The 283333-nt window shown below is 40.2% G+C and overlaps 15 protein-coding genes and 5 long non-coding RNA genes across 61 annotated transcripts; 13 read left to right on the top strand and 7 right to left on the bottom strand.

Annotated features, from left to right (window-relative positions):
* The first annotated feature begins 5647 nt into the window (after positions 1-5647).
* Positions 5648-37634, top strand: LOC100692537 (tumor necrosis factor alpha-induced protein 2). 6 transcript variants are annotated; one of them, XM_019348683.2, is made up of 26 exons: positions 5648-5731; positions 6446-6726; positions 7593-7703; positions 10837-10950; positions 12526-12636; positions 14514-14627; positions 15092-15202; positions 17081-17194; positions 18939-19049; positions 20927-21040; positions 21503-21613; positions 22644-22757; positions 23367-23477; positions 24914-25027; positions 25636-25746; positions 26251-26364; positions 27375-28005; positions 29759-29870; positions 30007-30129; positions 31384-31478; positions 31594-31686; positions 31789-31912; positions 32015-32134; positions 32250-32405; positions 33207-33328; positions 35983-37634. In XM_019348683.2, the coding sequence occupies exons 2-26, from the start codon at positions 6459-6461 to the stop codon at positions 36137-36139; spliced, it is 3576 nt and encodes a 1191-aa protein (XP_019204228.1). In that variant the 5' UTR covers positions 5648-5731; positions 6446-6458; the 3' UTR covers positions 36140-37634. The 6 variants fall into 6 exon arrangements, with proteins under 6 accessions (XP_019204228.1, XP_019204229.1, XP_019204230.1 ...); XM_019348684.2 differs by lacking the exon at positions 10837-10950; XM_019348685.2 differs by lacking the exons at positions 25636-25746; positions 26251-26364.
* LOC109195947 (uncharacterized) lies at positions 12051-13812 on the bottom strand. The gene is made up of 3 exons (XR_002057373.2): positions 13741-13812; positions 12722-12882; positions 12051-12550 (listed from the first exon to the last, which is right to left on the bottom strand). It is a non-coding gene; the product is annotated as an uncharacterized LOC109195947 (long non-coding RNA).
* On the bottom strand, positions 18673-20723 carry LOC109195946 (uncharacterized). Its single transcript, XR_002057372.2, has 3 exons — positions 20154-20723; positions 19135-19295; positions 18673-18963 (listed from the first exon to the last, which is right to left on the bottom strand). It is a non-coding gene; the product is annotated as an uncharacterized LOC109195946 (long non-coding RNA).
* A 1357-nt stretch (positions 37635-38991) lies between the features above and the next one.
* On the top strand, positions 38992-58743 carry LOC109195939 (tumor necrosis factor alpha-induced protein 2). The gene is made up of 15 exons (XM_019348690.2): positions 38992-39322; positions 40002-40189; positions 42867-42944; positions 44873-44983; positions 49227-49340; positions 49836-50466; positions 50724-50835; positions 51050-51172; positions 52092-52186; positions 52296-52388; positions 52481-52604; positions 53036-53155; positions 53271-53426; positions 54061-54182; positions 56351-58743. The coding sequence occupies exons 2-15, from the start codon at positions 40015-40017 to the stop codon at positions 56532-56534; spliced, it is 2238 nt and encodes a 745-aa protein (XP_019204235.1). The 5' UTR covers positions 38992-39322; positions 40002-40014; the 3' UTR covers positions 56535-58743.
* A 2402-nt stretch (positions 58744-61145) lies between these two features.
* exoc3l4 (exocyst complex component 3-like 4) lies at positions 61146-92764 on the top strand. 3 transcript variants are annotated; one of them, XM_019348689.2, is made up of 14 exons: positions 61146-61542; positions 62324-62609; positions 65552-65662; positions 66816-67040; positions 72539-73145; positions 75554-75671; positions 77385-77510; positions 77745-77845; positions 79130-79222; positions 81517-81640; positions 83629-83751; positions 84429-84581; positions 85178-85296; positions 91777-92764. In XM_019348689.2, the coding sequence occupies exons 2-14, from the start codon at positions 62345-62347 to the stop codon at positions 91994-91996; spliced, it is 2385 nt and encodes a 794-aa protein (XP_019204234.1). In that variant the 5' UTR covers positions 61146-61542; positions 62324-62344; the 3' UTR covers positions 91997-92764. The 3 variants fall into 3 exon arrangements, with proteins under 3 accessions (XP_019204234.1, XP_005453466.1, XP_003447904.1); XM_003447856.5 differs by having other exon boundaries at positions 61148-61542; positions 85175-85296; XM_005453409.4 differs by lacking the exon at positions 79130-79222 and having other exon boundaries at positions 61147-61542; positions 85175-85296.
* A 13147-nt stretch (positions 92765-105911) lies between these two features.
* LOC106098437 (tumor necrosis factor alpha-induced protein 2) lies at positions 105912-116623 on the top strand. Its single transcript, XM_019348692.2, has 12 exons — positions 105912-106063; positions 110794-111027; positions 111289-111934; positions 112188-112299; positions 112507-112629; positions 113286-113380; positions 113496-113588; positions 113688-113814; positions 113911-114030; positions 114125-114280; positions 115135-115256; positions 115988-116623. Exons 1-12 carry the CDS (start codon positions 106003-106005, stop codon positions 116136-116138), a joined length of 2040 nt encoding a protein of 679 aa, XP_019204237.1. The 5' UTR covers positions 105912-106002; the 3' UTR covers positions 116139-116623.
* On the top strand, positions 106099-107451 carry LOC109195948 (uncharacterized). The gene is made up of 2 exons (XR_002057374.1): positions 106099-107239; positions 107319-107451. It is a non-coding gene; the product is annotated as an uncharacterized LOC109195948 (long non-coding RNA).
* Positions 116624-118450: 1827 nt separating the features above from the next.
* LOC100693617 (tumor necrosis factor alpha-induced protein 2) lies at positions 118451-143810 on the top strand. 3 transcript variants are annotated; one of them, XM_019348694.2, is made up of 14 exons: positions 118451-118502; positions 118980-119054; positions 122218-122451; positions 122709-123354; positions 123554-123665; positions 123874-123996; positions 125302-125396; positions 125512-125604; positions 125709-125835; positions 125932-126051; positions 126146-126301; positions 128421-128542; positions 129276-129433; positions 143337-143810. In XM_019348694.2, exons 3-13 carry the CDS (start codon positions 122271-122273, stop codon positions 129424-129426), a joined length of 1926 nt encoding a protein of 641 aa, XP_019204239.1. In that variant the 5' UTR covers positions 118451-118502; positions 118980-119054; positions 122218-122270; the 3' UTR covers positions 129427-129433; positions 143337-143810. The 3 variants fall into 3 exon arrangements, with proteins under 3 accessions (XP_019204239.1, XP_019204240.1, XP_019204241.1); XM_019348695.2 differs by having other exon boundaries at positions 118453-118497; XM_019348696.2 differs by having other exon boundaries at positions 118477-118621.
* On the top strand, positions 131893-143810 carry LOC109195942 (tumor necrosis factor alpha-induced protein 2). 3 transcript variants are annotated; one of them, XM_019348698.1, is made up of 13 exons: positions 131893-131941; positions 132417-132491; positions 136764-136994; positions 137250-137895; positions 138095-138206; positions 138414-138536; positions 139845-139939; positions 140055-140147; positions 140252-140378; positions 140475-140594; positions 140689-140844; positions 142327-142448; positions 143179-143810. In XM_019348698.1, the coding sequence occupies exons 3-13, from the start codon at positions 136817-136819 to the stop codon at positions 143327-143329; spliced, it is 1923 nt and encodes a 640-aa protein (XP_019204243.1). In that variant the 5' UTR covers positions 131893-131941; positions 132417-132491; positions 136764-136816; the 3' UTR covers positions 143330-143810. The 3 variants fall into 3 exon arrangements, with proteins under 3 accessions (XP_019204243.1, XP_019204244.1, XP_019204245.1); XM_019348699.2 differs by having other exon boundaries at positions 131913-131936; XM_019348700.2 differs by having other exon boundaries at positions 131916-132060.
* A 2665-nt stretch (positions 143811-146475) lies between these two features.
* Positions 146476-153268, top strand: LOC109195943 (tumor necrosis factor alpha-induced protein 2). The gene is made up of 12 exons (XM_019348702.2): positions 146476-146610; positions 147200-147283; positions 147382-148027; positions 148926-149037; positions 149245-149367; positions 149710-149804; positions 149921-150013; positions 150118-150241; positions 150642-150761; positions 150856-151011; positions 151580-151701; positions 152783-153268. Exons 2-12 carry the CDS (start codon positions 147253-147255, stop codon positions 152931-152933), a joined length of 1773 nt encoding a protein of 590 aa, XP_019204247.1. The 5' UTR covers positions 146476-146610; positions 147200-147252; the 3' UTR covers positions 152934-153268.
* LOC112843130 (uncharacterized) lies at positions 148225-148919 on the bottom strand. Its single transcript, XR_003215272.1, has 2 exons — positions 148485-148919; positions 148225-148396 (listed from the first exon to the last, which is right to left on the bottom strand). It is a non-coding gene; the product is annotated as an uncharacterized LOC112843130 (long non-coding RNA).
* A 1287-nt stretch (positions 153269-154555) lies between the features above and the next one.
* Positions 154556-174411, top strand: LOC100693880 (tumor necrosis factor alpha-induced protein 2). 2 transcript variants are annotated; one of them, XM_019348701.2, is made up of 11 exons: positions 154556-154654; positions 155231-156161; positions 156417-156528; positions 163131-163253; positions 163859-163953; positions 164069-164161; positions 164269-164392; positions 164493-164612; positions 164728-164883; positions 168792-168913; positions 173803-174411. In XM_019348701.2, exons 2-11 carry the CDS (start codon positions 155473-155475, stop codon positions 173951-173953), a joined length of 1785 nt encoding a protein of 594 aa, XP_019204246.1. In that variant the 5' UTR covers positions 154556-154654; positions 155231-155472; the 3' UTR covers positions 173954-174411. The 2 variants fall into 2 exon arrangements, with proteins under 2 accessions (XP_019204246.1, XP_025756772.1); XM_025900987.1 differs by lacking the exons at positions 168792-168913; positions 173803-174411 and adding an exon at positions 167934-167992.
* Positions 156535-160854, bottom strand: LOC109195945 (uncharacterized). The gene is made up of 3 exons (XR_002057371.2): positions 159752-160854; positions 159588-159675; positions 156535-159513 (listed from the first exon to the last, which is right to left on the bottom strand). It is a non-coding gene; the product is annotated as an uncharacterized LOC109195945 (long non-coding RNA).
* Positions 174412-176274: 1863 nt separating the features above from the next.
* si:dkey-196h17.9 (uncharacterized) lies at positions 176275-184615 on the bottom strand. 2 transcript variants are annotated; one of them, XM_013272890.3, is made up of 12 exons: positions 184375-184615; positions 184000-184287; positions 182726-183020; positions 182027-182111; positions 180440-180544; positions 179988-180088; positions 179772-179873; positions 179472-179598; positions 179278-179382; positions 179019-179174; positions 178771-178892; positions 176275-177996 (listed from the first exon to the last, which is right to left on the bottom strand). In XM_013272890.3, the coding sequence occupies exons 2-12, from the start codon at positions 184091-184093 to the stop codon at positions 177855-177857; spliced, it is 1434 nt and encodes a 477-aa protein (XP_013128344.1). In that variant the 5' UTR covers positions 184094-184287; positions 184375-184615; the 3' UTR covers positions 176275-177854. The 2 variants fall into 2 exon arrangements, with proteins under 2 accessions (XP_013128344.1, XP_013128345.1); XM_013272891.2 differs by lacking the exon at positions 184375-184615 and having other exon boundaries at positions 182027-182108.
* A 3194-nt stretch (positions 184616-187809) lies between these two features.
* Positions 187810-195064, top strand: fam216a (family with sequence similarity 216 member A). 2 transcript variants are annotated; one of them, XM_025900741.1, is made up of 7 exons: positions 187810-187976; positions 188080-188107; positions 189266-189381; positions 189602-189728; positions 189947-190118; positions 190851-190933; positions 194001-195064. In XM_025900741.1, the coding sequence occupies exons 2-7, from the start codon at positions 188104-188106 to the stop codon at positions 194120-194122; spliced, it is 624 nt and encodes a 207-aa protein (XP_025756526.1). In that variant the 5' UTR covers positions 187810-187976; positions 188080-188103; the 3' UTR covers positions 194123-195064. The 2 variants fall into 2 exon arrangements, with proteins under 2 accessions (XP_025756526.1, XP_003447828.1); XM_003447780.5 differs by lacking the exon at positions 190851-190933 and having other exon boundaries at positions 187817-187976.
* Positions 195065-196632: 1568 nt separating this feature from the next.
* On the bottom strand, positions 196633-201755 carry vps29 (VPS29 retromer complex component). Of its 2 annotated transcripts, XM_003447782.4 has the most exons (5): positions 201641-201755; positions 200611-200622; positions 199159-199350; positions 198476-198711; positions 196633-197137 (listed from the first exon to the last, which is right to left on the bottom strand). In XM_003447782.4, exons 1-5 carry the CDS (start codon positions 201641-201643, stop codon positions 197020-197022), a joined length of 561 nt encoding a protein of 186 aa, XP_003447830.1. In that variant the 5' UTR covers positions 201644-201755; the 3' UTR covers positions 196633-197019. The 2 variants fall into 2 exon arrangements, with proteins under 2 accessions (XP_003447830.1, XP_003447829.1); XM_003447781.5 differs by lacking the exon at positions 200611-200622 and having other exon boundaries at positions 201641-201754.
* An 11-nt stretch (positions 201756-201766) lies between these two features.
* eif5 (eukaryotic translation initiation factor 5) lies at positions 201767-210871 on the top strand. Of its 3 annotated transcripts, none has more exons than XM_013272894.3 (12): positions 201767-201850; positions 202687-202912; positions 204156-204435; positions 204617-204698; positions 205212-205384; positions 205743-205854; positions 206046-206176; positions 207080-207241; positions 207423-207584; positions 207736-207900; positions 209404-209544; positions 210250-210700. In XM_013272894.3, exons 3-12 carry the CDS (start codon positions 204364-204366, stop codon positions 210346-210348), a joined length of 1299 nt encoding a protein of 432 aa, XP_013128348.1. In that variant the 5' UTR covers positions 201767-201850; positions 202687-202912; positions 204156-204363; the 3' UTR covers positions 210349-210700. The 3 variants fall into 3 exon arrangements, with proteins under 3 accessions (XP_013128348.1, XP_013128347.1, XP_013128349.1); XM_013272893.3 differs by lacking the exon at positions 201767-201850 and adding an exon at positions 201869-202089 and having other exon boundaries at positions 210250-210871; XM_013272895.3 differs by lacking the exon at positions 201767-201850 and adding an exon at positions 202113-202369 and having other exon boundaries at positions 210250-210871.
* A 2012-nt stretch (positions 210872-212883) lies between these two features.
* Positions 212884-259071, top strand: mark3a (MAP/microtubule affinity-regulating kinase 3a). 21 transcript variants are annotated; one of them, XM_025900914.1, is made up of 21 exons: positions 212884-213531; positions 218426-218611; positions 219571-219624; positions 227941-227989; positions 229938-230003; positions 233428-233498; positions 234481-234537; positions 236021-236257; positions 236761-236901; positions 239420-239519; positions 243139-243251; positions 243858-244005; positions 244722-244939; positions 245845-245948; positions 246405-246581; positions 249355-249627; positions 250593-250619; positions 254165-254244; positions 254452-254499; positions 256608-256652; positions 258226-258320. In XM_025900914.1, exons 1-19 carry the CDS (start codon positions 213481-213483, stop codon positions 254496-254498), a joined length of 2199 nt encoding a protein of 732 aa, XP_025756699.1. In that variant the 5' UTR covers positions 212884-213480; the 3' UTR covers position 254499; positions 256608-256652; positions 258226-258320. The 21 variants fall into 21 exon arrangements, 20 of the variants coding, with proteins under 20 accessions (XP_025756699.1, XP_025756697.1, XP_025756700.1 ...); XM_025900912.1 differs by lacking the exon at positions 254452-254499 and having other exon boundaries at positions 258226-258465; XM_025900915.1 differs by lacking the exon at positions 250593-250619.
* A 667-nt stretch (positions 259072-259738) lies between these two features.
* ckba (creatine kinase, brain a) lies at positions 259739-264712 on the bottom strand. Of its 2 annotated transcripts, none has more exons than XM_003447788.5 (8): positions 264557-264712; positions 261936-262123; positions 261664-261818; positions 261448-261580; positions 260809-260980; positions 260593-260716; positions 260308-260497; positions 259739-260079 (listed from the first exon to the last, which is right to left on the bottom strand). In XM_003447788.5, exons 1-8 carry the CDS (start codon positions 264565-264567, stop codon positions 259901-259903), a joined length of 1152 nt encoding a protein of 383 aa, XP_003447836.1. In that variant the 5' UTR covers positions 264568-264712; the 3' UTR covers positions 259739-259900. The 2 variants fall into 2 exon arrangements, with proteins under 2 accessions (XP_003447836.1, XP_005453492.1); XM_005453435.4 differs by lacking the exons at positions 261936-262123; positions 264557-264712 and adding exons at positions 262605-262806; positions 263190-263350 and having other exon boundaries at positions 259744-260079.
* On the top strand, positions 263868-279935 carry trmt61a (tRNA methyltransferase 61A). Of its 4 annotated transcripts, none has more exons than XM_005453431.4 (5): positions 263868-263949; positions 264050-264074; positions 265154-265497; positions 273287-273553; positions 279260-279935. In XM_005453431.4, the coding sequence occupies exons 3-5, from the start codon at positions 265170-265172 to the stop codon at positions 279553-279555; spliced, it is 891 nt and encodes a 296-aa protein (XP_005453488.1). In that variant the 5' UTR covers positions 263868-263949; positions 264050-264074; positions 265154-265169; the 3' UTR covers positions 279556-279935. The 4 variants fall into 4 exon arrangements, with proteins under 4 accessions (XP_005453488.1, XP_025756703.1, XP_025756702.1 ...); XM_003447789.5 differs by having other exon boundaries at positions 263895-263953; XM_025900918.1 differs by having other exon boundaries at positions 263886-264074; positions 265151-265497.
* The last annotated feature ends 3398 nt before the right edge of the window (positions 279936-283333 follow it).

The raw sequence follows: 283333 nt of genomic DNA, 5'->3' as shown, positions 1-283333 counted from the left end.
GACAGTTGGTGTCGTAAACCAAAACTGGATTATATTTGGCAGACAGTTGGTGTCGTAAACCAAAACTGGATTATATTGGGCGGTGGTTTACGACACCAACTGTCTGCCAAATATAATCCAGTTTTGAGTTCCCTCCCCAGACGCCTTAACGCCCACTCACATCCTGGGCCATCTGACCTCAGGAAATCACATAACAAGGTGGGGCCAGGTTTCACAATGGGCTCACCCGAAACCCTGGCTGATTAGGTCCCACACCCGCTTTCACACCTTGGCTCATGTGATTAGAGGATCACCAGGGGGTCCTTTGTCCCTCCTTGGGGGGATACTCCCACTGGGTTTAAATCTGGGACTCTCGGCCATTTGACCTTAGAACTGAAGAAGCTTCTCGGATGAGAGGTGAAACGTCTTCAAGCAACTCAAAGAAGTCCAGACGCTTTTCTTCGCAAACTCCGTAGCCTAGTGTTGTTACCACTGTCCTGTTTGAAATGGAATGAGAGAAGCAGGTTATTTTGTGCATGTGCCAATATTAAACACAGGAGCCACACAAAAGTGTAAGATCAAATGATCCATCAATAAAGGATAATGTTGGATCAGTGTTTCAGTATTTATATCTTTTATTAGATGTAGATGTGGTTTGGTTATTTGCCTTTTGGTTGAAAGTACACTGAGCTCTCTCAGTCTCAGACTTTTTATTAGCGATCTTAATAGAGGTTTTTTTCATATTAATGTATTTTTTTTCATCTAATTGAATACAATCTATTTGTGTATGATTGTCAGTCCAAACAGGGAGAGAGGAGGAAAGAGGGGAACATGAGGAGAAAGTACAAGGTCAGAAAGAACCAGAAAACAGACAGGGAATAGTGACAGCAAAACAGAAACTGTTAAACTGCTTGAGAGAGTTGACCACCAAAAGTGACAGACAGATTTGCCAACCTCAAGGTGAGGCAACATAGGTTAAAATAAAATAAAAAAATCTGCAGAGCCGTAGTAGTATCTGCAGTAAAGACAGTATACATTGTACCATAGGCAAAGTTGCCTCCATTTTTATAATTTTTTAAGTAATATTTTGTACATTTGTACATTTCAAGGACTCTTCTATTTTTGGAGTATATTTTTATGTATCTGTATTATATTATACAAACACATTAAAAGTGAATCTCTGTCCAAAAAATGCACTCAGTTTACTTTTTACTCACTATGAGCATCATTCATCATTCTCCCCCAGTAATTAAGGTTAGGATATGTATTTTTTTTTATTCCAATCCATTCTTCTTTTGCAGTAGTAGTTTTTAGCAGCATTTAAATAACCTTTATCAGATTTGATGGTTTTGTTACAGACTTTTCAAAAAAGTGTTTTGCTTTTCTTTCACAAATGTGGGGATTAAATTGTGTTAAAATGTACAAAACAGTGATGTCATGTTTTGTGACGAGGACCCAGGCACAGAGAGACTCGATGAACTTAAGAATCTTATGATGTAATAAAGAAATTTGCAGACTTGCACAGAGACGGTAAAACTCTGATGACTGATAATGGAGACGAAGACAACAGACGGCGAGGACAGGGAGGAACAGGGGTTTAAATGCACCAAGGAGACAATCAGAGAGAACTTGGGACAACTGGAGACATATAAGGATGCAGGGACTGACAGAGACAGGGAAGAAGTCTCATCGTGACGAGTAAAGTTTATCTTGCCTGGCTGGGCAGCTCTCTGGGTGCTCAGCACCCCCAGAGCTCTGATCCTAGAATCGCCCCTGTTTGAAACATAATTTTTCGAGAACTGTGTGAGGTCTGTTAGATGTTTTCTGGCAATCCAGGGGTGTTGAACTCCAGGCCTTGAGGGCCGGTGTCCTGCAGGTTTTAGATAACACCCTGGGTCAGCACACCTGAATCAAATGATTAGTTCATTACCAGGCCTCTGGAGAACTGCAAGACACTTTGAGAAGGTAATTTAGCCATTTGAATGAGCTGTGTTGGATCAAGGACACATCTAAAACCTGCAGGACACCGGCCCTTGAGGCCTGGAGTTCGACACCTGTGGTCTGACCTTCTTGTTCTTCAGTGTAACCTCATGTTTGCACCTAGTTGTAAACTCTGTATATTTAAGATGAGAGTTTTATGCCATCGTGGACTCAGACACACATGCTTTGCACCACAGCAACACTGATGACCCTGGATAATAATAACTCTGATGGAAGTGCAGGGCCAGCTCAGTGTTTCCTATTATCCTATTACTGTATTAGAAACTGCTGAAATACTGCTGATGCGCTGGAACATTGTTTTACATGTAACGTTTGGGTAAATAGTGAAGTTTTCATTTTGATATTATCCATTCATTTTTCTCAGTTTATAAGTAAAACTATACTATACTATAATATGATACTATAATATGAGGTACTGCTTTTAAAAAATGTACACAACCACTGAAAAAAGTCAGAATTTCTGCAGTAATTCATGCTTGTTTCTTGGTTTGTGCAAGTTAGTGTAGAATAATTCTTTATTCTTATATTTATACCAGAAGATAAATGGCAATATGATGTTTACAGTGAAGTAATAAAGTACACTGTTTAAAATACTACCCTTTGTCCTGTCATATTTGTTGTGTTTGACATCAGACACAGAAACATGATATATTTCACATCAAATGACAAACATTACATGTAGTGTTTGTCATTTCGTAAAAGAAAAAAGACATGAAACGGTCCAAGTCAATTCATTTCTCAGGTAAATGTATTTTTATGTGTTTTATTGTCATCATGATTATTATTATTGTTATTATTAATATCATCATCATTATTATTTTGTATTTTGTATAAGCCGATTCAGCTGTATGTGTTTCTTTTTCACTTTTTGTGATTGTAGCTAAGAAAATTTAAACACTGTGTTACTGAAATGCATATTTGATAATACCAATAAAAGGCCACTATATCCAATAAGCAATATCAGCCTAATCCAGTCACATTTGGTCATTTATTTCGACTGGAAATGTCTTCTTTTCCTGAAGCAAATATCTATAATGACGTGCATAAAAACAGCACTTGGAAACAAATCTCACATATTTCTATCATCTTATTTAAAAACCCATTTAAATGTTTTTGTTTTTTCAAAAATGTATGGACAAAGACTCAACCAATTAAATACACGCACAACTGCAGCACACAACCCCCTCTAGTGGACATAAATGTCCTGATGTCACGTTGGATTTAGTTTTATTACAGCTGGTGTACATTTACCTGCCTAACATAGAAACCAAGTGATAAATAATACTGAAACATTCGAACATTGTTTCACATCTAATCCTTGATTAAATAGTGACATTTCATCTGATACTGGTGCTTTGTCTTTGAAGATATTCATGAGTTTTTATCGGTACTGTCATGGTCCCTGTGTCTGCCCGGTCAGCCCAGCGCGGCCACAAATGTTTTTGTTTTTGTTTTGTCTCTCTCTCCCTCTCTTGCTCTCTCTCGCTCCCGTCGCTCTGCCTGTTGAGCTCCGCCCTTGGCCCGCGCACCTGCAGCTAATCACCTGTGATTCCTCAGTTTGAAACAAATATAGCACGCATTTCACTCTAGTGGCCTGAGATCACGCTGCATTTGGTTTCATTATTAATTGAGCACATTTATCTGCATGTATATCCAGTGGCGGTCCTAGCCTGTTTGGTGCCCTGGGCGAACACTCCCTCTGCCCCCCCACCTCCCACCCACTCCATGACATGCTGGCTAGTCACAAGAGTGTTCAGTGAGAAACTGAGATTACCAAAAAGCACCACTGACCGACACAGGAAATCATTCCTACCTGTGACCATCTCCCTGTACAACTCCTCCATCTAACACAGTGTGAACACTGCAATAGTTACATCCTTTTTACACACGCTCTTTTCTATTCTGTAATATACTTGTCAATTTTCTTGATATTTATTTATAATCACCTCTGTTAATCCTTGATATTTAGAACTGAGTGATCTGTATATATTAGTGCTATTTCTTAAATGTGTAAAATCTGTAACATATTGTATTGTTTGGAGTTTAGTCTGTTACTGTTACTATTTTTAGAATTTCTTCTTGGAGCAACTGTAACCCACATAATTTCCTTAGGGATTAATAAAGTATTCTGATTCTGATTGTTTCAGGATGCATGACCTGCCATCCAATGACACATCTGCTTACCTGTATCTTTTGCTTGTTTCTCCTCCTCTTCTTTTCTGTTTTTTCTAAACTGAGCACCTGATGGCTTTGAACTTTTCTTGTCCATCTTCCATTGGTTTTAATTTTGCACTCCAGTATGAACACCCATCCCCCAACTCGAGGATCACCACAACATAACCTAATACAGCTATACCTTAGTTCACAGATTCACTTTGTCTGGGGTTTATTTCTGGGATTTTGCACAACCCAGGATTCAAATCATGAATACATAATGGGCTTGGATTTACAACATTATGAATGAAATGTGCTCTATTTGGAAGCAGCCGGCCCCCTTCCCTTTCGACGGGTTGTGTGTGAGACTTTAAATCATCAAACTGTAAAATATACATTTTAAATTGTTATTGATCACTTTACCCCGAGTCCTAAAGTGTATATTTATTTTCTTACTCTTCTGATATTTATTGTTTGTTTACATGCACTGCTGTAACTGGAGCCTCGTCGTCTCTCTATATACTGGACTGTATATAGCAATAAAGTTTACTTTGACTTCAGCAGCAAGCAGGCGCACCGAGGGCTCTCGCGCTCACTTTTCGTGTATAGAATTTCAAAAAAACATCGGTGCAAATTATAAGTCTGTATCATGATGTCTGGTGGTTTCATGTTTGTTGTTTTGTTTTTATTTTCTTTTATTTTGCGAGTTGGTTATTAGATGCTGCTCCAGAAAGCCAGAGAATCCCCCGCCGCCCCGCCCTCTCCTCCCTGTGCCGCAAGCCCCAGGCGCACTTCGCAAACGGAGGGCGCCCTTACTCCCAGCAAATGGGCGATAGAAAACCGATCGGTGCCTATGACATTCCCAGTATGCGCTGGCATGACGTCGGGGAAGCATGAGTACGAGCAAAAAAAATTATTTTTTTTTTTTTTGCCAATGTCCGCGATGCCGCCCCGGGCAACCGCCCGTGTCGCCCGTATCAAAAACCGCTACTGGGTATATCAGTGGTGACCAGCATGAGAGGTATTTTCTCTCATTTCTCCTGTTGTGATATATTGCACAGTTTCCTTTCTTTATATCTCCAAAACAACAGCGGAGAGGAAAAAGTCTCAGAAGTACAACACACTGGTTTCAAGAGATTTTACCATTTTTGACACCTATTGTTGGATTTCTTTCTTCAGCACGCACTGCAACACAGTCAAAGGTTATGCAACAGAAATGCGACTTCATTGATGTACTTTTATGTACAATATGAGAGCTTCTTTCATCACCTGTAAAGTATAGATTTGACCATGAAAACAAAACACGCCTATAAGGTGCTCTGACTCTAATCACAGCTCAGACTGGAAACTGTCCCGTTTCTGGGAACGTGACAGGCTTGCTTTTGCCCCTCGTTTGTCCGCCTGCTCTTTGGTTAGTGACGTATGGCTTTCACAAAGAAAGTGACGTTACCGATCGTAAATGTAAATGCACCCCCCGCCCAGCGTGCGCGCGCGCGCCCTGTCACACCCTCTGACCTTGCCAAACCTGAACTTGTAATCGAAAGCAGGTGAAGGGGGAAGAAACTGCTGAAGTTCTATTACCTGTGCGAAATCGGAGGTAAGTACACCTTTTTCTCGTTACTGTAACAAGGTACGGTTTGCATGCACTGACTAATTATCAATCTCGAAAATAAACTGTGAGAGAAATCAATCGTTTTCTCTCTCTCGCTCTCTGCACACATACACAAACACACACACACACACACACACACACACACACACATACACACACACACACACATATTGCCTTTCAGCGACATCTAATTTCTTATCTCAGCATGGTATGCAGCATGTCCTTGAAATATTTAGTAATCTGGACAAATTGAAGTTTTGCGATCAACGATCAACAGCAGATAAACAGTATTTGAAAGTCCAAGACCAAAGAGATGAGAGATGTTCTCTGTTTTTCTACTCTAATCTGTCCAATATAAAATGTTATCTGTAATATATGTTTATGATGATCCTGGTGAAAGCCACAATGAATTGGTTAGTCAGTAAATTAGTTCTTTATACAGTACTTATACAGGTTTTATTATGTAAGATCTTATTCACTTAATTATTATTAAAATCCAGAGTTGGGAAGTAACAAAATACAAATACTTCATTACTTTATTTAAATATTTATTATTTTTTACATTTAGTGCCTACATTTTAACATGAACATCTGTGCTCCTGTTCTCCTCCTTACATTTTAAAAACAGACTGGTTACTTTAAATTTAACATACTTTGTCTTTAAACATTTCTTTTGTATTCTTTCTCACATTTGGGTAGATAATGATATAAAATGTCACAAATGATGGACAAGTCCACTGAGAACCCCGGCAATGACCCGGTGTCCACCAAGAGCAACGGATCCATCAAGAGCGATGAGAAGACGTCGACTGATGGTGGCATAAATGTGGGCATGATGGAGAAGTTTAGAAGGAGCTTCCGGCTTCCAACACGGAAGAATCCACCGTCACCTGGTGACAAGGAATCCAAGTTATCACCAGAATCAGATGAACCTGCAAAGATGTTAGATTCTGCGGCTTCACCACAACCTCCGTCACCCAGTGAGTACCGTTGGGGTTTTCATAAAATCTCCTGTCAAATGTAAGCACAAATTTTAATGAGTAGTTAAGATGACCTCACTCTACAGTTTCAAAATTCATTCCAAACTTTTCAAGCTACTATGTTTGCAGACAGAATGATGTGCACACATGCACTATGAAAGACTCCTTAGAAAAATAAAACGAAACACAAAAAGACCGTTAAACTTGTTGGAACATGTCTGTTTGCTAAATGAAGGAATGCCTGGGTCATACATAAGCAGACAAGTTTTCCTCAGGTTTTTCCTTGAGTTAACATTAACTAGTGCTGGTAAAGATATAAAAACTCACCTCAAACTTACAAAGAAATGGAAGATGTAAAAACATTGCTCTTTTCCCCAGAAGTTTAATGTCTATTATATTTCATAAAGATATATTTATTTTCCCCCACATTACCAGCAAAATACTAGACTTTTCAGCCTGTGCAAGAGGGTGGAAGAAGCCACTTTACTGGTCTGTCCTCTGCTTCAGGTTATCCTTTGAGGTGACGGCTTTGGTTTGCCTACTACAGGATACATGAACTACTCTGTATACCAAAGTGTTTTACAGTCAAATGTGAAACCAGCGCTTGGCCCAAAGTACGCCATGCAACAGGACAATGATCTCGTGCACTGCAGCAAATCTACAACAGAATGGTGAAAAAAACAAAACAAAGAATCAATGTTTTGGCTCGTCCCAGAAAACGTCCAGAGCTCAACCTGAATTGAATCCTGTGGCATTAATTGCTGTGACACCACAAAGACGAATGTGTTTTTGAAACTAGGGATTAAAGAGTCAGTTTAAAAGCGAAATCAGCTTTTACAAATGTGCTCTTCTTCCCTCTCTGTCAGGTCTGAGTCCTGGCTCTGCATCTACCTCTCCGAAGAACAACCAGAAAAAAGAGGATGATGAGTCAGATGTTTCTTCTAACAAATCCAGACCACTAACACCATCAAACACAGGTGAAACTTCTTAACTTTAATACTAGATCAATGATCCTGCATACTGATTAAGTAGAGATTTACTTTCACATGCCAAATCAATCCATCCATCCATCCATCCATCCATCCATCCATCCATCCTCTTTTGCTTATTCGGGACCAGATCATGGGGGCAGCATCCTTAGCAGAGAAGCTCAGACCTCCCTCTCTCCAGCCACCTCCTCTTGCTTGTCCGGGGGAACACCAAGGTGTTCTCAGGCCAGCCGAGAGATAGAGGGGCCTCCTCCCGGTCATGTCTTGAACACCTCACCCAGGAGGTGCCCAGGAGGCATCCTTCTCAGATGCCCAAACCATCTGAACTGGCTCCTTTTGACGTGGAGGAGCAGCGGCTCTACTCTGAGCCCCTCCTGCATGGCTGAATGCCTTACCTTATCTCTAAGGGAGAGGCCAGCCATCCTTTGGAGAAAGCTCATTTGTATTTGCAACCTCGTTCTTTCGGTGACTACCCAAGACTGTTGATCATAAGTGAGGGTGGGGATGAACATCGACCAGTAAATCGAAAGTTTCGCTTTTACACTCAGTTTTCTCTTCACTTTGACAGACTGCTACAGCATTTGCATCACTGCAGCCTCAGCACCAATCTGTCTGTCGATCTCCCACTCCCCTCAGTCAGCACCCTGGCATATACTTTCCCGGGAAGGCTGAGGAGTATGATCCCCATACAGTTGGAGCACACCCATCAGTCCCCCTCTTTGAAGAACCCAGCCGCTTCCTCCGAATCACATCCCTCCACGTGTCACTGTCATTGCTCACATGAGTGTTGAAGTCTCCCAGTAAGAGAACACAGCTGGAGCACCTTCATGCGCCCTATCCAGGAACTCCAGGAAGGCCTGGTACTCTGAACTGTCATTCAGCACAGAGGCTGACGACAGTCAGGACACGTTTCCTGACCCGAAGGCACAGGGAACAACCTGGCTCCAGGGGGTAACCCTATCCTGGGAAGGGTAAACTGTTCCCTGGGTCTTCTCATATGGGTTTTTGAATTGCTCTTTATCTGGTGCCTCACCCCTACCAGGGGACAAAAGCCCCCCAACATCATAGCCCCTGGGATCTCTGGAATAGACAAACCCATCAGGGTAACGATTCATGGAGGGGCACTCAATGGGCACTAATCTGCTATTGGAAAAGCTGGTTCAAGAGCTGCTCCAGACTCAGGAATGAGCTTTTTATTGTTAAATGCCTGTATTCATTTATATGTGACACTTTGGACTTACAGTTTTCTGATGGCTGGGTGACCAGCATATATTAAGAACTACAGGGAGTGCAAAATTATTAGGCAAGTTGTATTTTTGAGGAATAATTTTACTATTGAACAACAACCATGTTCTCAATGAACCCAAAAAACTCATTAATATCAAAGCTGAATGTTTTTGGAAGTAGTTTTTAGTTTGTTTTTAGTTTTAGCTATTTTAGGGGGATATCTGTGTGTGCAGGTGACTATTACTGTGCATAATTATTAGGCAACTTAACAAAAGACAAATATATACCCATTTCAATTATTTATTTTTACCAGTGAAACCAATATAACATCTCCACATTCACAAATATACATTTCTGACATTCAAAAACAAAACAAAAACAAATCAGCGACCAATATAGCCACCTTTCTTTGCAAGGACACTCAAAAGCCTGCCATCCATGGATTCTGTCACTGTTTTGATCTGTTCACCATCAACATTGCGTGCAGCAGCAACCACAGCCTCCCAGACACTGTTCAGAGAGGTGTACTGTTTTCCCTCCTTGTAAATCTCACATTTGATGATGGACCACAGGTTCTCAATGGGGTTCAGATCAGGTGAACAAGGAGGCCATGTCATTAGTTTTTCTTCTTTTATACCCTTTCTTGCCAGCCACGCTGTGGAGTACTTGGACGCGTGTGATGGAGCATTGTCCTGCATGAAAATCATGTTTTTCTTGAAGGATGCAGACTTCTTCCTGTACCACTGCTTGAAGAAGGTGTCTTCCAGAAACTGGCAGTAGGACTGGGAGTTGAGCTTGACTCCATCCTCAACCCGAAAAGGCCCCACAAGCTCATCTTTGATGATACCAGCCCAAACCAGTACTCCACCTCCACCTTGCTGGCGTCTGAGTCGGACTGGAGCTCTCTGCCCTTTACCAATCCAGCCACGGGCCCATCCATCTGGCCCATCAAGACTCACTCTCATTTCATCAGTCCATAAAACCTTAGAAAAATCAGTCTTGAGATATTTCTTGGCCCAGTCTTGACGTTTCAGCTTGTGTGTCTTGTTCAGTGGTGGTCGTCTTTCAGCCTTTCTTACCTTGGCCATGTCTCTGAGTATTGCACACCTTGTGCTTTTGGGCACTCCAGTGATGTTGCAGCTCTGAAATATGGCCAAACTGGTGGCAAGTGGCATCTTGGCAGCTGCACGCTTGACTTTTCTCAGTTCATGGGCAGTTATTTTGCGCCTTGGTTTTTCCACACGCTTCTTGCGACCCTGTTGACTATTTTGAATGAAACGCTTGATTGTTCGATGATCACGCTTCAGAAGCTTTGCAATTTTAAGACTGCTGCATCCCTCTGCAAGATATCTCACTATTTTTGACTTTTCTGAGCCTGTCAAGTCCTTCTTTTGACCCATTTTGCCAAAGGAAAGGAAGTTGCCTAATAATTATGCACACCTGATATAGGGTGTTGATGTCATTAGACCACACCCCTTCTCATTACAGAGATGCACATCACCTAATATGCTTAATTGGTAGTAGGCTTTCGAGGCTATACAGCTTGGAGTAAGACAACATGCATGAAGAGGATGATGTGGACAAAATACTCATTTGCCTAATAATTCTGCACTCCCTGTACATCATTTATGCATGGATTGTTACCCTTACTATAAAAACTCCAAATGTCATCTGTTTAAAAATCATTATTATCAGCTTTCATGTTTAAGATCATGCAGCCATGAAAGAACAAACCAAAGTGGCTAAAATCTGCACACTTGCAAATGATTTTTTCTCTTTAAAATGTTTAATAAAAATGTTCAATTGTCTGTGGAAAGTGGAGAAAAAAAGACCAGAAATCAGGTCTGTAGTCTGTCATTAAAACTACATTAAACTGTGTGCTTTTCTTTTTTAGATCCCAGTATGCCGAAGTTTGATAACACATTAAATAGACTGAGAGAATCTTTTCGTTGGACACGGAAAAAGGAAGTGGATACACTCCCCTCTGAAGACTTGAAGGAAGAAAAAGGTGGGAAGTACAAATACTTTTTACTGCACCTATTTTTAATTTTCAGTGCTTTATTTAAGTATTCCTTTTAACTTTGACTTTTTAATGCAAATATATCTCCTTTCTACTCCTTATGTTTTCAAATCAGACTTGCTAGGTATAATGCATTTGAGGGGTTTTTTGCATGTGTGTTTTATTTCCTGTCACTGTGCACCTTTAAACATCAAGCTGATGCCAAATTGCAACCTCATCCCACATAGCAAAATTGGTATGGCTCGGATCTGGCCCACACAATGTGCTTAAACATGGCCCACATACCGCAAAGAATGACGGCCCTTTGGTGGCCCAAATTTGGTTTGCCAGATGTGGCCCACACATGGGCCAGCACAAGACCAGTTGCAGACACACTGGTGGCCCAGAACAGTTTCATTTCTGGCCCCAGATGTCAGCCTAATGTGTACCTTAATCAAGCCATGTAATAACAACATGTGCCAGAACATGCAAAACAGTGCAAAAGTAACATGACAAAACTCTGTTCAGAAAGTGAATGGACTGACTATTATACAGCACTTTTCTAGCCTCCCAGATTACTTAAAGTGCTCTATACAACATGCCACATTTACCCAATCAGACACTTTCTCTAAACTGAGTGCTTCATGATTACATTCATACACATTCACACTCTTGACATGCAGACTGGAGGAGCCAGGGAACGAACCACTAACCTTGCGATCAGTAGGTGACCTGCTCTACCTCCTGAACTACACCCACCCGCTGGCAAAGATGAGTAAACCGTCACTAGGTTTTGGATAAAGTGTAAACTCACAAACCTGTCAAAGCTGCATTTGAAACATTGGCTACCATAGCAGTATAGTATTGCAACATGGCATTTGGGTCTTCTAACTAAAATAGGAAAACAGGAACATAAATAGTGCATCATTGCAGACCTGGCCCACATCTGGTTGACATACGCTCTGCAATGACACCAGTCAGTCAGAAGTGCCAGCTTGATGCCAGATCCAGGCCAGACCTGTTTTCTGTGGGCCTGGGCCACATAAACCAACCACAATCGAGCCAGATGTGGCATGCCATCACATAAACAGTGCCATCTACGCCAGGCCTGGCCCATATCTGGATGACATACGTCTTATCATGCCAGAAGTCAGCAGTGCCGGCTTGATACCAGATCCGGGCCAGAGCTTCTTGGTATGTGGGATTGGGCAAAACAATAACACATAAAAGACAATCTTATTAGAGTATCCATCGTCAATCTTTATTGCATACAAATCACACTTAGTGGGTAAAGTGACCCCAAACAATCCAAAACAGCATTTTTGGTGCAGATGTTCATGACTAATAGTTGTGGTACTTCTAGATCTAGTTAGAGCTACAGACACAAATGAGCATCAAGCAATCAGTTTCTGTGAAGTTCACCACACAATGTGTGAACACAAGCCAGTGTACTGCAGGTTCCGGCCCTAGATAACTGGAGAGAGTTGCATCAGGAAGGTCATCTGGCATCAAATCTTTGCCAAATCAACCTGTTATGAGAAAATTCTGCTGTTACCAGCAGTGCTCTGCTTGCCTCTCTGTCAGGTCTTGGCGACGGCTCTTCAGCCACCTGTTTGGAGAATGAAGAGAAAAAAGAGGAAGATGAGTCAGATGTTTCTTCTCTCAAATCCAAACCACCGACACCATCAAAGACAGGTATTAACTTTAATACTAGATCAATGATCCTATATACTGGCAATATTTAAATATTAAAGTTCTAATAACATTATTTAGTATTTACCTTAACATAGTCCATGTTGCCTAAAGTTTGAAAACGTATGAACAAAGTATGTGAACATTAACTTCTCCATGCCAAATCAAACCATGGGCACTAATCTGCTGCTGGAAAAGCCTCCACTCTGGTTCAAGGCTTTCCATCAGATTGTTGCATCTGGCTATTATCTGTTGGATAAGTATGAAGAAAACCATTTAAGAGCAGTACCAGTAATGCCAACTCAGCTGTCTAGTCTGTAGCATTAATACTATTAAAGGCTGCAGAAAACTCAACCAGAAGTAAAATCGAATGCTGACCAAGTAAAGCTGCTATTTGTATTTAGTAGTGTAACATTAACATTTATGAGTGATTGTTTTGTCCCTTCATTTTCCCTGGGAAGCTGAAAAATAAAATAAGGAAAAATATTCATCACAGTTTCCTGAATCCTGATCTGATGCCTTCAAACAACATTTTTAACCTGGGCAAGAATCAGTTAAGTTAAAAACATGTTTAATGTATGATAATAGAATAACTTTGCCTCAGTAAAGTGGCAAATTTTTGCACATATAGAATATTTCCAGGATGTAATGCTATCTTAACCATGCAGTGCAGAAAGTAATCCACATATAAATATCGAGTCATAGTACCAAGGCAATGACATAAAAAAATGGGTTTCCTTAGAATAAAAGCACATGTGAAATTAGCTATATTAATAAATGCCTGTATTTGTTTATATAGGACACTTTCAACTTACACTTTTTTGATGGCTGGCTGACCAGCATATATTAACAACTAAATGGTACATCATTAATACACAGATTGTTACCCCTGTCCTTACTATAAAACTCTAAATGTCTTCTGTTAAAAATCCCCATTATCAGCTTTCATAGTAAAAATTATACATTCATGAAAGAATAAACCAAAGTGGCTAAAATCTGCACACTTGCAAATGATTTTATCTCTATAAAATGTTCCCTAAAATGTTATCTGCAGCGCCCTGGTCATTAAAGTGTACAAAAAAACAACAAAATTTTTTTGGCACTGACTTCACAACAAAAAGCATTGCTGATGCTTTCCTGTGGAAAGGGGAGTGTCACAGCTACAGAGGCAGACATATGGAGTGACGATAGAAGGACCCAAGTGCAGATGCAGAGGACAGAGTAGTTGGGAGTGAGTTTTTATTTACAGTGAGACTAAATGCAGACAAAAGCAGAGCATGGCAGGGAATAAAACTTACAAAACCTGAACAGGGAGAAACTAACAAAAGAACACGAGGAACAAAGGAAACATAACAAAACCCTGAAACTGGGAAGGAGGAGCCTGAGATATGAAACACTGAGGAAGAAATAGAGAGGCAACATGGAGGATGACACACAGGGGAAGACTGACAACCAAACCAGCAATGAACAAGGAAGATGCAGGGCTTAAATGCACAAGTAGGACAACAAGAGGATGGGGAACAGGTGGGAACACAGCTGGGACGAATCTGACATAACGAGACACAGGGAAACAAAACTCAATACACTGAACACATGACAAGGGACTATCACAACAAAACAGGAAGCATGAGACATTCATGATGACACAGACAAGACAATGAGACATGGAAACATAAGGTGAGGCGTGGAACCAGAACAGAAACCAGGAACAGTAAATATAATACAACAGAAAACCACAATTCAAAGAGTAAAACTTAAACCAAAAACACAAACACTGGGTCACCGACCCAGGACCGTGACAGGGAGAAAACAAAAGACCAGAAATCATGTCTGCAGTCTGTCATTAAAACTACATTAAACTGTGTGCTTTTCTTTTTTAGATCCCAGTATGCCGAGGTTTGATAATACATTTAATAGACTGAGAGAGTCCTTTCCTTGGAGACGGAAAAAGGAAGTGGATACACTCCCTTCTGAAGACTTGAAGGAAGAAAAAGGTGGGAAGTACAAATACTTTTTACTGTACCCGTTTTTAATTTTCAGTGCTTTATTTAAGTATTCCTTTTAACTTTGACTTTTTAATGCAAATATATCTCGTTTCTACTCCTTATGTTTTCAAATCAGACTTTCTAGGTGTAATGCATTTGAGGGTTTTTTTTTTTTTAGCATGTTTTATTTCCTGTCACTGTGCACATTTAAACATCAAACTGATGCCAAATTGCAACCTCAGTGAGCAGAACAATAACACATAAAAGGCAATCTTATTAGAGTATCCATTGCCAATCTTTATTGCATGCAAATCACACTTAGTGAGTAAAGTGACCCCAAACAATCCAAAACAGCATTTTTGGTGCAGATGTTCATGACTAATAGTTGTATCTGGCATCAAACCTTTGCCAAATCAACCTGTTATGAGACAATTCTGCTGTTACCAGCAGTGCTCTGCTTGCCTCTCTGTCAGGTCTTGACGACGGCTCTTCAGCCACCTGTTTGGAGAATGAAGAGAAAAAAGAGGATGAAGAGTCAGATGTTTCTTCTCTCAAATCCAAACCACCGACACCATCAAAGACAGGTATTAACTTTAATACTAGATCAATGATCCTATATACTGGCAATATTTAAATATTAAAGTTCTAATAACATTTTTTAGTATTTACCTTAACATAGTCCATGTTGACTAAAGTTTGAAAACGTATGAACAAAGTATGTGAACATTAACTTCTCCATGCCAAATCAAACCATGGGCACTAATCTGCTGCTGGAAAAGCCTCCACTCTGGTTCAAGACTTTCCATCAGATTGTTGCATCTGGCTATTATCTGTTGGATAAGTATGAAGAAAACCATTTAAGAGCAGTACCAGTAATGCCAACTCAGCTGTCTAGTCTGTAGCATTAATACTATTAAAGGCTGCAGAAAACTCAACCAGAAGTAAAATCGAATGCTGACCAAGTAAAGCTGCTATTTGTATTTAGTAGTGTAACATTAACATTTATGAGTGATTGTTTTGTCCCTTCATTTTCCCTGGGAAGCTGAAAAATAAAATAAGGAAAAATATTCATCACAGTTTCCTGAATCCTGATCTGATGCCTTCAAACAACATTTTTAACCTGGGCAAGAATCAGTTAAGTTAAAAACATGTTTAATGTATGATAATAGAATAACTTTGCCTCAGTAAAGTGGCAAATTTTTGCACATATAGAATATTTCCAGGATGTAATGCTATCTTAACCATGCAGTGCAGAAAGTAATCCACATATAAATATCGAGTCATAGTACCAAGGCAATGACATGAAAAAAATGGGTTTCCTTAGAATAAAAGCACATGTGAAATTAGCTATATTAATAAATGCCTGTATTTGTTTATATAGGACACTTTCAACTTACACTTTTTCGATGGCTGGCTGACCAGCATATATTAACAACTAAATGGTACATCATTAATACACAGATTGTTACCCCTGTCCTTACTATAAAACTCTAAATGTCTTCTGTTAAAAATCCCCATTATCAGCTTTCATAGTAAAAATTATACATTCATGAAAGAATAAACCAAAGTGGCTAAAATCTGCACACTTGCAAATGATTTTATCTCTATAAAATGTTCCCTAAAATGTTATCTGCAGCGCCCTGGTCATTAAAGTGTACAAAAACACAACAAAATTTTTTTGGCACTGACTTCACAACAAAAAGCATTGCTGATGCTTTCCTGTGGAAAGGGGAGTGTCACAGCTACAGAGGCAGACGTATGGAGTGACGACAGAAGGACCCAAGTGCAGATGCAGAGGACAGAGTAGTTGGGAGTGAGTTTTTATTTACAGTGAGACTAAATGCAGACAAAAGCAGAGCATGGCAGGGAATAAAACTTACAAAACCTGAACAGGGAGAAACTAACAAAAGAACACGAGGAACAAAGGAAACATAACAAAACCCTGAAACTGGGAAGGAGGAGCCTGAGATATGAAACACTGAGGAAGAAATAGAGAGGCAACATGGAGGATGACACACAGGGGAAGACTGACAACCAAACCAGCAATGAACAAGGAAGATGCAGGGCTTAAATGCACAAGTAGGACAACAAGAGGATGGGGAACAGGTGGGAACACAGCTGGGACGAATCTGACATAACGAGCCACAAGGAAACAAAACTCAATACACTGAACACATGACAAGGGACTATCACAACAAAACAGGAAGCATGAGACATTCATGATGACACAGACAAGACAATGAGACATGGAAACATAAGGTGAGGCGCGGAACCAGAACAGAAACCAGGAACAGTAAATATAATACAACAGAAAACCACAATTCAAAGAGTAAAACTTAAACCAAAAACACAAACACTGGGTCACCGACCCAGGACCGTGACAGGGAGAAAACAAAAGACCAGAAATCAGGTCTGCAGTCTGTCATTAAAACTACATTAAACTGTGTGCTTTTCTTTTTTAGATCCCAGTATGCCGAGGTTTGATAATACATTCAATAGACTGAGAGAGTCCATTCCTTGGAGACGGAAAAAGGAAGTGGATACACTCCCTTCTGAAGACTTGAAGGAAGAAAAAGGTGGGAAGTACAAATACTTTTTACTGTACCTGTTTTTAATTTTCAGTGCTTTATTTAAGTATTCCTTTTAACTTTGACTTTTTAATGCAAATATATCTCCTTTCTACTCCTTATGTTTTCAAATCAGACTTGCTAGGTGTAATGCATTTGAGGGTTTTTTTGCATGTGTGTTTTATTTCCTGTCACTGTGCACATTTAAACATCAAGCTGATGCCAAATTGCAACCTCATCCCACATAGCAAAATTGGTATGGCTCGGATCTGGCCCATACAATGTGCTTAAACATGGCCCACATACCGCAAAGAATGACGGCCCTTTGGTGGCCCAAATTTGGTTTGCCAGATGTGGCCCACACATGGGCCAGCACAAGACCAGTTGCAGACACACTGGTGGCCCAGAACAGTTTCATTTCTGGCCCCAGATGTCAGCCTAATGTGTACCTTAATCAAGCCATGTAATAACAACATGTGCCAGAACATGTAAAACAGTGCAAAAGTAACATGACAAAACTCTGTTCAGAAAGTGAATGGACTGACTATTATACAGCGCTTTTCTAGCCTCCCAGATTACTTAAAGTGCTCTATACAACATGCCACATTTACCCAATCAGACACTTTCTCTAAACTGAGTGCTTCATAATTACATTCATGCACATTCACACTCTTGACATGCAGACTGGAGGAGCCAGGGAACGAACCACTAACCTTGCGATCAGTAGGTGACCTGCTCTACCTCCTGAGCTACAGCCACCCGCTGGCAAAGAGGAGTAAACAGTCACTAGGTTTTGGATAGAGTGTAAACTCACAAACCTGTCAAACCTGCATTTGAAACATTGGCTACCATAGCAGTATAGTATTGCAACATCGCATTTGGGTCTTCTAACTAAAATAGGAAAACAGGAACATAAATAGTGCCATCATTTCAGACCTGGCCCACATCTGGATGACATACGCTCTGCAATGACACCAGTCAGTCAGAAGCACCAGCCGGATCCAGGGAAGACCTGTTTTCTATGGGCCTGGGCCACATAAACCAAACCACAATCAAGCTGGATATGAAATGCCATAGGATAAACAGTGACGTCATTGCCAGACCTGGCACACATCTGGTTGACATACACTCTGCCATGACACCAGTCAGTCAGAAGTGCCAGCTTGATGCCAGATCCAGGCCAGACCTGTTTTCTGTGGGCCTGGGCCACATGAAGCAAACCACAATCGAGCCAGATGTGGCATGCCATCACATAAACAGTGCCATCTACGCCAGGCCTGGCCCATATCTGGATGACATACGTCTTATCATGCCAGAAGTCAGCAGTTGCGGCTTGATACCAGATCCGGGCCAGAGCTTCTTGGTATGTGGGATTGGGCAGAACAATAACACATAAAAGACAATCTTATTAGAGTATCCATTGCCAATCTTTATTGCATACAAATCACACTTAGTGGGTAAAGTGACCCCAAACAATCCAAAACAGCATTTTTGGTGCAGATGTTCATGACTAATAGTTGTGGTATTTCAGGATCTAGTTAGAGCTACAGACACAAATGAGCATCAAGCAAACAGTTTCTATGAAGTTCATCGCACAATGTGTGAACACAAGCCAGTGTACTGCAGGTTCCGGCCCTAGATAACTGGAGAGAGTTGCATCAGGAAGGTCATCTGGCATCAAATCTTTGCCAGATCAACCTGTTATGAGAAAATTCTGCTGTTACCAGCAGTGCTCTGCTTGCCTCTCTGTCAGGTCTTGGCGACGGCTCTTCAGCCACCTGTCTGGAGAATGAAGAGAAAAAAGAGGATGAAGAGTCAGATGTTTCTTCTCTCAAATCCAAACCACCGACACCATCAAAGACAGGTATTAACTTTAATACTAGATCAATGATCCTATATACTGGCAATATTTAAATATTAAAGTTCTAATAACATTATTTAGTATTTACCTTAACATAGTCCATGTTGCCTAAAGTTTGAAAACGTATGAACAAAGTATGTGAACATTAACTTCTCCATGCCAAATCAAACCATGGGCACTAATCTGCTGCTGGAAAAGCCTCCACTCTGGTTCAAGGCTTTCCATCAGATTGTTGCATCTGGCTATTATCTGTTGGATAAGTATGAAGAAAACCATTTAAGAGCAGTACCAGTAATGCCAACTCAGCTGTCTAGTCTGTAGCATTAATACTATTAAAGGCTGCAGAAAACTCAACCAGAAGTAAAATCGAATGCTGACCAAGTAAAGCTGCTATTTGTATTTAGTAGTGTAACATTAACATTTATGAGTGATTGTTTTGTCCCTTCATTTTCCCTGGGAAGCTGAAAAATAAAATAAGGAAAAATATTCATCACAGTTTCCTGAATCCTGATCTGATGCCTTCAAACAACATTTTTAACCTGGGCAAGAATCAGTTAAGTTAAAAACATGTTTAATGTATGATAATAGAATAACTTTGCCTCAGTAAAATGGCAAATTTTTGCACATATAGAATATTTCCAGGATGTAATGCTATCTTAACCATGCAGTGCAGAAAGTAATCCACATATAAATATCGAGTCATAGTACCAAGGCAATGACATGAAAAAAATGGGTTTCCTTAGAGTAAAAGCACATGTGAAATAAGCTATATTAATAAATGCCTGTATTTGTTAATATAGGACACTTTCAACTTACACTTTTTTGATGGCTGGCTGACCAGCATATATTAACAACTAAATGTACATCATTAATACACAGATTGTTACCCCTGTCCTTACTATAAAACTCTAAATGTCTTCTGTTAAAAATCCCCATTATCAGCTTTCATAGTAAAAATTATACATTCATGAAAGAATAAACCAAAGTGGCTAAAATCTGCACACTTGCAAATGATTTTATCTCTATAAAATGTTCCCTAAAATGTTATCTGCAGCGCCCTGGTCATTAAAGTGTACAAAAAAACAACAACAATTTTTTGGCACTGACTTCACAACAAAAAGCATTGCTGATGGTTTCCTGTGGAAAGGGGAGTGTCACAGCTACAGAGGCAGACGTATGGAGTGACGACAGAAGGACCCAAGTGCAGATGCAGAGGACAGAGTAGTTGGGAGTGAGTTTTTATTTACAGTGAGACTAAATGCAGACAAAAGCAGAGCATGGCAGGGAATAAAACTTACAAAACCTGAACAGGGAGAAACTAACAAAAGAACACGAGGAACAAAGGAAACATAACAAAACCCTGAAACTGGGAAGGAGGAGCCTGAGATATGAAACACTGAGGAAGAAATAGAGAGGCAACATGGAGGATGACACACAGGGGAAGACTGACAACCAAACCAGCAATGAACAAGGAAGATGCAGGGCTTAAATGCACAAGTAGGACAACAAGAGGATGGGGAACAGGTGGGAACACAGCTGGGACGAATCTGACATAACGAGCCACAAGGAAACAAAACTCAATACACTGAACACATGACAAGGGACTATCACAACAAAACAGGAAGCATGAGACATTCATGATGACACAGACAAGACAATGAGACATGGAAACATAAGGTGAGGCGCGAAACCAGAACAGAAACCAGGAACAGTAAATATAATACAACAGAAAACCACAATTCAAAGAGTAAAACTTAAACCAAAAACACAAACACTGGGTCACCGACCCAGGACCGTGACAGGGAGAAAACAAAAGACCAGAAATCAGGTCTGCAGTCTGTCATTAAAACTACATTAAACTGTGTGCTTTTCTTTTTTAGATCCCAGTATGCCGAGGTTTGATAATACATTTAATAGACTGAGAGAGTCCTTTCCTTGGAGACGGAAAAAGGAAGTGGATACACTCCCTTCTGAAGACTTGAAGGAAGAAAAAGGTGGGAAGTACAAATACTTTTTATTGTACCTGTTTTTAACTTTCAGTGCTTCATTTAAGTATTCCTTTTAACTTTGACTTTTTAATGCAAATATATCTCGTTTCTACTCCTTATGTTTTCAAATCAGACTTTCTAGGTGTAATGCATTTGAGGGTTTTTTTTTTTAGCATGTTTTATTTCCTGTCACTGTGCACATTTAAACATCAAACTGATGCCAAATTGCAACCTCAGTGAGCAGAACAATAACACATAAAAGGCAATCTTATTAGAGTATACATTGCCAATCTTTATTGCATGCAAATCACACTTAGTGGGTAAAGTGACCCCAAACAATCCAAAACAGCATTTTTGGTGCAGATGTTCATGACTAATAGTTGTATCTGGCATCAAACCTTTGCCAAATCAACCTGTTATGAGAAAATTCTGCTGTTACCAGCAGTGCTCTGCTTGCCTCTCTGTCAGGTGTTGGCGACGGCTCTTCAGCCACCTGTTTGGAGAATGAAGAGAAAAAAGAGGATGAAGAGTCAGATGTTTCTTCTCTCAAATCCAAACCACCGACACCATCAAAGACAGGTATTAACTTTAATACTAGATCAATGATCCTATATACTGGCAATATTTAAATATTAAACTTCTAATAACATTTTTTAGTATTTACTTTAACATAGTCCATGTTGACTAAAGTTTGAAAACGTATGAACAAAGTATGTGGACATTAACTTCTCCATGCCAAATCAAACCATGGGCACTAATCTGCTGCTGGAAAAGCCTCCACTCTGGTTCAAGGCTTTCCATCAGATTGTTGCATCTGGCTACAAACTGCATTTGTTGCCATCCAGGTACAAGTTCATTATTGAGGTCCGGAGCTGGTGTTGAGTGACAAGGCCTGATTGCTTTTATTCATTCCAAAGATGTTGTGGTCAGGCCTCTGTACATGCTAGCCAGGTTGTTTTGTCAAGAGCTGCTCCGGGCTCAGGAATGAGCCTTTTAAATCAAATAACAGAGTCAGTAGAGCTGATTGAGTGTGGAAGGCTGTTCCACAGTTTGGGTGCAACAACCACAAAAGTACAATCACCTCTGGTTTTAAAACTAGATTTTAGTTTTAGAAGTTATTAGTGAACGGGCCAATGTAATGGCTTATCTTGTTTGAGCAACTGCCTGGGCCAAGTACTACAACCTCAGTTTTACCGAAATTGTGATAAAGTAAATTTTAATCCATCCAAGTAGTAATGACAGAGAAGCATTGATTGTTAACGTTGTTGGGTCTGACATAAAAGTAAAACTGTTTGTCATCAGCATAGCAGTGGCAGGAAAGTCCATTAAAACAATGAAGTAGATGGCCCATTAAGATTACACAATCATAAAAGAACAAACCAAAATAGCTAAAATCTGCAAATGATTTTTTGTAAAATGTTTATTAAAATGTTCTCTGCAGTGGTCATTATAGTGGACAACAAAACAACAACAATTTTTTGGGCACTGAGTTCAAAACAAAAAGCACTGCTGATTTTTGTTTGTTGAAAGTGGAGAAAACAAAAGACCAGAAATCATGTCTGCAGTCTGTCATTAAAACTACATTAAACTGTGTGCTTTTCTTTTTTAGATCCCAGTATGCCGAGGTTTGATAATACATTTAATAGACTGAGAGAATCCATTCGTTGGAGACGGAAAAAGGAAGTGGATACACTCCCCTCTGAAGACTTGAAGGAAGAAAAAGGTGGGAAGTACAAATACTGTTTAGTGTATTTATTTTTAATTTGCAGTGCTTCAAGTAATCCTTTTAACTTTTTGTTTTTACTTTTTAATGCTTTTAGTGTAAATATATCTCCTTTCTATTCCTTACATTTTCAAAACAGAGTTGCTAGGTGCAGTGCATTTGATGTGCATTTTTATTTCCTGTCACTGTGCACATTTAAACATCAAACTGATGCCAAATTGCAACCTCATTGGGCAGAACAATGACACATAAAAGACAATCTTATTAGAGTATCCATCGTCAATCTTTATTGCATACAAATCACACTTAGTGGGTAAAGTGACCCCAAACAATCCAAAACAGCATTTTTGGTGCAGATGTTCATGACTAATAGTTGTGGTACTTCAGGATCTAGTTAGAGCTACAGACACAAATGAGCATCAAGCAAACAATTTCTGTGAAGTTCACCACACAATGTGTGAACACAAGCCAGTGTACTGCAGGTTCCGGCCCTAGATAACTGGAGAGAGTTGCATCAGGAAGGTCATCTGGCATCAAATCTTTGCCAAATCAACCTGTTATGAGAAAATTCTGCTGTTACCAGCAGTGCTCTGCTTGCCTCTCTGTCAGGTGTTGGCGACGGCTCTTCAGCCACCTGTTTGGAGAATGAAGAGAAAAAAGAGGATGAAGAGTCAGATGTTTCTTCTCTCAAATCCAAACCACCGACACCATCAAAGACAGGTATTAACTTTAATACTAGAACAATGATCCTATATACTGGCAATATTTAAATATTAAACTTCTACAAACATTTTTTAGTATTTACCTTAACATAGTCCATATTGACTAAAGTTTGAAAACGTATGAACAAAGTATGTGGACATTAACTTTCTCATGCTAAACCATGGGCACTAATCTGCTGCTGGAAAAGCCTCCACCTCTGGTTCAAGGCTTTCCATCAGATTGTTACGTCTGGGTGCAAACTGCAGGTACAAGTGCATTTTTGAAGACCACAGTTGATTTTGAGTGACAGGGCCTGATTGCTTTTATTCATTCCAAAGATGTTGTGGTCAGGCCTCTGTACATGCTAGCCAGGTTGTTTTGTCAAGAGCTGCTCCGGGCTCAGGAATGAGCCTTTTAAATCAAATAACAGAGTCAGTAGAGCTGATTGAGTGAGGAAGGCTGTTCCACAGTTTGGGTGCAACAACCTCAAAAGCACAATCACCTCTGGTTTTATTATAGAGCGAGGGACAGTAAGAAGGCACTGGTTAGGCGATCGGAAATGTCGGCTGCAGTGATCAGATTTCAGAAGCTCTGCTGTATAAGCAGTGGCCTGTCCATGCAGAGGATTATATGTTAGTCACAGAATATTCCTGAGGTGAAGGAAACAAGTTTGGGTGAGCTTTGAAACATGAGTTTCAAAATTAAGGTGTTGGTCAAAAATTTATACCAAGGTTTTGAGTTTTAGAAGTCATTAGTGAAGGGGCCAATGTACTGACTCATCTCCTTAGAGAAACTGGCCTGGGCCAAGTACTAGAACTTCAGTTTTACTGAAATTGCGATGAAGTAAGGTAACAGATGCATGGCAGACCCGACCACATATTGGACACCTTTAACACTTTTCTTTATTACGGTTGTTGTAACTACACACACGGCTGCAGCTTGTCAGCTGCCAGCCAGACACACCAACAACCACCCCATCAGGACCCAGTTCATTCCTCTCAAGCAGGTGAGGCGTAATTGCTGATGCAGCTCCAGTGTGTAAATTTTTTTCCAAGTAAATTTTAATCCATCCAAGTAGTAATGACAGAGAAGCATTGATTGTTAACGTTGTTGGGTCTGACATAAAAGTAAAACTGTTTGTCATCAGCATAGCAGTGGTAGGAAAGTCCATTAAAACAATGAAGTAGATGGCCCATTAAGATTACACAATCATAAAAGAACAAACCAAAATAGCTAAAATCCGCAAATGATTTTTTGTAAAATGTTTATTAAAATGTTCTCTGCAGTGGTCATTATAGTGGACAACAAAACAACAACAATTTTTTGGGCACTGAGTTCAAAACAAAAAGCACTGCTGATGCTTGTCTGTGCAAAGTGGAGAAAACAAAAGACCAGAAATCATGTCTGCAGTCTGTCATTAAAACTACATTAAACTGTGTGCTTTTCTTTTTTAGATCCCAGTATGCCGAGGTTTGATAATACATTTAATAGACTGAGAGAGTCCATTCGTTGGAGACGGAAAAAGGAAGTGGATACACTCCCTTCTGAAGACTTGAAGGAAGAAAAAGGTGGGAAGTACAAATACTGTTTAGTGTATTTATTTTCATTAATTTAATTTTCATTGCTTCAAGTAATCCTTTTAACTTCTTGCTTTTACTTTTTAATGCAAAATAATCTCCTTTCTACTCCTTACATTTTCAAAACAGAGTTGCTAGGTGCAGTGCATTTGATGTGCATTTTTATTTCCTGTCACTGTGCACCTGTAAACATCAATATGATGCCAAATTGCAACCTCATTGGGCAGAACAATGACACATAAAAGACAATCTTATTAGAGTATCCATCGTCAATCTTTATTGCATACAAATCACACTTAGTGGGTAAAGTGACCCCAAACAATCCAAAACAGCATTTTTGGTGCAGATGTTCATGACTAATAGTTGTGGTACTTCAGGATCTAGTTAGAGCTACAGACACAAATGAGCATCAAGCAAACAGTTTCTGTGAAGTTCACCACACAATGTGTGAACACAAGCCAGTGTACTGCAGGTTCCGGCCCTAGATAACTGGAGAGAGTTGCATCAGGAAGGTCATCTGGCATCAAATCTTTGCCAAATCAACCTGTTATGAGAAAATTCTGCTGTTACCAGCAGTGCTCTGCTTGCCTCTCTGTCAGGTCTTGGCGACGGCTCTTCAGCCACCTGTTTGGAGAATGAAGAGAAAAAAGAGGATGAAGAGTCAGATGTTTCTTCTCTCAAATCCAAACCACCGACACCATCAAAGACAGGTATTAACTTTAATACTAGATCAATGATCCTATTTACTGGCAATATTTAAATATTAAACTTCTAATAACATTTTTTAGTATTTACCTTAACATAGTCCATGTTGACTAAAGTTTGAAAACATATGAACAAAGTATGTGGACATTAACTTCTCCATGCCAAATCAAACCATGGGCACTAATCTGCTGCTGGAAAAGCCTCCACTCTGGTTCAAGGCTTTCCATCAGATTGTTATGTCTGGGTGCAAACTGCAGGTACAAGTGCATTTTTGAAGACCACAGTTGATTTTGAGTGACAGGGCCTGATTGCTTTTATTCATTCCAAAATGTTCTCTGCAGTGGTCATTATAGTGGACAACAAAACAACAGTTTTTTTTTTGGCACTGAGTTTAAAACAAAAAGCACTGCTGATGCTTGTCTGTGGAAAGTGGAGAAAACAAAAGACCAGAAATCATGTCTGCAGTCTGTCATTAAAACTACATTAAACTGTGTGCTTTTCTTTTTTAGATCCCAGTATGCCGAGGTTTGATAATACATTTAATAGACTGAGAGAATCCATTCGTTGGACACGGAAAAAGGAAGTGGATACACTCCCCTCTGAAGACTTGAAGGAAGAAAAAGGTGGGAAGTACAAATACTGTTTAGTGTATTTATTTTTAATTTGCAGTGCTTCAAGTAATCCTTTTAACTTTTTGTTTTTACTTTTTAATGCTTTTAGTGTAAATATATCTCCTTTCTATTCCTTACATTTTCAAAACAGAGTTGCTAGGTGCAGTGCATTTGATGTGCATTTTTATTTCCTGTCACTGTGCACCTTTAAACATCAAACTGATGCCAAATTGCAACCTCATTGGGCAGAACAATAACACATAAAAGACAATCTTATTAGAGTATACATCGTCAATCTTTATTGCATACAAATCACAAAAGATTGAAATCATCTCTGCAGTCTTTTATTCAACCTGTTTTTTGTTTCAGATCCCAACAATACTTCTAAGAGAAAGTTTTCTCTTAAACAGAAAAGGGACGAAGATAAACCCCCCTCGATGGATTTTTTCATCCATCGAGGGGGGTTTATCTTCGTCTCTTTTCTGTATATTTTTTATTTGTTCAACCCCATTTAAATATACTTCATATGAGTTTGATTATAATTATTTTTGTTATATTTAATTATGTGTATCAAGTACATGTGCAGCATTCATTTCACTGTTTAGAAAGATTTGTTTCAATGTTTAGTAATAAATATCAAGAGAAAAATAGTTTTGATCAGTTTATTTTTTTTCCCAAAAAATGAAAATAAAATTAATTTGGGAACATTGAACATGTATCAAAATGGATATGTATTTAAATAGTTATAAAGGTCAGAGGTTCAAAGCTGCAGTAGGAAACATGTTATAAATAAAAGTGTTTTCCATAGTAAAATTGTGGAATGAAAAAATAATAATTGCTATAAACTCTTCTTCTAACCTGTCTTAGAAAAAATATTTCCTTGTTTCCTTGTTTCCGACCTGTTTCATATTTAGGACTGAAAACTTGAGAAAGTATCAACGCAGTTTCACAGAGCCTGGATGATTCATCTATAAAATAGTGCTGATAATTTAAAAAGATTTGTCTTTGTTTCTGTCCACCAGTGACTCCTACCTTTGAGGAATACCTTGAAATTCAAGCCTTTTGTGAGGCCACTCAGCAACTGATAGACAGGGAGAAACATCTGTTTTGGGAGACAGCTGAGGCTAACAAGGAAGCAGTAGAAAAGCTTGCTGCAGACCATAAAGCCCTTGAAGAGCGTGTATGGCAGACTCTGCAGCAGAGTCTTTCTCTCGGCAGTGAGGAAGCATCAGTGTCTGCTCTGAAGTCTGCAGTGAAAGCCATCAACCTTGAGGAAGAGCAGGACCAGCTGTGGAAACAAAGATCCCAGACTCCACCGGCCTGGAGGCCCAGTGAGTGGAAGAAGCGCCATGACGAAGTGCTTCAAAAATTAGTAAATGGGCGTATGGATAATCCATCGAGCCCCACTGGTGACCAGGTGAACCAGTCCTTGATCCAGGCAGACATCCAGTCCATGGACAGGCAGCTGAAGGATGACCTGCAGTGGGTGGTGGAGAAGGTGAAGAACTGCTACCCACCAGAGATGGACATCTGTAACTTTTATGCAAGACAGTACCATCAAACTTTCAAGGCCAGGCTCAGAAAGATTGTTGGTTCTGTGGATGACGAGGACTGCAGTTTCCTCCTGCGATGGGTGAAGGAATCTTATCCAGAGTAAGCCATAAGTTTTTGTTTGAAGTAGCATATTATTTTTATGCTGGGATGTCCTTTATTTATTCCTGAGTAATAAATACCTGAGCAATTACAAATCGACAGTGAATACAAATACATGGACCCATAGCTATACACCTGTGTTTTAACTGCAAATTTTTGGTGGCTTTCATCCATCCCATCCATTCTCTTCCACTTATCTTTGTCAGCATCGCCGGGGAGTGGGGGGTGGAGCCTATCCCAGCTACCATAGTGAGGGACGCAGGGTACATCCTGGACAGGTCACCAGTCTGTCACAGGGCTAACACATAGAGACAGACAACCATTCGCACTCACATTCACACCTATGGGCAATTTTGAATCACCAATTAACCTAACCCCACTAACTGCATGTCTTTGGACTGTGGGAGGAAGCTGAAGTATCCAGAGAGAACCCAGGTAAACATGGGGAGACCATGCAAACTCCACACAGAAAGGACCTGGCCAGGTGGAATTGAACTCAGGACCTTCTTGCTGTGAGGCAGCAGTGCTAATCACTGTGCCACCATGCTAATTTAAGTACATTAAGCAACCATTGTACATAATTTCCTAAGTATTCTGATTCTGATTCATTTCTGGTGGCTTAATGTGCTATGTTAAATTTTGATACTATTGACCATAATATTTTATCACAGCAATTAGAGCATGCTGTTTGTATTAGAGGTACTATGCTGCAGTAGTTTAAATAATATTTATCTAATAGACTCCAAATTGTTCATGTTAATGTAGAGTTTTTTTCACACATTAAGGTTAATTATGGAGTTCAACAGGGTTCTTAGCTGGGACTAATTTCATTTTAAGGCATAGCATTGTCATTGCTATACAGACACACACCAATTAGTTAAACAGAAATGCCTTGTGGTCATGTTGTCCTAAAAACTCCCTGAAAACTTTCTAGTTGATCCAAAAAGCTTCCTGAGGAGTACCTACAGGGACTAGAAAGAGAGATCATATTTCTTCCATATTGGCTTCTCTTCATCGGCTAACTGTTGAATCCAGAATCAAATTTAAAATCTTTCTTCTCACATTAAAGGTCTTCAATAATCAGATCTCATCTACTCTTAAAGACGTCTTAGTACCATATCACAGCAATAGAGCACTTGGTAGAATGGAAGGGAGAGCCTTCAGCTTTCACGCCCCTCTTCAGAATCAGAAGACAGCCACCCTACTTTTAAGATTAGGCTTAAATCTTTTTTTTTTTTTTTTGTCAAAGCATATACAGCTAGATCAGATGACCTTGAATCATCCCTTAGTTATGCTGCAGTAGGTCTAGGCTGCTGGGGCCTTCCCCATGAGTGGTTCTTTTGCACTCACCTCTTTTCACTTTCTGTGTGTTTTTAAACCACTCTGCATTTAATCATGAGTTATTATTAATCTCTACCCCTCTTTCACAACATGTCTGATCCTGTCTTCCTCTCCTCACCCTTAACTGGTCATAGCAGATGGCTGCCCCTCCCAGAGCCTTGTCTTCCTGTAAATAGGGAGTTTTTCCTTCCTACTGTTTGATCGTAGGGGGTCGTTTGTTTGTTGCAGTTTTCTCTGTGTTATTGTAGTGTCTTATTTTACAGTATAAAGTGCTTTGAGGCAACTGTTGTAGTGATTTGCCGCTATATAAGTAGAACTAAAGTGAATTAAACTGAAATGACAAATGACATGTAGACTAAACACAAGTTGGGCTGTTTATGAAAACTTATGTGTTATCTGCTCTGTGTACCAGAATCCTTGAAAAACCTGAGCTGACCAGTAATATCAATACTGAAGCGCTGGGAAACCTGCTTCCTGACGAGTTACTGAAACCTCTGGAGGAGAAGTACCTCAGCAATCAACAGGTAACAAAAGATTTGTTGTTATACGTTTAGCTTGCTTTTTTAGGATGCTGTTCAAAAAAAGATATAGTTTGTTTTATTATAGCTCATAGAATATTGTAGATATAATAGTGACAGCTGTGTGTTGTTGTGTGTTTAGAGCGACCTGATGATTTTTATTGACCGAGTATTGGATGAAGCAAAGAAAGAGTGGGATCAAGGAAAGGAGCCGACAAGAGATGATGGTTGCTACGCCAGTGCCGTGGCCTATGATGTCATCCAGGTAGAGTTGCCATAGAGTTGCTACAACTTGATATAAAAGAGGCTGAAATGCTTAGCTGGAATGCAGTGTCACCAATGCTTTTATAAAGCTTGAATAAAGATGTATCAACACAAAGTGAAAGGAATCACTTGTGGTGGCTAACTTTAAGGGTCCTTATAGTGAGTTTTGCATTTTGTTTACTACTTGTGATGGTTTGCTGTGTGGCAGGTAGGATGAAGGACCCAAATACAGGACTCACAAAACAAAAGATTAAACTAAAAGAGGCAGCCTTATTGTGCTGTTAAAAACTAAGCAGGAAGCTAGAAACATGAAACTCAGACTGGAAAACTAAAAAAAAGTAGAAACTATGCCAGAAATGGAGAACTATGATTTAATCAGGAACACAGGATAACACAGAGAGGGTAGTCAAGGACACGACCACGGACAGAGGAAAACGCAGGGATTTTCCTCTCCCTTTCCCTTGGGAGACAGGAGGAAAACAGCTGGGACTAATCTGACATAATGAGATGCACAGGAAGGAAAATTGAAAACATTAACAAAGGAAGCAAGACTGTCAAAGTAAAACAGGAAACAGGACACAGACACAGAGACGTGGACTTGACAAGGAGACACGGCTGACAGGGGAGATGCTAGACAGGAAACTAAACAAGGGATGTGTAACACAGGTGAGGCATGGAGGCAAAACCAAAGAACTAGAGAACTCCAAAAGATATTCAAGAGAGATATAAAGATATATAACTGAAACAAAGCATATTCATAACCATAAACATAAACGCTGAGTCACCAGACTCAGGACCATGATATTTCTAATTGTTGACCATGATGAGAGGCTTTGAAAACATTGCTATATCTGAACTGTGCAATAAAAAATTGTTGTAGTGAAATAATGACATAACATTGTTTTGATCATAGGAGGACAAAATGTTTTCTGTTATCCACTGTGCTCAAATATTTTCAGCCAAACTGAAAAAGACTGAGAAACTTTGAGAAAAAAATTAACAAACAAAGAAAGGACCGTCATTTTTGTTTGGGTCATTTATAGAAACTCATTTACTGTCAGATCAGAGTCACAGTTTCAAACCCTCCCACTGTTCTGTAGCTTAATCACTTGGGTTAGTCACTAACATTGTAAAGCACTGGGTTTGGTTCCTGCTGTTAGTTTAACTGGATCTGAAAATGATGGAAGTGCATTGCTGTGTAAAATGCTTTGGGAACTTAAAACTGCCACTGGTTTGTCAATCCATTTGTCTTCAGTTGATCAACGACATCGTGACATCAGCACAAAAAATTGTAAGAGACCCGCACAAGGCCCAGAAAATAACATCCAACCTGACAGACTTCATGCAGAGGTAACAAGGCTTCACAAGGCTGTCTTTTAAATATTGTCATTTGAAAATACATTTTAGTTTTATGTTTGGGAAAAACAAGATAATAAAAGTAAAAGCTGTTTTTAATCTTCTGCAGGTATAAAGAGTTTCACAAAGACGTCATTAAGCAAAACAAACCGCACAGCAAAGCTTTCATAAAGGCAAACCTCAGCTGTGTCGAACAGTTCAAGTATGTTTCTGATCCAGTTAGATGGAAATTCTGATTTTAACTTCTTCATAACAGGCGAATACGTCACTGTGAGCTAATGTGTCTTGTGTGGTCTGTCTAAAGGGACTTCCTTGTGAAGCACAATCTGTTCCCAGAGGATGTGCAGAAAAACTGTTTGCCGGTCCTGACTGAGATGAAACAGTCTGCTCACACTTATTTATTAACTCCTGTGCACAAGGTCCTCAAGGTAAGTTCTTTACAAATGCAGATATCAATAATCCTCAGGATTAAATCCTAATATGTTTTAATCTTCAGTGATTAAAAAATGTGTTATTTGTTCCCCACACAGCCACACTACCAGAAGGTGGGAACCAGTGACTGGCTGAAGAAGAACACGTTTGAGAAGCTGCTGAATAGCACTGAAGAAGAGCTTCAAGAACTTCAGGGTTCGAGTCAGTCCTCTTACCAGGTAAAAGGATGAAACTTTATAATGGATTGAATGGCCATTATTGCCTTCATTGTCAAATTTTTAGTAAAAGGATTATGATGTGCTCTGACTACTTATATACTTGGGCTAAATTCAGGAGCTGATTGGTCAGCTTTACCAGGAAGTGACAGAAGAATATGTCCGGAGGCTCCTGAAAGGAGAGGTCAAACTGAAGGACAGCAATCAGCAGCAGAAGGCTTACGAGACTGTGAAAGAAAATGCAGAGAAACTGCACGAGCTGTTTGCCGAAATGGTGAGACTTACCTTCACTGCACACTTTAGCTGAGACATGAATAAAACCTACAAGTGGTCAGACTTCTGCTGAACTGTGGATAACAAAAATATAAGAATCAACTGCATTTCACATTTATTTGGTTTGGAAGTTTTAATTAAAAGTTTTCTAAAATTGAAAAAAACAAACAAAAAAAAAGAGCAGCTGACTAAAATGTGATCCTCCAAACCTGGATATAGAAGAAATACACTCAATGGAAAACCTTACTCATTCCTTAAGAACAAAAGTGTGACACATATAAAATGATGGACCAAATAGTCTCTATATAAGTTACATTAGGAGTCAAACGCATGATTTCTATAAGTCTGATAATCACTTTAGACTACAGGAACAATGTTCAACAATGTGCTTTCTTTATTTTTTTATTCTCCAATTTCTTTCCCACTTTTTTCCACTTTCTGTATATTGCCCTTGTTAAAAAAGATTTTTAAATTATACATTTGTATCTGTAGCATATAAATCAATATCTTATACATAGATTTTACATGGAGCAAAACATGGTAGAAATGAAGAAAATCCCCCCATTTAAGGACAACTGGACTGTAGTTACAAATGTATCAAAGCTCTGTCCATTGGTTGATGACTACGTGGTGCATAAAGAAAGACATTATTCATGAAACTGAAAGAACGTATCAAATACATCATCGATCTTGTCAAACTCCAGTGCAGTAGCTCCAGAATGAAAAACATCATTATTGCTTTGTTGATTAGAGTTTTGGGAAACTTACAGACTAAACTGACGTCACTGATTTGTCTTCACAGGGATCCGAACAAGACTGGTTAAAGGAAATCCTGACCAAGATTGCAGAAGTGCTAAAACTCCAAGATATTCCTGCCATACAGATGCAAATCGTTTCACTGGGATCTGCATATCCTGACCTCAGGTAACTTTTGAATTGACTCAGACATACTTTAATACAAAAACAACTGTACTTTTTGGCGATAGCTGAGGAGGAACAGCAAGTAGACTGAGCCAAACATCTCAGTTGGTTTCAGATGTTTCTTGTCAGCAGGATGAGCTACATTCATGGAAACTAATATGAGAAACGGTAAGCTAAATAAAACATGCAGGCATGAGAGAAGCAGCTGTAGCTGTGTGTAGATTAAGTCAATAATGCTGTTAATTAGAGTGAAAAGAGAGATTTCTTCAAAATGTGGCACCGGAAACCAAACTGTCTCGTTCTTGTCTTATTTCTAACCTTAAAGGAAAAGGAGAAAGGGAATCAGGGCACATAAACACTGCTGTTGATACACACACTCACATATAGACTGTCTGTGTGTCTGAAAGTATCAGCACCACGGAAGTGTGTGATTTTATGGGGAGTTATTTGGTAAAACTAGTGGAAACTTGGACATTAATGTAAATTTAGGCACATATCAGTGTCACCAACAGTGTTGGGCAAGTTATTTTGAAAAAGTAATTAATTATAGTTACTAGTTACTTCTTCAAAAAAGTAACTGAGTGAGTAACTGAGTTACAAGATTCCAAAAGTACTTGAAAAGTAACTATTGCGTTACTTTAAAAAAAATGTTTAACCCTCTGGGGTCCAGGGTGTAATTGGCCATTTTTAACTACTTTTGATTTGACCTCCACATTTCACCTTTAAAAACTATTTACTTTGCCTTGTTTGGTATCATCAGCACAACCTCACGTGTCTGAATTTACAGTTATGTTTTCATTTTGACAGACTGTATTAAGACAATTGATCTAAAATCAGACAAGAAACATAAAATCCGAGTAGAAAAAGTTATATTTTTACTGTAACAACCACAAACATGTTTAATGAATCATATTTCATAACTTTAAATGCAAATATAAATTGTCAATTTTAAAATCCTATGCACAAGTTTTGCAAACAACAAAGTTATTTGCAGCCATTTACCTTTTACCCTTTTTTAATAACCACTTCAAACTATTTACATAACAATCAGCTGTTCTGCATTCAATAAGATGCCACACAAATTCTGTGTGCCACTCCAAATATTTCTGTCCACTATAAAGAAGAACATCGCAGCCTGATACCTGCAGGCCTGACAGCAGCAGGTGTATCACTCCTGTTCTCTACCTGGAGACAGCAGTCACCTCATTGTTCTGACACACAACACAAAACTATCCACATCACTATACACTAGCTACACAAGACAACACATTAACTACACACTCCAAACACAATAAACATCACAAATCTCTCACAGCTCAGAACTCGCTCTCTCTCTTCTCTGCTGTCTGTCTGTCTCTCTCTCACTCTCGCCGTCAATCCTAAAACTTCCCCCTCTTCCTAAACAACCAAATGTCATGTTGCCATATCATTTTTGATTGGTCGACATGGTGCATTTTTCCACCAACACGAAAGGGCTGTTTTTTTGGTTTTTGTTTTTTTAATTTTTTGGTCATAAGCAGAGAGTGCGTGCTAGCGCTGTCCTTAGACAGTAAACGTGATGAAACTATTCAGGAAAAAACACGCGTGTATATATTGTTTATCATGACTGGTTTTACGTGGCCTATCAACACAATTTAAAAACTGGTATATGGCACCTTGTTGCTTTGTCATCTTAAAGTGGTCATGTGATTGGCTTACCACGACTCCTTTATTCTTCCTCAGTCAAACAGCAGCACTCATGTGACTGTTTTGCCCCCTGAGCTCCAGGTTTCGTGCCAAAAAGTGATCGTCGGGCAGAAAGTGATTGCTGCCCGCGGGAGCGCACGCAGCTGCTTAAAGCTGTAGCACCCAGATTACTTACAGCTACTTCCGTGCAACTGATATAAGGTGCAGTAAGCTAAACACAGCTTCAACCATCTGTTTGTTGAAAAATAGTAACGCGACAGCACCGCATTTTCTTGTTAGTAACGGTAACGACGTTGTAACGATAGAAATAGTCATTACTTAGATTACTCGTTACTGAAAAAAGTAACGCCATTAGTAACGCTGTTACTTGTAACGCCGTTATTCCCATCACTGGTCGCCAATAGGAGTTCCACCTGTTGTTGCATTTAAAACAGAAATTGACACATTTTCCACCTCCATTTTTTCCAGTAGTTGGTGTGGTGATGTGTTACTGACAGCTGTTAGTGTTTGCAGGAAGGATGTGTGTCAGGGGCAGGAAACTGGTTACACACAGAAAAAGACATAACAGGTTCAATAATACAGATCAGCAAGTCAGCTGTTTGATTTGAGACCTGCAGTCTTGGAGTACAAGTTTAAAGAAATGATTGAACTTCTAACCCTTGTGTTGAGGGTTAAAGAAAATGTTACAGAATCTTTTTTTTTTTTTTTTTTTTTACTTATTAACATTGTTAATATCATGTGGCATTAATGGCACATTAAGGGGGTGATTTTGTACATTCATGTAATCTAAGGTAGGCTGAAACATCATCATCATCATTTGTTTGGATCTTACTGTCATATATGACTTTCTTCACCTGACAGTCTTTTTTCACAGTCTCTCATTCTGTAATGATAAACAGCATACAAACATAATCATAAAATACTTGGCATGACATCTTTTTTTAACCTTTTCTTCTTTCTGTCACCAACAGTGAAAAACATATTTCAGCTCTGCTTAAACTCAAAGCAAACCTCTCCAAAGTCGACAAGAAAACTATCAAAACCACAGTGCTGGACATACTGAAAGAGAGCCATACTAATGCTGAAACCAGGGCATTTTTCTCCAAAGTTGAAGTGGTGGGCAGTTGATTTGCTTTTCAGAGTATCACTGACTGAGAGTTGGGTTGCGGAGCATTGTGTATTATATTGTTTGGTAGATAAGATGAGTTGAATGCTAATGTTTTCAGTCTGTCTGTAGAGATGTTCAAAGTGAATGCCATGGATAATTCCCCATGTTTTTTCTTGTTGTCTGTTAGTGTTTGACTTGAGCCACAGTCAGCATCAGCCTAAGTTTTTCTTTTTATTTAGTCATTTTTCATTTTTGAATGACCATCACTTATGTTGAAACACTTCCTCCTTGGACCTCAGACACTGTTATTCCATTTTCTACAGTCAAACTTTCTCCTAAATTCTTGTCTTAGATGTGCAGACTTCTCTCTTAAAACATCATCACCTCGTGCTCTGCTTCACTTGGAGGTAAACATAGTTTCTTACACAGAGAAATGGGGCAGAGGAAATGTGCATGTTGGTTCCGAATGCTTTTGATTTACTAACTGTGGTGATAACAAAATAGGCTGGCACGCACGTTTTACAAATTTAACAGTAATTTTTCTGTGTGGACTACTTGTGTATTAGTGTATTAGTCTGTGTATTAGTAAATGAGGCTCATTGTCTCCACCATGTTTCACAGATGATGCAGCAGTGAAAAGTTGTTTCTCTCCTTCTTCTGACTTTCTCTTTCCATGTTTCTGATACAAGTTTATCTTGGTTTCATCTTTTCAAAGATAGTTTTTCGAATCCTGTGAAAGGTCTTTTAGATGTTTTCCGGCAAATCTAATCTGACCTTCTTGTTCTTCTTCTTCTTGTTGTAAACCTTGTTGTATACTGCTGAAATAATAGAAATCAAGCCTTGTAACAACATGGATAAATAATACTCTGAAGCGCTGGAATATTGTTTCACATGTAACCTAGTGACATTTCCATTTTGATATTATCCAATAGTTTTTCTCAGTTTTGTAAATAATAATAGAATAGAATAGAATAATATAAGGTACTGCTTTTAAAAAATGTACACATCCACTGAAAGAAGTCAGAATTTCTGCAGTGATTTATGTTTGGTCCTTGGTTTGTGCAAGTTAGTATAGAATAATTCTTTATTCTTGTATATGTACCAGAAGATAAATGGCAATATCGTGTTTACAGTGAAGTAGTAAAACACACTGTTTAAAAATATTACCTTTGTCCTCTCATGTTTGTCGCGTTTGACATCAGACAAAGAAAAATGACATTTCACATCAAATAAATAACATTACATGTAAACTTGCGCATGTTTGCCATTTTGTAAAGGAAACCAGACATAACAGTGAAAGTCAATTCATTTCTCAGGTAAATTCCTTTTTACGTGAATATTTCTTCTTCTTATTGTTATTATTATATGTTTTGTATAAGTTGATTCAACTGTTTGGATTTTTTTTTTTCACCTTTTGTGATTGTAGCTAAGAAAATGTAAACATTGTGTTACTGAAATGCATATTTGATAATATCAATAAAAGGCCACTATATCCACTAGGCACTATCAGCCTAATCCACTCACATTTGGTCATTTATTTGAACTGGAAATGTCTTCTTTTATTGAAGCAAATATCTGTAATGACGTGCATAAAAACAGCACTTGGAAACAAGTCTTAAATATTTCTATCGTCTTATTTAAAAACCCAATTCATTTTTTTTTCAAAAAGATGTGGACAAAGACTCAACCACTGGACACACAACTACAGCACACAACCCCCTCTAGTGGACATACATGTCCTGATGTCACGTTGGATTTGGTTTTATTACAACTTGTTTATTTACCTCCCTAACATAGAAACCGAAACAACAACATGAGAGCTTGTTTCTTCACCTGTAAAGTATACATTTGACCAAGGCTGGACTGGGACAAAAAGTCAACCCGAGCATTTTGACTAGAGACCGGCCCACCAGCTATTATAGGAAAAGCCATGAAGCCTTTGAATGAAAACAAACGCTGTTGTGACAGTGATGTACACTGTCTTGTTGGTATATGTATGATTTCTATACATTTTACATGAGGTGACCACTTTGGTTGTAAGATTCAGATAATTATTTATTAAAAGCTAGACATTTTAAATGAGAATAAGAAATAAAAGTATTTCTTTGTGCTCCCTTTTCCCTGTTAATGCCCTCCCTGGCCCCCTTGCGAAATTTTTGTAGACCCGCCCCTGCACAGTTACCTGCTGTCAGCTACTTAGAAAAAGATCCTGGTGTTATTTGTCTCTCAGAAACAGTTCATAACTTCCCTTCAACTCATTCATGTCACCTAAAAGGTAAACCTGTTTTTCCTAAATCTGTTCAGCTCTGAAGGACATCTCCATGTTTCCCTCTCACCAGATATCCAAACCGATATGATGACCAGCAGCTTTTACGTCTGTGGCTCCAACAAACATCAGCTGATAGTAGAAAGTAATATTAAATAAATTCTAACAACAGCTTATCAAGCTTAAACGTCGACGTCCGCTGGTTTCCTCTTTCTGGCGCAAAGTGGGCTATAAACAAACAAGACGGGACTTGCGACAGAAAAGCCGATCAGCTGATCACAGTTTCATGATTGAAGTAGCAACAGAAGGAGGGGGAGATAATGAGAGAAGAAGAGGCAGCTGTGCAGCGTAAAGACGCAGAATAACTCCAGCTTTGTGTCTTTTTTTCAGTCTAGCTGAAGTACGGAACAAATCGCGTTCCTTTTCACCTCAATGCCATTTTCTTCTCTTTGTCTGTGATAAGATTGCTTTCAGAGTGTTGCCCAAGCAAGGGGGAGGGTCTAGCCCATGTCGATCATGTACAATTGGCCAATCCACCACCTTTCATTGTTTATACCGTTCCAAAAAACAAAAACACCTGCCCGTAAAAACGAAAAATCCAGCTGTGCATTTGACCATGAAACAAGATGCGACGTTCACAAAAAAAGCATGTAAGATGCTCTGGCTCTAGAATAGACTCTAGACAGCTTAGACTGGATGACTGGAAGCTGTCTCATTTCTGGGAAAGTGACACGCTTGCTTTCACCCCTGTTTTGTGCGCCTGATCTGTAAACGCTTAGTCTTGTATGGCTTTCTCAAAGAAAGTGACGTTGCCCATTGTAAATGCGCCCCCTTCGCGCGCCCCGGTCACACCCTCTTGCCAACCCTCAACTTGTAATTGAAAGCAGGTGAAGCGGGAAGAAACTGTGGAACTTCTATTACCTGTGCGAAACCGGAGGTAAGTACACCTTTTTCTCTTTACTGTAACTAGGTACGGTCAATCTTGAAAATAAAACTGTGAGAGAAATCACTCTGCTGTCTCTCTCTCTACACACACACATACACAAACAGACACACGCAATGCTGTTCAGCGACATCTAATTTCTTATCTCAGCATGGTGTGCAGCATGTCGTTGAAATATTTAGTAATCTGGACAAATTGAAGTTTTGCAAACGATCAACAGCAGATAAACAGTATTTGAAAGTCCAGGACCAAAGAGATGAGAGAAAATGTTCCTAAATTACAAAAAAACATGTTGTTCTCTGTTTTTCTACTCTATCTTTTCTAATCTATCCGATATAAAATGTTATCTGTAATATATGTTTATGATGATCCTGGTGAAAGCCACAATGAACTGGTTAGTCCGTAAATTGGTTCTTTATACAGTACTTATACAGGTTTTATTATGTAAGATCTTATTCACTTAATTATTATTAAAATCCAGAGATGGGAAGTAACAAAATACAAATACCTAATTACTTTGAGTATTTATTACTTTTTACATTTAGTGCCTACATTTTAATATGAACTGTGCTCCTGTTCTCCTCCTTACATTTTAAAAACAGACTGGTTACTTTAAATTTAACATACTTTATCTTTAAGCATTTCTTTTGTATTCTTTCTCACATTTGGGTAGATAATGAAATAAAATGTCACAAATGATGGACAAGTCCACTGAGAACCCCGGCAATGACCCGGTGTCCACCAAGAGCAACGGATCCATCAAGAGCGATGAGAAGACGTCGACTGATGGTGGCATAAATGTGGGCATGATGGAGAAGTTTAGAAGGAGCCTCCGGCTTTCAACACAACCTCTGTCACCTGGTGAGTACCATTGGGGTCTTCATAAAATCTGCTTTCAAACGTAAGCACTGAGGCGGTCTTTCTCTTGTTTAGTCCAGAGGACTGAACGTTCATGTTTCATCTGACCAGTTTTACACCGTGCCTCGTCATTTCATTTTAAATGATGATCACATTTGGCTTATTCTTTGCGCCACACAGCTTTAAATTGCATTTTGGGATGTCACAGTGAACTGTGTTCACAAACAGTGATTTCAGAGAGTAACCTGATCTTGTGCACCAAAAGATTTCTTTCCCAGCTTTTTCAGAGTGAGGGTTGCATTTATTTCCCTAGAGGACCCACATGAAAGCCTGTGTGAAGTCATTCCTCTGAGATGTGGGTGCTACTGTACACACAGTATGTGCAGGTAGAAGGAGAAGTTGTGTGGGGAAAGTGCAGAAAGAGCAAAAAAGAAATCTATCAAGTTGACAGAAGGCAGGCACCATTACATTTTGCGGAAATGTGTCCAACAGTGATGTTTGATTATAGGAGACATGTATTCACAAAGCTCCACACGGCAGATACTTTTAAGGGAACAGTATTGTAATTTGTATATATTTATTTAGTTTTCTTTTGTTCTTTTTAAATATTCTACAAGAAATTTGTGGTGCAGTAAAAATCAGATAAAGATAGCAATGACAGATTTACTTTGACACAAACATAATGTTGGAGCAGGTAATGGATAATAGGTATTGATTTGTAAATAACTGAACATGATTAACTTGAGCTAATTATATCATATTATACTACAGTATATTTCTAAATAACACTGGGTATTGTCACTGATTTCTACAAATGCAAGTTTATGATCACTTGACTTGGATATGTACCGTCAAAACCTTCTAAACCTTGTAAATTAAAAATATTTATTTCCAAATTGTGAACAGATCCTAAAGTAGTTACAATATTTCACTTTGTATTTATTCTGTTGCCATGACATACACAAAGTGAACTAACTTTTTCTCTACAATTAAAAATTCAGTGTAAACTCTCTAGGTATAAAAATAAAGCTGACAATTGTGAGACTAGAAGAAATTCTCTTTCTTGAACTTTCTTAACGGAGGTTTTTTTTGGGGGGGGAGCGTCAGACTACACTGTACACCGATTTAGACAGATGCATAATAAGCAAGCCAATGAGGCAGAAAATAGAGATTTCTGGTGGGAAATTGGTCTCTAAGTACAGTTAGAAAGATCCACGCTTTGTGTTACATCTCGTTGCTAAATCTGTTTACTTGCTCTTTAATTGTTTGGAGTTTTATCTGTTTTGTTGTTGTTTAAATCCATATTTAAAAAACAATTTCAGGATTTAATGAATTAATATCAGATTATTTAAATTAAAATCAATTTGAATTTGGAAATCGTTTTTCTAAACCCACCCGTATTTCTAACTAACTAGCAGCTCATTTTATTTCTATTGATGAAACTTTCTTTAATATAATGCATTTTAGGGTTAAATTGAAAAACATGATATTTGTATGCAAACTAAGATGTCATATTTAACTTGCCCATATATATCATCGCCTATACACCTTTATGTTGTCAGTACAAACACTGGCAGTGAGAAACAATGCACACAAGACTAAAAATCATAGTTTCTAAGCTTTTTTGTCAATTTCTGAGAAATAAACACATTTTTAGATGATATTGAAGATCTCAGTGGATGTGAGGTAAATTTGAATGAATAGTTAACATGACCTCACTCTACGGTTTTAGAATTAATTCCAAACTTTTCAAGTTACTATGTTTGCAGACAGAATTGCGTGCATACGTGCACACAAACACTATCAAAGACATAATCTCCTTGGCCGAGGTAGAAAAATCAAACAAAACACAAAAAGACTGATAAACTTGTTGGAACATGTCTGTTTGCTAAATGAAGGAATGCCTGGGTCATACATAAGCAGAAAAGCGTTCCTCAGGGTTTTCCTTGAGTTAACATTAACTAGTGCTGGTAAACGTACAAAAAAACTCACCTCAAACTTTAAATACAAAAATGGATGATGTAAACACATTGCTCTTTATCCCAGAAATTAATGTCTATTATATTCCATAAAAATGTGATTTTTCCTCCTCATTAATAGTAAATTACCATCTTCCTATTTTTGTGTAGCCTTTAGAATAAATAAGCAGCAAAAACCATTGTCCAATTCTGTTTGCAGTGGAGCATGTCAAAATTTGTGTTACTGTGAGACTTTTCAGTATTCTATGGGTCAAATGTGAAACCATCTTTTGGCCCAGAGTGGATTATGTAATAGGACAATGATCTCATGCACTGCAGCAAATCTGTAACAGAATGGCGATAAGAATCAATGACTTGAATTATCCCAGAAAAATTCCAGAGCTTGAATCCTGTGGCAGGGCCTGTAGAGAGCATCATTGTAAAGAAGGCTGGGCCAAAATTCCTCCACAGTGATGGGGGACTGATAATGTCAAACAGGAAAAGCACCAAATCAAAACAGCTCCATTTAAGACACATCATACTGGAAAAGCCATGGACACACAATCACCCACATAAAGGAAAATAAATTCAGAGTTGGTTTAGCTGGTTTTGTATCGCTCTGACACAGCAAAGACAGTTGTGTTTTTGAAACTAGGGATTAAAGAGTCAGTTTAACAGAAAATCCAGCTTTTACTAATGCGCTGCTCTTACCTCTCTGTCAGGTCTGAGTGCTGGTTCTGCATCCACCTCTACGAAGAGCAACCAGAAAAAATCCAGACCACTAACACGATCAAACACAGGTGAAACTTCTAAACTAACTTCTAACTAATTATGCAGAGATCCATCCATCCATCCACCCACCCACTTCCTCCCTCCCTCCCTCCCTCTGCTTATTCGGGGCCAGGTCGTGGGGGCAGCAGCCTCAGCAGAGAAGCCCAGACCTCCCTCTCTCCAGCCACCTCCTCTTGCTTGTCCGGGAGAACACCAAGGTTTTCTCAGGCCAGCCGAGAGATAGAGGGGCCTCCTCCCGGTCCGACATGCCCGGAACACCTCACCCAGGAGGTACCCAGGAGGCATCCTTGTCAGATACCCAAACTACCTCAACTGGCTCTTTTCGATGTGGAGGAGCAGCGACTCTACTCTGAGCCCCTCCTGGATGGCTGAATGCCTTGCCCTATCTCTAAGGGAGAGGCCAGCCATCCTTTGGAGAAAGCTCATTTGTATATGTGATCTTGTTCTTTCGGTGACTACCAAAACTGTTGACCATAAGCGAGGGTGGGGACATAGATAGTAAATTGAAAACTTCGCTTTTTACGCTCAGCTTTCTCTTCACCACGATGGACTGGTACAGCATTTGCATCACTGCAGCCGCAGCACCAATCCGTCTGTCGATCTCCCACTCCCCTCACTCAGCACCCTGGTATATACTTTACCGGGAAGGCTGAGGAGTGTGATCCCCCTACAGTTGGAGCACACCCTCCAGTCCCCCTCTTTGAAGGACCGAGCCCCTGCTGTCTCCTTGGAATGCTGTCGAAGCTCTGTCTGAGGTGGGAGTTGAAGATCTTGCAGATGGGATCCTCTTCCACTCCATCACTATCCTTGCCCGCCTCATAATCCATCTCACAGCCAGGATGGTATCAGTTGACAGCTCACAACCCATCTTCTCCTGACTGTCCAGAACGTATGGCTGCACATCTGATGATACAATTACAAAATCAGCCTGTGCCTTGGGTGTCCTGGTGCCACGTGCACCTATGGACATCCTTATGTTCAAACATGGTGTTTGTTGTGGTTTGTGTTTTGTGGTTTGGCACAGAAGTCCAGTAACAGAACACTGCTCGGGTTCAGATCTGGCAGGCTGTTCCTCCCAATTACGCCTTTCCAGGTGTCACTGTCATTGCCCACATGAGCGTTGAAGTCTCCCAGTAAGAGAACACAGCTGGAGCACCCTCATGCGCCCTATTCATGAACTCCAGGAAGGCCTGGTATTCTTTACTGTCATTCAGAACACCCTGGCTTGAGCCCCGGTAACCCTATGCTGGGAAGGGTGAACTATTCCCTGGATCTTCTTGTCATATGGGTTTTTGAATCTCTCTTTATCTGGTGCCTCACCCAAGACCAATTTGCCATGCCAGACTCTACCAGGGGACAAAAGCCCCCCAACATCATAGCCCCGGCGATCTCTGGAACACACAAACCCCTCCACCAGGGTAGCGATTCATGGAGGGGCACTCAATGGGCACTAATCTGCTGCTGGAAAAGCCACCACTCCTGCTTCAAGAGCTGCTTGAGGCTCAGGAATGAGCTCTTTGTTATTAAATGCATGTATTCATTTATATGTGACACTTTGGACTTGATGTACAACTAAATGTACATCATTAATTCATGGATTGTTACCCCTGTCCTTACTATAAAAACTCCAAATGTCTTCTGTTAAAAATCCCCATTATCAGCTTTCATATTTAAGATCATGCAGTCATGAAAGAACAAACCAAAGTAGCTAAGATCGGCACACTTGCATATGATATTTTCTCTGTAAAATGTTTATTAAAATGTTCTCTGTAATGCTCTGGTCATTATAGTAGACAACACAACAGTAGACACTGAGTTCATAACAAAAAGTGCTGCTGATTTTTGTTTGTTGAAAGAGGAGAAAATAAAAGACCAGAAATTAATGCCTCCAGTCTGTTATTCAAACTACATTAAACTGTCTGCTTTTCTTTTTTAGAACCCAGTATGCCAAAGTTTGATAATACAGTTAATAGACTGAAAGAATCCATTCGTTGGAGACAGAAAAAGCAAATGCATACACTCCCCTCTGAAGACTTGGAGGAAAAAGGTGGGAAGTACAAATATTTTTTACTGTACTTATTTTTAATTGTCGGATATCTGTGCTTTATTTAAGTATTCCTTTTAACTTTTTACTTTAAAAGATTAACTTTAATACTAGATCAGTGATCCTACATACCAGCAATATTTAAATATTAAACTTCTACAAACATTTTTTAGTATTTACATTAACAAAAGTTTGAAAACTTATAAACAAAGTATGTGGACATTCACTTTCTCATGCCAAATCAAAACATAGGCACTAATCTGCTGCTGGAAAAGCCTCCACTCTTGATTCTAGGCTTTCCATCAGATTGTTAGGTCCGGCTACAAACTGCATTTGCCATCCGTTGCCATGCCGTCTGGGTGCAAACTGCAGGTACAAGTGTATTATTGAGGTCCACAGGTGATGTTGAGTGACAAGACCTAGTTGTTTCTATTCATTCCAAAGATGTTGTGGTCAGGCCTCTGTACATGTTAGCCAGGTGGTTTTGTCAAGAGCTGCTCCGGGCTCAGGAATGAGCCTTTTAAATCAAATAAAAGAGTCAGTAGAGCTGATCGAGTGAGGAAGGCTGTTCCACAGTTTGGGTGCAACAACCTCAAAAGCACAAACACCTCTGTTTTTATAATCAAAGCGAGGGACAGTAAGAAGACCCTGGTTAGGGGATCAGAAAGGTCGGTTGCAGTGATAAGGTTTCAGAAGCTCTGCTGTATAAGCAGTGGCCTGTCCATAGAGAGTTTTATGTGTTAGTAACAGAATTTTGCAATATCCCTGAGGTGAAGGAAACAAGTTTGGGTGAGCTTTGAGATGTGAGTTTCAAATTTCAGGTGTTGGTCAAAAATTATAACAAGGTTTTTAGTTTTAGAAGTCATTAGTGAAGGGGCCAATGTACTGACTCGTCTCCTTAGAGAAACTGGCTGGGCCAAGAAGTAGAACCTCAGTTTTACTGAAATTGAGATGAAGTAACTTTGACTACATCCAATTAGTAATGGCAGAGAAGCAGTCACTGAGGGAGGAAAGGCTGTTAAGGTTGTTGAGTTTGTGCCCTCTTCCTTGGAGGGCTCAACCCGGGGTTGTGGTCATGGCCTGTTAAGGGCTCTTTTGGCTCTTAGGTGATGGTTTCCTCATGGCTGCGTGCAGCGGGGCTAGGGGAGGGTCTGTGCTGACGGACGTGGGTTACTGACCTGGTAGCCTGGCTGCCCCTGGGTGGGTCCGGGGCGGGAGTGGGGTTCTGGGGGTGCTCCGTCTCCGGGCTGGGGCCCTGGCTGGGCCTTGGGGGCTTGGGTCCTGGTTGGTCTGTGGCCAGGGTTGTGGGCAGGTGGGTGCATGGGGGCTCAGCCCAGGCCCGGGGTGCCGCCAGTGCATCGAGCCACCTGGGGGGCTCTTCAACTGGTGGGGGAGGCTGTTACATCTTGCAGGAGGTCTCCTCTCTCCAGGAACTCACTCTGCAGGTGGGGGAGATATAGGAGTGTTGGAGGAAGAACTCAGCCTGGGTGTCTATTGTCTTGTGTAGTCTGGAAGATGAGTAGATGACGGGGTGGGTGCAGTTTTCTCTGTGGTGGGGTCGGGTGGGCTGCCCCGGGCTCTGGGGGCTGGGCGGCGCTGCTGAACCCTTGCCCTGGTGAGTTGCAGAGTATGGGGGTGCCTACTGGGGTCAGCGGGGGAGCTGGCCCCAGGGAGGGGCCACTTGCCCCTCCTTTCCTTCCCTCCCCATCTCCAGCTGCCTCCCTCTTCCCGCTCCACCACAGTCACCCACACATGCAGGTCCTTGGGGTAAAGATGTGTCACCAGGGTGCAGGGGAGGCATCCCCCCCTCTGTCCCTCTGTTCTTGCTGCCTGTGCCTCAGTTTTATCTCACAATTTAGACATTCACATTACTCACACTCTCATAACACATACATATAGGATCTTGGGGGTGGGCATGCTACACAGCATCCAGAAGACCATCAGGGTGTACAACCTCACCCCGTTGCCCACCTCTCAGTTTTAAATACACGTAGACATTGAGGGCTATCAGGAGGGGCTATGCGCTTACTTGCTGCTCTCTGGCAGGTAGCTCCATGCCCTCCTGGGTTTTAAATGCACCTTAGTACACACATGCATCAACACTACACATGAGCGGGTGGAGAGAGGTTTGGAGTCTTCACACACCCCCGTTCTGTGTTGCCTGTTGGGGCGGGGGGCTGAGAGGAGGAGTTGGCCGTCCGATTGGGGTCTGGAATGTGGGGCCTCCCTGCTGCTGCAGAGTCGGGGCGGTCTGCTTCTCTCATTTCACCCATTTGGTAAAGTAAATCCGTTGGGCATCTTCCTTTGCCTTTAGACAATAATTCTGATGGCAAAAGAACCAAATGGGACAGGCGAAAAAAAGAAAGAAAGAAAAAAAAGGTTGTTGAGTTTGACATAAAAGTAAAACTGTGTCATCTGCATAGCAATGGTATGAAAATCCATTAAAATGATTAAGTCGATCGCTCAGGGATGACATATATAAAGAAAACTGGTGCAAGGACTGAGACTTGGGGTGCAGATGAGGACATACGCTGATTCATACAAATTCTGAAGTATCTGTTGTAAAGTATGAAGAAAACCATTTAAGAGCAGTACCAGTAATGCCAACTAAGTTGTGTAGTCTGTTAATAAGAGAAGTATTAATTCTATTAAAGGCTGCAGATAAGTCAACCAGGAGTAAAATCAAATGTTGAGCAAGTAAAGCTGCTGTCTGTGAAGGTTCTCAGTCATCCATGTCATTATAGTCTAAGGAGCTGGATTTCTTTAAGTTGCTTAAAGACATTTTACTTCTCATCTGAGAAGCTTCTTCAGTTCTAGGGTCAAATGATGGAGAGTCCCAGATTTAAGCCCTGTGGGAGTGTCCCCCCAAGAGGGACAGTGGATCCCCTAATGATCCTGTACCTAATCACATAAGCCAAGGTGTGTAGATGGGTGTAGGTCACAGTCAGCCAAGGAAATCACACTATCATGTAATTTCCGGAGGTCAGATGGCCCAGGATGTGAGTGGGCGTTAAGGCGTCTGCAAAAGGATCTCAGGGGGAAAGTGCACATGTAAAGAAAGCTCTTAAAACATGCTGTTGTCCTAATTGGGCTTTCATCAAATCAGCAAAGATGAACAGAAAAGAAGATCAGACACCAACTAGGGAGGATAAGAAAGAAAAACGAAACAACATTGTCAACCCCTATGTAGCCGGTGTATCGGAAAAACTCAGGAGAGTCTTCTCCAAGCACGACATCCCAGGCCCAGCAACACACTCAGACAAAAGCTGGTTCATCCAAAAGACAAAACTCCTAAACACAAACTTAAGAATGTGGTGTATGCTGTAGAGTGTAGCGAGGAATGCCCAGACCTCTACATTGGAGAGACCAAACAGCCACTTCATAAACGCATGGCACAACACAGAAGAGCCACCTCCACGGGACAAGACTCAGCGGTCCATCTGCATCTAAAGGACAAAGGGGCTTAAATCTGGGACTCTCCATCATTTGACCCTAGAACTGAGGAAGCTTCTCAGATGAGAGGTGAAACGTCTTCAAGCAACTTAAAGAAGTCCAGACGCTTTTCTTTCCAAGCTCCTTAGATTAAGTAAAGCAGCTTTTTGTATTTAGAAGTGTAACATTAACATTTATTAGTGATTATGTTGCCCCCTCATTTTCTTGTGAAGCTGAAAAATAAATCTGATGCCTGATCTGATGCCTTCAAATAACATTTTTAACCTGGTGCTTTAAAAAAATATTCAATGTATGCAAAATGGCAAATTTTTGCAAATCTAGAATATTTCCAGGATGTAATTGCTAACTTAACCATGCACTGTAGAAATGAAACCACGTAAATGCCAATATTCATTTATATGTGACACTTTGGACTTACAGTTTTTTGATGGCTGAACAACCAGCATATTAACAACTAAATGTACCTCATTAATGCTTGGATTGTTACCCCTGACCTTACTATAAAAACTCCAAATGACTGTTAAAAAGCTCTATTATGACTTTTCATATTTACGATCATGCAGTCATGAAAGATCAAACCAAAGTGGCTAAAATCTGCACAGGATTTTTTCTCTGTAAAATGTTTAATAAAATGTTCTCTGCAGTGGTCATTATAGTGGACAAAAAAACAACAATAATTTTATGGGCACTGAGTTCATAACAAAAAGCACTGCTGATGTTTGTCCGTGGAAAGAGGAGAAAACCTGCAGTCTGTTATTCAAACTACATTAAAATGTTTGCTTTTCTTTTTTAGAACCTCGTATGCCAAAGTTTGATAATGCATTGAGGAGAATGAGCGGATCTTTTCAATGGAGATGGAAAAGGGAAGTGGATACACTCCCCTCTGAAGACTTGAAGGAGGAAAAAGGTGGGAAGTACAAATGTTTTTTATTTTTTATTTGTTGAACTTCATTTTAATATAGTTGAAAGTTTCATTATAATTGTTTTTCTTATTTTCTTATTATTAATTATTATTATATGCATATAGTACATGTGCAGCATTCATTTCACTCATTAGGAAGATTTGTTTAAGTGTTTAGTGATAAATATCAAACATTTTTTGATCAGTTTATTTTGTTTTCCAACAAAACTTATTCAGAAACTTCGGTCATGTATTCAAATAGTTCTAAAGGTCAGAGGTCCAAAGTTTCAGTAGGAAACAAGTTATAAATAAAAGTGTTTTCCACAGTAAAATTGTGGAACAAAAAAATAATAATGGCTATAAACTCTTCTTCCAACCTGTTTCATCTTTAGGGCTTGAAAACTTGAGAAAGTATCAAAGCAGTTTAACAGAGCCTGGGTGATTCATGTATTAAATAGTACTGATAATTAAAACTGATTTTTCTTTGTTTCTGTCCACCAGTGACTCCTACCTTTGAGGAATACCTTGAAATTCAAGCCTTTTGTGAGGCCACTCAGCAACTGATAGACAGGGAGAAACATCTGTTTTGGGAGACAGCTGAGGCTAACAAGGAAGCAGTAGAAAAGCTTGCTGCAGACCATAAAGCCCTTGAAGAGCGTGTATGGCAGATTCTGCAGCAGAGTCTTTCTCTCAGCAGTGAGGAAGAGGTGTCTGCTTTGAAATCAGCAGTGAAAGCCATCAACCTTGAGGAAGAGCAGGACCAGCTGTGGAAACAAAGATGCCAGACGCCACCAGCCTGGAGGCCCAGTGAGTGGAAGAAGCGCCATGACGAAGTGCTTCAAAAATTAGTAAATGGGCGTATGGATAACCCTTCAAGCCCCACTGGTGACCAGGTGAACCAGTCCTCGATCCAGGCAGACATCCAGTCCATGGGCAGGCAGCTGAAGAAGGACCTGCAGTGGGTGGTGGAGAAGGTGAAGAACTGCTACCCACCAGAGATGGACATCTGTAACTTTTATGCAAGACAGTACCATCAAACTTTTAGCGCAAGACTCAAAAAGATTGCAGACTTTGTTCTGGATGACAAGGACTGCAGTTTCCTCCTGCGATGGGTGAAGGAGTTTTATCCAGGGTAAGCCACCAGTTCAATTATTGTTTGAAGTAGCATCTTTCTGTGCCGAAACATGATGATGTCTGTCAGTGTGAGGACCTTCACTGATCCTTGAAGAATAAATACCTGAACAATTACAGACTGATAGTGAATAATAATACAAATGTAACGGCTAATTTCTTGTTTTCTTAATGTGCAAAATAAAATGACATTTTTGTAGACTAAACACAACTTGGGGTGTTTATAGAAACTTATGTGTTATCTGCTCTGTGTACCAGAATCCTTGAAAAACCTGAGCTGGCCAGTAATATCAATACTGAAGCGCTGGGAAACCTGCTTCCTGACGAGTTACTGAAACCTCTGGAGGAGCAGTACCTCAGCAAACAACAGGTAACACAGTGTGTCTAAGACGTGTATCCAGTTAAACAGTATGGTCATTGCAGGGCTTAATGTGAGATTTGCAAATCCAGCATCAAAGAGTTGCTGATTTTGGTGGATGTTTTTTTAGACATAATATTGTAGATGTAATTGTTACTGTCAGTAATTAAATCTTTACACATGAAAGCAGTTTAAAAGTGGCAGCTGTGTGTTGTTGTGTGTTTAGAGCGACCTGATGATTTATATTGACCGAGTATTGGATGAAGCGAAGAAAGAGTGGGATCAAGGAAAGGAGCCGACAAGAGATGATGGTTGCTACGTCAGTCCTGTGGCCTATGATGTCATCCAGGTAGAGTTGCCATAGAGCTGCTACAACTTGATATAAAAGAGGCTGAAATCAGTGCTTTTATAAAAATGTATTAATATAAATTGAAAGGCGTCACTTGTGGTGGCCAACTTCAAGGATCCTTATAGTGAGTCATGCATTTGTTGACTTGTAATTGTTGACTGTAGTGACCGACCTGACACACTGCATCATGTTGAGGAGTGTTTATTGCAAATCATTTGCTTGTTGACAGGTACGGCACCCACTTCACCTGCTTTCCTGCTGGTCTCCAGCTCACACACCCCTCATCTTAGGACTCTGGCTTCATTATTTACAAAGAGAGAAACCTCATTAGTTAAATCCCTGACACCTCAAGGGGGATGGAGAGACCTCCATCCCCCTTGAGCTCACTGGCACACTCCTCCCCTGCAGTTGAGCCAGGGACCTCACCTCTGCCACATTGACCATTGTGAGAGGCTTTGAATAAATTGCTATATCAGAACTGTGCAATAAAATTGTTGTGGTGAAGTAATGACATAGCATTGTTTTGATTATAGGAGAACAACATGTGCAAAATGACATTTACTCTGTTATCCACTTTCCAAAGAAGTGCAGACAAATATTTTCCAGCCTGCTGCACATATTAACCAAACTCAAAAAGACTTTGAGAAACTTTGAGAAAAAGATTAACAAACAAGGAAGACAATAGTTTTTGTTTGGGTCATTTATAGAAACTCATTTACTGTCAGATCAGAGTCACAGTTTCAAACCCTCCCACTGTTCTGTAGCTTAATCACTTGGGTTAGTCACTAACATTGTAATGCACTGGGTTTGGTTCCTGGTGTTAGTTTAACTGGATCTGAAAATGATGGAAGTGCATTGCTGTGTAAAGTGCTTTGAGTACTTAAAACTGCCACTGATTTGCCAATCCATTTGTCTTCAGTTTATCAACGGCATCGTGACATCAGCACATATAACTGTAAGAGACCCGCACAAGGCCCAGAAAATAACATCCAACCTGACAGACTTCATGCAGAGGTAACAAGGCTTCACAAGGCTGTCTTTTAAATGTTTAAAAATACATTTTAGTTTTATTTTTGTTAATATCAAGACAATAAAAGTGAAAACTGTTTTTAATCTTCTGCAGGTATCAAAATTTTCATGAAGACATCATTAAGCAAAACAAGCCGCACAGCAAAGCTTTCATAAAGGCAAACCTCAGCTGTGTCGAACAGTTCAGGTATGTTTCTGATCCTGATCCTGATTTTACCTTCATCATAACAATCAAATACGTCACTGTGAGCTAATGTGTCTTGTGTGGTCTGTCTAAAGGGACTTCCTTGTGGACCGCAATCTGTTCCCAGAGGATGTGCGGGAAAACTGTTTGCCGGTCCTGACTGAGATGAAACAGTCTGCATACACTTATTTATTAACTCCTGTGCACAAGATCCTCAAAGTAAGTTCTTTACAACTGCAGATATCAATAATCCTCAGGATTAAATCTTAATATCCTAATAGGGGGCGATCGTGGCTTAAGAGTTGGGAGTTCGCCTTGTAATCGGAAGGTTGCAGGTTCGAGCCCCGGCTCGGACAGTCTCGGTCGTTGTGTCCTTGGGTAAGACACTTCACCCGTTGCCTACCTACTGGTGGTGGTCAGAGGGCCCGGTGGCGCCAGTGTCTGGCAGCCTCGCCTCTGTCAGTGTGCCCCAGGGTGGCTGTGGCTACAACGTAGCTTGCCATCACCAGTGTGTGTGAATGGGTGAATGACTGGATATGTAAAGCGCTTTGGGGTCCTTAGGGACTAGAAAAGCGCTATATAAATACAGGCCATTTACCATATGTTTTAATCAAAGATTTTTAAAAATGTGTTATTTGTTCCTCACACAGCCACACTACAAGAAGTTGGGAACCAGTGACTGGCTGAAGAAGAACACGTTTGAGAAGCTGCTGAATAGCACTGAAGAAGAGCTTCAAGAACTTCAGGGTTCGAGTCAGTCCTCTTACCAGGTAAAAGGAGGAAACTTTATAATGGATTGAATGGCCATTATTGCCTTCATTGTCAACTTTTTAGTAAAAGGATTATGATGCGCTCTGACTACTTATATACTTGGGCTAAATTCAGGAGCTGATTGGTCAGCTTCACCAGGAAGTGACAGAAGAATATGTCCGGAGGCTCCTGAAAGGAGAGGTCAAACTGAAGGACAGCAATCAGCAGCAGAAGGCTTACGAGACTGTGAAAGAAAATGCAGAGAAACTGCACGAGCTGTTTGCCAAAATGGTGAGACTTACCTTCACTGCACACTTTAGCTGAGACATGAATAAAACCCAAAAGTGATCAGATTTCTGCTGAGCTGTGGAAAAAATAAGAATAAGAATCAACGGCATTTCACATTTGTTTTGGAAGTTTTGATTAAAAGTTCTATAAAATTAAAAAAGGAAACCAGAGGAGTTGGCTAAACTGTCAACCTCCAAGGATATAGAAGAAATGGAATGGAAAACCTGACTCATTCCTTAAAAACAAAGGTATTGACTCATAGAAAATGATGGACCAACAGTCAATATATAAGTTAGATGATGTGTGCCCTTGTCATAAAGATTTTTAAATTACAGATTTTTATCTGTAGCTAATAAATTAGTATTTTATATGAACATTTTACATGGAGTAAAACATGGTAGAAATGAAGAAAAAAAACCATTTAAGGACAACTGGACTGTAGTTACAAATGTATCAAAGATCTGACCACTGGTTGATGACTACATGGTGCATAAATAAAGACATTATTCATGAAACTGAAAGAACGTATCAAATACATCATCGACCTTGGAAACTCCAGTGCAATAACTCCAGCTGTGTTGATTAGAGCTTTGGGAAACTTGCAGACTAAACTAACATCACTGATTTGTCTTCACAGGGATCCAAACAAGACTGGTTAAAGGAAATCCTGACCAAGATCGCAGAAGTGCTAAAACTCCAAGATATTCCTGCCATACAGATGCAAATCGTTTCACTAGGATCTGCTTATCCTGACCTCAGGTAACTTTTGAATTGACTCAGAAATTATTTACTTTATACAAAAACAACTGTACTTTTTATTGATAGGTGAGGAGGAATAGGAAGTAGACTGAGCCAAACATCTCAGTTGGTTTCAGATGTTTCTTCTCAGCATTCATGGAAATTAAAACATGCTGGCATGAGAGAGCATTGTGTGCAGATGAAGTCAATAATGCTGTTAATTAGAGTGAAAAGAAAGATTTTCTTCAAAATGTGGCACTGGAAACCCAACTGTATAGACCTCTTATTTCTAACCTTAAAGGAAAAGGAGAAAGGGAATCAGGGGACATAAACACTGCTGTTGATAGCATTCACATATAGACTGTCTGTGTGACTGAATGTACCAACACCACAGAAGTGTGTGATTTTATGGGGCGTTATTTGGTAAAACTAGTGGAAACCTGGAATTCACGTACATCTAGGCACATATCAGTGTCACCAATACGAGTTCCAATTACTGTTGTATTTAAAACAGAATTGACACATTTTCCTCCTTTACTTTTTTCAGTAGTTTAAATAGGTGTGGTTATGTGTTACTGACAGCTATTAGGAAGAATGTGTGTCAGGGGAAGGAAACTGGTTACACACAGAAAAAGACGTAACATGGCAATTAGAAACTAGTCAGGATGGGATCAGTGTCATCCATCCATCCATCCATCCATCCATCCATCTTCTTCCGCCTATCCTGGGCCGGGTTGCAGGGACAGCAGCCTAAGCAGAGAAGCCCAGACCTCCCTCTTCCCAGCCATTTCCTCCAGCTTGTCCGGGGGAACACCAAGGCGTTCCCAGGCCAACCGAGAGATATAATCTCTCCAGCGTGTCCTGGGTCTGCCCCGGGGCCTCCCCGGCGACATGTCTGGAACACCTCACCCAGGAGGCGCCCAGGAGACATCCTTATCACATGCCTGAACCACCTCAGCTGGCTCCTTTCGATATGGAGGAGCAGCGGCCGAACCTCTCACCCTATCTCTAAGGGAGAGGCCAGCCACCCTTGGGAGGAAGTTCATTTCCTCCACTTGTATCCGCGATCTCGTTCTTTAAGTCACTACCCACAACTCGGGACCATAGGTGAAGGTGGGGATGTAGATCAACCGTTAAATGGAGAGCTTCCCTTTTTCACTCAGCTCTCTCTGCACCACAACAGACCAGTGCAGCGTCTGCGTCAATGCAGCCGCAGAACTAATCCATCTGTTGATCTCCCACTCCCTTCTCCCATCCCAGTATCTCAAGACCTCAAGATACTTAAACTCTTCCACCTGGGGCAGGAACCCTTCCCTGACGTGGAGTGGACACTCCCCCCTTTTCCGGCTGAGGACCATGGCCTCACATTTGGAGGTGCTGATTCTCATTCCCACCGCTTTACACTCGGCTGCGAACTGTTCCAGTGTGAGGGCATCGCCTGATAGAGCCAACAGAACCACATCATCTGCGAAAAGCAGAGATGAGATTTTGAGACTACCCAGGTGAAATACTTCTGCCACTTGGCTATGCCTAGAAATTCTGTCCATAAAAATTATGAACAGAATCATTGACAAAGGGCAGCCCTGGCAGAGCCCATCACCCACCGACAACTAGTCCGATTTATTGCCAGCTATGCAGAGTAAGCTCTTGCCACGGTTGTATAAGGATCAAATGGCCCGTAGCAATGGGCCAAACACCCAATACTCACAGAGCACCTCCCACAGGACACTCCGAGGGACACGGTCGAATGCCTTCTCCAAGTCCGCAAAATACATGTAGACTGGTTGGGCAAACTCCCATTCACCCTTAAGTATCATTAAGAGGATAAAGAGCTGGTCCTGTATTCCACGACCGAGACAAAAACCGCATTGTTCCTCCTGTATCCAATGTTTGACGAATGGACAGACTCTCCTTTCCAGCACCCTAGCATTGACTTTCCCACCAAGGCCTATAGTTGGAACACACCCTCCGGTCCCCTTTCTTAAAGATGGGAACCACCATCCCAGTGTGCCAATCATGAGGTACCGCCATTCCTCCCAATCACACCCCTCCAGGTCTCATTTTCATTGCCCACATGAGCATTGAAGTCTCCCAGTAGGACAACAAAGTCCCCAGGCAATCATCATAAACATAATCATGAAACACAATATACATTTTTTTTAACCCTTTCTTCTTTGTGTCCCCATCAGTGAAAAACATGTCTCAGCTCTGCTCAAACTCAAAGCAAACCTCTCCAAAGCCGACAAGAAAACTATCAAAACCACAGTGCTGGACATACTGACAGAGAGCCATACTAATGCTGAAACCCGGACGTTTTTCTCCAAAGTTGAAGTGATGAGCCGTTCATTTGCTTTTCAGAATATCACTGACTGAAAGTTGGGTTGCAGAGTGTATTATATTGTGTGATAGATAAGATGGAGTGAATGCTAGTGCTTTTAGTTTGTCTGTAAAGATGTACAAACTGACTGCCATGGACAATTCTCCATGTATTTTTTCTTGTTGTCTGTTAGTGTTTTTCAACCTTTTTGTTGACTTGAGCAACAGTGAGTGTTAGCCTAAGTGTTTCTTTCTATTTAGTTAATTATTATTTTGAAAGATCATGACTTATGTGGAAACACTTCCTCCTTGGACCTCAGACACTGTTATTCAATTTTCTACAGTCAAACTTTCTTCTAAATTCTTGTCTTAGAGGTGCAGGCTTCTCTCTTAAAACATTGTCACCACGTGCTCTGCTTCACTTGGAGGTAAACATAGTCTTGTACACAGAAATGGGGGCGAGGAAATGTGCATATTGGTTCCAAATGCTTTTGATTTACTAGCATACGCACATTGGTGACATCAAAATCGGCTGGCATGCACGTTTCACAAATCTAACAGTAATTTTTCGTGTGGACTTGTTTATGTATTAGTAAATGAGGCCCATTGTCTCCACCATGTTTCACAGATAATGTGGTAGTGAAATGGATCTCAAGCTGTTTCTCTCCTTCTCCTGACTTTCTCTTCCCATGTTTCTTAAGTTACAAGTTAATCTTGGTTTCATCTTTTCAAAGATAGTTTTTCGAAACTTGTGCTAGGTGTTCTAGATGTTTTCTGGCAAAGTCTAATCTGACCTTCTTGTTCTTCAGCGTAACCTCATGTTTGCACCTTGTTGTAAACCCTGTATATTTACAAGGTTGCCTTCATACTGTCAAGTGAAAGCATCACTTGACAGGAACACACTTACCTCTCCAAGAGGGAACTTGTTCCTGACTTGTCCAGATGTTGAGAAGTTTTTCATAAGTAAAGAAAGAATTCTGTTATCATCCACTTTAGTTTTCTTCTTTGGTCTTTCAGACCTTTCAGTGTTGCTGAGCTGGTTGGAGCATTCATTCTTCTTATGAATAAATCAGATTGTTGATTTGGCCATTTCTAGTCAAGTTTTTGCTGTCTCAGATGGGTTTATTTTGATTTTTGAGTCTAATCACACCCTCTTTCACTGGCATCAACATCTCTTTAGACCTCATGACCACATTCCAGTGAAAAAATATAAACTCCAGATCTTTTATCTGCTTAAACTGTCATGGAAAAATCATGGAACAGACCTCACCTAATCATGAAAATACTTATCAATCAACTGTATAGTACAGGTAGCTTGCATTTAAACAAACTGTGTAAATTTGATTGAACTTAACCATCTTCATATCTAATTTATTTTTAATCAAATCATTTTGTAATTTTACAAAGAGTCAAACAGAGCATAAGCATGGTGTTATATTTTAATTTGCATTTAAGCACGAAAGAAGACATTTAAAGTCTTATGCAACATTTAGCGATATTTGCAAGTTCTTTCTTTGGTTAAAAAATACAAATTAATTGACTAAACACAAACTGAGTTAGCTTACGTTTAAAACCAAGAAAATTTTCAACATTCGTTCATCATAATACAACAACAAGTACTGTTGTTTTTATGTCATGGTGGACTCAGACACACATGCTTTATACCACAGCAACATTTATGACCCTGGATAATAATAAATCTACTGGAAGTGCAGGGCCACCTTAGTGTTTCCTATTTTCCTATTACTGTATTAGATACTGCTGAAATCACAGAAACCATGTGTTGTAACAAAATGGATAAATAATACTCTGAAACGCTGGAACATTGTTTCACATTTAACCTTTGGGTAAATAGTGAAGTTTTCATTTTGATATTATCCAGTAGTTTTGTAAGAATAGAAAGGAATAGAATAGAATACTACAATATAAGGTACTGCTTTTAAAAAAAATACACAACCACTGAAAGAAGTCAGAATTTCTGCAATTTATGTTTGTTTCTTGGTTTGTGCAAGTTAGTACTGAATAATTCTTTATTCTTGTATATGTACCAGAAGATAAATGGTAATATTGTGTTGACAGTAAAGTAACAAAACACACTGTTTAAAAATATTATCTTTGTCCTGTGATGTTTTACACGCTATTGTTTGACATCAGAAAAAGAAAAACGACATATTTCACATATTTCAATGACATGTCAATCTCAAGGAAACCAGACATATAGCTGTCAAAGTCATTTCTCAGGTAAAAATATTTTAATGTGTATTATTATTATTATCATTATTATTATTATTATTATTATTATTATTATTATTTATTTTGTATTTTGCATAAGTGGCTTAAGCTGTTTGTTTGTTTTTTCAGTTTTTGTGATTGTAGCTAAGAAGATTTAAACATTGCTGTACTGAAATGCATATATGGTAATACCAATAAAAGGCCACTATATCCACTAAGCAATTGATTCACTTTTTTTTTAACCCTACTCCACTCACACTTAGTCACTTATTTCGACTGGAAATGTCTTCTTTTCCTGAAGCGAATATCTGTAATGATGTGCATAAAAACAGCCCTTGGAAAAAAAAAAAAGCTCCAATGTTGAACTTTTTTTTTTTACTCAAATAGGTATGGACAAACACTCAACCACTGCGCCAGCAGTGTTTGGGCTGAAACAAATACAGCACACAACGCCCTCTAGTGGACATAAATGTCCTGATATCATGTCGGATTTGGTTTTATTACAACTTCTTTACATTTACCTGCCTCCCCAGTATATAAGTGGTAACCAGCCTGAGTCAGATATTTTCTCTAACGTCTCCTATTGTTAAATATTGCACAGGCAGTTTTCCTTCTTTACATCTTTAAGAAGGTAGTAGAGAGGAAAAAAGTACAACTCATCTGTTGCAGGAGTTTTTTCTATCTGTTATGATACCTATTGTTGTATATTATTCTTAAGCACCCAATGCAACACAGCCACAGGTGAGCTCAGACCCTTTTTAGGGGTCCCATTAAAAAAAAAAAATCCTTAAATTTAATCACAGCACCCCTAAAAGTAACTATAGTAATAGTCAGCTGGCATATCGCCAGTTGCCAGAAAATGAGCTACTTTATTGTTTCAGTTTGTTAAAGATTTCTATTCCTATTCTGTTTAAATTGTTTTATTGTTTATTAACAGCACAGCTCCTGTTCCAGGTGACAGTAAGTTAAAAGGATGTTACCTTATGATATCCATCAGCAGCCTGTATTCAGTTTGAATACTGCTAGAAATTGGTATGGATCAATTTGTGCCTTATTAGTTTCTAAATTCTATTTCACTGTTACTTTTAACTTTTGGGTGACCGCACAAGGTCTGAGAGAGGAGGACACAGAGGGAGAGAGCAAAAGAAACAGGTGAGACATGTACAGCTGTAGCTTCTGTTTTGGCCACAGTTGTTAATGAGAATTTTACATAACTAAGCAGTGTTTTATACTGATATCAAAAATGGATCCCCAACTGCTATTACAATAATGATCATCACATTATAGTATTATGCTTTTTGTAGTTGAATGCAGTGTTTGTGCTATTATCAGTGGAACGAAGGCGTGAGGAGGATGGAGAGAGAGGGCAGAGCGATTGTAGAAGAGCAGGAAGAATCAGGTGAGTAAATTTTTTTACCAAATAAGTTGACATGCATTTCATGGATACTGTGTGCTTTCCAGCAGCACACTTAAAAATATCTGTGGTTTTTCTTAAACACGGACTAGCTAATATGAATAGTAGTGTTTGATGGGATTCAAATCGCTATATACATGGCCTAAACAAGATAGCTGAAACTGCATTGGTGTCACAGACTACAAATCTGCTCTGTGATGATGCTCTGTGCTGAATCTGCAGAATGAAGGGAGGGTTTGTATGAATTTTTTTTTAAAAACTCTCTTACCAGTTTGCTTCTTGGCAGTGGGATTTTCCACTTTGTTTATTGGATAATGCTACTTTAAGTGCTTAATGATTTGGTTGACCTCCATGTGGTTAAGAGACTGAAAAAATGCTGTGCTCTCCTCACAAGTTGTTCTTTACTTTGGAAAACTCTGGTCAACATACCTGAGCCTGTGACTCAGGATTGATAACTAAACTTTCCACCTTAAAGCCCTATATTATATTTAAATCTGTGATTATTTATTATGAATTATTTTTAGACACTGCAATATGTCATCAGCTATTTAAGCTGTTTTTGAAGTTGACATTCTACTGAAATTGCAAATGTGAAAAGAGCTGACTACATTTGAAAGAACTATATTCCATTAATATTAATTTTAGAGCACTAACCCTGGCATTATGACTGGGGGCTGAGGCCCTCGAAAGCTTCGTATCTAGATTCGCCCCTGAACACAGCCAAAGGTTATGCAAGAAAAATATTTAATGATGCATCAGTTTGGGTCCTAAGTAAAGCTCAGTGGATAAGTTGTCCCAGTAAACTGATGGGCAGGATTAAAGAATTGCCGGACGTGTTTAATGTTAAATGAAGTACAATTTAAATTCTGTAAGAGTCTTTTTCATTGCTGCACTCTTACGTACAGAATGAGAGCTTGTTGCACCACTACAAGGTTTAAACTAACCTTGAAATATGAGCTGATGTGGGCAACGCGGTTGCAGGCTTTTTGTGTGTGTTCGGGGAAAATCTTCCTGTAAACTGATCAGGGTGTTGGGAAAGGGAAAAAAATGTCGGTCAGTGGTTTTAGCTTGTGCTGCCACCGACACTCCCACTGACTAAATGTCCGTTTAATCATTAACAAGAGGTCTCTCTGTGTGTGGGTTTTTTTTTTTTTTTTCATTCCGTAAACCTGCTCACTGGAAGGTGATCTCTGGCTTGTCCTTGTGCCCAGAGAAGCTAGTTCGCCTGCTTCACCTTCTGCTTTTACCGCCGGCTTTTTGAAAACTTTCTCCTACAGAGACACAGCTGACTGTAAAAAAAATTTCCTGTCTGCCTTCATGCCAGCAATGCAAATTTAAGAAAGCGAAAGCACCGAATAAGCTATAAAGAGAGAAGCACAAAAACAGCGGAAGTTTTATTAACCGAGGAATCGCCCAGAGGTAAGTTGACTTTTCTTTCCCCCTCATTCGGTCACTGTTAGTAGCAAACCTTTATAATATAAAATAATGTAATGTAATAAAATAAAATCACTATATATATACTGTGAATGCATTCAGGAAGTCACATATTTTTGGTATCTATATACACATATAGTAAAAGAGTTGTTGGACGTTTGACCTCTTCTTCCTAATCCACATTGGAAGTTATAGAATTTTAGTCACCACAGTCATTTCTAGTAAATTATGAAGACATTTCAAGTCATGATAAAATAACACATAGTTAGAATTATTATTATAATGTCTTGAATAAAACTTGATTGTTTTTATTTCTTTTTCTTCATCTCATGACTCTGCAAATATCCAAATGACATTTTTAGATGTCATGTTTTGTACATTGGTCCAGAGCTACATCAAATATGTAGCATCTGTTAAAACAGTCTCTGACCAATTTTCTGTTCGTTGACTGACTTCTTTAATACTGAACTCCTCTCCTTGGTTTTAGTTTTAAAAAACAATGACAGGGAAAGAGCCAAAGAGAGACAGGGGAATTTCTTTAGTTCAGCCTGTACCTGCAGATACAGCAGTTTCAATTTCGTCTGCAGTGTCTTTTGGGTGCTGATGAAAACTGCTGGCTCATGTGTTATTAGTCAACAAAACTCCTCCACCCATTTATTTTCTCAGCAGTCACAATGATTAAAAACTCTCACGCATGCTCACTTGTAGAGCAAAGGCACGGCACATTTTGTTCTTAACAACTTTTCTTTTACATTTTTACTCACAGTTGGGTAGTTAATCAAATGAGATGTCGCAAATGATGGAAAAGTCTACTGAGAACCCCAGTGAGGACAGAGCGTCCTTCAAGAGCAACGGGTCCATCAAGAGCGATGAGAAGTTGTCGACCGATGGCGGCACAAAGTTGGGCAGGCTGCGATCGTTTAGAAAGAGCATCCAGCATGCAACACAGAAGAGTCCTCTGTCATCTGTCAAGGGATCAAAGGTCACGTCCAAATCAGATACACCTACAAATGAGTCAGATTCTGCGGCTTCACCACCACCTCCGTCACCCAGTGAGTACCCTCATGGCTGTAATAAAATCTGCTGTGAGGCAGGTTTTGCAGACAGGTGGAATCTCAAGGTCAAAAGAAGAGCTGAGAGGATCTTACAGATAATTTACACCTCGCTATCTCTCTTAAAAAGGTCCTATCACAAAACATGAATAATGTTATGTCCTAGCTCTTATTAATTATTGCATGTTTACATTTTTTCGCATGAGCGCCCAGGAGAAAGATCGTGTGAAGTCATTCCCCTCAGATGTGGGTGCTATTTTAAAGAGAGTATGCAAAGGTGGAAGGAGCAGTTGTCTGGGAAAAGGGCAGAAAGGGCCAAAACGCAAATATATCTGTTTGATCAAAGTATCTTAGCAAATGTCAAAAAAATGTTTCCTTGCTCAAAGAAGGACTGCAGGACCATACATTACTGTGCAAAAGTCAGTATTTTCCAAGGAAAGTGGAAAATTACTCCCGAGATTTATTGAAATATGTGCAAAAAATATGAAAATATGGTATGTGAGGCTGGTATTTGTATTTATATTTTATATCAATTCTAATGAGCATGAAAAGCAGTATTTGTTATGGCATGGCCACCTTTATTCTTCAGCTTGGCCTGAACTCTCTTAGCCAAAGTTTGTTTTGTAATTTCTTTAAGTAGTCTTCAGGAAGAGTTCTCCAGGCTTCTTGATATTCAGAGCTCTTCTTTGGATGTTGGGGGCCTTTTTTTCTGTTCTTTGCCAACATGCAGTACATGACTGATAGTGCTTTTCTGTCCAGGTATTCATTTACTGCATTGGCGGCATTGTGTGTAGAATTTTGAGTTGAAAAATGAATGAGTCCATTTTGTAATCAGGCTGTAACATGGCAAGATGTGGAACAAGTGAAGCACTGTGAATACTTCCTGGATGCACTTTAAGAAAGTCTGGCTCAGTATCAGGTAGATAAATTACTTTTATCTGATTAGATGTGTGTGAAATGTCATTTAGCATATAAACCAAAAACATCACGATTCAATGATGACATCAACATGATGAGTAGCAAGCTTATGTGAATGTGTTGTTTTTCTCATGTGATAGTAAAGTAGTGAATTTGACCACATTTCATTTAATTTTGGGAAATAAGGACTTTGGATCACTAAAACCATTGAACTGCAAGCTGCCATATCCAATCCCAGCAAAACAACCTTAGAAAAGCTCCACTTATGTGGCACACAAGCGGAAATTTAGTCACCATCAGATATCACATAATATACTTCAATAGTTTAAGTGCAAACATTTAAATATACTACACTATAGTGTGCCTCCAGAAGAGTACAATCAAAGAATAATTGATTAAAGCGCAGCTATGCTCAGTAGAATACAAACTACACAAGCTTTCAGAAATGGAAAACAGCATGCTGATGTCATGTGTTGTGAGTGAGGCAATAATTACCTTTGGAATTCATGCCTTGCTTAAAGTTCCCCTGACTTTAGCCTGAGGACACTTTAAACAGGTCACACTGCTTGCTTTCCTGACAATAATAATAATACAAATATAAATTCTTAATAAAATGAGCAAAATCCCACGTTTTCAGTTATTTTGTGGATTTGTGGATAAAACATATTTAGCTATTGCCCAATTCCGTTTGTTATGGAATATCAAAATTTGTGTTACTGCTGAACTTTTCAGTCTGTGCAAGAGGGTGGAAGAAACCACTCTACAGGTCTGTACAGGTCTGTCCACAGCTCCAAGTTACCTCAATTTGAGCCATGGTTACAGTTATCCTTCCCCTCAGGTCTGACATTTTAATAATAATTTCATCCTGCAACATGTGGAATTTGCTTGTGATTTTCTCTGTGAATAAATGTCTAATTTTACTGCACTATGGTGATTTCTGACTGTTTGTACATGTGAGACTTTAGAAATAAAGTCCTGTCCTGGCCATCAAATCAACTAATTAGTAGGAAAGCTCTTTGAATGTAGATAATTTTGGAAATTTGACAAAAGCAATTCATTGTTTCACAGGAAAGGAGTTGCCTTTCTTTGCATGGCGATTAACACCCTCTTGGAAAATTTCTGTTGACGAGGCAGAATCGGGCTTCATTTAGATCCATGTTGTCATGTTTCACTGTTAGCAAAGGTCAGGAGCTCAGAGGAGCATCAAGCCACCTTTTCATCTTTTTTTAAAGTGAACTAAAAGCTTGTTTTAAGCTGCTGCTGATGTGCAGTTTGTCCAGGCTTCATTTTAGAAGGAGAAGAATTAACATTAACTAACTGATTAAACATTCAAAGAGATTATTTGTGTAGATAAGAGAGTTTTCACAGGGGGGCATGTAGTCCTGGAGCGTCCAGGTGTGTGTGCAAATTCACCCCAAGGTCTGACCGTGCAATTCTCAGAGAAACTGCGAAAAAGATGTTTTGTCACAATGCACAGGACCACATTTGGAGAAAATCATACATAGCAAGTCAGTGCAATCACCTCATACCAACTCTCTCTTGTGATTGAGGGGTGATGATTTGGGCTTGTTTTGCAGCCACATGATCCGGGCACCTTGCAGTCATTGAACTTCTGTGTAATGTGAGCCCATCTGCCTGACAGTTAAAACTTGGCTGAAGTCGGGTTATGCAACAGAACAACCATCCCAAAACATTTGGCACAAGTTATGTGATTATTTGTAAATCATTATCTTATCAGAAATCAGGTCAGGCTGTCTCCTAATGAGTTTCATTTTTAGGTGCTGGTACTCTGCTGAACTTTTCTTTCTAACACAGCTTACAGTTTTTTGCATTCTTCAGATTGCATAATAGCATTGCCAAAGCCATGCACATACAAACACCCACATAAATGGATATAACCTTTAGTTTATATCCCTGTGACACCACAAAGAGAAATGTCTTTGTTTTATTAAACTAAGGACTCCAGAGTCAGTTTATGAGAAACTTCTGCTGTTACTGATGTGCTCTTCTTGCCTCTCTGTCAGGCCTGAGCACCGACTCTCCGGCCACCCCTCTGAAGAACAACCAGAAAAAAGAAGATGATGAGGCAGATGCTTCTTTTCGCATATCCAAACCACTGACGCGATCAAAGACAGGTAAAATGTTAACTTTAATACTAGATCAATGTTGCTACACACTGGCAATATTAAAATATTAAACTTCTACCTATATTTTTTTAGTATCTACAAATTTACTACTAATAATCTACTCTAGAAAGATCAGCGTTCTATAGTTGGAAGTAATGTATTCAGGTAAAGCTGCTATTTCTTTTTACAAGTGTAACATTAACACATATGAACATATATTTTCTGGCCGCTCATTTTCCTGGCAAACGATTTTTTTTAAAGCAAAATAAGTAAATAAAATAAAATAAAAACAAGTGCAAATACTACTTGAGCTTAGTGACAAGCCCAGAAAATGATGTGAATAAAGCATTTGGTATTAACTGCATTATTAAATTCATGTGTAACACTTTGGATTCAGAATTTTAGTTGCTGGTCGACCAGCATGTTTTCACATCTAAACATACATCATAAATGCACAGACGACTAGTATAAAAAGTCCAACTGTCAAGTGTTTAAAAACCTCCCTCATCAACTTTCGTATTCAAGATTACTTCCTTGCAAACAAGCAAAAAACCAGTAAAATCGGTCCAGTTTCCTCCAGTTTTTTTTAAGGACACACTCACAACATATGTCACGGTTTTGGCTGGTACATCTTTGGTAATCACCTTGTTGGTGCAAAAATACTAATACAAAGAACAAAGAATACAAACAAAAGAGTACAAACAAAGAATACTTTATTGAAGGACAGCTATGTGAGGTAGAATACCAGATATACAAGTTTTCCTTAATGGAAAACAGCAACTTGATGACATGTGAGGTGAGTGAAGCAATAGGGATCTTTAGAATTTATGTGTTGCTCAAAGTTCCCCTGGTTTTTCACCCAGACCCTTCTAAGTTAAACTGGTAAGCACCTTATACTTTAGACATGTAAATATGAGTCTTTACTGTAAGGTGTAAACACACTGCTCTGTGTATTATAGTCCATACAAATGTAATAATATATGTCTATGTGAAAGAGCACATCAAAGTGCCTAAAATCTGCACATTTGCAAACTGTCATTTTAGTGGAGCACATAAACTTACAGCTTTTTGCTGCTGAGTTTAAAACTATGACTGTAGAAATGGGAGGATAACAAAACACCCTGAAATCATCAAATCAAATCATCAAACTTTTCTTTTTTAGATCCTGGTATTTCCAAATTCAGTAATTCTTTTATGAAAAGAGGAGCATCCATTCGTCGGAGTCTGAAAATGGTTACTAAGAAGGATACTGATAAAATCTCCACTAAGGCCATCTCTGAAGCCTCAGTGGAGGAAGACATGGAAATGGAAGAGGAGGAGGAGGATCTTAGAGAAGAGATCGAAGATTGCTACGTACTGCCAAGTATCCCCCTCACACCACTCTCAGGTACAGTCTCTACTACATGTTCATGTTGGTTTAAATTGACTGTGACTTCATATAACACATTTTTGACTGTAACAATTTTTCCACCTACAAGTGGAAAGGCAGAATAGCACCGTGTCTCAAATGTCCCCTAACATGTTTTCTGTGTATACATGCCACGCTGTAGTCTGTATCTGTCTCTTTACTGTTTGTTTTTGCAACAGACAGAGCCAATGATAAGAGCTTCCTTTGTCATGTAAATACACAGAGGTTCAGTTTATCTGTAGACACAGTTTCCTTTTTTTTTTCTTTTTTTTTTGCCTGTCCCGTTTGGTTCTTTTGCCATCAGAATTATTGTCTAAAGGCGAAGAAAGATGCCCAACGGATTTACTTTACCAAATTGACCATCCCAGCCTTGCCGTAATGGTCCATTTGATTCACCTTTTATTGTTTATTTTATTTTCACTTGTTGAATACGGGACAGACTTGACTGGGGGAAAGAAAGGGGAGAAAGAAAGAGGGAAAGAAAAACAGCTGAGAAGAGGGACGGGGAAAAAGGGCAAAAGACAAAAACCAACAGAATAAGCAGACAAAAAATACATATATCGATCACCTGGATCACCTGTTGAGAAAGAAAAAAGAAAACAAGCAGAAGAAAACGAGAGTAATAGAATAAACAACATCACAATGATCTATGGGAATATGACAGTAAATACTGAATATTAAACATTATTGTGCAGCACGTAAGATCGACAGCGCACAGTGTGCTTCGAGGTAGGAGCCAAAAAGGGTGTAGTTTGTGTGTGTGAGCACCCGTGTGTACACCTGTGAGCATGGACGCGCTTGTATTTAAAAGGTTCCTTCATGTAATGATCTGGTAGAGGGTGTGGGGGGCCACTGCCCCGTCCTCCAGGGCATGAAGCAGGTATGGAGGAGATCAAAACTCCAGACATCCAGAGGCCCTCAGAGCACAAGAGACCAAGGAAGACCAACAGAGGGGCAGCCGCGTCACTATCACAGAAAGAGCTGAGGAGAGTCCCAGATGAGGGGTCACTCAGCAGCCGCGGAGCAGAAGCCGGGGGGGTTGCAGTGACGTGCCCGTGAGCTCCACCGGCAGCCAGCTGTGCCTGAGTGACCGAGCCCCAGGCCGAGAGGCCGAGGGCACCCCACCCCCGAAGTGGCCCGAGCGAACCCCAGGCTCCAGGCCCCGACAAGCAGCCACCAAGGAGTGAGCAGGTGGGTACCTGGACGCCCATCCCCGGACACAAAGAACCACCAACGCACCGATGTCTGAGGGCGTCTGCCACCGGCAGGGGAAGTGGTGGGGGGAGATAGACCTCCATACCTTGGAGGGCCTGAGAGGTCCCCAGAGAGGTGGCGTCTGATACCCAACCTGACATATAGACACAGACATACAGGCACACACAGATACAAACATCCATTCCCACCCTCATGCTCTCATATGCAATTACTCAACACTCAACCAACGTGGAGACAGACATAAAGAGACACTGTACACACAATCACACTCCCCAAGCGTACTCTAAGAACCGGGTCTAGGTACCCTTGCCCCTGGAGGGGGAAACTGCACCCAGACCCAGGTGGTGTTACCCTTTTCCCTGCGGTGGGGAGAAGCAGACCGCCCCGACTCCGCAGCAGCAGGGAGGCCCCATACACCCACCCGCCCACAACCCCGGCAACACACCAACCAGGACCCAAGCCCCCGAGGCCCGGCCAGGGCCCCAGCCCAGAGATGGAGCGCCCCCAGAACCTCACGCCCGTCCCGGACCCACCCAGGGCAGCCAGGCTACCAGGTCAGTAACCCACGTCCGTCAGCACAGACCCTCCCTAGCCCCGCTGCACGCATCCACGATGAAACCGTCAGCTAAGAGCCAACAGAGCCCCTAATTGGCCATGACGGCTACCCCGGGTTGAGCCCCCCAAGGAAGATGCTCCTGGGGAACCCCGCGACGCCCTAAGCCCGTCCCTACCCCCACACCAGTCACAACAGTGAAGGTGGGACCAAACTATGACCCCCCACCCCCACTAGGTGATGGAGCTGATCAAAGGAGCCCAGAGCAATTGATCTGATGTGGTGGCAGAGGCTGTATCAAGACTAATGTAATCTAATAGATAATATCTATATTGGTTAGAATTAAGATTATTTTTATTTTTCCAGTTCATGAGGACTGTTTTCTTGGCTATGCATAGGGCAGTGAAAACCATGTGGGCTGTATTCTTTTCTGTAGTGACATTATCTAAGCTGCCCAGCAAACACACTAAAGGGGAAGTTGGAATGTTACATTTCAGACACTTTGATAAGTCTTCACATATCTCGCGCCAAAACCTCTGAACTGGTGGACAGAACCAAAGAGCGTGGATATAATTGTCCGGTGAATTGGTTTGGCAGTGTGAGCAGTTGTTGGTAGACGTAAAGCCCATCTTGAACATCCGATGACCTGTATAGTGCACTCTATGTAGTATTTTGTATTGAATTAATTGAAGACTGGGATTTCTAATTAGATGAAAGGTTTTTAAGCAAATCTGAGACCAGAAGTTTTGGTCTAAGTTAACTGATAAATCCGCTTCCCATTTTGCAATAGGAAGTGATATTGATTCATCTGTTTTAGAAAGCATTCTGTATATTTTGGACAGTAATTTGGGGGTTTTAAGGGTAAGAAATTGAACCACACTTGGTGGTGTACTGTGTAGACACAGTTTCCCATCCGGTCTCATAAATGGGACAGTGGTTTAGCTGTTAAAAAAACAGTGATGGTGGCATCTTCTACTTTTAAGAATAAGTTGATGGATTTAAGAGAATTATAGTCTCTTTCTTATTTAGGGACTCTATGAAAATGATTGACAAGCTTTTTAACCATCTATAATGCTGTAAGACCAACAACATCAACTTCCTTGCTTCCCTGAAAACCAGGATGGTCTCTTTTACCTGCCCTGCCCCATGGTTCACTATGAAATGCTGTTCCCTACCACTGGCCATAGGCTTGAAAGGCTCGACAAAACATCTGGTCCTACTGTCCACCTAGAGGCTACACTGCAAAATCCCCAGTGTTAAATTGAAACTAGAAAGTATCTATATGTGTCCACTCTTTTGAGTGTTAAATGAACACTTTTGACAGTGTTATATTTCTAACAGTAACCTAGTCAGTCTTAAAGAAACAATGACTAACATTAGCAGTATTGTTTTTCTAACACTGAAATATTACTAGCATTTTTAGTTATTTTCCAGTGATAGAAAATCAGCACTGCTCAGTGTTAGTCATTGTTAATCTTTAACGCTGACTAGGTTACTGTTAGAAATATAACACTGTCAAAAGTGTTCATTTAACACTCAAAAGTGTTCATTTAACACTCAAAAGAGTGGATACATTTAGACACATTCTAGTGTCAATTTAACACTGGAGATTTTGCAGTGTAATAAAGATCATGTAAGGTCTTATAAAGCAGTCTGTCAAGCCAGGACTCACTATTACTGTTACTGTACTAATACCCTAATTTGCCAACACCAAAGTCATCCTAGACTGCTGTTCCCCACCATCAACCAACTACTTGATCCACCTCAGGTGCCCCTCTGACACAAGTTCCTGGACTCCAAGAAAAAGTTAACTTTATCTATCAGCACCTTCAAGATTTATCCAGGCCTTTATGACTTTAATAGCCTCCTGCAGTTTAACTATCTGGTATGTGTTATCTGATTTCATGGATAGATACAGTTAGGTATCTTCTGCGTAGGAGTGAAAATGATATTCTAACAATACTGCCTGGGAATGATGTATAATGTAAACAGATTGAGTCCCAGCACAGAACCCTGTGGAACTCCATAATTAGCCAAACTGGACAAACTGGAGTCTATTAGATATGATTCAGTCGACTGCAGTGCAGTATCTTTAATACTTATGGCATGCTGTAGTAAAATGTTATGGTCGAGAGTATTGAACCTTTCACTGAGGTCTAGCAGGACAAATACAGAGATGTGTCTGCTGTCAGAAGCCAAAATGATGAACTTTGTCCTGCGTGTCACGTGAAGATTCAGCTTTTTAGATCCAATTAAAAAATAAAATCACTCACAAAAGATTGTCTGGAGAAAGCAGAATGTGTTGAAACAAAGTCTATCAGGCTTCTACAACAAGAACAGAGTCATATAAAAATCAAAACAAAGAAGCAATATAACACAAAGCAAAGCAACATAAGGGCGAAGAGCCTTAAGCACATCCACAAAAGGCAAGGTGATAGGGTAACAGAGAGATAGAGATGTAATTTAAAGAAACAAAGAGAAAAGAAGTAACGGAAAGAGAGAAAAATGAAGCAAGGGGCACAAGAGACAAAGACAAAAAGAGAAATATAAAAGAGAGTGGCAAAATGAAGAGAAAGGGACATGGACCCCCTACTGATCCTCTACTTAATCACACAAGCCAAGGTGTCAAAGTAGAGGATCAATAGGGGTCCATGTCCCTCTTTGGGGACACTCCCATAGGGCTTAAGTCTGGGACTCTCCACCATTTGACCCTAGAACTGAAGAAGCTTCTCAGATGAGAGGTTGAACGTCTTCAAGCAACTTAAAAAAGTCCAGACACTTTTCTTTCCAAGCTCCTTAGACGACGATGACTTGGATGACTGAGAACCTTCGCAGACATTTCTTTGAATTATATAATTTTTATGATTTCTCAGTAACCTTAAAACCCATTAATCTCATGAAGAACCTTCAAAGTCATGATTTTTCACATCAAACTTGTAGAATAAATTATTACCTCCACAGCACAGCATAGCTATGGTAATGGCATATTTACTTAGTAAACATAGCTCACTATAGATAGCATAACTGACTACTACCTAAAAATTACTTCAGTATATAAACGAAACACTTAATATATTAATTATCTAAATATATAATAAAATGATTACTTATTCTAAAACACATTGCCTCCGATTTAAGAAAAAAGACTTTAGACATTTAAAATTAATTCAGATATTTCAACATTATTTAATTTCATTGGTATGTGAGTGTACCAGGATACTGTACCAGCAGCTGAAATTGCAATTTGCAACAGCCTTCTTTGCTAGCCTATAGCAGGAGACCAATTCCAACTCACCGTCTCCACAAAAGCTGCAGGTAGGTTTCATTACAGGGTAAAATTAAAGATCTTTGATGTTACTGAGCTTTTACTTTATTAACTTTTGCTGTTTAACTATGATATCCAGTAAAAATGAGCAGTAATTCTATTTTACAAGGATTATACCGTAAATCTAAAATTAAATTCTTTGACATCAAGCAGCATCAAGCCAGTGTAATGATGTGACACCTGATGTGATGAATTGTTCTGGATTCACGGTTTCTGAATGAGCTCTAACAGGTCTACTGAAGTTTGGCTTTTTTTGCTGCGTTTATGTTGACTGGAGCAGCACTACACTCTGATTTTTACCATTGTGGTTTCATAATGAGACATAACTGATTACAGGAGCTCTGTTAAGCCCTTGGTGTTACGATTACTTCTGCTTGCTCACAGTGATGGAGATCAACAAACTGATAGAGACGGGGGAGCTGGAGGAGGCTCACCTGAACCTGCTCTCCCTGCGGCAGGAGTTTAAGCAGCAGTCAGAGTCGTGTCCCGATGGCTCAGCTATGGAGCTGGCCACGAGGGAAAAAGACCTCAACCTCCTCTATGGAATGCTGAGGAAAAAGGTCAGCGACATAGTGTGCAACCCTCTCTCCGACAAAAAGCTGCTGCTCCAAATGGCCCGGGTCATCCAGGAGGAAGAGAAGAGATTAAGAGAACCAGGAGGCCTGAAAGACAGCTGGATGGACGCTTGGAGGGAATCGGTTAGTGCAGGTGTGCAGGTGAAGGTGCAGAGTGTTCACTTGGACAGAATAGAGCAGAACTCCGCCTGGTTAGCTGTTCACTTGGGTCTGTTGGGTGAAGTCATTGTTAAGGACTTGGAGAATGTGAAGCAGGAACTGCAGTGGTCCTACCCACCCAGTTTTACAGTCTTCAGCACTTATGTGAGAGGTTATAACAGAGTCGTTGCACAGCACCTGAAGAAGCTGGAGCAGCAGGTGACAGAGCTGAAGGATTTCTATGGTCTGCTGGACTGGATCGTCAACAAGTACAAGAGGTGAGTGGGTAGATTGTTCAAATAGGGCTGTTGTTTTTCCTCAAGGACACCTCTCAAAGGAATTTCCTATTCAGCCAAAACAGTACATAAATAGATGGAGACAAAAAAGAAATGAACTCTTGTGCATTATATTTCACTTTTTAGAATGATGTTAAACAGTATTTACTATTTATTGTGGTGTGAGAACAAAAATTGGCATGCAGTTACTTATTGTAATGTAATTTTGTAATGTAATTTCTTCTCTGACGCAGGTTTCAGATTTCTAACTCTGATGCTGTACAGCTTCAAAAGCGTTCAGTCATCTTTGTCCAACATGACATTTGTCATTAGCCTTGCAAACATGGTTTGTTGAAAGCAGCTACAAAACTGAGTACCCTATAAACAATCGTTATGCATCATTTTAGCCAGTCACACATTGCACTGTTGACAGACCGTACTCTGCCAAGAAGATTTTATTTTGGTAGCCTTTGTGTGTCATTCTTACTGTACGCACTTATTGTAAAACTTTGTAGGGGTGTGGAGTGCGATCATGTTAACGATCCATTCAAATTTGGCATACATCCACCTTCAAAGTCAACTTAATGATTTATTGGTGGAAAATTGACAAAGAGCCTTAAAAGTTAAAAACTATGATCTTACATGTATATGTATTGTCAATATATAGAAAATAATGTATAAAGATTTTAAATATCATGTCACATTTGACCTCTGACCTCTCCTTTAAGGCCAATTGATAGGCCAAAGTGATAATAACGCTATATAGAGTTATTTAAAACTATGTTTTCTTTTTATTATTAAATTAAAAAAAACCCTTAAAGTCATTGTTTCAATAAAGCTCTAGATCTGTTGCTGAAATAGGACATGCAGCAAAAGTGGTCAGATGATGGGCACATTTCCTGTCATGGTTCTCTGTGTGGCAGGCAGTGATTGGACCCAAACGCAGGACTCTCAGATGGTATATTTAACTTAAAGGCAGCAGCTTTTATTTGCAAAACAAAATGAAAAAAATGAAAACTCAAACTAGGATGACTGACCTAAACTGGGAGTTCATGGCATGACATAACCTGACTTGAATAAGAATTCTAAATAGCACCGAAACCAATAGACTAGAAATGATAACTAATGAATTCAAAAGACTATATAATAATTCAAAATACACAACACAATGGGGCATGGACCCAGGACCGTGACATATCCAGTAAGTGCACAACCCATCCTACCACAAATGAAGGGAGCTTTTTTAAAAATATGTTACATATTAAAATGCTTTTTTATTTCATGATTGCAGCCAGTAAAACAAATCACCAGCATTGTGTTTCCTCAGGTTTGAAACATAGAAAACTGTGAAAAACTTGTGGTGTTGCATCTCAAAGCTGTGGGTGTTTGTTGGGCAGTGAAGGTCAGAAAAGCTCAGCTCTACAAGTCTCCATATTTCAGCAACTCTGCCTCTGCTGCTGTGATTTAGGCTATTCTTTATAGTTTTTTATGAATCTCCCAACATTGCGTTAGTGTGGTGAAGTGAATAAGTGAATTCAGGTGTTTTTTAGAATACACAGAATACAGAACATGTATTTTGTGATTTAAATTGAATTTAGATAGCCTTTGTAATGATTGCATACAGCAAACCATTCATACTCTGTGTATCCGCAGTTAATGTACTTTCTCATATTATTAAGCATTTTGGAAAACATATACTATATCAGGGAGGAACGAGAGACAGATGATATGCAATAAACTCCTCAGTCGGATTCTTTGAAGGCTTGATGTATTATGCAAACATTATAAAGGGGAAAGGTATGTCTGCATGTCTTCCTGCAGCTTTTTTATCATCTCAGATTTACAGGGGGAACGCACCTAAAATCACATCTTCACTGTCCACATAAAAATGTGTTCACACGTGGTGCAGACAGCCGTTTTAATAATACCCAACACAAAAGCAGGACTGCAGCTCCACAGTGAGCGTGAGTGAGGTAGGCAGTGCTGACATTATTTGTTGAATCAGGGCATGGGAAACATAAAAAACTGTGCTCAGAACAACATTTGGGAGACCGAAAATAAACAGCTGATCTGATAAAAAGAAGCACAACACTCTCGAGGCCAAAATGGGAAAAAGAAAATCAGGTCACGACCACATTTTTCACAGATTATGTAAAATAGGATCCTCTTCATAAAGCATATCGCGCACAGACCATAATGTAACATGGTTTTCATAAAGCAAATACACTCATTCAATATTGCATTACAGTGTGCAAAGGACAACTGTGTGTATTTAATTGGATTTGATTTTTGATTTTTTTAAACATTTTAATTTCAGTTTCCTTCATACAACATCACAGGTAGGAAAATGTATTTTGGCCGATCATAGTACCACAAAATGTTGTGAACTGCATCTCGTTTCACTCCAACAGTGAGAGGATCATGGGAAGTCTGTCTCTGCAGCCAGACATCCAAGATGAAAGCACTGATCTGCAGCTTGAGGAGAACTTCCTGGAACAACTGAGAGAGAAGTACTGCAGGAGAATGCAGGTGAGGCGCTCACACTGAGCTCATAAAATACAGAGTTTTAAATGTGTTTCTTGTTGGAATTTCTTCCATAGATGACATTTTAGTTTTTCATATTGTTATTCTTTGTGTAATTATGAGAATGAGTTGAATCAAAAGACCATTGAGATATTATGAAGCACACACTTCATTACTGTACATCTTTATTATGCCTCACTTTAAGAATAATGTCATGTTTAAAGATCTGCTAACTGGTTTCATGACTTTCATGACCTAAACTGAGCTGACTTGACATGAATCAATTATGTATAATTGATTCATTGGTGTGTGTAATACCATTTGTGTTTGCTTTAGCTGTCTTGGCTTTTATGACCTGGGTAGAACTTCTGAAGGGTTAGGGTGGATGTGTGGATAGATGGATGGATTGGTGGATGAATGGATAACCATGGAATGAGAGGTTAGGCTGAAAACGAATGCTAGCTAGCTGGGTTAGCATAGTGAGCCCGTACACACAGACTCAGATACCAACTTATCAATTACGTAGATATAGATACCTAATTAGTGCTACTAGGATATACATTCAGCAAGATAGTACACTGGAAAAAAACCCACATAAAATCCATCACACTCACAAACCAGTGTGTGATGTCACAGTAGCTAAGTGGCCATCAAGTGGTTATTTATAGAAATGCAGTTTTTTAAAGAGATTGTTTTGAAGAAATGTAACAGAGTACTACCAATCTGTCTACATGCCAGACAGCCTCTCAGTAAACCTTTGCAGTTGCAGTAAACCTCCAGGATTCAATCAGATTAGAAGTTTAGTGATTAACTTGGTTACATGATGTCAGTGACTACAGGCCAGAGGTTTGTTTGGTTTTACTGCTTTCACATTCATACCATAAAACACATTTACAGTTTGAGCACACTGATGTTGAACCAGCTACAATCTTGCCTACAGAATAACATCAGGTCAGATGACTTTTTAATGTGACAGAGGTCACTAACACTCATGGTAACAATCTCCCAGAGAATAAAGACCTCAGTCTGCAGCTCTGTTTCAGGAGTATTGGAGAAAGCATATCCTCTGATAATTAACCCATCTACACAGTGAAGATGGCAATCATCTATGATGTAGTTGCAAATCTTCAGTTCACAGTTTGATGCACAGTACTGTTAAACTTCCAGTTAAAGACACATAAAACAATAAAACCTTGGTAGGAATCAAGTAGTTTCTTCAACAGATTGTTTAAAATCATTATCCAAGTTGCTGTGATCACAACTTAGTCACATAACCAAAACATGAGTATACAAAATAGTACAACGAAAGCCTTTGATTTATTTTCCCGAAGTGCGTCAAACCCATTGACATGGTAATAAAACAAGATCACAGATAACTGAGCACATTATCAGTGTAAGGGCCTCTACCAGCAGTTTTTTACCAGTGCTTGTTATTTTCTTGATTGATTTTTATATTACTGAAAAAACAAATTCCTTGCTTATTGTATTTAGAAGTTGGTTTTTTTTACTAGTGAAAAACACAAAGATATTCATTGTACTTTCATATAAGGAAAGAAAATACTCAAAGCATCAGTTTTGAGTGGTTACACCCAGCAAATGTTTGACTAATGGTTTCAATTCTGATATAGTTCTCAGAAGAGATGTTGCCACGAGTTGCTGAAACAGCTGTTTTGCTGGCACTTTAATGCTGACTTCCACTCTGCTTGGCTCTTTCTGCAGGAGGAACTGAGGAAGATACAGGACAGAGTCATTGAACTTGAAAATGAAGAGGTGTGGAAGGATGGCAAGGCTCCCGAAAAGGAGGACAACTTCCCCATTTCTTCATTTCCCATTGACATCTTAACGGTACTTATTGAAATATCACATAATGCACATAATGTATACATGCTAAACACATCAAACCCATCAGATACAGATAGAATCTCACATTTATTTAGTTAGTTATTTATTTATTGGTGAAGATTTCTCTGCCAACAGATTTTAATCCTCCAAGTTGCAATGTAGTGTTTTCACCATAGGGTGGCAGCACATAACTTCTGTTTCCTTACGCTGTGTACCATCTCTGTTTTTTCTCAACAGAGCGTGAAATCGTTTATTTTAAACTCTATCAAACTTGACGCTCAGCTGGAAAAGAAAGTGGTTTCTTCCTGCCTCGAGGAGTTGAAACAATTCCCAAATGGGTATGGCGACACATAAACAATACATCTATCTATCTATGCATCATAGACATTTAACAGGCAACGTTACCACAAGAATCTCAGTGGAAAACTTTCGCTCCACCCTCCTGGAAGCAAGCTGATTTTACTCTTATCTTAGTGGCTTCGAAATAAACTCCAGATTACAATTTCTTTTGATGGCGTGTTGTAATCTGAGGGTTATTTTTTGTGACTGAGCACAGGCATTAAAGTGAGTCACAAATATATAGACGGTTTTCTGTCTGATTACCGTGACATGTAGCGCAGATGTTGTGTAATCCATGTCTTTGATCAGTGGTGGCATTTTCAATCATTCTGTTACAGCGGAGGTTTTTCTGGAACTTTGGTTGCTATTCTGACTCTTCTCATTAAAATGAAAAGTACCATGAAAATTCAAGACTCTTCATTTCTTTGGAAGTGAACAAAGTTCCAAATTCAGCAAGGGATCAACCACTTCTTTCCCCTACTGTATACGTGGCAGGAGTGGGATCAAAGAAAAAGTATTATGGCTACACCAAGATAACAGCAAAAACAACTGGATTAAAATAACTTGTTGTGATAAAGAACTGAGATGAGGAAGAGGAAAGCATCCACCTAGAAAAAACAAACAAAAAATCAGGACGCTGACCTTTTTGCAGTAACCGGACAGTAATGAGATTGTTATGTTGAGCAATACAAGCATATTCCCCTCGATTGGTCAGACAATCCTCTGAGGATCATGTGTTTGTCCCCATCCCACACAGTTCATATAAGCAATCTCCCTCCTCCATCTTCCCCCGCAGACATTCTACCCAAAATATAGCAGAAAGGAAACAAAACATAATCAAAATAAAGGATTATATTAATCAGTGAAAAGGAAATAACAAAACTCCCACACAAAACTTGGGAAACCTTTTTGTTAGGGAGATGACTTCTGCACACAAGCACTGTCATGCTGAAACAGAAAAAACCTTTTATTTACTTGAAGCTGTGAAGCTGATGGAAACATTTCTGTATCCTGCAGCTATGACTTTTCAGCCTGTCTGCAAATTCTCCTAATGTATTTATGATTAATAAATAACCTTTCTCTGCATTTTTTTAACAACACTTCTTATGCATTCAGTATTTTAAACATCACTTTTTCCTGTTATTTTTCCATCCCCCTTGGAGGGTTTCTGTTTCCTATAAAGTCTGTAACTTTGCTTTGCAACAAAATGCCCTGTTATTTATCTGGCTTGTTTAACTCTGTCCGCCTCCTCCGCTGACTGAAGCTTCTTCTTTCCTCTGCAGGTTTGAAAAAGCATTCAGCCAGCATTGCACCTCTCACCAGCCTTTGTGGACAGAGTATCGTATTACATACATTAACAGCTTTACTTCTTTAAAGTAAGTCACGTGACTTCCTGGAAACATCCACGAATACCCTGCCAGAGTTAGCGTGTCCTGACACGGTTATCTCCAGGGTTTATTCCCCATTGTTCCCCCCAATAAATCCGTCAGCACATTTGATTTAGAGACAGGATGGATTTATGAACAATTTTAATAAAAAAAAAAAACACCTGGATGCTATTTAGTCCCGTTTATTTGATTAAAAAAAAGCATGCAAAACCAAAGAGAATGAAAGGTATATTGTCTAAAGTCAGAAAAATTAATACAGTTTATCTCAAGAAAACCAAAAGTGTGACGAACATGACTGCCAGTGGGTTCTGAAAATGTATTACCCATACTTTGAAGACAATATGTGTATTGTTCATTGTAACAAAGCTGTTTTGTGTTTATAGCTATAACAGAGAAGCTATTCTGTCATTCTCTTTATGAAAGTTTTTGAAATGAATCAGAAAATCCAATGTAGAAAGCAGACTTGAGCAGAAGTTCATGGTTGTCTTTTGCTTGGATGAGTCATCTCTCAGATAGTCAGCTCTGACATATGTCTGCTGGGACAGTAATTCTGTTGTGTGCCACGACTGCTGAGTCTCACAAGCGTGGGGGTTCTTTGGATGGGACAGCAGAGGCTTTTATATACCAGAGCAAAAAGAGATCCAGTCAGACATAAATACAAGCCTTAGAGAGCACGTGATTTCAGAGAAGCAGGGCTCTGAATTTGAAACACTGCTGTGGTATAATCGGGGAAAAGAGAAAGTACTGAGGGCACACCAGCTGCTTCTGTCACTCGCTGCGCTGGTTAGCTCAGTTTCTTCAGGGATATTTAATCAAGGTTCTAACGCTTTATATTTATAGCTGCAGGTTAAACCTAGAGCCTATCCTAGCTTCCATAGGGCATGATGTGAGGTATACCCTGGACAGATTGGCTATCTGTTCAGGGCGTATTTTCATGCTTAGTTTAAGTTTTTGTTATCATTTTGATTAGCTGGGCTTTGCTTGATTTAATTACTGTTATATCTTTTGTTACTGATCCTGCTGTGCTCATGTTTCTTTCCATATATGTACATGGAAAGACTGGGAAGGGAAATAGATGTAGTGCTAAAGTCTGTCTGGGAAATCTCATCAGACCATTTGTTATGTTTAAACTAGGAAAGCCCTTCAGTATTCCTGTTTGAAAGCTCGATTCAGTACACACACTTTTCCTGCCTGTAGTGCCAGGGAAAACACAAGGAAGTCTAGAAATATGCAGGAAACTGGAGACACATTAAGGGAAAAGACAGACCGTGTCTGCCTTTGATAAAGTTCATTAAAAAACAAAAAAACAAAATTAGGCTCCATTGTATTGAGTTTTCTGCAGGAAGTTTATGAGATGGCTTAATCAAAATGCCTAAACAGGCTAAAACAACAGTGAATAGCAGTGATAAAAAGAGCTGATAGGACCACATTCGACATGTTACTGAAATAAAAGCATACGTCATATTGGCAGAGGTGTCCTCATTCTGCAGAGAATTCAGTCTGAGAATTCAGATCCTGGTGATATATAGAGTCTGTAAAAAGAGGAGGTTAGGATGAATGGGAAAAAAAAAAAAATGCAGACGGTAGAACCAAAGCCTGATCACACAATGGCTCACTGGGCTTTCACATTATTATTATCATTGTAACCATGATTGTCGTCACCGTGCTGACGCCATAGATGGATCAAGTAAAAATTTCAGATGAGTTTAAATCTCACTGACGTCGAAATCGAGGTCATAGTTTTCTGGAAATCTTGTAAATCCAAAGAATGACGTCACCTGGGATGTTCACACTTACAGATACATCTGTTAGGAAGCTGAGGGGGTACCAGCATTTTATAACAGGGAGTCAACGCTGTAGATAACCCTCTCAGGACACGCCAACTCTTGCAGAGTATTAAACAGGGAATGGGAAAAATAAAAAACAAAATATAAATAAAAATACACCAACCCTGCCCTGCAAAAACGTGCGAGTATTTTAAATGAATTGAGATGTGAAGTGTGAAGAGAAATATCTCACGGTTTGTCCCAAAGTGCTTCATTAAAGACCAAAAATAGTGGGAAAATCGATTAAAAAACTTAAGATACTTGTAACTTGTAAGTAGTATAAGACAGAAATAAACATGCAACATACTCAAGTAATTACTTAAAATTAATGTAAGCAAATGAGATGTGCTTCACCAGACTCACCAGTGCAGTTCTGATTGAAAATGTGGCAATATTATCACCATCAAACCTCATGATGATCAAGTTTTTTTTATTTGTTGTTGTTTTCTCCTGCAGGAAACACATGGAGGAGTACAAAGAAACCTGTGAAGATGGGGTGAACGGCTTTCAAAAAGCGGTAGATAGTTTGATTGACAAGCTTATGCGAGACCTGGAGGATCAGTTTAAAGAAGATGTCAAGGTACGGTAAAGGTAACTAAATGGTGCCGACAGCGCCACCTGGGGAGGGAGTTACACCCCAGGAGAGATTACAATAACCAGTGCAAACATTGTGGGCACACAGGCTCATTGCTAACGAGCAGAGGCGTGGCAAATCAATTTCATAGAACAAACTTTAGACAAAACTACAAATATACACCTGCAGAAAAGAAAACAGCAACTTAAGCAGCAGGGCTGGCAATACCAAACCATTAATTAAGACACTTTATTAAAGTTAAAAGAACAAGGTTCAATACCAGCCAACACGACAGCAACAAAGCAACAATTAGGCTACAGGAAGACGGCAGCAGTGTGTAGGCCTGGAAAAACAGAAGGAACCACCCTTTAACAGTTACACAGCTTAAACAATTGCCAGGGGAAGTGAATCCAATCTATAATACTTAAAGACAGCCTGTGAATAACAGGAATGAGGCACATTGCCAGGGACCTGGAGGAGGCTATAGCTGCTTCTTATAACCGACCTCTGATTAACCCCTAAGAGAGGAGTGCTGCGTTTGCTGACACCATGCATGAATCAAACATCTCCTACCAAATCTAACCAACTGCATACTTATTATTCATAACTATACTAGATGCTATGAGTGTTTAGACCAAAAACGTTTGGTATTGTGGAAAGTTTTAGTATATTCAAAGACACAAACACATGCAGAATGCCCCCCTAAGTAAGCGTAAGAGTACTTTCCTAAAGTCTTTCTCCAGATGTCTTTAAAGTGGGAAGTAAATGCAGTGACTTTCTTGAAACATTCAAAGATACAAGGAAGTAGAATATAAGCTAAATCCAGATGTTTGGCTTACATGCTGTTCAATTCTACAATTGTACCATTCTAATCAGCTTGGAAGTCAATATCTGGTATGATTGCTGTTATTTTCAACACAGCCTGAACTCTCACTCTCACTGTTAGCCTTTAAAAAGTCTTCAGGAATAGTTTTACAGACTTCTTGAACAATACTTAAATGCTCTTTAAGATGTTGATTTATCTTTGGTATTTTTTTAAAATAAAACTAAAGTGCCCACAGTTTCCTTTTTGTGTTCCTTTCTAAGTTGTTTGTTACGTGTAGCCACAACCACAATTCATTCCTTGAGTTAGGTTTCTTTTTTATGCTTGAATGATTCATAGGTCAGTGTTAAGAGGCTCGAGGACTGGAGTGAAAATGAGGGAAAACACAGATAATGGCCAAAGAAAAGGACTTTCTGAAAGTGTGGAGAAATATTACTTAATACTAGTCTGGCTCCTTCAAAACAAAATTTTGGACTTTTGCACATTACTTTGTCTGTGAAGGTTCTCAGTCATCCAAGTCAAATGATGGAGAGTCTCAGGAGCAGTGACTTTGAAAGCGTCTGGACTTCCTTAAGCTGCTTGAAGACGTTTCACCTCTCATCCGAGAAGCTTCTTCAGTTCTAGTGTCAAATGAGGGAGAGTCCCAGATGGTTGCTCACAGTGGACATAAATGGCATAAATGGAAACCTTGGCTGATTGTGACCTACACATGAGCCACACCTTGGCTCGTGTGATTAGTTAGAGGATCATTAGGGGGTCCATCATCCTCTTGGGGGGAAACTCCCACAGGGCTTAAATCTGGGACTCTCCATCATTTGACCCTAGAACTGAAGAAGCTTCTTGAATGAGAGGTGAAACGTCTTCAAGCAACTTAAAGAAGTCCAGACGCTTTTCTTTCCAAGCTCCTTAGATTGCACATTACTTTAGATTTTGTGATGAAGATAAATACGCATATATGTAGGCTTTGAGAGGAGGTAGTTCCATTAACTGCTTCTCATTCAATATATTCACTTTAATATGAGGTTTGAGGTTTGTTTGTTTTTTTTACTTTTAGCCTATTTTGTAGAATAATCAGGTGTTAACCTGAAATGTGACTTTTTATAATCTGTCGTGAATAAACCCCCCAAAGGCATTGTGTGATTAATGGCTGTGTTATTTGTTGTTTTTCCAGCCTTACTTAAGGAGAATGATGACAAGGAAATGGCTCACCAACGATGAAGACTTTGATCAACTCTACAGCCGGACAAAGCTGCTTTCCCAGCACTGCAGTCTCATGATGCCACCACATGCCAAAGTGAGAAGGAGGAGATGGCCTGGAAGAAAGCCAACAGGGGCAGTCCAGAGTTGACCAACCACTTTATAAAATTTAACAGCCAAATGTTTTTACTTACAGTACAGGAAAGCCCCGCCGCTTGGAATAAAGACAGGTTGCCTGCCAAAGTAAAGTCCCTTGCTAAGGCTAAAGATTTTCTGGCATTTGTCCCAGTCTGATTAGACAGTTACCATGAAAGGAATTACCTGTAACAGAAGTTTTTATGATAATTATGGTTTTATTTGTAGGGTGTTAGGTGATTTAAATAGGAACAAAAGATGCAGAATATCATCTAATATCTATTGTACTTAGAAGGTTATTTAATGCTTTTTATGAAATCGGGAAGTCCTGTTTATTTTAGATCGATTGTCTCGGAAGTTCCAGTTAATACGTTTGGCTCTTCCATTGTTTTTCTCCGGATGCTGCAACAGCAAAAAAAAACCCAAAAAACTGTGAGTGTCATGAATCCTAACAGGAAAGAGTGAATAGGTAGATTAAAAGGTGTCAGTTCAGATGAATTGAACCCGGGTGGTCACGATGCATTATCACCTCCAAACTAACATTTCCGTTTTTTTGTATCCATCCTGTTATGCCGCCACCTAACTCCCTCTTTCTGTGTGTGTGTATGTGTGTTTGCGACTCTGTTACCCTGGAGACAGGCGTTTGCAAGCAAATTGCACTACCATGTGGTGATAGAATACATCGGTCAGCTGATGAAGAGTAACTACTCGTGCAAAAACCGGAAACACGAGAAGGCCGCGACCAAGATCCGTCATCAGTGGAATAAACTCAGTGATCTATTTGAGGACATGGTAATTAAGTCATCACTTCCCTATCAACACTAAAAGCAAATAAAAAGTAAAATACAAATTAATTGCTGTAGGTATTTTTACGTACATGTCATGATTCAGTAAACCTTCAAACTACTTTGAAACTTAAACAGGTTTAATGAACAGTAGGAATGTTTCTAATTATTTTTAGCCAAGTAATCTAAACACGTTTAACCTCCTAAGACCTGAACTCTTTCATGGCATGCATTTGTAATTTCTCTTTGCTATTTGGGACCTGATGAATGTAAAAACAAAGAATGATGTCTAAATGGTCCTTTATTTTCATTTCACGTAATATGCATCCTCTTTTGCTTTAAAATGCAGAATACTGACCTGATCTTTGGTCCACAGATCCTTCGTTCATGTTAAAAGCAGTATAAGTGTGTGTATAAGTGGCGTATTTGCCTTTGATGGTTGGGTCACATTGCTGTCAATGAGCAGCATAACAGGAAATCCTCTGCTGTGTAGCCCCTTTATTTGTGTAGTCATGTGTTTTATTCAAAATTCAAAGGATGTTCAAGGTCAGCAGCAACTCCATCAGTTTTTAATGTTTTTATATTTTTTTTCTTTTACAGAAGTCAAATGATGAGTGGCTCTACCATGTAGGAGACGACTTGAGCAACATCATTGGACAGAAAAACACAACAGACATCAAGAACCATCTGCAGCCTGTAGTACAGCATTACCCAGACTTCAGGTAAGCATTTCTGCCAAATGCAACATGACGATTCACTAAAAATAAACCAGGAAAAATCCTGTTCTACGCTCTCTTACTCTTTAGGATGCAGGCAGATTAGGGTTTTCCCATAATCCACTAGGTGAAAGGTAAGGAAAGCTTAGGCTGGACTGGTTTCTGGCCTTTTACGGATTTGGTGTGTACAATTTAGGCCAGGTTTCTACAAAATAACCCTGTTTTATGCCAATGGTTATATCTGAATAGAGAGAGCAGTGTTTTCTGCTCTGACATTTACCAAAATTTGGCTCCAGTGCTTGTTGCAGTTGAGCATTATTAAAATTTTCCTTTACTGAGCTTTGTTAATATTGTACAAATCACCAGAAACAAAAGGACATCACTATTTGTCTTGGATTAATATTTAGCTGATAGAGAGGAGTTAAAATCGGATTTGGTGGAAGAGGAAATCCTAAAATTGGGTGCTTTGCAAGGGCAAAAAAATTGCTCAGTAATAAGTTACATAATAGCTTATTTTGTGAGTGCCGGTAGATTTTTCTTTGTGTACAGGCTGTGATCAGCTGACCTGTGCGGCTTCTTTGATGGTGGTGGCAACCCCCAATCCTACTCAAGTAAATAAAAGTGAAGTGTTTGGAAAAATGTACTTCTAAAAGTCCTTTTATTGCACCATGTTCATTCATTTATGAGCTGCTGTAACATGAGTCAAATGGCTGAACTGCCACCTCAGCATGCAGTCAAGTTCTATAGTCTTACTATGACCTACTAATTTTATTCAGGTGTGTTGCAGCAGGGACACAGAAAAGTTTCAGGACACTGGCCCTCGAAGACTGGAGTTTGATACCTGGGATATAACCTAGCATTGCTCACGAACACCACAGAACCTGTTTAGCCTTCACTAAACTGTATAAAACTGCTTAGAGCTAGCTAGATGTTAGCCACACTACAACTTTATTTACATCTGCACCATGAACACATCACAGGACAGTGTAAGCCACTCTGGGATGTCATATTTTCTTATTGCTGATAAAAGAAGCACTGACAGTTTTTTTTAATTTATTTATGTATTTATTTATTTTGTTTTTGTTTTGTTTTTTGCGGGGGGGGGGCAGTTTTTGCACTGCAGTTCAGGACAAGCTAAGGTCATGCAATATGTAGGCTTTAGGGGGTTCTAATGAATTCCAATGAATTTGTTTTATAAAAGTGAAACATGCATGGAGTAAACTATAAAACAACAGCATGTCTGTGTCGCAAATTTGTGGTTGTGACACGCGAAGAAAAGCAGAAAGAAAAAAAAAATCCAAAATGAAGACACAACAAAAGTGTCAGACCTTCCCCTTTGTGGTTGTTGACGCACATAAAGGAATTCTTTGTTTTTGGTGTAAAACACAGAAGTGGGCAGATTGTACCTGAATAGGAATCCCCCCTTATCAGCTGTCAAGTAAACCTAATTGGACTTTGACCATCATCAGGAGAATGAGGAAGTGAAGCGAATTTCAATGACTGACCCAAAGCAGAAGAGCAATGTTTAATTAGCTGTCTGTGGCATTCATATTAACCCCTCTGACATTTAGCATCAGGGATATATCTTGTCCAAGCACGACATCTGAGATGGGATTTTCTTGAAAGGAAGCAGATAAAACCTCAACTTCAAGTCTGAGGCTTTATCATTCCACACACACGTTCCACAGAATATGAATGGTATTATTAACAGCCATCACATGATAATGAGCTTTGTTCTCACCTTATGACTCATGAATAGCTGAGCGGGACAAACTGCAGACATGTGAGGGGGATAAGGTGATCAAAATAAACTAAAGGATATGTTGGTAACAAATATGAAATCCACAAGTTATGGTGATTACTCAGTTTCTTTTTCTTTGCAGAAATTTGGATATTGTTTGCACTAAATTTAGATCTGACAGCTTTTTTATCATGAGACAACACACTTCACTCAGCGAACATGAATAGTAGAAGTCTTTTGACAGATATCAGCAAGTGATGAAATGATGCCTAAAAGTGTGTTCCTGAATCAGTGTTATATGCCTGAAAACAAAGGCATGTGCTCATTGCAGACAGAAAAACAGACTTTCTCTAATCTCAGCTAATTTAGTGCTTACTGCTGTCCAGTGGATGGGGGATAAGTCCAGTGGACATTTCAGTGAACAGTTCCTGAATGACATTCAAAGCTCTTCTTTGGATGTTGCAAAAACAGGCAGGTTGGTCATGGTTTGTTGTAACAAAGTGTCTGAAGATTATATTTAAAATAGGTTCTTTGCAAAGTTATCTGTTATGTGTAGACACAATACACCTCCATTCCTTGAGTAAGGATTTTTTATAGTCAGTTGATGCATAGGTCAGTGTAAGCAGCATAACAAATAAAACGTTTTTTCAGAAAATGGTCATGAACAAGGACTCGACCGAAAACTAGTGAAAAAAGCAGCCAGTCCAAAGAAAACCCGAAGAAAGAAAGAAACACCCTGGAGAACTATTGCTCAAGACACGTTTAAAAAGTTACAAGAAAGTCTAGCTCCGTTGAAGCGACATAAAGAGATTAAGGGTGGCTAATTAGTGTTGTACATTATATAAATGTCCAAAATTAATTATGATCTTGTTCAGTTGACAGTTCAAGCTGATACTCAATAGTCGAACAATTTTTGGCTCCAGTTGCGTCCTCTTATTTTAAGCCTTTTCTACATATTGAGATTTAAATACAGATCAAACATCATCCATCTGAAAAACAAACAGAGATATGCTCTTGGAGATTATCTCAGATTTTCTCCACCTGTGAGAAAACATGATCTGAGAGGACATTTAAAAAGGACATTTTGAGATGTTGTGAAAGTTTTACTTTGGTGTATTTTGGCCATGGCCACAAAACTCAGCTTTTACTTTTCAGGGTTCTGGGAAATGGTTTTATTCTTCACAGTGAAAGCTTAAAATGTTTAGTGACTAATGAGAAGAGCTTGTGGGGTTTTTTTTCTGCTGCCCAGCTGGCAACTGTTCAGGAATCATGATCTGTGTGACCCACTTGTGGATGCCTGTGTGTGTTCCAGAAGACTGAAGTTGAGTCTTCTGGAACGCACAAGGGGTTACGGTCATTCATGATTTAAAATGCTCTGCTGTAAATGATCTGATGGTTCTTAGGTCTGCTTCACTCTCTGTTTAAAGGCATTTTAGAGTTTTGTTTCCTCAGTTCCCACCAGATTGCTGCTGTAAAGAAACTTCTTAACTGCTCACTGCAGGCAAAATCCAGATGTTCCAGCATTCCTATCATTTGATGCCTGTGCCCTGTTATTGTGCAATACACAGCTTATCTCAGGCAAAACTTCACAAAATATGGCAAGAAGAACTATCTAACAAGATAGATCAACATCTGTCTGTCTCCCTCTCACACAGGCTGCAAACTGCAACCATTTTAGTTTCTAAAAGAAAATTGCGTATTCCTCTCACAAAATAACAGGAAACTGAAACCACAAAAACTTGTGCGTAGGAGACGGATGTTTTTCCTTATGAGAGCATACAAGGCGGATGTCGGAGTGGAGGATGCCATCCTGTACCTCCTACATAGAGCCCACTCACACCTGGACGGAGGAAAAGGCATGGTCAGGATCCTGTTTCTTGACTTTTCCAGTGCCTTTAATACCATCCGGCCCTATGTGCTCCAGGAAAAACTGAACAGGATGCTGGTGGACCCCTACCTGGTCGCTTAGATCTCCGACTACCTCACTGACAGACCACAGTATGTCAGGCTGAAGGACATCATGTCTGACACTGTGGTCAGCAGCACAGGAGCACCACAGGGAATTGTGCTGTCCCCCCTTCTCTTCACCCTGTACACCTCTGACTTCTGCTACAACTCTGAATTATGCCATATTCAGAAGTTTGCAGACGACACCGCCATCATGGGGTGTATCTGGGATGATCAGGAAGAGGAGTACAGAAGTCTGGTGAGGAACTTCGTCACATGGAGTCACACAAACCACCTGCAACTCAACACCACAAAGACCAAGGAACTGGTTGTGGACTTCGGGAGGTCCAGAGAAGGTCCACTGCCGGTTCAGATAGAGGGAGAGGAGGTGGAGGTGGTCAACAAGTACAAGTACCTCGGGCTGTGGGTGGACAACAAACTGGACTGGTCATGCAACACAGAGCACCTGTATAAAAAAGCCCAAAGCCGACTGTACTTCCTCAGGAGGCTGAGGTCTTTTAACATCTGCAGGAAGCTCCTGAGGATGTTTTACCAGTCAGTGGTTGCTGGAGTACTTTTCTATGCTGTGGTGTGCTGGGGGAGCAATACAGCAAAGAAGGACTCATCCAGGCTGGAAAAACTGATCAGGAAGGCTGGCTCTGTGGTCGGCATGAAGCTGGACACTCTGGTGTCAGTGGCAGAGAAAAGGACACTAAAGAAATTGCTGGACATTATGGACAATGCTGGGAATTCTCTGCACACGGCCATAAACAACCAGAGGAGTCTGTTCAGTGACAGGTTGCTTCTCCCAAAGACAAGAACCAACAGACTTAAAAACTCCTTTGTCCCACACGCCATCAGACTGTTTAACTCCTCTCTGGAGGGGAGAGGGAGGGGAAACAGGAGGACAAAGGAGGGGGGAACAACTAAGCTGTAGTGCCTCTTCACTTCACTGTGCAATACTCTTTGTTAATAGTCAACGGTGCAATAGACTTCAATACTTGAAATGTGCAATTCCCTTGTATTCTTATTCCTATTTATTCTATTTATCCCTTTCGTATATTTTATTTATATATGTCTCTGTATTTATATATGTGTGTATATATAATATTCTGCTCACGTTCTGTAACTTCTGTCGGTGCTGTGCTTTTGGAAACCGAATTTCCCAGAGGAACCCACCAGAGGGATTAATAAAGTTTTATCTTATCTTATCTTATCTTATCTGATCTTATCTAATTGCAGCCTCTGTAACAAAAAAGCAAGCTGGAAGCACAGTGTGCCTCAGCTATTCAGGGTCAACAGGCCTGTTGACCCTGAATAGCTGAGGCACACTGAGTTGGGATTTACATCATCTCTCACAAAGTTTCCCCCAACTGTAGAAATGTGAGAGGAGGGCCTTAAATGATCCCGTAATGCTGTGGTTAACTTTAGACTTTATGCAATATGTGCATGGGGCATTGCCACATTATTTCCCCTTTTTCTCTTTCTTTCGGTTCTGCTAAATGAAAACATGTGCATCTTTTTTTATTTCCCACATGAGAAAATACATACAGATGCAGATGTTTCTCTTGCCAGAGAATGAGTTAAAACTGAAATGATATAAAGTGTGGGGAAAAAAACTGAAGTTTCAAAACAAGGTCAAAACTTAAAGAAATGATCCCTGAAACTAGAATCTTGGTTTGTGCTGTGAAGTTTGTAAGTGATAGGACCACAGCAGATACGGTTTGAGTAAATTCAGGAATGTAAACTGTATGTTCAAAACTGTACGTGAGTGAAGAGATCATTATAACAGGTTTAACTGTACTACCAAAAAATCTAGTAGTAAAGATACCGCGGTTATTTTTCCATTAATATCTATATTGGAGTGCCTTTTTTGCTATGACATGGAGTATGATTTTTTTTTTTGCCCCTTTTTTGTCAGAACCTCACTGTTACAGTGCAAAGGGCTACGTGATGTGATCCTGAAAATATCCAATAAAAATAACAAACTATTGCACAATTATAAACAACTCACACATCTGCAGTTTGGAAAGGAAAACACTGTTGAAGTGATTATTCCCAAGTTTAAATATTTTTTGATGGATTGATGCACCATATGGTGTTGGCATCTGTGGATTGGCAAGGCTTTACTTCTCCCCCAAAGGAAGGGAGTATGTCACTATGTAACAGTTTGACTCTCTGTTTGTTTGCAGTCTAGGGTCCACATTTTTCAAGATATCATGTTGAAATTCTGTGTGATGACAGATACCAATGGCAGCTCGAGCTGATTCAATTTTGGTGAAAATTGGGTCAAGGGTACAACAAATGTTAAAAATCAGTAAAAACTTTGCATTACCCAGAATTTCACAACAGTAAACTAGACCTTGGGAGACCTGAGTACCTGGGTTGGCTAAGCAAGTAGCTATCTTTGTAAAAACCTGGAAACTATTCTCATCGTTGCCAAACCATATTTTTAGTGACATATAGAACAGAACTCGTCGTTAAGAGTATGAGGAAGGTTGTCTGATGTCATCTTTATGGGGGAAAAAGTTAAGACTCTCACTGTCTGCAATATTAGCCAGATAGTTTTAAAGCATGTAGAAAAAGCAAAAGCCAGCGTGGCCTGCGGAAAATATCTGTTGGAGCTTTGGTGTGGGTGGGTGTGTGTGTGTGTGTGTGTGTGTGTGGCGGGGGGTTCAGCTAAACTGGACTTTCAATGGAATTAATATAAATTGGTTAACTAATTAATTAAAATAAATTTAAATAGTATTAATAGATATGGAATTAATAAGCATTTTGATCTTGTTCTCCACTTGCAGTAAGAAGCACCTGGTTGCTGTTCTGTACTTCAGGGGGCTCATGAGGGGCCACGAACACCAGCTGATCCTCCGGCGACTCACAGCACTGAAGAAGGAAGTGGACATTGCCAGCAGTGACAGAAACCAAGTCTTATTTAGTAATATGCAGGTTACGGTCAACACAAACTGCCTATCCAACTTCCCTTACTCCTGCGTCAGCTTTCTGATGCCAGACGACTAGGAAAACACTGCAGGTGTAACACCACAGAGCCGTGTAATGAAGTGTGCCCAAAGCTTTTTATACTTTGCACTACTGATATTTGTTATGTCACTTGTTTTTTGTTTGTTTGTTCTTTTGTTTTTTTGTTTATTTATGTGATAAGATGCAAATAACTCAAACCAAACTGAATGTATCACTCAGACTGGACAAAGTTCTCATCAGTAAAGCAAACATGATTTGAGGAATATTTGTTAGTTCATTGTTCACTGAGTTGAAAATCTATTTCTACTGATGGGGTTAAATTAAAGTTCACTCAGTGTTCCAAATGATCCTTTCTAGAGTGTAGCATCAGGTGATTATAATGTGGACTCATGTTAGTGCTTTGCTTCTTGCTGGTCATGTGAGCTGTGGACTGTGTTTATACTGTTCATACTTGATGTGTTATATATAATTAACTATGTAAACTAGGGGATCTAAACTAAATTGTGTTTAATTTATGTGCATATGTGTAAAACTTTCTTCAGGATAATATGGAGCTAACAAATGACATGTTTGCCGCAGTGCATATGTATATAAGTATATAAAAAGTATATGTATTTAAAAGTAAATATTTGCTGGCCATGTGAGATTTGTATTTTCCAGTAACTGGCACGTGCAGTTTTTTTTGTAAGGACTGATCTTTGCTTAATGTTCACCAAAGAACCTGAATTTGTTTTCAACAAATTTTACAAAAAAATGAAATGAACACTACACGTGTATAAGAAATAAATTAACTTACCAATCAATCAATACTCAATATTATGTCAAGTATTCAATTCAATTTTATTTATACAGCGCCAAATCACAACAACAGTCGCCTCAAGGTGCTTTATATTGTAAGGTAGACCCTACAATAATACATACAGAGAAAAACCCAACAATCATATGACCCCCTATGAGCAAGCACTTTGGTGACAGTGGGAAGGAAAAACTCCCTTTCAACAGGAAGAAACCTCCAGCAGAACCAGGCTCAGGGATGGGCGGGGCCATCTGCTGGAGGAGGATAGGACAAAAGACCTGCTGTGGAAGTGAGCCAGAGATTAATAAGAAGTATGATTCAGTGCAGAGAGGTCTGTTAACACATAGTGAGCAAGAAAGGTGACTAAAGAAGAAATATAAGAAGTATAATAAAATCGGTTTTAACAAAGCAAATAACTAAATCCTGCACGTTTTTTACCGCACTACTTTTTTCAAAGAAAACAAAATGAATATGTAAAAAATGCATTCTTATTCCCTTATAGTTTCATTACACCAGTGGTTCTTAACCTGGGTTCGATCGAACCCTAGGGGTTCGGTGAGTCGGTCTCAGGGGTTCGGCAGAGCCTCCACCACAGAGGTTGCAGAGGTCCAGACACACCCGAATTATCGTGTAATTTGTGATGACACGCCCCCTTCTGGCCATCACTGGCTGCAGATGATCATGCTACACTGGTTGGCCAATCAGTGCTGCGGGGAATGTAGTGCGCGCAGTAGTCAACATGTGAATGTTGTGGTAGTGCTTTGTGTGATTTTTTCTAACATTTTAATCCATACTAACTATGTCGGCTAAAAGAAGAAAGTGGTCGGACAATATGTACAATATGGATTCACATGTATCACGGAACGTGATGGGAGTGAGCGTCCTATCTGCATGATTTGCAATGCCAAGTTGAGCAACTCTAGTCTCGCACCGGCAAAACTAAAGGAACACTTCTTGAAGCTGCATGGAGACGGGGAATACAAGAACACAACACTTGCTGAATTCAAGGTGAAGAGAGCCAGATTCGATGAAAGGCCCACTCTGCCTCCTCTTGGATTTGTACCCGTTAACAAACCGATCCTCACAGCATCGTACGAAGTTGCTTACCTGATCGCAAAGCAGGGCAAGCCACACACCATTGGTGAAACACTCGTGAAACCAGCTGCGTTAAAGATGGCAAATCTGATACTCGGAACAGCGGCCGAAGGTAAATTATCCCAAATTCCTCTTTCAAATGACACCGTCAGCGACAGAATAGAAGACATGAGTAAAGACATCTTGGCTCAAGTAGTCGCCGATCTGATTTCAAGCCCGGCAAAATTTAGCCTTCAACTCGATGAGAGCGCAGACGTTGCTAATCTAAGCCATCTTACTGTTTTTGTGCGCTATGTGAAAGATGACATGATAAAAGAAGATTTTTTATTTTGTAAGCCTCTTACAACAACAACTAAGGCAGCCGATGTGAAGAAGCTTGTGGATGACTTCTTCAGAGACAACAATCTTTCATGGGACATGGTTTCTGCAGTTTGTACGGACGGAGCTCCAGTCATGCTGGGAAAAAACTCTGGCTTTGGTGTGCTAGTAAAAGCCGATGCACCACACATCATTGTGACTCATTGTATTTTGCACAGGCATGCATTGGCAACAAAAACCTTGCCTCCAAAAATGGCAGAAGTATTAAAAACTGTGGTGGAATGTGTGAACTATGTGCGAAATAGTGCTCTGAGGCACCGCATCTTCAGTGAGCTGTGTAAAGAAATGGGCTCTGAATTCGAGGTACTTCTGTACCATTCTAATGTTCGGTGGTTATCCCGGGGACAGGTGCTGAATCGTGTTTTTGCCATGCGTGTGGAATTAGCCCTGTTTTTGCAAGAGCACCAACACTGTCATGCAGATTGCTTCAAAAATCCTGAGTTCATTCTCATTTTAGCGTACATGGCTGATATATTCGCAGCTCTCAATCATCTCAATCAGCAGATGCAGGGTGGTGGAGTCAATATCATAGAAACGGAAGAACACCTGAAGGCTTTTCAAAAAAAGCTAATGTTATGGAAACGACGAACAGAGAACAACAACTTCGCAAACTTCCCCCTTCTGGACAACTGTGTAAGTAAGATCGAAGATGTGTCTGGAATCGGAGATATTCCTGTATCCACGGAACTGAAGCAAACAATTGCAACGCACTTAGATGAGCTTGCAAAGTCTCTTGACAGATATTTCCCTACAAGAGAGTCATATCCAGCATGGGTGAGACAGCCGTTCACGTTTGCTGTTGAGACAGCAGATGTCAATGATGAATACCTTGACGAAATCATTGAAATTCAGCAGAGCCAGGTTCAACAGCAACTCTTCAGAACAACAACGCTCTCAACGTTTTGGTGTCGACAAATGGACAAGTATCCAATTATTGCTAAGAAAGCCCTGGATTTTTTTATACCATTTGTTACAACATATCTTTGCGAGCAATCCTTTTCGACGATGCTGGACATAAAAACGAAGAAAAGGAACAGACTTTTCTGTGAAAATGACATGAGAGTGGCACTTGCCAAGGTGAAGCCATTCATATCTAAACTGGTCTCTCAAAGGCAACAGCAGAAGTCACACTGATTTACAGGTATGTAATTTGTTGTAAGTTCATGCATTGTGTTGGTTTTGTTCTTTCAACAAGGTGATGTTCATGCACGGCTCATTTTGTGCACCAGTAAAAAACATATCTATCTGTTGAATTTTAATTTTTTTTTTTTTTAATTTTTCACTAAAGAGGGGTTCGGAGAATGCGCATATGAAACTGGTGGGGTTCGGTAACTCCAACAAGGTTAAGAACCACTGATATAAATATAAAGAGTCACATGAAAAGAAAAAGAAGAAAAGAAAAGATAAAAACTGTCAAGCACAGTTCGTGGTGGGCTGAGAACTTGGGCTGTTTGCTTGATAGCTAAAGCTTGGCTGAAATGAAGTCATGCAGCAGAATAATGATCCAAAGCAACAGAAGTGCTGAAAAAGAAAATAATCAGGTTAGTGCACTGGCCCAGCAAAGTCCAGAGCTCATACTTATTGAAATGCTCAAGTGGGACCTTAAGAATGCTGTGCACAGAGAAATAAAGAAATGTAATGACTAATGTAGTTTGCATTTGCAGACATTTTTTCTTCTTCTTTAAGTGTTGCTAAAACTAAGCTACCATGCAAATATGCCAATGCCAAGTTCTTTTCCTTCCCAGTTACATGACTAGGACTGTGAAACCAGGGTCAGATCATGAGTCATTCATTCAAATATTGTCCCACTCCTTCATAAAAGGTTTAACCTCCTAAGACCCAGAAATTATCTTTTGCTTTCTGTCTGGGATTTGAGTCTGTGAGATTTCTTAATTTATCTATATGAATCCTGCTGCATGATCAAGGAGGCATCGTGGGCTTTCTATTGATGCCACATTTGTGGGGGATGTGCTAACAGAGCACATGAACTTTCTTTTTAAAAATGATGGAAATTGCAGCATCCATATTGTTATGGCCACAAAGGAGGTTAAGTGATATCTTTTTTGTAGATATTGTGGTTCTATTGCTTAAACTCAAATTAATTTTTTCAGTAGATAAGAATCTTTCAAATGAACCCATAAAAAGTTGATTCTGTTCATCTGGACGTAGGGTTTTCAGTGGAAGAGAGGTTTCGTCACTCATCCAAGTGACTTCTTTAATGTGGGCTGACTGCAGGTTTCCCCAACCTTATTAACTGTAACCTGCGCAATGACTTGAACAATGGGCTGTGAGGTCAGTTTCTTGATCAAGGAACTGACCTCACAGCCCATTGTTCGTCAGTGGTGCTAGTTTCACTCATTGTGCAAATGTACTTCCAACAATGTCTGTTGGAAGTACATTTGCACTGCACACTGCTCTAATGTCTGGCCTTCCTCCACATCAAAGTTTGTTCCGCTCTAAGTAAACTATCTCACAGCCACCATATCTATCTGTGATCAACAAGACCCGATGCCCATTTCAAGGGATAGAAGATAAAACATTGGCTCTGTGGTTGCACTTTCTCCCTCTCCCTTATCTTTCCTGCTTGGCTTCTCATGTCTTTTGTATAGTCTCGCTTATTCTCTAACAGAGTCTCCCAGACTTGTTCTCTAAAAACCTAAAAAAGAATTATGGATTTGATCGACTGGTCCCTTAATGAAACTGACAAACTCCTGGGCTGGGGAGAGCCCGATTGTCCTGCAGAGATGTGTGCTGCCGGATACTCGATGGTCGGTTGTGTTGTGTGTCTGGCGACACTCTCGATGGAGGACATTGAACGACATCTATCAATTTGGAACCATGATAACAGAGTTCTGGCTGATTGGAGCTGGCTCGGACCTGGCTTATCGAAAAACAAGAAGCGGCTACAGCTGTTCAAAATCCCACAAGGCTGGCCGACATGATAGACGATGGGCAGGGCTGTGAGTACTCAAGACTGTGTTTATTGAACGCAATATGGATAAGATCTCGGAGAAGAACAATGGGAATTAAGAGACCTGGTGACCAGTGACGGACATTAGACCATCTGTAAAACTGGAAGCAGTTTGTTCGCACTAACCAAAACAACTACCATCTTCATCTCATGCGGCCCCCCTGGCACCAGCTGGATGCTCAAGGCAAAAGCTGATGGGAATAACAAAATTCTCCCTTAGAAAACAAAACTGTGTTGTGACTCTTCCCCCTCGTTCAAGGCCACCCGCGTCGGCCAAAGATTGTTGACTTTTGCCTAACCGAGTGAAGGGACACTTTCTCTCGGCTGAACACGGAACACACACACACACACACACACATACGCATGTACACTGACATAGACCTACACTCACACCCCAACCCCAACCCCCTCCAAATGCCTTCGAAGCTTGTGTCTTCTCTGTTGTGAAATGTGATGATTCATGTGCTATGTGCGGAGGTTTTTTTTCTGTTCTCAAACTGATCTCCCTGTTGGAGCTCAGTCTGGGGGGAGTTCTTTTTTCTCCTCGTCTTTCCTCATGTTGTGCATTTTCCATTGTTTCAGTTCGGGTCGCTGCTCGTGCGGTCGACCGGCCAGTGCCTGACCTGCCTCCCCAATGTGATGTTTGTGTATTGTATGTACGGTTGGCAAGGTATCATCTATCTTAACTGCCCCTTGGGGATAAATAAAATCTCTCTGGCTGATAAATCTCAGGACGTTAATCCAAACACAGATTTCTGTTACCCAAATTAAACTTAGTGAAAAATGTTTTAACCTCTAACAATCTGGCAAATCAGGAGTTAATACACGGGCTGCTTTCTTACTAAGCTTATTAAATGTTCTGCATATGCAGTCAATTACGCTTTTTTGCTCCGAGCATCGTGGGGGAATTGTGAAATCATTTTCTGGGAAAGAACGAATTTCAATAGTTGGATCAAACAGAGTAGCTGAGAGAAACATTGTGAAACTTCACGTGTGAAGGCATGTTAAATTGAGTTAATAACGCTAAGCAAGGTTTTAAAGCAAATCTTTTGCTGTCACTGTTTTCTCTTAAGTCCTCGTTTGTTTTACTTTGACACATCTAAAAACTGAAAGTGAGACAGAGAATACATATATGCGAATTTACAGTGTGTGAAGTCTCCAGACTTTCATATAATGAGGATCTAGTTTCTTCTTTCATAACACACAAAACAAGTTTGTTGCTTCAACTTTTTATGACCTGCAACACTAATCATCTTTATACCTGGTAATATTTTGAGCTGCTGAATTCATTTAAGTATGAGATACTGAAAAGGGCCCCAATGGAAATACATAGTAACATTCCAGTGTTCACCTTAAGCTGAATGTATTGAACTTTAATTCACATTTATTTTAACAAAAATCCCAGCAGCACTGGGAGAAAATGATAAACTACAGACTAAACAACAAAACACAGGAAGTTCTAATCAGTGACCATGAAAAGGGGGAAAAAATAGTTCAGTTATCTAGTTTTGCAAAGACTTACAGGAATAAACAAAAACATGCAAAAAAGGCCAACACAACAAACAAAACTCAACCTAGGCTTCGGTTCCCCTCTGACCTGTTCATGGAAAAGAAAACAAAGAAATAACACAGACTGACCTCCCTGGTCTACAAACACAGGAGAAAAGAAGGTATCCCAAAATAATCGGCAGCTCACCCCTACTTACTCCACACCTCACACACATGCCCGACTTTTTAACTAAGAGACTATAGCTGCGGCCGCTCCGTCTGGAACAAAGGCAGGTGCATGGGAAGTCTGCCACACATCCCCCGCGCAGCTCTTCAGACGCCCTTTTGTAGTTCACGTCAGTGTAGCAAGATCAAAAGATTCCCTCCTCCTGCTGTGGAGCAAACGCAGAGAGAATCTAAAGACAACGACTGCAAGATAAGATCCATAAATACGTGGCCTTGGCTTGATTTTGTTGTGTCTCTGTGTGTATATGCACAGACATTGTCAAGATGTGCGTAGGCAGATGGTGTGGATTCTTTTAAGTGAGGACCCGAATGCAGACCACAAAAGACGAAAACGGGAAGTAACTAAAATGGCGCCATTTATTAAGGCAGATACAACAAACTAGGAGAATCATAAATAGTAAACTAAACAGAAGATTGCCTGAACTGGGAAAACTAAGCAAAGTAAAACTAAACCTGGACCATTAGAGAGACCTGGGAAATACTAGGAGGACACAGGAGAGCAATGCGAAAATGCAGACTCGACGACAAAGGTCAAAGAAAAACTCACACAATATATACAAACCAGGTGAGCGGGGAAGAGGAAAGACACAGGGAACACAGCTGATACAAATTTAACCTGACGCCGCAAGGAAAGCAAAACTAAACATACTGAACACGGAAAACCCCTGACTGTCAAAATAAAATTGGAAACCTAGACCGACGTGGACTGGAAATGACGGACAGATGAGGAACTGTAAAACCACACAGAGGGGAAAAGGGGACTGGCCATGAGACATGGACACAACAAAGCACAAACAGAACATGATGGCTGGGGGGAAACACACATGACAGAAGGAGGAGGAGACAAAGACATTACTGGAACACATGAAGGGTGAGGGAGACACAAGGGGAATCTTATAAACAATGAACTACAACAGGGCAACCTAGGCCAAACAGAATTAGCTTAAGACAGCTAAATGAACTTAAACATAAATCATAAACCATCAAAATATATTCAACTCAAAGCGTTGGGTCAGCCAACCCAGGAACGTGATAGATGTGGGCTTTTTTATTCTGATGAGCTTCTGTGATTAAGAAAGACACACTCCCTCCACTACAGAGGTTTAAATGCAAATGTAGCACAAACGTTAACCAAATTTCCACATCATATGAGTCAACTACAATCTGCACCACCGCCCTAAACCTGTTTGATAAGCTGCACATTAATCAAACAACTATGGACTGCATCCTACAAATTTAGGTCACATAAATGTTAGAAACTTACAATTTCCAAATCTGAATTTTACAAGTGAAATTGCTGGGGGGGGGGGTTGTATTTTTAGAAAAATTAGAATAGTGTGATTAGCATAAACAGGCCCTAAGTTCAAAGTTAGATGCTATTAACAAGACCCTACTTTGAAAAGCACTGCCTGCTTTGTGGCATCTGCTTCCTCTGTCATTCTATCAATGTAGGTTTTAGGCTCTTATGTGCTCTAATGTAGGCTCTTAGCCATATTGTACCATATTAGCACTAACACACACTCATTTCACTAACTATAAAATGCACCCACTCAGATTGTGGTTCCACTGTCAAAGTGGCATTGTGAAGCAGTGAACTGGCTTAATAAAGGCACTGAAATACTGAAATAGAGGCCAGCACTCAAACTCGAGCTGAACTCTTGCAGATAAGAAAGACATTCATCTTTCATGTAGTGTTACAACAGCACTGGCTTGGAGACTCCTCAGCAGGACCCAAGACTTAACAGTTTATGGTTCAAAGTTTTTATTTCTGGAATTGAGAAACTGAGGAGGCTTGGGAAAACTGGTCAGACAGTCCGAGAGGGCAACTTTGGGAGAGAGGAGAATGAGTCCAGGCCAAGTTATATGTCAAAGATTACCTAATGGTGCTGAACAGCGTCCTTAGTTGAAAGAAGCAAAGATGATATGTCCGGTTTCTGTGGTAAGGTGATTCAGATGACCGGTAAGTATTTGGCCTGAATCTTCCAGATGAAATAGATCATCTTCACTGGTCAGTGGGTATTAAAGGGGTGTGCACTCAGAAGCCATGTAGTAAAGACTGGAAACCAAGAGAACGGAAACGTTAGCGCTTTGTGAACTAGAGCCATGACGGAGCCTGATTATCACAGATAACAATCTGATGGAGACTGGATGCTGATAGTCCAACCTACCAAAACTACTGACCATAGCAAGACTGCGACACAAAGACAGCACTAACAGGTGGATGGAAAATACAATTGGTAATTGGTAATATACATGCTGTTATGAGTCCCTTGCCAGTCATGTTGAAAGCAAACCACAGTGTATCTTCCTAATAAAGTTTTTAAATATTAAAAATTTTATTTAACCACAATCCAAAGCAATGGCTTTAAAATAATTTGAAAGTGACAGTGGCACAAAAACAAAATTTGATTTATAGAACAATAATCCCCACAGAGGTTAAGCAAGTCTTTAACTCATCATCTAGCTATTTGACAAAACAGAACAACACCTCCTCCTTGCCCTCCTGCCCATGTTAGAGACTGCTATGTTTCTGTTGCAGTTGGTGATTGTATTCCTGCCTCTTGGTCTCCTTTCATAGTTTCCCTCTTTGCTATCCATGCCAGTCTTCTAGATATACCTCTGATCACTAACCACAAACCATTGCTAGTTGCTGCTCACATATAAAAAGACCATGACAATCAGGGGTATTTTTGTGCCAGTGTTTTCTCCCAAATGTCAAGAGCCCTGAGTTCCTTTAAATCTGACTCGAGCATCACTAAAACAGGCTTACAGAATGTCTGAAGTCCTGAGAGAAGCACACATAACATTATGCACATACACATAGCACACACAGCACACAAAACATAGCATTATGCACTTTGTTTTAAAACATCTTGAAGATCCCACAGCTTATGTTCAGCTGCTTTTTATAGATTTTAGCGCTGCATTTAATGCTATCTACTCTTTTCTTTTTTCCACAAGCAAAAACAATTGGATGTACCCCCCCTAATCATTAAATGGTATCATTCTTATTTAGAGTCAATAACACTCTGTCCCAGCTGAAAGAAATGAGTACTGGTGCTGCTCAAAGTTGTGTTAGATCTCCTATTTTTTTTGCACTTTCTAAAAATGAAGTCTTGGCTAAGCGCACGCAGAACTCTATTTTTAAACACTCATATGATAGTTCAAAGTTAAAGTCTGCTTCACGAGAAAGCGGATATGATGATTTTCAATAAATGACAGTTTGTGGCATTGTGGTAATTTTGAAAAGAAAGAAAACCCAAGAGACCTTTGGAGTATCCGTGGTCACTCTGTTGTACAGGTTCAGTCTGATAAGTAGTTTGGTGTTTACAGTGATAGCAGGTTTACTTGGAGTTTTCATATTGACTGGGTTTGCTCTTTTGAACAACAGATATTACATTTTTTACACAGACTGTGCATGTAAAGTAAATAAAATCATGCTTCTTTTTTTGACTGTAGCACAATGGCGTGGTGGTTAGCACGGTTACCTCACAGCAGGAAGCAGGTAGGGCCTTTTTGTGTGGAGTTTGTACATTCTGAGTACTGCAGCTTCCCCTCACAATACAAACACATGCATTTAGCATGGTTGGGTTAGTTGTTTAACCTCTGTGTGTTAGCTCTTCGACAGACTGGTGATCTATCCAGGCTGTACCCTGCCTCTCACCAGATGCATATCCATAGCTGGGACAGGCTCCCCCAGATAAGGATAAGTGGAAGAGAATGGATGGATAGTGTGTGGATTTTGGTGTATATTATGGTGCTGCAGATCATTTTAAGCCAGGGAGCAAAGGTGGTAAAAGTCTAAAAACTGTGTAAGTTAATAGACTTATCAGTACTACTGCTAAGTTGTAAAAATGTAAGGGTAGGTTAGAGATCCTAAAATAGAATTCCTCATAGGGATAGTTTATTTGCATAAAGCAAAATTATTTCAAAGAGCTCATATTTCGTGATTAGCCCACAGAGTGTTCCAGACGGTGCTTCGTCTGGAACACTCTGTGAGTTTAAAAGAGTAGCAGCTGTGATATCAAAGGAATCCTTATAGCTAATGTCCACTCTGTTCAGGCTTTAATCATCTGCTTGTGTCACATTTAAGAAGTGAGCGCCTTAATATTTCTCGATGTTACTGGAAAAGTAAAAGTAAGATTGAACTGGCTGAACACACATAACACTATGAATGGCAACAAAAGGCCATTACAGGCTAACATGCAAACATCATCACACAGATTATGAATAACAGAGACAGAGGAAGACCAAGTAGCAGACCGTTAGACCACTTACTTTTCAACAAAAGCAGTGTGATAGTTCAGTGGTTGCTTTGTTTAATAAGGACAAAAAAAAAATGAATATCATTGCTGGCCCATTATGAGTACAATAGATTGTCTGAGGTGAATATATTATAACATTATTTAGTATAGTTCCAACAGCACCCCCCCCCCTCAATGTGCAATATCATCATCCCCCCCCCACACACACACACACACACGCACTCAATGTGCAATATCACTGATCACACTGCACCTCTCAATGCACCTGCTAGTTAGATGGCATGTATGTGTATGTATATAGATGTAAGCGTGTATGTGGAAATATGTGTGTGTGTACGGATGCAAATATGTATATATACATATATGTATGTATGTGCATGTATGTTTGCAGGTGTATGTATAACTTGTACATATCTTTCTTGTGTAAATGTAAATTTGTCTGTTATTGTGTAAATACTTACGCTATTGTGTACTCCACACACATGGAGAGATGCCAAACTGCCTTTCACTGTTCTTGTATCAGTGACAATAAAAAGCTATTATATTCTATTCTATTCTATATATTTTATAAAGTATGAGTGCAGAAAACCAGGTAACTCTGCAGGATTCACATGTTTACTTGCAGTCCAAATGACTGCGTAAAAATGCATATTTTTAAATAAGCAATTACTTCTGTTGACCTTCATTGTCAAGTTCTTCTTTCCTTTAAGACCTTTTGCATCCATAAGATTTAACACATAAAAAGCAAATCTTAGTTATTGATATGAAGACAAGGCTTTTGTGCTATGCTAAAAAAAAGTGTAAATATGGTCTCAGATTGTGTTTTCTTCTTCAGAATGCAAAATGAGTGGAAATTACAGGTATGCGTATCATGGTTTCTGTGTTTTTCCTGGTTATGCTTGGACAAGAACACCTTTGACCTCCTCTAGTCACAACCTCCCAGCATTAATAACTGCAGACATCTGGTAAATGCAGCAGCAGATGAATAATAATGGGGCTATTTCCTGTAAAGTCTCCCTTTTCTTATAGCAGGGCCATAGTTCCACTCTTTCTGGCTTTGGTAATTGCGGTGTCTGCCAGTGCCTGTTTCACCAGCTGGTTTCCTCCATCACAGAACTTAGCAGACAACAGTTCTAATACTTTCACTTTTTGCAAAGACTATTTTGTATTAACCCTGTGGTTACATGTCAGGTTGCACCAATGTCTTGTGACATTGTGGGAAAGACTTTAAAATTAAGATATTATGAGGAAAAAACATGAAAATGCTTCCTCTTTTGGAAACAGGAGTTAAACAAGTTAAAGGCCCCTACAATTATATTTAAAAAAAAGGGGGGGGGGGGGGGGGGGGTAATGCTTGAAACATGAATATACTAGAGCAAAAATTTCTTTATTTTAAATTTGGTTTGGTTAAAGTCTAAAATGGCCTGTATTTTATTTCAGGAAACAATCTCAGATCAAAAGACCAGCAGATTTCTTCAAAATTTTATTTTCTCCAGTGGCTTAACTTTGTTGGCAATTTAAACATTTATATTTCCATCACGTTTGGCAAACTCCACTTTCCACTTTCAGTTCTAGCTCAGAGTTAAATGGTAGGATAAATTTCTAATTTATTATCCCCAAACGGGTTGAAAGCCTGTTTTTGAAACCAGAGAAGCACAAATTGAGTGTGTAATCTTTTTAAAAGCTCAAGTAGAGTTTGAAATAGGAAGCTGACTGAAAGGGGTGCTACAGTCTATATGTGCATGAGACACAGAGAGATATCAACATCAACATGTTTTGTGTAAAAAGATACAATTCCTCTATGTGACTCCCCCGAAAACAAAACACTAGAATTGAAAGATTATAATCAGTTAAGATTTTGGGTTTTAAGGGAATCTAAACTTTACATCCAGCTATGAGTGTTTTCTAAACTTTCAAATGAAAGAATCACAGAAACCTGTGAAAAGAAAAGAAAAATGGCAAATGGCGAACAGTTTCTTGTGGGTACTATTGGTAGTAGCAAGGGTACTATTCATCCTCTCTTTATTTTATGTATGAATGGCCATAGGGCCATACAACTTTTCCTGCTTTTATGATGAAGACAAGCTGAAAAACCTGTAAAGATATACTTAAATGTATGACTTCCTTCACATTTTTCAAAGCAGTCCAGGGTGCCCATTTGGAGTTTTGGTTTTGTTCCTTGGCCTCAGAGCACTCATACATTATTATCTGTGACTTAGTTGCAGTTTTTAACAGAGCTTAAATGTCTTTCTTAGCCCTGAAATAAATGTATTGCTACTTACTTCTTTTGTTAACAATATCAGTACGTTTACGTCACATGCATGTAAGCTAAGCGCTGTTTGGAAGATACCTCACATTTTTTGTGGCAAATAATAGAAAACAGGGTTAAATCTGTTCAGGCCTGACACTTCTGTTTTTCTTAAGGAAATGAAAATATTCTTTATGTTCCTCCTTTTGCCTAGATGTTTTATGAACAGTAGTTGTACAAAAGCAAGTATTATGTGTGCAAAATATATATATATGTGGAATTAAGTTATTAAGCTCCTGAGTGAACGTGAGATTTTGCCTCTTGAACACATCTCACCCACTATGAGGTTTTACAGTTTCACTCTCATATCATAGGTGCAAACTCAGAGGAAGCCCACATAGGTGAAAAAACAGTAAACGGAGCAGCGTTTCTCACTGTGTGACTTCACCAACATCCTCACATCAAATGGTATTTGCGTACTTATTTGCATCTCATCCTCGACTCACTTGAGTTGATCTGCTGCTGAGACACGGCTGTTAGTTGCTGCATTAAGGAAAAATGTGTTCGACATTTCCCCGCTGCTTCCCCCGCAGATCCTGCAGATCTTACAGAGTGAACGGTAAGAAAAACTGTTACTGTATCACAGCAGGAGATTTAACTTATAGGCAGTAAAAACCACACAGGTCAAATGTGGCTGACACTTTTAACTGACAAAAATGTTACTATAAAAATCAGTTGAAGTCATTTAAATTGCAAAAGAGACACTTTGAATGTGTCTCAATTGCCATTGCAATTTTGTATGAAATCATAGAGGGCCTTGAAGGGGAAGAACAATTGCCTCAGATCTGAAAAAACACCAGAGCAAGAAAACAAAACTTCTTTTGACCTTTTGTGCCTCACTTTAGTGGTTAGCGCTCTACAGCAACAAGCGCCTCGTAGTCGGCTGGGGCCTTCATGTGGAGCGTTTGCATGTTCTTCCTGCATCTGCGTGGATTTCCTTCCAAAGTGTACGAGTGTGAGCTTGTCGTTCTCTTTTTGTTAGTCCAATAATTACATCTCCCAGATCGGGATAAAGAAAGAAAGGCATCTTAAATGGACTGGTGTTTATATAGCGCAACAGAACAAGGAGCTAAAAGGTTTAGAGGAGCCTACGCAGGGGTTTGTGCGTGTATGTGTTGTTGTCGTCATTTCTCCATCTAGACATCATAATACTTAAAGCCTTCAGGGCGCTTGTGAAGTAGTCAGACTCAAACGTCAAGGAAGGTGGTAGGGAAGCAGACTATGCAGACATTTCAAATTTTCAAAGGTGAGCAATTTATTTACAGTGAACTTAATTTAATGTAACTTAACAAAACTTCCCCCAAATAAACTCTATTAACAAAACTCAACATAACATGGCTCTGGTAACACAGCTCACCTCTCCTCTCCTGCATCTGGTAGAGACTGGCTTTAAATAGGGCCATCAATTTCCCTCCAATTGCCCAGCCAGTACCACTCACTCAAACTGAGGGATCTAAAACTCTACACAGATGATTTAAAAGCACAAAACCTCTTCACACTTCTAATACGCACATTTACACAACTAAATGGCAGTATTAACAAAAAGAAAAACATTCAACAAATTCCTTTAAACCTTAACACAAACAAAAGGAAGCGTCTCTATGGAAAAAAAAACCCCTCCACTTGTTTGACCTGCTGATGTCATGTTTGACATCATCAGGAATTTAAAATGATGAAATGCCAGGCGGGCGTTTCCCCACACCTGACCCTCATGAAGACTGAAAAGACAAACAAAGTAAGTATGAACAAATGACTTAATCTGTAACATAATAAAATATAAAGAAACATAACTAAGTATTTGTCTTAATTTGCAGAATGTTTGATTTGCCGGCAACAGAACGCTTACACAAACAAACCCGGGATAGTGAGTGAAGCAATGTTACTTGACAAATAGCAAATCATAGCAAATACATAGAAACAGAATAATGTGTACAATGTGCAAAAAAAGCTAAACACATATGGGACAAATGAGAGCATTGCAACTGCTCCTCCACTTTGTCACAGCGCTGCATTAAACAATACATATTATTATAGGGGGTGGCTACAAACACATTCTCCCTCTTGGGCATCCTCAAAGCTTTTATCTCTTCCTCTCAGCTTTCAGCTTCCTGTCTGATCCTGCCTTGCTCCAACTCATCTCCTGGCACCTCCTCCACAATGTTGAGTAAAATCCTTTCTGCCCGACCAAGCTGTTGTTCCTTTTAATTTGAACAGAAAGTCTGTTTACTCTGTTTACCCAACCGCCACTAATGTGGCATCAACAAAGAGGCAACTGTGTCCTTTTGACAGGACTGTAGGATAGGACTGTAGAAATGGTGTTTCATGCCAAAGTCTCAGTCATGAAAACACTAACACTTTATTTTTGTATTTTTTGTCTTAAATTAAATGGTGACATTTAGCTGGTCTATGTTCCTACTCTCACTAATGGCCAAGAGCTCTTGGTAGTGACCAAAAACATGAGACTGTGGATACAAATGCTGGAAATAACCTTTCTAAGAAGGGTAGGGGGACTGATAGGTTTGTAGCTTGAACCTATTCGCTGGAACGTTGAAGACAATGTAATTACACAGCAAGCAAGACACGAAGTAGGCGAAGTTCTTTATGTTTCACGTGCACGGGAGAGAACTGAACAAACGCCGTTCCTTCGCTTGACCCCAGTTGCTCTCGTCCGCTCTCCCGTAACACTGCTCTTTTATTGTGGTTACATGAATATGCATAGGTTCATTAACATATGACATCTTACATAGGTATGCATGCGAACAAAGAATACCTTGTGTGTGTGTGTGTGTGTGTGTGTGTGTGTGTGTGTGTGTGTGTGTGTGTGTGTGTGTGTATCTGTGTGTGGGGGGTCAAACTGTGACCCCAGGATGACTCCCCAGAGCCGTCCATCTAAACAAAAGGTACTTAGACTAAAACAGTTTATCCTACCATAAAACAATAAGACAAAGTACGACCTCTCCCATGCTCCTAAAATGTGGGTGTGAAAGTAGGGGAGCTCTGGAATGCACACAAAGCCTTTTACAGCCTACTAAAGATCACACATCCTATCACTACACAATTGATTATACACTTCTAAGCATATATGGTTAAATATTTCTAAGCATAAATGACAATCACAATACAAAACCTAACAGGGACTTTCACTTAGAGATAGGCTGACAATCTCAATCATTCGGAGGGACTCAGAACTGCTGCTCCTCCACATGGAAAGGGGCCAGTTGTTTGGATATATGACTAGGGTGCCTCCTAGGTGAGAGCTTTCAAGTATATCCAGCTGGGATAAGGCCCTCAGGCAGACCCCCATCACACTGGAGAGATTCCACTGGATGGCCCGGGAGCAGCTCAGTGCCCTGTACTGGAAGAGCTAGGGAGAGAGAGATCTGGGTGTTTCTGTGTAGACTGCAGCCCTCTGTAACCCAGGCCTGGATAAATGTTTGTTTGACTTAGTAAAAGATGCTGTGTGTATCCACACAGCAGCAGAAAGGTCAAAGTGGATGTCAATCGTTTAAAAGATGCAATGTAAACACCAGAAAGAACAATATGAAACCAAAGTAAGGAAGTAAGTCGTACTGGACCTTTTCTGTATTAAAACAGAATAACTGATCTAAAGAGTCACTCACATATATAAATAAACCTTTAATAATTAACTGATACCCAAACCAAGTTAAAGCATCATTTACTTTTGTGACCCTGACTCCATCAGAGTGTTATTCTGGTCCTGAATGCTGCTGTAACAACAGACAATTGCAAGGATACATCATCTGGCAGAAAGAAAAATCATTTTAATACTTGTTCAGATATGTTTTCAACAATTTTATTTCATTTACTTTTATGTTTGTCTGTCATAACAGTCAGCTCAATGTTTCACTGAGCCACCAAACAAAAACGACAGTCTTTATTTGTCAGTGCCATCCAAAACGTACTACACACTTCGACTTTCTGAAATCCAAACAACCTGGTTAAGTGTGGTGGTCTGGGTTGAGGTTTGGCAGTATTAGTTGTCATGGTTCTGTGTTTTTACTTTCACAAAGTCACAAACTTCCACCTTTAGCTTATTTAGGAGTCTAACAAATAAGTGATTCATACTGATTATAATATCTTTCCTTTTAAAATCAAACAAAAAAAACACTGACGGTCTATTTAATACTCATCAGTGTTTAATGAAGTGGATGCTGCTAAAGCTCTGATGGCTCCAACTTCTGAAATGACTAAACATGAACACAACATCACCTTTTTACACTTTTTATGGCCATCAGTTTTGGTTGGTTACAAAATAAACACTAAATGACTAAAACCATAACATTGTAGTGAGTTTTTAGTGTTGTTGTGAAATTGCCCTGCTAATGGCATAAAAATAAAAGTACAGGATCATGAAAGTTTAAAAGAAAGTATGAAAGACTGTACAACATTTCCTAACAGTCAACGAAGTCCCTGTTAAGAGAAGTTGGTCCAGAAGCCACATAAGAACTGCTGCGCTAAAAACGGCACTGCTTTCCGTGTGTGTGTGCGCGCATGTGTGTGTGTGTGTGTGTGTGTGTGTGTGTGTGTGTGTGTGTGTGTGTGTGTGTGTGTAACTGTGTGCTTTGGAAGGGGAGGGATTGCATGTGTGTCTCTGTGGGTCTCTCTGAAATTTCCCTACATCGTTTGAGCAGGAGGAGCTTGTGTCGTTAGGCATAAAAGCTCACAGCAGCTGCAGTTACTTTCAAAGCAGTGACTGTGAAGCTTATGTGAGTAGAATTTGAAAGACTTCATATATATATATACATAATGTGGATAGTTTGTTTGGCCACAGAAATACTTTTTACAGACTTACTTTGGCGTATTGTTGTAATTAGATTGGATAAGGTTTCGTGTTTTTTCTGATTTCAGTAGTTTTCTTTGTTGTGTTAGGGCTGATGTTGTTTATGTCTCATTTTTAAATGTGTTGTTCTGTAAAAAGTGTTTTTTCATCTTCTTTCCTGCATGAAACATGACAGTTTTTTTGTTTTTGTGTTTTTTTTTTATCATGTAGTTAAGTTACTGTGCTGGTGATAATTGTGGGATTTATAAAGCAGAAATCTCGGATAGCAGATTTTCAATTGTTCTTTTTGTAATCTTATTGGAATTCAAAGCAATTCAATGTATTTATTTTTTGATTATTATGTATTATGACAATGTACATATTGCAGATTTATGGTTTAATCTATTTTTAATTTCATGGTCATGCTGTACACAAGGCTAAAATGTTTATTTTATGCCAATCATATAAAAAAAATTATATTAAAATAGTTTTGGTTTTTTTTATTGCAGATTTGTCAGCACCTTTCTTGGCTTGTTGGTCACGTTTTACGACCTGGAGAAGAATGCGGACCCAGTCGGGTTCATCCACAACAGGCACATCCAACAGTTCCCCTGAACAAACTTTAAGAGCTGGAGGAAAATGGTTTAAAAAGTTCTGGCGAAGCCCCACAGCTCAAACCAACAACAACGGTTCTTCCACTACTGATGGACACCCATCACCTACTGAAGCAGAGAAGCCAGTTGGTGAGTGACATACATCCAGCTGTTATTAGCTATTTCCTGTTAAACCTCTGTATTTCAACTAAATTGTGTTTTGTGTGACATATTAAAAAAAAGAAAGGAAATTGATGTTACGGTTGTTCGACAAAATAGTGCTGATGTGTAAAAAAAACACCTCTATTACAGAAATAACGTTCTCCATTTCTTCCACAAATGTTAAATACTTGATTTTAGGAGAAATGTGAACTGATTGAAAAATGATTGATCTTTGTTTTTGTCCATCAGTGAATCCTAATTTTGAGGAATGCCTTGAAGGACAATACCTGTTTGAAGCAGCTCAACTGTTGATAGACAGGGAGAAACATCTGTTTGGAGAGATAACCGAGGCTGATGCAATTAAAGCTCACGAGGAAGGAGTAAAAAAGCTCGCTGCAGACCAGAAAGCCCTTGAAAAGCGTATAGAGCAGACCGTGCAGCAGAGTCTTTCTCTCAGCAGTGAGGAAGAGTGGTCTGCTTTGACATCTGCAGTGAAAGCCATCAACCTTGAGGAAGAGCAGGACCAGCTGTGGAGACAAAGATGCCGGACACCACCAGCCTGGAGGCCCAAGAAGTGGAAGGAGCACCATGACAAAGTGCTTCATGAATTAGTGTATAGTCGTTTGGAGAACCCATCAAGCCCCACTGGTGACCAGGTGAACCTGTCCTCGATCCAGGCAGACATCCAGTCCATGGGCAGGCAGCTGAAGGAGGACATGCAGTGGGTGGTGGAGGTGGTGAAGAACTGCTACCCACCAGAGATGGACATCTGTAACTTTTATGCAAGACAGTACCATCAAACTTTTAGCGCAAGACTCAGAAAGATTGCAGACTTTGTTCTGGATGACAAGGACTGCAGTTTCCTCCTGCGATGGGTGAAGGAGTTTTATCCAGGGTAAGCCACCAGTTCAATTATTGTTTGAAGTAGCATCTTTCTGTGCCGAAACATGATGATGTCTGTCAGTGTGAGGTCCTTCACTGATCCTTGAAGAATAAATACCTGAACAATTACAGATAGTGAGTAATAATACAAATGTAACGGCTAATTTCTTGTTTTCTTAATGCGCAAAATAAAATGACATTTTTGTAGACTAAACACAACGTGGAGTGTTTATAGAAACTCATGTGTTATCTGCTCTGTGTACCAGAATCCTTGAAAAACCTGAGCTGGCCAGTAATATCAATACTGAAGAGCTGGGAAACCTGCTTCCTGACGAGTTACTGAAACCTCTGGAGGAGCAGTACCTCAGCAAACAACAGGTAACACAGTGTATCTAAGGCGTGTATCCAGTTAAACAGTATGGTCATTGCAGGGCTTAATGTGAGATGTGCAAGTCCAGCATCAAAGAGTTGCTGGTTTTATCTTTTTGAGCATAATATTGTAGATGTAATTGTTACTGTCAGTAATTAAATCTTTACACGTGAAAGCAGTTTAAAAGTGGCAGCTGTGTGTTGTTGTGTGTTTAGAGCGACCTGATGATTTTTATTGGCCGAGTATTGGATGAAGCAAAGAAAGAGTGGGATCAAGGAAAGGAGCCGACAAGAGATGATGGTTGCTACGTCAGTCCTGTGGCCTATGATGTCATCCAGGTAGAGTTGCCATAGAGTTGCTACACCTTGATATAAAAGAGACTGAAATCGATGCTTTTATAAAAATGTATTAATATAAAATGAAAGGTGTCACTTGTGGTGGCCAACTTCAAGGATCCTTATAGTGAGTCATGGGTTCGTTGACTTCTAATTGTTGACCGTTACTGACCATGATTAGAGGCTTTGGATACATTGCTATGTCAGAACTGTGCAATAAAATTATTGTGGTGAAGTAATGACGTAACATTGTTTTGATCATAGGAGAACAAAATGTACAGAATGAAATTTATTCTGTTGTTCACTTTAGAACTTTCCAAAGAAGTGCAGACAAATATTTCCAGCCTGCTGCACATATTAACCAAACTGAAAAAGACTTTGAGAAACTTTGAGAAAAAGATTAACAAACAAAGAAAGCACCGTCATTTTTGTTTCGGTCATTTATAGAAACTCATTTACTGTCAGATCAGAGTCACAGTTTCAAACCCTCCCACTGTTCTGTAGCTTAATCACTTGGGTTAGTCACTAACATTGTAAAGCACTGAGTTTGGTTCCCGGTGTTAGTTTAACTGGATCTGAAAATGCTGGAAGTGCATTGCTGTGTAAAGTGCTTTGAGTACTTAAAACTGCCACTGATTTGTCAATCCATTTGTCTTCAGTTTATCAACGGCATCGTGACATCAGCACATATAACTGTAAGAGACCCGCACAAGGCCCAGAAAATAACATCCAACCTGACAGACTTCATGCAGAGGTAACAAGGCTTCACCAGGCTGTCTTTTAAATATTGTCGTTTAAAAATACATTTTAGTTTTATTTTTGTTAATATCAAGACAATAAAAGTGAAAACTGTTCTTAATCTTCTGCAGGTATCAAAATTTTCATGAAGTCATCATTAAGCAAAACAAACCGCACAGCAAAGCTTTCATAAAGGCAAACCTCAGCTGTGTCAAACAGTTCAGGTATGTTTCTGATCCACTTAGATGGAAATTCTGATTTTACCTTCATCATAACAGGTGAAATCACTGTGAGCTAATGTGTCCTGTGTGGTCTGTCTAAAGGGACTTCCTTATCACAGAGAGCCATCTGTTCCCAGAGGATGTGCGGGAAAACTGTTTGCGAGGTCTGACTGAGATGAAACAGTCTGCCCACACTTATTTATTAACCCCTGTTCACAAGATCCTCAAGGTAAGTTCTTTAAAACAGATTTAGAGGCAGTTTTTCCTAATTTCAGCTATCCTCTTTAGAGATCAACAACATGCCTTACATTTGTTCCCCACACAGCCACACTACCAGAAGGTGGGAACCAGTGACTGGCTGAAGAAGAACACATTTGAGAAGCTGCTGAATAGCGCTGAAGAAGAGCTTCGAGAACTTCAGGGTTTGACTCAATCCTGTCATCAGGTAGAAACATGACAGTGTGAAACTTTGCTATGAAGCCATTATTACCAGCTTTTAAATCAATGGACTAAAATATGATCTTGTTACTTACATTCAGGAGCTGATTGGTCAGCTTCAGCAGGAAATGACAGTAGAATATGTCCGGAGGCTCCTGAAAGGAGAGGTCAAACTGAAGGACAAGGATCGTCAGCTGATGGCTTACATGACTGTGAAAGAAAATGCAGAGAGATTGCACAACCTGTTTGCCAGAATGGTGAGACTTACCTTCACTGCACACTTTAACTGAGACACAAATAAAATCAATCAAGCACAAACACTGATCAGCATAACATTGTTTGACAGGGTGAAACAACCTTAGTCACAAGTTCGGCTAACATCTCCAACAACATCTGTGTAACTGAAAGAATTTAAAATTCACATACATTTCCCAGCGTTAAATATCAACAATTCACCGAGTTTTTTGATTCCTCATAAGCATCTGATGGAAGACAACACACTGCTCAGTAGACCATTTTAACACTTTTATTACTTCTGGAAGGGAGATGCGTCCTGCATGACACTCTGCCGCGAATCTCAAAATAACAGTGTGTGCACTTAACAGTTTTATTAGAGGGTGTCCCACTATAGTCTAAACAACAGTATTACGGTACACAAGCATTCAGTAGTCACGTTGCATAGCGTGCCTATAGGTTATTGTCTATAAACTGTAAAACATCTTTTCTCAGCTCTGGTGAGGCTGCAACCTTGCCATAATCCCTTCCAGTAAATTTCCACTGGCAGATGGTTCCCTGTTATCAATTTCTGCAAGCGTGGGCGGGAGTCTCCTACATTTCTATCACTAAAGGGCACGTAGTCTAAGGCCTTTAATATCAGGGCTGCGTCCATTGAATACTACACTATATGATTATATGACACTTTAGTTAATATAAAGCACAGCATTGAGGCACTTCAGATAATTTCATTTTCACATTTCACACCATTAGCTGGAAATTCCAGTCCAATAGCTCCTGAAGGAAAAACATCATTATTTCCAAAAACAGCAGCTATGTTGATTACAGTTTGGGGAAACTTGCAGACTAAACTGACATCACTGATTTGTCTTCACAGGGATCCAAACAAGACTGGTTAAAGGAAATCCTGACCAAGATTGCAGAAGTGCTAAAACTCCAAGATATTCCTGCCATACAGATGCAAATCATTTCACTGGGATCTGCTTATCCCGACCTCAGGTAACTTTTGAATTGACTCACACATTATTTACTTTAATACAAAAACATACAGAGTATAACTCATGCAAAACGTAATGTGCTCTCATTTTTTGGGCCTGTTGTATCAACTGTAACATAAACATTGAGGACAGAACTATATCATGATAAGAGGTTTGTGAGACACTAGGTCAGGATAAACAATCATACTTTTCAGAGAGAGTTGAGGGGAAACAGGAAGCAGACTGAGCGAAACATCTTAATTGGTTTCAGATATATCTTGTGAGCAGGATGAGCTACATTCATGGGAACTAACATGAGCTAAAAGTAGCTCCACCTATTGATACATTTCCAACAGAGGTGGGCTGAGACATTTTCCATCTCCCCTCTTCTCAGCAATTTAAATAGGTGTAGTAAATGTGTTAATGACAGCTGTTAGTGTTTGCAGGAAGGATGTGTGTCAGGGGCAGAAAACTGGTTACAAAAAAAGACATAACATGGCAATGAAAAACAAGTCTTGATGGGATCAGTGAAGTTATAACTTCTGCTGTTATTCTTATGTTGAAAGTGAAATAAAACATTGCAGATTCTGTTTAGCTAAAAAAAAATGCTCAAACTCATTTCTTTATATTTTTTTATTTTCTATATCAAATGTGGCAGCTTTCACATGACAATCCTTTTTTCACAGTCTCTGACTTTACATAGAGAAAATCAGCACTTTTTTTTTAACCCTTTCTTCTTTCTGTCACCAACAGTGAAAAACATGTTTCAGCTCTGCTCAAACTCAAGACAAACCTCTCCAAAGCCGACAGGAAAATCGTCAAAACCACTCTGTCGGACACACTGAAAGAGAGCCGTGCTGATCCTGGAACCCGGAGGTTTTTCTCCAAAGTTGAAGTGAGATGAGCCGCACATTTGCTTGTCAGAGTATCACTGACTGAGAGTTTGGTTGCACAGCAGCAATATTATTGTGTATTATATTGTGTTACAGTCTATCTCTGTAAAGACATACAGAGTGAATGCCATGGAAAAACCTTCAGATGTTACTTAGACTGAAATCCCTATTATACGCAGACTCTGTGATGGTGAATGCTTGCTGTAGTCACTGTATGTTACTGTATACATAAGCTAGATGTCACATTCATGCTGGTAATTTTTGTGCATTTCATGTAAAATGTATGTTTGTAAATAAGTATGCAAGTGTGTGTTTTTACACACTTACAAACAGGTCAGTGTCGTTCTATTATATGTTGTTTTGTTTAAAAACTACAATGATGTTAAAGTCTAGTTTTTTCATGCCATAAATACTATTACAGAGAATTATACATGTCTGATGTACATAAATAGATGTAAGTTCAGTTTTTTTAATAAATGTGCAAAAACCAGCTCAATTTGTTTTCACTGTTTACTCTGTTTAGTAGATGATCCACATGTAAACTAACTGTAGGGTTTATAGCATGTGGAAAAAACAGCAATAGTACAGACAGGGAATGGAGTTATAGTTAATGTCTATAATAAGTATCAACGTATGTTAATTATAAAAATCATAAGAATGATAACTGCAGGTTACAAGTGAACACGATAGACGCTTGGCTACAAGATGAACAGCCACAAGGAGCATCACCCTGCATGGAGGAGGAGACTAGAAGCTAAAATCAAGGTAGCGCAGAGGGACGTTAACCATTAATAGTTCAGAAATGGTTTCAAAAGACCTTCCCAACTTGTGTAAATCTACAATTCTCCTTTTTAGAGGTTCACTTGTTGAACTAGTAAGGAATCATCTACATCTGATATGTCTGAGAAATTATCTTGCATGAAAACCCCCATCACACTAGAGAGGTTCTCCTGGATGGCCTGGGAACAGCTCAGTGCCCTGTACTGGAAGAGCTGGGGAGAGAGAGGTCTGGGTGTCTCGTGTAGACTGCTGCCCTCTGTAACCCAGGCCTGGATAAGTGTTTGTTTGACTTAGTAAAAGATATACCTGCAGTGTGTATCCACACAGCAGCAGAAAGGAGGTCAGTCATTTAAAGGATGCAACATAAGCACCAGAAAGCACAATATGAAACCAAAGTACGTGATGGCAAAGGTTTCTGTTGAATGTCAATAAAGTAATAGTCATACTTGATTTTTTCTGTATTAAAACACAATAACCTGCAACACACTCAGTGAGCTTGATTTGAAGTGGGTTTAATAAACACATTACAATGTGGAAAGAAACATCCCAGCCAAACACTAAGATCATTTCTGAAATTTGGGTGGTGTTGCTCATCTTCTATACCCACACAGACACTCTCAAACAAAGAGCATTCCACAGCACATCACATGTCCCTATACCTTCAGTCCAGCTCATCCTTGACCCCCGCCCACTCTAAGAAAAGTTATGACCACCCGTCACCTCCAGGATGTCTGCAGATATTCAAGTCTACAATGGGTCCGCCGTGAAGGTGCAATAAAACTTGGGGCCTACCTGTGATAACATTCTACATGCATGCATACTATACTAAAGTGAGGAAGTGATATTACTGTTACTAATGTGATATGGTTACAGTATGTGATTAATACATCAGAAAAGAAATCTGCCACGACACGGTCTACTTAATGCTCATCACACATGTTTAATGATGATGAATGCCGCTAAAGCTCCGATGGCTCCAAATTCTGAAATGACTAAACATAAACACAACATCACCATTTTACACTTTTTATGGCCATCAGTTTTGGTTGGTAACAAAGTAAAAACTAAATGACCAAAAACATAACATTCTAGTGAGCTTTTAGTGTTGTTGCACAACTGACCTGACCATGAAAATAAAAGTACAGGATCATTGTCAGGATCCAAGCGGCCAGGAACACACAGGCACAAATGTAATCTTCAAAAAAATGGGTTTCATTATACCCCAAAAAGGACAAGAGGATTACAAAAATTCAAAATAACAAAAATAAGCTTTTTTTTAAGAACCAAGTGGGCCCATAAAAGAGGTTAACTTAACAGAACTTTACTCAAAAGTCACTAAACAAAAACATAACTCAACAAACTGACCTGCCCAAATGAGAAACAGCTCCGGTTATATAGCAAATGAATAAACCATTATATACACCAAAGGTGAAAACTAAAGAGATAACAGCTAACCATCATTCAAGAATAACCCCATTCCCCCTGCACGATCACAATTGATGGTCCAGTCCACTTTATTGGCTTCTGCATTTAAACCAGCTCCACCCACAGCCTCCTCTTTCAGCCAAACCAGGAAGGACTGGAGGGGAGGTCAGGTAACTCAGAAAGAGCAGAAATATTATCAATATAACATATCTATATAAAACAACAAACAATGCAAAGCAGGGTCTATGCCACCATTTGGACTATAGCTTAGTGCTGTCATGCATTACAGGTAAACTCAAAATAACAAATTAGTTAACTTATGATCACAGAAGCTTTAGAGCATAACGTAAACATAAGACAAAAGACCAAATGAATATTACCTAAGTATCTTAATTGTGTGGTTGCATGCAGCCATCACAATCATTGACGTTATAAAGAAAGTATGAAAGACTGCACAATATTTCCTAACAGTCTGTTTAAAGAAGTTGATCCAGAAGCCAAGATTGGTGCTGTCCTAGCGCTAAAAACAGCACAGCTTTCTGTGTGTGTGCGTGCACGTGTGTGCGTGACTGTGTGCTTCGGAAGGGGAGGGATTGCATGTGTGGCTCTGTGGGTCTCTCTAAAATTTCCCTACATCATCTGAGCAGGAGGAGCTTGTCCCATTCGACATAGAAGTTCACAGCAGCTGCAGTTACTTTCAAAACCGTGACTGTGAAGCTTATGTGAGTAGAATCTGAAAGATTTCATATATATATTTAATGTGGATAGGTTGTTTGGCCACACAAATACTTACAGACTTACTTTGGCGTGTGGTTGTAATTAGATTAGATGAGGTTTTGTGTTTTTTCTGATGTCAGTTTTCTTTGTTGTGTTATGGCTGATGTTGTTTATGTCTCATTTTTAAATGTTTTGATCTGTAAAAAGTGTTTTTTCGTCTTCTTTCCTGCACGAAACATGACAGTTTGTGTGTTATTTTGTTTTTTTATCATGTAGTTAAAATACTGTGATAATTGTGGGATTTGGGTTTTTGGGGGGGAGGTTTTGCAAGAAAGATGCCCAACGGATTTACTTTACCAAATGGACCATCCCAGCCTTGCCATAATGGTCTATTTGATTCACCTTTTATTGTTTATTTTATTTTATTTTCACTTGCTAAATACGGGACAGACTTGACTGGGGGAAAGGAAAAGGGAGAAAGAAAGAGGGAAAGAAAAACAGCGGGGAAGAGGGACGGGGATAAAGGGCAAAAACCAACAAAATAAGCAGACAAAAAATACATATATCAATCAGCTGGATTAAATGTTGAGAAAGAAAAAAGAGAAAACAAGCAGAAGAAAAAAAAAGAGCAACATAATAAACAACATCACGATGATCTATGGGAATATAACAGTAAATACTAAATATTAAACATTATTGTGCAGCACGTAAGATTTACAGCGCACAGTGTGCTTTGAGGTAGGAGCCAAAAAGGGAGTAGTTTGTGTGTGTGAGCACCCGTGTGTACACCTGTGAGCATGAGTGCGCTTGTATTTAAAAGGTTCCTTCATGTAATGATCTGGTAGAGGGTGTGGGGGGGGCCACAGCCCCGTCCTCCAGGGCATGAAGCAGGTATGGAGGAGATCAAAACTCCAGACATCCAGAGGCCCTCAGAACACAAGAGACCAAGGAAGACCAACAGAGGGGCAGCCGCGCCACTATCACAGAAAGAGCTGAAGAGAGTCCCAGATGAGGGGTCACTCAGCAGCCGCGGAGCAGAAGCCAGGGGGGGTTTCAGTGACATGCCCGTGAGCTTCGCTGGCTGCCAGCTGTGCCGGAGTGACCGAGCCCCAGGCCGAGAGGCTGAGGGCACCCCACCCCTAAAGTGGCCAGAGCGAGCCCCAGGCTCCAGGCCCTGACAAGCAGCCACGAAGGAGTGAGCCGGTGTGTACCTGGACGCCCACCCCCGGACACAAAGAACCACCAACGCACCGATGTCTGAGGGCGTCTGCCACTGGCAGGGGAAGCGGTGGGGGGAGATGTCCCCAGAGAGGTGGCGTCTGATACCCAACCTGACATATGAACACAGACATACAGGCACACACAGATACAAACATCCATTCCCACCCTCATGCTCTCATATGCAATTACTCAACACTCAACCAACGTGGAGACAGACATAAATAGACACTGTACACACAATCACACTCCCCAAGCGTACTCTATACCCCAGGTCTAGGTACCCTTGCCCCTGGAGGGGGAAACTGCACCCAGACCCAGGTGGTGTTACCCTTTTCCCTGGGGTGGAGAGAAGCAGACTGCCCCGACTCCGTAGCAGCAGGGAGGCCCCACATTCCAGACCCCAATCCGACGGCCAACTCCTCCTCCTAGCCCCCCCGCTCCAACAGGCCGCAGAGAACGGGGGTGTGTGAAGACTCCAAACCTCCCTCCGCCCGCTCATATGTAGTGTTGATGCATGTGTGTTCTAAGGTGCATTTAAAACCCAGGAGGGCATGGAGCTACCTGCCAGAGAGCAGCAAGTAAGCGCGTAGCCCCTCCTGCTAGCCCTCAATGTCTACATGTATTTAAAAGGTGGGCAACGATGCCAGGGGTGAGGTGTACACCCTGATGGTCATCTGGATGCCGTATAACGTGCCCAACCCCAAGGTCCTATATGTATGTGTTATGAGAGTGTGAGTAATGTGAATGTCTAAGTTGTGGGATAAAACTGAGGCACGGGCAGCCAGAAGGGGACAGAGGGGGGGGGGCCTCCCCTGCACCCTGGTGACACACCTTTACCCCAAGGCCCTGCATGTGTGGGTGATTGTGGTGGAGTGGGAAGAGGGAGGCAGCTGGAGATGGGGAGGGAAGGAAGGGAGGGGCAAGTGACCCCTCCCTGGGGCCAGCTCCTCCGCTGACCCCAGTAGGCACCCCATACTCCGCAACCCGCCAGGGAAAGGGGGCCCAGGCCCATCCGGACCGGGGACCAGTTCAGCAGCGCCGCCTGGCCCCACAGAGCCCGGGACAGCCCACCTGACCCCACCACAGAGAAAACTACGCCCACCCCGTCATCCACTCATCTTCTAGACTACACAAGACAATAGATGCCCAGGCTGAGATCTTCCTCCACCTCTCCTATATCTCCCCCTCCTGCAGAGTGAGTTCCTGAAGAGAGGAGACCTCCTGCAAGATGTAACAGCCTCCCCCACCAGTTGAAGAGCCCCCCAGGTGGCTCGATGCACTGGCGGCACCCTGCGCCAGGGCTGGCCCCCATGCACCCACCCACCCACAACCCCGGCAACACACCAACCAGGACCCAAGGCCCAGCCAGGGCCCCCAGAACCCCACGCCCGTCCCGTACCCACCCAGGGGCAGCCAGGCTACCAGGTCAGTAACCCACGTCCGTCAGCACAGACCCTCCCCTAGCCCCGCTGCACGCAGCCCTTAATAGGCCATGACCGCAACCTCGGGTTGAGCCCTCCAAGCAAGATGCTCCTGGGGAATCCCCCGACGCCCCAAGCCTGTCCCTACCTCCACACCAATCACAACAGCGAAGGTGGGACCAAACTGTGACCCCCCACCCCCACTAGGTGATGGAGCTGATCAAAGGAGCCCAGAGCAATTGATCTGTGGTATTTATAAAGCAGAAATCTTGGATAGCTGATTTTAAATTGTTCTTTGTGTAATCTTATTGGAAATCAAAGCAATTCAATGCATTTGTTTATTGATGATTTTAAAAAAAATAGCAATACATGTATTGCTAATTCATGGTGTAATCTATTTTTTTTATTTCACGGTGATGCTGTGCATAAGGCTAAAATGTTTAGTTTATGGCAATTATATAAAAAATTTATATTAAGACAGAGAAAGTACTTCTTTTTTAATTACTGATTTTTTTTTTAATTGCAGATTTGTCAGCACCTTTCTTGGCTTGTTGGTCACGTTTTACGACCTGGAGAAGAATGCAGACCCAGTCGGGTTCATCCACAACAGCCACATCCAACAGTTCCCCTGAACAAACTTTAAGAGCTGGAGGAAAATGGTTTAAAAAGTTCTGGCGAAGCCCCACAGCTCAAACCAACAACAACGGTTCTTCCACTACTGATGGACACCCATCACCTACTGAAGAAGAGCAGCCAGTTGGTGAGTGACATACATCCAGCTGTTATTAGCTATTTCCTGTTAAACCTCTGTATTTCAACTAAATTGTGTTTTGTGTGACATATTAAAAAAAGAAAAGAAATTGATGTTACGGTTGTTTCACAAATAGTGATGATGTGTAAAAAAACACCTCTATTACAGAAATAAGGTTCTCCATTTCTTCCACAAATGTTAAATACCTTATTTTGGGAGAAATATGAACTGTTTGAAGATTATTTATCTTTGTTTTTGTCCACCAGTGAATCCTACTTTTGAGGAATGCCTTGAAGGACAATACCTGTTCGAAGCTGCTCAACTGTTGATAGACAGGGAGAAACATCTGTTTGGGGAGATAACCGAGGCTGATGCACTTAAAGCTCACAAGGAAGCAGTAAAAAAGCTTGCTGCAGACTATGAAGCACTTGAAATGCATATAAAGCAGACGGTGCAGCAGAGTCTTTCTCTCGGCCGTGAGGAAGAGGTGTCTGCTTTGATATCTGCAGTGAAAGCCATCAACCTTGAGGAAGAGCAGGACCAGCTGTGGAGACAAAGATGCCGGACACCACGAGCCTGGAGGCCCAAGAAGTGGAAGGAGCACCATGACAAAGTGCTTCATGAATTAGTGTATAGTCGTTTAGAGAACCCATCGACGCCCACTGGTGACCAGGAGAACCAGTCCTCGATCCAGGCAGACATCCAGTCCATGGGCAGGCAGCTGAAGGAAGACATGGAGTGGGTGGTGGAGGTGGTGAAGAACTGCTACCCACCAGAGATGGACATCTGTAACTTTTATGCAAGACAGTACCATCAAACTTTCAGCGCAAGACTCAGAAAGATTGCAGACTTTGTTCTGGATGACAAGGACTGCAGTTTCCTCCTGCGATGGGTGAAGGAGTTTTATCCAGGGTAAGCCAACAGTTCATATATTGTTTGAAGTAGCATCTTTCTGTGCCTAAACATGATGATGTCTCTCAGTGTGAGGACCTTGATTGTTTTTTAGAAGAATAAATACATGAAAAATTAGCAAAATAAATGACATTTTTGTAGACTAAACACAACTTGGGGTGTTTATAAAAACTCATGTGTTATCTGCTCTGTGTACCAGAATCCTTGAAAAACCTGAGCTGGCCAGTAATATCAATACTAAAGCGCTGGGAAACCTGCTTCCTGACAAGTTACTGAAAGCTCTGGAGGAGAAGTACCTCAGCAAACAACAGGTAACACAGTGTGTCTAAGATGTGTATCCAGTTAATCAGTATGGGCATTGAAGGGCTTAAAGTGAGATTTGCAAGTCCAGCATCAAAGAGTTACTGGTTTAATTTTTTTTGAACATAATATTGTAGATGTAATTATTACTGTCAGTAATTAAATCTTTACACATGAAAGCAGTTTAAAAGTGGCAGCTGTGTGTTGTTGTGTGTTTAGAGCAACCTGATGATTTTTATTGGCCGAGTATTGGATGAAGCGAAGAAAGAGTGGGATCAAGGAAAGGAGCCGACAAGAGATGATGGTTGCTACGTCAGTCCTGTGGCCTATGATGTCATCCAGGTAGAGTTGCTGCAACAACTTGATATTAAAAAGGCTGAAATCAGTGCTTTTATGAAAATGTATTAATACAAAGTGAAAGGTGTCACTTGTCGTGGCCAACCTCAAGGATCCTTATAGTGAGTCCTGCATTTGGTGACTTCTAATTGTTGACCATGATGAGAGGCTTTGGATAAATTGCTATGTCAGAACCAGTGTTGGTCAAGTTGCTTGAAAAAAGTAATCAGTAGCTAATTACTGATTACTTCCCCCAAAAAGTAATCCCGTTACTTTACTGATTACTTATTTTCAAAAGTAATTAGTTACTTAGTTACTTTTTAAAAACACGATTTACTACCTGAATAGGTGATAAAGCGATAGATCTTTCAGCCCAATTCTACTTTTTCTGCATAATCTATCATACAAAATGTAATCAAATGGAAAAGTCTCTTTTTAAAATTTGTTTTATTAGTTTTAATATTTTAACTTTATGCATCAAGCAAAAATTTAATTATATGCAACATTCTCTGACTGGAAGAAATTTGTTTAACATTTAAACCTATTTTTTGCACATTCCAGCACATAAATAAATATTTTTTTGTGTTTACACTCATTCTTTCAAATAGATGCAAGTAAAACACAGCAGAAAATAAATCAAAGACTAGCGGTCCTGTTGCTCTATTTCCACCTGTAAAGCAGGACTGGGGTAGGCGGAGGTTTACCCTGGTGCAGGTGTGCCGCAGTGGTCAGTTGAAGAATCCGCGAGTTTCTCTGTGAATTTCCCATTACAGTCGTAGCGCACTCGCTGCTTCCTTGGAAGTTTAGGGGTTTTTTTCACCTTAAAAAGAAGTTTTCTTCCCACGCACAACAGACACTAATGTTTTTGTCACTTTTTATGGAATCAAACTCAAAGTAAGGTCAGTACTTCCACGCTTTAAACGCTGCACGCACTCGATATATTATCCATTGTTGATCTGCACACAGCTGTTGTCATGAACGTCGCACTCGCTTACGTCACTGTCATGAGACATTCTCGCAAAAAAATCACGGTTTTACTAACGCAGTAACGCAGCGTTCCTACGTGAAAGTAATGGTAATCTAATTACCGTTTTTGCAATAGTAATCCCTTACTTTACTCGTTACTTGAAAAAAGTAATCGGATTACAGTAACCATCTCTGGTCAGAACTGTGCAATAAAAACTGTTGTGGTGAAAAAATGACATAACATTGTTAGTTTAACTTGATCTGAAAATGATGGAAGTGCATTGCTGTGTAAAGTTGTTTGGGAACTTAAAACTGACACTGATTTGCCAATCCATTTGTCTTCAGTTTATCAACGGCATCGTGACATCAGCACATATAACTGTAAGAGACCCGCACAAGGTCCAGAAAATAACATCCAAACTGACAGACTTCATGCAGAGGTAACAAGGCTTCACAAGGCTGTCTTTTAAATATTGTCATTTGAAAATACATTTTAGTTTTATGTTTGGGAAAAACAAGATAATAAAAGTGAAAACTGTTCTTAATCTTCTGCAGGTATAAAGAGTTTCATGAAGACATCATACGGCAGAACAAACGGCACAGCAAAGCTTTCATAAAGGCAAACCTCAGCTGTGTCAAACAGTTCAGGTATGTTTCTGATCCACTTAGATGGAGATAAAATTATAATTTTAACCTCATAACAGCCGAGTACTTCACTGTGAGCTGATGTGTCCTGTGTGGTCTGTCTAAAGGGACTTCCTTATCATGGAGAGCCATCTATTCCCAAAGAATGTGCGGGAAAACTGTTTGCGAGGTCTGACTGAGATGAAACAGTCTGCCCACACTTATTTATTAACCCCTGTGCACAAGATCCTCAAGGTAAGTTCTTTAAAACAGATTTAGAGGCAGTTTTTCCTAATTTCAGCTATCCTCTTTAGAGATCAACAACATGCCTCACATTTATTCCCCACACAGCCACACTACCAGAAAGTGGGAACCAGTGACTGGCTGAAGAAGAACACATTTGAGAAGCTGCTGAATAGCACTGAAGAAGAGCTTCGAGAACTTCAGGGTTTGACTCAATCCTGTCATCAGGTAGAAACATGACAGCGTGAAACTTTGCTATGAAGCCATTATTACCAGCTTTTAAATCAATGGACTAAAATATGATCTTGTTACTTACATTCAGGAGCTGATTGGTCAGCTTCAGCAGGAAATGACAGTAGAATATGTCCGGAGGCTCCTGAAAGGAGAGGTCAAACTGAAGGACAAGGATCGTCAGCAGAAGGCTTACATGACTGTGAAAGAAAATGCAGAGAGATTGCACAACCTGTTTGCCAGAATGGTGAGACTTACCTTCACTGCACACTTTAACTGAGACACAAATAAAATCAATCAAGCACAAACACTGATCAGCATAACATTGTTTGACAGGGTGAAACAACCTTGGTCACAAATTCAACTAACATCTCCAACAACATCTGTGTAACTGAAAGAATTTAAAATTCACATACATTTCCCAGTGTTAAATATCAACACTTCACCGAGTTTTTTGATTCCTCATAAGCATCTGATGGAAGACAACACACTGCTCAGTAGACCATTTTAACACTTTTATTACTTCTGGAAGGGAGATGCGTCCTGCATGACACTCTGCCACGAATCTCAAAATAACGATGTGTGCTTAACAGTTTTATTAGAGGGTGTCCCAGTATAGTCTAAACAACAGTATTACACAAGCATTCAGTAGTCACGTTGCATAGCGTGCCTATAGGTTATTGTCTATAAACTGTAAAACATCTTTTCTCAGCTCTTGTGAGGCTGCAACCTTGCCATAATCCCTTCCAGTAAATTTCCACTGGCAGATGGTTCCCTGTTATCAATTTCTGCAGACAAGCATGGGCGGGAGTCTCCTACATTTCTATCACTAAAGGGCACGTAGTCTAAGGCCTTTAATATCAGGGCTGCGTCCATTGAATACTACACTATATGATTATATGACACTTTAGTTAATATAAAGCACAGCATTGAGGCACTTCAGATAATTTCATTTTCACATTTCACACCATTAGCTGGAAATTCCAGTCCAATAGCTCCTGAAGGAAAATTCAATTCAATTCAATTTTATTTATATAGCACCAAATCACAACAAAAGTCGCCTCAAGGCGCTTTATATTGTACAATAGATCGCACAATAATAAATACAGAGAAAACCCCAACAATCATATCATATGACCCCTATGAGCAAGCACTTTGGCGACAGTGGGAAGGAAAAACTCCCTTTTAACAGGAAGAAACCTCCGACAGAACCAGGCTCAGGGAGGGGCGGGGCCATCTGCTGCGACCGGTTGGGGTGAAGAAGGAAAACAGGATGAAAGACATGCTGTGGAAGAGAGACAGAAATTAATAACAGATATGATTCGATGCAGAGAGGTCTATTAACACATAGTGAGTGGCTGGAAAGGAAAAACTCAATGCATCATGGGAATCCCCGGCAGCCTACGTCTATTGCAGCATAACTAAGGGAGGATTCAGGGTCACCTGGTCCAGCCCTAACTATATGCTTTAGCAAAAAGGAAAGTTTTAAGCCTAATCTTGAAAGTAGAGATAGTGTCTGTCTCCCGAATCCAAACTAGAAGCTGGTTCCACAGAAGAGGGGCCTGAAAACTGAAGGCTCTCCCTCCCATTCTACTTTTAAATACTCTAGGAACAACAAGTAGGCCTGCAGAGCGAGAGCGAAGTGCTCTAATAGGGCGATATGGTACTACAAGGTCATTAAGATAAGATGGGGCCTGATTATTTAAGACCTTGTATGTGAGGAGCAGGATTTTGAATTCAATTCTGGATTTAACAGGAAGCCAATGAAGGGAAGCCAAAACAGGAGAAATATGCTCTCTCTTTCTAGTCCCTGTCAGGACTCTTGCTGCAGCATTTTGGATTAGCTGAAGACTTTTCAGGGAGTTTTTAGGACATCCTGATAATAAAGAATTACAGTAGTCCAGCCTGGAAGTAATGAAGGCATGAACTAGTTTTTCAGCATCACTCTGAGACAGGATATTTCTAATTTTAGAGATATTGCGCAAATGGAAGAAAGCAGTCTTACATATTTGTTTAATATGTGCATTAAAGGACATGTCCTGGTCAAAAATGACTCCAAGGTTCCTCACAGCATTACTGGAGGCCAAGGTAATGCCATCCAGAGTAAGAATCTGGTTAGATACCATATTTCTAAGATTTTCAGGGCCGAGTACAATAACCTCAGTTTTATCTGAATTAAGAAGCAGAAAGTTAGCGGCCATCCAGGTCTTTATGTCTTTAAGACATTCCTGCAGTTTAACTAATTGGTGTGTGTTACCTGGCTTCATGGATAGATAGACATCATTATTTCCAAAAACAGCAGCTATGTTAATTACAGTTTGGGGAAACTTACAGACTAAACTGACGTCACTGATTTGTCTTCACAGGGATCCAAACAAGACTGGTTAAAGGAAATCCTGACCAAGATTGCAGAAGTGCTAAAACTCCAAGATATTCCTGCCATACAGATGCAAATCATTTCACTGGGATCTGCTTATCCCGACCTCAGGTAACTTTTGAATTGACTCAGACATTATTTACTTTAATACAAAAACATACAGAGTATAACTCACACAAATGTAATGTGCTCTCATTTTTTGGGCCTGTTGTATCAACTGTAACATGAACATTGAGGACAGAACTATATCATGATAAGAGCTTTGTGAGACATTAGGTCAGGATAAACAATCATATTTTTCAGAGAGAGCTGAGGGAAAACAGGAAGCAGACTGAGCGAAACATCTCAGTTGGTTTCAGATGTTTCTGGTGAGCAGGATGAGCTACATTCATGGGAACTAACATGAGCTAAAAGTAGCTCCACCTATTGATACATTTCCAACAGAGGTGGGCTGAGACATTTTCCATCTCCCCTCTTCTCAGCAATTTAAATAGGTGTAGTAAATGTGTTAATGACAGCTGTTAGTGTTTGCAGGAAGGATGTGTGTCAGGGGCAGAAAACTGGTTACACGAAAAGACATAACATGGCAATGAAAAACAAGTCTTGATGGGATCAGTGAAGTTATAACTTCTGCTGTTATTCTTATGTTGAAAGTGAAATAAAACATTGCAGATTCTGTTTAGCTAAAAAAAAAAATGCTCAAACTCATTTCTTTATATTTTTTTATTTTCTATATCAAATGTGGCAGCTTTCACATGACAATCCTTTTTTTCACAGTCTCTGACTTTACATAGAGAAAATCATCACTTTTTTTTTAACCCTTTCTTCTTTCTGTCACCAACAGTGAAAAACATGTTTCGGCTCTGCTCAAACTCAAGACAAACCTCTCCAAAGCCGACAGGAAAATCGTCAAAACCACTCTGTCGGACACACTGAAAGAGAGCCGTGCTGATCCTGGAACCCGGAGGTTTTTCTCCAAAGTTGAAGTGAGATGAGCCGCACATTTGAAATCCCTATTATACGCAGACTCTGTGATGGTGAATGCTTGCTGTAGTCACTGTATGTTACTGTATACATAAGCTAGATGTCACATTCATGCTGGTAATTTTTGTGCATTTCATGTAAAATGTATGTTTGTAAATAAGTATGCAAGTGTGTGTTTTTACACACAAACAGGTCAGTGTCGTTCTATTATATGTCGTTTTGTTTAAAAACTACAATGATGTTAAAGTCTAGTTTTTTCATGCCATAAATACTATTACAGAGAATTATACATGTCTGATGTACATAAATAGATGTAAGTTCAGTTTTTTTAATAAATGTGCAAAAACCAGCTCAATTTGTTTTCACTGTTTACTCTGTTTAGTAGATGATCCACATGTAAACTAACTGTAGGGTTTATAGCATGTGGAAAAAACAGCAATGGTACAGACAGGGAATGGAGTTACAGTTAATGTCTATAATAAGTATCAACGTATGTTAATTATAAAAATCATAAGAATGATAACTGCAGGTTACAAGTGAACACGATAGACGCTTGGCTACAAGATGAACAGCCACAAGGAGCATCACCCTGCATGGAGGAGGAGACTAGAAGCTAAAATCCAGGCTACCGTGTCTCAGGGGGTTTGGAAGCGCACCTGTAACCGGAAGGTCGCCTGTTCGATCCCCGGCCTCTCTGTCCTGGTCGTTGTGTCCTTGGGCAAGACAGTTTACCCTACCGCCTACTGGTGTTGGCCAGAGGGGCCAACTGCCTCTGTCAGTCTGCCCCAGGGCAGCTGTGGCTACAACCGTAGCCATTCATCCACCAGTGTATGAATGTGAGCATGAATGAATAATGGCATTGTAAAGCGCTTTGGGTGCCTTGAAAAGCGCTATATCCAATCCATTATTAAAATCAAGGTAGCGCAGAGGGACGTTAACCATTAATAGTTCAGAAATGGTTTCAAAAGACTTTCCCAACTTGTGTAAATCTACAATTCTCCTTTTTAGAGGTTCACTTGTTGAACTAGTAAGGAATCATCTACATCTGATATGTCTGAGAAATTATCTTGCATGAAAACCCCCATCACACTGGAGAGATTTTCCTGGATGGCCTGGGAACAGCTCAGTGCCCTGTACTGGAAGAGCTGGGGAGAGAGAGGTCTGGGTGTCTCGTGTAGACTGCTGCCCTCTGTAACCCAGGCCTGGATAAGTGTTAGTTTGACTTAGTAAAAGATATATCTGCAGTGTGTATCCACACAGCAGCAGAAAGGAGGTCAGTCATTTAAAGGATGCAACATAAGCACCAGAAAGCACAATATGAAACCAAAGTACGTGATGGCAAAGGTTTCTGTTGAATGTCAATAAAGTAATAGTCATACTTGATTTTTTCTGTATTAAAACACAATAACCTGCAACACACTCAGTGAGCTTGATTTGAAGTGGGTTTAATAAACACATTACAATGTGGAAAGAAACATCCCAGCCAAACACTAAGATCATTTCTGAAATTTGGGTGGTGTTGCTCATCTTCTATACCCACACAGACACTCTCAAACAAAGAGCATTCCACAGCACATCACATGTCCCTATACCTTCAGTCCAGCTCATCCTTGACCCCCGCCCACTCTAAGAAAAGTTATGACCACCCGTCACCTCCAGGATGTCTGCAGATATTCAAGTCTACAATGGGTCCGCCGTGAAGGTGCAATAAAACTTGGGGCCTACCTGTGATAACATTCTACATGCATGCATACTATACTAAAGTGAGGAAGTGATATTACTGTTACTAATGTGATATGGTTACAGTATGTGATTAATACATCAGAAAAGAAATCTGCCACGACATGGTCTACTTAATGCTCATCACACATGTTTAATGATGATGAATGCCGCTAAAGCTCCGATGGCTCCAAATTCTGAAATGACTAAACATGAACACAACATCACCATTTTACACTTTTTATGGCCATCAGTTTTGGTTGGTAACAAAGTAAAAACTAAATGACCAAAAACATAACATTCTAGTGAGCTTTTAGTGTTGTTGCACAACTGACCTGACCATGAAAATAAAAGTACAGGATCATTGTCAGGATCCAAGCGGCCAGGAACACACAGGCACAAATGTAATCTTCAAAAAAATGGGTTTTATTATACCCCAAAAAGGACAAGAGGATTACAAAAATTCAAATAACAAAATAAGCTTTTTTTTAAGAACCAAGTGGGCCCATAAAAGAGGTTAACTTAACAGAACTTTACTCAAAAGTCACTAAACAAAAACATAACTCAACAAACTGACCTGCCCAAATGAGAAACAGCTCCGGTTATATAGCAAATGAATAAACCATTATATACACCAAAGGTGAAAACTAAAGAGATAACAGCTAACCATCATTCAAGAATAACCCCATTCCCCCTGCACGATCACAATTGATGGTCCAGTCCACTTTATTGGCTTCTGCATTTAAACCAGCTCCACCCACAGCCTCCTCTTTCAGTCAAACCAGGAAGGACTGGAGGGGAGGTCAGGTAACTCAGAAAGAGCAGAAATATTATCAATATAACATATCTATATAAAACAACAAACAATGCAAAGCAGGGTCTATGCCACCATTTGGACTATAGCTTAGTGCTGTCATGCATTACAGGTAAACTCAAAATAACAAATTAGTTAACTTATGATCACAGAAGCTTTAGAGCATAACGTAAACATAAGACAAAAGACCAAATGAATATTACCTAAGTATCTTAATTGTGTGGTTGCATGCAGCCATCACAATCATTGACGTTATAAAGAAAGTATGAAAGACTGCACAATATTTCCTAACAGTCTGTTTAGAGAAGTTGATCCAGAAGCCAAGGTTGGTGCTATCCTAGCGCTAAAAACAGCACAGCTTTCTCTGTGGGTGCGTGCACGTGTGTGCGTGACTGTGTGCTTTGGAAGGGGAAGGATGTCATGTGTCTCTGTGGGTCTCTCTAAAATTTCCCTACATCGTCTGAGCAGGAGGAGCTTGTCCCATTCGACATAGAAGTTCACAGCAGCTGCAGTTACTTTCAAAGCAGTGACTGTGAAGCTTATGTGAGTAGAATCTGAAAGATTTCATATATATATTTAATGTGGATAGGTTGTTTGGCCACACAAATACTTACAGACTTACTTTGCCGTGTGGTTGTAATTAGATTAGATGAGGTTTTGTGTTTTTTCTGATGTCAGTAGTTTTCTTTGTTGTGTTATGGCTGATGTTGTTTATGTCTCATTTTTAAATTTTTTGATCTGTAAAAAGTGTTTTTTCGTCTTCTTTCCTGCACGAAACATGACAGTTTGTGTGTTATTTTGTTTTTTTTTAATTAAATGTTCTAAATTAAATGTTGAGAAAGAAAAAAGAGAAAACAAGCAGAAGAAAAAAAAAGAGCAACATAATAAACAACATCACGATGATCTATGGGAACATAACAGTAAATACTAAATATTAAACATTATTGTGCAGCACGTAAGATTTACAGCGCACAGTGTGCTTTGAGGTAGGAGCCAAAAAGGGAGTAGTTTGTGTGTGTGAGCACCCGTGTGTACACCTGTGAGCATGAGTGCGCTTGTATTTAAAAGGTTCCTTCATGTAATGATCTGGTAGAGGGTGTGGGGGGCCACTGCCCCGTCCTCCAGGGCATGAAGCAGGTATGGAGGAGATCAAAACTCCAGACATCCAGAGGCCCTCAGAACACAAGAGACCAAGGAAGACCAACAGAGGGGCAGCCGCGCCACTATCACAGAAAGAGCTGAGGAGAGCCCCAGATGAGGGGTCACTCAGCAGCCGCGGAGCAGAAGCCGGGGGGTTTCAGTGACGTGCCCGACAGCTCCGCTGGCTGCCAGCTGTGCCGGAGTGACCGAGCCCCAGGCCGAGAGGCTGAGGGCACCCCTCCCCAAAGTGGCCCGAGCGAGCCCCAGGCTCCAGGCCCTGACAAGCAGCCACGAAGGAGTGAGCCAGTGTGTACCTGGACGCCCATCCCCGGACACAAAGAACCACCAACGCACCGATGTCTGAGGGCGTCTGCCACTGGCAGGAGAAGTGGTGGGGGGAGATAGGCCTCCATACCTTGGAGGGCCGGAGATGTCCCCAGAGAGGTGACGTCTGATACCCAACCTGACATATAGACACAGACATACAGGCACACACAGATACAAACATCCATTCCCACCCTCATGCTCTCATATGCAATTACTCAACACTCAACCAACGTGGAGACAGACATAAATAGACACTGTACACACAATCACACTCCCCAAGCGTACTCTATACCCCAGGTCTAGGTACCCTTGCCCCTGGAGGGGGAAACTGCACCCAGACCCTGGTAGTGTTACCCTTTTCCCTGGGGTGGAGAGAAGCAGACTGCCCCAACTCGGCAACAGCAGGGAGGCCCCACATTCCAGACCCCAATCCGACGGCCAACTCCTCCTCCTAGCCCCCCCACTCCAACAGGTCGCACAGAACGGGGGTGTGTGAAGACTCCAAACCTCCCTCCGCCCACTCATATGTAGTGTTGATGTATGTGTGTTCTAAGGTGCATTTAAAACCCAGGAGGGCATGGAGCTACCTGCCAGAGAGCAACAGGTAAGCGCATAGCCCCTCCTGCTAGCCCTCAATGTCTACGTGTATTTAAAATTGAGAGGTGGGCAACGATGCCAGGGGTGAGGTGTACACCCTGATGGTCATCTAGATGCCGTATAACGTGCCCAACCCCAAGGTCCTATATGTATGTGTTATGAGAGTGTGAGTAATGTGAATGTCTAAGTTGTGGGATAAAACTGAGGCACGGGCAGCCAGAAGGGGACAGACGGGGGGATGCCTCCCCTGCACCCTGGTGACACACCTTTACCCCAAGGCCCTGCATGTGTGGGTGATTGTGGTGGAGTGGGAAGAGGGAGGCAGCTGGAGATGGGGAGGGAAGGAAGGGAGGGGCAAGTGACCCCTCCCTGGGGCCAGCTCCTCCGCTGACCCCAGTAGGCACCCCCATACTCCGCAACCCGCCAGGGAAAGGGGGCCCAGGCCCATCCAGACCGGGGACCAGTTCAGCAGCGCCGCCTGGCCCCACAGAGCCCGGGACAGCCCACCTGACCCCACCACAGAGAAAACTACGCCCACCCCGTCATCCACTCATCTTCTAGACTACACAAGACAATAGATGCCCAGGCTGAGATCTTCCTCCACCTCTCCTACATCTCCCCCTCCTGCAGAGTGAGTTCCTGAAGAGAGGAGACCTCCTGCAAGATGTAACAGCCTCCCCCACCAGTTGAAGAGCCCCCCAGGTGGCTCGATGCACTGGCGGCACCCTGCGCCAGGGCTGGCCCCCATGCACCCACCCACTCACAACCCCGGCAACACACCAACCAGGACCCAAGCCCCAAGGCCCAGCCAGGGCCCCAGCCCAGAGACGGAGCGCCCCCAGAACCCCACGCCCGTCCCGTACCCACCCAGGGGCAGCCAGGCTACCAGGTCAGTAACCCACGTCCGTCAGCACAGACCCTCCCCTAGCCCCGCTGCACGCAGCCCTTAATAGGCCATGACCGCAACCTCGGGTTGAGCCCTCCAAGCAAGATGCTCCTGGGGAATCCCCCGACGCCCCAAGCCTGTCCCTACCTCCACACCAATCACAACAGCGAAGGTGGGACCAAACTATGACCCCCCACCCCCACTAGGTGATGGAGCTGATCAAAGGAGCCCAGAGCAATTGATCTGTGGTATTTATAAAGCAGAAATCTTGGATAGCTGATTTTAAATTGTTCTTTGTGTAATCTTATTGGAAATAAAAGCAATTCAATGCATTTGTTTATTGATAATTAAAAAAAAATAGCAATACATGTATTTAGGGATAGGTATCGTTTAGGTTTTATCTGATACCGGTGCCAAACCGGTACTTTTGAAACGGTGCCGGTGCTTAAACGGTGCTCAAACCGGTGCTTAAAGAATGGAGAACACAAAATTGGTCCAAAAACCTCTCATGTTCAGCTGGTTTTTTTGTAAAAAGATAACAATGTTAGCCTTTTCTGCAGCTATAGGGCATATATGGTATCACTCTTGGCTGGAAGCAGTGCTTAAACAATGGAAAAAACACAAACTTTGTCCAAAAACCTCTCATGTTTAACTGTTTTCCACTTTTTCTTTAGTCATTTTAGCCTTTTTGGCCAGGGTGAAGGGAGCATCTGCCATCAAAATGGCTTGTATTTATATAGCGCTTTTATGGTCCCTAAGGACCCCAAAGCGCTTTACATATCCAGTCATTCACCCATTCACGCACAGGTGATGGCAAGCTACGTTGTAGCCACAGCCACCCTGGGGCGCACTGACAGAGGCGAGGCTGCCGGACACTGGCGCCACCGGGCCCTCTGACCACCACCAGTAGGCAACGGGTGAAGTGTCTTGCCCAAGGACACAACGACCGAGACTGTCGGAGCCAGGGCTCGAACCGGCAACCTTGCGATTACAAGGCGAACTCCCAACTCTTGAGCCACAATTGCCCCAAACAAGAAGACAGCCGCATGTAACTACGACGGTGTTTGCTAGTTCACCTTAGATGCATTAATGTAATAACGTGGTTAGCGTACTCAACGTTAATTACACACGAACAACATGAAGCTACTCACGCAGAGGAGAACGGCTGCTGCTGCCATCATCATCCGTCATCATTTCTGCTACGCTGACAGGGCTAGGGGCCAGGACTGTCCTCTTCGGGTTTTTGGGGGATGTTGCTAAGTCCGGGTCCGATAACAGGCACCACACCCGCAGTAGATGTGCACGGTGTGAGGTCTCGCAGCAAGCTATCAAACACGGCGCATTTCTCGGCTTTAAAACAAAAATGTTATGCGTCGCCAGGTGTTTCATCAGATTTGAGGTCACATATCACGGTATCAGCTTAAAGCACTTGTTGCAGGCTGCTGAGTTTGCATCTTTTGCTGTGAAGTACAGCCAGACTTTTGATGGCTTCGCCTTGGGCATTTTTAATCTGTAGCTCTGCTCTAAAAGAATGTACGTACCTGGCCCCGCCTACTATCCTAAACGTAAAATGATTGGCTAGAATTGGCTCAGGAAAAAAAAAGCACCGAAATAAAGCACCGAAATGTGCGCTGCTTTTCGGTCTGGTTACTACCGTTTGTCAGAACCGGTCCCATCGTGGCACCGGACACCGGTACCCATCCCTACATGTATTGCTAATTCATGGTTTAATCTATTTTTTTTTATTTCACGGTGATGCTGTGCATAAGGCTAAAATGTTTAGTTTATGGCAATTATATAAAAAATTTATATTAAGACAGAGAAAGTACTTCTTTTTTAATTACTGATTTTTTTTTTAATTGCAGATTTGTCAGCACCTTTCTTGGCTTGTTGGTCACGTTTTACGACCTGGAGAAGAATGCAGACCCAGTCGTGTTCATCCACAACAGCCACATCCAACAGTTCCCCTGAACAAACTTTAAGAGCTGGAGGAAAATGGTTTAAAAAGTTCTGGCGAAGCCCCATAATTCGACCCAACAACGGTTCTTCCATTACTAATGGACACCAATCACCTACTGAAGAAGAGCAGCCAGTTGGTGAGTGACATACATCCAGCTGTTATTAGCTATTTCCTGTTAACCCTCTGTATTTCAACTAAATTGTGTTTTGTGTGACATATTAAAAAAAGAAAAGAAATTGATGTTACGGTTGTTTCACGAAATAGTGATGATGAAAAAAACACCTCTATTACAGAAATAAGGTTCTCCATTTCTTCCAGAAATGTTAAATACCTTATTTTGGGAGAAATATGAACTGTTTGAAGATTATTTATCTTTGTTTTTGTCCACCAGTGAATCCTACTTTTGAGGAATGCCTTGAAGGACAATACCTGTTCGAAGCCGCTCAACTGTTGATAGACAGGGAGAAACATCTGTTTGGAGAGTTAACCGAGGCTGATGCACTTAAAGCTCACGAGGAAGCAGTAAAAAAGCTTGCTGCAGACTATGAAGCACTTGAAATGCATATAAAGCAGACGGTGCAGCAGAGTCTTTCTCTCGGCCGTGAGGAAGAGGTGTCTGCTTTGATATCTGCAGTGAAAGCCATCAACCTTGAGGAAGAGCAGGACCAGCTGTGGAGACAAAGATGCCGGACACCACGAGCCTGGAGGCCCAAGAAGTGGAAGGAGCACCATGACAAAGTGCTTCATGAATTAGTGTATAGTCGTTTAGAGAACCCATCAAGCCCCACTGGTGACCAGGAGAACCAGTCCTCGATCCAGGCAGACATCCAGTCCATGGGCAGGCAGCTGAAGGAAGACATGGAGTGGGTGGTGGAGGTGGTGAAGAACTGCTACCCACCAGAGATGGACATCTGTAACTTTTATGCAAGACAGTACCATCAAACTTTCAGCGCAAGACTCAGAAAGATTGCAGACTTTGTTCTGGATGACAAGGACTGCAGTTTCCTCCTGCGATGGGTGAAGGAGTTTTATCCAGGGTAAGCCAACAGTTCAATTATTGTTTGAAGTAGCATCTTTCTGTGCCTAAACATGATGATGTCTCTCAGTGTGAGGTCCTTGATTGTTTTTAGAAGAATAATAAAATAATAAAATTAGCAAAATAAATGACATTTTTGTAGACTAAACACAACTTGGGGCGTTTATAAAAACTCATGTGTTATCTGCTCTGTGTACCAGAATCCTTGAAAAACCTGAGCTGGCCAGTAATATCAATACTAAAGCGCTGGGAAACCTGCTTCCTGACAAGTTACTGAAAGCTCTGGAGGAGCAGTACCTCAGCAAACAACAGGTAACACAGTGTATCTAAGATGTGTATCCAGTTAATCAGTATGGACATTGCAGGGCTTAAAGTGAGATTTGCAAGTCCAGCATCAAAGAGTTACTGGTTTTATCTTTTTGAACATAATATTGTAGATGTAATTATTACTGTCAGTAATTAAATCTTTACACATGAAAGCAGTTTAAAAGTGGCAGCTGTGTGTTGTTGTGTGTTTAGAGCGACCTGATGATTTATACTGACCGAGTATTGGATGAAGCGAAGAAAGAGTGGGATCAAGGAAAGGAGCCGACAAGAGATGTTGGTTGCTATGTCAGTCCTGTGGCCTATGGTGTCATCCAGGTAGAGTTGCTGCAACAACTTGATATTAAAAAGGCTGAAATCGATACTTTTATGAATATGTATTAATACAAAGTGAAAGGTGTCACTTGTCGTGGCCAACCTCAAGGATCCTTATAGTGAGTCCTGCATTTGGTGACTTCTAATTGTTGACCATGATGAGAGGCTTTGGATAAATTGCTATGTCAGAACCAGTGTTGGTCAAGTTACTTGAAAAAAGTAATCTGTAACTAATTACTGATTACTTCCCCCAAAAAGTAATCCTGTTACTTTACTGATTACTTATTTTCAAAAGTAATTAGTTACTTAGTTACTTTTTAAAAACACGATTTACTACCTGAATAGGTGATAAAGCGATAGATCTTTCAGCCCAATTCTACTTTTTCTGCATAATCTATCATACAAAATGTAATCAAATGGAAAAGTCTCTTTTTAAAATTTGTTTTATTAGTTTTAATATTTTAACTTTATGCATCAAGCAAAAATTTAATTATATGCAACATTCTCTGACTGGAAGAAATTTGTTTAACATTTAAACCTATTTTTTGCACATTCCAGCACATAAAATAAAATATTTTTTTGTGTTTACACTCATTCTTTCAAATAGATGCAAGTAAAACACAGCAGAAAATAAATCAAAGACTAGCGGTCCTGTTGCTCTATTTCCACCTGTAAAGCAGGACTGGGGTAGGTGGAGGTTTACCCTGGTGCAGGTGTGCCGCAGTGGTCAGTTGAAGAATCCGCGAGTTTCTCTGTGAATTTCCCATTACAGTCGTAGCGCACTCGCTGCTTCCTTGGAAGTTTAGGGGTTTTTTTCACTGTAAAAAGAAGTTTTCTTCCCACGCACAACGGACACTAATGTTTTTGTCACTTTTTATGGAATCAAACTCAAAGTAAGGTCAGTACTTCCACGCTTTAAACGCTGCACGCACTCGATATATTATCCATTGTTGATCTGCACACAGCTGTTGTCATGAACGTCGCACTCGCTTACGTCACTGTCATGAGACATTCTGGCAAAAAAATCACGGTTTTACTAACGCAGTAACGCAGCGTTCCTACGTGAAAGTAATGGTAATCTAATTACCGTTTTTGCAATAGTAATCCCTTACTTTACTCGTTACTTGAAAAAAGTAATCGGATTACAGTAACCATCTCTGGTCAGAACTGTGCAATAAAAACTGTTGTGGTGAAAAAAATGACATAACATTGTTAGTTTAACTTGATCTGAAAATGATGGAAGTGCATTGCTGTGTAAAGTTGTTTGGGAACTTAAAACTGACACTGATTTGCCAATCCATTTGTCTTCAGTTTATCAACGGCATCGTGACATCAGCACATATAACTGTAAGAGACCCGCACAAGGTCCAGAAAATAACATCCAACCTGACAGACTTCATGCAGAGGTAACAAGGCTTCACCAGGCTGTCTTTTAAATATTGTCATTTGAAAATACATTTTAGTTTTATGTTTGGGAAAAACAAGATAATAAAAGTGAAAACTGTTCTTAATCTTCTGCAGGTATAAAGAGTTTCATGAAGACATCATAAGGCAGAACAAACGGCACAGCAAAGCTTTCATAAAGGCAAACCTCAGCTGTGTCAAACAGTTCAGGTATGTTTCTGATCCACTTAGATGGAGATAAAATTATAATTTTTACATCATAACAGGTGAATATTTCACTGTGACCTGATGTGTCCTGTGTGGTCTGTCTAAAGGGACTTCCTTATCACAGAGAGCCATCTATTCCCAAAGAATGTGCGGGAAAACTGTTTGCGAGGTCTGACTGAGATGAAACAGTCTGCCCACACTTATTTATTAACCCCTGTGCACAAGATCCTCAAGGTAAGTTCTTTAAAACAGATTTAGAGGCAGTTTTTCCTAATTTCAGCTATCCTCTTTAGAGATCAACAACATGCCTCACATTTATTCCCCACACAGCCACACTACAAGAAAGTGGGAACCAGTGACTGGCTGAAGAAGAACACATTTGAGAAGCTGCTGAATAGCACTGAAGAAGAGCTTCGAGAACTTCAGGGTTTGACTCAATCCTGTCATCAGGTAGAAACATGACAGCGTGAAACTTTGCTATGAAGCCATTATTACCAGCTTTTAAATCAATGGACTAAAATATGATCTTGTTACTTACATTCAGGAGCTGATTGGTCAGCTTCAGCAGGAAATGACAGTAGAATATGTCCGGAGGCTCCTGAAAGGAGAGGTCAAACTGAAGGACAAGGATCGTCAGCTGATGGCTTACATGACTGTGAAAGAAAATGCAGAGAGATTGCACAACCTGTTTGCCAGAATGGTGAGACTTACCTTCACTGCACACTTTAACTGAGACACAAATAAAATCAGTCAAGCACAAACACTGATCAGCATAACATTGTTTGACAGGGTGAAACAACCCTAGTCACAAGTTCAACTAACCTCTCCAACAACATCTGTGTAACTGAAAGAATTTAAAATTCACATACATTTCCCAGTGTTAAATATCAACACTTCACCGAGTTTTTTGATTCCTCATAAGCATCTGATGGAAGACAACACACTGCTCAGTAGACCATTTTAACACTTTTATTACTTCTGGAAGGGAGATGCGTCCTGCATGACACTCTGCCGCGAATCTCAAAATAACGATGTGTGCTTAACAGTTTTATTAGAGGGTGTCCCACTATAGTCTAAACAACAGTATTACACAAGCATTCAGTAGTCACGTTGCATAGCGTGCCTATAGGTTATTGTCTATAAATGTCACGGTTCTGGGTCAGTTTCGACCCAGTATTTTGAGTTCCTTATGTTTTGGTTTATTTTGCATCTTGGAGTGTTTTGGGGTTGTCTGGTGTTTTTGATTATTTGGGATATATTATATTACTGTGATTCTGGTTTAGGGGTTTTGTTCGCAGGTTTTATGTTCTCATGTTTTGTGTGGGTTTAGTTCCATGTGTCTCTCAGTGTCGAGTCAGCGTCTTTGTGTAGTGTTGTTGTTTCCTGTTTTAGTGTGAAGGTCTGCGTCTCATGTGAGTGTGTTCAGTTTTACCTCTGTCTCGTCTTGTTAATTACTTCCAGCTGTGTCCACCACCTGTGTGTAATCTCCCTGTGTTTCTCTGTGTGTATTTAAGTCACGTCTTTAGTCATTGTAGTTGCTGGTCCGTCTGTGTATCCACCATGTCTCATCCGTGTGTTTCCCTGCTGCCAACCGTCATCTGTTTTCTGCTCGCTGTTATTCGTGTTCAGGTTTGTGTTCTTGTTCAGGGTCAGTAGTTTAGTTATCCCAGTATAGTTTAGTTCTCTGTTTACCATTTTGTCCATCTCTTTTGTTGTGTTTAATAAACCACCCTCACACCTTTACAAGTGCCTGCGTTTGGATCCTCCTTTAATTCCCACACGGCTCATCTCACTCGCCGTGACAGTAAACTGTAAAACATCTTTTCTCAGCTCTGGTGAGGCTGCAACCTTGCCATAATCCCTTCCAGTAAATTTCCACTGGCAGATGGTTCCCTGTTATCAATTTCTGCAGACAAGCGTGGGCGGGAGTCTCCTACACTTCTATCACTAAAGGACACGTACAATACTACACTATATGATTATATGACACTTTAGTTAATATAAAGCACAGCATTGAGGCACATCAGATAATTTGATTTTCACATTTCACACCATTAGCTGGAAATTCCAGTCCAATAGCTCCTGAAGGAAAAACATCATTATTTCCAAAAACAGCAGCTTTGTTAATTACAGTTTGGGGAAACTTACAGACTAAACTGACGTCACTGATTTGTCTTCACAGGGATCCAAACAAGACTGGTTAAAGGAAATCCTGACCAAGATGGCAGAAGTGCTAAAACTCCAAGATATTCCTGCCATACAGATGCAAATCTTTTCACTGGGATCTGCTTATCCCGACCTCAGGTAACTTTTGAATTGACTCAGACATTATTTACTTTAATACAAAAACATACAGAGTATAACTCACACAAATGTAATGTGCTCTCATTTTTTGGGCCTGTTGTATCAACTGTAACATAAACATTGAGGACAGAACTATATCATGATAAGAGCTTTGTGAGACATTAGGTCAGGATAAACAATCATACATTTCAGAGAGAGCTGAGGGAAACAGGAAGCAGACTGAGCGAAACATCTCAGTTGGTTTCAGATGTTTCTGGTGAGCAGGATGAGCTACATTCATGGGAACTAACATGAGCTAAAAGTAGCTCCACCTATTGATACATTTCCAACAGAGGTGGGCTGAGACATTTTCCATCTCCCCTCTTCTCAGCAATTTAAATAGGTGTAGTAAATGTGTTAATGACAGCTGTTAGTGTTTGCAGGAAGGATGTGTGTCAGGGGCAGAAAACTGGTTACAAAAAAGACATAACATGGCAATGAAAAACAAGTCTTGATGGGATCAGTGAAGTTATAACTTCTGCTGTTATTCTTATGTTGAAAGTGAAATAAAACATTGCAGATTCTGTTTAGCTAAAAAAAAATGCTCAAACTCATTTCTTTATATTTTTTTCTTTTCTATATCAAATGTGGCAGCTTTCACATGACAATCCTTTTTTTCACAGTCTCTGACTTTACATAGAGAAAATCAGCACTTTTTTTTTTAACCCTTTCTTCTTTCTGTCACCAACAGTGAAAAACATGTTTCAGCTCTGCTCAAACTCAAGACAAACCTCTCCAAAGCCGACAGGAAAATCGTCAAAACCACTCTGTCGGACACACTGAAAGAGAGCCGTGCTGATCCTGGAACCCGGAGGTTTTTCTCCAAAGTTGAAGTGAGATGAGCCGCACATTTGCTTGTCAGAGTATCACTGACTGAGAGTTTTGTTGCACAGCAGCAATATTATTGTGTATTATATTGTGTTACAGTCTATCTCTGTAAAGACATACAGAGTGAATGCCATGGAAAAACCTTCAGATGTTACTTAGACTGAAATCCCTATTATACGCAGACTCTGTGATGGTGAATGCTTGCTGTAGTCACTGTATGTTACTGTATACATAAGCTAGATGTCACATTCATGCTGGTAATTTTTGTGCATTTCATGTAAAATGTATGTTTGTAAATAAGTATGCAAGTGTGTGTTTTTACACACAAACAGGTCAGTGTCGTTCTATTATATGTTGTTTTGTTTAAAAACTACAATGATGTTAAAGTCTAGTTTTTTCATGCCATAAATACTATTACAGAGAATTATACATGTCTGATGTACATAAATAGATGTAAGTTCAGTTTTTTTAATAAATGTGCAAAAACCAGCTCAATTTGTTTTCACTGTTTACTCTGTTTAGTAGATGATCCACATGTAAACTAACTGTAGGGTTTATAGCATGTGGAAAAAACAGCAATGGTACAGACAGGGAATGGAGTTACAGTTAATGTCTATAATAAGTATGTTAACAAAGTATGTTAATTATAAAAATCATAAGAATGATAACTGCAGGTTACAAGTGAACACGATAGACGCTTGGCTACAAGATGAACAGCCACAAGGAGCATCACCCTGCATGGAGGAGGAGACTAGAAGCTAAAATCAAGGTAGCGCAGAGGGAAGTTAACCATTAATAGTTCAGAAATGGTTCCAAAAGACCTTCCCAACTTGTGTAAATCTACAATTCTCCTTTTTAGAAGTTCACTTGTTGAACTAGTAAGGAATCATCTACATCTGATATGTCTGAGAAATTATCTTGCATGAAAACCCCCATCACACTAGAGAGGTTCTCCTGGATGGCCTGGGAACAGCTCAGTGCCCTGTACTGGAAGAGCTGGGGAGAGAGAGGTCTGGGTGTCTCGTGTAGACTGCAGCCCTCTGTAACCCAGGCCTGGATAAGTGTTAGTTTGACTTAGTAAAAGATATACCTGCAGTGTGTATCCACACAGCAGCAGAAAGGAGGTCAGTCATTTAAAAGAAGCAATGTAAACACCAGAAAGCACAATATGAAACCAAAGTACGTGATGGCAAAGGTTTCTGTTGAATGTCAATAAAGTAATAGTCATACTTGATTTTTTCTCTATTAAACCAGAATAACTGATCTCAAGAGTCTGTTCACATGAATAACTAAACCTTTAATAATTAACTGATACCCAAACCAAGTTAAACGATCATTTACTTTTGTGACCCTAACTGCATTAGTGTGTTATTCTGGCCCTGAAAGCTGCTGTAACAACAAAATATTATATTGCAAGGATATATCATTTGGCAGAAAGAAAAATCATTTTATTACCTGTTCAGCTTTTGCAAAATCCCCAATATCATCAACTTTTTTTTTTCTTTTGGTCTGTCATAACAGTCAACTCAGTGTTTCTGTCATGGTCCCCGTGCCTCGTCGGCTGACTCTGTGTTTGGCAACATGTTTTGTTTGTTTTCCTTTGTGCTCTCTCTCTCCTCTGCTGGAGTGCTCATTACGGGCCCACGCACCTGTGCTCACCGTCACATCTGCAGCCATTCCCAGCTGATTGGAGCACTATTTATGATGGCGGAGCTGTGTCATCCTTCGCTGGATTGTTGAGCCATCAGCGTCAGTCCATCTGAATCTGAATCTGAATCTGAATCTGTATCTGTGAGTGTGAGATTATTCCTAACCTGGACTTCTTTCTGTGTGTGCGTACAGATCTGCCCTGGACCCGAGCGAGCATGTGTGTGTTTGGAACCCACTGAGGAGGAGAGTGTGTATTGGATTAATCCCTGTTTTCCCCTGGACCCTGGAGCCCCGGACCCTTTCCCCTGCCACACTGTATATAAACGCACTTTCTCTTTTGCCAAGTATTCTTGGTCTGCGCGTGAGTCCGTTTCAAACATTGTGATAGTTTCACTGAGTCACCAAACAAAAGCAACATTCTTTATTTGTCAGTGCCATCCAAAACATACTACAGACTTTGACATTCTGACCTCCAACCAGTCTGGTTAAATGTGGTGGTCTGGGTTGAGGTTTGGCAGTATTAGTTGTCATGGATCTTTGTCTTTACTTGCTTTTTCACAAAATCACAAACTTCCACCTTTAACTTATTTAGGAGTCTAACAAATAACTGAGTGTTATTGATTATAATATCTTTCCTTTTGAAAAACAAACAAACAAACAAAACACTGATGGTTGTTGTGGAAATTTTAACAATAACCTGCAACACACTCAGTGAGCTTGATTTGAAGTGGGTTTAATAAACACATTGCAATGTGGAGAGAAACATCCCACCCAAACACTAAGATCATCTTCTATACCCACACAGACACTCTCAAACAAAGAGCATTCCACAGCACATCACGTATCCCGATACCTTCAGTCCAGCTCATCCTTGACCCCCTCCCACTCTAAGAAAAGCAACGACCACCCGTCACTTCCCTTGAGCACGATATCTGCAGATATTCAAGTCTACAACGAATAGAATAGAATAGAATAGAATGCCTTTATTGTCACTACACAGTTGTACAATGAGATACAGAGATACAGAGATACAATGGGTCCACTGTGAAGGTGCAATAAAACTTGGGGCTCACTTGTGATAACTTTCTACATGCATGCATACAACTGGTGATAGGAGTGATATTGCTACACTAAGAGAAAGTGACATTACAATTCCTAATGTGATATGGTTAAAGTAGTGATTAATACATCAGAAAAGTAATCTGCCACGACACGGTCTACTTAATGCTCATCACAAGTATTTAATGAAGATGACTGCCGCTAAAGCTCTGATGGCTCCAACTTCTGAAATGACTTAACATGAACACAACATCACCTTTTACACTTTAAATACAGGATCATGAAAGTTAAAAAGAAAGTATGAAAGACTGTACAACATTCCTAACAGTCGACGAAGTCCCTGTCCTAATGCTAAAAACGGCACTGCTTTCTGTGTGTGTGTGTGTGTGTGTGTGTGTGTGTGTGTGTGTGTGTGTGTGTGTGTGTTTGTGACTGTGTACGCTTTGGAAGGGGAGGGATTGCATGCGTGGCTCTGTGGTTCTCTCTGAATTTCCCTACATCGTCTGAGGAGGAGCAGCTTGTCTCGCTAGGCATAAAAACTCAAAACAGCTGCAGTTACTTTCAAAGCAGTGACTGTGAAGCTTATGTGAGTAGAATTTGAAAGACTTTATATATATATATAATGTTGATAGTTTGTTTGGCCACAGAAATACTTTTTACAGACTTACTTTGGCGTATTGTTGTAATTAGATTGGATGAGGTTTAATGTTTTTTCTGATTTCAGTAGTTTTCTTTGTTGTGTTAGGGCTGATGTTGTTTATGTCTCATTTTCAAATGTGTTGTTCTGAAAAAAGTGTTTTTTCATCTTCTTTCCTACATGAAACATGACAGTTTTTTTGTTATTGTGTTTTTTGTTATCATGTAGTTAAGTTACTGTGCTGGTGATAATTGTGGGATTTATAAAGCAGAAGCCTCGGATAGCAGATATTCAATAGTTCTTTTTGTAATCTTATTGGAATTCAAAGCAATTCAATGTATTTATTTATTGATAATTTAAAAAATAGCAATGCATTTATTGCAGATTCATGCTTGAATCTGCTTTTTTGTTATTTCACGGTGATGCTGTACACAAGGCTAAAATGTTTAGTTTATGGCAATCATACAAAAAAATGTATATTAAGACAGAGAAAGTAGGTTTTTTTAAATTACTGATTTATTTATTTTTTAAATTGCAGATTAGTCAGCACTTTTCTTGGTCTTTTGGTCACGTTTTACTACCTGGAGAAGAATGCGGACCCGGTCGACTTCATCCACAACAGGCATAACCATCTCCATTTCTTCCAGAAATGTTAGACACCTTGTTTTAGAAGAAATGTGAACTGATTGAAAATTATTGATCTTTCTTTTTGTCCACCAGTGAATCCTAAATTCGAGGAATACCTTGAAGGACAATACCTGTTCGAAGCCACTCAACTGTTGATAGACAGGGAGAAACATCTGTTTGGGGAGATAACCGAGGCTGATGCAATTAAAGCTCACGAGGAAGCAGTAAAAAAGCTTGCTGCAGACTATGAAGCACTTGAAAAGCGTATAGAGCAGACCGTGCAGCAGAGTCTTTCTCTCAGCAGTGAGGAAGAGGTGTCTGCTTTGACATCTGCAGTGAAAGCCATCAAACTTGAGGAAGAGCAGGACCAGCTGTGGAAACAAAGATGTCAGACGCCACCAGCCTGGAGGCCCAAGAAGTGGAAGGAGCACCATGACAAAGTGCTTCATGAATTAGTGTATAGTCGTTTGGAGAACCCATCAAGCCCCACTGGTGACCAGGTGAACCAGTCGCCTATCCGAGCAGACATCCAGTCCATGGGCAGGCAGCTGAAGGAGGACATGCAGTGGGTGGTGGAGGTGGTGAAGAACTGCTACCCACCAGAGATGGACATCTGTAACTTTTATGCAAGACAGTACCATCAAACTTTCAGCGCAAGACTCAAAAAGATTGCAGACTTTGTTCTGGATGACAAGGACTGCAGTTTCCTCCTGCGATGGGTGAAGGAGTTTTATCCAGGGTAAGCCACCAGTTCAATTATTGTTTGAAGTAGCATCTTTCTGTGCCTAAACATGATGATGTCTGTCAGTGTGAGGTCCTTCACTGATCCTTGAAGAATAAATACCTGAACAATTACACATAGTGAGTAATAATACAAATGTAACGGCTAATTTTGTCACGGTCTGATGTGAGGAATGAGGACCCAAAATGCAGGACTTGATGATGAAGGAAGTGCGTTTATTTACAGTGGTGTAAATCTAAACAACAATAAATCCCCAGTGCGATCCCGACTCCCGTTCCGTGTCTTCTCCCTTATCCCGTGCTCCGTGCTCTGTCTCTGTTCCCTGTGTACTGTCCGTGTGCTGCCTCCTGGTCACCACAATTCCTCCTGGGGAAACACGCATACAAAAGGCAGCCATGAGTACAAAACCTAACGGCAGACTTGCACTAACCTTGCACATTAAACTGAGACTGACGGGAAGTCACTCAACGATCAAGCGTCGAGGAGCTCTCGGCCACACTGTTTTGAAGCTCCTCTGATGAAGCTTGATTGGCGCCAGGTGTGTGTGGAGATTCCTGGGTGTGACCGGTCAGCTGGCAGGGTCACACCCACAAGGCCTGAAAGTGCCTGCCACGACCGCACCCTCACACACACGCACACACCCATACACACCTGACAGTACACAAACACGGAACACAGGACAGCAGCAATGCAGAAGACACAACCCTCAAACAACAACCATAATAATAATAATGATAGTAGTAGTCCACACTCCTCACGGACCCCGAGTCCCTGGAACCCGGTCCGTGACAAATTTCTTGTTTTCTTAATGAGCAAAATAAAATGACGTTTTTGTAGACTAAACACAACTTGGGGTGTTTATAGAAACTCATGCGTTATCTGCTCTGTGTACCAGAATCCTTGAAAAACCTGAGCTGGCCAGTAATATCAATACTAAAGCGCTGGGAAACCTGCTTCCTGACGAGTTACTGAAACCTCTGGAGGAGAAGTACCTCAGCAAACAACAGGTAACACAGTGTATCTAAGACGTGTATCCAGTTAATCAGAATGGGCATTGAAGGGCTTAAAGTGAGATTTGCAAGTCCAGCATCAAAGAGTTACTGGCTTTATCTTTTTGAACATAATATTGTAGATGTAATTGTTACTGTCAGTAATTAAATCTTTACACATGAAAGCAGTTTAAAAGTGGCAGCTGTGTGTTGTTGTGTGTTTAGAGCGATCTGATGATTTATATTGGCCGAGTATTGGATGAAGCGAAGAAAGAGTGGGATCAAGGAAAGGAGCCGACAAGAGATGATGGTTGCTACATCAGTCCTGTGGCCTATGATGTCATCCAGGTAGAGGTGCTGGATAAACTTGATATAAAAGAGACTGAAATCGATACTTTTATGAAAATGTATTAATATAAAGTGAAAGGCGTCACTTGTGGTGGCCAACCTCAAGGATCCTTATAGTGAGTCATGCATTTGTTGACTCCTAATTGTTGACCATTACTGACCATAATGAGAGGCTTTGAATAAATTGCTATGTCAGAACTGTGCAATGAAAAACTGTTGTGGTGAAAAAATGACATAACATTGTTAGTTTAACTGGATCTGAAAATGCTGGAAGTGCATTGCTGTGTAAAGTACTTTAAGTACTTAAAACTGCCACTGATTTGCCAATCCATTTGTCTTCAGTTTATCAACGGCATCGTGACATCAGCACATATAACTGTAAGAGACCCGCACAAGGCCCAGAAAATAACATCCAACCTGACAGACTTCATGCAGAGGTAACAAGGCTTCACAAGGCTGTCTTTTAAATATTGTCATTTAAAAATACATTTTAGTTTTAGTTTTTGTTAATATCAAGACAATAAAAGTGAAAACTGTTCTTAATCTTCTGCAGGTATCAAAATTTTCATGAAGACATCATTAAGCAGAACAAACCGCACAGCAAAGCTTTCATAAAGGCAAACCTCAGCTGTGTCGAACAGTTCAGGTATGTTTCTGATCCAGTTAGATGGAAATTCTGATTTTACCTTCATCATTTCATAACAGGTGAAATCACTGTGAGCTGATGTGTCCTGTGTGGTCTGTCTAAAGGGACTTCCTTGTGGACCGCGATCTGTTCCCAAAGAATGTGCGGGAAAACTGTTTGCGAGGTCTGACTGAGATGAAACAGTCTGCCCACACTTATTTATTAACCCCTGTGCACAAGATCCTCAAGGTAAGTTCTTTAACCTCCTAAGACCCGAACTCTTCCACGACATGCATTTTTAATGTCTCTTTGATATTTGGGCATATTGGGGCCCGATGAATATAAAAACAAAGAATTACCAGATTTTTTTTTCAATCTTATTTTTGTTTTTAAGAAAAATAAGAGCCACATATGAGGATATTCGTTTAAAATTTTGATAAAACAGTAGCAGTATAATGCCCTCATAAGTGGATATCAGGCCCATGTAGAGCAAAATTGAGTATTTTAGTCTAAATAACCCAAAATGTGATGTCCACATATGTGGACGCCAGGTCCTAGGAGGTTAAAACAGATTTAGAGGCAGTTTTTCTTAATTTCAGCTATCCTCTTTAGAGATCAACAACATGCATTACATTTGTTCCCCACACAGCCACACTACAAGAAAGTGGGAACCAGTGACTGGCTGAAGAAGAACACATTTGAGAAGCTGTTGAATAGCACTGAAGAAGAGCTTCAAGAACTTCAGGGTTTGACTCAATCCTGTCATCAGGTAGAAACATGACAGCGTGAAACTTTGCTATGAAGCCATTATTACCAGCTTTTAAATCAATGGACTAAAATATGATCTTGTTACTTACATTCAGGAGCTGATTACTCAGCTTCAGCAGGAAATGACAGTAGAATATGTCCGGAGGCTCCTGAAAGGAGAGGTCAAACTGAAGGACAAGGATCGTCAGCTGATGGCTTACATGACTGTGAAAGAAAATGCAGAGAGATTGCACAACCTGTTTGCCAGAATGGTGAGACTTACCTTCACTGCACACTTTAACTGAGACACAAATAAAATCAATCAAGCACAAACACTGATCAGCATAACATTGTTTGACAGGGTGAAACAACCTTAGTCACAAATTCAACTAACAACAATAAAACAACCATTGATGGGCTGTACTAAAGTTTTGAAATTTACCCTCTTACTTTGGTTTTACTTTTAAAATCAAGTGAATAAAAAGAAAAATCAGTAAGAAATAGAAAAAAGACATTTGTCAATAGATGTTGGATCTGGAATGGTGAGAGGACAAGGAGTGGGAGGGGGTTACTATTATGAGACAGGAATTATAATAAGGTAAAATGGAACAAGATCCTTCGCCACTTGCAGTACAGGACTTTTAGATAAGAACTGGAGCAAATTTTCAGTCTGTGTAACTGAAAGAATTGAAAATTCACATATACTGCCCAGCTAGCTGGAAATTCCAGTGCAATTACTCCAGAAGAAAAAACATGATTATTTCCAAAAACAGCAGATATGTTGATTAGAGTTTGGGGAAACTTGCAGACTAAACTGACGTCACTGATTTGTCTTCACAGGGATCCAAACAAGACTGGTTAAAGGAAATCCAGACCAAGATGGCAGAAGTGCTAAAACTCCAAGATATTCCTGCCATACAGATGCAAATCGTTTCAGTGGGATCTGCTTATCCCGACCTCAGGTAACTTTCGAATTGACTCACACATTATTTACTTTAATACAACAACATACAGAGTATAACTCACACAAATGTAATGTGCTCTCATTTTTTGGGCCTGTTGTATCATAAACAACTGAAGAAGTGTATAAAGAACTATATCATGATAAGAGCTTTGTGAGACATTAGGTCAGGATAAACAATTATACTTTTCAGAGAGATCTGAGGGAAAACAGGAAGCAGACTGAGCCAAACATCTCAATTGGTTTCAGATGTTTCTTTTGAGCAGGATGAGCTACATTCATGGGAACTAAAATTAGCTAAAAGTAGATGTGCTGCCTTTCTATTTTACATTACCAGTTTCACTGATAGTCCACATAAACACAAAGCTAAATAAAACATACCGGCATGAGAGAAGCAGCAGCAGCTGTGTGTAGATGAAGTCAATAATGTTATTAATTAGAGTTAAAAGGAGGATTTCATACAAATGTGGCACCAGAAACCAAACTGTCTCGTTCTGGTCTTATTCTAAACTTAAAAAGGGGAACAGGAACCAAGAGACGTAAACACTGCTCTTGATAGCACTCATGTATGTTTATGCTGAATAAGAGTTTTATGGAAGAGTTATTTGGTAAAACTAGTTCATATTCGGAGAATCACATGCATTTGAGGCACGGATCCATTTCAGTAAGAGCTCCACCTATTGTCACATTTCCAACAGTGGTGGACTGAGACATTTTCCATCTCCCCTCTTCTCAGCAATTTAAAGAGGTGTGGTAAAGTGTTAATGACAGCTTTCAGTGTTTGCAGGAAGGATGTGTGTCAGGGGCAGAAAACTGGCTACAGACAGAAAAAGACATAACATGGCAATGAAAAACAAGTTTGGACTGGATCAGTGAAGTTATAACTTCTGCTGTTATTCTTATGTTGAAAGTGAAATAAAAAATTGCAGATTATATTTAGCTAAAAAAAATGCTCAAACTCGATTTTCTATATCAAATGTGGCAGCTTTCACATGACAATCCTTTTTTTCCACAGTCTCTGACTTTACATAGAGAAAATCAGCACTTTTTTTTTAACCCTTTCTTCTTTCTGTCACCAACAGTGAAAAACATGTTTCGGCTCTGCTCAAACTCAAGACAAACCTCTCCAAAGCCGACAGGAAAATCATCAAAACCACTCTGTCGGACACACTGAAAGAGAGCCGTGCTGATCCTGGAACCCGGACGTTTTTCTCCAAAGTTGAAGTGAGATGAGCCGCACATTTGCTTGTCAGAGTATCACTGACTGAGAGTTTGGTTGCACAGCAGCAATATTATTGTGTATTATATTGTGTCACAGTCTCTCTGTAAAGACATACAGAGTGAATGCCATGGAAAAACCTTCAGATGTTCAGATGTTACTTAGACTGAAATCCCTATTATACACAGACTCTGTGACGGTGAATGCTTGCTGTAGTCACTGTGTGTTACTGTATGCATAAGCTAGATGTCACATTTATGCTTGCAATTTTTGTGCATTTCATATAAACTGTAAATAAGTATGCAAGTGTGTGTTTTTATACACTTACAAACAGGTCAGTGTCGTTCTATTATATGTAAGTCTAGTATATAGTGTAAAACTAAATGTTAGTGTTTCATAGTTATTTATGCTATTGTTAGAGAATATACATTCTATGTAATAAATGACGTAGTTCAGTTTTTTATATGTGCAAAACAGCTAATTTTTTTACTGTTATTTTAGTAGATATACATTACTATGTAGTTATAGTATGCAAATATATATATATATATATATATATATTATATATATATATATATATATATATAATATATATATATATATATATATATATATATATTATATATATATATACATATGTATATGCATATGTCCAGAAGAGCGCAGTCCTAGGATCAGCTAAGATACTGCACAGGACCCTTAAGCTCCCAAACAAACCCTACAACAACCATCACCACCAAAACCAACCAGCTGATCTACACCACAGCAGCAGTGATCAGTCACTGAGATGCTTGGCTATAGGATGAACAGCCACAAGGAGCGTCACCCTTCATGGAGGAGGAGACTAGAAGCTAAAATCAAGGTAGCACAGAGGGAAGTTAACAATTAATAGTTCAGAAATGGTTCCAAAAGACCTTAACTGTTTAGATAACTGATCTAAACAGTCTGCTTACATGTATACTGCACACACACACACACTTTGACTTTCTGACCTCCAACCAATCTGGTTAAGTGTGGTGGAGTGGGTTGAGGTTTGGCAGTATTAGTTGTCATGGTTCTGTGTTTTTACTTTCACAAAGTCACAAACTTCCACCTTTAGCTTATTTAGGAGTCTAACAAATAAGTGAGTCATACTGATTATAATATCTTTCCTTTTAAAATCAAGCAAAAAAACACTGACGGTCTATTTAATGCTCATCACGCGTGTTTAATGATGATGAATGCCGCTAAAGCTCTGATGGCTCCAACTTCTGAAATGACTAAACATGAACACAACATCACCTTTTTACACTTTTATGGCCATCAGTTTTGGTTGGTTACAAAATAAAAACTAAATGACTAAAACCATAACATTGTAGTGAGCTTTTAGTGTTGTTGCGCAACTGACCTGCTAATGGCATGAAAGTAAAAGTGCAGGATTACGAAAGTTAAAAAGAATGTATAAAAGATTGTACAACATTTCCTAACAGTCGACAAAATCTCTGTTGAGAGAAGCTGATCCAGAGGCCAAATAATAAGAATGCTGCTGCCTTAGCCCAGCTTTCCATGTGTGTGTGTGTGTGCACGCACGTGTGTGTGTGTGTGTGCTTTGGGAGTGAGGGATTGCATGTGTGGCTCTCTGGATCTCTCTGAAATTTCCCTACATTGTCTGAGCAGGAGGAGCGTGTTTCGTTAGGCATAAAAGCCTGTTCACAGCAGCTGCAGTTACTTTCAAAGCAGTGATTGTGACGTCTATGTGAGTAGAATCTGACTTTTTATATATATATATATATATATATATATAATGTTGATAGTTTGTTTGGCCACAGAAATACTTTTTACAGACTTACTTTGGCGTATTGTTGTAATTAGATTAGATGAGGTTTTGTGTTTTTTCTGATTTCAGTAGTTTTCTTTGCTGTGTTAGGGCTGATGTTGTTTATGTCTCATTTTTAAATGTTTTGTTCTGTAAAAAGTGTTTTTTCATCTTCTTTTCATGCATGAAATTTGACAGTTTTTTTGTTTTTGTTACTGTGCTGGTGAGAGTTGTGGGATTTATAAAGCAGAAATCTCAGATAGCAGATTTTCAATTGTTCTTGTGTAATCTTACTGGAATTCAAAGTAATTCATGCATGTATTTATTTATTGATAATTAAAAGAATAGCAATGCATTTATTGCAAATTGATGGTTTAATCTATTTTTTTATTTTATGGTGATTCTGTACACAAGGCTAAAATGTTTAGTTTATGGCAATCATATTTTTAAAAAACTGTATGTTCAAACGGAAATAGTAGGTTTAAGAAAATTACTGTGTTTTTTTTTTTATTGCAGATTTGTCAGCACCTTTCTTGGTCTTTTGGTTACGTTTTACTACCTGGAGAAGAATGTGGACCCAGTCGGGTTCATCCACAACAGGCACAACTAAATTGTGTTTCGTGTGACATATTAAAGAAAAGAAATAGATGTTACGTTTGTTCCACAAAATAGTGCTGATGTGTAAAAAACACCTCCACTACAGAAATAACTTTCTCCATTTCTTCCAGAAATGTTAAATACCTAATTTTGGGAGAAATATGAACTGTTTGAAGATTATTTGTCTTTATTTTTGTCCATCAGTGAATCCTAATTTTGAGGAATACCTTGAAGGACAATACCTGTTTGAAGCCAACCAACTGTTGATAGACAGGGAGAAACATCTGTTTGGGGAGATAACCGAAGCTGATGCAATTACAGCTCATGAGGAAGCAGTAAAAAAGCTTGCTGCAGACTATGAAGCACTTGAAAAGCGTATAGAGCAGACCGTGCAGCAGAGTCTTTCTCTCAGCAGTGAGGAAACGGTGCCTGCTTTGACATCTGCAGTGAAAGCCATCAAACTTGAGGAAGAGCAGGACCAGCTGTGGAAACAAAGATGTCAGACGCCACCAGCCTGGAGGCCCAAGAAGTGGAAGGAGCACCATGACAAAGTGCTTCATGAATTAGTGTATAGTCGTTTGGAGAACCCATCAAGCCCCACTGGTGACCAGGAGAACCAGTCGCCTATCCGAGCAGACGTCCAGTCCATGGGCAGGCAGCTGAAGGAGGACATGCAGTGGGTGGTGGAGGAGGTGAAAAACTGCTACCCACCAGAGATGGACATCTGTAACTTTTATGCAAGACAGTACCATCAAACTTTCAAGGCAAAACTCAAACAGATTGCAGACTCTGTTCTGGATGACAAGGACTGCAGTTTCCTCCTGCGATGGGTGAAGGAGTTTTATCCAGGGTAAGCCACCAGTTCAATTATTGTTTGAAGTAGCATCTTTCTGTGCCTAAACATGATGATGTCTGTCAGTGTGAGGTCCTTCACTGATCCTTGAAGAATAAATACCTGAACAATTACAGATAGTGAGTAATAATACAAATGTAACGGCTAATTTCTTTTTTTTCTTAATGTGCAAAATAAAATGTCATTTTTTGTAGACTAAACACAGCATGGAGTGTTTATAGAAACTCATGTGTTATCTGCTCTGTGTACCAGAATCCTTGAAAAACCTGAGCTGGCCAGTAATATCAATACTGAAGCGCTGGGAAACCTGCTTCCTGACGAGTTACTGAAACCTCTGGAGGAGCAGTACCTCAGCAAACAACAGGTAACACAGTGTATCTAAGGCGTGTATCCAGTTAAACAGTATGGACATTGCAGGGCTTAAAGTGAGATGTGCAAGTCCAGCATCAAAGAGTTGCTGATTTTGAGGGGCACTGTTGGACACAATGGTGTGAAGACGTGTTTCCCGGGGCTCTGCAAAGCATTGACAAAAATGTTATTTTAATACACATTCTCGCTCTTTATATCAGGCTTGTGTGTTCTAAGTAACCCTTTTTGCTGTTGGTCGCCTGCTTTTTACTTCTTGAGGTCAGGAAACCTACTTTTGACAACTTCTGAGAAAGGCTGCATCCGAGGCCTCTTGGTTTCCTTCCTGGTTGGCTGTGGTAGCTGCAGCAGTAGTGTCCAGTTTTGCTATCTTCATGGCCTTTTCCCTTACATATGACTCCACGAGCGACAGCTTCCCTTGCATTCTAACATCAGTGAGGACTACGGCTGGGCCGCGTGAGGACAATCAAGTTCTTTCACTAAAAGTCCCACCATTTGCCTTCTTTGCACAATGGGAGATAAAAGGGAGCAAGGGAGAAAATGAGGCCAGGCTGATGCTGGTGGTTCACGGAGCCCGGAGCTGGGACATGGCTCTCAATGGGACACGGCTATCACGGAGGGCAGCTACGAGCAGGGTGCGGGTGCACTGTTCAGTGAAGTCACGTTTACCAGAGCATTGGAGGTTTTGAAACGGGACATCTGCGACAAGCTTGACTGCAAGATTGATACAGTTACTCATACACTGCGGTCGGAAATATCAGCTGTGAAGGCTGAGTTTAAAGCTGCAATAACCACCTTACAGGCCACCGTTAATGCTCAAGGGACCACCATTAAAGATTTGGAGCTTTCAGCTACAACTTGCAGTGACGACCTGACTTCTCCTCAATCTGCTGTAAGTGTCCTAAAGGAGGAGGTCAGACAACTGCAAGCCAAATGTGAGGATTTAGAAGGCGCAAGGCGCAATAATATTCGTCTTATTGGTGTCCCCGAGAGTTCGGAGACATCTAACCCTAGGGAGTTTATTTCACATCTTTTGCAAGACCTTCTGAAACTGAAAGAAGCACCTCTGCTGGATCAGGTTCACAGATCCCTTGGACCAAAGCCCAGAGATGGAGCGCCTCCTCGCCCACTGCTCATTAGAGTCCACTACTTCCATGTCAAGGAACAGCTGCTACATCATGCAGGGGCAAACTCTCCTCTACTTTACCGGGGCAGAAAGATCTCAATTTTTCCAGACTTCACTTCTGCAGTGGCTAAAAAACATTTACAGTTTACTAGTGTCAAGCGCCTTCTGCACTCTTGTCCTAGGATCAAGTTCGGCCTGTTCTATCCTGCAGAACTGAGGGTGACACTTCCAGATGGAGTTGTACGTAAGTTTACTGCCACAGACTTTGCCAATAAGATCCTGGGGGGCCCTGCCTCTCAAGACACATAAGTTCCTTAGCCCTTTAGGCTGATATGGTTAATTTTGTGATTCTTTTTTTGTGACATACATGTGTTTATTTGAGGTAAACTTGATTTATAGGATGTGTCTTGTTCTAATATATTTTAATACAATCCTTGATTTGTCTCTGCCTTGTATTGTAAGGAGCTTGAACTCAACTGGGACTTCGGATGGTTGGGAGGAAGTGCACAGGGGTTTATTTGGAGGGGGGTGCGCGCATCTTGTTTGGGAAGATGCTTCAGCATTTAGGGGGAAGTTTGGGTGTTTTCTTTGTTTTTTTATGTTGTACTGTTCTGTACACTTATTTTGGTCTTTAGGTGCTTTTCACCGGTCAGCTTTTGTTTTATTTTAATCTTAGTTCTAACATGGTATTGCAACTAAATATTAATAACCAACAAGCAGGTCACTCGTTTAAGTTTTGCAGCTGGAATTTTAAAGGTCTGAACCAGCCTATTAAAAGGAGCAAGGTTCTCCATCATTGCAATTTTTGGGCACCCAGATTGTGTTTTTACGAGAAGCACACCTAAAAATTTCAGATCATTTTAGACTTAGTAAGGGGTGGGTAGGCCTGTATCACTCTTCATTCAAATCCAAAGCCCGTCGTGCTGCTATTTTAATACACAAATCAGTTCCATTGTTTCCTCTAATGTTATAGCAGACCAGAATGGTAGATTTATTATTGTGAGTGGGAGTATTTTGAACACTAAATTCATTTTTGCCAAAATCTATGCTCCAATTGGGGTGAAAACTATTCTTGTCTTCCCACTATTTGGTCCTTGGTGGGGATTTTAATTGTTGGCTCGGTCCGCTGGATCGATTCTCAAATAAGCCTGGTTGGCAATCAAACTCAAGAGGTCACCAGAGGTCTATAACGACAGGTTGTCCTTGCAGACTGAGTTTGATCACTTGTCCTCTGGTCGGGCTGAAGAGATGTCGTTGAAGTGTCAGCACTCCCAGTACAAGTATGGGGATAAGGCCGGTAAACTGCTTTCCCCATCAGCTTCGTAGTGCAGCAGCTGCACATTTCATTCCTCGGATTAAGACATCAATGATGTTGTTTCTATGGATCCTAAAATAATGAATAACCAATTTCGAGACTTTTATTCATCTCTTTATGCTTCTGAATGTGAATTTAGCACTGAATCTTTGGACTCCTTTTTCAATCATCTTAAACTCCCATCAATTGATCAAACACATAGTCTTTGGCTGGAGGAGCCAATAACTGTAGAAGATATCCTGCAAGTGTGACCAAGTGGTCGGCGGGGTTAGATAAAAACTAATAAACGACAACGCCACCTAGGGGAATTTCACCCCTAGGAAATATATATTTAAGAAAAATAAGTAAAAGTGAGTGGGTACAAGCAACAATCCAGAATAAAATAGAATAGAACCAGAAAAAGGTAAGCCCACTTAATAAAAACAGTTTCACAACAAAACAAGACAGCAGCTCCAGCGAGGAGGAGCCCTCAAACAGGCGTCTTGATTCTCCAATTAAGGTTGGGCGATTTGCCACGGAGAGGTGAAGGCAGCAATCAAACCCTAAAACAACAGATAAATGTAACCCTAGCCTCTTGTAGCTGTGAATGCTAATAAAAGTAGTTTTAACGGCTTACCCCAGGACCGGAGGCGCTATACTCTCACTGGTGGAGATAACTCGAGCACCTCTCTCCGCAACGCCGGAATAAAACAGAAACTTCCGCGCTACTACAGGCCGCAAAAACTATATTATTACAGATTCTAGTACTCGGAGGGAATCCGAGATTAAGCGAGAGCCTACCTGTAGCTGTCATATGATCTACTCGCTTGCTGATCAATCCGTCGCGGTTTGCCAGCATTGACTACTGCTTTTTGCCAAACGGATGGGAGGGAGAAAGAAAAAGAAAGGCCAGTAGCCCATCCGGCTACATCAGCTATCAACAAATTACAGTGTTCTAAGTGTCCCAGACAGGACGGGTTTCCCGTTGAGTTCTATCGTAAATTTATGCCTAAACTGGCCCCGCATTTGAAGTTAGATCCCTCCCACCATCTCTACTACAGGCATCTATATCCTTGATCTTAAAAAAGGATAAGGATCCATTACAATGTGGCTCATACTGTCCCATTTCTTTGCTAAATGTGGACTATAAAATCCTTGCCTAACTTTTAGCGATGCGTGTGGAAGCACTCTTGCCATCTGTAATTAGTCTGGATCAAACAGGATTTATTAAAGGGAGATATGCCTTCTCTAATCTTAGACGTTTGTTTAATGTTCTTTACAATCCTTCAGACTCCAACAGCCCTGAGTTTGTGATCAGTTTAGATGCTGAGTAAGCTTTTGACAGAGTCGAGTGGGGATACCTTTTTTATGTTTTGGAAAATTTTGACTTTGGTAAAATAATCATCGCATGGTTGAAGCTTCTTTATGCTTCCCTGCTTGCCGCTGTTAAAACAAATGGCACATATTCGGACTTTTTTCCTCTTTTCAGAGGGACTAGGCAGGGCTGTCCCATAGTACCATTGCATTTTGCAATTGCCATTGAGCCTTTGGCCATATCGCCAGATCTAACCGATGTATCACCAGGGTTACTAGAAATGGTATGGAACAAAGGGTCTCCTTATATGCAGATGATTTGCTTCTTTATATCTCAAACCAGCATCTTCAATTCCTACGGTGCTCTCAATACTTGAACTGTTTAGCCTTATTTCTGGATATAAGTTGAGAGATGAACAATGCCCCGGCGTGGCTAAGCTTGGAGACCTCTTCCTGTGTCTTATCCTCCTTACCTGCCCTGATTTATAAAAAACCTGCGCAACGTCCAAGCGCAGGTTTTTATAATAACATCTTGATGCATTCTCAAATCATCCAGGAAAGTAAATCTTACAATGCTGTGAATGCAGCCATTCCCCAACTCTCTGTGAATGGTACTCATGGCCATTGATCAGTGGTCTTTGATCAGTGGGTTTTGGTCAGTGGTTGTTGATCAATGGTCATGAGAATTTGCATATTAAGATTAAGGAACTGACCTCACAGCCCATTGTTCCTTCAGTGGGCTGGTTTCAGTCATTATGCAAATGTACTGTTTATAAGATTGGGGAAACCTGCAGTCAGCTGAGACTGAAGAAGTCACTTGGATGAGTGATGAAACGTTTCTTCCACAAAACGCTACGTCCAGATGAACAGAATCAACTTTTTGGAGATTTTTATAATAACACTATTGTGAAAGTTACCTTGAAAATATGGTATCAATTTCGTCGTTATTTTAAGTTAAACTTTTTTCCCTTCAGTCACCCATTTTGAAAAATCCTTCTTTTCAACCTCCTTTAGTTGATGGCGCTTTGTATTTGTGGGCCTTGTTGGGTATCAAGTCTTTGCTTCTTTTGAACAGCTTTCATTTAAATTTGGCCTTGCAAAAAGTCATTTCTTTTGTTATTTACAAATCCGGAGTTTTGTTAAGGAGAAATACTCCCAGTGCCCATCTAGACCTCCTTGTCATGACTTTGATAACCTTTTGTTACCTCCCCCCTCATGACAGGGCCTGATATCCTGTCTGTATGAGTGTCAGGGTTCTTGGGTCATTGACCCAGCGTTTTCTGTTCATGTTCACTGTTTATTTCCCACTCATTCTCATTGCCTCTGTATTGTGTTTCAGTTACCTCCTTGTGTCTTTACTCAGATTAAGTTCAGCTGTGTACTCACCGGTCTCTCATTATCATCTTCATCCCTCCGTGTATTCAAGTCCTCAGTTTCCCTCCATTCATTGTCGTGTCATTGATGTTGTCTACGCCGTACGTGTGTCCAGTCCAGCCAGCCAGTTCAGTCTTTTCAGATCAGTCAGTCCTCCATTTCATGTTCTGTTCATCCGCTCTCAATAATAAACTTGACCTTCAATTCGTCACTCATCAACGAGTCCTGCGTTTGGGTCATCTCTTCCTCGCATCCACACACGACACCCTGACAATGAGAGAATATGTTCCTTTAGTAACTCCTTAACCTTGGCTATTAAAATGGCATGGGAGAGGGATTTGGGATGTGTGATTCAGCATGACTTTTGGGATAAAATTCTTTACCGGGTCCATTGCTTCTCATTATGTGCCAAACATGGGTTAATTCAATGTAAGATTTTACACCCGTGTACACTGGAGTAAAGCCAGACTTGCTCAAATATACCCCAACCTTAGCCCTGATTGCGACCGCTGTCATCAAACACCTGCCTCCTTAATACATACGTTCTGGTCCCTCAAACAATATCGGATTAATATTTTTCTGACTCTATCAAAGATCATCCAGCTGCCCCTCCAACCTGTGCCCTCAACTGCATGTTTGGGGTTCTTCCTGATGCAGCTGTTTTGCCGATGCCCCAGGCGGATTTGGTTGCATTTCTCACCTTATTGGCAAAGGTGACGCAGAATATTGTTATGTTGGAAGTCCCCTTCTCCCCCATCGTGGGAAATCTGGATCAGAGATGCTTTGCAATTTAGCAAACTCGAAAAGATTAATTCACCCTGTGTGGGTCTATGGCCACATTTTTTCAGATCTGGCAACTCTTTTTTGATCATGTTCAGACTTTGTGGTCCCGCAACACTCCCATTTAGCCAGATCAGACTTTATTTTATTTCATGTTAAATTATACAAACTCTATTGTGCCTGTACTTTATGATGGCATTTATTTATCTACTTTATTTATATTTTTTTACGGATTTGATTTATTACACTGAGTAAGCTGACCACTCATTTTAAATCTTAGACCTTTTTTTGTTTGTTTTGTTTGTTTTGGTTTGGTTTGGTTTTGGGGGGGGTTTGTGTAGGGGTGTGGGTTTTTAAACTTTGCACATCTCTTTTGTCCACTCAGGAACTGTTATTTCGTATTCCAGGGTTTATTTTTGCATTATTAGCTTGGCTCTTTTTTTTTTTACATCTACTGGCACTGTTGTAATTATGAGGTGGGAATGTATGTCACATATTGTTTTATGTTCTGCGAAAAGAAAACAGCACATTGTTTAATTTGTCTTTTGTAAAACTGATGTAATAAAAATATCTGGGGAAAAAAAAGAGTTGTTGGTTTTGGTGGATGTTGTTTTAGACATAATATTGAAGACGTAATTGTTACTGTCAGTAATTAAATCTTTACACATGAAAGCAGTTTAAAAGTGGCAGCTGTGTGTTGTTGTGTGTTTAGAGCGACCTGATGATTTATATTGACCGAGTATTGGATGAAGCGAAGAAAGAGTGGGATCAAGGAAAGGAGCCGACAAGAGATGATGGTTGCTACGTCAGTCCTGTGGCCTATGATGTCATCCAGGTAGAGTTGCTGCAACAACTTGATATAAAAGAGGCTGAAATCGATGCTTTTATAAAAATGTATTAAAATAAAGTGAAAGGCGTCACATGTGGTGGCCAACTTTAAGGATCCTTATAGTGAGTCATGCATTTGTTGACTTCTAATTGTTGACCATTACTGACCATGATGAGAGGCTTTGAATAAATTCCTGTGTCAGAACTGTGCAATGAAAAATTGTTGTGGTTAAATAATGATGTAACATTGTTTTGACATGACATGTACTCTGTTATCCACTTTAAAACTTTCCAAAGAAGTGCCGATAAATGTTTTCCAGCCTGCTGCACATGTTAACCAAACTGAAAAAGACTTTGAGAAACTTTGAGGAAAAAATTAACAAACAAGGAAGAGAATTATTTTTGTTTTGGTCATTTATAGAAAGTCACAGTTTCAAATCCTCCCATGGTTCTGTAGCTTAATCACTTGGGTTAGTCACTAACATTGTAAAGCACTGGGTTTGGTTCCTGCTGTTAGTTTAACTGGATCTGAAAATGCTGGAAGTGCATTGCTGTGTAAAGTACTTTAAGTACTTAAAACTGCCACTGATTTGCCAATCCATTTGTCTTCAGTTTATCAACGGCATCATGACATCAGCACATATAACTGTAAGAGACCCGCACAAGGCCCAGAAAATAACATCCAACCTGACAGACTTCATGCAGAGGTAACAAGGCTTCACAAGGCTGTCTTTTAAATATTGTCATTTAAAAATACATTTTAGTTTAATGTTTGGTAATAACAAGATAATAAATGTGAAAACTGTTCTTAATCTTCTGCAGGTATCAAAATTTTCATGAAGACATCATAAGGCAGAACAAACCGCACAGCAAAGCTTTCATAAAGGCAAACCTCAGCTGTGTCGAACAGTTCAAGTATGTTTCTGATCCAGTTAGATGGAGATAAAATTATAATTTTACCTTCATCATAACAGGTGAATATTTCACTGTGAGCTGATGTGTCCTGTGTGGTCTGTCTAAAGGGACTTCCTTGTGGACCGCGATCTGTTCCCAGAGGATGTGCAGAAAAACTGTTTGCAGGTCCTGACTGAGATGAAACAGTCTGCCCACACTTATTTATTAACCCCTGTGCACAAGGTCCTCAAGGTAAGTTCTTTACAAATGCAGATATCAATAATCCTCAGGATTAAATCCTAATATGTTTTAATCAAAGATTTAAAAACTGTGTTATTTGGTCCTCACACAGCCACACTACAAAAAACTGGGAACCAGTGACTGGCTGAAGAAGAACACGTTTAAGAAGCTGCTGAATAGCACTGAAGAAGAGCTTCGAGAACTTCAGGGTTCGAGTCAGTCCTCTTTCCAGGTAAAAGGATGAAACTTTATAATGGACTGAATGGCCATTATTGCCTTTATTGCCAATGTTTTAGTGAAAGGATTATGATGCGCTCTGACTACTTAAATACTTGGTTTAAATTCAGGAGCTGATTGGTCAGCTTTACCAGGAAATGACAGTAGAGTATGTCCAGAGGCTCCTGAAAGGAAAGATCAAACTGAAGGACAGCATTCAGCAGCAGAAGGCTTACGAGACTGTGAAAGAAAATGCAGAGAAACTGCACGAGCTGTTTGCCAAAATGGTGAGACTTGATCTTTAATGCACACTTTAACTGAGACACAAATAAAATCAATCAAGCACAAACACTGATCAACATAACATTGTTTGATAGGGTGATTCAGAATCAGAATCAGAAAGGGTTTTATTGTCAAATGTTGAGCAGGTTTACAACATAAGGAAATTGCTGTGGTACTTATTGCAAAACATACTGTAAGACAAACGCTTAAATAAACATAAAAATTTAAATTAAAAGTGCTAAGCAGATTGATATACACATGCATGCAGGTGATGATCAGTGCAAAAATGGAACAGATTCAGAGAACACAGTATAGGGCAGTGGTTCTTAACCTTGTTGGAGTTACCGAACCCCACCAGTTTCATATGCGCATTCTCCGAACCCCTCTTCAGTGAAAAATTAAAAAAAAAAAAAAAATTTCAAATTCAAGACAAAATGAGCCGTGCATGAACATCACCTTGTTCAAAGAACAAAACCAACACAATGCATGAACTTACAACAAATTACATACCTGCAAATCAGTGTGACTTCTGCTGTTGCCTTTGAGAGACCAGTTCAGATATGAATGGCTTCACCTTGGCAAGTGCCACTCTCATGTCATTTTCACAGAAAAGTCTGTTCCTTTTCTTCGTTTTTATGTCCAGCATCGTCGAAAAGGATTGCTCGCAAAGATATGTTGTAACAAATGGTATAAAAAAATCCAGGGCTTTCTTAGCAATAATTGGATACTTGTCCATTTGTCGACACCAAAACGTTGAGAGTGTTGTTGTTCTGAAGAGTTGCTGTTGAACCTGGCTCTGCTGAATTTCAATGATTTCGTCAAGGTATTCATCATTGACATCTGCTGTCTCAACAGCAAACATGAACGGCTGTCTCACCCATGCTGGATATGACTCTCTTGTAGGGAAATATCTGTCAAGAGACTTTGCAAGCTCATCTAAGTGCGTTGCAATTGTTTGCTTCAGTTCCGTGGATACAGGAATATCTCCGATTCCAGACACATCTTCGATCTTACTTACACAGTTGTCCAGAAGGGGGAAGTTTGCGAAGTTGTTGTTCTCTGTTCGTCGTTTCCATAACATTAGCTTTTTTTGAAAAGCCTTCAGGTGTTCTTCCGCTTCTATGATATTGACTCCACCACCCTGCATCTGCTGATTGAGATGATTGAGAGCTGCGAATATATCAGCCATGTATGCTAAAATGAGAATGAACTCAGGATTTTTAAAGCAATCTGCATGAAAGTGTTGGTGCTCTTGCAAAAACAGGGCTAATTCCACACGCATGGCAAAAACACGATTCAGCACCTGTCCCCGGGATAACCACCGAACATTAGAATGGTACAGAAGTACCTCGAATTCAGAGCCCATTTCTTTACACAGCTCACTGAAGATGCGGTGCCTCAGAGCACTATTTCGCACATAGTTCACACATTCCACCACAGTTTTTAATACTTCTGCCATTTTTGGAGGCAAGGTTTTTGTTGCCAATGCATGCCTGTGCAAAATACAATGAGTCACAATGATGTGTGGTGCATCGGCTTTTACTAGCACACCAAAGCCAGAGTTTTTTCCCAGCATGACTGGAGCTCCGTCCGTACAAACTGCAGAAACCATGTCCCATGAAAGATTGTTGTCTCTGAAGAAGTCATCCACAAGCTTCTTCACATCGGCTGCCTTAGTTGTTGTTGTAAGAGGCTTACAAAATAAAAAATCTTCTTTTATCATGTCATCTTTCACATAGCGCACAAAAACAGTAAGATGGCTTAGATTAGCAACGTCTGCGCTCTCATCGAGTTGAAGGCTGAATTTTGCCGGGCTTGAAATCAGATCGGCGACTACTTGAGCCAAGATGTCTTTACTCATGTCTTCTATTCTGTCGCTGACGGTGTCATTTGAAAGAGGAATTTGGGATAATTTACCTTCGGCCGCTGTTCCGAGTATCAGATTTGCCATCTTTAACGCAGCTGGTTTCACGAGTGTTTCACCAATGGTGTGTGGCTTGCCCTGCTTTGCGATCAGGTAAGCAACTTCGTACGATGCTGTGAGGATCGGTTTGTTAACGGGTACAAATCCAAGAGGAGGCAGAGTGGGCCTTTCATCCAATCTGGTGTTGTGTTCTTGTATTCCCTGTCTCCATGCAGCTTCAAGAAGTGTTCCTTTAGTTTTGCCGGTGCGAGACTAGAGTTGCTCAACTTGGCACTGCAAATCATGCAGATAGGACGCTCACTCCCATCACGTTCCGTGATACATGTGAATCCATATTGTACATATTCGTCCGACCACTTTCTTCTTTTAGCCGACATAGTTAGTATGGATTAAAATGTTAGAAAAAATCACACGAAGCACTACCACAACATTCACATGTTGACTACTGCACGCACTACATTCCCCGCAGCACTGATTGGCCAACCAGTGTAGCATGATCATCTGCAGCCAGTGATGGCCAGAAGGGGGCGTGTCATCACAAATTTACACGATAATTCGGGTGTGTCTGGACCTCTGCGACCTCCATGGTGGAGGCTCTGCCGAACCCCTGAGACCGACTCACCGAACCCCTAGGGTTCGATCGAACCCAGGTTAAGAACCACTCGTATAGGGTCATGTGTTTGTGGTGGGAACAGTCATATGGTTATTGTTGCACGATCTGATATCGTCGTGTTGGTGTTGTTCCCAGATCATCATACTAAATGTTGTTCCAGGATCAACATTGCAAGTGACCAATCAGAATGTTGTGACATCATACTTTTGCGACTTCGGGAAAAACCGCCGTAAAACAAAAAACTGTACTTAAGCTGCGAGAAACCGCCTCTGTCCACCGATCAATGGACCCTGACCCTGACCCTAACCCTTTAATAAACAGTAAGCAGAATTGATATTGTCCTTGCAACATTGGAATTTCATAAATGCACGAATGGCTTGGCGCGCAAAAGAATAACGTCACAACAATGTGATTGGTCACTTGCAATGTTGAACCTGGAACAACATTTTCATGATGATCTGGGAACAACACCAACACGACGATATCAGATCATCCGTTATTGTTCATGAATCCAACAGCAGAGGGGAAGAAACTGTTCTTATGCCTGAGGGGAGCAGGTCAAACAGACTGTGTCCAGAATGAGAAGGGTCAGCTGTGATCCGAGCTGCACGGCCCAGTGTCCTGGAGGTGTACAGGTGCTGCAGAGATGGGAGTCTACAGCCAATCACCTTCTCAGCAAAGCGCACAACACGCTGCAGTCTGTTTGTCCCTGATGGTGGCTCCATCATACCACACGGTAATGGAGGAGATGAGGATGGACTCGATGATTGCAGTGTTGTTGGCAGGTTGAATTTCTTCAGCTGCCTCAGGAAGTACATGCCCTGCTGGACCTTCTTTATGACAGAGGTGATGGTGGGCTCCCACTTGAGGTCCTGTGTGTTGGTAGCACCCAGGAAGCGGAATGAGGCAAACAACCTTAGTCACAAATTCAACTAACTACAATAAAACAACCATTGATGGGCTGTATTAAAGTTTTGAAATTTACCCTCTTAGTTTGGTTTTACTTTTAAAATCAAGTGAATGAAAAGAAAAATCAGTAAGAAATAGAAAAATACATTTCTCAATAGATGTTGGATCTGGAATGGTGAGAGGACAAGGAGTGGGAGGGGGTTACTATTATGAGACGGGGATTATAATAAGCTAAAATAGATCCTTTGCCACTTACAGTACAGGACTTTTAGATAAGAACTGGAGCAAATTTTCAGTCTGTGTAACTGAAAGAATTGAAAATTCGCATATACTGCCCAGCTAGCTGGAAATTCCAGTGCAATTACTCCAGAAGAAAAAACATAATTATTTCCAAAAACAGCAGCTATGCTGATTACAGTTTGGGGAAACTTGCAGACTAAACTGACATCACTGATTTGTCTTCACAGGGATCCAAACAAGACTGGTTAAAGGAAATCCTGACCAAGATGGCAGAAGTGCTAAAACTCCAAGATATTCCTGCCATACAGATGCAAATTGTTTCACTGGGATCTGCTTATCCCGACCTCAGGTAACTTTTGAATTGACTCACACATTATTTACTTTAATACAAAAACATACAGAGTATAACTCACGCAAATGTAATGTGCTCTCATTTTTTGGGCCTGTTGTATCAACTGTAACATAAACAATAAGGACAGAACTATATCACGATAAGAGGTTTGTGAGACATTAGGCCAGGATAAGCAATCATACTTTTCAGAGAGAGCTGAGGGGAAACAGGAAGCAGACTGAGCAAAACATCTTAATTGGTATCAGATATATCTTGTGAGCAGGATGAGCTACATTCATGGGAACTAACATGAGCTAAAAGTAGATGTCCTGCCTTTCTATTTTACATTACCAGTTTCACTGATAGTCCACATAAACAGAGAACTAAATAAAACATGCTGGCATGAGAGAAGCAACAGCAGCTTTGCGTAGAGGAAGTCAATAATTCCTGTTAATTAGAGTTAAAAGGAGAGTTTTTACCAAATGTGGCACCAGAAACCAAACTGTCTTGTTCTGGTCTTATTTCTAACCTTAAAGGAAAAAGGGAAAGGGAACCAAGAGACATAAACACTGCTCTTATATATAAACTCATATATGTTTATACTAGAGATGGCACGATACCACTTTTTTATGTCCGATACCGATATCATAAATTTGGATATCTGCCGATACCGATATGAATCCGATATTGTGTTTTTTAATCAATAAAACTGTTTTTTTTAATATCTTGCTGCATTTTGTATAAGTTCATACTCAAGTTTAAATAAACAACAACACTAAAGCTATTCTGTTATACCTGTGTGTAAAAAAAATACACTGCACCCAAAATATTTCATAGTTCAGCAACACTGATCAATCTAATAAACCTTACCTAACTTAAAACCTAACTTAAACCTACTCCATCCTCCCTATTCTGGTATTTTAAAGAGTACTTAGCAGAAATATTAAGCAACCTAACTAATAGGGTTGCAAACTCCCAGCAAAGAAAAAAAAAAAATAGGGAACCACCCACCCTCCACCTCATGATGCTTAATCGATGTAATCAACTTTAATTTGATGCAGGGTGAAAAAAAATGCACAGAAACAAATTATTTTTCAAGAATAATTAAATAGATTCAAAATCTTTCTTCAACAGAATTGCAGAATTCACAGACGGTACCTTCCCAAAGGAAAAAGTACTATAGCTTACTAGGGTATATAGACTTAAGAGTTACTATATATAGTAATGGACTTCTATATATTTTACATCAGATTAAAACTTTGGGTGTAAGATTCAGATAATTATTTATTAAAAGCTAGACATTTTAAATGAGAATAAGAAAGAAAAGTATGTCTTTGTGCCCCCTTTTCCCTGTTCATGCCCTATCGGCCCCCCTGGCTAAACTTTGCTAGATCCGCCCCTGCACAGTTACCAGCCGTCAGCTGCGTAGAAAAGGATCCTGGTGTAGAAAGTAATATTAAATAAATTCTAACAGCAGCTTATCAAGCTTAAACGTGCTGCTGTTGTTCAGCCGCTGGTTTCCTCTTTCTGGCGCGAAGTGGGCCAAAAACAAAGAAGAGAGACGGACTCGCGACAGAAAAGCCGATCAGCTGATCGTTAAGCAGTTTCAAGATTGAAGTAGCAGCAGGAAGGTGAGGGAGAGAGAGAGGCAGTCGCTCCATATATCGGTTGTTAAGCTTAACGTGGGAACGCTTTACAAACATTCAGAGATGAACTTACACACTTGCTTTACTTCTCTCTGGGATAACTTCCTCCGAGATGAAATGCTGGTTTGGTAGCGAGGCTACAAATACACACAGCTGCTCTATCACATGAGGCATACTGCTGCAACGTGCTACGGTTATGAGCCGAGTTACGCCGTGTTGCAAGTTTTGTGAGCTGCTTTTTTTGATATTTAATGGATCGGAGTACATTTTTTATTTTTCGCCGATATCCGATCCAGTAATTTAGGTCAGTATCGGACCGATACCGATACGTAATATCGGATCGGTCCATCTCTAGTTTATACTGAATAAGATTTTTATGGAAGACTTATGTAAAACTAGTTCAGTGTGTGATGAAGTTGAAAAACCAGGATGAGTCACAGGAATTATTAGAAAAGTAGGGTTTTAATTTATTAAACTCAAAAAATTATATTTACAAAAGTAATAAATGTTGAGCTCGTAAAAGAGGTGAAAGAAACAAAACTGAACTCAGGCAAAGAACTGTGAACTCAGCAAACGTCCGGGGCTGAACCTCGTGGTCCTCGAGCAGTGTTTTTTGAGGGGCTGCCCAAGGCCACTGCCCACTGGGTCCCCTGCCATCACCTGGCCGCCAGACCGGAGGCTACACGGCGGAGCGGCCCGCTCATCAAACGCTGAGTTCAGGCGCCGGCGTGTGGAGTCCCACAAACCCCTTCACAGCGCTGCTTCAGGCCGGGGGCCCAGAATTGCCCGACGGCGCTTCTGAGCCACGGGGAACCGCACAGACGCCAGGGCCAGAGTCCTGGAAGTGTGTGTGGCCGGGGCACCTACTGCAGGAATGTCCAATGAGTTGGGACGGGTGTTCCGCATCGCCGGGGCTACAGCACCTGCCCCCGGTCCCGGAGGGACGTACCACATTCCGGTAAGGTGTCAAGAAGGTGGACTCAGGCTGGACGCAGACCCTGGTCCACCAAAGCTTGGTTCGGCCTGGGGCGTTGTGGGAAGCAGAATGGGTGGAGGTGAAGTGTGTGTATGGGGACATAAGTATCCTGTGGTGCCGCTGCTGCTACAATACAAGGGCAAAACGCAAGGGGTAAAGGTGCCGGTTGGTCAGCGCCTGTTGCATCCCCTAATTTTGGGCACCAACCAATTGGCCGGGGTTACATAGCTTGCTGGGACAGTATGCGGGGATGAGATTGTGACCTTTAGACACGTGTAATGTCTGCACGCCGTTCAGCGGTGACGCGGGGTCATCTAACACTGACTCTGGGGGGGAGGAGGCCGAAAAGTGTGCGCAAGCCCTGTTTAAGGTCATCTCCCAGGTTGGTATTCCAAAAGAAATACTAACCGACCAGGGCACGGCGTTCATGTCTCGCACACTAAAGGAGCTAAATGGTAAATGGCCTGTATTTGTAAGGACCCCAAAGCGCTTTACACATCCAGTCATCCACCCATTCACACACACATTCACACACTGGGCAAAAAATTACTGGGCATTAAATCTGTTCAGACCAGCGTCTACCTCCTTCAGACTGACGGGCTGGTGGAGCGGCTGAACAAGACTTTAAAGTCCATGATTCATAAGTTCGTTCACAAGGATGAACGCAATTGGGATCGCTGGTTAGACCCTCTGCTGTTTGCAGTGAGGGAGGTACCCCAGACCTCCACAGGATTTTCTCCCTTTGAGTTGCTGTAGAGCAGACAGCCGTGGGGGGTGCTCGACCTGATTAAAGAAAACTGGGAGGAAGGGAGGAGCCCCGTGAAAAATGAGATTCAGTACGTGCTGGACCTGAGAGCAAAACTGCACAGGTTGGGGAGTCTGTCACGGGCAGGTGCGTCCACAGGTGGAGAAAACAGCAGACATTGCATCCTGCCTGCAGCGATTGTGCAGCTAAAACAGGCTCTCTGCGGGGAGCCGCTGCTGTTCACACCTAACTTTTCCCTCCCTTTTTGTCTGCAGACAGATGCCTTAAACAGAGGGCTGGGAGCCGTTTTGTCCCAGCAGGTAGGGGGAGCTGACCGCCCAGTTCTCTACATCAGCCAGAACCTGGCGGATCGGGAGTCCCAGTATAGCACGGTCGAGAAGGAATGTTTGGCGATCCGGTGGGCGGTCGACTCCCTTTCCTAATCCCTCCCGGGGCACCCATTCCCCCTCTGCACAGACCATGCCCCGCTGCAATGGCACACATGAAGAATGCCCGGATCACTTGGTGGTATGTGGCTCTGCAGCTGTTTCAGTTCAAGGTGATCCACAGGCCAGGTGCACAGACGGTCGTGGCCAATTTCCTCTCCTTCTCCGGGGGGCGGGGGGTTAGTTCGGCTGGATGGAGCCCCAGCCTCAGTCGGGCGGTGGGGGTGTGTGGGGGAGGTGTGGTCTCTGGCCTGCTGCAGCGGAGGAGTGACAAAATGACCTCGCAGGGCGGCACGCAGGCGGGAAAAACAGGTGTGCCTGACTGTTTCGTTAACGGTGTGTCTGTTCTGTTTGGCAGTGAGAGCTGACATGAGACGTGTGTGTGGCACAGAGTGAGGAGTGTCTGCATAAACAAAGAACTGTTCCTCTCACTTTCGAGAGTGTGTGTGTATGTTACAGGGTCCCATGTCACAATAAGTAAACAAAATGTGCACGCTTACAAATAGAATGAATGTACTTAAACCAATCAATAAACTTATTGGAAACTAAAGTGTGTTATTGTGTTCAAATTAAGAAATAAAAATACACAAGAGTTACCAACTGTAGAGTGTGGCCATGGGTTTTGCCATCGCATGGAGAATCACATGCATTTCAGGCACAGATCCATTTCAGCAGTAGGAGTTCCACCTATTGTCACCTTTCCAACAGAGGTGGACTGAGTCACATTTTCCATCTCCCCTCTCTTCAGCAGTTTAGATTGGCATGGTGATGTGTTACTGACAGCTGTTAGTGTTTGCAGGAAGGATGTGTCAGGGGCAGAAAACTGGCTACAGACAGAAAAAGACATAACATGGCAATGAAACACAAGTTTAGACGGGATCAGTGAAGTTATAACTTCTGCTGTTATTCTTATGTTGAAAGTGAAATAAAACATTGCAGATTCTATTTAGCTAAAAAAAAAAAATGCTCAAACTCATTTCTTTATATTTTTTTCTTTTCTATATCAAATGTGGCAGCTTTCACATGACAATCCTTTTTTTCACACATACTTTACGTCACTTTTTTTAACCCTTTCTTCTTTCTGTCACCAACAGTGAAAAACATGTTTCGGCTCTGCTCAAACTCAAGACAAACCTCTCCAAAGCCGACAGGAAAATCACCAAAACCACTCTGTCGGACACACTGAAAGAGAGCCGTGCTGATCCTGGAACCCAGAAGTTTTTCTCCAAAGTTGAAGTGAGATGAGCCGCACATTTGCTTGTCAGAGTATCACTGACTGAGAGTTTGGTTGCACAGCAGCAATATTATTGTGTATTATATTGTGTTACAGTCTATCTCTGTAAAGACATACAGAGTGAATGCCATGGAAAAACCTTCAGATGTTACTTAGACTGAAATCCCTATCATACGCAGACTCTGTGATGGTGAATGCTTGCTGTAGTTACTTTATGTTACTCTATACATAAGCTAGACGTTACAATCATGCTGGTAATTTTTGTGCATTTCATGTAAACTGTAAATAAGTATGCAGGTGTCTGTTTTTATACACTTACAAACAAGTCAGTGTTGTTCTATTATATGTCGTTTTGTTTAAAAACTACAATGATGTTAAAGTCTAGTTTTTTCATAAGTTGTATTTTATGCCGTATTGTATTACAGAGAATTATGTAAGTTGAGTTTTTTTAATAAATGTGCAAAAACCAGCTCAATTTGTTTTTACTGTTTACTCTGTTTAGTAGATGATCCACATGTAAACTAACTGTAGGGTTTATAGTATGTGGGAAAAACAGCAATAGTACTGGCAACAGACAGGGAATGGAGTTATAGTTAATGTCTATAATAAGTATCAACATATGTTAATTATAAAAATCATAAGAATGATAACTGCAGGTTACAAGTGAACACTATATCTATACATATAGCTTGATAGGTAATGCAGCATTACAGACAAACCCTACAGCAACCATCACCAACCAAAACCAACCAGCTGATCTACACCACAGTAGCAGTGATCACTGAGATGCTTGGCTACAAGATGAACCACCACAAGTAGCATTGCCCTCCATGGAGGAGGAGACTAGAAGCTAAGATCAAGGTAGTATGGAGGGAAGTTAGCCATTAATAGTTCAGAAATGGTTCTAAAAGACCTTCCCAGCTTGTGTAAATCTACATCTCTCCTTAGAGGTTCACTCATTGAATCATCTAAATCTGATATGTCTAAGAAATTATCTTGCATAAAACCCATGGATCTTTGAGGAAGTCTTTGAAGGAATCCTGTGAAGTCCGAGGTTACATGGCTTTAAAGATTATATTTAATGAACCCTTCATCAAGGGAGTACTAACAATAGTCATTCCCGACCCAGCGAGGAATTACTCTTCCGTGTCTCCAGCAGCTTTGAACAATTCTGGGAAATCATTGGCACGCTGCTGTGAATAGCTGACGCTCAATGAGTCCCAGTTTATTTATTCATTGTTTTATATACCTGTAGCTAATGAGCTGGGGAAGGATGTCTTGAAGGAAATTATTTTCAACATGCGGCTTTTTCCTGAAAGTGTGTCATAACTGCAGGAGGGGGGATATTGCTTAGTCAGAGGGGAGGAGGTCACAGTAAAAAATTCCCAAATGAGAGGCAGAGGGAGTGAAGGAAAATGAATTCATTAAAGGGTCTAGTGATGAATTTGACTGGGAATAACCAGGCTGATAAGAAACTGCATGGTGCTTTCCTGCTATGACACTCTGACCTCCACAGTCTTTTGTCAGTTTAATAGTTTTATCAATATTTTTGACCTTTTAACTTTCTCTGTTAAAAGGGCAAGATTTTTGAAAAAATAGAAGTGGGAAGGGGGATGTATTTTTCCATGAAAATAAAGCAGGAACCAGTATGGGTCAATATACTCTGAAGCCTGTTATGGCCTGGGACAATAGCCTTGGTCCACAGCAGTTTGTGCTATAAGATGCCGAAATAGAAGCTTCAGATCTCGCCTTTGCAGGTGATGTAGATGATTAGGTATGATGGTTGACACTCAGTAAGAAGATGACCTTTTATGCTTTACTTATTTCTTAATTTTTCCCTCCTTTTTTTGTGGTCCTCTCTTTTCTTCTTGCTAGTCTGCCCCTCTCTGCCTGTGAGTTCTGGCACTGTTACACTGCAGCACATCTGGGAAGTATTCACAGCCTTGTGATTTTGTCACACTACAGTCTTATTCCAAAATGAAATGAATTCTACACACACTATCCAATAATGACAAAGTGAAATAAGTTTGCTTGAAATTTAGGGTTTGAGTAATAATATGTCTGTCTGTCATCGTCTCCAAATCTGGACGTGTATGCCTGCATCAACAGTATACACATGGCTTTAAAGGGCTGGGTTTATAGCTGAAGAAGAGAAATATCCATAGTGTTACAAAACATAATAAACTTGCTGTTTATCTAAAGATTCGTCAGATTTTTCTCCATATGAAAACTACAACATGGGACCAGCTCTGCAAAGGAAGTCTCGTTTCAGTATGGTGATGTTGGTCTCCATCTAGTGGTGTTCGCTGGTGGTGCAAAGACTATACTGCCATTTGTTTTTAGATTGAAGTTTATTCATCACAGTCTTTAGCAACAGAATGATCGTGGGAATCTACAGAATCATTTCTTTCATGAAGAAAAGTTATTGAACAGAGAGCCTTAAAACTATAAACCATAAACTAGAGCTCATGGAGGAGGTTCACGCAAAGTAGCAGGTAAAGATTAAAGCAATTTCAGAACGTTGAGATTTTGTGTAGAAGGAACATACTTTTAAAAAAAAATCTGAAGAACAGTACACAGTTCAAAGAAAATTCAGAATTATTAAGGACAACAAAAGTCAGGTTTCTTCAACAGAAATAGAACAAAGAAACTGCATTAAAACCATACATTCCCATATCCTGGAAACAGTATAAGCCACATTTGAGACACTACAGCAATCTATCAGCTAGTCTGCTGACTGCAGACTTTAACTGAGGAGATTTTTTTTGCAAGGCTACATGGATCATGGCTTTCTAGCAACAGACTCGGTATTTCCTGGGAGATTGTTTTTCATCCTTTCTGCCAGAGAAGCCACGGTCAAAGGTTACAACTAAAAGAAAGCTAAAATTTTTCTAGATGCCCAAAGATTACATCTAAGCAACACTTTCATTTAAGGGAATAACACAGCTGCAGTCATGCCTTCACTGTTCCATTAACCTGCACATTCACACTCGTACAGTTTTGTGGTAACTTTACTTCACAGCTTGGACTGTAGCAACTGTGTTGCATTCAGCCTGTGTTATATTATTACACTCATCATATCTATTTTTAATTATTGCTTGTTTTTCTTGTTCAAAATTTGCAGTTCAGGAAGTGTTTCTGTTGTAAGTAGTGGTCATCAGCAGAAAAATGAGGCCAAAGCTGAAGTGGCAAAAATTGCAGTTCCTCTAAGTCCCACTTGAGGCTGGCTACAAAAGGAAGTCAATCCCCATCAGGGGGCAGTGATGACTTACAGGTGTCCTTACACAGGCAGCTCATGCTTGTCTGACTCATCCACAACATTAAACTGGACCTTTGCGCGTGCTGTTGGCTCCTTTTTTGAGAATTTTTAATGGAATTTGTAATATTACAGCTTGCTAGGCAATAGAAACAATCCCAGGAGCTCATGCTTCATTATCAGACAATGAGGTTTTACATGTTTATTAACAAGGCAGGAGCAGTCTCAGTGAAGATAACGGAATAATAGGTGGGCTTTTAAATCGCCTCACTCTGTACAAATGTATGTTTGTACCTTCATAAATAAAATGTAATAAATATTACAAATATTTTTTTTTTAAAAACATGATCTAAACATTTCTTTTACTAACTGCAGTAAACAAAGCAAATTCAAGTACATAAACAACCATGGCTGTTGTTTACTGTAATACACAGTAAGAGTAAAAAACACACATTTTCCTTTTAATAAAGCTGCTACTAAATGTCACTAAAAAGCTCTTTGACCAAAACTTTTTTGTGCCATTTAAAATTGCACAGCTTATAATGCTCCCTCAGCCAAACGCTACCTGCTGTCTTTTTTATGTTTCATAAACAAACATGTAACAATCAGCATTGATCTTTTTGTTGCGCTTCATCCCGTGTTGCCCAACTAAGCCTTCACCAGCAGGTAAGACAGGAGAAACAGGACCTGCAAATAGGTCTGGATTCACTGCCGGGAAGAGCGTCCAGTACCTCATTGACATCGCCATTAGAAAGACCCTTCCACTTCAGCAACTTGTTCAGGAACTTGAAGTCCTCACTGTAGTCAAAGAAGAAACCCCACAAAGTTAGTAACACATAAATCATTCTGTTAGACAGATCTATTCATTTAAAAGAGTTTTTCTTTTCTTTTATACAGTGAAGAGCAATATTTACAAGATTAAAAGTATAAAATAAGGCATCTAGAAAAGATGTTTTCCTTGATGACCTCTTTGCACACTGTCTTAGCCAGGTCATCTGGAAGGATGAGCTAAACTGCGCACAACTGTTTTATGCCAAGTGTTTGCATCCAAAAAAAATAGACATGAGGGGTGTTTGACGAATTGAGAATATAGCTTCTCTGCTGGGGAAGTCTGTTTTATACGTGCAAGCTGGTAAGACGTACCTTACTAAAAACGAGTGAATGAAGCACAAATTTCTGTGCATTTTCAAGGGGCGTGTAGCAATGACACTGTTGACTGTCTGATCAAATAGGTTATCTATGGAAGCTCCTAATTATCATCTATAGTTATATTTAAATTTGTTTTACAGCAGTGAAATAGTCATATCAAGAAAAATCCTTAGGGCCCTTGAAAGACAGAGATCCCATGGTCTCTTGGTGAAAATGGGTTTCACAACCAGTTGGTCAGTTATGTTGCTTCCTGTCCTTGCCATTGCTTTGGTTGCAAGCAGATTGCTGTGGTTGCCCATAGTTTGCCCTTTGCATGGAAGAAGCTTACTTTGACTTACATTTCCAGCTTGTGTCAAATTGCACTACGGTTTCATGGTTAGCTTGTGAGTGTTTGAAAATAAGTCTGGCAAGAAAGTGTTTTACCTCTTTTTGAAATAGTCCTGCTGTAGACGTCCCATTATTATCTTCAGTGCATCAATGGATGTGCAGTCCAACACCTCTTGGATGCCCAGCAGCATCGTGTGCCACTTGTGGACACCAGGAGCCTGATAAATCACAAACAAGTATGACAGGAATTCATGTCAAGGTTAAGATTTTTTTTTCAGTTGCTCTTTTGGTAAAATGTCATTCACATAACAATAAGCAGACTGTTTGCAACTTGTTAAACTCACCAAGAGTGAAATGCTCTTGTGAAGATGGTTTGCATCTTCATGTATTCGTTCACCAATATTAGAAGTCCATCGACACTTCAGGGTTCTCTGCTTGTTTGTTATAAGATGTTCGAGATAAGTACGGGCGATGATCTTATAGGCCTCATCCACCACCACCTGAGACACATAAAGACAATATGAATGCAGTTTAACTGAATCGGTTTAAAAAAAACAACTACAGGTAAATTTGTGTATATTTGACAGCTGGGAATTTTCTTACTTTTTGCTCATCCATAACATAGGGCTGTGTGGGGAAATGTTTGTAAACACTATCAAGAAAGTTGTTCAAGTTGCTGTCCGATCTGAAGAAATCTTTAAAGTGGTTCTGCCGGACAGAAAATGGCATATTAATAGAAGAAAATATATTTACCTATATATATATATTTTAAATCTGTGGTTAGGATGGATAGATACCTCTGCAATAACAGTTATAATTTCCATCAGGAATGTTAAAGTAGACTGCTCCAGGTTCTCCAGTGTTTCCACAGTTTCTTTGACAAGAGAAGGTGTGACTCCCGTATCAGTAGTCTGAGCATACTTCCTGAAAGAAACAGCATAAAATATTTATAAAACAGGCATCAGCTTTGATCATCATGTTCTACAGCATGTTAAGCCTTCAAGTAGATATCCAGTGGTGAGTAAGTATTTTGATTAAATTACAGGGCTCAAAAAAACTGAATTAACATTTGCCACAGAAACACAGAAAGCACTCACCTGAGTTCCTTACATGTTTTCAGTGTTTTGAGGAAGTGTATCATTTCTGGGTTGTCAGTTTCTGCCCTTTTTTTAAGATCGACATACTGCTCTTCACTGTACCTACAAACCAAAGAAGATACACAGTAAAAAAAATTCAACATGCTGAGTTTCATCAAAACTCAAAATCTCAGACGTGGTGAATCACCTATTTCTGAAGAAAAAATAAAGACTCACCTCTTGACAAATGTTCGAAACTCTTGGAAACAAATTTCTTGCACTTCATTGTGCAGTTCTGGAAGGAGATTTTGTGCTTCTCCGGGTACGGCATTAATACACTTCAAGAGGGACAAATAATATGATAGGTGATTAACAGCTTTTCACTATTTACAACTGAAATTTCAAATAAACTTTCTTTGCAATGATCTACCAGAACATTTTCTATAATTTCACAGAAAACTTTCATCATTCCTGTCATTTACTACAGCAGCATTTCTCTGTCATGCAGAAAAACTGAGACATACTGTTAACATTGTATTTTCAGCTAGCTCAGGGACTAAATGCATAAACTTCATTAGACTGACAAAAAGGGGAGTCTCACTGGTTCAGCCCACTTAAGGTCAAAGTGCTGTATGTGACCTATGATGTAAAATTTATCTGACGTTCCTGCTTAAGAGCATTTCTCTTACCTGGATAGTGTCCACATAAAGTTTAACATAATCTTCTTCTATGCAGCTTGCAGCTATGCCGGTCTCATTCTGCAGGATTTTGTCCAGGGACTCTCTGATCTCTTTCTGTGGACAAAAACAACACAGAAGTAGACTGTAAGCTTACTTTCTATCAGGCATACAATCTGAGATATTACTGGGGAAACACCATGTCCCAAACTAGAAATGTAACTTTGCATATTTTTGATGAAGTGAGCCCTGAGGCCAATTTTGCTCATGTCAGTTGAGGTTAACTCTAGTGGCCATTTTGGTTCAGAGTAGTTTGGTTTCTATTTTGTACATTTATACTGCTGAGAGGATGGACACTAATGATCTGTACTGTAGCACCACTTTGAGGTTGTTGCTTTCATTTAAACGTGTCATTGAGGAATCTGACAGACTTACTGAGTGACTGTTTCTTTCAGCAGGCTGTTGATATCAGATTTTCCACACTTGTGGTTCGGTGAACTACCTCATCAACTACTGTCTGGCCTGTTTTTTGTTTTTTTTTTACAGATTATTGTAATTTCAGTGGTGTTTCTGTTCCTTTTCTTCTTGTGACATCTGATTGGGCTAAAGTTTCGGAAAGTCAAGTCAACTTTGAGCACTTTTAGTACCTGCATGACTCCTACACATACTTAAAATGTATAAACCACTTTGCTTTCTAACTCATATTCAAAGAAGACTCAATGAAGTAATGCAAATACTACATTTAGAAACATTTTCATTTCCAGTTCATTTATATGGTGATCATAAGCCAGTCTACTTGTGAACAGGGGCTGAGATTGTGGCTTTTTTTTTTCTCAACTACTTCTATGCATCTGTTCTTTGATCTGGTTAAGGCCTGAGGTTGATCACACCTTTCAAACCAAAGAGCAACACTGCCACCAAAGGGATTGTGGGGAAAGTGTTACACTTCCAGGAAATAACTTGGTCCCACAGCTGTGGTTTATACTGGTGCACAATAACAACCTCTGCGTGAGAAGTGTTGAGAGAGGTGGGACAGATAGAGACTGAAGTCCCACTGGCTTACCTCAAACAGAGTTTGTGTGCGTTTGCTAATCATCATTATTTTTAATCACAGATAACTCAAAATACAAGTTGGGTCAATATGTTAAATGAGAAATGTGATTTGTGTAGTGAAAACGTTTCGATCTTGTGTCTGTAGACATGATCTAGCTTTGACCTTGGCATAATAGTGTCAGGAATGTGAAGCATTAGAAATGTGTCACCAACCCATGATTATACATGTTTTTGAACAAGACTTGGATAAACACAAAATCATAATTTATTTGTGATTTTGCTGATGGTTAAGTATGTTTAATGCTGATGCTTATATTGAATATACCTGATATTTGGGTATTTAAAATAACCAAAATAACTAATAGTGATTGTAAAGACACACCTGACTACACAGAGGCTGTGTAGAAAACAACCTTGAACGATATCAGTGTGTGTGTGTGTGTGTGTGTGTGTGTGTGTGTGTGTGTGTGTGTGTGTGTGTGTGTGTGTGCCACGAAAGAATGTCTGGCTTATAAAATGTATGATAAGTTATATAGGTATTCTTACCTGCACACTTTGAAGCAGCTTCTCCTTTGCCTTGTCTTTCCATTCACAGAACAGCTTTTGGTCTGAACTATAAAGCACCTCCCTGCTTGGAAAGTACCAGAAAATACCCACATCAGAAGAGAGCACCAGCATCTGTTAATAGCTAACGTTCAGACAAGAGACAAATACTTTCAATCCTAATTCCCTATTGATATGATGAAACCTGCTTTAACATTTTAATTGCCTGTTTTTGAAATAACAGGTTGAAGATGTGGTGAATAACAATGAATAAAAACAGACTGAACCAGTTTGCTATATGCCAGGATTTTATAACAAATCTCTGCATTTATGCTTAAATTTTGAACGCATAAAACAGAAATAACACACTGAATTAATCCGAGAGCTCTAGAAGGAATGATCAGTAGGTTTTCTTACCTTTTTGTGCTTAACTATAAATTTGAACGGTAGTTTTCATAGATGTATGTGAATTGTGACTAGATTGGTTGTTATATAGTTACTTAGGTCTTACTGACCATTCAAAATGCTCATTTGCATATTCTGGCATCTGGGCTGGAAGAGCCACCCAACAACCAGCTAAACAACCAAGTGCATCATTGATTTGATCTTCACCAAATCTATATTTAAAGGTACAAATACACAAAACAGCACTGAGCTGTTGTGGCTAGTTAAACAAATAAAAGTAAGCTGACACATAAATACCTCAGATATTTATGTTGGACCCAGTCCATCAGTTGCAGGCATTGCTTGACAGAGTTGATCACCTGCAGCACTTTGTGCAGGATTTTGAATGTCTGAGGGTTGGACCAATCAATGACACTCTGTTGTCCCAAATTAGGCTCTGTGAGGTTGTACAGGCTTTCAGAGGACACCCCAAGATGCTGAACGAGTTCCATAAGTGACATGCTTTGTTGTCTCTGCATGGATTGCTCCTCTGCAGTGTTAAAGGAGTTCTGGGCCAATGGGTTCTCCCACCCATGACATGCACAGTCATGTCCTATGAAAGAGCCAGAAAGAACAAACAAACATGTGAACTCTACATTTGTTTCATGTTTTGACTTGATCCAAGCCAAATGAAGGGGTTACATATTATATTTCATATTATTTTTTCTGATAAAAAGGGGCACCGTGTCAGACGAGGTAAGGTGAAATTCTTGCTGTGACTTGGCCAAGACACACGACAATGAGCCTATCAGAGTTTGCCAGCTTCTAAAAGCCTGGGTGATGTAATTGTGAAGGAATGAAGTGCCAGAGACTACGTAATTTATCAAACTCATCCTTACTCCTGATGCTCTTTCCATTTGAGCTCAGGTGATTTTTTTCCCCATCGATACAACAGAGTCTACCACTGAGTTGGTCCCTTTGAGCAGGACTAATAGATGTCAGTTTTAACATTGCTGATAGTCACCTGATCACACTGGTTATGAGTCTTATTGTCTACTTCCTTTAACCTTGACGTTCCATTTGTAGTTTGTGGCTAGTTTTTTTGCTACAGTGCACGGTTTCTCACTTAATCATATCCAAACATAAAATTCGCTTTGTTTTCGGATAGGAGGAAGTAAAACCAGCACTTATGATTAATTAATTTAAGTGTGCAATTGATTAGATAAGTAGTCAGCCTCTACACTTATCGATATTAACTTGGGAATGCATGTTGGAACATATTTGTTCTGGTTTGTTTGGGAATACCCTGCATACCTGAGGCTAAGCTGCGCTACAGTTTGATGCTCTGATTTCCAAATATTGCAACGCCACTTTGTTGCCGCTTCAGCAACTACAGTTTGTGCTGCTCATGTGTTAAACTAGTTTTTATTTCTGAGTTAATGGCCTATCAGTAACAATCAGTCAATAAATAGCAATCATTTCAAACACATATAAAATAGCCAGTCCGTGGATGATTCCAGTTATTACTCCTTGCTACATATAAACCATACAGATGAAGGTTTCCCACAGTAATAATAGTAAAGCCCTCTTACCGTCTTGTATGTTGTTGTTATTTTCTATTAAAGGTTTCTTGCCCTCACTCATCCGAATCTTCTTCTTTCTGTTGAATATCGAGATCTTCTTCATATCGACTTTTAACAGCTCGCTCTTTTAGCAAAGACGATGCTTGAACACCTGTTGTGTCACGTTTCAGTAATGCGCTCTCCTGGCCCGGCTGTTTGAGTGTGTCAGCGCTCTGCGCTGTGGAGCTTATAAAGCAGTCGAAGGGATTTTCCAATAGCATCACTCCGACTGTACGAAATGTTTTCGTTTTACTCGATCTGTAAAACGAAAGCCACTGCATCATTTGACATCATCATAACAGCAATGATGCAATGTGCAATAATAATAACAATAATAATACCTACAACTCGCTGAAGAAAGCCTGTTGTCCTCCTTTCGTGAAATTTGTGAAAACATCCTAACATTTAGTCTTGATGCATTCTCAATCATCCAGGAAAGTAAATCTCCAAAAGTTGAGAGATCCTAACATTTAAATAATAAATCACTTTGGGGGGTTAATGTGTGAATACTGTGGTAACACATTGCTGAATGAGCCATTGTACTACAGTATAAAACTAGTCCCACTTTAACCTACACACATGAAAACTACATGAAATCTGTTCATCAAGAATTAGTCAAAGAAATGTCAGCTGAGATGCTGAACTGTGCTTTATATACACACTGTGTGTACATATTACATGTGCAACCTGTAGTAACCTTAAAAAAGCAACAGCAGGAAAGTGAGTTGGAGTCATTCTTTGGCTCTGCCCTTAGGACTTTGTCTATAAATAACTATCAATGCCAATGTAATGAATCAGAGTGAAAAGAAAAAAAAAAGAAAGTGTGTTCTGCTTGCTAACATGTTGTTAATGAAAGGCATGCAAAGTAAAGTAAAACTGCAATACTGATTTATGTTGAACATAACAGACATTTTTAATCTGTAAAGTAGCTGACAAAATATGGCAACAGGTACACTATATGTACAGGAGTACTGGGCCACACCTCTTTGAATTCAGGTGTTTTTGGCCCTAAAACTGTATAAAATCACCTGGCTTGCAGTCTGCTTTTACAAATATTTGTGAAAGACTAGTTTTTCTAAAGAGCTCAGTGAATTTGAGTGTGTTCTATAATGTGTCACCATTAAAACAAGTGAGTTTGTGAAATTTCTGTGGGTGATATTATTGCAAAAGTGGAAGTTTTTGGGAACCACAGCAAATGGCAGACCAAACATAGCTACAGATGAATTGCTTAGTGCGTCTGACATTAACATCAGCATGAAAACTGTGCACCAAGAGCTTCTTCCCACACCGCTTCTGTGGGTGTGAAACATAGCTGGCCCAGAATTTTTCTCATGTAAGTGTAGCTTAATTCTCGTGCACTGTTAAACTTTTCAAGCCGAACAACGTAGACGAAACACTTACGTAACGTCATTTACATGTAACGTCAATAAGGTACGTGCACCTGTAATGTAGACATAACATAGATGTAACATACACATAATGTACACTTACATGAAATATACATACATGTACATGTAATATGCAGGTAGAAGATAATGTACATGTAATGTCAACAAGATACACGAAAGTGCAACGAAGACATGTCACTGTTCAATTTGAAAATAAAATAAAAACTTAAATCAATTGTTACGTGGTAACTGTAGCCCTGTCTCAGATCTTTATTTTCTCAGCATTCAAACGTTTCATGATTTAGTTGGTTTAACAGATCAGGTTCTTAACTGATTTTTAACACACTGAGGATAGACGTGTTTGTATTTCAGTAGTTTTAGATCTGCAGAAGTCAAAATTTGAACAGTGGATCCTTGAGGATCTGTTCTTTGTTACTCTTTAACTATCTTTAATACAAATACAGATCTTTTAAACCTTCCCAGAATTAGTTTTCAGTTAGTGTGCTCCTGTTCTTTGGAACAAGCTGTCTGCTGACATGAGGTCAAACAGAGCTGTGTCTACATTCAAAAACAAACTCAGAACCTCTTTATTCTCACAGGCTGATATTTAATTACTGTGTGCCTTTCTAAAGTTTGTTTGGTTGATTCCATTGCCTTGAGTCATAGTAGACCTACATAGGTTTTTAGGTTTTATGTTAAGTGTAATGAAGTGTACTATATTAAAAAATTACCGTTGTCACTGCCACTGTTTGCAACAAAGTACAACTCTCCAGTGCTGTATCTCATTTTGATGATGAATTGAAAGTCAGGAACCAGCAACTGGATGAGAGGTGTGTGAGAGAGAGAGACTAGGAGTGGACTTGGGAGTGGAATTTCCCCAGGAAAACCCTCTCCCAAGTGGCACACTGTGGTACTGCAGAAGGCCTTTTGAAATGGTTTTTCCAAGGGGGCTGCCTGGGATACAACAGTTTTAACTAGTTGTTGTGAGTCAAAGGAACATCCACAGGAATGCGAGAACCCAAGGTTTCCAAAAGAACAATGCCTCTTAACGAGATGATCAGTGTTATTTTTAATATTCAATAAAAATTGCTTTGAAAAATACTTAATTATGAATCATTAAAGGGATTCAATTTATAGAGAAGCAGTAGTTATAGTTAATCATATCAGTCTTGAATAAATATAATCTGAAAAGGTATTTTATTCACTTTATACATACCATGCATTATTTACTTTCTTTATGGCAGTCCTCCTTGTCCAGGAGGATATTTAATGTGTTTACTCTGTGTCTACATTGGACATGAGGCTGAATTTTATTTAACTTACTCTATAATGTGCAAATAATCTTGTAAAATATTAGCTCCCTTTTATTTATTTTTCAGTCACCCAACTGATGATGCTCAGTCTTTCTGTTAAGCCATCACATTTTACAGTTGCCTCTGTGAGCCAATGAAACTGGCTGCATTCAAATTTTTAAATTTCCTGCGGTTGTTGATGCTGCTTGCTGCAAACCGTTTACCTCAACTAATTACAGTGGGTGTGTCTAATTCTGCAAACCTTGAGGAAATTTCCATTACAAACATTTTCTGGAGAGAAAGCTGTTATGAACATGGGGGGGATTATCCCTGCATGGGCGTGCACAACAGCAAGCAGACGATCTGGATAATCCCCTCACTGCCGGCAAACTTGAATGGTAAAACAGTCACAAGCAGTCCGCATTTTTATTTGATGCATGCTTTAATACAATGAATCTGATTGTTTGGGTTAAACATTATTGCATGGACTGAAAATACAACTTAACACCCACTGGCTCTTTGGGGTATCTAACTGGGAGCTGAGTCATCAAGAGATAAAAGAGCTCCAATAGTTACATGAAAGTACCGAAAATACTGTACAAAGCTTCACTGTGGAGACAAGACCTCACCTTATTTATGGGCCTCTCAGAGTCTGATAGCTTCAAATGTATTGAAGAATTATGATTGTCTGAAAATGTTGGATCATTCCAGGAAAGAAAACTGCAACAACAGCACAAATGAACAAACAAAGAAATCATTAAACAGACAGTTGCAATGAAGGAGGGAGGCCATGAGAGTACCATGGGAGTCTACAGGGACTGATTTGCTTTTAGAGTAAGCCTCGAGTAGCCACTCCAAGAACTGGAGTGGTGCATACGTAAAATAATATAATAACCACAGCCCGATGCTGCTGCTTTTTTCCAAGGATGTCAGCGTACTCTTTGTCCATGCTGAGCATTACAGGACATCTTTAGGTTACAGTTACCAGCATTAATTTAAACACCATATCTTCCTTTCAGTTCACAATTACAACATCTTAGAAAGGACACACCCACTGTCCAAAGTCCTTAGATCAGACCGCCTCTTTTCTTTATCTATCTAGGCTGGCCTCAGTGTGGACGATATGTGTTAAAGGTAAGCTAAACTGGCTGCTGCTGCTTGTGCACGGACTGTTTGGCTTTGTGTACAGTTTCATACTGAAAAAGCAAGTGAAATCTGCAGAAAACCAGGTGTTCCATGGGATCCAGCATAATGAGGCTATGCCAAGGTAAAGTAATGTCTGAAATTTAATCCATGTCAAAGTGAACATGCCATCTTCATTGCATTTATTTTATTTTCATGTTAATATAACTCATACATTTCTGTTGCAGGTTTATTTTGATGCATCAGTGAAAATGGGTATGTGTAAATTTTTGCATATTATTAAAAATGAACAAGTAAGCAGTAAAAAAATGAGCAGAATTATGAAGAAACTCACAGAGGGACCCCACTCCACTGAACCCTTCTGCATATTGAATCCATTGTATCCTGCCTATTTCAGTTTTTTTTCCTTGGGTTAGATTTCAGATATGCATGCACTACTTCCATGGTTAAATAAACCAAACGTATTATATCTTGTCTGCACTGAAACTTGAGAGGAAGGTTTTTGTTATTGAGGACATGGAGGGGATCAGTGGAAACCAGGTGAAATCCCACACCTGAATCTGACCGCGGTCAGGCCTGATAGGTAACAGGAAGAAAGCTCACTTGTGCTGATTTTTAATTAGAAGTCCTTTTGGTTTGACAGTGTAACTGAGTCCATGTGCAAATCTCTTGGTTCCTGCAGACTAAGATGACCTATATGACCTAATATGACCCAGGTCAATTTGACCTACTTTGACCTACTCCCTTAATTAACTTTCATATCATACCTGACATTAAGACATGGATGAAGAATGCTTAATTAATAAGAATTAATGAGTTTTTGAACATCTACTATTGCATGATATCATGTCCTGTTTTACCTAAGACATGATAACCTTCACCTGTTGCCTACTGGTGGTGGTCAGTGGGCCCAGTGGCGCCAGTGTCCGGCAGCCTCGCCTCTGTCAGTGCGCCCCAGGGCAGCTGTGGCTACAATGTAGCTTACCATCACCAGTGTATGAATGGGTGAATGACTGAATGTAGTGTAAAGCGCTTTGGGGTCCTTAGGGACTAAGTAAAGCGCTATACAAATACAGGCCATTTACCATAAAAATTGTAATCTTTTTTGTCTTCTGTTTTAAATTTTCATTTTTCAAATTACAAACACGATTATTTTGCATGTCCTATCGGTCAATGTGGAGTCACTTTGAGTATCTTTGTAGCTATTTTGCATCTCTAACGTTGCCTTTTGTCACAGTCACAGAGGAGCTGGTCTGTACCTGTGCATTATTTCCTGCTTAATTTATTCAGTCTCTGTTTCATCTGAAGCCTCCATAGACATTTAGTTCCTCACATCCTGCCTCTAAGTAAAAATATCATAATCCTCAAATGTAACTTTTTCCAAATTACTGTCTGTTCTCTATTTACTAACAGAATTTCAAACTAGTGCTGGAAACGTCAACAATGGTTTGAAAATCAGCAGACCAGCCGATCAACGCCTAACAGATATACAAATCCCCACAAGTGTGACTACAGCCTCATTTCTGAAGGTAAATTGTTGATCGTATTGGCTATAGACCATTTTTGTCCACTGTAATCAGCAAATAATGTGCCCGCATCATAGTCAGAGGACTTTAGAAGCACTGGCAAAGCATACATTTATGTTTCTTCTGTAACTTCTGTAACATCCACACCTAACCGTGTTTGCACATGTGGATTCATATGTTCAGTGTGGATCCTAGTGAAAAGTGATCTCTGCCTGCCTCTTAGCATACAGCACTAACACCAGCTCAGAGGAAGTATCTGTACAGCATTGCAGCTTCCTATAGCACTGAGCATGTCCGGAGCCTCGTCACCCAGCACTACATGAACGTGCAGTACAGGTGTATACGAGCAGGTGAGAAGAACCAAAACAAAATAAATAAATAAAATTCAAATGTAACTTCTTGTTATACGCTATGTCTATGTTTTTCTAAACCATTTGTAAATCACTTTCACTACTAAGCATCTGACTTAACCTGTCACAATCCTTTACAGTGAGTCAGTGAGCAACATAACGGCTTTCACACTGTGGTTTGTTTTGTATCTTTGTTTTGTCTTTGTGCCAAATCATAGACTACAACCACAAACGAGACATACTTGAGGCTTCTGTAGCCTCACCTGGGAACGACAGAGAGGATCATCTATCAAAAACGCAATCAGAAGTTTCTTCAAGGTCAAAAAACAAGAGCAAGATCAGTGCTAGACTTTCTGGAAAACCCTCTCTCCCAAAGAACAAAGAAGCCAGGTGAGACGTGAGCTATCAAGTGATAGCTTCAGTTACAATATTTTAAATATCCTAAGGATCATCACTTTATTCTATCCCACCTTATTTCCCTTTTAATGTGTCTGCCTAACAGCCTTACACATCTGAACTAGTCTGCACATGTAGATAATTATAGTTGTCACATATGGAGGTTTTGAAAGCACTTAACAAGCAGCTCATTTCCATGTTTACTTTTCAGACTTGCAAAGAGTTAAAATGAAAACTTTTTGCCACAATATTTAGCTCATCTTTATATTTTTTAAAATGTAAAATATAAGAACCATCATTTCATGGTAATTTATACTGTAAAGTTCCCAATACATTATAGATAGGAACTCCAGAATCCCAAGCAAACAACTGGCAACAGTGTGGAGAAAAAAAAAAAATTCCCCTTGGGTTGGAAATTACCGACTAAGGAAAGCAAAGAGAGAAAAACACTGAGAAAGGAAAAACAACAAAAGTAAAAACTATTAATTTAAAAAACATAAATAATATTATTTAATGATAAAGAATTCTCAGTTCAATGCAGTTTTATTTATATGCTGCAAAATCACAACAGCAGTTGCATCAAAGTGCTTTATATTTTAAGGTTAAGATCTTACAATAATACAGAGAACTTAAGAAGACTTCATTCAAAATGAGAACATTGAAAATCGTTTTTAAAAAGAAAGAGAAGTCAATAAAACTTTTAATGTAACATATCTGAAATTGCAGGTCCTTTAATACATCTGCATCAACACATAGAAAGGCTAAGAAGGGGACATTGTCACAAACACAGAGAAGGAAAAGTCCAATGAGTAAGTCAGCAAAACATTTGGAATTATTTGGAGCTTTCTTCAAAAATGTTATATTTTAGTTTACAATCATCTGTGAACTAAAAATTCACTGGACACTGTAATTAATTACACCCGTTCAACTGCTCATAAACACAAATACATGGCAATATGCACGCATAAACTCGCAAGTGGTGCCAAGTCACTGCATTAAGGCATGCACACATGGTTAAATAACCTGCTGAAGTTCAAACTGAGGCTCAGAATAAGGAAGAAAGGTGACTTTTGTAACTTTGAACATGGCATAGTTTTTGGTGACAGAAATGGCTTCAGAAATGGCTGATCTAATGGGATTTTCCCACACAGCATCTCTAGGCTTTACAGAGAATGTTTGAAAACGAAAGTATTCAGTGAGAGGCAAAATGAAAATGCCTTGTAAATGCCAGAGGTCAAAGGAGAATGGCCAGACCGATTTAAGCTGATAGGAAGGCAACAGTAACTCACAAATCAGATTGTTTCAACCCAGATATGCGGAAGAGCATCTCTAAATATACAACACATCAAACTTTGAGGCACATGGGCTACAGCAGCAGACTGGGTGACTCTCCTGTAGCTAAGAACAGTAAACTGATGGCTCACCAAAATTGGACAATAGAAGACTGAAAAAAGGTTGTCAAGTCTGATGGGTCTCAATTTCTGATGCAAAGTTCACGTCAGAGTTTGGAGTATACAACATGAAAGCATGGCTCCATACTGCCTTGGATCAACAGTATAGGTAGATGCTAGTGCGAGGATATCATTGTTTCATGTTTTTCTTGGCACACTTTTGGTCTTTAGTACTAGCCGAGCATTGTGTAAATGCCACAGCCTATTCAATTCAATTTCAATTCAATTTTATTTATATAGCGCCAAATCACAACAAAAGTCGCCTCAAGGCGCTTTATATTGTACAGTAGATAGCACAATAATAAATACAGAGAAAAACCCAACAATCATATGACCCCCTATGAGCAAGCACTTTGGCGACAGTGGGAAGGAAAAACTCCCTTTTAACAGGAAGAAACCTCCGGCAGAACCAGGCTCAGGGAGGGGCGGCCATCTGCTGCGACCGGTTGGGGTGAAAGAAGGAAAACAGGATGAAAGACATGCTGTGGAAGAGAGACAGAGATTAATAACAGATATGATTCGATGCAGAGAGGTCTATTAGCACATAGTGAGTGAGAAAGGTGACTGGAAGGGAAAAACTCAATGCATCATGGGAATCCCCGGCAGCCTACGTCTATTGCAGCATAACTAAGGGAGGATTCAGGGTCACCTGGTCCAGCCCTAACTATATGCTTTAGCAAAAAGGAAAGTTTTAAGCCTAATCTTGAAAGTAGAGATAGTGTCTGTCTCCCGAATCCAAACTGGAAGTTGGTTCCACAGAAGAGGGGCCTGAAAACTGAAGGCTCTGCCTCCCATTCTACTTTTAAATACTCTAGGAACAACAAGTAGGCCTGCAGTGCAAGAGCGAAGTGCTCTAATAGGGTGATATGGTACTACAAGGTCATTAAGATAAGATGGGGCCTGATTATTTAAGACCTTGTATGTGAGGAGCAGGATTTTGAATTCAATTCTGGATTTAACAGGAAGCCAATGAAGGGAAGCCAAAACAGGAGAAATATGCTCTCTCTTTCTAGTCCCTGTCAGGACTCTTGCTGCAGCATTTTGGATTAGCTGAAGGCTTTTCAGCGAGTTTTTAGGACATCCTGATAATAGTGAATTACAGTAGTCCAGCCTGGAAGTAATAAATGCATGAACTAGTTTTTCAGCATCACTCTGAGACAGGATATTTCTAATTTTAGAGATGTTGCGCAAATGGAAGAAAGCAGTCTTACATATTTGTTTAATATGTGCGTTGAAGGACATGTCCTGGTCAAAAATGACTCCAAGGTTTCTCACAGTGTTACTGGAGGCCAAGGTAATGCCATCCAGAGTAAGAATCTGCTTAGATACCATATTTCTAAGATTTTCAGGGCCGAGTACAATAACCTCAGTTTTATCTGAATTAAGAAGCAGAAAGTTAGCGGCCATCCAGGTCTTTATGTCTTTAAGACATTCCTGCAGTTTAACTAATTGGTGTGTGTTACCTGGCTTCATGGATAGATAGAGCTGCGTGTCATCTGCATAGCAGTGAAAATTTATGCTATGTCTTCTAATGATGTTGCCTAGGGGAAGCATGTATAATGTAAATAGAATTGGTCCTAGCACTGAACCCTGTGGAACACCATAATTGACCTTAGTGTCTGAAGAGGACTCTCCATTTACATGTACAAATTGGAGTCTATTAGATAGATATGATACAAACCACTGCAGTGCAGTACCTGTAATACCTACAGCATGTTCTAATCGCTCTAATAGGATATTATGGTCAACAGTATCGAATGCAGCACTGAGGTCTAGCAGGACAAGCACAGAGATGAGTCCACTGTCAGAGGCCATAAGAAGATCATTTGTAACCTTCACTAAAGCTGTTTCTGTGCTGTGCTGAGCTCTGAAACCTGACTGAAACGCTTCAAATAAGCCATTCCTCTGCAGATGATCAGTTAGCTGTTTGACAACTACTCTTTCAAGGATTTTTGATATGAAAGGAAGGTTGGAGATTGGCCTATAATTAGCTAAGACAGCTGGGTCTAGAGATGGCTACCTGGGTATTGTTAACCATGTCTGACCCTTTATGAGCGCTACATCCCCATGGTAGGGTATCATGTTATAAATCATGTCAAACTGGTTTCTTGAACATGACGATGAGTTCACTGTACTCAAATGGCCTCCACTGTCACCAGATCTCAGTCAAGTAGAGGAATTTTTGTAGTGAGATGGGAGATTTACATCATGGATGTTTAGCAACATGGACCAAAGCCTCTGAGCGATGTTTCCAGCACTTTGTTGAAACTTTGCCACAGAGAATCAGCAGTCAGTCCAATCCACTATGAGCAAGGTGTACATAATAAGGCAGCCAGTGAGAGTATGCCAGTTATCAAGAATATTATCAACTATCTTATACATATTCGCTTTCCTCTGTAGAGTTAAACATTTCATTTTTTGCCAGGAGCCAGGATCAGACTGTCAGATGAGGAAGAAGAGCAGGGAAGACCTACTGATTCTCTGAGTGAATGTCTGAGCTCACTCTCTGTGGGAGGATGGGATGGGGACAGCTTATCTGATTTGTGATTCTTTTATAATAATATAGTGACGCTTTCTGCTACTTAAACGCTACAAAATTCAGTTTCCAGTATAAATACTGTATATACTGATCAGACACTACTGGTGTTTAAAGGAAAGCTTCAAGAATTTTGAATTTAGATTTTCACTTGCATCTAGAAATTGTTTACAGTTATCTGGATCATGCATTATTTGTATTTGTAGAAATAAATACTCTGTATGTGAGCTTCTAAATGTACAGCTGTGTCTGAGTTTTGTGTTAAGTTAGAATTCCTCCTTATCAGAATGTGTTACTGTTTATCTTTTTTCATTTTTTTAAGCCTATTTAAGCTTTAAAGTATGTTTTATGCATCTGCAAGATCAGTTTTTGTAAGATGTAAAGATGAAGTTAATGTAGCGCCCTCTGTGACTGGGGGAAAGCCTTTGGAAGACTTGATTTCCATGAAGTCACGTGATCGCTACCGTTAAAGAGAGGAATAATGGGAAGTGATTGCTTATGCTTGCCTGTGCTGGCGTGCTTAGTGCTTGGTGCTGGCCACAGGCTCATTAGTATTCACGAGCAGATACTGTTTCTTTGGCTGCTTTGGCTGCTTTAAAGAAGAGTTTGTTTTCTTCTTTCAAAATAATGAAGTGTTTTAATTTCATTGGCTCAATGAAGCCGACGTGGATTTTTTTCTTAGTGTTAATGGAAAAAGTTAAGCCTTTTCCCCCTTTTTTTGCCGCTAGCGCAGGTTTCCCATTGTTGATATGAAACAGATGTTTTGGGATGCATTAGTTGCATAAGTACCTCTGGAATTCAGGAAAGTTTAAAATCTTCAAATTCTTCGCGTGTACTCGACGTCCTGCATGGATGAAAACTCTCTGAGAGAGGCATGGCATTGATGATATGCTGATGTCTGATAACTGTATTATTTTTTTTATTTTCACTTGCAATAAACTCATTGACATCTATGTTCTCCATGTGCGATTCTTAAATGTATATGTTTATAGTTGTGTGTGACTGTCTCTTTTGTTTTATCCGGTTAGGAACTTGTATTTTCACTTTAATAGTCGCTGCTATTAATTTCTACTCATCTGTTTTACAGTCCTGTGCAAAACTCTTTAGCCATCCCATCATTTCTTGATATTTTGCAAGAAAAGGCAGCTTTCCTGTCATTTCTTTAGTGTTCAGGAATAGTTCTCCGGGCTTTTTAAAGGACATTCTCGTCTGTTGGCTGTTGTTTCTTCTGTTCTCTGCCAAGATGATCCCACACTGCTTCAGTAATGTTCTGGTGTGGGGTTTGGGGAAGGCCAGTTAATGACTGATGGGTGTTTTTCTGTCTGGGTATCCTTTTACTGAATTGGCAGCGTTTAGGATTATTGTCCTGCTGAAAAATGAAAGTGCTGCCAATCAGATGCTTTCTGCATTGTTTTAAATGGTGGATTAAAGTCTGATGATACTTTTCTGCTTTCACATTTCTGTTAACTTTTCACAAGTGGCTGATTTGAACCAAAAATTTCAGATTTCGACTCACCACACCTTAAGACCTGTTGCCACTGATTTTCAGTCCACTTATTCATCAACTGAAGAGTCTCTAGTCCTGTGTCAGGTCTTTGCTAGATTTTTTTTTTCCCTTATTTCTTAAAGATGTGAGTCATATCCAAAAAATGTATGCTGTAAATAGATATTTTTAGACCTGCCACTTCTTCTTTTGTCTTCTACTGGTCCAGTTTCCCCAAATTTGTCAAGGCCACACAGCACACCGTGCTGAGATATGCCAAGTTTTAACTGATAGCTTTTTAAGAATCACATTCTTTCGTGCAAAAATACAATTTCATGTCTGTCAGACGGTTTTCTTGGGCATTTTTCGTAGATTTGCCAAGTTGTCTGTTATGTGTAGACACAAAACTGGCTCATCACTTGAGTTAGGGGCCTTTTTTTAACTATTATTTAAGGTAACCTGAAACCTTATGCAGCCTGTCCATGTTTGCCATGGCCCCGCCAATGATGTTAATATGTGGTTCAAAACAATTTTAATAATCATTTCCACCTTTTTGTAATCATGATTTGTACCAGGTGAGTTATTTAACCTCTTAGGACCTGGCGTCCACATATGTGGACATCACATTTTGGGTTATTTAGACCAAAATACTCAATTTTGCTCTACAAGGACATTATACTGCTATAATGTCACTATAATATATGCAAAGATGATCATAATTTCCTTTGTGGCAAAAATCAGCGCTTTGCAATTTTCAGAGACGCAAACAGCTTTGAGTGTAAAAGAGCGAGTTCAAGTAGCCTGAAATCAGGAACAGGGAGGCTTTTTTCTGTCCGTATGGTATCACAAAGTTTCAGTATTATCTGGATTAATACTTAGGGGATTTCTTTTTCAAATAAGCACGTTGAGTTATCCTCAAAGTTTTCAAGACAGAAGAGTAAAAGTATAAATAAATTAGAATTTCCCAAATGAAATACCGAAACACTATTTATGCATGGCTGTTACTGCTGTCAATATAATTTAACACACAGCAACAGATGGAGTGAAATTACATCTTTATTGTGGGAAAGAAATGAAAAAAAGGAGGCTAACTACAGGAAGCAATGGCCTGTTACATGTACAGGACATGAGGAGGGTGTTTATTAAAACAACAACAAAACAAAAGAAACCCAAAAAGAAAAAAAAAAATGGCACCCAATATTATTGCATTCTCTACAGTTACCAAAAGACAGCTCAGGTATAAGCAAATGCTGATGACATATAAACAATATAATACACAGGTCTTTTAGAGTTAACTTACAGAAGTCTGCTATAGCATTAACACTGTGGTGACTCTGAGGGAGCTGCCGCCCCCTGGTGGACAGGAATGAAATATAAACTGAGCCTTGTTAATGCAATTTTTTCTCCTTCTCCTTGTGCTCTCCTTTAAGATTTCTTGTACTCAATTCGCTCCACCTTGACGTCATCGCCGATCAGCTGATAAACGTACGTGACCACTGTAGATGCCTGGATGTCCATTAATACAAAAGAGGGGATGATGTTGCTGTGAAAGAGAAAACAGATGCATTTCTTTAATTACACCCAGTTTAATGAAAAAAACTTTAACTGCAAACACCTCAGAATTAAAAACATCCACAGCAGTGTTTCTTTCCTAGAAGATCTGTGTTAAACATAAATGCTTTGAGCAGGATTTACAGAATTTTAGTTGCTGCCATTCCGTCTGTGTGGAGAAAGAAAATTCAGAGACAAATATCTAAAAACCTCAAACATGAATCCAGAACTATCTGCAAGGAGATCTGTTATGCAACATGAGCAAAAATCTGTTTTTGTTATAATTTGGGAAAACTAGTTCATGTTAAAAGATCCCATAATTTAGCTTGAAGCAATCACAGTTTTCTTAGTTGCTGATGATCAGTTCTCCAATTAGAATTAGTTATCAAAATATGAAATCGTTCCAAATATTCTACTACTTCGCACATTCATTAGTTTTTGGATTTCTAAAAGTTGTAGCATATTTAGGGAACCACATAACTAAAATATGATATTCCACTGTGGAAATAATCTCATGCAGACCAACCAAACTAACCGTCAAAATGTCTTTTTGCAATGAAAAGGGAAACAGGGCTTCTTAACTTAACTTGCAAAATAATACACTGAAATTCTGTCAGCTTTGGTTCACTATGTAGAGCCTCCAGTTCACATGCTACAGTGTCTTTGGGAAAGATAATGAAGCCTGATGAATCCACTGGAGTGTGAGTGTGTGTGTGTGTGTGTGTGAAAGTTACAACGTGCTTGGGTGAATGAGGCTTGTAGCTGAAAGTGTCTGAGTGTTTTACTTTTTTCTCTTTCTTTTTTACTTGGTTCTTGCAGGGAGAGTGACGGGTTGCCCAGTGACTCTCAACACTTTTTTTTCCTTCAGTATATGATCACCCGTGTTTTTTTCCACAGTACACGTCGAGTAGTAGATTGCTGTGTACTTGTTCTATGCAGGGCTGTGTACATTTTCATCCATTTTCACGCTTAAGATCAGAATCCATAGTATTCATGTTGTTACACAACAGCAGTCAGTTAGCCCCAGAAACATACAGTCTGGTAAGATGAGAATGTAATGTCTATAAATATATCTTATACAGCGCTTTTCTACTCTACTTGAGCAGTCAAGTAGAAATATAATTGCTTTCTATTTTTATTAAGGTTATCTTAATATTCACACTCCAATGATTGCACAGCAGAAACTCTGGGTTCACTATCTTGCACCTAGATACTGATACTTTCGCAGCAGCAGCCAGGGTTCAAACCACCAACCTTCACCAAAATCATGAAAACATGGCTAACTCTCCTCCTAAACAAAGCAAAATTCATGGTTTATACGGGCTCCCACCTTTCCAGGGCACTGTAGGCTCCAGTTGCAGAACCAGGGTTTATGTAAAACTTATTTTCATTCTCAAATGCCTCAAACTTGTGTGTGTGCCCAGAGATAAGGATGTCAACGTCGAGTTGTCTCTGGAGGAGTGCCAGGCTGGCCATGTCACCCCAGGGGATCACTTGATGTCCGTGGATGAGTCCAATCTTAAACTGGCCCACTGTGACCACCTTCTGCTCTGGATAGTTCAGGTTCTGAGACAATATCAGGACGACAAATGAGAGATGAGAAAAACATGGAGTAAAGTAAGGTTTATACACTGGTTTCATCTTACAAGTCTAATTATGGAATAAAGTACTAATTATGCACAGATTTAAACAGACAGCAAATGGCAGAATGAGCTATATTTAAAAGATGTCATGTCCTCAATGGGATCATTTTTGAAAATCATGATCTACATGGATAAATCTCAGTTTGAGAGAACAGCAATTACAATTTAATTACAGAGCAATCCAATCAGTCTTTAGGATCAGTAAATGATCCATGTTCTTCCTCAGTGCTATTTATTAATATGCAGAAACACAATTTGTAGACATCCTGTGAACCCTGTTTTTGCAAATTCTGCAAAATAAAATTGTTTTACGGTGATTAGTATCTTCTATGTGGTTTATTTTACTGTTCACACACACACAGAAGCAAACCTCATCAAAGTCTCCTCTGACGATGTGCACATCCCCAGCGAGGGTTTTCAGGTAGTCATAGCTCTCCTTGGTGCAGAGGTTCCCTGTGCAGAGAATGTGCTGGATCTTCCCCGGCACTAACAGTTTTTTGAACTTGGCTGGCAACGTGTTGCATCGGTGAGGGATGTGCAGGTCACCTAACACCAGGACCAACTGATATCATCGCACAGACACACGCAGACAGGTTAGTTACCCACAGATGAGCTCTCAGCCATGGCTGAGCATTTCATTTTCCCAGTGGGCCGCATTAGAAAATGGGACAGTTGCAAAAGTGTGCACCAATAAGCTTATAAAGAGATAAAATTCATATTGAGCAGAACTGAGTTCAGCTTATTGGTGTGGCACAACAATCCCAGTTTCTCATGTGGTCCCTTGAAAAGAAATTTATGCCCCATCCCTGCTACAGCCTGTATGCTGCAGCATAAGAATACAGAAAGGAGAAGTGGGCAGAGGACAGAGCCCTACGGGACGCCACTGGTCAATTCTGCAGAAGAGAACAATGCAAACAGATTCCACCATAACCGCTGTACTCCTCAGTTAGTTATTGTTAAATTCTCCTGTACTTTTTTCAGAAAAGTTTTACATTATTGCACAGATTAATTTAGTACAGTGGATAAACAGGTTTCACTCAAAAAGCTCAAATCTGGGAAAAAGGCAACAGTTGTGAGTAAGGATCTGACTAAATTGAGTGTCTGAGTCCAAACTGGGTATTGTGAAAGTAACTTTCGACACAAGTGGAAAACAGCCCACGGCAGAAAAATATGGTTTGAATTGGCACAGCTGGATTTCAGACGCTCAATGGCAGATAAAAGAGGTAGTTATGTTTTTACACTACACAAAGAGTCCATGACAAACAAACACCAACAAAACCAAGAGTTTATATTAAACATTAAACCTACAAATATTTTTTAACTACTAGCCAGCACAGAAATTCAGAGCAATGGCTGTGACTTGGGTAGAAAAAAAACAAAAAGTCTGAATTCAACTGGTGAACATTGAAGACAAACCAGGACTGATGCACAAAAGTGTGCGAGACCATGTTCAAAATTTTATATTAGAATGTTACACTTGGTCTGAATTTGTGCAATCATGTTATCTTCTGTACTAGTAAACAGCAGTTTACCTTCTCTAAAAACTGATGACCCCCCCCAAAAAAATCATTTAGACTTTGAAACATCTTTTAGCTTCCTGCTGTGTTACTTTTAGTGGATTTCTTGTCATTGATTAGTGTCTTATTAATATTGCTTAGGCAACAATTCAGTGCACTGCAGTTGCTATAGGAGCAGCAGCTACTTGTGCAAGAGATGCAGAAACAGCAGACCTCTGGGGCCATGCAATCCCAGTCCCATGTTAGTGAGCCAGGCAGAGGAGCGATCAGAAAACAGGGATCCAGGACAGAGCGGGAACACTTACCCGGTGACCAGCCTGGTTGTTTGGAGACAGGCAAAAAAGGCAGAGTGGGGTGGTGGGGTGAGATAGAGAGGAAGGCATGATGTGCGTGGAGAGATCAACATGAGGCATGATCAGAGAATGGGGGAAAGAAATACAAAAACAAAATTTAAAAAATGAAAATAAAGACAAGAAAGAGTGGGGACAAGAAGGGGAAACTGAAATTAGAAATTAAAAAGTGAATGGATTAAGTAGACAGATATTAATCATTTAAACAAACAAAAAAAAGGTTAAAACAACGATGTGGTTGAAACAGTTGTTAATGGTCGATGGTTAGTGATAATCATTAAGCAAAACATATTGTAGTCGCCTGACTGTGAGCAAATGAAAAAAAATGCGGTGAAGCAAATCAAAGAGATGGCTGCAATTAAGCTCTGATGAATCGTCTAGTATCGAAGTATTTGTGTTTATAAATATGTCGAACTACATAACCTGGAATTTATAAAACATAACAAAATGAATGTAGTTCTGTGAGTTATAGTTCCAAAGGAGCAACAGTCTTGTTTAACTGGGTTATTAAATAAATACATTTTAAAAATGACAGTTCAAGTGCGGGCTGCTAGCTGGATGACAAAAATTAACGCAGAACAGGAAAGTGCTTCGTAAGATCGTAAGATGAAGTGTTAGCTCTATTAGCTCCGGAAGCTAACTCATTGGCAAAAAGGGAAAAGTAAAAGAAGTCGTTGTATCCATCAAACACACAACAAAACTATTCACGAACAAGCAAGACACACTGGGAGTCCGCTGTGCAATGGAAATGTGTGACTTTATGGATGTTTGCAGTTTGTTCCGGTGAATTTTGGAGACTAAATTGCTCAACTGTCATGTGATCGTTGATCCATCTGAGAACTGAGCTTTACTGCAACACAGCCTGAAACTGAAGCCATGATCACGGCCCCTTTGCGTCGACAGCCAGTTTCATAAAAAAGTCGAGCGCTCGAAGCACGGAATGTAAATGTGAGAAACCGTGGCCTTTTCGCCATTTCATACTCACCATCTTCAATGTTTCGGCTTGCAGGCAGTCAAGTTGAGGAAGCGCCTACGCACGTACAACGTCACGACGTCAGCCAATGGGAAACGAGAATGTGTCAATAAAAGCTTATTGTTTCCTTTTCCTTCCAAAATAAAACAGCTAAAGTATGGAAGAATTGAGAGAAGTACTGAGGGGGTAACACTTGCAGTCTGTCATTGAAAGCAAGATCAGGTGGCTAAAACGATTTTATACCTCTAATTCTAATTCGTTTGTTTAAAACCTAAAGGATGGGGTTTTTCCCCACATATTCTATGTGCATGTTTCACATACACATGGAGTGCGACTTCAGCAGACTTTTAATTTAAAATTAATGCTGAGACCCGGATATTGCTAAACTTATTGCGGTCGTTAGCTTGACGTTCGTTGGTAAAAGCGACGAGAGTAGCAGCATTTCGCAGAACATTCGAGAGGTAGGTCCGAAATTATTTCATCACATTTTCATGGCCTCATCCTAACGACGATTTCACAGCGATGACTGTAATTTCACAAAGAAACAGCTGCTAGCTACCACCGAGGACAATTTTAATCACGTTATCTTCCGTCAACCGCGTTGATTGGACTTGGCTAATAACTGCGTTAGCTGTGTGACGTCCACTCATTTCATTTTAACGCATGGGATCTGACTATTTACTGGCCCGCAAGCTACTGTTTTCGCATCGGATAATGCTAACAATGAACGTGAATTTGAAGGTACAAATTAGGGATTAACTCTAATAGTCCCGCTTTCATTGTTAGATCTGTAAGATAATTTATGGGGAATTTTACTGTGTAACACGTGCAGCGTTAACTTTAGCTAGTTAGCTGGCCGACGTTATCTTTTCATGGTGTGGCGCTATCGCTAACGGGCGTAATGTAGCGTTTAATCCTCGTGGCAGTTATGCTGTACGTGACGATTGAAATACCCACCCAGTGACCACAGATGGCTGTCTTGCTCGACGTAAACGTTTTACTTCGCAGTTTGTGTGGATAACGAAACGATCTTTTTTTTTTTTTTTTTTTTCCCAAAGGTCCCCAAACCCCGAGGACGTTCCAGATAACCTCCTTCTGCCTTTGAGGAAGAGCAGCCGCACTTTGGATACTTTATGGTCTTTAACTGTGCCTCTTTGAGAGCATCAAAATCATTAAGAAACCCTGTTGCAGTCAATAACATCAACCAGCACCAGGCATCGACCACCGTTCACTGCGGCTCTTGGAAGATCAGCGTTGTGTTTATGTCTTTGTTTTGCGAAAACGGTAAGTTTTTGGACGCAATCTACGATTTATTTAAAATTTCTTGCGCGATATATGGTGTGGTGTTATTTGTTTGTCAAAGCTAACGCTTTAGTCAGCGTTATTCAGCAATATGAGACGATTTCTGTGCCACTGTATCAAAATGGCGTCTTCCAGTCCGTCACTCGTGTGCAGTGACTGTATGACGCACTCTGCACCAAGCTGCTAAGCTAGTTAGCTAGCCTCCTCCTGAAATAGGCTCGACCTCTGCCCTTCTCAAAGATCTTAAAATCGGACACCACTGTGTCAGTCGCAAACAAGTTGGGAGGCATTTCAATGCGACTCGCACTTGCGTGTGTGAGACAATAACTGCTGCAGACTTTGTTGATATTAAAACCATCAGCAGGGGGGAGTTGTTTGGCAGCTGCTAGGCCTCCCTGTTTGTGACCTAGTAAAAAAGTGAAGGCCTTACTTGACTAAAGCCAGGGGCCCTCATGTAAGACAAAGGGGTTCACAAAGCCCTTTTTTTGTGCATTATATGGCAACAAAAGGTGGGAGAAGCATCCAGTTTTGTGGCAGAGCTTTTATTTTTCTTTGGGCCCATGTCATGCTTGCTCACTGTTGGATCACATGGTTATGATTTGGATTTGCTGGGATATTTTCAGTCTTGACCCATTTTTGTGGGAATTCCTGTTAAATTGAGAAAATTATTTGAATAAGTCGTCTCTGGGAGCTACTGGGTCCTCGATTGGTTCTCCCTCTGGCTTGGATCTGTGTCGTAATGGAGTCTGGTCTTTCTTAATAGTGGCAGTCACTCAAGAGCAGGCCTGCACCACAGGAATCTTTAACTGTTTTCCTGTGGATTAGATGCTACCAAGGCTACAAACCACTGGGTTCACAAAATAAACTAGGCCGCATCTTATTGTTCTCATCATGGTGCATTTTCTCAATTGGTTGGTATACAAACTCCGACAGCGGTGAAAAGATGTTTATTTTACGCGATAAGTCATCTGAAATTTAATATTTGCACTGCTGTCTTTATGCAATTGCCGCAGTCATCAAGTTGTTACTTTGTAGAACTAGAATATAAACAAACTCCTCAAGAGACTAGATGGTTAACCAAGTTCTGTAAAGACAGACTAGAAGTGTAACATAAGTGCATGTCTAAAAAAAAAACCCTGTTTGCACCCAATGTAGGATTGCAACACCCACATGAACTGTGGGGTTTCCTTATTAAATATTGATGTTTGTCCCTCTCGTCTTTCAGAGCTGTTGCGCAGCCGTTGGAACCTGTGTGGTGGAAATCTAGACTTCAAGCAAGGAGCTTGCAGCCACAGCGGCACAACGTTTTTCATGTCAGAGACCGAGCACGCTTGCAGTCGTTTATGTCATCCCCTCTTTTCCAGACAGAAGATCCCGAAAAATCCCCAACCAAGATCCTTTTATCTTACTGATAGTGCTAACATCCAGCCAAAATGTCTGTCAACGTCAACCGCAGCGTGTCAGACCAGTTCTATCGCTACAAGATGCCCCGTCTGATTGCCAAGGTAACCACTCGCTATTGGTTTTTTAGATTTGTCAGTTGGGGAGAGAAAACCAGCATCAGAATAGTGGTTGGAATCAGTCTAAAGTTTCCTAAAACGAGCGTTGGGTTTGACATTTTGAAGTCCTGTAGGAAGAAATGTTTTAGTGTAAATATTAACATGTGGGCTTTTCCTTTCAATCCAGGTTGAAGGCAAAGGGAATGGAATCAAGACGGTCATTGTCAACATGGTTGATGTTGCAAAGGCTCTGAACAGGCCTCCAACATGTGAGTAACAACATGCAAATCTTAGTATTTAGCTGTAATTGAACTAGAGCTTGTTAAAGTCGGTTTATTTTCAGAATGACATTTTTGTCGACTTAAATGTTTATCTAATATTCACCTCAGGTGAAGGAGAGATGTTTTGTTTATAGAATTCTTTAAACATGATAATGTGCTAATTACTCAATTTAAATGACCCCATTCGATTGATACTGTAAGATGTGCAGTTAAGGGAAAAATGCTCTTTGGCTTGGTCGACAAGTTTGTGTACTCTTGACATTTTTCGTTTACATAATTTTGTAATTGGCGTATTTGATGCAGAATGGTCAAGCTTAAATGTCTGTCATGTTCAGTGCCAGTTTAAAAGCAAACAAACACCTAATGTTTAACATCTTTAAAAAAACAGTAACATTCTTCAAAATCAATAATTACCAGGGCAAAGTCTCCTTTTTTTTTTTTTTTTTTTTTTTTTTGCTGGGTCATGGTGGCCTCATGTGCTGCTTTTCCTCTCCTCCGCAGACCCGACCAAGTTTTTTGGTTGTGAACTCGGCGCTCAGACCCAGTTTGATACCAAAAACGATCGTTACATCGTCAACGGATCCCACGAGGCGAACAAGTTGCAGGACATGCTTGATGGGTTCATCAGAAAATTTGTGCTGTGTGCCGAGTGTGACAACCCTGAAACTGATCTGGTAAATATTTCACAGCATCTCCGGGGCAGGTGCAGAGTATTTATTTATTTTTTTTGTGGGTGGTGACAGAAAGGGAATCAACAAAGTAATAATTTAATACAACTATATGACTTCATGATGATGATGATGATGATGATGTCCCCTTTTATTGGCTATTATGAAACTAAATTATTTTTCATTTATTTCCTTTGCATTTACAGCACCTTGTGACTATGAAAATCACGTAGTTAATAAACAAATACTAAATTACTAAATAAGGCGACTTCCCACTTTAGATTCAGTATAAGAAAAGTTGCCTGTGTAAAGAGAGTACTAGATTGTGTGGCAGTTTTTTAGGTAATAATTTTTGTCCTTGCAGCATGTCAATCCCAAGAAACAAACTATTGGTACTTCCTGTAAGGCCTGTGGATATCGCGGCATGCTAGACACCAGACACAAACTCTGCACATTCATCCTCAAAAACCCACCTGGTGAGACTTTTTTGTTTTTCTCCTTGTTCTGCCTTATTTTCATGAAGAGTTGAAGTTAAAAAAAATAAAATAAAATAAAAATGGGGGTGGGGGACGTTTGAAATTCTCTATGGTGAATCCAGAAAGGGGAACTGCAGCCAAAACCCCAAGACAGACTTGCTAATGAAGACTTTTGTTTTTTCCTAACACAGAGAGCAATGATAGTGGATCTGCATCTGTGAAGAAAGAGAAGGAGAAGAAGAACCGCAAGAAGGACAAGGAAAACGGCTCTGGCAGTGGCGAGGCTGGAAACCATGACAACTTTGATGCTCCCGAGGCTGTGGTGCGTCTGCTGTGCTCCCAGACACCCGCTGGGCTTCTACAGCCACGGGACACTAGCATAAAACGTTTCTATCATTTCACACACGGTTTTCTCAGACACCACTGAAGTCAGTAGTAGTCAGCAAAGTGCCAGCTTTTGTTTTAGACACAAATGCCACACAGTCTAGTGGCTTTTGAATAGAGACTCAAGGGACTTCTTGTGCTCGTATGCTGTTTTTCTTTTGGTGTAAATTGTAACTTTTTCCCCGATGACCCTTACTCTGAAAAGTTCTCAGCAACCAACCCCGTCAAAATAAGAAGCTCAGAGTTGACAGTTTGCTCAGGTTTAATGCTTGGCAGTGATTTGTGGTGCAGATTTCCTAGTGAAGGATCAGTGTTGTAGAACTGTTCAAACTCCTTAGTATTCACAGTCCATGATATGTATCCCACATTTCCCCCTTCACAGGAATGGTAATAATGATTAAGGTCCACACTGATGCTTGTGTTGTGAAACATTCTTTGTAATGGATTTTCCACTGAAAGGGTGGGGCCGACACCCAAAGACCTCCAAAAAGAGTTGGCGTTTGCATAAAAACTGAGTCTAGCAACTTCCACATTTGCACTATACGTGTCCTCGGAGCTCTCAACCGGAACCACTTCCTCCAGTTCAAATGAAAGAGTTCTCTTTAGTCTGAATTTACATCAGCAATTTCTTCTTTTTTTTTTTTTTTTTTTTTTTTTTTTTTAATGCAAATTTTTTTTTCTGGTTGTATTTAATTTTCTTTATCATTATTATTATTATTGGCTGCACAGCCCTCTTTCGCATTTCACCATGATATGACCCACTAAGATGCAAAATCCAAGCAAGCCCGAGTGTTTCGGCACCATCTCGCTTTGCCTGAATCCTCTGTGGTTTCCTGTTTAGGATCGAGATGACGATGATGAGGACTGGGCAGAGGAGACTACAGAGGAGGCACAGAGGCGGCGAATGGAGGAGATCAGCGATCACGCCAAGAACCTGACGCTCAGCGAGGACCTGGAGAAACCCCTGGAGGATAGGGTCAACCTCTTCTACAGCTTTGTGAAAGTAAGGGTCCCCCTGTCCTGAATTTTCCTCGGCAGGAGTTTGTGAAACAACAAAAGCACACTTTAAAAATGAAGAACCGGTGTTCGGTGCTTGGCCTTTATGCATAGCTTTTACTTGCACACACAAGAATTGGAGATACTTTAGTTTCTCCCCTATAACCATATGTTCTTTAAATGTGCAGAACAAAAAGGAAAGCGGAACGATTGACGCAGCTGATAAAGAGATCTTGGCAGAGGCAGAGCGCCTGGATGTGAAGGCCATGGGCCCGCTCATCCTGAGCGAACTGCTGTTCAACGAGAACATCCGTGACCAGATCAAAAAGTACAAACGTCACTTCCTGCGTGTAAGTCATTTTCAAGTCTGTGCTGCGTGTCCTCATGGTGCTGTTATTTGATGCAACCTCAAACTTTGCACTCAAAGTTGAAAGTCTTGTCCTCTTCCTCACATCAGGGTGTGTTTCACATGTCTCATGGCTGTCCTAATCTTTTCCTTAGTTCTGCCACAACAACAAGAAAGCCCAGAAGTATCTGCTGGGAGGCTTTGAGTGTGTCGTGAAGCTGCATCAGGTCCAGCTCCTGCCACGTGTTCCCATCATCCTCAAAGACCTGTACGACGCTGACCTGCTGGAGGAGGACGTGATTTTCGCCTGGGCAGAGAAGGTGAGGGACTTAACTACTAATGTGAAGTTAAACCCTGCCTTCTGAATCACACACGCTCCAGGCAGAAGGGGGAGTGAAGAAATGCCTGCTGAACTTGATCCCGTTTTGCCCAGAAATTAAAAGCCTAAAGGTGATCTGGGAGCAGATAGTAATTAATCGTTACCCCATGAATCGGTTATGAGCATTCACTGATAGATCTTGAAAAGGGAAATGGCAAAGTAAATTAGATTTAGGCTTATTCTTTGCAGCACAGAGCCTTCATTAGAGTAACAATAAAAATCAAAACTGTATTCTACTGAAAGCTGGTATTTGTTAAATTGGTGAAATTAGAGCTTGTCTAATACCCTGACTTTGAAAGACTGAAATGCCTCAGGGAGACACTTGGATAAATCTCCAACCTCAGAAACTGTAGCACTGAGCCACTAAAAACACCTAACAGTATGCAGAGGTGTCAGTCGTCATATCAAACCTCCCTGGTAATATTGATGATTGGAGTAGCGTGAGGAAGGAGGTGGTTGAAATCTGTTTGAACAGATTCATTCTGCAAATGAAACATGAGCTCTAATATTTGTCTGGTTCCAGGTCCTTAGCTGCAGGAGTAAGACTATATTAAGCCTTAAAATTTTATGCAAACAATTGCTACAAATTACATCAGCCGATGCGTGATTGGGGCAGTACAGCTGAAAGTATAATGCTGCCAAAAAGTTGAGGTCAAGAGCTGTGTTTTTAGGACATGAATACATCAAACAGCAGGAAGTGCAGTGGACTAGGGCCACCTTTGACAAAGAATGAATTCCCACTTCCCCTGTGTGTGTGGTAGCCCAAGCTAGTCTGTTTTGTTTTACCAGTCTGACCATACATTGAATCCACATCTCCCACCACAAGTGGGGAGTGAGAGTGACACACCTAACCTGCACTGCATAACAAAACCAGAGTGTTGGACTCAACACATCCTTTCAGACAGTGTTTCACCAAAGAAAGAATAAAAAGGCCAATAACAAAGAAATGTAAGACCTGGTCTTTTTAAAGGGGCTTTGTGTGTGGGGTGAGATTCTGGTGCACTATTGATGCCCCTAATGGTTGTAAATTTTGTGTGTGGCATATTTTAAATGCAATCAAGCTGGTCTGGGAACAAATAGACACAGCTGAGAGCAAATTGAATTGTGATCAATTCAAAATGTGTGAATTAAATATATTAAACAATAGAAGTGGAGGAATGAATAGGTATAAAGATTAAAAAGTGCTATTAATAAATACAGAATTAATTGAGTTTTTAAACATTTTGCTGGTATCTGTACATCCTGAAAATTTGAGCTAACGTTCCCTTAACTGTGTGACTTTTACGGTATTTTATTTACTTTGGATACACTAACTGTTGGATGCTAAATACTGCAACAGCAGAATGAAGACTGCAGTTCAAATAGCCCTAAGGGCTTGTTTATTTGAGGTCTTTTACACTGAAATCAGTCATTGCATTAAATCCGTTCTGTTTTTCTTCATCAGGTTTCTAAGAAGTATGTCTCCAAGGAACTTGCCAAAGAGATCCATGCCAAGGCCGCTCCTTTTGTCAAATGGCTGAAGGAGGCAGAGGAGGAGAGCGAGGGCAGCGAAGAAGAGGAGGAGGAAGATGATGAGAATGTCGAGGTAGAGTTATCTGAAGTGGTCACTTGGCTGTGTACCGCTCAGGAGTTACTGAGAGCATCCAGATTAAAGCAAAAATGATTCCCGTCACTGTCACAACTGCTTCCAGCTGCCACATGTAGTCAGAGTGTGCATTATGGATATAGGTGTATATAAGTGAGTGCACTTACTTGTATACTTATATCCATATATGCATGCATGCACTCACACCAATCTGTCAGCCTGCTCAGGTGTGCTGCATCATTAAATAGGTCAGCTCCGCCCACTAGTTCCTGGAAGAAGTAGGAATAACATTTCCAACAAGGAAGCTGCACCCTGAAAGGAGGAAGCACAAAGAGGCCAGTCCTGTGACTATTGCGTCACTCAATTTAAAATGGATGCAGACTTTTAGTGGCTTTTTTCCCTTTGTATGAATAAAAAAACTGCAATTTATTATAAGAATCAAATCACTTTAATATCTGTAGACTATGCTTGGAGAATGACTATGAAATTCCAATATTCCTTTTCACCAGCTCACCACACAGGGTGACTCCGGTCTACTGACATCTCGCTCGTTAGCAGCTTGAAAGTTAATTTCATTTAAAATTGACAGTAGGCATGCTGACGATGAAGGTTAGAGTTGCGACAGATTAGTTTCTACTGTGAGAGGTCTGATGCTGATGCAGTTGAAGGTTTTTATTGAGCAGCTGCATGTTTTCCTGTCCTCAGGTGGTGTACTCGTCCTCTGCCCGCGAGCTCAAAGTGGAGACTGTGAAACCAGACACGCCAGAGAAAGAAGAGGACGACATTGACATCGATGCGATCTGAGAGACTCGAGTGATGATGATGCTTTTCCTGACTTGCGGCTTTGACTCACGATGCCCTGTACTAGCTAAATGGCTGGCCTTTTCCCTCCTTTACTACCTGCCCCACCACCACCCCTCTCTGCGATCCCTTCTCCGCTTAGTGGCATGATTTAACATAGCGCTTTATCTGCTGCACATTAATGCTGTCATTTTGAAGTGTATTCAGTTGATGAAATTAAGTCACTTTTGGGGATTTGAATCATGGGTGATTTGGGGGTTTTGTTTTGACTGCACTTTTTTTTTTTCTTCTTTTTTTTTATTTTGGTCCTTGTATTTTTCCAGTCAATAAAGAATGAATGTTTTGCTATCCAGCACATTTGACTGTTTCATCTGTGAGATTGGACAGTTTTTCTCTGGTAGGTGATTAACAGAGAATCTGAGGGTTAAAAAAAAAAAAAAAAAAAAAAATCTTCCCTTAAGTGTTGTGCTGTGAAGCCAAAAGTTTGACCTTTCTAAATCCTAAATAAAATAAAATGATTGTTAAATCCGTAAAAAGACATCCGATTCATCTTCAGAGCATGATGATGCATGTGTTTTTAAAAATCTGCACTGCAGCTCTGTAAGGGAGGAAAAACATGCATGTGTCCATGTTTTGTAATAGGAAACCAAAGCTCAAACAACACTAGATCAACTATCTGTAACGCCACTGGTTGTATTAAACTAAACATACACCTTTGCCTCATGTTACAGAAAGAGACCTGGAAACTGACTGAGAATTAATTTGCAATGTGAGGAACCAAAATGGCAGTTTCACATCAAACGGAGTCTATTTCTGAGATAAAAGGCCAGAATGTAACTAATGTGGTTTTTAATCCATTTATACTGAACTTTGTTTTATACCACTCTCCCTCATCTGAGCATGAAATAGAAATTTGAATAAGGTGACATTGGTGATGGTGTTACATTTGTGACTGGTTTACTTAATAAAACACTGGTAAGAACAACTGTTGCTAGGCTGAAAAACCTGCAGACGGATGCTTTGTAAAAAAGAAAACTCCTTCATTACACTTGGCAGCTTTACCGTTTATTCACTTTTACTGATTTAGAGCTGCAGGTCACGGACAAACTTATTATATTGCACTTTTCCGGCAGTGGAAACAGTGAACTTATTAGCTCAAACTTAAACTGTGGTGTAAAAATTCAGCCTAGAAATCCAAAAGTTATTTCTACGACCTATAAATGTTGTATAATGCATTAAAAATAGCCTGTTATCCTGTATGAAACCTATACGACTTTGTAAAAAAAAAAAAAGATACTAGCGACCTTTAAAGCTCTAATTTATTAGAATTGAATTCGAAGAATAAAAGGATGGTGTTGTTATTCTTTTCTGTCTCGCTAATATTTGACAAAGGCGCACAACTGTTTTCCTTTGAAGCTTACTAAATTCCCATTTCCTCCCGACTGATGACAGGCCTCTCTGTACTTGTGGTCCTGTGGGACTGAGGTCAGTCGGTTTCCTCACTTCCTCCACCCGTTCAACTGGACACAGTCGTGCTGCCTTCAGGTGCTTTCCGAAATAAGATATCCACATTCCATCACAAACAAAAATCTGAATTCGACATTAAACCCTAAACGGGGAACTTGGCGTCGTCTTAGTGTATGAAATCAAACATGAAAATAAGCAAGGCTTAGAAAGATAACTTCTTATTGTCTAAGGCATTTAATCCTAAATCCCTCCGCAGTTTAGTTTTGAAACATCCAGTCCGACCTACAAAAATGTAACTAAGCAGTAACACCTACCATGTGTAATGTGTCTATTTGTAGAACGTAAACTGATTCTAATGTTTTTAAACTACCACACACACACACACACACGTTAGAAACATTTATAAATGTAGCTGTTATATAACTTTATCCCACACTGTTATTGTTTTAATTTAATTCAGATAATGTGGGGTTTTAAAAACAACAACAACAACAACAACTAGTATTTGTAACGCAATTTCTGATTGCTACAGTTAAGTTGTAGTACTGGAAAACCCACTTGAACAGAAAACCAATGTATGATACATGTAGCTTTTTTTCTGTTATTTCTTCTACGGCATATAAAAATTCTTTGATTTCAAAATACAGAATTTCGTCAAAAAGTCACCCCATATTAGTGCTCAGTTCCTCACAAAAGTAATTTTTTAAGTTTTTTAAAATCAAGTATTTTGTTTAGCAATACTCTGAAATATTCTCTGGATATTGTTTAATGTGTTTTATAAGCATAATTAATACATTTTGCAGAGAGACTGAAAATAATCAACAAAATATTTATTAATAAAAATTATTTAATTGCAGGTTAAATCCTGTGACAATCTCTTACTTTTTATTAAGGTTGTTAAGTAGTGAATATTGCACACAAAAGCTTCAATCTTATTCCTAAGAGAAAAAATATTTTCTTTATCTTTCTTGAATCACCAATCGAACAAAGAAATGCCATTATTAGGTCGGTTGACCGACATTTTAGAATAATTTCTAATGTCGGAGCACGGTTGGTGTCCGTGAAGGCAGCATAATCCAGCCCAGCCGCTGAGTAGCCATTTTGGTCCCACCTAAAACAGACAGACCCGCTTCACTTTGGGCCGCCGGAGATGGAAGAAACCGAGCCGACGGCGAGTATTTCAGCTACCCGAATCTTTTGAATCATTCCAAGAATTATCCAGAGGTGACACTCGACGCCATGGCACGGTTCTAGACAGAGTGGTTTTGTGGAAGAAAAGCCTGTGGCGATTTTTGGAAGTGGCGACCGACAGCGCCTTAACGTTATTATAGTTAGCTCCAGTGACTCAAACCTAAACGGACAGACGGACACTGATTTCGTTTTCCTGCCAAGTTTAGCACAGCCCATGCACGGTTTGTACACGCCGTGTAAATGCTGTAAGCGGGATTATTATGCTCTTTGGTGAGGGTTTTTTCTGTCCCTAGCTGTTCAGGTGCTCGACTCTAACACGTCCGGTCTCGTTTGAAAATTGTCACGATCCATGCTGAGACTGTTTCCCCGGAGGGAGCCGAAAAGCAAAGCAATAATTTCCTTCTTCGGCTGTCGGGCTGAAGACTGTGTGTATTTTGGACTTAAAACGGCGACTGGCTGAGGAAGAAGGAATAAAAGATGTCAACAAAAACTCCTTTACCTACTGTCAACGAGAAGGTGACGGAAAGTGTAAGTAGAAGGGTCTGTTTTATTGGGTTGTTTTCTTTAAGTACATGTAAAAATATCACGGAATTGCCAAAAAACGTAGATCCTCAATAGCTTTTTGCTGCCTTGTTAGACCGGATGATAGATGGTTGTTTCACACTTGGTTGGTAAATCGTAAACAAGCATATCTTCTACGTCAAACACGCCTCTGTTAATGAGTGTTAGTAATGGGCTTTATTTGCGCCTTGATGTGTATTTTTTGTTGGTGTGTGAGAAGTATCAATATGACTGTAGGTAATTAGACTGTACTAAGAATATTCAGGCCCAACGGTGAACAAAACTACAGTACTTTGCTTGCTGGTTCTGGCAGGCAACAGTAGTTTGTCTTCAGCCTGTCTATTGGCTCCCCCAGCTGTCACTCAGAGGTTTCACCCGTTCAGCTTCCAAATAAGGGCCTCGTGAGTCCGCCCCGCGTGACTAACAGAACCTCCGGTGTGAAGGTAGGCATTTGAGCTTCCGGTCAGGATTTTCAAAATTAGAATGGAACTAAACTGGAGAACTTAAGCGGACTTAATCATAAAAGCTGCAAAATGAGCATGATGTATATGCGCAATTGATAAATTTGACTCTCCGCTATTTTTGTTAATTTCAAATTTATTGATATAGCACATTTAATTCAACAGAAATCATCAAAGGGTTGTTTAAGAAAAAAAAAGTATACCTATAGTTCTCTCCTTTTTCAAGTGGAAGTGAATATATTGAAATTTTTTAGGCACTCTTTAATACCTCAATCCTTGTTCCACTGAAAATCAAATCTTTACTACAAAATTATATGTCCTGAATATTTTAGCTGCAAAATTTTTACTTCTATTTATTTATTTGATTTTTTTATGGAAGACTGTGTGTATCTTGGAGACTTTTGCCACTTATCTCCCCTGCGCTTTTTCTCTGTCACACATTTACCCCCATATTCTATGGGTACAAATATGCAAGAACTACCACCAGATTCTTATGACTCATCTGAGTTGCAGCAGAGAGCCGGATGGTGATAAGGCTTATACTGCATGAAAGAAACATGTGGGTGATAAGACGCCAGAGAATTCTGTTGATCTATTATTGATCAGCAGGCACTGAAATACTAAATCAGTAGAGGCAACTGTCAATACAAGGGCTCATTTCACGTCACAGGGATTAAAAAGATATTAATCAGCATTTTAAAAGATTTTTTTGTTGTAAAGTGCTGATAATTTGTTTCTTTTGGGGGGTCTAAGACCTTAATTTTTGAATATTTGTATATTTGGACAGAGAAATCAACACCTCATATCATTTGTGCTATGTGGTACTGTGATTGGCATTTTTCTAATATCTTCATAGGCGCTGAAGTTGATTGGCAAAAGATTAATCAGTACCATATTAAGTGTTCGGGGCAGCTCTGGAAGCGTTAAAGGTTTATACGAAGTTCGATACCGGCGGTTTTTAGCGTTTTAGTCCATGTTGGCAACAATGAGAACGGAGCCGTCAGGAAGCCTTTATTATGAAAGCTTATCGTCTGGTTTCCGGTTTGGGTGTGTCAGCCTGTCGCAAGCTTGACTGGGATCAGTGGCTTCCCCCTCCTGCTGTCTCCCTCTCTGTGTCTCTGCGGTTATCGGGGCTCTGAGTTGGGAAAAATCTGGTGTTGTGGGAATCTCTATGGGCATCGTCAGCGGGGCGCAGTGCTTTCCTGTTGAAACATGACTGGCTCCCAGGCAGCCAAAAGACACCGCAGCTTTGTGAGTAACCAATAAAAAGGGACTTTTTTGTTGTTGTTATTCTTGTTTTAATTCTTACAAGTTGTTAGCTGGAAAAATAATACGATGGTAACACAGGTGGATGTTTTCTGTGTGGTTCAAAGATAATGAAAACTACATCTGAGTGTTTTCACTGCATTTTTTTCCCAGTCTGTCTCTGGTATTCAACAGTGACCTTATCCTAGTTGATGGTATTTTTATCTCCTCTGCTATCGCTGTAGAAGTCCTAAAATATTCCTGTAGTGACTTAAAAGTATGTCTGTGCTGTTAAAGTGACCTTATAGACTAGAATAGAATAGCACTTTATTGTCATTGTACATGTACAACCAAATTATGGATTTCTTATTGAGATTTGCAGTGTTGTAACTGCTCTGATACTTTTTAATCCTCTGCAGTGTTAATTAAGTTTTAACTGACCTTGCCTTGCCTTGATATGAGGTGCAATCTGTGCCCAGTTTCTTAAATGCTGAATTTTGCAACAACTACAGGTCTGTTTAATTTCCCACTTTAACAGTGTCTCTTTCTTTTGTCTGCTTAGTGAATGGGGTCAGCCAGGTTAGGGACTGTAGGGGATGGGTAGAACCGGGTGGGGCAGAGTGCATCGCTACCCTTAATGAGGCTTTGGTTAGGCAGTCGATACTGAGGCCACACTTAGTATCTGCCAGATTTTTGTTCCAGTTTTTGGGCACAGCACCCAAGAATTGATCCATCTATCAGCTGTGCTGTCAGAGTACAACACCTCAAAATCACAAGGCTGTGCAGTTTCTCTTTGATTACATGATAACGATGCGGGGGAGAGTGTGTTAGGTTTTCTGTTTGTTTGCTGCGTTCCAGAAGTATCCCGAGCAGAAATGTGGTTATCCAAAGTTTTACTGTGGCAAAATCTTAAAAGTTTGGTGCAGTGTAGTCCAGTTAGCCAACATGCTACTAATATTATTATTAAAACAAAGTCTGATCTATCTGACAATCTCAACAAAAACAAAGGAAGCCACCGCTTTATAAAAGCAGAATTTGGATTTGGCTGGATTATTTTAGATTTCACAAGTGTACCTTATAAAGTGGCCTGTGATTAATTATTCCTGCAAGACTGAGGAGATCATTTTGTTTAAAAAGTAGGATTTCTTTGAAATTACTGTCGTAACATTTTCTGTTTGTGATACATGCAGTGGCTCTGCTTTAAAATGAGCAATGTGAATAAAAGAATTTTCTTTTTCATTTTCATTAAGACTATGAATTGTCTGTGGAACACTTTATGTAGACTTCCTAATGCTTATAGGGCACACATCATGATGCTGCCGCATGTGTAATCTGGTGTAGCCTCTAACCAAGGAGAACGTCCCATCTCTGTGCAATTAATGTCGTTATTGTAACACTGTGAACCCCTCTCCACTTTGTACTCGACAGCTCAGCGTGCTCATACAGAATCAGGAAATGTGTGTAGAGGCACGTTTCTCCATCACATCACTTCTGTTTTTAAAGTAGCAGTTCACAGGTTTCAGATGGCACCTTGTTAACCCAAAAACACTTATTAGAATTAAAATGTATAAAGGAAGAAGTCGACTGGAATTAAATGACTAGTTGATCGATTGCGCTCGGAGCATATGCAGAGCTTTGCGATTGTTGTATGTAATCGCCAGCAGACTGAGCAGTAGAAACCACCATTGTTGCCTTCCCCCACCCACATGTGCTGTGTTTTCCATGACATCTCTCTTTTGCTAGCCTCAAAGTCCTGACATGAAACTTTAACCAGGTAAAAACAGTGACAAGAAAAAAGGAACACTTATCAGGGTATCAAGGGTTAGCTTCAGCTAGTTAGCAGAAAAAGCCAAATATTGATGTGCATATTGTTTAAACTGTAAAAAAAGAACTTGCAAGGAGACTTTGTTGGTTTGCAGATTCCTCCCTATAGTTTCTACCACAGGTGCTGTGGTAGCAGTGTGTGAGGAAGACCCCTATCTTTATGAAACTGTTGTATGCCCATCAAAGGATATGCTACTTTTTTCAGTTTTGGTTGATTGATAGGGACATTCTGTAAGCATGTGACAAAGTCAGAGCACTGCACTGGAACAATATTTCTAATAGTAAATTAATGGGTAGTTTAGGAGCTTCTTCTACCCCTTGCCCCCCCCCCCCCCCCCCCCCCCCCCCCCCCCAAAATAACAAATAAATCCGTGTCCAAGGACTTGATTAAGTGGCCCTGAAATTCTTAGCCACATAAACAAGAAGCCAAGTGACTGTGATGTTCATCTCTTAGTGCCAAATTATAACTGACAGCCTTGTCATGCTCACAATTTACAAACTTTACATGAATTTAATTATGATTTCGCTATAATCTGTCCATATTTACATTATTTAAAAAGTCTAACTGATAATGATGTTCAGATTTCATAGTTGGGGAGAAAATGCAATAATTAAGTTGGTTTAAAGAAGCATCTAAAAGGAAAGCAAGTAGTGGTGTTTGCTAGGCACCAGTGGAAAAATGTGGGGGAAGGCCGGTTTGCTGCAACCAGAAAATGAAAATGGGCTGTTCGAATAAACATAGCATGCAAGCACTCGAACATGGCGATGCATAAACCTGTTCAGTGCAGTTATGTGGACTTAAACCTGCAAGGGGAGACAGGTAGTGGTGCTGGCATTATCCACATTTGACTTTGTGCACGGTCCATAATATTCAGTGACAGTTGAAATGTGATTTCTTTTTTTGAAAAATGCGATTAATGGATACTAATGTCTCTGCAATATAAACAGTATTTAGTGGGACAATATTTGACTAACATTATTTAGCTGGATCTTGTTCAGCTAATAGTTAATTATCCTAAATACATTTTCCTGTTTAAAGTGACGAGGTAAGTATTCATGGGAATATCTGTACTTTTGGACTCATATGTTTGGTTGATGAAATTCTGAAAGTGCTGGGATAGCACAGAGTTTATCAGCCATCTGTGGCCACTGGAAGAAAAGCTTACTTTCTTTGTGTGCATCAGAACTATAAATATCAGTAGTGTTTTTTCCTGCTGAGCCGAGGTGCCACAGCAGGTCAATGTGAGTCACCATTGATTACAAGTAGATGTTGCAACACATAAGAGCCATTCAAGAGCCAGTGCTCGTCTAACATTGTGCCTTTTCCACAGCACACCTCTCATACCAATGGCCGTCAGGAGATCAGCACACGCCCGGGCCGGACGGGCGTGCGTCCGGCCCGCAGCTCCGAGGAGCCGCAGCAGCCCCACGTAGGCAACTACCGGCTGCTCAAAACCATCGGCAAGGGCAACTTTGCCAAGGTCAAACTGGCCCGACACATGCTCACAGGCAGAGAGGTAAGATGTACAGTGATGCTGACTTTTTTTTTTTCTCTCTCTTAAAGAAAGGATCCAAAATAATACAAAGCTTTGCAGATAAAAACATTTCTCTGAAGGCGTTTTATCACTGTTTGCATCTCCCTCACGCTGTGAAAGAGCTAATTTCTGCAGTTAAGGAGCTGGATGTCTTTGCTGAGCTCACACCTAATTTGTATCTCAGTTCCTCTTTGATGGTGACCTGTGTGTGTGTGTGTGTGTGTGTGTGTGTGTGTGTGTGTGTGTGTGTGTGTGTGTGTGTGTGTGTGTGTGTGTGTGTGGCAGTGTCTCACAAACTGTCAAGCACTAACATTGAATGTCTGGTCAGATTTGTAATTTTGCTTTTGTTTTTCGGTTAGATTGATTCTGATTTATAATACTGCTTTTAGCTTTAGTTTTTACAATTTACAGCCTTTAAATACATTTTTCATAAATGTGTGTGGTATTGAAACAGTGGTATTTGGAACATAAAAGCAGTGCTGCCAGCTTCGCACACCAACCCGTTCATCGCTGTAAATCTTGTAGGCAGTAATGGTTGTTTTCAGTGCAGTGTGTAGCAGCTGAACATTTGATTTGTTCATAATTGATGAGGAGAAAGGGCAAGCTTCTTCTTAATGCAGCCTGTGACATTTAAGGAAAGGAAGCCTCTCTGCTGCCTTTTGTCCTCTCTGTTCTGTAGATAATAATTTGGCAGGTGCATTTAGACATATTTTTAACTCAAAGAGGATGTTGAAACTATTTTATAACCCTCCCTGTTTAGTTTTCAAGTCTTAAAACGGCAGTTTGGAAAAACATCAGCAATCACGTTCCTTTTCTCAGCTCTTTTCTTTCTTGTTTTTGGTTTTTGTTTTCGGTGCCATGTTCCACTTCCTCTGTGCCACACTTCTCCTCTGCTATTATTTGCCATTTAGCTAACTTCCTATTTTTTTCCCTCTCTACAGGTGGCAATTAAAATAATAGACAAGACACAGCTGAACCCAAACAGCCTTCAGAAGGTAATTTACCCCTCCTTCCCTTTTTCTCTCTCTCTCTGTCTCGCCTGTTATAATGTGGCAGAACTCATTTACTAATTCATGAAGCACAACAGATTGCGTATTAATTGTGTAAATGGGAAGCAGGGCATTCTGAGACTGAGCTATGTTCTCCATAGAGCTTCCTGGGGTGAATTAGGAGCTTCTTTTTATGTTTAGCCTTTTGCTGCAGTAAAGATCACTTTGCTCCAAGTTGCCTGATACATGTTTCAGACTGAGGCCTTTAAAAAGGGATTGTATGGTTTGTTGAGGCTTGTTTTCTTTTCTTCAAGCAAATTCAAAAAGCATTCTTAGTGAAGCTGTTTTAACAGACTTATAAGATATAGTTGTGGATTCGTCCCATTTGAAGGTTTTTAAATGGTGGTTTTCCTGATCTGTTGGAAACAAACAGTTTTTTTTTTTTTTCTCCCCCTACCTTTTCCCAGTTCACGTTGTACGGTTGTCATGCAACTTGGGAGCCACGGTTTTGTTTTCCTTGTTAAATCAACCAAATCAGGAAGTGGGCTTTCTTTTAAAATGCAAATTTCACAGGCTGAGGGTGAATGCCTAGTTTTTTGCAGCTTAGTGAATGGCAGTCTAACTTTACAGTTTGAAGTCAGCGAGTTGAGAGTGAGCTGCCCGTTGCAGTGTTTCTCCTTTTCCTTTTTTGTGTCTAATCGTTAGCAGTAGAAATGTGTGTGCGTGGTCGTTTTGATCTGTGCCGCCGTGCGTTTTGGTTCTGTCTCTGGGCCTGGAAGTGGTTTCGGGGAAGTCGGAACGATATCGACTCTGCTGCTGCAGCTCCTGAGGCCCTTTTTTCCCCCCTCATCGTTAGACAGATAAGAGGGGACGAAGCCGAGCAATGTGGCTGCAGCTGGTGGTGACGCTGATGATGTCGGGTGTTGATGTTGAGCTGGACCCTGCTGCTCGGCTCCTCTCTCCCTCATCCCTCTCAGCAGTCGGCCAGTGGTTTTCCATCAGTTTTTCCAAAGCTCCATTGATTGCGGCCTTTGTATCTCAGAGGCCCGGGCCCTTTGGCGTTGGCTGTGACACTACGTTGACAGAAAAACACTGAGTCATGACAGCGCTGTTCACAGAAACACAAAGCATGAGGCTTTTGTTGGCAATCCTTGTTGTTTTTAGGTTACTGCTTTGTCACACTCAAGAATAAAAACTCTTTTAGGTGCTTGTCAAGTTATTTTTCCTACTGTTCCACAAGAGATTTAGATTTATTTATTTTTTTACTGTTTATTTTAGGCAATTGGAACAAGCTGAGAAAAGAAGCCACATTTAAAGGCTTTTTAAAGTCTTTTCATGACTGACACATTAAATGTTCTCATTCCTGTCACCTGATGCCATTTATAGGCTAACTTTCTCGTTTTTTTCCCCCTTCTTTTTTGTTGTTGATTTTGAGATTTAGAGTTAAAGGAAATCCTGACTTGGCCTAGATAATTGGAGCAGTAATTGCGTGAGCAATGAATCCAACAAGATTCATAATAAGGAGGACCACTCCTGTTAAAGGAGTGATTTTTGGCCTAACCCTAACTCTTTTGGCAAACTTGAAGCTCAGCCATTTATACAATAACAGCTGATGAGATTAGCATAAAGAATGAGGATGGGGGAGATGCTGGTTCCTGCCATGCTAACAGGACCTTTCTTTTTTTAAATGCATTAGACAATTAGAATATATTCAATTGAGCCATAGAAGTCCTTGTAGATGCAAGGATAGCCCTTTTCTCCTTTTGGTCCTTAAGCTAAGCTAAGTCACTGTATTGTGACCACACTTGTAAACCAGTTCACAACTGCATGAGATGAGGGCTTTGAAAAAGTAATTTAAAAAAATAAATAAATAAAAATCAATCCTTCAAAAACTGTAAAATCTAGTGGATCATTAGACTTAACACCACCTACAGAAACAGAAGGCTGTTCCTTTGGGAGCAAACAAGCAGGGAGCTGGGTGAGCACTAGGAAACGCAGTACGTGTTTATGTCACTGGACAATGTGTGTGCCGTCAAGGTGTTATTGTTTTTTTTGTTTTGTTTTTTTAATAAATATATCTGGATTTTATAAGGGCCCATTTAGAGCCTCTGTTGTATAGTAGTACTACATAACTACTTTGTTTACTTTATTTATGCTTTGTTGGAGGCTGAAGTAGCTGTTTTTAAGTACTAAAAATCATCCTAGGCTGATGCCCAGCTCTTCCTGTCAGACATGCCCGGGCTTGTCCGGTCATGTATAGTAGGGAGTGTAATTACATGGCATTGCTATAGTAATGATATTCACTATAACACTTTTATATCACACAAAAAAATCATACCGATGTTATATGGCGCAACCCTGGGAAAGGCACATGACCCTGACTTGTTTGGATTATTGCTTACACTGTACTCGCATGTGCACATAAGGACATCACAAAGAGTAGAATATGGTGTCAACTTTGTAGCTGGTTTGTTGCATTTTGCTCCAGAAATTTGCATTTAAAATGCACCTCTGTTGAAGGTATCTGTAAAAGTTCCAGTCTATGGAAAATTTTAACACAGTGATATTTCTTTGAAAATCCAGAGGATGATTTAAATGGAGCATCATCATTAATCTCAGAACTGACTCGGTCCATCTGACAGGAACCTGAAGACTATCCATCTAAAAGTACTGTTACATCCTCATCACCTGTGCTGTAGTCATAGCCGAAGTTGGCTTATTGCTTTGTAAATTTATGCCTTGACTTTTTATTTTGCAGCTCCTTCTTTTCAGTAGATGAGTCATAAGTGAGTTGTTTTTTTTTTTTCAAGAACTGCTAACATCCGATAACTTAATTAAATAAAGACTGAAAAAAAAAAAAAAATTCCTGAATGTGAGAGCATGTTGTCAATGACATTACAAAATGCCACAAAGATGAATCCACTGCAAAATAGATGTATTTTAGTTGTGAAATGGGTGTTATTTAATGTAATTTGTTATGGTTTTTGTGGACTTGCTTATTAGAGTAAAGTTATGGGGGTTTTTTTAAGCGTTTACTTCTGCAGTAGTAACCAATGGGCACAGAGACACTAGTTTTCGTTGGCTTTGTTGATCATGAGAAAAATATATAAAAATGCCAGCTGAATCTCTGAGTATTTTAACAGCCGATTGTCATCACACAGCTCCAGGTTTGTGAATGTGATGACGTTTTTCAGTTCAGATGGGTTTTGAATGTCTGGATCTCTTTTATTTTTCTTTGCACAAGTCTTACCTTTGAGCTGGTGCTGGTGAAACAGCCAACCTGCATCAGAGCCAGCACCGCTGTGTCCTGACCTCTTATGTAACTGAAAGACTTGGCGAGAGGCTGATAGCGGTGGGGGTGGAGGGGGTGTATCGTCTCTGAAGCCTAAATGTTTATTTTCAGCCTCTGTTCTTAATAGTTTGGCGGAGATGAGTCGACATTCACATCTGTCACCGGCTCCTGGCAAACTGCTTCCAGCTTCCCGCTCTGTTCTTGTCTTTCTGTCCTGATTCAACCTGCTGTGGTGGTCTTGTTATCCTTGTCAGGGGTCAGGGTGGGAGTATGATGCTTGGAAGTCTTGATTAAATGTAAACAGTGTTGGTAAGAAGCTTAGTCTGTGACAACGTCCAGTGTCAGGTTTGTTTTTGCCTTGAGTGGTTGGAGGATTGTTATTAAAAGCTTTTAACATGACGTTTTTTCCATGAAATTTTTCCTGAGCTGTCAGTAAGACTTAGTTACTGCCACTGAAGAAAAATCAGTTGGATGTTATAGAATTTGAGCCAAATGAATGAATCAAACTGGTTCCCATAAAACATTGACAACAAAACCATATCATTTCAAAAAAGTAAGAAATTAAATTTTTTTTTTAAGAGAAAGAAGTGCCTTCAAAAAGTTACGGGGGAAAAAAGTTTTTTCCCAGTACTGTTTTATTTGTAGGTTTTCAATCCTCAAGAAACCTGTCTTAGTCACTTAAGTGTTTACATTGTTTTAGATGTTGGGAGCTGTTAAAATGGAAACAAAGTAAAACGTAAAGTTTTTCAAAAGTAGCTCCAAAATACTCCCACGTTAAAACCTAGTTTTAAGGGCGAAGCTAGACTTATCAACCATTTTTTGTAGATCCAAACTTCATCTACAGATGCAGCTCATTTTAATAATAACCTAACACTATACACTCATGTCCAAATATGGTCACACGTGGCTCCAGGAACCAACATGGTGACGACCAAAATGCTGACTTTAAATCTTTAAAATGGCACTTAGCCACCGCGACATAAGCTACTGGTTTGTTACATCCTTCTTTTATATTGAGACTAAGGAGAGAGGATTGGAGAAGCCAGCGTTCAAGTTTGTTTTTACCACTGGTGACTTCTCTGAATCTCATAAACATGGTGTGATAGTAGCCATTAATTTGAACCATAGTGTTATTCCTTCAGGTTGATTTGTTTGCCTGGATGAGAACAATAACGGTGGAGCTTTGGAGGGACAAAATAAGCCCACTGAGGAGGTGAACTTAACAAAACACAGTAAAGGAAAACTGCCGTTGGGATATATTTTCTCTTAGCTGAAGTAAACAGCCGGGGTCGATTACTGCAAAAAGTGCACAGACATCCATCGTTCTTAGCTGAAGTTGCAGGGGCTGTAATCTGATTCGATATGACTCAGCTCAAAGCGTCTAACCTGGTGGGATGAGAGTTTATAAAGAAAACATCCAGTAAATGATCTAATGTAGCACCCGTGAGATTTTGTTTACAGACCTCAGATCTGTTTTAATTGAGGCCGTTTCAATCTTAACAGAAAAATGCAGCAACTAAAAATGTAGTCTGACAAAAACTAGTTTTAGGTGTGACTTCACCCTCAAACTGTGTGTCATGTGGCCTAAAGGTTCCTTGTATCGATCATAAGATGGATTGCGTAATCAGGACAGCTGTGCATTATTGCAGCGGTATGACTGGATCACCAGCAGGTTTGAGTCCTCGACCTAATTATGTATTATGTGGTGAATCAGCCCCGTCTCTCCAGAGTTTTTCCACTAATTCTGTTTACTGCGTAACATACCTGACAAAGTATTCCCATGTACTTGTTGGCGTGTTGTGTTTAGAACCCACCCAAGTTTCAGAAGGCTTGTATATGCTATATAGGACAGCACAGTTTGTACCGAAGTCTTCACAAAGTTACACAGATAGAAAAGATAAATTGAGATGCTTCTCTGTCACTGATGAGGTTGTTCAAAGCTGCAGCTTCTCAGCTTCTCTTCAGTAAGAAGGAAAGAGACTTCCTCTCTGAGCTGCAGTGAAGAGGTTTCCACTGTCACACAGAAAACCAGCTTAGATTTATTCCCCTGTACTTTCAGAGAGCTCAGGAGAGTATTTTGAGTATAATGACGGGCAGAGCAGGGTGTAATGACAGTGAGGAGACCTCAAGCTCACTCCAGTGCTCCTCTTCCTCTCCTCATCTTTGTCAGAGGCCAGACAACTCCTGGATCAGTGTGTTTTTTTTTTTTGTTTGTTTGTTTGTTTTGTTTTTTTCTGTCTTTCTTTTTATTTTTTTATTTTTGGGGGGCTTCCAAAGAGGTCGACTCCTGAAGGCCTCGCTAACTGCAGTTCATAATTGTCCCTTCAGCTGTCTCTGAGCAAGGAATGACATAAAATTTATTATCTGAGTTATCAACTGCCCACGGCTGGAATTCCCTACATGATCTGAACATTTAAAATTACTGTTAATCTCGCTCTCTCTTTTTTTTTTTTTTTTTTTTTTTTTAAGTATAGGGGATGCAGAGTTGATAATAGAATGTATTCTTTCTGAAATCTGACAAAAAAGAGAGTGAATAATTAGTGAACCTAGTATGTAGTCACCTGTGAGAAACCTTTATTAATATTTCAGATCTTATTATCCAAGATATGAAAGGAAAACCAAGAAAATCTTGTAGGGGAAGTTCTAACAAAACCCTGCTCGGAGCGTTTACATTTTCTGTGAACTAAGAGGATTAATAATCAGAATAGTCAATTATTCAACAGCTGGATAAATATTAGACTTGTGACGCAGAAATGATCCTCTTTGAAAATCCTGCCAGAAACCGTAATGACTGAACGATGTATTTTTACAGTCACAATTTCTGCTGCTATGGGTAACTATGCTATGGTTGTCATCAATACAGTACACCATGTTTTGCCACCTTACAATTTTCAAACTGGACTTCCTGGTTCATATTTCATGTTTCATTGCCTCTCTGAATTTTTGAACTGACTGTTGGCTCTGTGGATGTTACACAAGGAAAAAAGGTGGAAAAAAGAGTGCTAGATGCAAAGGGAATTGTTGTATACATACTGATTATGAACACAACACCTGTTATTTCTAACCATCTGTTTGCATGTCAGGCAGACAGCCGCAGTCCAGGGTTCAGGACAGAAAGTGTTATCAGGGTGTCCCGGTGGATCTGTTAGTTTGAATCAGTCTGTGACCCTTTGTCTGTCGCTGAGATCGCCTGATCGTTTTACTGCAGTAGTTTTCTCCCTCTGCTGAGCAAACAGACAAAACTTTACAGACAAATGAGTCAAAGCCACGAAGAAGAAGAAGCAATTGATCGTTTCAGTAAGATACTGCTGAAACATTTTTTCAGTCAAATTTTGCTGAAGTTTGATTTATTGATCAGCAGATAAGATTAACAGTGGAAATATCACCCTTCTTATGGACAAACACTGGTGTTACAGCTTTAAACATTTAACTTGTCACAGTTTGTGATATTTCACAGACTTGGCAGGAGAAACAACAGCAGAACAGTTCAGTAGTCAAAGGATAAATATGGGAAATGTGCAATTTCAGACAAATTTATTAACTCAGACATTTTAGCTGCATTTTCAGCAAAAGTGATGCTGCAAAAGATCCTTTATAGTGCTGCTGAAACATTTCTTCATTTATGGAAAAGATGACAGTTTTATGTGATGAATGTTTTATAGGTTTCCACTTTTTGGCCAAAAAAATCTAAACGCAGTGGATAAATCTTTCCCAAAACACGTACTACTTCATTTGATTGAAGACTATTTGTGTTTTCGGGCTGCACAGTCCTAGATCTGTTTGTCAGCAAGCTCACCAGCACATTGGGACTACTCCGGCCTCATGAAAGATTGATACCTTGTTTTATATTTTTATGGAAGAGAAGAAAGTGAGGTGTAGTTTACAGCAGTTCAATAATAAATCGCACGTGGTGCTCTTTATGCCTCCTAAAGCGAAACACTAAAAAGGATTTTTGGCCACTAAAGATCTCCTTGTCTGGTCACTCTGAAGCATAATGAGGAAGCGTGTCAGCTAAGTGTCTTCCTTTTCTGAGGGATGGAGATCTGACACCACATGTTGAACTTAGTTTAGATTACCTTTGCCCGTCAGTGGCTCTCAAACCACCACTATGTCGCAGAATTTCCTGTAATCCTGTTACTGTGTCAGCAGCAGCGACACAATGCTCACATTTTTTTGACAAATATGCAGAGGATGTTTAGTAGAGACCAGAGTTTGGTTTTATGAGCCTGAAATGCCATGTTAGGACTCATCTTAAAAGCAGTGTTAAAAATAGTTTTAAGAAGTCTTGATATATTAAGAATGGTCACACATTTTGACAATGTGTTCTTAAAAATGTATTAATGGATAGTTTTGGGGGGCTTTGGGAGCTTTTCACCCCTCGCTATATGAACAAAACTAGTTAGCCACATCTAACTAGCATTGCACACAGCATAACGTTGAGTAGAGACAGGTAGAAGACAAGATGACTTACTTGTGTTGTTGAGAACTCATTAGCCTACTGTAAGTGTAGCAAAAGCTCCCAAACAAGTGCTATGCTCCCTGAAATAAGACAGGCAGTCTGTGACTGCAGTTGGACAGGTTGGGTGGAAGGTTTTGATTGGTTCATGTAAAACCTCCTGCCTCCCCAAAGCAATCAGCCGAGGAAAAACATTGCAAATGTTTTTCAAAGTTTATTCAGAATGTGTCTCTCCTCCTCCTGTGTAATGACATGGCATGTCTGAAGCCTGCTATCTAAAAATATTTCTTAAAAAAAGCATTTGCATTGAAACACTTTGACATCAAGCCTCTGTTTTCTTTGCTTTGCAGTTGTTTTGTCATGAACAAAAGGGACAGGTTAACTCATACAGTCCACTGGGATAGTCTGACTTCATGCTGACTTCCTCATGAAAGTGCTCAGTGCTCAAAGACATACAGCAGCTTTTATTGTTGTGGTTTTTATCTTCTGAGGTTGAATAATGTGGTTTGTTGCTCAGTGGACTATTTGCTGTCTGTATGCTGAAGTCTAAACTCTGAATTTTTCTCATTTTCAGCTCTTCAGAGAAGTTAGAATAATGAAGATCTTGAATCATCCCAATATAGGTAAGTGCTTCTTGTTTAGAAATAAGAATTTTAAGTATATGAGCTTTATAATGACGAGGATGACTGAAATGCAGGTTCAACCTTTTGACCTTTCTGTTGGTGGAAATGAAACAACAAGTTCCTGCTATGCATTTTGTCATTGCTTTAATTTCCCTTGTGGGATCAATAAAGTATCTAACTTAAACTTGTTAAACTTTTTACTTGTACATGAACTGAAACATCAAAGAAGTCAGGAGATTTTTGAGCAGATGAATTTGTAACATCCATGTAACAAGACATCTAAGAAACCTTTTTGGTAATAAGGTCGAAGCCTGCATTCTTGGCATTTTATAAAATGCTTGTGAAAGAGAAACTATAAAACAGGAAGCTGTCCCGGATGACAAACAGACTTTACTACCTTCATCTGTTGTTAACTGCCGGTAATTGAGGCTGAAACTGGAGGACCGTTCGTCCTGCTTTGTTTTGGAATCTGAGTATGATCGGTAAACAAGAGAGCGCACGCTGCTTTGAGCCATAACGAAGGCTGGAAACACTGAGTCGTCTGCGAGAGCCAAAAATGCCAACAAACGCCAAACCACAGCAACAACAAGGAACCTACATTACAAACAAACCTTAGCTGTGGAGCGCCTGAATATGGAATGTGTAGCCACAGGAAAGCTTTTGTGCTGAAATGAATAATTAATATTATATTTTATCTTCATGAATTATTCCAAAAAATGTAAGAAAAATATTTTATCCTCAGGTATTATAAAGCTTACCAAAAGTCCTAGTGATGATGACTTTATTTATATGTATGTTTTAGAGGAAATACAGATGTTGCCAGTGTAGCAGATGATTTTTAATGGGGGAAAATGTCATAAGTTTTTGGATTTAATTCCCCCCCCCCCCTTTCTCTCCTTTTTTCGTATTTCCCTCAACTCTGGTAATGTTTCTAGGCATGAAAGTGGACTTATATGTACTATGACCATATAAGTATATACTAGTAAAATCTGACAAATTTATTTGTCATAAAACAGATTAGAGAAGTCTGCCACGGTGCATTTTGTTCTTAAAATGTGAATTTCCTGTTTGTTCGGTTTGTGTTGTTGTTTTGTTTTGTTTTGTTTTGTTTTGTTTGCCCCCCCCCCCCCAAATGTCCTCTCTGCTTGAGTTCCTCTACAGCGAACTCTTGAGCGATCGTGGCTCAAGAGTTGGGAGTTCGCCTTGTAATCGGAAGGTTGCCGGTTCGAGTCCCGGCTTGGACAGTCTCGGTCGTTGTGTCCTTGGGCAAGACACTTCACCCGTTGCCTACTGGTGGTGGTCAGAGGGCCCGGTGGCGCCAGTGTTCGGCAGCCTCGCCTCTGTCAGTGCGCCCCAGGGTGGCTGTGGCTACTATGTAGCTTGCCATCACCAGTGTGTGAATGTGTGTGTGAATGGGTGGATGTCTGGATATGTAAAGCGCTTTGGGGTCCTTAGGGACTAGAAAGCGCTATATAAATACAGGCCATTTACCATTTACAAAAATATAATAGTAATTATCAGAGTGATAGTAAATGCTATCACCAGCCCATAAACTCTGTCTCCCCTCCCACATTCCCTTTGTTTTTCATCCTACCTTGTCTATATTTAGCAGTGCAGCTCTCAGCTGCTCATCACACAGTCCTTTATATCGGTGAGCTACTGCAGTAAAAGAAGGAGGGGAGGGAAAAAGAGGGAAAAAAAAGAATTTGGACTGTACAGTAAATACCGAGTGCTGCTCAGCTCAACTATGATGTGCTTACATGGTCATGACACACACAGTTCCACGTGACTTCACTTTTTCTTCAACTCACTCGGGGTGTGTGTTTGGAAACAATTTTTTCCGTGTTCATGAGCATGAATTCATTACTGCCTCTGTCTGGATCTCTCCCGTCTTTTGACATAATTGAATTTTATAATTCCTCTCTCTCTTTTTCTCTCCCTCCTGCAGTCAAGCTTTTTGAAGTTATTGAGACCGAGAGGACGCTCTACCTGGTAATGGAGTACGCCAGTGGAGGTGAGACACAGATACAGTCGTTAGTAAAGTATCTCCAACATGTCAAACTTGTGAATTATAACCGTTAGGATTGTAACAGTAGCTGTAAGTGCAACATTTGCTTCAAGAGTTTGGCTGCAGAAGTTCTTTTATGTTGCCGTGCTCGAACTCCTGGATGATATTTGCCTGAAGTCGAGGTTCTGTCTTGACAGCTGGCAGATGCTGCGTGGTTTTTATTTTGCACGACACTTTAACTCACAACATGGTGAAATGGAAATACCAGAACTTGCAAGTTCTGTGCTCACACTCTACGGTCCACTGGTCGCCATGTGGTGCTCACACTGAACACAAGCAACAAGCCCCCACTCACTTTGTCCACCGGCAATTCCAATAAAGTTTCGCTGAGATAGAGAAGAAAGTGTGAGGCCCTGTGACTCTTTGCTGTGTTTAAGCTGACGTTGCAGTTCTGGTTTTAATGGATTCTTTCAAGTTGATTACAACAACCGTAACAAACTCTTAATTTCTTTTATACTTCGAACTGGTCAGATTTGAACAAATCTTCAAAATGGAAGTAAATATGAACCATGTACTATTACACCCCTAGGCAGCCATTTAGTAAATATAATTATATAATAAAGCTTGGTTTTAAACAAATTTTATGGTTTTATAATTTCCTAGACCCCCATGAAAATCAAACCCCCCCCCAAAATAGTTAGAAAAACAACTCCACTAACAGCTGCTGCACTCAAGACCACATATAGTTGGTAGAAATCTGCTCTCTGTGCTGCTCCCAAGAATAATTTATTAACGCCAAATGTGATAAATGTGCATGTTAATAATTAATATATCTTTGGAGCAGCATATCATCTGCAAACTGCACTTGTACCTGAAAGGAAAAAAGGAACAAGATTACTTGTACAAAGAGCTCAACAACAGTTTTATACCATAGCCTGAGCTTTAACCTGCCTTCTGCAAGTATACTGTACTGTGCGAAAGTCTTGAACCCTCATTTATGTCTATATATTTTGCTTCCAAGCACTTTTTTTGTAATTTGTTTTAAAGGTGGTCTTGAGGAATAGTTCTCTAAGCTTTCTATAGGTCTTGTATTTTTAGCCTCTTTGTCACCAGCAGCCTGTCACCAAAACACTCTTTTGCTGAATCTATGACAAATGACAATCATAACACAGTTGGATCAGAATAAAATAGAGCTATCAGACAAATGTGGCATATCTCGGCATGGTGTGCATTGTGCCTTTTTTTTTTTTTTTTTTTTTTTTTTTTTTTTGTCATGAAAATGTATATAAAACACGGCGGAGGCTGTGTGATGATTTAGGGCTGCATTTCAGCCAGTGGTGTTAAAGATCTTGTAAAACTGATGTAATTCTGAATTCAGAAGAATACTGTCAGATTTTAATCCACCACATAGTGCCATCCGAAAAGCATCTGATTGGCAACGGCCTCGTTTTTTTTTTGTTTTTTGTTTTTTGTTTTTTGTTTTTTTTAGGATGACAGTGATCATAAACACTGCCAGTGCAGTAAAAGCACATCTGGATATAAAAACATACAGTGGGACACGATCAGTCATGGATTGGCCTCCCCAGAGCCAGAAAAGCAACATTATTGAAGAAGTGTGGCATGTTTCAGAGTTTAACATTTTGTCTTCTACTAAAGTAAACATTAGTTTGTCTGGTTTCAGTTGTTCACTTGATAAATGACTTTGTTGGAAAAGCATTCTTTAAAAGCCAAGACTAACTTCCTCTTACATCAGCTTCAGCTAAGACAACAGAAAAACAAGATCTATCAAGAAGAAAGGAGATTAAAATGTTTCTGTAGGTGAATTCGGGATTATAGTCTTGTTCACACGGGCAGCTGCCACAGTTCCTCTTGCCTTACTTTATCAAAGTCTCCGTCATACTACCTTTTAGGGCATGCAAACTGTCACTCAGAGCCTTGAAACAATCCTTCAATACATACTGTTGCGAACACTGATAACACCCAAATACATTTTCTGTGGGTGCCTTTGTCACAGGACAGCTGAGGGTTTCTCTCCCAGTCTGCTTGAGGCAGCTTGTGAAAGAGGTGTCAGTTGGTTGTCGGGTTTTGTGCTGCAGTAAATGAAGAGGAGTAAAGGGGAGCACGCAACAGCTACAATAAATTATGGCTACCCTCCAACTTGAGATATATGTAGCTGTAAGACCCCCAGCTTATTTCCACCAAAGGGTTTTCTCTTGGAAGTCTTCAGCTGGGGAAAATTTTCTTTTTCTGAATTCTCATTTCATGTCATGTCATGCCACATCTTTCCATCGATTGCTTGAGCTGTTCATTATTGGACTGCTGAGCTGAGCAGAGACGACAAATTGTGAAGACATGCTTGTTGGGGACCAAATCACATTATCACTGAGATGGGAACTCTGATCACTGGCCAATTGCATTAGCTCTTAATGACGTAAATCTAATACTTGTTTCAGTTCGTCATTGATTTTTCTCAGAAGTCAAGCAGGATCTTAAGGTGACCCTGTCAGGTTGCTTAAAGTGCAGCTTAACTAATGTTATCATGATAGAATACCTGCTTAGTGTCAGAATATTAGTGTTACCATTGGCAGTATGTTGGTGTGTGATGTTTTGATGTTTAAGAGCAGAAAATTCAGAGAAAAGTGATGGCAGAATTTAAGAAGCCTTACAGTCTTGTGCCTCAAATTCTTTAAGACAACAAAATTATAATTTTGTTCTCCATGCAGTTTTTATTAATGCGAACATTCATGTCTTTTGTGAATTTTCATGGTACTTTCCAATTTTGTTTCCGGAGCTCATCTTTATGTACAACATACGACATGCCATTTACCTCTGACATACAGAGTTTCAGCACGCTCATTCTGTCTTTAGCGGTTGAGTCAGAGAGCACTGACGAATTGATGCTTATAAGTACAGAATCGCACACTCTGGCCGCCTCTGCAGGTCAGCGCCGGGAGAGCAGAAGGGTTTTGAGGATTCAAGAGAAGTGGGGGAGGTTTGGTTTTTTTTTTTTTGGTTTTTTTTTCTTTCTTTCTCTTTCTCTTTTTCCTATCACCCGAGTATTTGCGTGCACATGCACACACCAGCAACTCGAGTTCAATTAACACACGAGGGAGTGTAGTCACGTTTCGGTTGTGCGTGTGGGCCGAGGGAAGGGTCTGCTGCTGTGGAGCTCAGCTCGGCGGCAGCTTTGTGCCTCCAGGAGAGGCTCAGTGTGGAGGAAGCTTTGCCGAGCTCAACTCAATATGGTCAAGAAACGCCCTCGAACCATGCACATGGGCGATGGCGCAGGCCAGCTGCGTACAAGTTATTTTTATCTGCAGATTTTTAGAAGCTGCAATTCACTTTATATTTCTCTACCTTCTTCGTATCTGTTTTCCTCACTGCTTATTCTCTACTTTTAGTGTTTTCCTCAATTTCTTCTCTTTTGCAGGAGAGGTGTTTGACTACCTGGTTGCACACGGAAGAATGAAGGAAAAAGAGGCCAGAGCTAAATTTAGACAGGTACCCAGCTTTCTCCCCCTGCAGTGTTCTGGTTTCACACCTCTGCTCCTGGCTGTGCTTCAGACAGGACGCTGTCCTCGGAGGACAGAAGCGTCTCTGTTGTGTTGAGACTGATGAGATGTCTAAACCGACTTCCTTCCCCATCACTTACCTCTTCATGACTGTCACAAACAAGCCATCGACTGTAGTGTGTAGTGCTAGGAAGCTGGTCCAAAACACCTGGCTGTTATGTATTCATGGTTAACACTCAGACCCTCTCTCTGTCTTTTTGCCCGTGTTGGTATTGGTTTAATTAGTTGTGAACGACAGTGATCTGGCATCATAAATGAAACAGCCTCTGGTGTCATCAGATTTTAGATTAAAACAATCTTAAATTGTGTAATGAGAAACAGTCCCTCGATAATCAGATCTAGCTGCAATTTCAGTTGAAGTTTATGTAACCCCCAGCCTGTTACCATTCTACTTTATGAACTGTTTGATAATGCTCATAAAAGTGACACAACCTTGATGCAATTTGAAAACATGCAAAAAAAACTGAGTTTGGTCTTTTTTGCCAGTGTTTAAGTTGTAAGCTCTGTGCATCTGAGTTGGTGGATATATTTAACATTTTGCATTTTGTAGTGTTGGTTTCTCTAAAATTCTGTGCAAATCTAAAAGCCTTAAAAATGAAGGAAACTTAAGATTCAAAAATTATAATTTTAAAAACTCCAGTAAGCTCTAAAATGTGTCACTCAAAGGAACTCCTTGTGCCCTGATACTAGTAATACTCGTACGTGCCTTACGAGTCAGACCAATGTACGACAGAGCTACTGCACAAACCTGTTTTCTCACCGCTCTGGTGTCGTCAGCCCCACCTTAGCTGAGTTGTATCTTTCCTGTTAGTTTCAACCACATCTCCTCCTACACCACATCCTTTATCGCAGTCTGAGAACACAACACCAGACATTTAACTAAAGCTGTACTTGTGTTTCTCTCGGCACAGATTGTATCAGCGGTGCAGTACTGCCACCAGAAGCACATTGTTCACAGAGACCTCAAGGTGAGTGGGTAAAAAATGCAAACGCAGCAAAAAAAAAAAGATCGAACTTGAATTTTGAGTATTTATCCAAAAGCCTTTATAGGTCACACTGTGGTGTGCATCATGCATCATTCACTTGAAAGTCATTAATTCAGATTAAAAGGGATAACTGTTATTAGTTTTTGTATCCAGCTGGCATTTGTATTGTATGTATTTCTACTTCAACTTGAAGTATTTGAGAAACTTGATCCCCATCTGAACTCCTCTTTCTGTCCTCAGAATCTTCACATTTAAGAAGCTGATATAATGTACATATTATATTAGGGTCAGATTTTAAAGAGTTTGCTGTCCATCATAAATTAAAGGTCACAACAGCACATGTTTTATGATTACCATCTTAACTCCCATGTTCCCACAGATGAATCCAACACACACACAGCTAGTGAGGCTCATTTTTTCCTTTTTCCGACAGTGTCCTTGGCCACTATGGCCACCATGAAGCAAATCTTTGCACCATAGAGGTGGGAGGAGTGTTAAAAAAAAAGAAAAAGTAGGTGGCCCTATAAATTGTCTACATGTTCTCCCGCCTCTTCTGTTTCACAGCCGTGATGCTCTCCATTTTAGTTCTCCAACTATAAATATTGATGCCTCTGTATTTTTATCTCGGCATCAGTGGGAGTCGCTAAGAGAAGAGAGGCCCATGTATCTGCTCTGCCAGCAGCTGCACATCCAAAGTGTTTCCTCTGCAAAGCTTCATCAATGATCAATGAGTAGGGAGATGACAGAGCAGCACAGAGCAGTCTGTTCGGTCTGCTCAGCGCGCATCCAAATGTCACACTCGATGTAGAAGAGGTATACAAGCGACATTTTAACCAAACACTGTCCCTCAGGCTTGTAGGCCATTTTGTGCCTCTGAGGAATTCTGGGCTTTTCGTGGCTTCAGCAGCAACACCTGCTGAGATTTTGACGGTCAGACATGTTGTGATGAGTGCTGTTTGCATGCAGCTGAAAGCCTCTCACGATGTCAGTTCAGTGTTTCAGCTGGAAGGATGAGTCCTCTGTGTACTCATCTCAGCTTTCTAATTAGTCTTTCGCCTACAGCTACATGTCAGCAAAGAGCAGATGGCTGGGTTGAAATCTTCATTCATTCACAAAGGAGACATTATGTGTTTTTAAAGTCTTATAATCCTGGATTTTTGGACTAATAAATAAATAAATAGATTTTGATTTTTGGCACTTTTCTTGACACTTTATGGACAAAATCATTAATCAAGCGATGGCAGAAAAAGTGCTTGCCATGTTTGGCTTTGTCTGAAAAATAATCATTAATCAAGTCTATCAATAATATCATCAAAAACAAATTTCATGCTGCTGAATGACAGCAATACAGAAGAAATAATTATTTAAACATTTTGGCCTTCATGTGGCTGCCTCTCCAACACTGATGACCACTGTGAATGGGCTCAGCAGATTGCCTAAAAGTTACTGGTGTGTCTGTTCAAAGGCTGAGAACCTGCTCCTCGACGCAGACATGAATATCAAGATTGCAGATTTCGGCTTCAGCAACGAGTTCACTCTGGGCAACAAGCTGGATACGTTTTGCGGCTCTCCGCCGTACGCAGCACCAGAGCTTTTCCAGGGAAAGAAGTACGACGGGCCAGAGGTGGACGTTTGGAGTCTGGGGGTGATACTGTACACGCTGGTCAGCGGCTCGCTGCCCTTTGACGGACAGAATCTTAAGGTAGCGTGTGGATGACATGATGCTGCAGCTTCTTTCTCATAGCAGAAAGAGAGAGATGATGCTCTTTCTCCATATTTTCTAAAAATAAAAAGTGACTACCTTAATATATTGGATCCTAGGTTACACAATACAAGATGTTTTTACATTTAGCAATCCTCTCAATTAGAGCAACTGAGAAAGCGATAATAAAAATAATCATAGTTTTCATTTAAATGCAGTCAGTACTTTTCAAAAATTAGGAAATTTGGCCAACACCAAAATCAAAAAGCTGCCCTTTCTTATTAACACAGTAATGGTCAGATTATATATAACTGTAGGTACTGGCTAGTGTTACATGTACCATGGGTTTTTATGGTGCATATGGTGCAAATCCTATGGAAGCAGTGTCCAGGTTCTCTTAAATGATTAAAGTAAAGCTTATGCAATGTTACAGTCTACAACCCAGCGCCTACATTTCTTCTAGCAATGATCTGAGATCAGTCCGTTCATCCTTCTCTCTGCAGGAGCTGCGGGAGCGTGTGCTCAGAGGGAAGTACCGCATCCCTTTCTACATGTCCACAGACTGCGAGAACCTCCTCAAACGTTTCCTGGTGCTCAACCCGGCCAAGCGGGGTACTCTCGAGGTGAGGGTGGACGCAGAAAATGTAAATATACCTCTTAGTTCTTAACGCACTCCCAGAGCACGTCTGCACCATTGGAGAATGCCATCCATCCTCAACCCCTCCTCTCAGTCCCTGCATCTCCCCACTGCATCATCTCCTCTGACGCCGACGGCGTCCTGTTTTGTGCGTGTGTGCCCGGCCCACACTCTACTCCTCCTCTTATGATGTTGTAACCATGAATAATGCATCAACGTTTTTGTGTTTGTGTCAAAATTGTCTTGTGATCACTTCTCTGCCTTCATTTGTGCCTCGAGTATACATCAGTTTTCAAGAGGGTGCATATAACCTACTTATTTGAGTCTGCGTCATTATGAGCAGAAAGTACAGCTGCGTTTAGTGTATTTTATGTATCTCCCGGTTTAAGCAAGATCAAAATGTGCAGTGGTTGCATTTACAGATATTAAGGCGCTTAGATCAGCTATTACAAATGTTTGTGCCACGAAAAAACTTCATTTCGCTTTGAGTAGAAACAGCACACAGTCCTTACGAGTACATTTCATTTTGCTTTAAATTAACAGGAACTTTACTGATAACAGATGGATTGTTTTCAGCAAATCTGGTGTCCAGAAATGTGCTCACACCTAAAATCCATCGAGCATCATGGGTGTGAGGATTAGCTGGTTAATAGATGACAGTATGTGAGATATCTTTGGCTTTTAATCAGCACATTATTCTTAAGTGAACATAGTTAAGTTAGTTCAAAACTCTGCTGTTAGCAAAATATAGTATGAAATTGCCCTTTTGACTGTAAATGACTTTTATTACATTGTTTTTGTAATTGTGCATTGCCCTGTGAGCAGCATAATGTTGTTTGGTCAAATATTTGAATCCAAGAAATCCTCCAGTTATTGTTAAGGAAACATTTGTGCTTTTTGTCACAGTATTAAATAATAGATGATCAGCAAAAATCAACAAAACTGTAAATGCAAACATGTTAAAAAAAAACATTCATGTATAAGTAGAAATGTGTCCGTAGCACATTTCAAAGTTCCAGCAGAAGTAGGAGGACAACGAAACGCTGTATTGTACGATCATACTTCAGCATGTTCTCTGATAAGCCAAATGAAATTTTGACCTCTTAACCAAAACCATTAAAGGTCATTATGTGTCCTCAGAGTCCACATACTAAGTTAAATATTACTGGACAAAAATAAATCAGTTTTCAAAGTTTGACAGAAAATGGCGGAAATACCGGGACTTTGTTTTTCCGTCGGAACATCTGCGGTGGTTGGAATAATCCAAGTGTTAAATGCAAGAGGAAGAGAGGACGGAGAGAATTGTTCCACAGATCAATGTGTGAATGATCATCTTTTAGCTGTTCACACTCGGCAGTAAATCATTCACACAAAGAAAAATCGTTCTTTTCACAATTATTTTTGGCACGTAAGCTCTGAACTTGCTATTTAATCTCAGAGCTGATTTTCGCCTTTCATTTCAAGGAAATGGCTTTATTGCATTTTGCTGAATTCTTTAGAGCAGACAGTACATGAATTAAAATAAATAGTGCTGGCTCGAATGTCGGGGTCACATCTGTTGGCGTTTGATGCCACACGATTGACCTGGATTATGGCAGCCACAGCAGAGCGTGATAATTAGTTTGGCTCTGTCCTCATTAAAACCCCAGGGAGCAATTGATCAGCTGACGATTGATTAGCGAAATAAAATAAAGGTGCAAATAAATGTGATGGAGCACAGTTCAATGTGTAGTGTTTCTGGGAAAGGACTGAATTGTAATTAAACCTGAGTGGAATGCCTCATGCACTCTACTTACTGTTTGATCTGTTATTACAGTGGATGTTAAATGCATTGTTAGAAATATAAATCCATCAAGTTTAGACTTGAACTAAAATTTCATTTGAATATTGTTAAACTGTAATATCTGTCCACACCAGTTATGTTGGACTAAGCCTTTTCTGATAACACCAGAGAATATTTGAAGATGCACCTTAAGAGCTACTAAAGGTGTAACCTCATGAGCTGTGGTGCCCCCTCACTATGTTGATTTGCTTCACTTTTTTTTTTTTTTCTTTTAAGCTGAGAGAAAGGTTATCATAGAACTACGTAGCAATTTCAGTGGGAGTGACTTCCTCAGTCTCAGCTGACTGCAGGTTTCTACAACCTTATAAACAGTACATTTGCATAATGACTGAAACTAGCACCACTGACTAACAATGGACTGTGGCCTCACAGCCCATTGTTCGCCAGTTTCTCCCATTGCAAACCCCATGTCCAGATGAATAGATCACCTTTTTTGGGATTTCCTTACCTGGAGGGATTGAGCTACTCTCAAAAGTTTCAAACTGTTAGTTTCTCACAGTTTATTCAGGTTTGCTGTTTTGCCTACAAAACCCTGTAAACTTCTGTGCTGGGAAAAAAGAAAATGCCACTTTTCGTTCGGTGGTATGCATGTGTGCCGTCGGCGTTTGTTTTTGGGGTTTTTTTGTTTCTCTTACATATGTGTAGCCACATCTGTTCTAATTGTCTGTCTTTATTTTTACAGCAAATTATGAAGGATCGATGGATCAATGCAGGATTTGATGATGACGAGCTCAAACCTTACACTGAACCAGAGCTGGACATCACAGATCAGAAGAGAATAGGTAAGGCTGATGTTACTATTAATATCGTAACTGCTTTTTTGTTTGTTTGGTTTTTTCCCTTTTGAAGGATAGATTGCTTCATCATTGAAGTTCTTTTTAAGTCAGTTTTCTGACTTTCAGCCCTGTCACATACACTGTTCTATAATCAAAAGAAAAAGTACACACCCCCCCCTTCTCCATTATTACTGTAAAAGCTCAGTTGGTAATTTTTGTCAGTAGTGAGAAGACGTGAGATGTCGAACGTTAGTGGGGTTACGGCTCCACAGTGCAGAGGCAGTCTCATTATTTCAGTGCTGAAGAGCTTGAAAAGGAAAAAAGATGAAACGTGACGATGAATAAATAAATTCGAGCAGCGCTGCTGCATGCAGAGAAGAAAACTAGAGAAGCCTCCCCATCATGCCCTGGATGAAAGCTTACATAACTGCAGCTGGGGTCGGCCGTTGGTGCACATGTGTCGGTGCGAACTCCCAATCACCCAGGAAAACGGGGGAAAAAAAAGATGGAGGAGGGGAGAGAATGAGGTCTTGAAGTTGCTGACTAATCTCTGGATTCTAAACAATGCCTGCAAAAGTTTACCTTAAATTATTACTGAAGGAAAACAATGCATTGTGGAGCAGATGCTGTCTTACACAGGAAGAGACTTTGAATTTTCAGTGTGGATGACATCTAATTTATCTAAAGGCTTCAGCAGCACAAGGGCCAGTAGAGAGAGAATTTATTTTCTTAACACCAGGAAACACTGTGAACAGGCCAGTTTAAAGGTGAAACTATTCGCTGATCAACTTAAAGGAAATCCTCAACCTTGAAGGCCAAAATCTTCTGTTATATCAATTATGAATTCAATAATTTATTTATTGGGGTAAGGGATGGGTGCACTATTGGGATAAACATTTTTCACCATTTAGTTTTTAATTGTCTGATTTTATGTGATGCGTGTAAGGAAATGGTAGGCCTGGAGGACGTTCTCCTACATTCTTCCACAGTAACATGAGTCTTGATATTTTTAGTTTTGATTCATGCCAGCTGCATAGATGAACGAATGCATATGTGGCTTTAAACCTGATCACATAAGAATTACATGCCTCTCTAGATTTTTTTTCTGTGCTTGTAGTACACTGTGTTGATTAACTGTGAAAAGCAATGAGCTCACAGTGGGAATTATTTAGGGGAGAAAAGGAAAAACAAAATCTATCACTGACATCGTGATCAGCTCATAGCTAAATATCAGGAGGCAACCAAGGCTGTCTTATTCCTTTAAAGGTTCTGGTGTATCTGAATATAGCCACACAGAACTTTTACATAACTGACCTAACCTGTGTAGCCTATGTCAGAATGACTAAAAAAAGGTAACGTTAACAGATGAATAAAGCCAGTAATGTTACATAATTCAAGCCGAGAAAGTAATCCTTTTTTTTTTTTTCTTAGGTAGGGTGTTACCAGATAAGTGTTAAAATGTCCTTTCCTCTTTCAGCTATGAGCATTTTGTCAAAGATTGCAGCCATAAACCATCTAATGAGCTGAGAATCAGAGAGGGAAACACAAGTGTTGGGACGCAGGAGTGTGAAACTGAGAAAGATGAGCTAGATCCAACGAAGGACGGGAAAAGATGGCAGATCAGTGGTTCTGCCTGGTTACAGAGGCGCAGCTCGTTTTTCGCTCGCTTTCTCTCTTCCCACACATGAAACCTGGTGTTAGACTCAAAGTGTTTGTGTACAGGTGAAGTAGAAACTTAGCTATTAACAAAGGAATGAAGATATTTTAAAATTATTGTCGTGAGCTTTTTGTTTCAAAAACTAAAATCATTAAAGCACAAAGAAACCCTCGAGTGGTGCTGAAAATTATGATTAATTTAAATTTTAAGCCTTTAGAAGTGTAGTAGAAAGAGCAGCCATGAAAAGATTTGGTAGTAATGGGTAACATTTTAAAATCAATTCATAAACCCCTGAGGATGCCGTGTAAAGAGTCTGAAATGATGATGATGATGCGGTCACACCTCTGTATTGTTGTCAAGTCTGGCAGCTGAGTTTGTGGTTGAGAAATACATTTTTGGCTACGGCAGCACATCATCTGCACTAAAAAGAGTGTGATTTAAAAAAACGATCTCCTGTCGGACACAAACAGCCTGCACTGACAGAACGGTTACTGGCAGGAAGTCAGAGCCCATCACAGGTCACTGCGAAGCCGGTGACTCATTTCTACACCTTTCCTTGGAGACCAGCCGCTCCATCTCTGAAGATGTAATCCGCATAAAAAAGCTCTCCAACGTGTCTCGGATAGAAGAGCGTTTTCAAAAATTTATAGGCTGCACAGCGTGTAGATGAGTGTAAAAAGCCTTCATCTGATGCATGGTGGGGTAACAAAGTCATATTTCCATTACTTCAAAAGGTATTGCTGCATTTTTTCTTTTCTTTACAAATGAGAGCTACAATGAAAACCAAGTGTTCCTACTAAAATTTAATGAATTACGTTGCAGGTATTTGCTTTTTACTCCTTACACAGTGTAAGTGTGCAGAGATTCATGTACCTTTTTAAAATGAACAAAACATGCATGTGGACACACAAAGTACAAATATATTTATAAATCATGTTGGATCTGTAGTGAGAAAGATGACCCAGCTTTACCTGGCATGCTTCCACACGTGACCTGGACAATGAGGAAGCTTAACGTCAAAGCTATTCGTGTAAATCTGTCTCCTGAGGACAAATTTGAGTTTCATACATTGCGAGTGGAGACAGTTCTCTTGTGTCTTCGCTGCGTGACCAACATTCAAAGGGTAGGTAAGGGTTAGAAAGAGATTTAAGTTTGGCTTAAGATGAGATCAAACTATAACCACAAATCACAGAGATGGACAATGATCTCTCCTGTGTTGGGACTCCTGGGTATGTTTTCCCACCAAATGCCAGTATTTGTTTTTCACGCAGCTTTGATATGTGGACATTCATTAAAAACTTGTTAGGTGTCTATTTGTTCAGATGAAACACAGATTGTTTCATCTGATTACATACCCGACTGCTCTGAACCCAACTAGAGCTGTGATTTGGAATTTAAAAGTAGTCTGAGTTTAACTTTGGGATTAGACTTTCAGAAAAAAGTGGTGTCCTCACATTCCAAACCCTTTCCAGTCAGCATTGCTTTGCTTCAAAGGTGAACCAGAAAGGCAGGAAGTCGATTAGCTGAACTTCACTGCCTGAAGCTTCTGACATTGTAATGTAGTCAAGCTAGACACACAAACTCCTAGCTGTGTAGTGCCACCGCATATCACGGGATCATAAACCTGCACGACTCAGTCACCAGAATACACACACACACAATTCTTGAATACAAAATCACATTGAGAAGTCAGTTAGTTTAATAACATAGATTTGACATAAAGTTGATAACCACATAACTTTAAAACAATTTTATAAAAGAAATAGTCATGTTTTGGTTTTGTGCTGTAATTGCCAGCGATCACTGTGAAAGGGTCTATAAGTAAGCACTCTCTCACACACTTTGTGGTGTATGAGGACCGCAATGAACTGTCACTGATCGCAGTAATCTACAGTGTCCCTTTTAGTTTCAGTGGTGTCGTGAAAGGTGGTTATTAAATTGAGCCTTTGATCGTTTTTGTTTGTGCAGATGTGATGGTTGGGATGGGCTACAACTTGGAGGAAATCCAGGACTCTCTGGCCAAGATGAAGTATGACGAGATCACAGCCACCTACCTGCTCCTGGGCAGGAAGGCCTCTGAGGTACAAACATAACAAACGTCTTAGTTCTTCAGTCGTTCAGCTATCAGTGGTTTGTAAACCAGTGTATGACTGCCGAATCTAACAGGAGCTATTTATAGAATTCTACCTTGTTTGGCCGTAGACTCTCGCCACATATCAAAGTGCATTAAAATAATTGATTTGAAGCATTTGGGGGCTTTTCCATGTCTTAAGCCTAATGGTTTTAAATTTGATCATGTGAAATAGTTCGTTGTCAAAGATTTGGCATTTGGAGAATTTTTTTCAGACAGCCATTTAAGCAGTCATGTAAGTCCTCTTCAAGCTTATAGCTGTTCATGAGAGCTTGGTTCTGATATAAATAAAGGTGCAGGAATTGAAACAAAGTGGGTCTGAAGTCACCATCTGAAGCTCTTAGCTCCCAAATGACAGCTTTCCCACTCATAAGAAATAATAGTTTTAAAATGATCCTTTGTACACAGAAATTCTTTTGATCGCATATCATGTGTCCTAGATTTTTAGTCTGTCTTGATTCATAAATCACATTCACTAATATTGGCAGTCTGTAATTGAAAAACTGTAGAAACTGAAGGGTTTTTGTATGTTTTGTATGTGTCCTTTGTCTCTCAGCTGGAGCCCGGCGACTCGGCCTCCAGCAGCAACTTGTCTCTGGCCAAACCGAGGCCAAGCAGTGAGCTCAACGGCCAGTCGCCCTCCCACCTCAAAGTCCAGAGGAGCGTCTCCTCCAACCACAAACAGAGACGTTACAGCGAGCAAGGTGAGCAGTCCACACTGTTGTTTTCTTCATTGAGTGAAACACAGTGTCACGGTCCTAGCTTTCCTTTTCCATGTCACGTGAAAAAGAACAGACTTGAAACTCTGCTGTACTTCACCTCTAATAATAAAAGTAGTTTTCTGCCAGTTGCTTGTTTTCAGCTGATAAAAGAAGCCGAATCGAACCTGTCACATGGTAGAGGCACTTTAGCCTTTCCTTTGTTTGCACAGCTCCGTGTTGTCCACTGATATAATGCTTTGTCAGTAGCCTCAGTTTGCAGTGCTTCCTGTCTGTGAGATCTGCAGCTTAAATGGCAACACTGAGAACCTTTTTACACTCCAGCATAAAAACACCAATTCAAACATTGTTAACTGTGTTTTCAAAAACTACTGTGGCATTTTCAGCCTAGCGTTTCTGATATTTTGGGAATTTAAGAAGACGACCTTATTCATTTAGTAAATGATGAAACCTGATTCAAGGCCACCATGGATTAAAATAAAAACAAACATTAATATGATGATTATATTGTAAATTGTAACTATAATTATGTTAATTATGTTTGACTGAGTCTGGGTCATATTTCTTTTTTTTTTTCTTTTTTTTCAAAATGTAGGTTAGATAAAACTCCTTTAACATTTGTATTTGCTGACTGAGGTGGACGGTATTCTTGAGAGATCCTGCACACATTAATCTGATTATTATACTTTCTCTTTCTGTAGTTGGTCAGAACCTCCCTCCAGGGATGGCTCATCCAAAGAGGAGTCAGACAACTACTGCGGAGAACAGCGTGAAAGAGGAAGGTGGAGTCCAGCTCCGTAAACCGAGCATCCCAGGAACCCGCGGGGCACCACCCTCCAGCCCTCTGATGGGCAACGCCAACAACCCCAACAAGGCTGACATCCCTGACCGCAGGAAAGGAGCCACCACTGCCCCGAGCGTGAGTGTTTCAGCAGTTGGCTTAAAAGTTAAATTAATTATCCGCTCTGTTTTTGTATGAAAGTTTTGGGGGGGGGGGTTTAAGCTAAATGAGAGTGTTTAGTTACAGTGGCTGTCATGGTTACTTAAAAGGAAATTCCACCAATTTTACACGTCAGTGTGTATTTCCTGGCATTGGGGAAATCCACTGCATTTAAGGGAAAATAATGGTATAAAGACTTTATTGTGTTCGGATGCATCTGTGAGAAAATGATGCATAAATGGGTAAAGCTTCCTCTCACAGGTGACATCACATGTGATCCCACCTTGTAAGGAAAAAAAACAAAACATCAAAGAAGTGAGCAATCGACTCCTGAGCTCTGGTTTTGTGTGTCGATGTAGTTGTCCAGATTTACACAACGAACAATGCCAGAGTATTGTTTAACAGTGTGATTCAGTCTCATGGTCTGGAGATTAGGAAATGTTTTTAAGCTGCACTCTATCACTTTAAAGCCACCAAACCATGACGTGGCAGTCTCTGTATGAGTCACTTCAGATTGTCCAATAAAATATGGCTGCCCTTTTTCCTTTAGTGGATTAATCCACCTGTCCACATCGACCACAATAAGCCTCTGTGGCGATACAAAATGTGACAGACAAGTACTACTTCTAATCGAGTAATGGAGATGTTTTAGAGATCAAAGACACGAGGGGCTTATCAGTACATTACAAAGCAAACAAGTTTTACTTCTAAAGTCTGCCGCATTGTTTCCAATTTTTAACAAAACTCACTCGATTTTGGTGAGATTGGCAGCATGATAGATTGAATTTAAGTACACTGTGCTTTAATTGCTGTAACACATGTTTCTTTAAGCCTTTCATTAAAAAAAGGTCTTCCATTGAAGGAACACATTTGTCTGTTTGCAGAATAACACTGCGTCTGCGGGTATGACCAGGAGGAACACGTATGTCTGCAGTGACAGAAACAACACAGACCGCCTCTCCGTCATTCCTAACGGGAAAGAGAACAGGTGAGAGGAGGATGATTGTAAGGCTTAATCAGTACAGGGAGCAGAATTTGAGTTTTCCCACTTATCAGTAAACAGTAGTTAGTGAGATCATTTTTGTGGGTCCTGAAGTCTGTATGTAGTTCTGTAGATTTAGATAAATACTGTTTTAGAGACTCTTCTACTCAACTTGTGTGAAAATATATATTTGTATGGTATTTCAAACTCACACTGGTTGAAGTTATTTAAACCCCAAATCTGTCCTTTTTCTTGTTAATAGAGGAGAAAAAAAAGGACCTAAACGGGATCCCTAGAAAAGATTTCCTTTGTCTCAGTCCCTGATTTTTCTACTCCTTTCTTTCTGTTTACTTTCCCCTTTTCTCATCAACTTATCTTCCATTTCTGCCTGTGTGTTTGTGATTCGGGGTCGGGGTGGGGTTTTTGTTTTGTTTTTTTCCCCCCCCGTTACGGCATGACCAGCATGACTGAGATGGCTTGTGCCACTAGCCCCCCGTCTGCCTTTGCAGCCGCTGCATTCGGTGCCTCGTCCAGTTCGGTGCGGCTGAGGTATCAAACTGTCGGCCCTTTGTACGCTTGCCAGGCAGGCTGGGCCACGCTGCCCCACTCCTACTACGCTCTGGACTACTGCTCGCCCAAGTAAGACGACAGGGTCTCCAAACCCCCCTGTCTGTCTCCTCTCATGTCTCAGCCCCTGTTTGGCCCCTTGCTAACCCACACATCCAGCCAGCTTCACACTCTATAACCCTACAACTAAACCATGGACGCCATTTCCTGCAACGAACAGTAAGCAAAGTGGTTTTTGGTGCCAGAGTCTGAAATGTATGCTCATCAGCAGAAGCAGGTAAATGTCAGTAAAATGAATTGCTATAATGACTGGTATAATTCAATAAAATATGTCCTCATTTTTATTGTTACTCTACCCAAGTCTAGCCGGTCTAATGCACTGAATTGTGATCAGAATGAAGACCTTTTTAGATATAAACACAAGCCTTAGTGCTACTGTTTGGTTTACCTGATGTTTGGTAACATTGCTGAGGTGGTGATAGGAAGAAGCATTTGTATACTCGGATCTCCAAAACACCTTAGTACGTATTATCTGTATTCCAGTGTTACTGAATCAGTAGAATCATTAGTTTTCCACAACATAAACAGATTTGAAAATGAGGCTTAGACAAGGTGCTTGTAGTCAATCTGAAATGTAACTGCACTCTATTAGAAGTCAGACATATAGACTAGGACTATATGACTAGACTATAGACTATAGCCACTTTCTTTTTCAGGGGGTGGTTAAATAAAGACATTTATTTCAGATCTAATTTCCACAAAACTGTCCAAAATCCAGATGATAAATGAAGCAGGGAGACCTCGGAGGTGAAGTCTTGAACACTGTCAGTTAGGCAGGTGAATTTTCTGAGTGTTGATTTCAGACGCTGATCAAAGCAGAGGTGGGGAGAAATGGAGAAAAATATGCATCTACACACTGAAATCGAGCGATAGGTTAAACTCGGTGTGTGATACTATTTTTCCATGTTTCCATCATCCCTCTGCCAGCCATAAACCAGAGGACCGCTTGCCCCCCCCCCCCCCCCCCTCCTTGCGACATTGCAGTAACGCACTCACACAGCTCTGCTCCTGATCTCTCCTCCATCCTCTGCTGTGAACTTTGACCCCTGATTTTCTCTGTCTGGGCCCCACACCTGTCGGTCTCCGAAATGATGGAAAAGCCCCCACTGCTCACGGCTCCCCTGCTGTCCCAGCTTCCTCAGACCCTCGTCTGTTTCTGTTTAGACTCTTAAGTGATCAGGCTCACAACTCACTGTTTCATTGTACATATCAACAGCTTGACATCTGGGGTGTGAAATTAACAGCTCATTACTGGTGAATTTTGGTTCCAGCTGCTTTATGTTTCCTGTTCTAAAATTGCTCCGAATTTATTGAAATAAATCCCACACACTAGCCTTAAATATTATCATAAAGATGTTTTGGTCATGTGACCTCACTTATACTATTTTCCTTGCCCTGCCGCCATTTTAATAGGTTAACCTAATTTTGTTTCTGCTCCCAGAAAGTCCCTACTCTTCAGTTTGGTCTCAAACAATGTAATGATCTTATAAAGATTTCTCCTTTTAGTTTTCTGCTTTGAAGAATCTTCAAATGACTCACAGACACATGAGGACAGAAGTCCTTGTGGCTCATTAGCTTCTGAAAGCGTTTAATCCAAAGGGAGGCACTAAAACTGGGTTCTTAGACCAGATCTGTGCTGGAGCTCAGTTTGCACAAAATACTTGCACATCTGTGGGTATGAAATGCACAAAATTAATCTTGCAGCTGTATTTGTTTACTGATAATCTCTCCATCATAAATCTGCCTCTTGTTGGTACTACCAGACACTTCATTATGGATTCACTTTAAATAAACACTTATGCTCTAATCAAGGGGTCTCAAACATAAGGCCCGAGGCTAGAAATGGCCCAGCAAAGATGCCAATCTGGCCCACTGGTGGTCTTTGGTAAATGTGAAGGAGGACATACATTTTAGACTTTTAACTGTATTTTCATAACTTTCACAGCTTGTCTTACTGATAGACCTCCCACAACCATCCATAATACACCAAAGTAATAGATAATCAAAGATTTCTTTCATTAAATAGAGCAACATTTCTTTATCACTTAGTAAAACTGAGATGTGCTGTTGAAATTGCACTTCTTCTTCTTGAGATACCTCAGAGATTAAATGTGCACTTCTTTAGACTGACAGAAAGGGGAGTTTCATTGGTCTGGCCCACTTAAGATCAAAGTGGACTGTATGTGTCCCCCAAGGTAACAGAAGTTTGACATCTCTGTTCTAATCTATTAGTTATGGCTACAAGTGCTCAGCAGTTTATAGGGAATGATGATCTTACGCTGCGCTACATGCAGCTTCTGCTTGTGGTTGGTCAGCTGTGTGAGGCCAGTGGTCACAAGACTAAAACATTAGCTGTAATTTAAAAAAAATGTATTGCAGATTAGTTATTCACAAACTGGCTGTTGCGTCTAAATCCACCAGCTGATGCGCAGCTTTGTTCCGTTCTGATTTTAATTTCCTACCCTGCTGATGTCTAACCTGCAGTATTCATGTATTTGAAACCCATGGCAGTTTTAGAAGTCCATGTAGAATAACCAGACCACACATTTTAAGAATACAGAGGCACGTGCAGTAACTCTGCACAAACATTTTTCCATTGCAGAAGTGTACTCGAGTATGTTGCACAGTCACAGCTTCTGCGACTGTGTATAATCTGGCTCCATCACACTCTACCTGCACAAATGAGTGGAAATGTTCAGTGTGTTGAAGTACACGTCTGCTCTGGAAAAACGGAGTGTAAAACCTGCTTTAATTGTAACTTCTCTCCCCTCTCCATCCACTTCAGCAACGTTGCCGTGTCTCCCGGGAGTCAGAGGAACCCGGTGGCGTCCACCCACAGCGTCGCCAACGCCACTACGCCCGACCGTCTCCGCTTCCCCCGAGGCACGGCCAGCCGCAGCACTTTCCACGGCGGCCAGCTGAGAGACCGCCGCACGGCCACGTACAACGGCCCGCCGGCCTCCCCTACTCTCTCCCACGATGCCACGCCTCTGTCTCAGACCCGGAGCCGTGGAACCAGCAACCTTTTCTCCAAACTCACCTCTAAACTCACCCGCAGGTAGGCGAGGAAATGCGTCGCGGCACATTTTGTAGCGAAGCGTGACGGGTTGATGTTTAGCGCTTTCTGTTCAGTCAGTTAAAAGGTTTAATTTGTTCTGAAGCAATAATTTTTTAACTGTTTAAAAATGTTAAAGCTTGAATAGAGAGAGGAAAGACTCCAGCTCAGCTCTGCTCTGTGCCATATAATCTACTGCGACTCTGTTCAAATTTGAAACCAATCAGCACAGTGCCATGTAGGATTAAGATAAATAATTACATGCTGGAGGAACACTTCACTGTCCTGTACAATGTGATTTATGCTCAAGTCTACATTTGTTGTCTGTCGCTGCCTGGTTGCTGCCAGAAAACCTACAAACATCGTAAAGAAACTGTAATTGGATATTCAGACATTAAACACAGCAGACCACTTTAGATCATTTCACTTCCATGATTCTTTAAAGATCTTGGGTTGTAATGTTTTTATACAGTAATCATTTCCTGCACTACACGTGCTTTAGCACTGTATGTCTGCTGTATACTGTATGTGTTACTATCGTACTTGTAGTTTTTGTTTTTATTGGACTATATCAAAGTGAAAGCATACATTTTGAATCGAGGTTAGTCTTGTATAGCTTTTCTTTGAGTTAAAAAACAAACTTTAACTTGCATTTTCAGGCCTCCTTAAAAGCTCGACATCAGATTCTTGTGCACTTCTTACTGTGGTTAATATTGTCACAGTGAGAGTCTCGATTTCAGGCACTGAGAGCAGCAGCCAGGCCAGTGACATCCCACCTGCAATGACTGACCTAAAATGAGGAATTGAAATCATTTAATCCTGAATTAAAAAATTACAAATGAATCTTTATCTTTCACTGTTAATGATTCCAATCACCGCATTTTTGTTCACTCATTCGATCTCCCCCTCCCCTTTCCTTCACTTCTCTTTCACCATTTTCACTGTTTCTTTGTCTGATTCTGTTGTAGAAACATGTCATTCAGGTTTACCAAAAGGTAGGACTCTTGTACTGCCTTTCACTCTGTACCAAAACAATGACAACAATCTCACAGAACAACTTCCTCTGAAACTCTTTAGACGTGTGAGGCTGCTGGCACTGAACTAACACATCGCTTAGCAGAACAGTAACGCTCTCTGGGTGCATTTACACACACTGCTTACAATCAGATTAACGTGACAGATTTCTGTTCTCACATATTAGGCCTACTGACATGACTCTAAGTAACCTACGGTAACATAATTTAATGTCTAGGGAAGATTGTTCTTAAAGGAATAGTTTGGTTTTATGTGTTATGTATTAGAGCACTTGTGCGTGCAGTCCTCCCTTCGTGAAGGTTATACTTTTAGGTGGTGCAGATGGAGGATGATCTCATAGGTTAGTGATCGTGGTGATATTTCACTTCCTGATTACTAGATTCATTTTAAATGTAACCAGCCTCACTTTTGTCTCATTATGTTTCACTATTGTAAATAACACTTAGGACACAGGCGTGTTTTGTCATTTGTGTGCATGAACAGGAGTTCCTGTTCAGATTAAGAGGGTTTCTGTCTCTCGTTTGACTCGTCTTGTTTTTTTTCCTATCTTTTTAATTTGAGTTTAAGATAAGTGTGCATATGTGGAGACAACCAAACTCATTTTACACACATACAAACAGCTTAAATGAGTTAGCAGAACTGTTGGCTTAAAGCAGGGGAAGCAAAAAAGACCTGGGCAGACATTAGGTCTCAGTACTGTTTTAGCTGTTCAGCTGATATCTGCCCATTTATGGTCATTAAGTGCAGTCAGATGATTAGACTAAATCTGTCACCTTTTGTATGTGAAGAAGGCTGTGATGCAGGTGTAGCCTACTTTCCACTTGAAACATGGAGAGAAAGAAATTAAACTCCCCGTCCTGCCCTGGATACTGGATCGCCCAACACTATCTGTGCTGTTTTGTGTATAAACAGTTTTATGGAGGTGTTTGTTCTGGAGGAGGTATGTTGTGGACCTTTCTAAGCTGTGTCAACATCCTGCAAAACGATTATACAGAAGAATCAGAAGCTCTTAATTTTAAACGTTCACGAGGACAGGACGATTTAATGTGGCAAACTATTCCTTTAAGATGGATCCATTGCAATTTAAAAAAAAAAATCAGACTTCCTTTTGCTTTAATTGGGTTTTACCTGGTCTCTGTGTGTAAATGTGCTCGGGGTGGCCGAGGTTGGTCTGGGTGGATAAAGGCTGATTGGGAAAGCAGACTGGACTCCTTGAACAATCAGTCAATTAACCAACAGCAACAGCAAAGCAGCTTGCCACTAATCAATCGTCATTGCATGCATGAGGTTGCTTCTTACAGCTGCCATTGATTCTGGTTTGATTTCTCACCACAGTGGTTGATTTTAATGACTGAACTCATCTTAGATTATTCTGCTGCTGCATTATTCACCAAAATATATATTTTCTTACTTTCTTTGGCCCAGATATGTCAGAAAGAAACCACCAAGGATTATATTTTTATATTTTTATCTGTTTCTAAGCCGTTAAGTACATTTATAAATGCAACTTTGTATACACTGATGTTTTTGTAGACTTGGTTCTTTCCCTTGGTGGGTACAAACATCTCATTATGTACAGGTTCAGAGAAAGGGTCTTCTAAAAGGCACGTCGCTCAGCCTTCCTCTGTCTCTTTGCACTTTTTTTGTTGCGCTTTGAAGGTTTTCTGGGCTTTAGCCAGTTTTTTACCTTCGGTTTAAGTCAGAAGAACAAAAAAAGGGGGATCACACAGACATATTCTCCAGAATACAGCATTTATTTACTGACCATTTTTGGCTATTTTTATTTTATTTTTTGTAATGTACTAATACAATCCACCTGATAGGCTTTTAACTTATAAATCAACTTAAAAACTCCACAGTTCCTAAAATTAACACGGAGATGACCTTATTTAAAATGCTCTGTTAAATGTTTTCTAAATTTGTGATTCTTTTTAAATCATAAAGTGCTCAGCAAGGTTGTTTTTACTGAAGAATATCACCCACTTCTTCTGTAACATGTTTTGCCCTCAGTAAACTTCACTTCTATCTGTCAGGCAAGCAAAAACTGCAGAGAATGTTTGAAGGATTTAATTCTCAAAAAAATATTTTTGTGTCTTCAGAAAGTTGTTTTAGATGCAGGTGCTGGAAATATTCTCCCCTTAATGTTTTCTGTTCAGTGTCTTCTAACATTTGGGCCCATACTAAGGATGAGAAACAATGTGTAAGACATTTTCACTACAACAAGGTGTTTTTTTGATTTTAAATGGGTGTGTGGTGACACGATAGTATAAATGGGTAAATGGGTCTCTTCAGACATTGCTAAGAACTTTTCTTAATGTCCCACTTTGTAAAAGGAGGCCTTATTTTGTTTGGACATGCTGATGGTTTCCTGCGGACGTTCCAAGTAGTCGGATCAGCCATTCCAATAGGGGTTGGGATTTAAGAGAGGAGGCTATTAAACACTGAATTCCTCAAACGGATCTTGTGAAACAGCATGGTAGCTGTGGTCAAACTGAACCAGTCATTGATGTACATATCAAAAGATCAGAGGAGTTTTGTGGCCTTCTCAGGGAGCTGTCTTGAGGCCCATGGCTCCCTCTGGTGGCTGATTTTGTAAACTGTCATCTTCCTCTGGCAGCGTCATCGTCATCCAGAGCCTCCTGTCGGTTCTGCTCAGGTGTCATAACCATCCTGCATTCCCATTCATGGCGTCTCACTAGGGTTTTTGTGTTTGTCCTCATTTCTGTGGCGCACTCACTGTGACAAAATAGAGCAAAAGACTATAAGACGAGTCAAAAATAAAACCGAATACAGTAATAAATTGTGTAGTTGGTTAAATGAATATAATGAAGTATTCAAATGAGAATTGAGCTTAATTACCTTCTAGTTTAAAGTTCTCTATTTTCCTGTGAACACTGATGCAATCACTATTTCAGTGTAGGCCTGCAATATCAATTTTAAGATCTTGCTGTTAAGTAAAACTAAATCAGAATTTGGCTGAAAATATCAATTGTTCACAACAAAGAGCAAAAATAGTAAGTTTACTAGCTTAAAAAATGAGTCCAATTATATTAATTATCTAAATAAATAAGGATTAATCAGAAAATGTGGAACAATTGCATGATTTTTTTTTTTTTTTTCATGCTACAAAGAACAGACAAACTGAAAAGTGGAGTTATTGAAAACTCTTATGTTCAATTTCTTCAGAAGATGAAAAGTCTTAGCTACAATTTATTTATTTATTTATTTTTTTTTAAATAAAATTTCCATTTTAACCAACAATATTATTTATTTACTCAGTTCCATTTTTGACTCGTCTTATAGGCATTAACTTAATTTTGTCTGGTTTGGGCCGCCGTACATTTCTGCTAAAAACTCATCTCTGAACGTAACAAGTTTTCTTTATTTTCCTCGTCCTCGGGACATTTTAGGTTCACTCACATTCTCCTCCCGGTGTGTTTTTTGTCTTCCTTACCTTCTTGTGTCCTTTAACCTTGACCTCTTGCTGCTCTTCCTCTCTGCCTAGGGTCAGTATTGACCCGGCCAAACGGCAGTCGGCCAAAACAGGGCCTGCCAACCCTTCTACCCAGGGAGGAAAGACCCTTAGTAAGTCTTCTGCCCTCCAGTCTCTTTCAGCCTTTTCTTCTTTCCTTCCTTCTCATTATCTTCCATGTTTTTCTTTCTTTTCTTTTTTTTTTTTCCTTTCAGCCTGTCCTCATGCCATTCATTTAAATATTCTTTCCTTCTTTCTTTTCTTGTCATGAGTCCACTAAGATTTTCGGCACATCCTCAGATTCACGTTTTTTCTTTCAGATTCAGGAGCGGAAGATATAGAGAGTTGTAGGAAGATGAAGATCTAGAGTAAGGGGCTGTTTCCATCCCTCAATCTCTCCTGAGACTAAAGTCTGAGTTTCAGACTTCCCTTCCTACATTGCCTCACCCCGCCTTGCCTCACTCTCCCCCTCGGTCTTGTGATTTTTCACAGCCTCTCTGGCCGACCCAGGACCTGCTGTCAGTCCTGTCTGTTCGCTCGTCTTCTTGTTGTCGAGTCCCTCAAGCTGTCAGGAGTTTGGACTCTGTCCCTCCTCCACAACCCCGTCCTGTTTTCTGTTCTGCAGGCTGCAATGCATGCTGGGAGCCTGACACAGTACACCCATCCTGTCTGAAAAACGGGGAGATTACCGACTATTCACTTTTAATCTAATCTTGTCTTACAGTACAGACATTTTTTCTTGTTTGTAGTCGTTCAGCACCCTCCCAAAACAAGTCTTTTCTGGCAGTCATCACTTTGAGGGAAAGATCTGGCAGTAGGTCTAAATTTTTATTGCAATCCAGTAAATTTTCTTGTGAAATCAACCTGGTTAGTAGGAAGGAATCCCCTGCTTTATCTCGAGTCTTTGTTTGTACAAGTGAGGCTAGGAAATGAATCTGCAGATTATTCCTGTGTATAAGATGCGCAGGAACAGTAAAGGATTCAGAATGAATCCAGCGGTAAGCCAAAGAGGTCATTTTTGCTTTATGGAGGGGAAAAAACTGCACATGAAATTGCAAATTTCACAAATTACTTCTGACTAATGCAGAAGATTTCATCGTGCTTTCCTTAAGATGTCCCAAATGTCGTCTCACTGCCAAGTTATCAGCTCGTCTTCTAGTTGGTAGGAGAGCCATTACAGAATCACACATATACACAAAGTCCTGTCTATGGCTCACGTTTGTGACTTAAAAATAGTTGGTGAGCTTTTTGTTCTGTCGATCAGTGAGCGCGCTTCTGCAGCGCTGCTGAACGTGCTGCAGCTTCAGTCACAGGGACAAACTGTGAAGGTTTGGTTTGGTTTTTAGAGCCTGAGCGTCATGTTGGAAGGAGCTTTTCCCTAAACAGTGCCTGTTTTCATGTGCGTCACACACACGGCTCGTATCAGGATTTCATCATCAGTTGTCTTTTATATATATATATATATATATATATATATATATATATATATATATATATATATATATATATATATATATATATATATATAATATATATATATATATATATATATATATATATATAATATATATATATATATATATATATATATATATAATAATTACTGTTAACCTTAGGAAAGGTTAAGCAAGCATTTCTGAAGCTGTTTTAAATGTAATTTTTAAAGTGATCAAATAATTTTGATAATTAGTCCAAATGCAAATAGACATTTTTAAAATGTCACGTACCAAGGTTTAAATTGTTAAATAGAAAGAATCATGATGGGTCACGTGTTCTCTAACAGTGTATTTAAAAGGCTTAAACTGGGATTTTATATACATTTACTGTAAGATCCATCGTCAAAGGATGTGTTTGCAGAGCAATAATCAACTTTCTTGTATTTTATTTTTATTTTTTTACCCCCATTATCGTCCTGTCATCCTATAGGCCAGTGAAAAGATCTGCTTTTTTTATTCTTTTTTAGCTTTTTGTGCTGTTCAGATGTAGATTAGAATCTTTTTTTGTTTGGTTTTTTGAGAGGCGAGAAAGTCCAGTCAAGTAGCGCTGCATCACTGCCTTCACTTCCTACCTCACCTGAATGTGGCCTGCAGGCTGCATCTCCTCTTATTTTGCTGCTGTTTTGCGTCGACACACCGCTGTCAAGCTTTTCTTTGTGTGTGCTCCTGTTGGCTTCAGTCTGGGACATGAACAGTCATCACTTCTTTGTTTGATTTCTTTATTTATTTTCCTCTCTCTTTCTCACGACTCTTTGTTGATTTCAATGGAAGTCAAAGCTTCCATTTCTTTTTCTGTTTTTTGGTGGTGGCTCTCGTCGTCGTTCAAGTATTCGTCACATTCTCTCATTTTTAAATATGATTTTTCACTGGAAATGATCAAAAATGGTTGTCATGCAAGACCTACATCTTTTTTTTGTTTCTTCTTTCCCCCACACCCGCCCTGACTCCTCCTCCCCGTCTGATCTTCTTTTACGCCCCAGAGTCTCCACCGAGTTTGAGAGAAACGGGAGACTTGAGGGCTCAAGGTGAGGTTACCTCCCCCGCGTTCAGTGTGTCTTCCCTTCCGAACGTACGCTTCAGTTTGTCTCCGTCTGCAGCATCATCCAATTTGCTCAATCCCCCTTTCCCCTGCATAGGAACCACTTTGTGCTTACTCCCTTCTGGGACGTTCGAATGTACTGTTGCATCTTTAAAGCCTCGTCTTTGAGTGTTTTTTTGCTAAAATTATTGATTTTTTTTATTTATTTGATTTTTTTTTTTTTTTTTTTTTTTTTTTTTTTTTTTTGCATGGCACAGTATTTGTGAGCTACTTTTGTTAGCATGGCATGCTTCTTTATTTTGTCACTCCTGAAGCTCAAAGACTGCCGCCATGTGTCTAGCTCCAGTTTACATACAAGTTATTTTCCAGAGAATAAATATTTATATGTGGAAAAACCCAGAAACTTTTTAATCATCTGAATTATCATATTGGTTACAATGTAAATGAATTTGAAATGAATGAACATGAGAAATGAAAATTAAATTCAAAATGCAGTGATGGGAGAACAAAAACAGGTCAAAATATAGACGAGCACTAGAACAGAACCATTTTTAATGCATACAGGATATATTTGCTTTTCACTGTTACCCAGTACTTACATTACTAACCCTAATATCTTTGAATTACAGACAATTTACAAGACTAAGGTGGATATTTGTCTTTTAATCACAGCTTCATCCAGTGATTACTGTCCTTTATTGCTTAATCTGTTCCACTAGAGTCTTTTAATTAATACTCTCAAAAATATTTGACTGCTATAGTGTGTATATCTATCGATCGTAGGGGCTTAACTAGTCTGGCATATTGGACAAATTATCTTTTATATGATTATAAAACTAAATAAATGACATTCAGTCACAGTTTGCGTGCCTCATCTTGACTCAATATTAAGGCAACACACTGGATATAAAACTGCAAAAAGATAGGATCCCAGATTTAGAAGTAATGTAAAGCAGACAAAAGTACGACTAATCTAAGTGTCTAATAAAAACAATGAGATGTAGGTCCTGAAGAAATGAGTCAAACATGAGCTCAGATTTAAGTTGTTTGCAGAAATCGCGGCGGTCTTCTAGGTTTTTCAGACTTGCTGCTCACTTTAAAACCACTGACAAAATGTAGTAAACGTGAAATATTTGATTTCAAAATGCCAACAAAGGTGAAAAAAGAATGATGATAGAAATTGTGTAGCATGAAATCTAAGCCTTCACACTTTATTTAAAGATGCAAACCTCAATCTTAAGTCGTTTTTACTCCATTTCGTCAGTTTCACTACTTTTCAGCTTCATGCTGAGACTTAAATGATTTTTTTTTTTGTGTTGCTTGTTTCCCTCATATAAAAATAAACAAACTGGGGCTAGAAGATCTCATGTGGAAATGCATCAGAGCTGTGTACAACATGATTTAATTTCAACTAATTCCTGCTGCTTCTGCCTGTTTTAAATATTTTTCAAAATAAAATGTTTTTCTTTCAAATATATTCACAGATCCTGCTTTGTAAAATGCGGGAGGAATACTGTGTGAGGCTAAAAACTGTCCTCCGTGTCTCTTTCTCCCAACAGTCGCCATGTACCTGGGGATCAAAAAGGGGAAAATAAAGACGGTAAACCCCGCTCCCTCAGATTCACTTGGAGTATGAGGACCACCAGCTCCATGGAGCCCTGCGATATCATGCGGGAGATTCGCAAGGTGCTCGACGCCAACAACTGCGACTACGAACAGCAAGAGAGTTTCCTGCTTCTTTGCGTCCATGGAGACGGGCGAGCTGAAAACCTGGTGCAGTGGGAGATGGAGGTTTGCAAGCTTCCCCGTCTCTCCCTCAATGGCGTCAGGTTCAAAAGGATATCCGGCTCATCCATCGCTTTCAAAAACATTGCTTCCAAAGTTGCCAATGAGTTAAAGCTATGAACAAAAGGGTTTAAAGTATACATATATATATCTAGAAGTATTTAAGCTGTACAATCATCCAAGTAGCAGTTTCCAAATGTCTCCTTTTTCTAAACAAAACACAGAGTATGTATTGAATATTATAATGTATAGATTAAGGCTTTTGGCAATAATCACCGAATTACCTACTAATATCTCAGTCTGTTCTGACCGCACAGGGTCGACATTAATGAGTTGAATATGATTTGTCATGCTGTGAATGTGGACGAAAAAGCATTTCTGGTCTTATTTATTTCACCTTTTATTTTTCTCTCTCCTGGAAAAAGGAAAATGACGTAGCGTTCTGTTTTCAGTGTAAATAATGTACCTTACTTTGAAGATGGCTTCTCTGCAATACTCGTTTTGTTTTTTTTCTTCTCCTTTTGTATTTTGTTAAAAAGTAGAGATGATGGGGAGTCCATGTAAATGCCCACATGGTTAAGGGTCACTCATGTCTCAATTAAAGTGTCTGTCAACCTAAACCTTGAGTCTGATCAGTGTTGGGCTTGTTTCCAGCTTTATCTAAGTTACTTTTGATGTCAGTGCATGTTAGGACATCTCTGCTTGTAGTCATTCAGGTCTCAAAACAGTTTCCCCAACTTTGCCTCCAAAGTTTAAAAAAAAAATTACCTTGAAGTTGCTTCTACCACCAACTTCACTATGAATTCAACGGTGCCTCCATCTGCACCAAGTCAGGGTTAAATTACCTGTGGTGTTAGACATTAGCTCTGTTTTTGGAAACACTACTGCCAAGTCTCTCAGGATTCCAGTCTGATACTAGCTGAGGAGATTCATAGTGGAAACTGAGCTGTATTTAAGGAAACTTTTCTAAATCCTTCAGCTGACAATGGGTGTTGAAGTTATTAGGAAATGCATTTAAGGAAATTTGCAGCTTGTGCTTAATGTCTTAAGTTCATTTTGTAGGGAGTAAAAGTGCAACCAGAGTCACTTGAAAGCATCAGGCAACTAACCTTCCACTACATGTTTTCCTCATCTTGTGCAGTATTTAAAATGAATGTGTAGCTCAGACTGATGCAAAGAGATCAGCGGCTCCCCTTAAAATGTGGCATTTAGCTACAGGCGTTTCCACAGCTACCAGGACTAGTATTAAATATTTCATCAGTTTCACTGCAAGGATTAAAAGCAGGCTTTGCTTGGAACAGAACAGTTTATTTGATGTCAGAACTTACAGGAACAGTTTCAACTTAAATACAAATCCCAGCTGTAATCAAGTGCATTCAAGGATGGAGTCAACCATTCAGAGTAGACGGTGGGTGAGGAATGGAGGAGAATGGGAGTTTTGGGAGGGATTTACTTCTGTGCGGGCATCAGGTCATCGATGGACTGTCCTTTCTCTAGCCTCTTTTCCATGTCCACCAGCAGCTTGACTCCATCGACCACCATCTGCACCAGCTCCACCTCAGAGAAGCCCAGCCTGTCAGCATTGGAAATGTCAAAGACACCACCCACAGCAGCAGTGTCCACACCACCTGATGGTAAAGGAAAAGGGTTTTTTAAAAATGCAACTCAAACACACCTCACTAAAACTGACATTTGGAGCATTTCTAAAAAAAGGCTTTCTCATGTACTGCTCAGTAAAATGCAACTTAGTTGTGAAATATGAAAATGTGCTGAGTGTAGTTTTCAATTTGACGAACACGCAAACCAGTTCCAGCAGTAGAAAGAAAAATAATAAAATTTTAAAAAGTCATGCTCACCAGTTCCACGTTTCTGGAGCCTCAGCTTCTTGAGAACTTCCTCAAACTTGGCATTTTTGCTCAAGTTTGGCAGCTTCACATGTACACCTGCACGCAGGCCGGTGCCCAGGTTAGACGGGCAGGTGAGGACGTAACCCAGGTGCTCATTCCACATGAATTCATGGCTCCTCTCCTTGAACAGACTCTCGATCTGCACAGATAAGAATATGGTCTTAGAGTCTTGCTAATGTGGACAGAAACTCTGCTAAAGATCAGTGATTAGAAACTTGGGGCTTTTCTGCCAACCTTTGTGAGCCCGGTACAGAAGCGGGTAAACACTTCCTTCATGTTGCCTCCTTTCTGCATGGAGATCACACGCAAGTGGTCCTCTTCGTTCACCCACACCAGGAAGGTCTTGTTATCATTGTGCCTGTAGACAGGAAATACAATTTTAAGTCAAAATACCAGCGGAGAGATGTACATAATCCTGGTAGACAAACTGCATTAAAGACGAGCCGTTACCAGATGCCTCTGGCATCGGGCCAGTCGCGGGCCATCCCTGAGGCCAGCAGCAGAGGAGACACTGGCTTGTCAAACAGGAAGTGGTCGTCAATGAGCTGCTGCTGCTCTGCCTCAGTCATGTTCTTCAGGGCATAATACTTCCCCTTCAGATCTCCAGACAGAGAGGCCAGAGCTGCAGGGACAAGAGCCGGGATTTATGATAGATCTGAGACATGAAAAATTCACTATGACATTTGCGGACAAATTACTCTTAGGCTGCAGCTCCGGTCTGTGATAAACTGTTTGGAAAATAATGCTGAAAAACTGATCCAATTCCACACTGAGCTTTGGAAAATCAAATTAAGATAAAAAGATTTACTAATGTTTTTAGCATCAGAATAAATTGATCATAAGAGTGTAATCCACCTTTATTTCTGTGCTACATTTAAACAAACACTAGGGGGCATCTACTGCCTCACAAACGAGTCCACAAGCATGAGCAACGTGAATCACTGGTTTCAGGGCATAGAGTTATGTTGCTTTTATATAACAATCATCTGGCGGCAGGCCATCTCCATCTGTGTAGATCAGCTTAGTGACTTGCAGCAGAGTACAATCACTGTCACTAACCATCTTCTTTCAGTACAGAGGCCTCCTTACCTTCAATGGAAAGCTTTTCCACAGCACGTCTCTCTCCTCTGCTGCAGTGTGGTGGCAAACTGAAGCCGCGGATGCTGCGGCCTGTTCGGACCCTGGAGCTGAGCACGTAGTTGGGATCGAGATCATCACCACCCTTAGAGAGCAGAGTCACATTAGGCTCAGCTGAGATTCCAGAGTTAAATTCGACTTTGTTAAGCAATGGAAGAGCTGCGGTACCTTCAGGTTGTCTGAGTTGAGGTCAGTCTTGTGCTTGTCTGTGGGTTTGTATCCTCCATGTCGGTCCTCAATCACAGGGTCCAACAGGTCTTTGAAGACTTCGTATGTCTCCTCATCCCCAGCAACACAGCCCACAGTCATAATGAAGGGGTGGCCTGCACATGAAGCCAGCAGGGTCACAAGAGACCGTGGACAGCAATATACAAACAAACATCCTCACAAATTAAATGTGCTCTGTGTCGTCGGGGCGCAGACTGGGACTGTTACTGTACCAGGATTGTCAACCCCTGTCTGAATGACACCATCTATGGTGAAGCCGCTGGGTGTAGCCCTCTCTCTCAGCTTCTTGTACATGTCCTGGGTTAAAACCTTGGCCATGTGGTTGTTGTGCTGACTGAGATCTGGGTACTCATCCTCAGCTGACAGCCTCTTCAGGGTCAGCTTGACCATATTCTCAGAGCTAAACAGAGAAACAGTCTACAGGGTGAGGAGAGTTACCTGCCATACAGTTTACAGCTACCAGGTCATCCCAGTTCTCTGAAGGGTTAAAACTTCATTCGTGTTGTAGTCTTCAATACAGTAGAGAATTTAGCACATAATAAACTGAAAGCAGCAGGGATTATCAGCTGCATACATTATGTAACTCTGGTAATCTTTACACTTTGCTTTTAAGTTGTGCAATACTGGTCTGAAAATGGAAACCCATTTAGAGGAGAGTGGCAGGGTCTAATAGAATCAGTACTCCATATGTTTGTAAAAATTGGTAGAGTTTATCCCCTTAACAAGGTCACAGTGCAAAAAGCCTCCCCCTCACAGGAACAGGGAACACAAAGCACCGCTGAGACCATTACAGGCACTGGATCAGACAGAACAGATGGTGGTTTGGCTGAAAAGCTGCTTGGGATTTTTCTTTTTTTTTTTTCTTTTTTTTAAATAAATACCTGGGTTATCAACCCCAGTCTGAATGACATCATCCAGAGTAAATCCACTGGGTGTTTCTTTGCTCCTCAGCCGCTCATACATAGCAGGAGTCAGAACCTTGGCCATATGATTGTTGTGTTTGCTGAGGTCCGGGTACTCCTGCTCGGAGGAGTATTTCATCTTCATCTGGTTGTGCGTGTTACCGAAAGGCATGGCTGATCCCTGGTCGGAGGACGGAAGGAAGAGACGGTGAAAAAAAAAAAAAAACCCAAACAAACCGCAAAATACCGAGAGTCAGGACTAAGTCTATAGCTGACATGCACATACAATGGGTGTTAGTTTCGGGGGAGGGGGTTAGCAGATAAACGATTCATCCCGCTGTGCAGCGAGTGTCCTGAGCTGCACAACACATGCACCACATCAGTTTTGTTAAGCATAATTGATCGTATTGTTTCTTTTTTTTAAATCACCTTAAAAATCCTCAAATGTTAATATTAGTTCCTGTAGTGAAAAGCGGACAAAAATCGCTTTCAATTTCATCGTAAAAGCTACTGAGATTTTGCCGGTGCGACCTAATTCTAAGTTAAACTGAGCGAAAATCTTACCTGTTGTCGAATTTGCGGATTATTACTATTACTACTGCCACCAGGGCTTGATACAAAGATCCCTATTTTCCTGACCGAGGAGCTCACAAACCACCAGCAGCGTCCCAGCAGCTCTCCAACCGGACAAAAGACTTGAGATGGTGATTTATAGCAGACGATCCTCCGCTCCCATTGGTCAGTATTTGTAGTCCATTCATTCAATTGGACGCGCTGATATTGCTCCAGCGAGGATTCCTTTTGTACGCTGGTATTTCACTCCTATTTCTGGTTTTTGTGGTCTTTACTGCATTTTTGCAGCAGTGAATTAAATTATTTATTACAAGTTCAGCTTTCCGGTTTCTAGTTTTAGACAAATTATCAGCACCTTTAAAAAACAGAATGCAACAGAGTGCAAATGAATACATAATAGCATATCTTTCTTTTTTCTTCTACTAAGGTAAAACTACAACCTTACATCCACTAGTTTAACTTACTGGTGATAACTGTTAATTTTTATTTTATTTTATTTTTTTTTACAATTATTCTATTTAATGTTAAGGAAATAATCGTACGGATGGTAAAATATATGTATATATATATATATATATATATATTTGCCAAAGGCGAAATTTGCAGATTCGCAAACCAACTGCACAAAATAAACATATCTGAATCTGCAGGTTTTCGGCAAAAGAGGTTTTTACTGATTGTTGCTGCTTTGTACACCGGGTTATCTTCCGGTTTCATCGATTCAACTTCCTCTGAAAACAACGCCACATGTGTGAGTGAGTGAATGAATGGATGTCACTGCTGAACATAGAGCGGCATTAAGAGCAGAATTGGTCCCCTTAAGTCTAATTTTTGCTTGTTTTGTCCAGCAGTCAAAGAGCACTACTTCTGAAGGAGGTAGGTGGAGAGCTTCCAACTGCTCCTTTTTTTTTCGCTAATAGCCGTTAGCCTGTTAAAACAGGTGCTAGCATCGCTAACGTTAGCATGTAAACCTTGAAACGAAAACTTCGTAAGTTAACTTATGTTTTCAGACGTTTTGCACTGTGGCCTTTTGCCAGTTCTGTGAAGTTACAATTTATGCCACTTTAAACACAAAACATTTCACATTAAATGCGACCCAAACATTTCCATGAACGTTAGTTTGCTCTGGTAATTAAAGTTAGCATCATTTACACAAAACGTATTCTCCATTGACTTGTCTTTTTCCTCATTTTACTATAAACAGAAATTAAATTAAGCCAAGAGGTAATATAACACGCTCTACTGCGCCTAATAGGCAAAGCCATAACAGTTTGTTTGACTCCAATACCAGAGAAAAAAAAGTTGTCTTTAAAACTAACTAACAAATAGAAGTATAACTGTAAAGTCATCTCACTGACATCTTCTCCATGTTTCTCCGATATAATTCTGTCCTTTTTTCCCTTGAAGGAGAAGCTGGTTAAAGTAGATCCACCGTCTCACTGTTCAGATGAACTAAAACAGTCGTTGGTCCTCAGGTTGATCGATACTAGATTTTATAAGTAACGATCAGTGCGCGTGACAATTCACGAGCAGCTCCGTCAATTAAAGTGTGACAGCGGCACAGTTGTTACCAAAGCAACAAGGAGCCTCGCATCAGCAGCAGAATACCTTTTCCGCTTGTTCGTAATGTGCAAAAAATGTTAAAAAGATAGTGTTTGCAAAACGATCAACCAGAATCTACAATGTCAAAATGGGAATGTATTAAGATTTGGCAATGCATATTAGTTTATACATCCTTTCCCCTCATGAGATGCTTGCAAACTAAATTGAACTCCAGATTGTAGGTAAAAACAAATTGTTATAAAAAAAAATCCCTTCACAGTGATGGCTTATCCTGATTTTAAAGTTGTAAGTTCAGTAAAATATGTCAAATTAGTGATCAACCCACTACATCAGTGTAATTGAAATAGTAAAAAGAAAAATGCCCTTTAAGTAGGTCCGTCTTCTTTTTGCAGAGTGGCCGTGCTCACGATGAGTTTTGTGGAGTACTCGGACTTCATTCAAGATGGGGATGTTGCCATCCTTTACCTGAGCCACAACAATGTGATGCCTGTCAAGGTGCAGCAGGGTGCCCAAACGCAGACACGCTATGGAGTCATTCGCCACTCCACAGACCTGATTGGTCAGCGTTACGGGTCAAAGGTGACCTGCAGCAAAGGATGGTTCCATGTGCTCCACCCAACGCCGGAGCTATGGACAGTTGCCCTGCCACACCGCACACAGATCCTCTACACCACAGACATCGCCTTCATTACCATGATGCTGGAGCTGAAGCCAGGGTCCATCGTGTGCGAGTCAGGTGAGGGTGGCATCATGGTGATGTCACGTGGATGGAAACCGTTCTAGAAAGGAAGGGTTATCAGTGTGTGTGTTTGCTTTAACAATATATTCCAAATACATAGAAAATCATAAAGAAATGTGATCTCAATTGATGTGAATGGTTTCAGTGCACTATTTTATTGGATTGCTATTTTTAATCTGTTTTAAAACAAATTTTATGTGCACTGGGTGTTTTATTGATGCTGGGACAAACTGGTCTGTTTGAATAAACAAGCGATTATCAAGCTCAAGCTCACTCACAGGTCTGTTCACTGCAGCTGTCAGATCAGTTATATTGGGTAGATTATGACCATCATCCCTCTTATACATTTAGCCTGCACTTTATGGTCTATGTGACATTTTGTAGGGCCACTGCTGGCTAAAAAGGTATCAGTGCTCATGCTTGAGCATAAAGTCAAGTCTTAAAGGTGGATGCTGCTGCTGATGCTGCCCCAGTCTGTCTGTCATCAAGCTGTTTTCTGTCATGATTTTATTAGCAAGTCAACCTATGTTCAACCTTTTAACCTGTGATTTTGGGATGTGCATGTCACTCCAAAAATATTATTCTGTATTCACAAGGGACTAATCAGCTGTTCTTTGAAGCTCCACTTGTTCTGTGTGGGGTTTTTTGGTAACGTGATACCCTAGTTTTGCTGACAGATTTAGCACTGGTTCTTTTTTGTTTACTTCCAAACAGATTTTTTGAGAACTTTAGTAGTCCCTCTTTGAGCTTTGCATGTCTCTCCTGTTAGTGTAGTGGCATCTACTCTTACCACACCTCATGTTAGGCAATCAGATGACTTGGGTACTAATATGTTCTTTCTAGTATTTGGCAAACAGATGACTGAATCCTCGTGGTAGTTTGCTGTACAGACAGGTTTTACATGTTTACAAGGTTGACTTGTAAAGCTCATGTCAAACACATGCTTATTATCCAACCTGTAGCTGGAGTGGGGTAATGCATGTGTCTTCTGTCAGACATTCATGAAATGGAGGCATAGATGTCATCCATTAGTAAGATCCAACATTCATTGGCTGAATTTTTATTTTTTCTCTCTTGTCTTTTTTTTTTTTTTTTTCTTTTAAGTGACCTGTGCAGCTTTGTTTGTTGTGAAAGTCATTAGAAAATGTTAAATTAAGCTCCAAGAAACTCTTAAATGTTAAAATGTTACATTGTTCAGGTAAGCTGTGAATCCTCTTTTTAGAATGTCTCACATGAGGATTTATAACAGATGTTTTTTTACGCTTACAGTGGCAAAGTTTGATTTGTTCCGTCCTGCATTTTTTAATTTAGTTTGGCCGCAAATCTTTTCTGTTGCAGCTTTTAAGTGTTGCCTAATTTGAATCACCCTGTTTACACCTTCGAGTTCCAGCCAGATGTTGTCACGTAAGGAACCTCAGCTGTTCATATTAAACATTATGGGATTGTTACAGATGTGCCTCTGAACATTCAGGCATTATGTAACCTGCAGTTTTAGTGTCATTCCCATTTTTTTTGTCCTCGGGGATTCCTCCAATCACTGCTTAGCCATCATTTCCATTTGTCTAATTGCAATCACCCAGAGTGTGTTATTGTGTTTGGCTATAGATTGTACTTTATCTTAGTCTGAAAGCAGAAAGGAGGGTAGGAGAAGACGTGTGCGTGTGGTGCAGTGCTTCATCATGCCAAGATAGAATAAAACAAAAGTCATCCCTTTAATTATTAAACAAATAAAGTTAGAATAGCAGATAAAACACATGGTTAAGGAAACTCCTGAATGATTATAGTTTTTTATGTGGGGCACTTGAGCATCATAGTGTGTCAATGAGGTGCAAATCAGCATTTCAGTGGTGACTCATGAATTTCAGCCTTACAGTCAACAACAACAGCGAGTATGTGCTGTGGAGACTTTTTGCCAGTGAGCTGTGTAAACAAGCAGAGATTGGAGGTGATAATTTTGCTGTTCTTGTGCTGACATGCTAAACCTGCTGAAGGAGCATTTATTCCTGTAGACGAGTCACCTTGAAGGCAAGCTGGTCTCCACGGTTTGTAGGTAATGATTTCCTGTTGGCTTCATTTTCTTCACAGGTTTATCAGGCGTCATCAATCAGGTCCAGAGCACATAAAGTTGTCAAATATTTACTAAGGGTAACACCGTACATTCCAGAAGGTGGAACATCAAGTCAGGGTAACATTTAGCGCTTGGGCAAATGTGAGCCAAAACCTTCACTCCTTTTTTTAGTATTTACAAAGAGAGCACAGTGACATGATCGTGTGTAAGATGTGGAAACCCTGTTGCATATGCATAATTTATTTATTTTTTTAATTTCCTTTCTCAAGGTGCAAAATATAGGTTTGAGAATATTGGACTTTTGCAACATGCAATTTATTTTCAGTTAATTGCAGTGACACCAAAAAAAGCATGTCTTATTTTTTGCCCTTGATATTGAAATGAATCGACTGCAGATGTGTTTAGAAAACAGCAAAAACCTCTGTCAATCACCCATAAATCTAGCCACACCTATGATGGCTGTTTGGGGATTGCGCTCACATGCAACTTTGCCCCAGTGAGTAATTCTGGCCCTAAATGTTAGCAATAAGTGCCAGTTAGCCCTGCACGTTGACGTTAGCCTGAAATTTTAGCCCAATGCTCAGTTCTAGTGCCCAGAATACACTCAACTGTGGGATGCTGGTGGTTGCTCCCTTCATGTCCTTCCAAACCATTTCTGTTGGATTAATCCCAAGACTTGACTTGGCCTTTGCAAAACACAATATTTATTCATCTTTGCCCATTCTTTAGCAGAACAACATTTGTTGTTTAGAAGTTAACATTTATGAAATCCCAGAGTGGATTGGACACCTTGCTTATACAGTGCTTTGGTTGGTTGCTAACAGTGGCCTTGATTTCAGACAGTGTGTCTGACTGTGGAGTGGAAAGTATTTCTAGATGATTTTTCCAGGCTGCATAAACAGCATTTTTCCAGAGGACCTCAGAAATGTGTCATCAAAAATATTTTTTGAGGATAAGTCTTTGAAAGATACATTTTCTTTACATAAAACAGGGTATCCACTTATCCCATTCACTGAAAATATCCAGCTCTGATTTTACCTTCCAGTTTACTGCTAATCGTTGATGTTCATATTATTTTCGTTACAGATGTGTATTTTCAGATCATTTACCTCAATAATTAAATCTGAAAGTACAATAAATACCTTTCCGTTGTATAATTGGGTTCTCTTTAGCTACTTGAAAGTCTGATTCCGTTTTAAGCTATATTCATGTGCTTATATCTTGTATAAGACGACTCAAAGGGTCCAATGGAAGCTGGCCATTTTTAAACTTTACTCCTTTGTAATGATCACTCTCAACATTAGCCACAACATCCTCTTCCAGCTGGCTCTCAAGCAGCTTAACTAAAACATTTGGATTTGAGGGTCAATCACACATCACAAGTTAATGATCAGATGACATTTTCCTGTTGCTTTCACTTTCTAAATTGCTGGGAAGTTAAATTATGTGACCTCTGTCAGGGTTATGCATTTCATCTGGCCAGTAACCATGTTGTACTCGATGTAGGAACAAGATGAGGAACAGTAAGCACTAATGACCTTCAGTTCAGGTCAGTTGTATTCCCATTCTCAGCCCCCTCCCCCACTCTGGCTTTATCACTACTTCCTCTTGTACGGTGGCTACCAGCTGACTTGACGCCTTGTTGTGGGAGGAGATTAGAGACATTGATATGATTCATTCCTTGAAGTCATGCATTGAAGCAAAACTCTCAGTTGGTAGCATGTACGGTCATGTAGGTATTTGTTTGTTTTCCCCAGTGGAGAAAAGATGGATGTGGTTGATTCTTACATGTTGCATTGTAAAACATGTCTGAATCTAAAACACTAAAGTTTTAGATTCCTAAAATTTAAAAGTGATGTGCACCATGTGACAGTCTCCCACTTCCTAAAGAGGACAAGAGCTACATGTTTGATGTAGTACAGTGCATCTGGAAAGTATTTACAGCGTTTCACTTGTTCCACAATTTGTCAGCCTTAATCCAAATAGATTAATTTCATCTTCACTTCAAAACTCCTCTACAAAGAATATCCCATATTGACAAAGTGAAATTTATTAAAAATGAAAAACAAAAATCGATAAATCTGCATTGGAGGGGTTTTCTGTTTTGTCTGTATTATTCTAGGGTTTTTACCTTACCATATGAATTGCCTTGAGGGATCTGTTGTTGTGAGTTGGTACTGTGTAAATAAAATTTAACTGACTCAAACAGTGCATGTCGAAGGACAAACCAAGCCATGAAATCCAAGGAATTCTCTGTAAACCTCAGACAGGATTGTATCAAGGGACAGGTGTAAGGAAAAAAAATTGCAGCACATTGGCCTCCATCATTTGTAAATGGAAGAAGTTTCGAACCATTAGGACCCCTCCTAGAGCTGCCCACCTGGCCAATCTGAGCGATCGTGGTAGAAGAGCCTTAGTCAGTGAGAGGACCAAAAACCCATGGCCACATTGACAGAGCTCCAGTGTTACTCTTGTTTTCTTTCTGCTCTCCACAATCAGGCCTGTATGGTAGAAGGGTTAGTTGGAAGCAACTCCTCAGTAGAAGGCACATGACAGCCCACAAAGAGTTTGCCAAAGGCACATGCAGGACTCTGAGACCATGAAAAAAAATTCTCTGGTCTGTCTAAAGCAGAAACAAAACTCTTTGGTCTGAATGCAAAGGGAAAAAAAGGGTCACACTCATCCACTGGCCAATATCATCCCTGCAGTGAAGCACGGTGGTGGAACCATCATGCTGTTTTGTACAGAGACATCTTTGCTCCAGATGACCTGCCCCAGTGTGCGCTGGACTCTGAACTGGGTTGAAGGTTCATCTTCCAACAGGAAAATGACCCTAAGCAATCAGGCAAGATCAGAAAGGAGTGGCTTTGGGACCACTCTTTGAATGTCCTTGAGTCACCCTGCCAGTAGCAAGGCTTGAAGCTGATTGAACATCTCTGGAGAGTTCCAACCTGATGGTGTTTAAGAGGAATGGAAGAAACCTAAAAAAAAGTTTGCCAAAAATTTTGCGTCATACTCAAAAAGACTTGAGGTTGCAATTGCTGCTGCACCGAGCAAAGGTTGTGAATACTAATTTAATATTAATTGATATTAGTATCTAGTGTTTTTAGTTTGATTTATTTTTAATACATCATAGAATACCCATGATCCTTTTTGTCTCGTTAGCAGTGCTGCTCATGAACCGCAGGGAAATAACTCAACTTGTCTAAAATTTTGAACAAACATTCAAAAAAAGGAAGTCTGATGAATTTCCTCTTGGGGTTTTTTGGGAGGAATGTCAGTTTCAAGTACTACACCCTTAGTACTAAAGAGCAATTTTAGCATGATAAACCTGAAGTGCAACAATAAACGTTGTAACCAGTAAAATCAGTGTAACATTGTGTGCAAATTAGAAATGTGATGGAGCTTTTTTAAAATCATTGAAATGCACTTTCTTGACTTATAGTAAAGATCAACTGTTTGTGTCCCAACACTTAGACAGAACATGACTCTTTGTTGTATCATTGTTACTCAGAATGGGCGTGAAAGCCTCACATTGGAAGGGTTTCTCACAGTTTTCACAGCATTTCTGTCTCCTGTAAATGCGTTGCGCTGCTTACACCTTTTCTTTTTCTTGTCGTAGGTAAAATTTGATCATCATTTCAGTGATAACTATTTATTTTTTCTGCTGTTCTGTGTAAAACCAGCTGCTTCTATATGTTCTGTTTTTAGATGCTTGTCCTGTTTTAGTGTGGTATCACATCATAACTCGAGTTTCCCTTTTTCAGTTTTTGGCTTATACTGAAACCAGGATTCCATAGTCACTATTATATTAAGTACTAAAGTGAGAAATAAGTGCACTCGGATGTTAAGTGGAGCAGTCCTCATCTCTGCAGTACCAGCACTCTCTCATTCTCAGTGTTTTAATTTGTCTCCATTTAAAGAGACACTTGTTATCAATTGTGGTCCTTTTCCAAATTTTCCAGACTTTGTGCACTCAGACGCTGCACTGATGATGAACGGTAATGCCAGTTTGTAATTAAAAACTCATTTTCTGGGTTTAATTTTGAATTTAGAAAGTTCCCATTAGTATGTGTGTATGTCAGACTTTGCTATCATTCTTCCCTTTTAATCAGGGTAACTATAATGGAAACTGAGCATGTCACTATCCTGGCATGAAGCCTGAGGTCCAGAGACTTTTAGTCACTGGCTGATGGTCTGAGTATGCAAATAGCATTTAGGTACTGTCTGAGCTCCACCGTAAACTCTGGTTTATAAACAAGTGTCTTACCAAAATGCTCTGCAGTGTTGCAGTGTGGTGCTGAAGTTTACGGTAAGAATATGTTGCATCATATGACCACCTAGATTTCTCATTGTTTTAGCATCTACAAGGTTTGCATCAGTAATGTTCTTGATTTCTGTCAGGGTTACATTGGTTTCAGTTAATAAAGCATTATCCAGCCTTTATAATAAATAGCACAGGGTGCATTATAAAGGCACAGGTTAGTCATATACTTGGAAATTCTTTGGGCAGACCATTACCAAAAAACAACAAATTGAGTTTGTTTGGGCAAACTGAATCAATACTGTGGTCATTATATCAGTGTGTGCTTTTGTTCCCTTTGACCAAAGTCTAACCTTAATTTAAATATCACTGAAATATTTGGTGTCTCTGAAACCTTCACTGAAGTTGCAAATGTATGAAATGGTTACAATAATGGAATTAACACAGTGTCAACAAAACTGTAAGGCAGTGACTCAGAATTTCCAGTTCAGTCTTTCTACAGAGACGATGACTAAGTTTTCATTTTCTGTAAATGAGGCAATGTAAGTAAAAAAAAGCACGTCTAAACTACGTGCTTTGTCAGCCCTGTACAGGGCTCGTTATTAAAGTTTCCCCAGCTTCCAATGTGGTCCAGTGTTTCCTGCTCCAGCCATTCCAGTTTTTCAATGTACTGTTTGCAGGCACAGACCAACCAATCCAGTAGTTTGAGCTTTGAGCAAGTCAAAGTGCTGCCGTTTGTTAAACACTGCCTTCTTTGTGACCACGCTAACAAAGGCGCTGGTGATGTAATGTCGAGAGAAGAAGGATGAGGGGTGGAGGATGGGATCTGCTGGCCTCTGGCTGTGTTCCCGACACTCCTTGCCCCAACAAGTCACATGAAGAGTGGTGTCCTCCCTTTCACCCCCCCAACCTTCCCTGTAAAATCACAATCACTTGTGTCATTTGTTCACAAGCTGTAAATTAGTTGGCTTTGTTTAGGGCACAGCACAGGGCTGCTTCAGGGGGTGAAAAAGGCCTGCTCGGAAATGTAGCGTCCACTTATCGTCCAGAGTAGACAGCAGACCAGTGTGAAAATGTGGGTGTGTGTTGTTGTAGGATCTGTGATCTGTTTCTACTGACTGAGGATAGAGGACAGCATTTACTGTCCATTCTAAAATATTAGAATATTTAACCTGACATTTGTATCTGTATCTAGACTGGTTATTTAAAGGAAATCAGTGAGATTACTATAAATGCAACATCATGTGAAGTGTCGTCCAAGACCATTTCTTTAGCAGTGCTTTGTCCATACACAGAGGTGATGTTTGATAATACCTTAAGTCTGAATCTTTCTTGGTTATTTAGTTTGTGCCTGCCGACTTTTATTTTGAAATGGCCATTTCGTGTAGACTAAAGCGTTCTTCTCAGACGTTCTGTGTTTCACTCTGTGACCCTCGTTGTCTGTGGTTTTCTAGGTACAGGTAGTGGTTCCCTCTCCCACGCCATCCTGCGCACCATTGCCCCAACAGGTCACCTCCACACAGTGGAGTTCCACCAGCAGCGCGCAGAGAAGGTGGCCGAGGAGTTTAAGGAGCATCGCGTGGATCATCTGGTCACCGTCAGGAACCAGGATGTGTGCAAGGATGGGTTTGGAGTGACAGGGGTGGCAGATGCCGTCTTCCTTGACATCCCCAGCCCCTGGGATGCAGTGGGACACGCCAAAGTTGCTATGAAGAAGCACGGTAAGAGTGAGTGTGCGTGTGAGGGAGGAGGAGAGCTCTAATGAGCGTGTAGCAAGATGACTATCAAGTCAGGGTGTTTCAGCTAGCTCAGTCTACAAATTGTAAGGTCGAGCAATGATGGTTTGCATCATGGCTGACTGTAGGCTCATGCTCTATTTTTGGCCTGGTGTGTTTCTGTAAGCTGGAATCAGCAGGAGACAGAGGTCTTCCCAGATAGCACACAGAAAGATTACAGGTGGAAAAAATTTAATTTCTTCGTTTTCTTTTGTCTATTTCTAATACAGCAGTGAAGTCATGATTTTTTTTTCTGAGCAGCAATACTTATCTTTTAGGATGGACTACAAAGAGTAGTCATAAATGTTTATGGTGCTGTATCCATGTCACAGAGAATGAGGAGAAAGTCTCTTGTTGTTCAGTTCTGTTCTTTTGTAGCCTGAATGTTTGTGTTTTAGTTTCCCTCCTGTGTCCCTGTTTCTGCACTCCGATGTCAGTCTTGTTGTACTGTTTGTTGATGTCTTTCAGCCGGCAGTCTGAGCTATTATTCTCACCTTGGAGCTTTGTGTCAGTATTTAAACTGAAAAAAGGACTGGAAGTTTTTGAAAATGTGAGTGTAAAGGACAATGAGTGGATCTATTATGTAGTGGTTTACACATTAGCTTGGTAAGGGAAAGGTTTCGGGATCAATTCCAGCTGGAGATACAGATTCCTCCAAACTGTGAGCTGAGCTGCAGCTCATGTTTACCTGTTCTTCTTCACATAAATGTGCAAGAAATATTTTTCCGTTAAGTCTCACTGTGATCTAACTATATGCAGAAATTAGGAAAGAGGATCTGGATCCTGATAGTTAAGTACTTTGCTTTGTGTGTACATGTACTTAGTGTGTGTGTGTGTGTGTGTGTGTGTGTGTGTGTGTGTGTGTGTGTGTGTGTTGTCAGACAAATAATCAGCACCACCTGATGATGACTTTGGCGTGACTCGTCCTGGTGTTTCAGGAGCATGACTGTGACCGGGCACATTTTAAAATACCGGTCCATGAGTTTATCTCCCCCCGGCCGTGTCGCCACACTCTGCACTCCCAGAACAACCATCGATCCTGCTCTTCGGCTCTCATTAACCTTGCCCTTGTGGTATTTCATAGTAACAGGAGCACAATCCAAACTCTGCTAGTAAGCTACAAAGCACGTAGGCGTTTCGTTGACAACCAGGATCTGCAGCATGCCCGGGCATGTTGGCAGTTCACTGGGGTGACCAGTGCTTAGCGATAAATTCAAACTGCATGAGCTGCGTAGAGCCCACAAGATCTGCACCTTTAGCCCAATGACTTTTTAATTAATTTTTTTTTAAAGGGGTGGGGGTTATTGGAGAAGTATCACATTAATCTGAGAACACATTGGCCACATTCCTACCATGTCCTAATTATCTGTTTCAGAATCAGTGGGGTTCATGCATGAATTGGCTCTGAAAATGAGGAAATGACAGTAGGCTATACTGTTACTGTAGAACTCTACCGCCACCCTCCAGGAGACGATGCAGTTAAAGCCCATAATAGATTACCTTTATTTTCAGAAGAAGAAGAAATATGTTTGTTTAGTTCAGTTCAGTCTGTCGTGATTATCTTGGTTTGCATGGCCTTATGCTTCCATGCAGAGCAGTCACAGCTGTTGTGATCAGCATCATGACCTGATGGTTACATTTGTAGAGGTTCACGCCAGGATACGGCAGGTCAACACAGAATCCGTTACATCTCAGGCTGATGGGTCGGCCCTGGTTCGACCAGAAAAACTTTCCATCCTGGTCACTGGCCAGTATATTTATACATCTCAGAATAATCCATTAGCACAGCCCAACAGAGAAAAGTAACACAGTGAGAAAGTATATTCTTTGCTTTATTGTTATTGTGCACAAATGCTGCCACAGAAATTATATAAACATTACTTAAAGATCTACTTTTGTGGACATGACAGTTCATATTTTGTTTACTGTAAAACACTTTAAGCCATAAACCATGGCTCTGTCCTCTGTAATGAGAATCTGTTGAGCTCTACATAGTTGCCCAAAGCAGGGACTGCAGGAGAGAAGCTCAGCGTGTACAAACCCAGATTGCCCTGAGAAAGTCACCTTGGCCAAAATACTCGAATACACTTGTGTAGGTGAGCACTTGCTTAGCTTAGCTGCTACATCCTGGGTTTAAAATTTCAGCTGAGCATTGAAAACACAAACTGGAGCTGGTGTCAATATTTATTCTACTATTACAAGCACTGAAGTTTTCTTTCACAGTCACATTTAATTTAACATCTCAATCCAAGTCAGAGTTAATATGCAGAAGATTAGTATTTTATGAATCTTAAAGCCAGAGTTCATGAATGATTTTACAAAGTAAGCCCAGTATGAGCAGGAATGCAGAGGGGACGAGGATGCTGCCCTGAAACTCTCCCACCACCTCTTTGACTCCCTTTTATGGTGCCACAGCTACATATTCCATCCATGAGCTGTTGGCCCTTGCATGCATATACGTGCATGCGCGCGCACACACACAAAGATACAGATAAATAGAGTGCAGCCTTGTTGCAGAAGCAGTCCCATGACCATACAGGGTTATGCTGCAGGCAGAGAGCTGCTGGATGCGGCTCCACGAAGAAGGGTTTGGTTTACTTCCCACTGTTCAAACTGGGTTTTCCCCAGAACATCAATGCCCCAATATGTTCTAGCTAAACACAGAAAGATGTAATAGTAAACAAACTAACAAAGATAGAAGTAGAATGGGGTGTTGTGTGCTTGGTGATGGGGAAGCAGTCCCCAAGAGTGGAGGGTTTTCACACTCTCAAGCTCCCACATGAAGTGAAAGAGACGTGCTTTCTGCTGAGGCCATATCATAATCAATTAAAACACCAGATTTTTGATGGGATTATCATTTTCAGCTTCTGTCAAGATTAAACACTCATACATCATCTTCTGTTGAAAAGAGATTCTCCTTACATCTTCAGAACCTGCCTGAGAACTGCAGAGACTCGAGAAAAAAATAGCTGAGAGCGCGTTTTCTTTAGTGGACAGAGTATAAGACAAGGGGCAGGGAAATATTTCTCTTTTTTTCTCTCAAAGTTGTAATTCTAATGTTTTGGCCAGCAGCCCGGCCCTGTGTTCAGCTGTTCCCTGAGAGGGATCCTGAATCCTATCAGAGCCCCCCCCCTCACAGACTTATGGGTGGTATTATGCAAGTATAAAGCAAACATGTCCCATGGACTCAGACACTCAAGAACCTTAAACTTTACAACTATGAATCAGTTTCGCACATATATTAAAGCCATTTGTGGGAGTACGGCTGATATTTGGGACCCCTAATAACCATTTCAAACACCCTTGTATAATCATCAACCCAGCCCCTCCCTGTGTATTCACTGTGGTTTCCAGGAGACCGCTGTTTAATGTGTTGAATGTGTTTAATGCTGTCTCGAGGGAGACCGCTGGTTCTGTTGGCCAAAGGAACGACTAGTATCTCAATAATCCTGACGTCTCCTTCAGTGTTTACAGACACAACGGACTGCAGAATTGATCCTTTTATCGTCAGCCGTGTCCCTTGAGGTATCTCTCTGTAAAATCCAAAGTCAAATTGCAGTATTTTTTCCCCTTCTGGGTGTTAAGTGATTTTTAAAAACTGGCAACAGTAGCAAGTAAGAGCTGCAGAGGACGGCTGTAATCTGCTGGGCTACAAGTTATATTTAGGGAAACAGCGTAGGGTCACTCCTGTATATGTTGCACGAAATAACAAGTCGGTAATCAAAGAGGAAAATTTCTACAATAAATGTGTCTCTTTATCTTTTTCTTTTGGTCTTTTTTTTGTTGTGACATCTGCATTCAGTGTAACCATCAGGTTAGACATTAGGTTTGTAACCAGAGCAGGTACTCTGCTAGTAGTGTATGTGGTGGTGGATCTGCCTGTTCTTTCTGTGCTACAATAAATGCTGTATAATGTAGTGCAAGAGCAGGTCTATAAGCATAATGTGACTGATCAACAACAGGTTACAGATGACAGAGAGCCACACTGCAGCCAGTGTGGCAGAACGTGTCACTTGAATGAAGGAAGCCTCTGCTTGTGATTACATGAGCAGCTCAATGAGAGACATCCAAACAGAGAATCTACAGATTTAGACTGAATGTGTTTCACTTGCTTGTCTTTGTGTCACCGTATTCATAGTTTGAAACATTAGTTGGTGTTGGTTTTAGAATAGTTTTTTATTTTCTCCATATTAAACCCCTATTAAGGCACTTAAGATTTTCACTCTAAGATGTTTACATTTGTTAACCCTAACCCCCGAGCAATACAGCTGCATCGCTCAGAATCACATTCTTTGTGCTTCACGACAGCCAGTGAGAGTTTTCTTGGCTGATCGCTCCAAACTCACGCTGCGATCACAGCAAGGATTCATTTGGAGACGAAAGGCCGTGGCCAGTAGGTGATCTGTGTTCATTAGAGCACCGGCTTATCCCCTGATGAGCTGCAAGCTGCAGCCTGGACCTCAGCAGGTCACAGGACTGCTTTGTTAGGAAAGAAATATGCCTGGAAAGTGCTACGGGGTGTTTGGAAGGAAACAAATTATTAATAGAAGGTGTAGTATCATGGGGATCCCAGGGGTGAAACTTAAATGTCTTCTCGGTTCATATCAAGTCTACAAATCTGGTTTATGTTATGAATCTTCATTCAGGGATGTTTTTGAGGAGAATTGTTTTCAGACTGTAAACGTAGAACACTTTCTATACTTGGATGCTTTGAGAAAGATTTGATTTCCAGAAAGAGTGATGAAAATAACTCTAAAGATGATGCTGTGTAATGATTAGCAGATAAAGTCAGAATAAGATGGGAGCACAGATTAAGATGTGCAGAGATGTCTGCTACTGACATGCAACAGAAGGGTTGGGAGTAAATACAACCTGGCAGTTATGTCTGGCTGACGGTAATTATTGTTCAGTTTGCAGAGTAGCAGGTCAAAGATCTTACTTCAGACTATTGAAAATATGGATAGAAAACAGACTTTGTACCAGGACACTGGGGCGATGACAGCTCATTCCTGTTACTGCAACACGTTTTGAGACGCGAACCTGAATCTGGTGACGGTAACAAGAATGCTTTCTGCTGTCCTGATGATCACCTTACAGCTGATTACATGTGTCAAAAACTAGAACTCACACCCTGCTTTGAAATATTGGTTTTTGTCTTTTTAAAGACAAAAACGAACCTTATTTGGCCGTGAGATTGACAAAATAGGGTTTTCGGGCTAAATTTAATGGTCATGTCAATGTTGACTCCAGCAGCAGTAATAAGAATGGGACAAACAGGAGTGAACACTGTGGATATCTTTCAAGAGCAGGAATTCTGACAGGACCGTAGAGGAGAGCTTTGAGTTTTATATATATGGGGAAAAACAAGTTACGGTAGCAGACACACTTGTTCAGCTGCACAGGAGATTACAGTTGGTTACTGAAAGTAGTGTTTTAGAAGCTAGACAGGAAGTGATGTCATGACTTTATTTTCAAAGCAGTGATTATGTTGCATTACCTTTTAAGACCTCTCTAAAATACATGAGCTGACCAATAGTGGCATAAGTTGGCAACAAAGAGCGCGTAAACGATTATGGTCACACATGGTCTTGATACTTTTTCGGGAGCTTCGTGTTTACTTGTGGGTTGTTTTCTGTTCTGCGTCTCCTGCAGGTGGTCGGCTGTGCTCCTTCTCTCCATGCATAGAGCAAGTTCAGAAAACATGCGAGGCGTTGCAGGATCAGGGCTTCGAAGACATCAGCACCACGGAGGTGCTGCTGAGAGAGCACGATGTCCGAACCGTCTCCCTGCCGCTGCCAGACTTCGGCCCTGATCCCGAAACCACAGAGGAGGCGACTCCCGCTGCTGCTCCGAACCACGCCTCCATCACACTGAAGACCACCACGCTGCCCAGAGAAATGCCCGGCCACACGGGGTACCTTACTTTTGCTACCAAACCAAGAACCTAAAGCTGGAGTGAGAGGGATTTCTCTGGAACAGAGTTTATAATCCACCTCACTCTGGTGTCATTCCTAAGGCTCGGGTAATCCAGCAGGAGTACCAGGCTCCTCCCGTCCCTGCCTGGTACTGCAGCGCCGGAAGGATTTACAGTTTTGTGCGTTACATAATTTTGTGCTTCGTCAGTTGGCACCGGTTCGATGCTTTCATCAAGCAGGACTGAAAATGAATTGAAGAGCAATTTCATTTGAGAAGATTAAGATTTATAACTCTGAGATTATAGCTGATTATTTGGCTCTCCCTTTCATAAGAATTACAGGTAACCTCTGCTTTTATTTGTTGGGGAAGAAGGAGCTTTATTTTCAATAAATACAATGATTGTGGGACAAGATTTGTGTCATATTTCTGTTTTGAAGCGGAGAAGCTTTGAAGATTTGACATGTTGAAGTTTGATTTAACAGCATCAAACCACACGTGTTACATTTCAAACATAAACCGTGCTGCTACAGAGAATATTTCAAGTCTGTATGTTCCTGTTAAACTGCAGATTCCGTCTGTTTGTTGAGTCTCACATACAAGGAAAAAAATCTGTCTGCAGTACTTCCTCCACACAGACACCTCCACCTGTCATAAACACCCTGAGTGATTGCTCCGTCAAATGCATCCATTGAGGTTTCCCCCTCCCCTGTTTGAAAGGAGAGATCCGGTGTACCAGGAAGTCATTACTGCTGTATTTAATTTAAACTCTGGGTGTTCTCATTTATCATCTCACAAAGGGCTTTTTGGTTTTTTTGCAAAGCATTAGCCGAATAGTGTCTCCAAACAAATGCTCTGTGCAGAAGGTACAGCTCAAAAACGTTAGAACGCCGTGTAAAATGTAAACTAAAAACAGAATGCAATGATTTGGAAATCTCAAAAACCCATATATGCAATGTTGAGACATTTTACCTTTTCCTGAAAAATACTAGCTCATTTTAAATTAGCAACACATTTTTAAGTTGGGATGGGGGCAACAAAAACCTGGACAACTAAGGGATACTAAAAGGAAACGGTTAGAGAAACAGGTCAACTGGTAACAGGTCAGTAACATGATTGGTATGAAAAGAGCACCTTGGAGGCAGAGGTTCACCAATATTTAAAAAAGTGCATCTATATTTTGTGGAACCACAGCAGAATGAAGTTTGTCAGCATAAAATCTTAAACACTTTAAATATCTCATTATCTGCAGTACAGTACACAATATTTACAGATTCAGAGACTCTGGAGAAATCTGTGTGCAAGGCATGGGGCCAAAAGCCAGTATTCAATGCCCTCCAGGCCCAGCGGCACTGAAGTAAAAGCAGTCATGAGTGTGTCATTGAAATCACAGATTGGGCTCAGGAACACTTCCAGAAATCAGTGTCTGTGAACACTGTTCACTGTGCTATCCACTAGGCAGGTTAAAGCTATGTCATGCAAAGAATAAGATGTGTGTGAAGATGATCAGGAAATGCCACAGCTTATTAAAACGTGGAAAAAATTTCTGTGGACTTTACACAGTAGTAAACATGTCCCTGCCCAACTTTTTTGGGACATTTCTACCATCAAATTCAAATTAGGCTAATCCTTTTCTGAAAATGGCTCAGTAAAAACTTTAATCCTTTATGTTTTCTATGTACCAGAATTGGTGTTGCAGATCTTTATGATCATATCTTGAAGCCACTTCATTTTGTAATCAGTGATTCAAAATGAATGAGACCTGTTGGTGTGACAGGATGTTAACACAGGGTTAACAGTATAAACTTGGCCTACTGTGCTTTATTAAAAGTACTGGATGTTATAGTTTGATAAGTTAAGGTACACTATATAGACAACAGCATGTGGCCCCCTACACATTACACCTATCAGACCTTTTATGACATCGTGTTCTAAATTCATTGGCGTTTATACGAGTTCCTTTCCCATTTGCAGTTATAATAGCTTCCACTCTTCTGGGAAGGCTTTCTACAAGATTTTGGAGTACGTCTGTGGGGAGTTTACGCCCATTCATCCAGAATCAGGTCAGACACTGATATTGGATAACAGGGCCCGGCTCACAATCTCCATTCTAGTTCATCCCAGAGGTGTTCAATGAGGTTGAGGTCGGGGCTCTTTGTGGGCCAGTCAAGTTCTTCCACACCAAACTCATCCACCCATGCTTTTATGGGCCTTGCTTTGTACATGAGGACACAGGCCGGAGCATAGAATTATCAAAAGTCTTTTTAAAGTGAAGCATTAAGATTTCCCATACAGGTTGCCTGCTTTATGCCGCTGCATCTGACGCCTGGCATTGTACTTGGTGATGTAAGGCTTACATGCCGCTCCTCGTGCCATGAAGCTCCCAGTGCACAGTGTTTGTGCTGATGTTAATGTCAGAGGAGGTAATCGGACGAGATGAAATACCTGAATACAGGGATAGAGAGATGGGGCTGGTACTCTCCAAACTTAAAAAAACATCATTATTATTGATCTGTTAACATTTATTGCCAGCATGGCACAAGGTCAAACATCAGTTTAGTAAAACTGTAAAGTAGAAGTGACTTTTCAGTACCTTGTCTGGCTTTTATTCCCACATCAGATGGGAGTGTGAAGGTAGAGGAAGTGAGTAACGCTGCCTGCTGAAAAGGTGGGTGTTAGAAGCTGATTCATTCTGTAAAATGTGATGGAGTCTGAGAAGGGAAGCTGCTTGGTGCTGATGGTGCAGTGTTGTCTTTTTTTTTAAAGTTATTATTATATGCAAATTCAAGATCTAACATTTGTTCCCAAGTCCTTGCAAACAGTTGGTATCTAAGACACCAAAAAGAGAGTTTCATTCTCAGATGCACAGATGTACAGGGGTGAATCTTTTTCTAAGTCACCACTTTATGTTCTTTTATAAGTTCGGGTTAGTAGGCGTGTTTCTTCAAGGAGTAACAGCTGGACTCACTGAACTGGACATGACTAGTTCTTGTGCGTTTTCAGCTGACTTGTCTGGCAAAGATTGACTTGATTAAACATCGTAGTGTTGGTCGGTGAAATTCTGATATTGTATTTGCATGTTTCTTGATAGTAATGTATACTTGAGGCTTGCTTGCACATCACTGTATTCTAAACTCTTGAGATTTTTTGGCTTTCAGAGTTGAAAGTTTGTCTCAAAAGATGACTTATGTGTTTGTAGCAGCAAGGGTGAAGCCTCTGTTTACCAAACTCAACATACTTTTATGATTTTTATATATTTAAACCATCATATTAATGAATGAACTGTGCTAAACTTTTCTTTTCAGAGCTGTTCTTATGGAAATATTCCAGGACCAGTTGCAAACCACAACACTAGCCTTCTTCTTTACATCCATAATACTGGGAAAATGTTTTGCCCGTTTAAAGCTAAAAACATTTTATAAAATACTTATTAATTATTTTGGGTATGTGTTTAATTTTGTTCTCACATGGGGAAAAAAAGGGTTTTTTACTCGTCAGCTTTCAGAGCACTGGGTCATGTAATCGAAGCTGCCTCAACATTCAGCCGATCGACCCAGCTGCAGACCAACAGCAGCGGCTGCTCCAGAGGGTCTAATTCTCAGCTGAGACCGGGAATAGCAGCTCTGAGCTGCTGGAAATCCGCCCGATAATCAGCTTGTCTTCTGCCCTCCTGAGCCGGCAAATATCCAGGCCCGAAACCTCGCAGCCAGAGAGCGGGGGGAGCTGCACGAGACGAGGCGTCACGCGTCACGATCAGAGTGAGACGAGAGGGCGTTTCAGGCCTCTGATTAGGCAGGATAACGATGGCGAAGG

Source organism: Oreochromis niloticus, linkage group LG19 (assembly GCF_001858045.2).
Source record: "Oreochromis niloticus isolate F11D_XX linkage group LG19, O_niloticus_UMD_NMBU, whole genome shotgun sequence".
NCBI classification, from domain to species: Eukaryota; Metazoa; Chordata; class Actinopteri; order Cichliformes; family Cichlidae; genus Oreochromis; species Oreochromis niloticus.
This window is presented reverse-complemented; position numbering and strand designations above follow the sequence as displayed.

Excerpts from the sequence above, each read along its gene's own strand:
- LOC100693617 (XM_019348694.2), top strand. The coding sequence starts at position 122,271 with ATGCAGACCCAGTCGGGTTCATCCACAACAGCCACATCCAACAGTTCC. Across the intron at positions 125,605-125,708 it reads AGCTGTGTCAAACAGTTCAG|GGACTTCCTTATCATGGAGA; the intron begins GTATGTTTCTGA and ends GTCTGTCTAAAG. Across the intron at positions 125,836-125,931 it reads CTGTGCACAAGATCCTCAAG|CCACACTACCAGAAAGTGGG; the intron begins GTAAGTTCTTTA and ends TTCCCCACACAG.
- ckba (XM_003447788.5), bottom strand. Across the intron at positions 261,819-261,935 it reads GACAGGGGTTGACAATCCTG|GCCACCCCTTCATTATGACT; the intron begins GTACAGTAACAG and ends CTTCATGTGCAG. Across the intron at positions 260,717-260,808 it reads CCCGATGCCAGAGGCATCTG|GCACAATGATAACAAGACCT; the intron begins GTAACGGCTCGT and ends TCCTGTCTACAG.
- vps29 (XM_003447782.4), bottom strand. Across the intron at positions 198,712-199,158 it reads TCAGAGGAGACTTTGATGAG|AACCTGAACTATCCAGAGCA; the intron begins GTTTGCTTCTGT and ends ATATTGTCTCAG. Across the intron at positions 197,138-198,475 it reads GCCTACAGTGCCCTGGAAAG|CAACATCATCCCCTCTTTTG; the intron begins GTGGGAGCCCGT and ends TCTCTTTCACAG.
- mark3a (XM_025900906.1), top strand. The coding sequence starts at position 213,481 with ATGTCAACAAAAACTCCTTTACCTACTGTCAACGAGAAGGTGACGGAA. Across the intron at positions 219,625-227,940 it reads ACCCAAACAGCCTTCAGAAG|CTCTTCAGAGAAGTTAGAAT; the intron begins GTAATTTACCCC and ends TCTCATTTTCAG. Across the intron at positions 246,582-249,354 it reads CTGGACTACTGCTCGCCCAA|CAACGTTGCCGTGTCTCCCG; the intron begins GTAAGACGACAG and ends CATCCACTTCAG.
- LOC109195939 (XM_019348690.2), top strand. The coding sequence starts at position 40,015 with ATGTCACAAATGATGGACAAGTCCACTGAGAACCCCGGCAATGACCCG. Across the intron at positions 49,341-49,835 it reads AGACTTGAAGGAGGAAAAAG|TGACTCCTACCTTTGAGGAA; the intron begins GTGGGAAGTACA and ends TCTGTCCACCAG. Across the intron at positions 53,156-53,270 it reads CGAGTCAGTCCTCTTACCAG|GAGCTGATTGGTCAGCTTCA; the intron begins GTAAAAGGAGGA and ends GGCTAAATTCAG.
- LOC100692537 (XM_019348683.2), top strand. The coding sequence starts at position 6,459 with ATGTCACAAATGATGGACAAGTCCACTGAGAACCCCGGCAATGACCCG. Across the intron at positions 14,628-15,091 it reads AGACTTGAAGGAAGAAAAAG|GTCTTGACGACGGCTCTTCA; the intron begins GTGGGAAGTACA and ends CCTCTCTGTCAG. Across the intron at positions 25,028-25,635 it reads AGACTTGAAGGAAGAAAAAG|GTCTTGGCGACGGCTCTTCA; the intron begins GTGGGAAGTACA and ends CCTCTCTGTCAG.
- trmt61a (XM_005453431.4), top strand. The coding sequence starts at position 265,170 with ATGAGTTTTGTGGAGTACTCGGACTTCATTCAAGATGGGGATGTTGCC. Across the intron at positions 265,498-273,286 it reads GTCCATCGTGTGCGAGTCAG|GTACAGGTAGTGGTTCCCTC; the intron begins GTGAGGGTGGCA and ends GTGGTTTTCTAG. Across the intron at positions 273,554-279,259 it reads AGTTGCTATGAAGAAGCACG|GTGGTCGGCTGTGCTCCTTC; the intron begins GTAAGAGTGAGT and ends CGTCTCCTGCAG.
- LOC109195942 (XM_019348698.1), top strand. The coding sequence starts at position 136,817 with ATGCAGACCCAGTCGTGTTCATCCACAACAGCCACATCCAACAGTTCC. Across the intron at positions 136,995-137,249 it reads TGAAGAAGAGCAGCCAGTTG|TGAATCCTACTTTTGAGGAA; the intron begins GTGAGTGACATA and ends TTTGTCCACCAG. Across the intron at positions 140,379-140,474 it reads CTGTGCACAAGATCCTCAAG|CCACACTACAAGAAAGTGGG; the intron begins GTAAGTTCTTTA and ends TTCCCCACACAG.
- LOC100693880 (XM_019348701.2), top strand. The coding sequence starts at position 155,473 with ATGAACTGTTTGAAGATTATTTGTCTTTATTTTTGTCCATCAGTGAAT. Across the intron at positions 156,529-163,130 it reads AGTACCTCAGCAAACAACAG|AGCGACCTGATGATTTATAT; the intron begins GTAACACAGTGT and ends TTGTGTGTTTAG. Across the intron at positions 164,162-164,268 it reads AGCTGTGTCGAACAGTTCAA|GGACTTCCTTGTGGACCGCG; the intron begins GTATGTTTCTGA and ends GTCTGTCTAAAG.
- fam216a (XM_025900741.1), top strand. Across the intron at positions 189,382-189,601 it reads CTACAGCCTCATTTCTGAAG|CATACAGCACTAACACCAGC; the intron begins GTAAATTGTTGA and ends CCTGCCTCTTAG. Across the intron at positions 189,729-189,946 it reads GTACAGGTGTATACGAGCAG|ACTACAACCACAAACGAGAC; the intron begins GTGAGAAGAACC and ends GCCAAATCATAG.
- si:dkey-196h17.9 (XM_013272890.3), bottom strand. The coding sequence starts at position 184,093 with ATGAAGAAGATCTCGATATTCAACAGAAAGAAGAAGATTCGGATGAGT. Across the intron at positions 183,021-183,999 it reads TAACAACAACATACAAGACG|GACATGACTGTGCATGTCAT; the intron begins GTAAGAGGGCTT and ends GCTCTTTCATAG. Across the intron at positions 177,997-178,770 it reads CAGGACTATTTCAAAAAGAG|TGAGGACTTCAAGTTCCTGA; the intron begins GTAAAACACTTT and ends CTTTGACTACAG.
- LOC109195943 (XM_019348702.2), top strand. The coding sequence starts at position 147,253 with ATGCGGACCCGGTCGACTTCATCCACAACAG. Across the intron at positions 147,284-147,381 it reads GTCGACTTCATCCACAACAG|TGAATCCTAAATTCGAGGAA; the intron begins GCATAACCATCT and ends TTTGTCCACCAG. Across the intron at positions 149,805-149,920 it reads CTGACAGACTTCATGCAGAG|GTATCAAAATTTTCATGAAG; the intron begins GTAACAAGGCTT and ends AATCTTCTGCAG.
- eif5 (XM_013272893.3), top strand. The coding sequence starts at position 204,364 with ATGTCTGTCAACGTCAACCGCAGCGTGTCAGACCAGTTCTATCGCTAC. Across the intron at positions 204,436-204,616 it reads TGCCCCGTCTGATTGCCAAG|GTTGAAGGCAAAGGGAATGG; the intron begins GTAACCACTCGC and ends CTTTCAATCCAG. Across the intron at positions 206,177-207,079 it reads TTGATGCTCCCGAGGCTGTG|GATCGAGATGACGATGATGA; the intron begins GTGCGTCTGCTG and ends TTTCCTGTTTAG.
- LOC106098437 (XM_019348692.2), top strand. The coding sequence starts at position 106,003 with ATGTGTTCGACATTTCCCCGCTGCTTCCCCCGCAGATCCTGCAGATCT. Across the intron at positions 111,935-112,187 it reads GTGAAGGAGTTTTATCCAGG|AATCCTTGAAAAACCTGAGC; the intron begins GTAAGCCACCAG and ends TCTGTGTACCAG. Across the intron at positions 113,815-113,910 it reads CTGTTCACAAGATCCTCAAG|CCACACTACCAGAAGGTGGG; the intron begins GTAAGTTCTTTA and ends TTCCCCACACAG.
- exoc3l4 (XM_003447856.5), top strand. The coding sequence starts at position 62,345 with ATGTCGCAAATGATGGAAAAGTCTACTGAGAACCCCAGTGAGGACAGA. Across the intron at positions 62,610-65,551 it reads ACCACCACCTCCGTCACCCA|GCCTGAGCACCGACTCTCCG; the intron begins GTGAGTACCCTC and ends CCTCTCTGTCAG. Across the intron at positions 77,846-79,129 it reads TTGAAACAATTCCCAAATGG|GTTTGAAAAAGCATTCAGCC; the intron begins GTATGGCGACAC and ends TTTCCTCTGCAG.